Below are 288,358 nucleotides of genomic sequence, written 5' to 3' on the forward strand. Positions count from 1 at the left end.
ATTGGGCACGTGACGTTATTGTGAACAAAAACCATTTTTGACACATTAAAGTTCTTTCTATGGTAAACGGGGCTTTTAATAATGTGAGACAAGCTTTTAGTTTTTATACAAACTACTTTTATTTCTGCCGTGAATCACACGGACACGAGCACTGACGCACTTCTTCGACGAGCAGATATCAGGATCATGAGCTCAGCTGTCACTGTGAGACCCGCATGAAGCCCGCATGTAAGGACCACAGTCACCACACAGAGGGGCCTCATGCAGTCAGCTCGTGTTACACACCGAGTGTGTGTCAGTCTGCGTGTGTGCTTTCTTACCGAGGACCTGCAGTACGAGCCACAGCAGCATCTTCCTCTCCGCTGAAAGTCCCGTTAACTCTGAGAAACAGGCGGACACAGCTCGATCACAGCACCGCTGACGCACTGAACAAAGTTTCCTCCTCTTAAGTTACACAGAGACACCTCACAACTTCCGGTCAGAGCCTTCAAAATAAAAAATTTTATTTACATAAAATCTTTCTGCAGAACTCGACTTTCAACATGAAAGTGAGAGAGAAGCAGCAGGGAGCACAGACACTGCAGACAGCGGGCTGCTTTCAGGAACACGTGGTTGATCCACGGGACTAATATTAATGTAACCTGAAGCTGAAGCTTATTACAGATTTAGTTTCGCAAAATTGACAGTAAGTTTAGAAGCTGTATAGATGGTGGTGGTGGTGGTGGTGTGTGTGTGTGTGCGTAAAATAATAAAAATGAATAAATAATTAAATTTTTAAAAAGTATTAGTATAATAATATGATTAATTGTCCTAAGTGTTATTTCAAAGTTTGAGTTTGGACACAAAAAATTTCATGCCAAAAATTCAGACTTTAACTTAATTACATGTAAATTTTCCATGTATTTTGTTACATAAGTACACTGTAAAATGTTAAATGTGGTCGAATTAAATGTAGTTGGTTGGTATACATGCAGGTTATACTGAACACAGTTTACTTAATGGTTAATTATCTAAATAAACAAACCTTTGATTGTTGTATTTCTGCACAGTGTTAATTGTTCGTGTTATTGTGAGTTTGGTATTTGATTTATCTCTCAGGGTTTCTTAGTTTTACTTTTATTTTGATTCCCTGTGTTGCCAGTTTGCCTGCCCTCCTGTGCGCCCTAATTTCATCTCAATGTCAAGTATTCTCTGCTTTTGCTACATTTTATTTTGGTAGCTACCGTCTACTGTGTGCTGTTTCTAGTGTTGCTGTTTCTAGTGGTACCAGGACCCAAATCTGTCCAATTTACAACTTAAAACATTCATAAATATTGTGTTTTACATCCGATTGCCTCAAGGCCTTATGAGATCCTCCACACTATGCACTTGAACATATAAAAGAGATGAGCACCTCTTTCATTAATTTTTGAGTGTTTTAATCAACCTTGTTACATCTGTGGTGTTCCCGGTCAAAAGTGATCGCCATAGGAAGTGAATGGGGATCAAACAAAGGCTTTCCTCAAAGCTGATAATTAAAGCAAAGAAAGGGATAATAAATAAAAAAAATCCAACGATGGTGAGACAGAGACGAAGAATATGGGAACAGAAAGCACGACAGCTGAGCAGACAAAGTCCAGGACAGGTGTTCTGACAGGATCCAGACTGATGAGGAAACAGGACGAGTGGTGGGAGCTGCACCAGTAGAATCTGTGTTTCTGTGTTACAACGCTGACACAGCAAAACCACAAAATGCAGAAAAAGTTCAAAGGGCAGAGTGACGGAGGTTAAACTCATAGAACAATAATTATTATAATATTTGAGATGAAATACAAATTTACAATAAAAAAATTAAGTGAGAACTAAACATAATTACTATGGTTATGTGATCATGCTGTTTGACTGACATCACTGATCAATAATCAAAGAACACACAGATCAAACTGATTGATCAGCCATCAGAGGAGTCGGATCAATGGAGCTGCTTCTGTTCCTGATGTCCCCTGTTTGATCCTGGACCTGTAGGGGAGACACGAGACAATAGACACAGAGACAAGAACACAAACCAACCTTTGACTTTGAGCTTCACGGTTTTCTTTCTGATGAAGGTTCCCTTCCTCCAGACTAAACACTTGTACTCTCCACTGTCTCTCTCTGTGGGCTGTTTCAGGGTCAGACTGAAGTCTCCAGTTTCCAGCAGGTCTTTGTTCATCACAGTTCGGTCTCTGTAAAACTTGTCCTGCTGTTCAGGCTTGTCAGAGCCGTTCTTAAACACGTGAGCCTTCTTAAACGGGTTATAACGTTCCCATATCACATGAACATCATCAGGCAAGTTTTTTTGTGGTTTTGAAGGGCAGCTGGACAGACTCCGCCCCCTCCTCCACTTCCACCTTCACCGGAATAACTGAAAGAACAACAAACATAGACAGCAGCAGGTTTTCAGAGGTGCAGAGAAAGCTTTGGGACAGAAGCAGATTAGAACAGAAGGTAACAGGACAGAGATCATTTATTCCCAGAGAAGATTCAGGATCAAACACCATCCCATGAATCAACGTTTGATCCAGTTTAAAGCTACGAGACTCCATCTGAGTTTTGTGTCCCACTGAATGGTTGGATGGATCGTGTTTACTGGCAGTGTTTTGTTGCTGTTTCAGACTCTGAAGATCAGCAGTTTGTTTCTGTTGTTCTACATTTAAATTGTTCCTTAAAGGTTCCTCCATGTTTTCTCACTGTTCCTCTGATCCATGCAGATCACCATTACAGACATTCAGCTTTCTTCCTCTACTCCTTTATGTCTGTGTGCCATGTCCTGTTTGAATCATCCAGCTATGGTTTCACTGAATGCTGGAGGTTCAAAGAGTCTAAAGCACAAAGTCTGGTCTGTTCACAGAGCAGCTCAGAGCAGATCTCACTGTTTACCTGCTGATGATGGAGATCTCAGAGGGGGAATGTTATCAGGTGTTTTCCAGGAGGTCAAAGTTCAGCAGGTGTTTGTTCACTGACAAAGAACTTCGCATTTTACACTCTGATCCTCGAGGACACAGGAGGAGCTTTCAGACCAAACTGTCCTATAGACTCTCTGAGAGGAACTGCCCACTGAGGAGCTCCTCCAACATCTACAGACTAACAAAGACTTATTTTCTGGTTTCTACAGAGCTCATGTGCACAGCTTTCAAAGCCCCTGCTGACTCTCACTCTCAGTGGAGGTTAAACACAGGGCATAATTTACTTTACTTTTATCTATGGGGTGAAGTTTATTTCAGAGTTTGATCCTGGGCAAGTTGGTTTGTCTGAAACTAAAGTTAAATTTCATAACTGGTCAGTTTTAGTGAACTTTAAGATCTCTCTGGAACATGTGTTAAACTGATTCTCTATCTCCTGATGTGCGTATGTGTCATGCTGTCCATTTTGTATTAAAACTAACATTAAAAACATTTTTATAAAAGGAGGAAAGAAAGCACTTTCCCTGGGAGCAGGCAGTAACTGCCATGTCTGCTTGGTTTAGCCTGGGGATCATTTATATAGTGTAAATAAAATTAAACTTGTACCAAAAAGCACACGTCACATCTTGTGTGTGTTGTGCTTCGCTCCTTCAGTGAAATAAGACTTTTTACAGTTGTGCCCAATGACGGTGACGTTTGGAGAAGCTGCACTGCCAGACCGAGCACCACACACAGGTTATGGAGAATCTTGTTGCTTGGTACGGATCCTTGCTGGTACTACTGCCAGGTAGCGTGGTGGAGGATGATAGGATGGAAGTATATGACAACCCCAAGGCATTTCTGAAAATGTTCGAGGCTATGGCAGAGGAGTCCAGCAGGCCCACAGTGGAATGGATGCAGCGGTTGCTGCTGCTGTAAGGGGAACTGTTTTGGGGCGATCTATTAGGCCATCCTAAGCCAGATGTAGGTGAGGGCCAGGCCCTGTTACAACACAGTGTTGGTATTGTGTAGCTTATCTGTGCGATGTAGTGATGTCCCTGAGTGGCAGTGCTGTGGCTCAGAGTGAAGGCTCAGAGGTGAACTGACAGTCCTCTCTTACTGCCTGCAGTGGGACAAACTGAGTGAGAAGACACTGCTGAGATGTGGACTGAATGTGTGTCAAATATCCACGCTAATGCTAATGTCAGGGTGGCACATTGATCAGTGTATTTATGCGGAATAGCTAGTTAGCTATAAATGTAAGCTATTAAGGTTCTCAGTCATCCAGGTCATGGCAATACATTCCTTGCAAGAATTGTTGCAAAAGCCTGGAAGTTTCTCTTCAGCTCTCTGTATCAGCTGTTTGTAACTCTCAACTCTTTCAGCCACAGTCAAGGAGCCACCAGAGGACACCTGCTAACCATCGGCATTATGGGTAGTGTAGTGGGAGACACTCACCTGACACCAAGTAATGACGGAAATGAAATAAAAGACCTCTCTGTGGGGTATTTCAGGGTCAGACTGAGGTCTCCAGTTCTCAGCAGGTCTTTGCTCATCTTTGTTCGCCCAAAGTAAAGTTTGTCCTGTTTCTTAAAGTGGTCACTTCTGTTTGGATACACATGGACCACCATGAGTTCTTGGTCAGAGTGAGTCCACTACACTGGTGTGTCCTCAGGCAGGTCAGGTTTTGTTTTACAGGGCAGGATAACAGAGTCTGATCCTTCCACCACCTTCACCTCCACCTGCTGGTCTGAGAGGACAATAAACCACAATTTCAACATCTGATGGAAGACAAAACACTGCTCAGTAGACCATTTCACACTTTATTACTTCTAGAAGGGAGATGCGTCCTGCATGATACGTTGCCGCGGATCTCAAAATGGTGATGTGCCCCTGACAGTTTTATTACAGAAGCTCTCTCATTCTAGTCTAAACAACAGTGTCTCAGTAACTTTCCACCAGAGACGGTTCCCTCTTATCTACATTTTCCCAGGCAAGCGTGAGTGAGAGTTTACAGCTTTCTACTCCCGAAGGACACATGGTCTCATGTCTTTATTTTCAGGGCTGTGTCCACCTAATACTACACTATATAACTTCATAAAACTTATTATTAATAAAAGCATAACATTATTGAGGCACTGCAAATTATTTAATTCCAACAAACCATTGGTCAGTTTAACCCAATTTTTGGATAGTTATCCTAACCCAGTGTGCTGGGTCAAACCAGTAACCCAACCCTGTTACGCTGAAACAACCCAGCTTTGGCTCAGTCCATATTTGACCCAGCGTTGGGTTACTGATTGGGTCATTTTTTAACCCAGCATTTCTAAGAGTGTATGATAAAGGGGCATTAGTATAAGACAAGCTTTCAGAATAAAGTCAAATGTTTATACAAATTATTCTTATTTATTTCACAGGGACTCGATTCAAACTGAAAACTCTACAGTAAATATCATTTTTTTTAAACAGAAATCAAAAATCATCAGTTCACATGATCCTGAGCTCAGATGTAATACTGGGATACTTATGTTACACACTTTATTTTGTTTGAATTCACAAACCGCTGTGTGTGTGTGTGTGTGTGTGTTTGTGTGCGCCTTGGAAGAGCATTCTTACCGAGTACAAGAAGCATGAACAAAAGCAACAGCTTCATCTCCGCTAAAAGGTCCCATTAAAAAAACTACACACTAGAGTGGTCCACACAGCAGCTGCTGCTGCTCCATAGAGAGTTTCCTCCACTTAGGTTAGACAGAGAACCCTGAGAGGTTTCTGTCAAAACCTGCAAAATAAAATGTTTTCATGGGAACTTGTGTCTGATTTTACTTTGTCTCCTCTCAGCTGTGTCCTGGTATCTCCTGTCCCTGATTATCTCTCCTCCTCCTCCCACCGTGTTTCTGTTACATGACACAATATTCTGCTTGGAAATATGGACTTTGTAATCAACTGCTAAATGGACTATTGCAAAGAAAAAAACTGTGGATGAATAAAGCAGTCCACTCCAAATGTGAATAATAAAACCTGGACTTCACTGTTGGTCCATTGCTCTGTGTTTGGTTTCAGTTCAGAGCTGACTGTTGATCACAGCGTCATGGTTTATTTAAGTATGCTGGTGTAGTGCAACCATGTAAAGTAAAACACATAAACATTATGTTTCTGGTGTTCAAATGTTCCTCTGTATTGGAAACAAGTGCCTACAAAGTAATGTTACAGTAAATTAATAATTCATGTTCATAAGATAATATTTGACTGTCACAGCTCCTTCACTGACCACCATGTGTGCACCACACTGCTCCAAGGACAGTAGTGCATCATTCCCATGATGCGTTGTGTTTCTTCTTTAGTCACTATGTGTGTATACACCTCTCTGCATTGAATCCTTAGTTATTATTAATCTCTGTCTCTCTTCCACAGCGTGTCTTTGCCCTGTCTTCCTCCCCTCACCCTCAGATAGCCGCCCCTCCCTGAGCCTGCTTCTGCTGGAAGTCTCTTCCTGTTCAAAGGGAGTTTTTATCTCCCCATTGTCACCAAGCGTTTTCTCATTTGGGGTCAGCTGATTGTTGTTGTTTTTTCCTCTGTTATTGTTAGTTTGTGACAATATAAAGCAGCTGTATAAAGCTGAATTGAACTGATTCTGTTTTTAGTGTTTCCAGGAGTGTGGCCTTATGGCTGGTGGTTTACACACTTTTTCCTGCTATGCACCTGTGGCTAATTAGCACTTACACACTGGGTTAAATAAAAACTGGCCCTTCTTCACTCTTGCCAGAGTGTTTCAGTGAAGTGATGGGTGGTGCTGGATAGAGGGGAGGCTAAGGCCTCCAAGTGATCTTAAGTGTTTTGTGGTTCTCAGTTGTTTTGCTACAAGTGCTCTCTCCAATGGACTTTCCTGTTTTGTCTCTCTCTGTGCTGACAGCTCCTGCTTGTGTGCCTACTTCTATTATCAGGACTGTCCTTTAGGACAAAGCAGACTTGCCTGCCTGCTCTCCCCTGTGAAAACTCTGACTTCTGGACCCTTTTGTTCCTGAATATTTTGACCATATTATAAATAAACTGCTAAACTTTAATTCCGAAGCATTGCATCCATTATTTCTGAGAGTTGGTTCTTAACACTGACCATCAAAATGCTTACTGCTGGTATTACCAATCCACACAGAAACTCACATATGATTTGGGTTATTTTACTGGTTGTGTTACAAGCACAGCTTATTAATTAAGCATTTAAAATGTATTATGGTATTTTACAAAACATTTCAATATGAACTGGATTCACAAAATTGTAGTTCAAATGACAAAACTGTAAATCCAACATCCTTGGCGTGTGTTATTTAGATCCCTCGCTATTTCCTTATATGTGGAGGCACAGTCATGAGATCAGTGAGTTTTTAATCACCCAGTTAAAGAAGCCCTGAACTTATTTGACAAGATCAATTTAACGCACTTACATTAACTTTAGTGTCCTGATGGTGCTTTAAGTTCTTATGATGCATGTGCAATCTAGAAGTCCTGTTTCCTGTTGATCCTGCTGTGGCTGATCCATATCAGCAGGAAGTGGGAATATTCTGGGACCGGATCTTTGGATGTGATCATCTCCCTTCTGAGGAAGCCCAACAGCGAATCTTCCCTCTTACATTCCAACAAAATGTGGTTCACTATAAAATAGGTGGAGTATAAGACCCTTTAAAATATAATATTATATTTAGAAGATGTGCATGTGCTGGTACAGAGGTCTGCAGGGGTCAGTGAAGAAGCAAATATACTGCCATAAAAAACATTTCCTTCAAAGTAACTGAAAAAATAGTTTTTATTCAGGAACTAAAGAGCTAAGATTAAGTGTACTTGCAGTCTTGTAGCCTTTTTTGCAACAATATCACAGAATTTTATATTTAGTAGTGTTTTTTGTTTTTTTCTGAAAGTCAAGTCTTTGTTTGTTGGAGATGTGAACAGATTCAGCTTTTGTCTCTGTTTTTGCAGTTCATTAATGGGCGTTTATTTTAAATTTAATTAATTTTTCATTAAACACTAAACAGGTTTTAAAATTTTACAACAACCAAAGTAAAAAAAAATGACAATATTAAAATATAGGACAAAGCTTAGACTTGTAGTTCAGTTTATCCAGTCTTTGTTATAAACACTGTGCTCATTCTTAACCAGCCTGCAAGTCCTGCATTTGGGTCCTCTTTCTCCATTTTCCACACACTACACTGACAGAAGAACAACACCTGCCGCAAAGACACGAAGTGGACCCAGTTGACGTCGACTTGTATGAGCGGCAGCAGACAGCGCTCTCCTTTTTGAAAAAAGAGCTGAGGTGTAAACCGTGGCTCACCCTGTGCTCTAATGGGGTGATATGGTCATTAAGATAAGATGGGGCCTGATTATTTAAGACCTTGTATGTGAGGAGCAAGATTTTGAATTCAATTCTGGATTTAACAGGAAGCCAATGAGAGCCTGTCAGTAGTCTTGCTGCAGCATTTTGGATTAACTGAAGACTTTCCTTCATGTAAATATGTAAAAAAAATAGTGTATGTTTCTGTTCTGTGTCTTGTGTACTGTTTGTTTGTATATGTATTTTTCTTGCTGCTGTTACACCCAAATTTCCCCTTGTGGGACAATTAAAGGATTATTCTATTCGATTCTATTCTATTCTATTCTATTCTATGCTTTTCAGGGAGTTTTTAGGACATCCTGATAATAATGACTTACAGTAGTCCAGCCTGGAAGTAATAAATGCATGAACTAGTTTTTCAGCGTCACTCTGAGACAGGATATTTCTAATTTTAGAGATGTTACGCAAATGGAAGAAAGCAGTCTTACATATTTGTTTAATATGTGCGTTGAAGGATATGTCTTGGTCAAAAATGACTCCAAGGTTCCTCACAGTGTTACTGGAGGCCAAGGTAATGCCATCCAGAGTAAGAATCTGGTTAGATACCATATTTCTAAGATTTTCAGGGCCGAGTACAATAACCTCAGTTTTATCTGAATTAAGAAGCAGAAAGTTAGCGGCCATCCAGGTCTTTATGTCTTTAAGACATTCCTGCAGTTTAACTAATTGGTGTGTGTTATCTGGCTTCATGGATAGATAGAGCTGCGTGTCATCTGCATAGCAGTGAAAATTAATGCAATGTCTTCTAATGATACTGCCTAGGGGAAGCATGTATAATGTAAACAGAATTGGTCCTAGCACTGAGCCCTGTGGAACACCATAATTGACCTTAGTGGGTGAAGAGGACTCTCCATTTACATGAACAAATTGGAGTCTATTAGATAGATATGATACAAAGCACTGCAGCACAGTACCTGTAATACCTACAGCATGTTCTAATCGCTCTAATAGGATATTATGGTCAACAGTATGGTACATAGCCGATTATTAGAGATATGTTGATCATATTTAAGATTGAAGCATTAATTAATGGCAGGACTTCTTTGAGCAGTTTTGTAGGAATGGGGTCTAAAAGACACGTTGATGGTTTGTAGGAAGTAATTATTGAAGTTAACTCAGAAAGATCAACTGGAGAAAAAGAGTCTAACTGAACATCAATGGTACTAAAAGTAGCTGTAGATAATTTTACATCTGTGAGATGATTATTGGTAATTTTTTCTCTAATGATAAGAATTTTATTTGTGAAGAAGTTCCTGAAGTCATTACTAGTTAACCTTAACCCTCTCGAGGCAGGCGTTGCCGATTTGCAACAGTTAAAAACTAACAACCTGATTACCCCACATACATATTTTATGAGTTTTTGTTTTTTTTGATAATTTTCCCCAAATATCAGATTTTTCCTGTAACTAAAACTTATTTTGAGCCTGAGAGGGTTAAAGGGATCGTTGGCTCAATAGAGCTCTGACTTTTTGTCAGCCTGGCTACAGTGCTGAAGAGAAACCTGGGGTTGTTCTTATTTTCTTCAATCAGTGACGAATAGTAAGATGTTCTGGCTTTGCAGAGGGCTTTCTTATAAAGCAGCAAACTATTTCTCCAGGCTAAATGATGATCTTCTAAATTTGTGACACGCCATTTCCTCTCCAGCTTATGAGTTATCTGCTTTAGGCTACATGTTTGAGAATTATACCACGGAGTCAGGTACTTCTGATTTGAGGCCTTAGTTTTCACAGGAGCTACAGTATCCAGAGTCGTACGTAGTGAGGAGGTAAAATTATTAACAAGATAATCGACCTCTGTTGGAGTAGCGTTCAGATAGCTGCTCTGCTCTATGTTGGTACAGGGCATTGAAGATGATAACAGTGGGTGGATTATATTCTTAAACTTAGTTACAGCGCTTCCATAAAGACATCTACTGTGATAAAGTCTACTCTCCACTGCTGTGTAATCAATTATTGTAAATGTAAATGTTATCAGGAAATGATCAGACAGCAGAGGGTTTTCAGGAAACACTGTTAAATGTTCAGTTTCTATGCCATATGTTAAAACAAGATCTAGAGTGTGATTAAAGTGGTGGGTGGGTTCTTTTACATTTTGAGAGAAGCCAATTGAGTCTAATAACAGATTAAATGCCATGTTGAGGCTGTCATTTTTAGCATCTACATGGATGTTAAAATCACCCACAATAATAATTATTTTATCTGAGCTGAGCACTAAATCAGATAAAAAGTCTGAGAAATCAGAGAGAAACTCTGTGTAAGGCCCAGGTGGACGATAGATGATAACAAGTAAGACTGGTTTCTGAGTTTTACAGCTGGGGTGGACAAGGCTAAGCATCAGGCTTTCAAATGAATTAAAAGTCTGTCTTGGTCTTTCGTTGATTAATAGGCTGGTGCAATAGCTTGCTAGAATGTGTTAGTAGGTTGACCGCTGCATTTTGTATCGCTTGGAGGTGAGAAAGAGATGATTTGTCCAAGCTGGTAAACAGAGCATTACAATAATCTAAACGCGATGACACAAATGCATGAACGATTTTTTCCAGTTCAGCTAAGGAGACCAATTTTTCACAGTTTGGAAATGTTCCTTAATTAAAAGAAACAGGAATGAGACAGAGATTTTACATCTTAGAGTCCAGGCCCAGAGAATAATCAAATATTACTCCCAGATTTCGAATATTTGACTTGGGAGAAGAACAGAAAGGGCAAAAACCTGACTGATTTTTAGAATGTAGTTCAGGAGGAGCTATGATGATGGTCTCCGTCTTGTTCATGTTTAAAACAAGGTAGTTGCTAGAAAGCCAATCAGAAACCCGAGTTAAGCACTGGACTAGGGTGGACAACCTATCCAGCTGATGAGACTTAACCTCCTAGGACCTGCCGTCCACATATGTGGACATCACATTTTGGGTTATTTAGACCAAAATACTCAATTTTGCTCTACATGGGCCTGATATCCACTTACGAGGACATTATACTGCTACTGTTCTATCAAAATTTTAAACGAATATCCTCATATGTGGCTCTTATTTTTCTTAAAAACAAAAATAAGGTAAAAAAAAAAAATCTGGTAATTTTTTGTTTTTACATTCATTGGGCCCCAATATGCCCAAATATCAAAGTGAAATTAAAAATGCATGTCGTGGAAGAGTTCGGGTCTTAGGAGGTTAAAGTACATATGCAGCTGAATGTCATTGGCATAGAAATGATAAGAAATGTCACTAAATGATTAAATGATGCCAGCTAAAGGAAGCATGTAAAAAGAGAATAATAATGGACCCAAAACTGAACCCTGTGGAACTCCGCAGGTTAGGGGAGCAATGTTAGAGGTAAACCTATCAGTCCTAACAGAAATGGTCCTGTCTGATAAGTAAGAGGAAAACCAGTCTAAGGCAGATCCAGATATACCAGCCAAAACCTTCAGCCTGTTGAGTAGGATTGTGTGGTCAATGGTATCGAAGGCTGCACTAAGATCAAGTAAAATCATCACTGTCACGGGTGATGGGAAAATACGGACTCAGTCGCGGAGCTCTGGATGCAAAGCAAACAGTGCGTTTATTTACAGTGCTCAAAAACAGTCTCTAAACACAAAGGAAAGTGCAAAAATCCAACGGTGATCTTCTCCAAACTCCCAGTGGTGCGCAGGTGAGTTTCCAAAGTGATTATCCGAGTGTGTTTTCTCCTCCGAGAGCTTAATCCCGCGGGCTCCTTCTCTCCAACCTCCTGCTCCGTATCTTTTCCTCCTACAAACGAGCGACAACAACAGGTGAGAAGGCTAGCCGGCTAAAGCTATGTTGCAAGTAACAAACACTCTTTACTACCGAGCTTCAAGTACAATCTAGCGTCGACTGCCGCCTGGACACACAGTTAAATACCTCAGCCCACGACGAAGGATGATTAGTGACAGCTGGGTGGCAAATTAGGTGCAGGTGTGTCAGCCGCTGGGTGGAGACAGCAAGGGTAGGGAGGAGGAGAGAGAGAAACACACACACACACAGGCAGGTCGCCCCGGGAAGGACCGTCCGACCATGACAATCACAGAACAATTTCCTGCATCAGAAGCCCTTAACAGATCATTATAGACCCTTAAGAGAGCGGTCTGAGTGGCGTGCTGCTTTTGAAAGCCAGACTGAAAAGGGTCAAAAATCTGTAATCTTCATAGTAAGGACCGGAACACAATCTTGCCTCAGTGAACTGTTGATGATGGATAACAATGTGGGACCAATGATGGTGAGAGTCCCAGACAGGACAGAGGGAGGCAATATATCTGAAGAGCATGATGAGAATTTCATTTTACCTATTACTGTAATGAAGTCATTGAGTGTGATTGGAGAAAAAGAAGTTGTGGTGGCAGATTTCTTTTCTCATGTATTAATCACATATTTAATTATATCACATTAGTTATAGTAATATCACTTTCTCACTTTACCATAGTAAGAGCACTCCTGTCACTAGTTTACATGCATGTGGAATGTTAACACAGTGAGGCCATTGTAATGGGAGACGTTAAACAGATAGTGAGACTCCTTGTGCTTATCAGGGATGTAAATCCTTAGGTGACGGCCAAGCAGAAAACAAGGTCATAATTCTTTCTGTGAGGGAGGAGGTATAGCCCCCCCCCCCGTGAGAGGGGCCAACATGTGAGAGTTGTGGAAAGTTCTTTGTCTGTGTCGCTGTATAGAGATTGACAGACCACGTGACTTTCGCGCATTGCATTGTGGGTACGAGTGGCAACAAGATCAAAACACTGCATCAAGCGCTAGTATTTCCAGCACCGGTAATCATTAATTCTGCGGTTTTAATCTCTACTTGCATTTTATTTGCCCCAAAAACAGTTATGTACAAAACGACAGAGAACACAGCAGGTCCGTACAAAGACAGACTTGACGAAAAGGCAAAAAAAGTACGAGGAAAAAATCAAAGGAGTGAAAGGGTCAGACCCATACGAGCATACAGAGTGGAGTAAGGATGTTAGCGTGCTGCCCAACTTTCATCACGCACATATTTATTATTATATGGTCCTAAGTGTGAGTGCATACACTCACAAAATGTTTAGTAACTTCAGATCCCTGCAACAAGCCCAGGTCCAGTTTACTTTGGTGATTTGGACTATTCCATTTCACAGCTGTTGTTAGATTTTTTTTTCTTTATCCCCTGTACAGGCCAACGCAATCTAATTCGCTCGCTCTGCGGTAGAGTATCACTTCCTGTTCCTGCTCAAACACAGTGGTGTTTCTGAGTAGCTTTTCTGCTTAGCAATTTAATTTAAATCTTTTGATACATCCCTTTTTCATAGTATAATCTTAACGTGCTTCATCTGAATCACCCTTTCTGTGTGCTCACTGCCTAATTTATAGCCAAAGTATTCACTCACTGTCTCTTTACTGTTTCGCTAGCTTAGCTTAGCTCGTAGCCGACTCGTTAGCACCATGGCTACTTCACCTGTCCCTCCTGCACTTTCCTGCTCATTGTGTCAGATGTTTAGTTACTCCTCGGCCTCCTTTAGCAGTAATGATACCTGTAACAAATGTAGCATATTTGCAGCTCTGGAGGCCAGGATTACTGAATTGGAGACTCGGCTTCGCACCCTTCATTCACCCGTAGCTAGCCAGGCCCCTGTAGCTGGTGCAGCCGAAGATAGCGTAGGCCCCGCTAGCTGTTCCCCGGCAGACCCCAAGCAGCTGGGGAAAGAGGGCGGTTGGGTGACGGTGAGGAGGAAGCATAGTCTTAAACAGAAGCCCCAGGTACACCACCAACCTGTTCATGTGTCTAACCGTTTTTCCCCACTCGGCGACACACCCGCCGGGGGTCAAACTCTGGTAATTGGTGATTCTGTTCTCAGACATGTGAAGCTAGAGACACCGGCAACCATAGTCAATTGTCTTCCGGGGGCCAGAGCAGGCGACATTGAAGGAAATTTAAAACTGCTGGCTAAGGGTAAACGTAAATACAGTAAGATCATAATTCACGTCGGCAGTAATGACACCCGGTTACGCCAATCGGAGGTCACTAAAATCAATATTGAATCGGTGTGTAACTTTGCCAAAACAATGTCGGACTCTGTAGTTTTCTCTGGTCCCCTCCCCAATCAGACCAGGAGTGACATGTTTAGCCGCATGTTCTCCTTAAATTGCTGGCTGTCTGAGTGGTGTCCCAGAAACGATGTGGGCTTCATAGATAATTGGCAAACCTTCTGGAGGAAACCTGGTCTTGTTAGGAGAGACGGCATCCATCCCACTTTGGATGGAGCAGCTCTCATTTCTAGAAATATGGACCAATTTATTAAACCCCCCAAAATATGACTATCCAGAGTTGGGACCAGGAAGCAGAGTTGCAGTCTTACACGCCTCTCTGCAGCTTCTCTCCTCCTGCTACCCCCCCAAAAACCCATCTCCATTGAGACTGTGTCAGCTCCCAAAATGACAAAAAACAAACCAAAAACCAGCAAAAAACAACTTAAACATAAAAAATCAAAAAGAAAGAACAATACAGAATCCACATCTGAACCAAAGAGTAAAACAGTGAAATGTGGATTATTAAATATTAGGTCTCTCTCCTCCAAGTCTCTGCTAGTACATGACTTAATAATTGATCAACAAATTGATTTACTCTGCCTTACAGAAACCTGGTTGCAGCCGGATGATTATGTTAGTTTAAATGAATCAACACCCCCGAGTCATTCTAACTACCAGAAACCTCGAAGCACAGGCCGAGGGGGCGGTGTGGCAGCAATTTCTCACACCAGTCTATTAATTAACGAAAGACCCAGACAGACGTTTAATTCATTTGAAAGCCTGATGTTTAGCCTTGTCCAACCCAGCTGTAAAACTCAGAAACCAGTCTTACTTGTTATCATCTATCGTCCACCTGGGCCTTACACAGAGTTTCTCTCTGATTTCTCAGACTTTTTATCTGATTTAGTGCTCAGCTCAGATAAAATAATGATTGTGGGTGATTTTAACATCCATGTAGATGCTAAAAATGACAGCCTCAACATTGCATTTAGTCTGTTATTAGACTCAATTGGCTTCTCTCAAAATGTAAAAGAACCCACCCACCACTTTAATCACACTCTAGATCTTATTTTAACATATGGCATAGAAACTGAACATTTAACAGTGTTTCCTGAAAACCCTCTGCTGTCTGATCATTTCCTGATAACATTTACATTTACAATAATTGATTACACAGCAGTGGAGAGTAGACTTTATCAAAGTAGATGTCTTTCTGAAAGTGCTGTAACTAAGTTTAAGAATATAATCCACCCACTGTTATCATCTTCAATGGCCTGTACCAACATAGAGCAGAGCAGCTATCTGAACGCTACTCCAACAGAGGTCGATTATCTTGTTAATAATTTTACCTCCTCACTACGTACGACTCTGGATACTGTAGCTCCAGTGAAAACTAAGGCCTCAAATCCAAAGTCCCTGACTCCGTGGTATAATTCTCAAACACGTAGCCTAAAGCAGATAACCCGTAAGCTGGAGAGGAAATGGCGTGTCACAAATTTAGAGGATCATCATTTAGCCTGGAGAAATAGTTTGCTGCTTTATAAGAAAGCCCTCCGCAAAGCCAGAACATCTTACTATTCGTCACTGATTGAAGAAAATAAGAACAACCCCAGGTTTCTCTTCAGCACTGTAGCCAGGCTGACAAAAAGTCAGAGCTCTACTGAGCCAACAATCCCTTTAACGTTAACTAGTAATGACTTCATGAACTTCTTCACAAATAAAATTTTTATCATTAGAGAAAAAATTACCAATAATCATCCCACAGATGTAATATCATCTACAGCTACTTTTAGTACCATTGATGTTAAGTTAGACTCTTTTTCTCCAATTGATCTTTCTGAGTTAACTTCAATAATTAATTCCTCCAAACCATCAACGTGTCTTTTAGACCCCATTCCTACAAAACTGCTCAAAGAAGTCCTGCCATTAATTAATTCTTCAATCTTAAATATGATCAACCTATCTCTAATAATCGGCTATGTACCACAGGCCTTCAAGGTGGCTGTAGTTAAACCTTTACTTAAAAAGCCATCTCTAGACCCAGCTGTCTTAGCTAATTACAGGCCAATCTCCAACCTTCCTTTCATATCAAAAATCCTTGAAAGAGTAGTTGTCAAACAGCTAACAGATCATCTGCAGAGGAATGGCTTATTTGAAGAGTTTCAGTCAGGTTTCAGAGCTCATCACAGCACAGAAACAGCCTTAGTGAAGGTTACAAATGATCTTCTTATGGCCTCTGACAGTGGACTCATCTCTGTGCTTGTCCTGCTAGACCTTAGTGCTGCGTTTGATACTGTTGATCATAATATCCTATTAGAGCGATTAGAACATGCTGTAGGTATTACAGGTACTGCACTGCAGTGGTTTAAATCATATCTATCTAATAGACTCCAATTTGTTCAAGTAAATGGAGAGTCCTCTTCACCCACTAAGGTCAATTATGGTGTTCCACAGGGTTCAGTGCTAGGACCAATTCTATTTACATTATACATGCTTCCCCTAGGCAGCATCATTAGAAGACATAGCATAAATTTTCACTGCTATGCAGATGACACGCAGCTCTATCTATCCATGAAGCCAGGTAACACACACCAATTAGTTAAACTGCAGGAATGTCTTAAAGACATAAAGACCTGGATGGCCGCTAACTTTCTGCTTCTCAATTCAGATAAAACTGAGCTTATTGTACTTGGTCCTGAAAATCTTAGAAATATGGTATCTAACCAGATTCTTACTCTGGATGGCATTACCTTGGCCTCCAGTAATGCTGTGAGGAACCTTGGAGTCATTTTTGACCAGGACATGTCCTTTAACGCACATATTAAACAAATATGTAAGACTGCTTTCTTCCATTTGCGCAACATCTCTAAAATTAGAAATATCCTGTCTCAGAGTGATGCTGAAAAACTAGTTCATGCATTCATTACTTCCAGGCTGGACTACTGTAATTCATTATTATCAGGATGTCCTAAAAACTCCCTGAAAAGTCTTCAGCTAATCCAAAATGCTGCAGCAAGAGTACTGACAGGGACTAGGAAGAGAGAACACATTTCTCCTGTTTTGGCTTCCCTTCATTGGTTTCCTGTTAAATCCAGAATTGAATTCAAAATCCTGCTCCTCACATACAAGGTCTTAAATAATCAGGCCCCATCTTATCTTAATGACCTTGTGGTACCATATCACCCTATTAGAGCACTTCGCTCTCGCTCTGCAGGCTTACTTGTTGTTCCTAGAGTATTTAAAAGTAGAATGGGAGGGAGAGCCTTCAGTTTTCAGGCCCCTCTTCTGTGGAACCAGCTTCCAGTTTGGATTCGGGAGACAGACACTATCTCTACTTTCAAGATTAGGCTTAAAACTTTCCTTTTTGCTAAAGCATATAGTTAGGGCTGGACCAGGTGACCCTGAATCCTCCCTTAGTTATGCTGCAATAGACGTAGGCTGCCGGGGATTCCCATGATGCATTGAGTTTTTCCTTTCCAGCCACTCACTATGTGTTAATAGACCTCTCTGCATCAAATCATATCTGTTATTAATTTCTGTCTCTCTTCCACAGCATGTCTTTCATCCTGTTTTCCTTCTTCACCCCAACCGGTCGCAGCAGATGGCCGCCCCTCCCTGAGCCTGGTTCTGCCGGAGGTTTCTTCCTGTTAAAAGGGAGTTTTTCCTTCCCACTGTCGCCAAAGTGCTTGCTCATAGGGGGTCATATGATATGATTGTTGGGGTTTTCTCTGTATTTATTATTGTGCTATCTACTGTACAATATAAAGCGCCTTGAGGCGACTTTTGTTGTGATTCGGCGCTATATAAATAAAATTGAATTGAAATTGAATTGAATTAATTGTCATTTCATTTTGTAGTATTACACAACATTTTAGGATCTAATAGAAAAAAATGAGTTTCGTAATTCATTCAATTACTGTCTTTATTTATAACTGGCATTATTGTTTCATTCTATTATAGAATCTTACAGGAAAGATGCAAAATTGTATTCCATTATGCTTTATTAGCTGCTTCGGTGAAAAACAAATCAACAATGCAACAAAAAAACAAAACAACAACACTGCAAAACAACATACTGGAAAACAGTTATTCATCACTTGATTGCTTCAATACAACCCTTGGGCACATATATGCGGGACGTTTCGTGGCTGTTTTGATATCGCTCTCCCTCTTAACTGATCAAATCTCGCTGTGGTAGCAGCACTCAGTATGACCCAGGTTGATAGAGGGTGCCCAGTCTGGATCGCATTCCAGCATTTTGTAGGCTGGTTTTCCTACAAAACACAACAAACATTAGCCCGCAAAGCCACAGTGAACAAAGCAGCATAGCGCAACGAATTCAGTTCAAATTAAGACTTATTTGTAACCTACATCAACAATTATGTTATGATAAAATACGTAAAAACTACAACAGAAGACTTACCATTGTGGAAATGGAGCAGACTAACATGTGAGCTGGAGTGTTCTGAAACGTTATATTTGGTCTTCGAATGGCTGCAATCCAGGCCATCCATCGGCTCTTTGTTACTTCGGAAACATGGCTTGAACAATTTCTCTTCCACGACGGAATCCGATAAAAACTGATCTCTTTACCCGTCGGCTTCCCGTGGCTGTCATGCGACCGGCTATTGCAGTTAATAATGCAACAGCTTCTTGCCATTCTTTGTGTTTCTTTTTATCGCTGTGTGACTGTTTTCATGTGAAAGCCTGCATGTGCTAGTACCACTTGCCACTCGTACCGACAATTCTTTGCGTTTTTACCCCGGAAATGATGTCACATTTTCAATCTCTATATAGGGTTTTGGAGCGTGATGTCACAGGGGTGGGTGTGGAAAGGATTTTGGCCTGATGCGCCATTTTCCGGGTCCAAACAAAGCGCAAGCGAAAAAGGAGCGAAGGCACACACAACAGCCATGGTTCGTACTTGCTGTGTGGTCGGCTGCAATGTTCGATCGCACAACCGACACTGGAATAAGCTTAAAAAGGGTTTGTCTTTTTATTCTTTCCCCAACCTGGAAGCAACATGAGGGAGCTTATATGGCGGACCTTACAAAACGAAGGCATCTAGCTTGGATAGGAGCCGTGAGACGAGCTGATATCCAGTTCGCTTCCATCTCCAGATATCTGTTGGTGTGCTCCAGACATTTTCACTCCGGTAAGTTCTATATATGTTCATATCACTCTTTATAGACTATTAGTTTTATTTTTGATGCACTCTGAGGTCATAGCAAATTAGAACAAACATCCTACTGAGTGATTTTGCAGAACTACCTTCTATTTATAGAGGTGCTAATTATTTGGCGTTATTGCAGGCAAACCAGCCTATGAAATGGATGAAACACATCGTGACTGGGTTCCAGCGCTACACAAGGGACCTGCTTCAAACATACCACCATGCCAATCAGATTACTTCTTCCATGTGAGGGTGAAGAGGTGACCCTTCTGGATAAGATGGTGAAGGTTTGCTGGGTTTTGGTGAACAGTGTGGTAGTAAAACCAGGGAAAAATGAAACTTGCTCCGTTAAATATTCTTAAGTCTTTTGCTGTATAAATAGCGGTAATTTTTCAAAAGATACAGTAATTAAAGTAATGTTAGTAGTGGGTGATATCATGTAAACGCTGTCATGATTTTTTGTAAACATTTTGTCTTTTATAAACTATAAATGACATGGATTCTACATTGTAACTGATGTGATGTTCTACAAAGTGGTTTTAATTTTAAAAAAAGGCAAAAATTAGTTTGTTTCTTTATTCAACTTTTGAACAGTGGTAGTCAGTCAGTACATATTCAGTAAATGCAAATTATTTACATGGCAGTGCACAGGAATAAATCTAGACCCCTAGATAAAACTTTATGGGTCATTCCCACGACCCACAGCTTTACTGTGTTCCAGCAAAGTATCCAATAGCAGTGACAACTCCTTCACAGTAGCAGGTGGGATTTTTCTTTTTTGAGGACGGCTCCTTTTACCTTTCAATGCGGATGGTCTGTTTATGTTTTGATCAAGAGCCTTTTTTTGGGGCAGCTGAAGAGGAGAAGTCTATCTTATGGCCAACCACTGACTGTATCTTGGTCACATTACCAGGCAAAACCCAGTATGCAGATTCATCTGTAACAGTCCTTGTGCCACAGATCCCCACTGTTGCTTCTACTTTAAACAGAAGAGCAGCGACATGGGTGCAATGCTGGTTCATTCAGTCTTTGAGAGTGCAGTACCTGAAACACACACAGACAAAGTTAATTTAACCTCCTAAGACCCGAACTCTTTCATGTCATGCATTTTTAATTTCTCTTTGCTATTTGGGTTGATTGGGACCTGACGAATGTAAAAACAAAGAATTACCAGATTTTTTTTTTTACCTGATTTTTGTTTCTGAGAGAAATGAGATCCACATACAAGGACATTCGTTTTAAATTTTGATAGAGCAGCGGCAGTATAATGTCCTTGTAACTGGATATCAGGCCCTTGTAAAGCAAAATTTAGTATTTTGGTCTAGACAACCCAAAATGTGATGTCCACATATGTGGACGCCAGGTCCTAGGAGGTTAAAGACAAGAACTAATGAGCCAAGGCCGACATAAATGTGTTTTATCTACTTTATCATAAATGTAACAAAGTGTTTAGAAAGTTATTACATACATCTAATTTTTCATTTTTTATGTATCCATCTATAGAACGCTGCATGTTATAGTCTAAATCTGCCTGTTCTCTCTCAGAAACCTGCCTGCAGAAAATGAACCTAAAGTATGTAATGCAAGGATGTAATCACTTTCAAGATGGAGAAAGCATAAAGTGACAATTATGAATCACTTAATATGATAAGGAGATTCTGCAGGTCATTAATGTATAAAACTAAAATAAAATGTATTTTTAGTGACACAGGATACAAACATGGAAGCAAGATGTATAATTAGAATTATTTATAATAAATATGAATAAATCATTGCAATTTCTTTAACCATAAAGAATAACTAAATCCTTCAGGACAATGTCACATCAATGCACTGAACTCACTATGTTATCCCTCTAACAGAGCCTCCACATGTTCTCACTGTAATTTCCCCCTCATGAATGAATTTATGCTTGCACTAATCTGAATGTTCGGAGGGAAATCAAACGCATTTCACACACAGTACTCAAGCTGACTTACCTTTGTTTGAATGACGACTTGTACGCGCTGACTCCACAGACAAGGTACAAAAATATGTCAGGCTATAGCGGTTGGTCTTCAGGGTTTCTACTCCACGGCCGTGTTTCATACGGGTCCACATTTCCAGTGCACGCTATTTTCTGCAAGTACCGCCGCTTCGCCTCTGGACGCAATCAGTCTCTATACCGTCCATTCTCTTTTGAGCTGCTTTTAAGAATCTTTCTTGTAGTTGTCGTTCCAACACAGTGTGTTTGTTTTGATTTGTGGACCCGGAAAATGGCGCCGCGCTCCCACAATACATTGCGGCGTGACGTCAACTCCAAAGCCCTATAAGATGTAAGGGCGGCGGCCACAATTCAGAGATGGTCCTAGTGTTTCACTGGGATGCTCTCTCCACATTGCAATGTGTTTATTAAACCCACTTCAGATCAAGCTCACTGGTATGGAGGACCACAAGAGCCACTGTGCTTAATTAATGAATTGTAGAATAAAATCTGCATTTGTAAATTCATTTTTGAATTCCAGTTTAATAAACTGATTTTTAAAATGCTTTTTAAGTCTTCATTTCAAAAAACATTTTCGAAATCCACTTTAATAAACTTCATTTCAAAAATCTTTTTCCAATTGCACTTTAATAAACTTCATTTCAAAATCCATTTCCCTTTCCTGTTCGCTCAGGGATTAACATGTGGATTAGCAGTTGGATTAGCAGTTGGATTAACAACTTCATTTTAAAAATCCTGCTGCTATTCAAATTAGCCACACCGTGGGATGTAAGGAGCTCTCTGACTGGTTGGTCAGACACAGGCTGTCTGCCTGGATTTTTCTAGCTCATAGCTTCTCCCTGCTAAGAAGCGTGTGTGCTTGTACAAAGGCCGTTCAGCCTCGGGATTTACACTCGGCTCGACACGGATATGTGAAGAATGAAGGGACCCTGCAGCGAAACGAAGAGCCCAACCTCTGACTGAGTGCCTGTTTACTTAGTCTGACCACCTGTTGAAGGTAACGTGCTAACATGGCTAACGCTAGCATCACCGCACGTAGCCCCGTTATTTTAAAGGTCATTTTAGCTTATGAAAATTTTACGTCGCAGCTGTACGAGCTAGCTACGTGTTTTGTAAGCTGCTGTGCTCTTCACAAATAAAGCTGGAAGCAGCTCAGACTATTAGAACCAGCACTGAGGCCTGTTACATTTATACAGTGTTAGAGCAATGGCTGCAACCCACAGCCTTTAAACTAGCGATTAAAATGCTGACAGTAAACTCGTCAGTCCAGATGTTACCACATTACTCTATGGTACTTAGAGTTAAAACAACTGAGACAGGCTGATTAAAATAACTGCTGTCAGTTCTCTCATGATTATAAAGGCCTTAAATTCTGTGATATATACTGTAAATGATTTTCACAGAGGTCTTAAAGTACTCAAATCACTGCTGATAGTCGGCACACACTAATAATGGATTGCATTTATATAGCGCTTTTCAAGGAACCCAAAGCGCTTTTACAATTCCACTATTCATTCACTCTCACATTCACACACTGGTGGAGGCAAGCTATAGTTGTGTAGCCACAGCTGCCCTGGGGCAGACTGACAGAAGCGAGGCTGCCATATCGCGCCATCGGCCCCTCTGGCCAACACCAGTAGGGGGTAGGTGAAGTGCCTTACCCAAGGACACCACGACCAGGACAGAGAGCCCAGGGATCGAACCGGCAACCTTCCGGTTACAGATGCGCTTCCCAACCCCCTGAGTCACGGTCATGTTAAATTCCAAGACTTGGTGGAGTTTAAAACAGTGCAAATAATATATAAAGCAAGAAATAAAATGCTTCCAAAAGAAATCTGTAAATTTCTAGAAAGAGAAGGTGGGTATAACTTAAGAGGGAAATGGAATTTAAAAATACAAAGTGTTAGAACAACTTTAAAAAGTATGTCTATCTCTATAGCAGGAGTTAAATTATGGAACAGTCTAACAGAAGAAATTAAAGAAAATAACAACATAAACCAGTTAAAAATGAAATATAAAAAACACACTTTTAACAAATATAAGAATGAAGAAAACAGGGTTAACCCAGGGAGGTAATGTTGTTCGTAATAGTGTTTTCGTTTGTTTATCTTATAATTTGTGAATCTGCAAACATTCCCACTCAGTCCTTATTTATATGAAAGTAGCTATATTGTGGTGGGGCTTGTTATTTGTTTTGTTTATTTGTTTGTTTGTTTTGTCTTTGCTTTACTTTTACTTTATATGTTGTTTGTTTAATTTAAGGCTAAAAGAAAATTAAATCAATGAGAGGTAAAATTTGAGGGGGTAGGGACTAATAAGTGTATACTTCTGCCTACTCCTTTTCAAACAAAAGAATGAAATGATATTTTGTAATGATTGTGAATGCACATGTTTGAAATAAAAATGAACTGAACTGAACATCACTTTAGTAATAGTAGTAACACTTTCTGTACTTAGTATAGAAAGCTCACTCTTGACATCAGTTGTATGTATGTGGAATGTGATCACAAGTGGGGCCCAAGTTTTATTGCACCTTCACAGCAGACTCATTTTCCTCCTGAGGGCTCTGGACATCCTGTTGCAGATGAGATGACGGCTGGTCGGAACTGTTCCTAGATTGAAGAGATAAGGATCTGCTAATAATTGATCTGCTGTGGAATGTTCCTTGTTTGGGAGGTATAAAAGGGTTCAGGTGATGTCTTTCTCTCAGAAAAACGGGTTAGGTGTGTGATCTGAACGTTTTGACTGGGGGAAAGAAAGGGGACAAAGAAAGAGGGAAAGAAAAACAGCTGAGAAGAGGGACGGGGAAAAAGGGCAAAAAACAAAAACCAACAGAATAAGCAGACAAAAAATACATATATCGATCACCTGGATCACCTGTTGAGAAAGAAAAAAGAAAGCAAGCAGAAGAAAACGAGAGTAATAAACAACATCACAATGATCTATGGGAATATGACAGTAAATACTAAATATTAAACATTATTGTGCAATACGTAAGATCGACAGCACACAGTGTGCTTTGAGGTAGGAGCCAAAAAGGGTGTAGTTTGTGTGTGTGATCACCTGTGTGTACACCTGTGAGCATGGACACGCTTGTTTTTTTAAAAGGTTCCTTCATGTAATGATCTGCTAGAGGGTGTGGGGGGCCTCACTTCAAAGACACGCTCGCCTGTTGGTTGCAATTTTTATTCAAGATTTTTCATAACATCATGAGAAGAGGTTTTAAAATTAGAAAGAGAAGAAAACTTATAAATGAAAGAGTCATCAATAAAGCGCCTGCGCCTAATAAAACCTTGGGAAGGGGACTCTGAGTTGACAGATACATTAAAAGAGACTGACTTATGGTCACCAGAAACAACATAATTTAATTTCAAGTGGTCAAGGGAAACACCATAGGTGAAGACCAAGTCCAGAGTATGCCCAGCAGTGTGAGTAGGGCCTGATACATACTGAACAAAATTAAAAGAGTCCATGATGCTCAGGAACTCCTTAGTGGTACTATTTGATGAGTCCTCTGCATGAATGTTGAAGTCTCCAACAATGATGACCTTGCCCAATTTAATAGAGGAAGTTAAAAGGTCTTGCAAGTCTGACAGGAAAAACCGCAGCAGACCCAGGTGGACGATAAATTAAGATGCCGTACATGAACTGATCTCTTCCAATTTTTATCATTATCATCTCAATAGAGTTGTAGCAGCTCGAAGAGATCATCTGGCATAAAAATGTCTTTTTAAAAATTACAACGGTTCCCCGTCCACGTCCAGATATCTGAGGCACACACAGAAAAGAACAGTCTGCGGGACACAGCTCTAAAAGATGTGAGATTTCATTCTCACGCTGCCACGTCTCAGAAATAAACATAAAATCAAGCTTATCTGTGCAGAACAAGTCATTTAAGATATAAGATTTTTTGGCAATTGAGCGGGCATTAATTAACATCATTTTAACATTTTGACCCACCAAGAGAGGTGTAGAGTAGCCTGGAAAAGAGACCGCACAATGCGGTAAAGTGCACAACAAATCAGGGTTCCTGCTGCGGTCTGTCGTGGCTTTCCATGCTGTCAGACGACAGCTCGGGTGGTAAACATCAGGGGTTTTAATCCAGCTCCGACAAGTCTCAGGGATATCTTACCTGGAGCAGCCACGGAATAAAGCCCCCGAAGACCCACTTCTCTCCAAAGCCAACGAAACCGCACAAGGAAGCCAGCTCTCTTTCCCCGCTTCCTCCGATGCCGCCTCTGAAGCAAAAGTGAGCTGACCAGCAAAAATGGAGGTAAACCGGGTGCTGCACCACGCTCAAGGGGCGGTGGGAAAACAACCCACCATACAACACCTGATTGGTGCTGTATTTCATATGATCACAGAGTAACATTTGAATAGCTTAGATTAGTGTAAAGTGTTTCCTGTTAGTTCCTTCTGTTAAGTGCTCATTTATTTCAATTATATATTCAGTTTTATAACAGTATATATAACAATATATACTTTAGTGCAGGGGTTGGTGTCGTGGTCTGGGTGAGTGCTGGGGTTTTTCCACTGAGTCACAGTTCCACCCCTGGGCGGAGTCGCTGCTTTCCTGCATGTCTCCACACCTGCTGGCAATTGAGCTGCCAGTACTTAAGACCAGTGCTCACCACTCCTCTTCACCAAGTCTTCAGCTAACCACAGTTAGTGCTGGTCACCATAGTGTTTCACTGAAAGAGATTTTTTTTCGCAAGAGGATTATATTCAGCCTGTGCTTTTTCTTCCATCAGCTATCCTGTTGTCTGCCACCTCCATCTCCTGGCAATACACGCTTTCATCCTGAAGCTGGTTTGTGCTTGGCAGCTCTTTGCGTCACAGCACCTCTCGGATTCACTCACCTGCCTGCCCTCCTGTCACAGTACTCAATCGGACCACCATCTCCTGGAGACCAAAAACTGCTCACTCGGATCACTCACCCCTTCCTTGCCATTCCTCCACCTGCCAAAGTAAGAATGTTTCTTTATGGTTCATACTCACCAGGATTTACAGACTCGATCACTAAAACTTGTCTCCTCTCATTCTAGTGTTCAGAGCCTCCAGGTCATGTTTCCTGCCCCGTGCCCCTGTACATATCCCCTCGTCACAATTCTCTGGTGCTTTCGTAAATCTAGTATTTCTCATAGTTTAGCGTCACTCCTGTTTACCACCGTAATTGAAGTCCCATGTTATTCCTCATAGCTCACAGTATTTGTCAGGCCCTAGGAAATAAAGTTCTGTTTATCACACTTGTCCATGCCTCTGTGTATGATCTGCATTTGAGTCTGGTTGTCAGGTTCGGCCTCGGCCGTGACAGTTGGCAACGCTAGGCACACGTGCCAGGTTAACTGACGGCACGAGTCGACATAGCTGGGCTGGCAATTGGGCATACTGGGCAGTTGCTCGATGGGCCGATGATTTTTTTTTTTGTTGTTTTTTGTTGTTGTTGTTTTTTTTTTGTTTTGTTTTTTTTTTAACGGTATATACAGGGTGGGCCATTTATATGGATACACTGTAATAAAATGGGAATGGTTGGTGATATTAAAGTCCTGTTTGTGGCACATTAGTATATGTGAGGGGGCAAACTCCTCAAGATGGGTGGTGACCATGGTGGCCATTTAGAAGTCGGCCATCTTGGATACAACTTTTGTTTTTTCAATAGGAAGAGGGCCATGTGACACATCAAACTTATTGGTAATGCCACAAGAAAAACAATGGTGTGCTTGGTTTCAATGTAACTTTATTCTTTCATGAGTTATTTACAAGTTTCTCTTTGTTCACAGCCACTGACATGTCGAAGAGGTTAACACATGAGGAGCAGATCGAAATTGTGTTGATATCTGGTGAACGCAGTAACCGGGTCATTGCAGCAGATTTCAATGCAAGACACCTTACGAGACCACCCATCTCCCATGCTACAGTTAGCAAACTGCTTGCTAAGTTTCGTGAAACTAGTTCAGTGTTGGATTTGCCAAAATGTGGACACAAGAAAACTGTCACTAATGAAGAAACATCAGTGGCTGTCCTAGCTTCATTCAGCAAGAGCCCACAGCGTAGCACTCGCCGCATGTCACTGGAGAGTGGCATTAGTCGAACATCCCTTCGGCGGATGTTAGCTACTCACAAATGGCACCCTTACAAACTCCAGCTACTGCAGCATCTCAACGAGGATGACCCAGATCGGCAGAATGGGCAAAACAAAAATTGGAACAGGACCCTCAGTTCACGCAGAAGATTTTGTTCAGTGATGAGGCAAACTTTTATGTGAACGGTAAAGTTAACAAACAAAACCCCCGCTATTGGTCTGACACTAACCCACATTGGATGGATCCCTCCAAGACTGTTGGAACAACAAAAGTGATGGTTTGGTCTGGTATATGGGGTACAACGATAGTGGATCCATTCTTCATCAATGGAAACCTCAAGGCCACTGGATATTTGAAATTGCTACATGATGATGTGTTTCCCTCTTTATGCACTGAAGCTGGCACGTTCCCTGAGTTTTTCCAGCAAGATGGTGCACCACCACATTATGGGTGCCAGGTCGGAGCATTCCTAGATGAACAGTTTCCTGGAAAGTGGATTGGTCGTCGTGGGCCAGTTGAATGGCCCCCAAGGTCTCCCGATCTGACCCCCTTAGACTTTTATCTTTGGGGTCATCTGAAGGCAATTGTCTATGGTGTGAAGATACGAGATGTGCAGCACCTGAAACTACGGATACTGGATGCCTGTGCTGGCATTTCTCCTGCGGTGTTGCTATCAGTGTGTGAAGAGTGGGAGAAGAGTGTTGCATTGACAATCCAACACAATGGGCAGCACACTGAATACATTTTATAAGTGGTCAGAAACTTGTAAATAACTCATGAAAAAATAAAGTTACATTGAAACCAAGCACACCATTGTTTTTCTTGTGACATTACCAATAAGTTTGATGTGTCACATGGCCCTCTTCCTATTGAAAAAACAAAAGTTGTATCCAAGATGGCCGACTTCTAAATGGCCACCATGGTCATTACCCATTTTGAGGAGTTTGCCCCCTCACATATACTAATGTGCCACAAACAGGACTTTAATATCACCAACCATTCCCATTTTATTACGTGTACCCATATAAATGTCCCACCCTGTACAATGAAAGGTGGTGGATTGGCCAGATGCTGGCCGGTGTGTAAAAATAACTCAGTTGTTTGGTGGTGGCTATGGCGGAGCTCCCATAGATTGAGTAACATTAGCAAGTGGTGGAGGCCAGCAGGTGGATGAGGGAAAGGGGACGCAGGAGGAAGAGAGAGCCGAGGCGGGGCCAGTCCGAGTGTCAGGTGAACTGAACTTCAGGTAAGAATTTATGACCTGCAGTCTATCTGGGTCAGATATAAACCAAGTTTAGGTGGAGTTTATTTTCGTTGTGCTGAATTTTTACAGTCAGTTACAATAACTTGTACTGCGTACTAGCTAGCATGACGGAGTTTCTATACAGCTGGGTGGGTGCTGTGATGTTACTGATAGTGAACTTTATTTTATTCATAAGGTTAGTTAGTAGAGTTGCCAACCGTCCCCTAAAAAACGGAATCGTCTTGTATTCAGAGAAAATATGACGCGTTTCGTATGGAGCTGAAAAGGAACACAGTTTGTCCCGTACTTCAGCTAGAATGAAAAAAGACACAAAGCTGGAGTTATTGTGTCGTTACGCTGTCAGCTGCCTCTTCTTCTCTCATTCTCTCCCCCTCCCTCTCCTGTTGCTACTTCAATCATGAAACTGATCAGTGATCAGCTGATCGTCTCTCTTGTTTGTTTATCTTCCACTTTGCGCCAGAAAGAGGAAACCAGCGGATGTCGCGCTAAACAACAGCAGGACATTTAAGCTTGATCAGCTGTTGTTAGAATTAATTTAATATTAATTTCTAGTATCAGCTGATGTTTGCTGGAGCTACAGCTGTAAAGCTGCTGGTCATGATATCAGTTTGGATATGTGGTGAGAGGGAAACATGAAGATGAAACCAGGAGATGTCCTTACTGAATCATCAGAGCTGAACAGGTGATGCAGAAACAGGTTCACCTTTTAGGTGACATTAATGAGTTGAAGGGAAGTTATGAACTGTTTCTGAGAGACAAATAACACCAGGATCCTTTTCTACATAGCGGACAGCTGGTAACAGTGCAGGGGCGGGTCTAGCAAAGTTTTGCCAGTGGGGCCAGGTAGGGCATTAACAGGGAAAGGGGGCACAAAGAAATACTTTCTAATTCTCATTTAAAATGTCTGGCTGTTATTAAACAATTATCTGAATCTTACAACCAAAGTTTTTATCTGACGTAAAATATATAGAAATCATACATATACCAACAAGACAGTGTACATCACTGTCACAACAGCGTTTGTTTTCATTCAAAGGCTTTATGGCTTTAATACCTGGTGGGCCGGTCTCTCGTCAAAATGCCCAATTTTTTGTCCCAGTCCAGCCCTGGGCACAACACGCAGTGAATTCATCTGAGAAGGTGCATTAAAAAATAAATTGCCGTGCCAGCGGTGCACATCGCAAATTAGCTCGCATAGACACATTAGTTGTGCCACTTCTTAATGACGGTATCTTAGCTAACAACCCCAATTACCAGATTCAACTTGTAATTGGCTAAAAATAACTTAGCCTACTGGTGAGAGGGACGTTGTTAGCTTTCCACATTCCGACACCTCAAAAGCTTCAGGAGCTGTTCGCTCAGCGCAGCATCAGCACCACGGAAATACACAGATACATCCGTAGACTCGAGACAGAATTCACAATGCATTTTTGGGACTTTCAGGTGTATGGACCAATGTTTTCTTTTCTGATCAAACCAGAAAGGTTTAATGAGCAACTGGGTTTGTCTCGCATTAACTGGCTGAGTTAATGCCAGTTAATGCAACATCAAAGCAGCTGGAATCCATAGCTGTGAGCAGTGTTGGGCAAGTTACTTTGAAAAAATTAAGTAATTATAGTTACTAGTTACTTCTTCAAAAAAGTAACTGAGTTAGTAACTGAGTTACAATATACTAAAAGTAATTAATTACTTGAAAAGTAACTCTTGCGTTACTTTAAAAAAACTTTTAACCCTCTGGGGTCCAGGGTATAATTGGCCATTTTTAACTACTTTTGATGTTTCCTCTACATGTCACCTTTAAAAACTATTTACTTTGCCTTGTTTGGTATCATCCTTTTCAGCACAACCTCACGTGTCTGAATTTAGTTATGTTTTCATTTTGACATACTGTACTAACACAACTGATCTAAAATCAGACAAAAAACATAAAATCAGAGTAGAAAAAGTTATGTTTTTTACTGTAACAACCACAAACATGTTTAATGAATCATATTTCATAACTTTAAATGCAAATATAAATTGTCAATTTTAAAATCATATGCACAAGTTTTGCAAACAACAAAGTTATTTGCATCCATTTACCTTTTACCCTTTTTTAAATAACCATTTCAAACTATTTACAGAACAATCAGCTGTTCTTCAATAAGATGCCACACAAATTATTTGTGCCACTCCAAAAAAATCATTTCTGTCCACTATAAAGGAGAACATCACAGCCTGATACCTGCAGGTCTGACAGCAGCAGGTGTATCACTCCTGTTTCACACAACACAAAACTATCCACAACACTACACATTAACTACACATTCCAAACATGTTAAATTTCACAAATCTCTCACATCTCAAAACTCGCTCTCTCTCTTTTTCTGCTGTCTTTCTCTCTCTCTCTCTCTCTCCGTCACTCCTAAAACTTCCCCTGTTGTGTTTTGGTTTATTGCTCATAAGCAGAGAGTGCTTGCTGCGCTGTCCTTAGACAGTAAACGTGATGAAACTATTGAGGAAAAAAACGCCGCGTATATATTGTTTATCATGACTCTGGTTTTACGTGGCCTATCAACACAATTTAAAAACTGGTATATATCACCTTGTTGCTTTGTCTTTAAGTGGTCATGTGATTGGCTTACCACGACTACTTTATTCTTCCTCAGTCAAACAGCTGTAAGTAATCTGGACAGCAGTCCAGATTACTTACAGCTACTTCTGTGCAACTGATATCAGATGCGGTAAGCTGAACACAGCTTCAACCGTCTGTTTGTTGAAAAATAGTAACAGACCGCATTTTCTTGTTAGTAACTGCAACGGCGTTGTAACGATAGGAATAGTAATTAGTTAGATTACTCGTTACTGAAAAAAGTAACGCCGTTATTCCCATCACTGGCTGTGAGTGTTCATGGAGCTTGCATTTTCACCTGCTGGACATCACTACCTGTCTTCAGAACATTGCAGAGGCCTTATTGACAGTATTTGGCTCTACATATCTGTGTGAGCAGATTTTCTCTCACATGAAGAGTGTCCTCAGGTAGCCGTCTGAATGCTGGACACTCGGAGACCTGTGTCTCTGAGTGGGAGACCAGAGATCACACTAACATGTGAATTAACGAACATGCCATATTGGCTCAGTTTATTATTTTTCTTATCATTGTTGTGAGGAGACCATAAATAGCATTTGTATTTTCTGTTGTACAGTTCATTTGCTGTTATGGAGTTCTTGTTATGGAAAAAAAGAGTCTTTTTTTGTTTCAAAATAGCTGATAACTATTCGCTGATAGCTGCCAACATCTGCGAACAAATATAATTCTATAAGGTGGTTCTATATAGTGTGTAACTGTTAATATAGAGCGTTATTAAATTTATTGCTAATGCAATCATATGGCACATTGACTTCTGAGGAAATTTTAGATGGCACTCATCATCAGAAAGGTTGCCGACCCCTGCTTTAGTGTGTTCAAGTCTGTTTAGTCATTTATATTTTAGTATTGTAGTAAGTTCCATTCAGAGAGGATCCAAGTTGTTGTGGAATTTTCTGTAAAAAATAAAAAGGTCTGCAACACAGTCAGCTGTGGTCAAGCTATTTTATTACTGCATGCATGCAGGAGAGCCAACACACATCAAACATCACAGTTGACAGTCATGCCAGCTCTGCCCTTTGGACATCTCAGCCACTCTTTTATACCTCCCACACACAACTCTCTGTATCTTTTAGTTACAACAGGTTTCTGTCCCACAGGGTGTGGCTTGGCAGAGAGCAACTCCCACTATCTTTTCCCAGGAACCTCCTGGCGCTGGCCCCAAGTTTCATCCTTCTGAGCACAACAGTTAACAGATAACATAGTGAAACATCGTTACGCCTAGATAAACAGTTTTTTTTTCTTTTTTTTAGAATTCATACTTGACACATACTTCATCTAAATATGAAAAGGTTATACAAAATCATACAGTGAAGTTCTAACCACCTAAATCTAAATGTGAGGGTTAACTAGAATTTTTTTTTAAACAAATATTTAAACATTTTTAAAGTAACACAATAGTTGCTTTAAAATAGTTTCCTGGTAATTACTTTTATAATATTGTAACCAAACTGCAAGGACCCACCAACAGCTCAGATTTCTAGGTCTATCCATTTTCTTCTGCATATTCAGTTCAGGGTCATGGGGGAGGGTGGGGGGCTAGAGCCTGTAGTCATAGGTAAAGCACACCTGGACAGGTGACCAGTCTGTTACAGGATTTACAGAGAGACAGACATTAGAATAACACGTCAATTTAAAATTACTGCAAGCTTGCTATAGTTGTATGTATGACCGTGTGTTTCTGTGCTCACAGTCCACGTGTCAGGAACCTGCAGTTCATGTTTTTGTTTTTACTTTAAACTCACTAAAGGACACTTCACGGTGTTGACCCAAATATGGAACAAAGCTGAGTGGCACTTCAGTACAATAGACAGGCTGAGGAGTCAGTAGGCAGAAGTGGAGGCGGCACCACCCACTGGACTCCACTGAACTGGAAAGTGTTGCTTTTAGTTGAAAAGCTGGGAAATGGAGTCCCGGTCAGAATAAACTGGAGTGTGAGAACTGACTAAGTCCCTGAGCAATCTGGAGCAGTCTAATAGAAGTCTACTGGGGTATAGAGGGAGGAGCTTCTGTCAGACTCTTTCTGATGAGGAACTGAAGCCGCTCTCATGGTCTCATCAAATCCATCAGACTCTGCTGAGAAAAACAGTCATGTGACCTCTCAGAACAAACAGCCTGTTAGTTTCCTGCTGCCTCCATCACTCACTTTCATTCACTCTACACTAACATGTTAAAGCAGCGCTATAGCTCACCTGGCTGAGCAGGTGGACTGAAGGCGGGGCTTACTACAGGTGCCTGTGTGTCCCTCACTCTCTCCCCACTTTCCTGTCTACTCTCTGCACCTATATAATAAAGGCAAAAATGCCTCCAATAGAAATCTTTGCAAACACAAAGTCCCACAGCAGCCCCGTGTTCTCCGGCTAAAATGAAAGTTTTTGTCAGTGGAGTCTGGTGGCTTTAACCACACAAACATTACAGCTGCGCTCAAATATCACAAAGAGCTGTGACAGCAGAGAAACACATGGAAATCCTCCAAATATCATCTAGAAATAGAAATCTGTCCACTGTGGGACATGTGAGGCTGACATTAATATGTCTTAAAGTGGGAGATGAAGAAATGATTCCAGGGCCCAAATCATTGAGACAAACATCAATCCACACTTCACTTTGTTTCATGTCTCTAAAGTGGGAATATTTCAGTGTGATGAACAAACGGCCTCCAACAAATAAAGCTGATTTTCTTTTCCTGTCTTTTCTCCAGCGGCCTCAGCTTCTTCCTCTTTCCCCTGTCTTCTTCTGCAGACGCTCCTCTGTAGCTTCAAGCTGTTTCTCTTTACAAGGAGAGCTACAAACCTTTGCATCCAGCCACAAACACCCCATGGTCTCCTCTGGATCATCACACTCATCATTTTCACAATAAAAGCCTCATATTTATGGCTGCTCCACCCTGACATTTGACAACATCCAAATAACTGGATCAAAGTGTTTGAATGATCTCAGCAGCTTTAAAACTATTGATATTTATACATTTACATTGATTTGGACTAAACTAACAAAACTATTGTTAACAACTATTTATTTTGAAGTTAGGATCATTTTTAATGGTCTTCTTAGTCTGTTCATTTAAACACACAGTTGCTCCGCCTGACATTTTTGGCTTTTAGATCAAAACATCAAAGAATTTATTTTATTTGAATGAACTGAAAATAGATTCAAACTAAAAGCTTTTAGAGAATAAACTCCTACATGACCTCTGACCTTTGACCTATATCTACAGCACTGACCTACTGACATACAGCACCACCCTTCTCATCAGCAGGGTGTTTCCCTCCCTGCTGTAGACGGTGCAGGTGTAGGTCCTAGGGTCTCTGTCTGTGGGGTGTTTCAGGGTCAGACTGAGGTCTCCAGTTTTCAGCAGGTCTTCATTCATCTTCGTTCGTCTTCTGTAAACCTGGTGCTGTTCTTCAGGCTGGTCAGAGCCGTTCTCATACACGTGGACCTTCCTGTCGTAATTGTCCTTCCACTCCACTTTAGCGTCTTCAGGCAGGTGAAGTGTGGTGATGAAGGGCAGCTGGACAGACTCCACCCCTGAATCCACCTCTATATAGGGGACTGAGAGGACAACAAAGTACAACATGAGCTTGGATGGAGACATTTGTGTTGACTCTAACAGGCTGAATGCTGCTGCTTCACTGGGAGCTCACTGTTAGATAGAAAGTGGTCAGTGTGAAGAGGAGACGCAGCAGAAAGATGAAGACTGACAGGAAGAAAGCAGTGAACAGACTGTTGGAGCTGCTGTTAGTGGGACAGGACTTTATTCAGTCTCTGAGGACCAGATTTGACTTGATGAAGCAGAGAAACACAGTCTGAGTGTTTCTGTCACACTCACTTCATCACACAGCTCAGTTTGACAACATTTGGAAGAATTTGATAGAAACCTTCCTTTAGTAAAAGCACCAATAAAACACCATGAAAACACCTCACTACACACCAAACTGCAGTACTGGCAAATTGGACATAAAGTATGAAAAGTCAAAGTACTTATTGTGCAGAAAAATGTTCCCATCAGTGTTCTATGTGTAACCCACATAAAATGACGGTATCACTTTAAGAAGTGATAGATATGAGGAGAGATAGATAGCCTGCCCAACCAATCAGAATACAAAGGTTCTAGAATGTGTTGACCAATGGGAAAGCAGCCTGTCACTGTGTGTCCCACCCACCTGCTCTGTCTTCACTGGTACCTGTGTGTGTTGTAGTGGCATGCGTTACTGCATATTGTGGTATCGACCTGATTCGGGTCAGTATCGCTGATATCGATATCAATACCGATACTTTTCAATAGATAAGGTCAAAGCGTCATTGAAGTGCTGAATCTCAATTATTTTATGATCTTAAGTGTTTTTTGTGATTTTTCCTTTTTTATATTAAATAGTTAAAACCCAGGACATGATTAGGACAAAGTTTACAATTAAATAGAAAATACTTTATTATTCTGGCTGGTCTGCCATGCTGCTGCAGGTGAGATGGACTCACCTGCACGGCATCTACAATCATGCCTTGCCAGCTTAAAACCTGTGCTCTGCTTGTGTTGTTTTTGTTGGTGATGTGTACACCTGGCAGCAGGAGAGCTGCAGCTGTAAGAATAAATGATGCTGCGAAGCATGAAAACGCCATCGGGTCTGCTGTGATGGTTCAAGTTTTTTTTTTTTTTTTTTTTTTTTTAGAAAAATCTTATAGTGCACGCAAACCAGTAAACAAATTAAATCAAGTACTGTTGAGAAACTATAATATAAAAATGACAATTAAAATTCTCATCAACAAAAACAACTCGTGAAAATATAAACAATATGTAAACAACTTAACAACCCCCAAAGCTTCTAAGTCACGTCACGTGACAGAAAAATATAAACACAAGAGAGGGGAGGGAGCAAAGTGTGCCTGCTCTGCGCTGACACAGGAGCGGCGAGTCTGGTGACCAGCATGTTTTGTCTTTGCCGAAAGCACAGCATTGCAAGCAGGAGCGGAACTCACAGTCAAGAATCAATCTCACCAGGCTTGTATCGATTGGGTACCGATGCCGACTTGGTATCGATACAATCGATATTTGGATCGATCCGCCCACCACTAGTGTGTAGCCACTGTTGCCAACGTAGCGACTTTGTAGCTATATTTAGTGAGTTTTCAGACCCCCTTAACGACTTTTTTTCTAAAAAGCGACTAGCGACAAATCTGGCGACTTTTTCTGGTATTATTGGAGACTTATTTATGAGGACCTTTTGACATGAAAGCGCGTATCGCTCTTACTCTCAGCAAGCAGCAGGTGCTGCGGTGGGCACCTCGCCTGTGCCAAAGCGCTCACAGGCGGAGGATAGTCCTCCCCTAGCTGCTATCAGGGTAGGAGATGTGCACACCTATGCGTCCAAACTGCAAATGAATTACGCATGAGCAAAGCCGCTGCTCCCGCACTGAATGTAACGCAGTCACTTCTTTTTTTTTACTGTTATGTTGTTTTGTGGATCACCAGGTTTAAAACTACTTATAAACACACACACACAAGTAACTCTACGAGAGTGCCTGTTTCGGGTCACTTTTGCCGGTCCAAGCCCGGATAAAGGAGCAGGGTTGGAATTGTGACATTAAAAAAACAATAATTGCTAAAAGAAATTTAATTTGTGGTTCAAAAAAATTCTAAATGCATTTAAGGTGTTTTTTACTCACTTTATGTCTCTTCCACGATGTTATTTCTCTCTCCTACAACATAGGTTACAATTACATTAGCGTGACCAATTATGCAAATTAGGCGATGACATTTAGCGACTTCTAGGGACTTTTAGGACAGCCAATAGCAATTTTCCTTACTGAGGCGTTGGCAACACTGTATGTAGCGACGTTCGGGCAGGAGAAAAAGAGTCCTGCGCTGCAACCTTTTGCTTACTGAGAGACAGAAGTTTTCGAATTGAAAAGTATTAGGTATAAGTTTTCAACGAACTCTGCTGCACATAGGTTTGCTGGTTATTAGCTGTCTTCCATGCTGAAAGTAGCCGCAGTGAGTAAACAGGCGGATGCTGCAGTTTTCTGGCAACTTTAAAAGGTACAGCGTGGAGCTAAAATGTTAGCTTTCGTTAGCTCTAGTTGTTATCAACTGCCTGAAAGTTCATCTCAATCTGCTTCCAGAAGTAAGGTAAGACTTGAAGCGCAATTTGTTTATTTGTTCTCACGTTGAGACGTTATATTAATGTCATTAAAGAGTTAAAGAAAAACATGCCCTGTTACATTGTTTAGAGCTCCGCATGTTCCGACCTAGAGACACCATACCATTGTCTTCGGCCGTGATGCACTGAGATCGGTGAGCACATATTGTATGTCTCCTTTAGTTTAAGTCTGTTTTGCACTTTATTGTTGAGTAACTGAATTTATCTGAATTGTTTGATTAATAATTGTCGCATATGCAATAACTTTACTTAGCTTGGTTGTAAGTTGTAATGTTTTCATATTATATTTGAAGAAGCGTTTTGCAGTGTTAAAAAAGTGAGTATTGACAATACATTGCAGTAATGCATAGTTGTATAAGAGAGATGTTTTATTTTGCAAATTTGAGTAATTTAATTGTAAATTGATGTCGAATATGATGTAAACAAAATCATAAGCACGGACAAAGATTTGTGGATCAGCTGCTGTTTGCTGCTATAGATATAATCCAGCTGATGTGGGAGAACTACATGTGACACTTTGATGCAGCCATGAATCTGACTGATTTCTTTCCATTTTCAAAGGTTGATGCATCAGTTAAAGTCCTTAAAAAGCTCAGAAATAAAGAGAAAGGTTGGTTAAAGCAAAGAGAGGCACTGGCAGCATTTAAGACACTAAACAAGAGAAACAGATCAGAGAACATCAGACTGAATAAGTGGAATAAAGTGAAACAGAGAACTAACGCTCCCTAAGAATGGAGCTGTCAGAGGAAGAGAGCAGCAAACTGAAAGTCTCTGTTAGCTGCAGAGCTCTGAAACTTCACACAGCTTTGGATGATAACATGGAGAAAGGATGTGGAGATTTTCACAGTTCTGCTAGAAATCATCTTCTAGTTATTGGGACTCAGATATGACTGATTATAGATGAGGACCAAAGAAGGTTTTTACTGAGATTTGAACTGACTTAGCTTAGCCTGTGTTTTAGCCACATGCTAAACAAACACATGTTCAGAAACTAGAAGATGTTACCTTTCAGATGAAGTCTCACACATGAACTTTGCTCCTACAGTTCATCTGCTGAAGCTTTTACATTTGGCTGGAAATCAAATAAAAACCAAAACAACCACAAACATCAGACATGCTAACACTGTAACATTATTGGATGGAGCCCACTGAGACTGAACCACCATCATGAGTCTGACCTCTGACCTTTGACCTGTATCTACAGCACTGACCTCTGACAGTGAGCTTCACGTGTTTCTTCATCAGGATGTTTCCCTCCCTGCTGCTGACGGTGCAGTTGTAGGTGGAGCTGTCTCCATCTGTGGGGTATTTCAGGGTCAGACTGAGGTCTCCAGTTTTCAGCAGGTCTTTATTCCTCTTCGTTCGGTCTCTGTAATCCTGGTGCTGTTCTTCAGGCTGGTCAGAGCCGTTCTCATACACATGGACTGTTGTGTATGAACCCATCTTCCACTCCACTTTAGCATCTTCAGGCAGGTGAAGTGTGGTTTTGAAGGGCAGCTCGACAAACTCCACCCCTGAATCCACCTCCACCTCCACCTGGGGGACTGAGAGGACAACAAAGCACAACATGAGCTTGGATGGAGACATTTGTGTTGACTCTAACAGGCTGAATGCTGCTGCTTCACTGGGAGCTCACTGTTAGATAGAAAGTGGTCAGTGTGAAGAGGAGACGCAGCAGAAAGATGAAGACTGACAGGAAGAAAGCAGTGAACAGACTGTTGGAGCTGCTGTTAGTGGGACAGGACTTTATTCAGTCTCTGAGGACCAGATTTGACTTGATGAAGCAGAGAAACACAGTCTGAGTGTTTCTGTCACACTCACTTCATCACACAGCTCAGTTTGTTTCATGTCTCTAAAGTGGGAATATTTCAGTGTGATGAACAAACGGCCTCCAACAAATAAAGCTGATTTTCTTTTCCTGTCTTTTCTCCAGCGGCCTCAGCTTCTTCCTCTTTCCCCTGTCTTCTTCTGCAGACGCTCCTCTGTAGCTTCAAACTATTTCTCTTTACAAGGAGAGCTACAAACCTTTGCATCCAGCCACAAAGACCCCATGGGCTCCTCTGGATCATCACACTCATCATTTTCACTTCACAATAAAAGCCTCATATTTATGGCTGCTCCACCCTGACATTTGACAACATCCAAATGACTGGATCAAAGTGTTTGAATGATCTCAGCAGCTTTAAAACTATTGATATTTATACATTTACATTGATTTGGACTAAACTAACAAAACTATTGATTTGATCCAAACTCAAATCATGTCAGAGGCTTTTATTTTGAAGTTAGGATCATTTTTAATGGTCTTCTTATTCTGTTCAATTAAACACACAGTTGCTCCGCCTGACATTTTTGGCTTTTAAATCAAAACATCAAAGAATTTATTTTATTTGAATGAACTGAAAATAGATTCAAACTAAAAGCTTTTAGAGAATAAACTCCTACATGACCTCTGACCTTTGACCTGTATCTACAGCACTGACCTCTGAGTTTCAGCTCCTCTTGTTTCTTCAGCAGGATGTTTCCCTCCCTGCTGTAGACAGTGCAGGTGTAGGTGTGGTTGTCTCCATCTGTGGGGTATTTCAGGGTCAGACTGAGGTCTCCAGTTTTCAGCAGGTCTTCATTCATCTTCGTTCGGTCTTTGTAAACCTGGTGCTGTTCTTCAGGCTGGTCAGAGCCGTTCTTAGACACGTGGAGCTTTCTGTCGTAATTGTCCATCCACTCCACTTTGCCGTCTTCAGGCAGGTGAAGTGTGGTTTTGCAGGGCAGCTGGACAGACTCCACCTCTGAATCCACCTCCACCTGGGGGACTGAGAGGACAACAAAGCACAACATGAGCTTGGATGGAGACATTTGTGTTGACTCTAACAGGCTGAATGCTGCTGCTTCACTGGGAGCTCACTGTTAGATAGAAAGTGGTCAGTGTGAAGAGGAGACGCAGCAGAAAGATGAAGACTGACAGGAAGAAAGCAGTGAACAGACTGTTGGAGCTGCTGTTAGTGGGACAGGACTTTATTCAGTCTCCTTGACTTGATGAAAAATGAAATAAATGGATAAAGTCGACATGAGTTTAATTAACAGGTGTGTCTTTTTAAATTTGCTTATGAATGAACTTCAGTATTGATGGGCAGACTAACTCTAAACTCACAGCTCTAAGACAATAAAAGATTGGAAGTGACGCCCACAGGGTGGTGCTACGCTAAAAGTTAGTGAGTCGACCTGCCAAAACTAGAGATGACACGACTTTATGTCCAATACCAATATAATCCAATATAGCGTATTATATAATCGCTAAAAATATTTTTTTAGTATCTTGCTGCACTTTGTATAAGTTCATACTCAAGTTTTAAAAAAAACAAAACACTAAAGCTATTCTGTTATACCAGTATGCAAAAAAAACACTGCACCCAAAATATTTCACAGTTCAGCAATACTGATCAATCTAATAAACTTAAACCTGCACCATCCCCCCTATTCAGGTATTTTAAATAGTACTTAGTGCAAATATTAAACAACCTAACTAATAGGGTTGCAAACTCCCAGCAAAAAAAAAATAGGGAATAACCCCCCACCCTCCACCTCATGATGCTTAATCGACGTAATTGACTTTAATTTAATGCACATGTAAAACAAATGCACAGGAATCAATTATTTTTCTACAATAGTTAAATAGATTCAACATTTTTCTTCAATAGAATTGCAGACTGCACAGATGGTACCTTCCCAAAGCAAAATGTACTATAGGTACTACTATTACTAGGGTATATATTAGACTTAATAGTCACTATATACAATAATGGATTTCTATACATTTAATCAGATGACCACTTTGGTTGTAAGATTCAGATAATTATTTATTAAAAGCTAGACATTTTAAATGAAATAACAAATAAAAGTATTTCTTTGTGCCCCCCTCTCCCTGTTAATACCCTACCTGGCCCCCTGGCAAAACTTTGCTAGACCCGCCCCTGCACAGTTACCAGCTGTCAGCTACTTGGAAAAGGATCCTGGTGTTATTTGTCTCTCAGAAACAGTTCATAACTTCCCTTCCCACTTTTAACCGATGCATGAAACTATACATTTTTAGACATAAGTTGTAACAGCCGCCGTTTTCTTTTTGAGCATTTATTACACAGCGTGTTGCGGGGAAAATCTTGTTCTAACGTTTGAGTCTAAGGTTTATTTTTTAGCACCTAACGCCGCTTTTTTGCTTCTCATCTGTAAACACTGCATACTCTTTCACGGGATTTTGTTTATTTTGAAAAGTCTCAACAGGATCTTGAGCTTTATTGTGAAAGGTTAATATGCCAAACAAACAAGCGGACGGCGGAGCCACGCCATTGTTTTACCGTCCTAGTTGCTAACGACAACGCGTAAAAACAGTCGCTTTTCCGTCCGTAGTGTGGACATATTAAATATAAAGAAAGAGAGAACTTTAACAAATGAATATAGCCACCACAATGACCACCAAATCCATGAAAAAATATTGCCATAAACAGTTTATTTTGCGACAACAACAAACGATAGTGTAATATGAAACGATAGACGTTTTTATATCATCATCCGATATATCTCCAAAAGTTTATTCTTTTCATCTTGACGTAGCGTTTTGTGGGAGAAACGTTTAGTCACTCATCCAAAACACTACGTCCAGATGAACAGAATCAACTTTTGGAGATTTACTTACCTGGATGACTAAGCATGCATCAAGACATCATCTGATATATATCGTTATATCGAACAGCCCTAATGACCAGCAGCTTTTACAGCTGTGGTTCCAGCAAACATCAGCTGATACTAGAAGGTAATATTAAATAAATTCTAACAACAGCTGATCAAGCTTAAACATGCTGCTGTTGTTTAGCGCGACGTCCACTGGTTTCCTCTTTCTGGCGCAAAGTGGGGGATAAACAAACAATAGAGAAAAAGCTTATCAGCTGATCATTGATCAGATTGAACTCTTTGGCTGTAATTGGTCCAGCCCAGAGTCGATCATGACCAGTTGGCCAATTCACCACCTTCGATTGTTTATACTGTTACAAAATAATAATAACAATAATAATAATAAACATTGCTCCATAAAAACTAAAAATCACCATTGGTGGCCGATGGCCAGTCCAGCTGTGGCTCCATATCGGTTGTCAAGCTTAACGTGGAAATACTTTACAAACATTCAGAGATGAACTTACACACTTGCTTTACTTCTCTGGGGGAGCTTTCTCAGAGATGAAATGCTGGTTTGGAAGCAATTAGCGAGGCTCTGAATGCTCCACCAGATCGCCGACAGGGCTCGCACTCCACAGCCGCTCTATCACATGATGCATACTGCTCTGATGTGTTAAGGTCATGAGCTGAGTTTGCCATGTGGCAAGTTTTGGGAGGTGCTTTTGTGATACTTAATGGATCGGATTACATTTTTTATTTCTCTCCCATATCCGATCCGGTAATTTAGGTCAATATCGGACTGTAATATTGGATCGGTCCATCTCTAATAAAAACATCCCCCAATCTCTCTTTAAATCCATGAACACTCCTAAAAGCAACCAGTTGGTGATTGGACATCTCAAAGCTGTGAGCGCAGTGCTGAAACTTTGTACAGGTACAGGCTCTGTCCTGTACCTCTTCACTCAGTCCTCACCCTGAGTGTTTAGAACAGGGGTCCCCAACTCCAGACCTCGAGGGCCGGTGTCCTGCAGGTTTTACATCTGTCCTTGATCCAAAACAGCTGATTCAAATGGCTAAATGACCTCCTCAACATGTCTTGCAGTTTTCCAGAGACCTGGTAATGAACTAATCATTTGATTCAGGTGTGTAGACTTAGGATGAGATCTAAAACCTGCAGGACACCGGCCCTCGAGGCCGGGAGTTGGAGACCCCTGGTTTAAAGCCAAGCCGCACATATTCCTGCTCCTAGGGAATTTGGGGTTTTGCATGCAACACTAAACTGACCTGAAGCTAACAAGGAGCCTCTGGATGAAGAAGGAGGAGCCACAATACAAGCTGCATCCAGCTAATGGGTGGACTGTTGACCTTTGACCTGTATCTACAGCACTGACCTCTGACTTTCAGCTCCACCCTTCTCATCAGCAGGATTTTTCCCTTCCCACTGTAGACGGTGCAGGTGTAGGTCCTGTTGTCATCATCTGTGGGGTATGTCAGGGTCAGACTGAGGTCTCCAGTTCTCAGCAGGTCTTCATTCATCTTCGTTCGGTCTCTGTAAACCTGGTGCTGTTCTTCAAGCTGGTCACAGCCGTTCTTATACACGTGGACCTTCCTGTTGTCTCTGTGACCGTCTTTCCACTCCACTTTAGTGTCTTCAGGCAGGTGAAGTGTGGTTTTGAAGGGCAGCAGGACAGACTCCACCCCTGAATCCACCTCCACCTTGGGGACTGAGAAGCAGAGGAGGAGGAAGACTTTTGTAAGAGTAGCAGGATGAGGAGAAATAACTGTGATAGAGTTTTTACTTATGTAACCACAATGCTATAGAAAAGAAATGAAAAAAACAAAACAAAACAAAAAAAACTTGGGCATTCATTTATGCACAGTCCTCTGAAGCTCCACCACAGCGTTTCATCAGGCAGAGGTCTGGACCGTTGGACACCTCGACTCTTTTGTTTTGTTAACCATTGTGTTGGCTATACAGATACAGCCACTCAAAATTTTAGCCTTTTAGCCAACCATTTCAGCCGAGTGTCAGAGATGGCGCTTTCCTCAAAAAACAAAAACAAAACTTGAATAGCTAGGCAGAGATGGTGTTCTCAGTATTATTTTAGGGCCTTTGTCTCATAATATTAAAAACGCTCTGAGGCCACTGTTTTGATTGGGTGCCATATAAATAAAACTGAACTGAGTTTTATATTCTTTTGATAGCTTTCATTGTAGAACTCTTCACCCAATAAAATATTAAAAAATGAAGTTCTTCATTCATCCATTTCAATCTACTGTAATAAACAGAAAAAAATTAAAAGAAAACTAAAAAGAAAAAAAAAAACTTTCCACACAAACTTCCTCATAGATTCCAAAGCAGATGTGGAGGTGATTTCTGAGGTTGGTAAAACTTTATTTTTCCATTTACTCTGTTTTTTGCTGGGTTGTTACTTCTTTAGAATTCTGTTTGAATTATGAGCATGTCATTCATTTTTTCTGTTTCTTTCAGCTAGTTTTTCTTTTTTTTAAGTGCTCCATGGGCTTTATATGAAGGTGCATCCAAATGAAGCAACCTCACAGAAAGTGACGCCCATAGATTGGCGCTAAGCTAGCAGTTAGCAAGTCGACCTGCCTATCCGGTCTTTAATTGATGTCGTGATTAATCTTGCTTCTGGGCCCAAACTAACCTGCGTTTAATAAGATTTTGTGTTTTTAACATGTTTTAATGCATTGTATCTTGTTCTGTTTAATCTAAAAAAGGCCCTAAAAACAGTCAGGGATCACTGTCGGCCTCTCTCGCTTTTTATTACCGCTATTTATTTTAAAGCTCAGTTTGTAAAACCTTACAATGTCACTAAATCCCAGCCCATGCAGCAGTATATTAATGACTAACCTCATATTGTGGATGGATTATCTCAGTTGTTCTCCTGACTGAAGTTTGGTCCATTTACAGCATCCTGCCATGTGATTACATTTGTCCCTAACCATTGTGAACCCTCACGTTAACTTTTATTGAGTGGAAAAAAAGTTACCGTTCATCCTCGAGCTTCACTGTCATTGTCACTGTTATGTTATGCTAACATAGCTGTGTCACTAGCGATCACGTAGCACATCATTATATACCAGCTAGTCCAACTTCAGTAATCCTACAAATGTCACTACTTTTTACTTTCCTGTCTTCATTTATGTTGGAAGTGATAGCAGTACGTTGCACGTTTTAATTTTTTCAGAAATCTCTTAGTCAGAACATCGTATATCATGTTTAGGTGAAAACTAGCGATTTAACTTCCTGCTAACTTCTAACTCCGTTAAATTTGATAAATTCTGTTTTCATGGATGCCTGGATGGTAAACTTAATTGTTACACCTGTTAGAGGAGCCACACAGATCATTTTATTACAGATGAAAGAATTTAGACAGTTTTTCAACTCTCAGTGATGGATAGATGGATGATTCCATTATTATATATCACTAACTGTTCAGGAAAAGACTGAAACTGAGAAAATAAAGATTATCATAAAAGTAGCTGCAAAGTTTTTCAATGTCAAAGATCTATCTTGAGAAAAAATCCATTCTGATCTCAAACACGGGGAGACTCATCTGAAGGGGCTTCTCAAAACATTACACAACATAAATATCACGAATATCAGATGTAGTATTCATTCAAGAGACTGTGTGTGTGTGTGTTTGTGTGTCATATATATATATATATATATATCTATATATATATCTATATCTATATATATATCTATATCTATATATATATATATATATCTATATATATATATATATATCTATATATATATATATATATATATATATATATATATCTATATATATATATCTATATATATATATATATATATATATATATATATATATATATATGTATGTGATTAGTTCATTACCACGCCTCTGGAGAACTTCAAGACATGTTGTACTTCTGGCAAGCACACCCAACAAAATTGTCAAATTGATTAACTGTTAACAGCCACTTTCGGACGCACTTTGACCATAAAATTGACAAAGGGACACAATTTAAAATGATGGATATAAGACTGGTGCTCTGGGCAGTGCCAGAAAGTTATGTAACATAAGTGTAAGAAGGGAATCTGAATGACAGTAAGGGGGATTTTTAGAAGGATTAATTAAGAATAAGGGGTTGTTAGTATGAAATACTGGATCAGGTCATGGGTAGATTATATGAGGGGGTAAGGAATCAGCAGTTGATCTTACATTGGTTTCATAAACTTTCCTGGTATTTGCAGCTGGAGAGTATTCAAAGATAGCACAGCAGGCGGTGATCACTATCCAGTTTTTATTTTCATAAGAGTAGACACAGAAGGAAATTTGAAACGGAAAACTGGGATAAGTTTGAGGTGTTCAGCGAGTTTGACAAATCTGGATTTTAAACAAACCAATAAATGAAATGAATGTAGACCTCAGTAAACGTATAGTCAGTGCAGCCAAAGAATCTATTCCTAAAAGTAGTGGGAACAAAAAGACAACGTTAGTACCATGGTGGACACAACAATGTACATTAGCCATTAAACAAAAGAATGAGGCTTTAAAACCATTTAAAAAATGTTTCCAAAACCTAATGAACTAAAAAAGGAAACATGCAGGAGTTAGAAGGATCATTAAGAAAGCTTAAATGGATTATTGGCTTAAATGGATTACTGTGAATTACTGGATAAAATTAGGGGTGGGTTTTATTATCAGTCTTTTGATTAAAATTGATTATAGCTTACATAATGTGATATCAATTCATTAAAATTTAGATTTTTTTTAATTTATTTATTTAACTGTCTTCTGACAAGAAAGTCTAATTTCTACTCTTCAATACTGAAGAAATTAAAACTTTTTAAAATCGTGAAATTGCAAAATGCTTAGCTGTGTCTCTAAATCAAACCTCTGTAACTTTGCTCTGCTTCACTTCACAGCATCAAGTAATGTTCATATGTTGGGTCATGGGTTTTTTTTTCCAGTTTTTTTCTACTGCAGAATATTTTTAAGGTTATCTGCTATAGAAATTCAGGTCAAGAAAATCTCCTTCATATTATTCTGTTTTATCCTCAGTTACTTTGGCACAAAGGCTTCTGCTGTGATGCTCACACCTCTGATTAAGTCTCACTAGTGTCAGCGTTTTATAGATATAAAAAATGGTAATGTACTGATAAATGATCATTATTGATTATTGATTATTGATTAAAATAAAACAGATGGGCATCAGCGGTAACAAGTTTAAGTGGATAAGAAGTTTCTTAACTCAAAGAAGTTAGGTTAGTGATTGACTAGGGAGAGTTCAAATTACCAAGCAGAAAATGGCACTCCCCAAGCCAGTATAGTCAATGTAGTGTTGTTTACAGTGTTGGGTAAGTTACTTTAAATTAGTAACTTAGTTACAGAGAGTTGGGGAATGGCTGCAATCACAGCATTGTAAGATGGCGAAAGATGTACCCTTGGGCCCCCTCCTCGATTCAGAGATGGTCTTTCCCTTTACACGTAAATGGCCTCCTTGACTCTGCTCTCAAACCAGCGTTCTTCGCTGTCCAGGATGTGTACATCCTCATCATTGAAAGAGTGTCCACTGGCCTGTAGGTGTAAATAGACTGCAGAGTCCTGGCCTGACGAGGTTGCTCTTCTGTGTTGTGCCATCGGCCATTCCCCGACTCTCTGTGAATGGTACTCATGGCCATTGATCAGTGTTCTTTGATCAGTGGGTTTTGGTCAGTGGTTGTTGATGAATGGTCATGAGAATTTGCATAATTAAGATTAAGGAACTGACCTCACAGCCCATTGTTCCTTCAGTGGGCTGGTTTCAGTCATTACGCAAATGTACTGTTTATAAGGTTTGGGGAAACCTGCAGTCAGCTGAGACTGAAGAAGTCACTTGGATGAGTGACGAAACGTTTCTCCCACAAAACGCTACGTCCAGATGAACAGATTCAACTTTTGGAGACGATATTAAAAACATTTTCAAGGATTCCAAGCACCCTGACGACCCTGATAATAAAGGCAAAATGCCTCCAATAGAAATCTTTGCAAACACAAAGTCCCACAGCAGCCCCGTGTTCTCCTGCTAAAATGAGAGTTTTTGTCAGTGGAGTCTGGTGGCTTTAACCACACAAACATTACAGCTGCGCTCAAATATCACAAAGAGCTGTGACAGCAGAGAAACACATGAAAATCCTCCAAATATCATCTAGAAATAGAAATCTGTCCACTGTGGGACATGTGAGGCTGACATTAATATGTCTTAAAGTGGGAGATGAAGAAATGATTCCAGGGCCCAAATCATTGAGACAAACATCAATCCACACTTCACTTTGTTTCATGTCTCTAAAGTGGGAATATTTCAGTGTGATGAACAAACGGCCTCCAACAAATAAAGCTGATTTTCTTTTCCTGTCTTTTCTCCAGCGGCCTCAGCTTCTTCCTCTTTCCCCTGTCTTCTTCTGCAGACGCTCCTCTGTAGCTTCAAGCTGTTTCTCTTTACAAGGAGAGCTACAAACCTTTGCATCCAGCCACAAACACCCCATGGGCTCCTCTGGATCATCACACTCATCATTTTCACAATAAAAGCCAAACTCAGATCATGCCAGAGGCTTTTATTTTGAAGTTAGGATCATTTTTAATGGTCTTCTTAGTCTGTTCATTTAAACACACAGTTGCTCCGCCTGACATTTTTGGCTTTTAGATCAAAACATCAAAGAATTTATTTTATTGGAATGAACTGAAAATAGATTCAAACTAAAAGCTTTCAGAGAACAAACTCCTACATGACCTCTGACCTTTGACCTGTATCTACAGCACTGACCTCTGACTTTCAGCTCCACTTGTTTCTTCAGCAGGATGTTTCCCTCCCTGCTGTAGACGGTGCAGGTGTAGGTGGAGTTGTCTCCATCTGTGGGGTGTTTCAGGGTCAGACTGAGGTCTCCAGTTCTCAGCAGGTCTTCATTCATCGTCGTTCGGTTTCTGTAAAACAGGTGCCGTTCTTCAAGGCCGTTCTCATACATGTGGTATTTCCCATATTTATCCTTCCACTCCACTTTAGCGTCGTCAGGCAGGTGAAGTGTGGTTTTGCAGATCAGCTGGACAGACTCCACCCCTGAATCCACCTCCACCTTGGGGACTGAGAGGACAACAAACACAACATTTGCTTGCATTCAATTCAATTCAATTCAATTTTATTTACATAGCGCCAAATCACAACAACAGTCGCCTCAAGGCGCTTTATATTGTAAGGTAGACAGAAGGAGAGAAGGAAAACAGGATAAAGACATGCTGTGGAAGAGAGACAGAGATTAATAACAGATATGATTCAATGCAGAGAGGTCTATTAACACATAGTGAGTGAGAAAGGTGATTGAAGAAGAAATACTCAATGCATCATGGGAATCCCCCAGCAGCCTACATCTATTGCAGCATAACTAAGGGAGGATTCAGGGTCCAAGGTTCCTCACAGCATTACTGGAGGCCAAGGTAATGCCATCCAGAGTAAGAATCTGGTTAGATACCATATTTCTAAGATTTTCAGGGCCGAGTACAATAACCTCAGTTTTATCTGAATTAAGAAGCAGAAAGTTAGCGGCCATCCAGGTCTTTATGTCTTTAAGACATTCCTGCAGTTTAACTAATTGGTGTGTGTTCCCTGGCTTCATAGACAGATAGAGCTGCGTGTCATCTGCATAGCAGTGAAAATTTATGCTATGTCTTCTAATGATGCTGCCTAAGGGAAGCATGTATAATGTAAACAGAATTGGTCCTAGCACTGAACCCTGTGGAACACCATAATTGACCTTAGTGGGTGAAGAGGACTCTCCATTTACATGTACAAATTGGAGTCTATTAGATAGATATGATACAAACCACTGCAGCGCAGTACCTGTAATACCTACAGCATGTTCTAATCGCTCTAATAAGATATTATGGTCAACAGTATCGAACGCTGCACTAAGGTCTAGCAGGACAAGCACAGAGATGAGTCCACTGTCAGAGGCCATAAGAAGATCATTTGTAACCTTCACTAAAGCTGTTTCTGTGCTGTGATGAGCTCTGAAACCTGACTGAAACTCTTCAAATAAGCCATTCCTCTGCAGATGATCTGTTAGCTGTTTGACAACTACTCTTTCAAGGATTTTTGATATGAAAGGAAAGTTGGAGATTGGCCTATAATTAGCTAAGACTGCTGGGTCTAGAGATGGCTTTTTAAGTAAAGGTTTAACTACAGCCAGCTTGAAGGCCTGTGGTACATAGCCGATTATTAGAGATAGGTTGATCACATTTAAGATTGAAGAATTAATTAATGGCAGGACTTCTTTGAGCAGTTTTGTAGGAATGGGGTCTAAAAGACATGTTGATGGTTTGGAGGAATTAATTATTGAAGTTAACTCAGAAAGATCAATTGGAGAAAAAGAGTCTAAATGAACATCAGTGGTACTTAAAGTAGCTGTAGATAATATTACATCTGTGGGATGATTATTGGTAATTCTTTCTCTGATGATTAAAATTTTATTTGTGAAGAAGTTCATGAAGTCATTACTAGTTAGCGTTAAAGGGATTGTTGGCTCAGTAGAGCTCTGACTGTTTGTCAGCCTGGCTACAGTGCTGAAGAGAAACCTGGGGTTGTTCTTATTTTCTTCCATCAGTGACGAATAGTAAGATGTTCTGGCTTTGCGGAGGGCTTTCTTATAAAGCAGCAAACTATTTCTCCAGGCTAAATGATGATCCTCTAAATTTGTGACACGCTATTTTATGCCATCTTATACTTCTAATCTTATACTTCTAATCAAATAATTGCTGAATCATTATACAGCTATAGGCCACATTATGCCTTGGATTAAAGATTGTGAAATCATTACACTGTTTTATGATGCATTGTACTGCTGAGTTATAAATGCTATTTGTGTGGAATCATGGCCTTCCTTTTCTGATTAGAAAGAACAAAACATAGTGAACAGGGAGCCAAGGTCGTGTTTAAGGCTGAGCTCATTTCAAATCCTTTCTATTGTGTTGAATCTGCAGTAATGCATCATATTCTATAAAATCATATGTTTGTAGTGGCTGTCCTGTGAGGACCACGTATCTCTAAATAAACAGCTGTTAATGAGCTCACAAACACAGGCCTACAGCTGGATTTGAAAAAGTCCATTCAATAGAAAATCAACAATCACAGCTGGATTCAAAGGCTTGAGCTCTGTGTGACATGGTTACCTGTCAGTATCTACAGGGGGATTCAAATATGAAGGAAACATGAAGGTGGTGCATTAGAAAAACTGCTGCTTTCAAGTGCAGAGCAACAAACTATTTGAACTGATCCAACTTTATTAACACAGACAAAGATTTGTGGATCAGCTGCTGTTTGCTGCTATAGATATAATCCAGCTGATGTGGGAGAACTACATGTGACACTTTGATGCAGCCATGAATCTGACTGATTTCTTTCCATTTTCAAAGGTTGATGCATCAGTTAAAGTCCTTAAAAAGCTGAGAAATAAAGAGAAAGGTTGGTTAAAGCAAAGAGAGGCACTGGCAGCATTTAAGACACTAAACAAGAGAAACAGATCAGAGAACATCAGACTGAATAAGTGGAATAAAGTGAAACAGAGAACTAACGCTCCCTAAGAATGGAGCTGTCAGAGGAAGAGAGCAGCAAACTGAAAGTCTCTGTTAGCTGCAGAGCTCTGAAACTTCACACAGCTTTGGATGATAACATGGAGAAAGAATGTGGAGATTTTCACAGTTCTGCTAGAAATCATCTTCTAGTTATTGTGACTCAGATATGACTGATTATAGATGAGGACCAAAGAAGGTTTTTACTGAGATTTGAACTGACTTAGCTTAGCCTGTGTTTTAGCCACATGCTAAACAAACACATGTTCAGAAACTAGAAGATGTTACCTTTCAGATGAAGTCTCACACATGAACTTTGCTCCTACAGTTCATCTGCTGAAGCTTTTACATTTGGCTGGAAATCAAATAAAAACCAAAACAGCCACAAACATCAGACATGCTAACACTGTAACATTATTGGATGGAGCCCACTGAGACTGAACCACCATCATGAGTCTGACCTCTGACCTTTGACCTGCATCTACAGCACTGACCTCTGACTTTCAGCTCCACTTGTTTTATCATCAGGATGTTTCCCTCCCTGCTGTAGACGGTGCAGGTGTAGGTGGAGTTGTCTCCATCTGTGGGGTGTTTCAGGGTCAGACTGAGGTCTCCAGTTTTCAGCAGGTCTTCATTCATCTTCGTTCGGTCTTTGAAAACCTGGTGCTGTTCTTCAGGCTGGTCAGAGCCGTTCTCATACACGTGGACCCTGCTGTTGTTGTCCATCCACTCCACTTTAGCGTCTTCAGGCAGGTGAAGTGTGGTTTTGAGGGGCAGCTGGACAGACTCCACCCCTGAATCCACCTCCACCTGGGGGACTGAGAGGACAACAAAGCACAACATGAGCTTGGATGGAGACATTTGTGTTGACTCTAACAGGCTGAATGCTGCTGCTTCACTGGGAGCTCACTGTTAGATAGAAAGTGGTCAGTGTGAAGAGGAGACGCAGCAGAAAGATGAAGACTGACAGGAAGAAAGCAGTGAACAGACTGTTGGAGCTGCTGTTAGTGGGACAGGACTTTATTCAGTCTCTGAGGACCAGATTTGACTTGATGAAGCAGAGAAACACAGTCTGAGTGTTTCTGTCACACTCACTTCATCACACAGCTCAGTTTGACAACATTTGGAAGAATTTGATAGAAGCCTTCCTTTAGTAAAAGCACCAATAAAACACCATGAAAACACCTCACTACACACAAAACTGCAGTACTGGCAAATTGGACATAAAGTCTGAAAAGTCAAAGTACTTATTGTGCAGAAAAATGTTCCCATCAGTGTCTATGGATCAATATTACTGCTGCACATGTTTAAGGCTGAGCTCATTTCAAATCCTTTCTATTGTGTTGAATCTGCAGTAATGCATCATATTCTATAAAATCATATGTTTGTAGTGGCTGTCCTGTGAGGACCACGTATCTCTAAATAAACAGCTGTTAATGAGCTCACAAACACAGGCCTACAGCTGGATTTGAAAAAGTCCATTCAATAGAAAATCAACAATCACAGCTGGATTCAAAGGCTTGAGCTCTGTGTGACATGGTTACCTGTCAGTATCTACAGGGGGATTCAAATATGAAGGAAACATGAAGGTGGTGCATTAGAAAAACTGCTGCTTTCAAGTGCAGAGCAACAAACTATTTGAACTGATCCAACTTTATTAACACAGACAAAGATTTGTGGATCAGCTGCTGTTTGCTGCTATAGATATAATCCAGCTGATGTGGGAGAACTACATGTGACACTTTGATGCAGCCATGAATCTGACTGATTTCTTTCCATTTTCAAAGGTTGATGCATCAGTTAAAGTCCTTAAAAAGCTCAGAAATAAAGAGAAAGGTTGGTTAAAGCAAAGAGAGGCACTGGCAGCATTTAAGACACTAAACAAGAGAAACAGATCAGAGAACATCAGACTGAATAAGTGGAATAAAGTGAAACAGAGAACTAACGCTCCCTAAGAATGGAGCTGTCAGAGGAAGAGAGCAGCAAACTGAAAGTCTCTGTTAGCTGCAGAGCTCTGAAACTTCACACAGCTTTGGATGATAACATGGAGAAAGGATGTGGAGATTTTCACAGCTCTGCTAGAAATCATCTTCTAGTTATTGTGACTCAGATATGACTGATTATAGATGAGGACCAAAGAAGGTTTTTACTGAGATTTGAACTGACTTAGCTTAGCCTGTGTTTTAGCCACATGCTAAACAAACACATGTTCAGAAACTAGAAGATGTTACCTTTCAGATGAAGTCTCACACATGAACTTTGCTCCTGCAGTTCATCTGCTGAAGCTTTTACATTTGGGTGGAAATCAAATAAAAACCAAAACAGCAACAAACATCAGACATGCTAACACTGTAACATTATTGGATGGAGCCACTGAGACTGAACCACCATCATGAGTCTGACCTCTGACCTTTGACCTGTATCTACAGCACTGACCTCTGACAATGAGCAGAACGTTTTCCTCCATCATAATGTTTCTCTTGCTGCTGTAGACGGTGCAGGTGTAGGTGGAGTTGTCTCTCTCTGTGGGGTATTTCAGGGTCAGACTGAGGTCTCCAGGTTCCTGAAAAAAGCTAAATAATAAAATTTTTAAGTTATGGAAGTGGCTTATATATCATGTTTCACCTGAGTAGCGAAAGACCGCGGTGGGTTTGAAAATGATGTGCCGGGTTTTTGCTATTCTCGCCGGCTTAGATATTTGAAGTTTACACAGCTCCATTCTCCCCTGAAAGTATGTTAAAAGTTTATTTTGTGACCCAGAAAGAGTAATAAGAGTAATATTAAAACTAAGTAGCTGCTGCCATTGTTGGAAACTGGAATTGGCTGGTCTGTGGTATGAATTCTGGGATGTGGTGGGCTAGAAGTGGTACACTTGACCCATTCTTCAAACCTGGGGACATAATCAGCCTACAAATGCGGCATCAGGAGGATGCAGCCTCTGAATTTGGACATCCCGGTCTTACACAGCATCCCAACTCTTTATCTAACTTTTTAACTTTAGCTAAAGTGAATAGTTTAATTCATTAGTGTAGCATTACTGGATCATCTCTGTTTGAAGTGATATGATATGATATACAACTATCACTGAAACAGCAAACTTTATAAAAAACAAAAAAACAAAAAACCCAACTTCTCATTCTCTAAACGTTTGGCCACAGCTGTAGATTACACTATCAGTGCTTGTTCACTCTTGACAATAATTGCATTTCTAAATTCTCTTTGTGCATTTACAGGTAAACAATATCTAATATTTTATCTAAACGACTGCTTTGTCTTTGAAAAGGTGAAGAGCCTGAGGCCGGTGACAGTCCAGTTCTACTCTAAGTACATCCTTACGGTGGCTCACAGGACAAGGCTACATTGCTGTCCTGCCAGAAGAGAAGACAAACTTCAGAGTCTTCATGCAGTTCAACTACATCTGTCATATTCTGTATGACAGGGGTCTCAAACTCCAGTCCTCGAGGGTCGGTGTCATGCAACTTTTCCATGTGTCCCTGATGCAACACACCTGAATAAAATTAGCGGGTCATTAGCAAGAGTATAGAACTTGACTGCATGCTGAGGTGGCAACCCCTAACCCTACTCAAGTAAATTTAAGTAAAGGTAAGTGTTTGGAAATATATACTTCTAAAAATATTTTTATTGCACTATGTTCATTCAGTCATGAGCTGCTGCAACATGAATCAAATGGCTGAATTGCCATTGCCTGAATGTGATGACAAAGACCTTCCATTATGGTGTTTGTCATCACATGTCACAGACATCTGGACGATCATCCGGAATAAACAAAAAACTAAAGAAAACTTGTGTTACTTCATCTTTTATCTTTATAGTTGTTCTTATTTTACATTTTTCATTGTTAGGCATTAGGTTTATTTTTCATAGTCCTTGCCAACTTCTTTCCCTCTTCCATGTTACTGTATCAGCATCTATTTGGGGTTGGGAGTGGAACAGAAAGTAAGGAAATCCAAAGTGCCATTAAAACTACGAGAGGTTCTTATATTTCAGAAGAAGAGATTATTAAAAAAAATCAAAAGAAATGACCTCAATGCCATATTTTATTTAGGAACCCTAGAGAGCACTTTGCAAAATAACACATTCTTATCATTTCAACCTCTGATGGGCCAAGCTACGACTGTCAGGGATGGTGATGTAGAGCATGTTAGAGTCTGGTCAACTAAATGTTTCTTGTCTAGATGAAGGCACAAGAGGGATCAATGGGAAGGCATAGAGATTCACTCCATTTCTGGTGCAAAACACCTGTAAAAGATGGCCGATTTAGGAGGTGCCTGTTGACCCGATAACGTCAGCCTGTCAAACAACCACAAAGCAGTATGTTCAAAAACAATAATTAAGCAGACCCTGAATTGGGATACAGCCCTTGCCTCCTGAGGTATTGATGCAGAGAGTTTTCTACGTGACACTGGATGGATATCTGGTCCTGCATTTCTTACACAGCCAGAGAATGATTGGCCTGTAAACCCAGAGAACTTGAACATCACAAAGTCAAGCGCTATCGACATCTCACAAGCACATGATGATGATCCTCCTTTGACCCTTTTAATCCATTGTACCTCATCCTGGGGTCCGTTCTTCGTACCTCGCTAAGTAAGTTAGCTGGATTTGATTGTTGACGATTTCGCGTGATCTTGGATCGTTCGGTTCTCCGAAGCTCATCCGGGACTTGCTGTCATAGCAACAGATCCGTAAGCGTAAACCTGCTTGGGAGCAGGCTTACTTTATGTAAACAGGATTAGATCGCGGCCACTCAGGTATGTCCGCTTCATTTATACGAAAGCAACAGCGACATTTCTCCACTGTTTTTCCATAAATAAATATTATCAATGTAACTAAAGATAATGCAGTATTTGATTCTTTTATTGATTTCATACAGATACATACAGGTCATTTCCTAAAAAAAGGGAAATGTACTATTAATCATTCTATTTCATGTATTTGATTATTTCAGATGTAATTCATATTTTAAAGTAGTAATAGTAAATTACTTCGTGTAATCAAGATGAGAGACCACGGCTATAAAAGCGAAGGTGGATTTGGGAAGTCTGTCGCAGCCATGTCCTGTCCGTTTGTACGCGAGCAAGGAAGGTGCAAGATTGATAAGGAGAGTCTTCAGAATTCAGCGTATATTGCGGGATAGACAGGATCCTTTAGCTCAGCGCGACAGTGTGCTCATAGAGAGATATCGATCTTCCCGTGAGGGTATTATTTACAAACAAACAGATTATTTCAGGGTCTCTTTTCAAGAGACTAAAAGCAATATAAGTGATAAATATTACCATTCTGTAGCATATTCTTATATTTCACTTTTACTTGTTCCCATGTTCTAGTGGGTCCTGTTGTGGCTCTAATGTGAAAGAGGATATAATGTAATATAATATAATATGATATAATGTGATATAATATAATAAATTACTTACGAGTTTAATTTGTCAGCAACTTTCTGCCAGCCCTCTCTCCTTGCTTTTGCAGCCTTTGCAGTGTTCCCTTGCGTTTTAATTAGACTCTGAAACTCCTGATATCCCTCAATCAAGAGTTCTTGCTCTGCTGCCGTAAAATACTGAGCGCGCTCCTTCGACATCTTCGCCGACCAATCACAGGGTTGCCGATCAATGTTTCTACTATCGATGCGTAGCCCCTTTTAAGCCACCCAGTGATCTCACATTACTTCATCCAGCTATACTAATCGTCAACAACAGGTGTGTTCGGAGAACCGGATTAGCGAGCTCAAAGTTGGCGCGATGATTTGATCTTGGATGTAGTAAGCGAGGTACGAAGAACGGACCCCTGGACTCGTCTCATCATGGTGATGGGTTGGATTTTGAGGTTCAAGATACTGCTTTTGCATTGCTTCCTGCGAGTCTGCATCTGATTCAACTCGATCTGAAGGTGCTCATCATAGGTTTGAGTTCTACAATGGCTTTCTTTCACTGGGAGAGATTGAGGATGCTGAGATGCAAAAATCAAGTTCTGTCAGAGGAAAAGATAAGTGGAGAGACTGAAAGGAAGCAGCAACATATAAAATCTGAATCTTGTTCTGGAGGATGATGTGCTGTGGGTTGGCAGACGTCTCAGTAGGGCTGTTATGTCTGAAGATTCCAAGCATCCTGTCATAATCGCTAAAGCGTTTCACATTTCTAATCTCATTCTACAGCATATTCATAAAGAGGTGGATCATGGTGGAAGGAACCACATACTGAACTTCTCTCTTCCAAACTGTCCCAGCTCAGCGTGCCACCAGCTACCTGTCAGTGGATCACCAGCTTCCTGACAGACAGAAAGCAACAAGTGAGGCTGGGGGAGATCACCTCTGAAACTCGGTCCCTCAGTATTGGTGCCCCTCAAGGATGTGTCCTCTCACCACTACTGTTCTCCCTCTACACTAATGACTGCACCTCCAAGAACTCAGCTGTAAAACTCCTAAAGTTTGCAGATGACACCACCGTCATTGGCCTCATTCAGGATGGTGATGAGTCTGCATACCAGCAGGAAGTTGAGCGGCTGGTACTCTGGTGCAGTCAGCACAATCTGGAGCTAAACACTCTTAAAACTGTAGAGATGACAGTGGACTTCAGGAGACATCCCCCAACTCTGCCCCCCCTCATCATATCAGACAGCCCTGTGTCGACTGTGGAGATCTTCAAGTTCCTGGGTACCACCATCTCCCAGGACCTGAAGTGGGAGACCAACATCAACTCCATCCTCAAAAAGACCCAGCAGAGAATGTACTTCCTAAGACAACTAGGGAAGTACAGTCGACACAGGAACTGCTGATCCAGTTCTACACTGCAGTCATTGAGTCTGTCCTGTGCTCCTCCATCACAGTCTGGTATGGTGCAGCCACTAAACAGGACAGGAGCAGACTGCAGCGGACTGTACGGGCAGCAGAAAGGATCATCGGCGCCCCCCCTGCCCTCCATCCAGGATCTGTACCTCTCAAGAACCAGGAAACGGGCAGGGAAAATCATCACAGACCCCTCACACCCTGGACACAGACTTTTTGATCTGCTGCCCTCTGGCAGACGGTACAGAAGCCTGCAGACCAGGACCACCCGACTCAGGAACAGTTTCTTTCCCCTCGCCATCTCCTTTCTAAACAGTTGACCTGTCACACTGCTCCCACTGTCAGACTGCAGCTGCACCTTATGTACATTCTATGGTATTCATTCCACCTCATTTCATTTCTGTATTTTATGTATATACGTTTAGATTAGTTATTTATAGTTGGTTTACACAGCTTTGTGTATGTATGTGTATGCATGTGTAATGTATATATAGATACGTGTGTGTGTGTGTGTGTGTGTGTGATTTACATTGCTGTGCTTGAGAGCCACCATCTACCGGAACCAAATTCCTTGTATTTGTCTGCACATATACTTGGCCAATAAACACGATTCTGATTCTGATTCTGATTCTGATACTCTCGTTGCTGGATAAGAAATCCTAGATTCCTGGTGCTGGTACTTTGATTAGAAACATTATGTCGAGGTGTGTGACCTGCAGAAGGTTTCATGGAGCTGCAGGCCAGCAGCAGATGGCTGACTTGCCTGAAACCAGAGTGAACCCTGAGAAACCCCCATTTGACTTTGTTGGAGTGGACTATTTTGGTCCGTTTGAAGTGAAGCGTGGGAGAAGTGTTGTGAAATAGTATGGTGATAATTTGGTGATCAGAATGGTACATATCGAGGTCGGTCATCTCTTGATACCAACTCTTTCATTAGCGCCTTCATTGCAAGATGAGGTCATGTATAAGAGCTGTGACAATAGAACCAACTTTGTGGGCGAAGAGTGTAAGCTGATACGAGCTATGGAAGAGTGGATTTAGGAAAAGATCTCTAATGAACTGGGTTTAAAGGGAGTGAAATGGATCTTTAATTCTTCAAGCTGGATCGCATGAAGGATCCAGCTTGAAGGACTCCAAACTGCTCTTTGCCAGGTGGAGTCAATCTCAGCAGTAGTAGTAGTAGTAGTCATTCCTCAAAGACATGCCTTCTTCAGATCCTCTGACCCATGATGATGACATTTCTGACACCGCATGACAAAACTTACTTTGATTTGGTGGGAGAAACATTTCGTCACTCATCCAAGTGACAAAACGTTTCTCCTGCTGAAAACACTACGTCCAGATGCACAGAATCAACTTTTGGGGACTATGAGATATACATCGCAGACTAATTATGTTTAGGTAAAGTGTTGGTAACCTCGAGTCTATGACTGACTGACCATGTGCAGACAGAAGAAGAGAATAATGAATTAAAATACATGTCAATATGAACGGTGTTCACTGAACCTGGAATTACAAACCTATATATCCAGAGATGACAGTGATAACAGAGGAGCTCTCTCTATCTGTAACACATGCTGTTAGTTTGGCTTCTGTTATTTAGAGTCTTTGCTGTTTCCTTTTATTTACATCAGATCAGTGAGTTTGTAATCTCCCAACTAAAGAAGCCGTAAACTCAGTGGACAAGATCATTTTAACTCAATTTCATTAACTTCGGTGTGCTGATAATAAGTCAGGGATAGCAAAAAAAAGTTTGGGAACCACTGCTTTGACATGTGTACACCCTTTAAAAAAACTGGAGGAAACGGCCGCCCTGCAAAAAAGGAAGTGGGAGCAGATGTGATGCCTTCCCTTCAACAGTGGATCTTAGTTTTTATACTGTAACAAAATCTATTTCACCATAACTACAGGCCGTTTAAATATATTACACTATTAAAATTAGAGGCATGTGTATGTATGCTTCCTCACTGCACTCGTCAGTGAGGAAGTGAATATACTTGCATAAAAATATCACAGAACTATGTATTTGAAGTTTTTGTTTTTTTTCAGCGGCTGGATCGACGCAGGTCAGACAACAATTTTACATATATGATCTTAAAACAGGACACAGCCACTGTACGTGCTGGCCTCATATTAAATGTGTACTTAGACAATGTTTGATGTTTTTTTTTCTATCTAATCTTCGCTCTCAAACATTTAAACAGCAGCGAGTCTGCAGCTGAAGGAATACAAACTCAAATTGTCGGAACAGGTTTGATCGTTTCTTGCGTGGATTCATTTGTTGATTTATTAAATATATAAATGTTATTCTAATCTGCTGCTGAGTCTCTTACACTGATGAAAACGCAGATAACACACGAACACCTGTTCAACCAATCACTTTCATTCCACTTTGATCTGCGACAAACTGGCGCATTCATTTCTGTTACAACAGTGTTGCGTTAGACTGCTATATTTTTGTGTTCTTTATATTGTAGATTTTCCCGTGAATTATTCGTAGATGACCGTTAGATTAGCAATGTTGAATATTTTTACACAGGAAAAAAAAACCAGCTACACGTAAAATAATTACACCATAAAGATGGTTTTTTTTTTTCCGTTTCTGATTTTATTGCAGCCTGTAAATGATTGCAGTTAACTTTTATTTCTTAATTTTTTTTACTAAAGGTTTGAGTTGTGAAATAAACTGCAATGGAGTTGGAAAACAAAATATGGGTGTGTGTGGATGGAGGGTGTGTGTGTGTGTGTGTGTGTGTGTGTTTGGGAACCACTGCTTTGACGTGTGTATGCCCTTTAAAACAACAAAAATTCCACAAGACTGTTTTCCTGTTTATTCTGCTGTAGATGATTCATATCAGCAGGAAGTGGGACCAGATGTGATGCCCTCCCTTCAACAGTGGATTTTAGTTTTTATACTGTAACAAAATCTATTTCACCATAACTACAGGCCTTTTAAATTTATTATACTATGTATGATAGAGATGTGTATGTATAATACACTCGCATCAAAAATTTCTGGCACAACTTCACCTATTTCCAAGGTGCATGGAGGATGAAAGAATCCACAATGCAGGAACTCCAGCAACACTTGAGGGAAGATGAACAACTTTAATAATTAACCAACGCTGTTTCAGCTTGTGGCCTTCATCAGGGTCATGTATATTACACTTGCATAAAAATATCACAGAACTTTATATTAGAAGTTTTTTTCCGGAAAGTCAAGCGTGAGGTTTCAAACATGATCAGAGATCTTGCTGAAACATATTTGAGATCATAAATTCGAATAAAACACATGTGAAGCGGTTTCTTCCAAACAGAAAATAATCTGAAGTGTTTTAGTATCTTTGCTGTTCACTGACACAAATACAGTGAGTGGCTTCATCCAGTAAACTCATGTTACAAACTTTATGTTGTCTAAAAGCACAAACAGCTGTGTCGTTGTGTTTGCATTCAAAGAACGCTCTTACCGAGTACGAGGAGCAGGAGTGGCAGCAACAACTTCATCTCCAGTTAAAGTCCCGATAACAACTGCACGCAGCTGCTGCTGCACTAAAGGTTTGGTCCTCTTAAGTTAGACACAGGAACCCTGATAATTTCCTGTTGATCCTTCAAAATAAAATACTTTTATAGCAATCCACTTTCACAATTAAACTCAGAAGAGAAACGACATGTACCGTCTACAAGGCTGACGCTGCACTGCTTTTAGTAACATGTGTTTGCTGCTCTGTGGGATTATTCTGCTCTCATTTTAAACTAACATTTAGAAATTACATTTTAAACTTTACAAAACTGACTGTAGGTTTTTAAGCTTTCTCAAAAAAAAAAAAAATTCAAAACAGTGTATTTGAGGTTTTCTTCTTCACACCTGCAGTGAGGATGTGCAGCACTGTTTGATTCATTTGTCATATTTCGAAGAGATAACTGTTTGTTTATTCAAATTTTTTTAAAAATAAAATTGAGTAACAAGAAACTTTCAGTTCCAGTACATTTATGTTTTTTGGATTGTTGTTACATTTGTTCATAAACATTAAAAAAGTCTCATATCTAAAGACTTAAGCAAAACACTGAAATAGCCAAAAAAGAAAAAAAAGTGCTGCAGCATAACAAAGTGGAAAAAATCAAAGTATCTGGACGACAAACTGTAAAATATTCGTTAAACTAAATGGATCATCAAAGAAAGCTAAAGTGCTGGTCATCAAAAATATTATGGGTCTCAAAAAAATATCAGTGAGCAACATGATCTGGACTCCAACCAAGGCAACCAACAACCAGTGTTTGGAACAACGGCGTTACAAGTAACAGCATTACGGCATTACAAGTAACTGTGTTACTTTTTTCAGTAATGAGTAATTACTATTTCTAGCGTTAAAACGCCGTTACCGTTACTAACAAGAAAATGCGGTGTGGTCACATTACTATTTGTCAACAAACAGACGGTTGAAGCTGTGTTCAGTTTAGCTCACCTTATCCCTGGAGAAACCATGGGGTCAAATTTGACCCCATGGTTTCCCTAGAAAACCAATGGGGTCGGATTTGACCCCATGGGTTCTCCAGGGTTATATCAGTTGCAGGGAAGTAGCTGTCTACTTAAGTAATCTGGACGCTACAGCTTTAAGCAGCTGCGCGCTCCCGCGGAAGGCAATCAGTTTTTGGCAGACGATCACTTTTTGGCACAAAACCTGGAGCTAAGGGGGCAAAACAATCGCATGAGTGCTGCTGTTTGACTGAGGAAGAATAAAATATATGACCACTTCAAGATGACAAAGCAACAAGGTGATATATACCAGTTTTTAAATTGTGTTGATAGGCCACGTAAAACCAGAGTCATGACAAATACCCATATGGAAAAGAAATAGAAGAAACTTATAAAAGACTTGCATAAGATGTGGCCTACTTCATATAGTGAATCATATAAGGCTTATATGATTTACTCATGAAAGTGGCCACTTTCTCATTACTTTCATATATTGTTTAAGTAAGTATCCAAAACATACAAGTTTCATTTATATGATTTTTCAAGGGATCTTATATCTGTTTTCACTCTTGTATACTTTTCATACAAGTTTCACACAAGACAGATACAAACTTTATAAAATTTATATATATTAGAGATGGACCGATCCGATATTACGTATCGGTATCGGTCCGATACTGACGTAAATTACTGGATCGGATATCGGAGAGAAATAAAAAATGTAATCTGATCCATTAAATATCAGAAAAGCACCTCACAAAACTTGCAACACGGTGTAACTCAGCTCATAACCGTAGCACCTCGGAGCAGTATGCGTCACGTGATAGAGCGGCTGTGTGTATTGTAGCCTCGCTACCAAACCAGCATTTCATCTCAGAGGAAGTTATCCCAGAGAGAAGTAAAGCAAGTGTGTAAGTTCATCTCTGAATGTTTGCAAAGCTTAACAACCGATATATGGAGCGACTGCCTCTTCTCTCTCTCTCCCTCTCCTGCTGCTACTTCAATCATGAAACTGTTTAATGATCAGCTGATCGGCTTTTCTGTCGCGAGTCCGTCTCTCTTCTTTGTTTTTGGCCCACTTTGCACCAGAAAGAGGAAACCAGCGGCTGAACAACAGCAGCACGTTTAACCTTGATAAGCTGTTGTTAGAATTTATTTAATATTACTTTCTAGACCAGGATCCTTTTCTACGTAGCTGACGGCTGGTAACTGTGCAGGGGCGGATCTAGCAAAGTTTAGCCAGAGGGGCCGATAGGGCATTAACAGGGAAAAGGGGGCACAAAGACATACTTTTCTTTCTTATTCTCATTTAAAATAGCTTTTAATAAATAATTCTCTGAATCTTACACCCAAAGTTTTAATCTGATGTAAAATGTATAGAAGTCCATTACTGTATATAGTAACTATTAAGTCTAATATACCCTAGTAAGCTATAGTACTTTTTCCTTTGGGAAGATACCATCTGTGCAGTCTGCAATTCTGTAGAAGAAAGATGTTGAATCTATTTAATTATTCTTGAAAAATGATTTATTTCTGTGCATATTTTTTTTCACACTGCATCAAATTAAAGTTGATTATGTCGATTAAGCATCATGAGGTGGAGGGTGGGGGGTGGTTCCCTTTTTTTTTTGCTGGGCGTTTGTAACCCTATTAGTTAGGTTGCTTAATATTTCTGCTAAGTACTCTTTAAAATACCAGAATAGGGAGGATGGAGTAGGTTTAAGTTTATTAGATTGATCAGTTTTGCTGAACTATGAAATATTTTGGGTGCAGTGTATTTTTTACATACAGGTATAACAGAATAGCTTTAGTGTTGTTGTTTATTTAAACTTGAGTATGAACTTATACAAAGTGCAGCAAGATATTAACAAAACAGTTTTATTAATTAAAAAACACACTATATCGGATTAATATCGGTATCGGCAGATATCCAAATTTATGATATCGGTATCGGTATCGGACATAAAAAAGTGGTATTGTGCCATCTCTAATATATATCTTTTCCATATGGGCAATATATACACGGCGTTTTTTCCTGAATAGTTTCATCACGTTTACTGTCTAACGACAGCACTAGCAAGCACTCTCAAAAACAAAACAAAACACAGCCAGTTGGCCGGCTGAGGCTCTGTCAGTCTCTGCACCCGTACCAGCTCCTCGGGTGAGAACAGCAGCTGCCCGGCCGTTGCTGGTGCCTGTCCCGGCTCCCAGGGTGAGGGGGGCGGTGAACCAGTCTACTACTGAGCCCGTACCTACTCCTCGGGTGGGAGTGAGTAGTGTCCAGAAGGTGCCTGCACCCATTCCTGTGTCCGCTGGAGGCTCAGGTGAGCCCGTCCACCAGTTTTCCTCATGTTCTGGTGGCTTAGGAGAAGTAGTTCAGCTTAATGCTTATCCACCACCACTACAAACTTCATTACAACAACCCCCACAACCTCTGCTCCAGTCTCTAGCTCTGTTACCAGCTCAGTTTTCTACTCAATCTTCAGCTCAGGCATGCCATGATGTTTTTGACCCTCTGTTCCCTGAGCTCTGGTATTAAAAGCAAGAAATCAGATGTTATTGTGTAAATCAGATGTGTAACAGCACACAGGCTGTTTGGGCCACAGCCAACACCAAAACAACAAACTGCTTTGAGCAGTTTCCTCTGACCTCACACTGCAGCACACTCTGGCTGCTCCTCAGTATTTCTGTCTAACCCTTACATCCTGTTTGGGTTCAGTTTGACCCGTTTTACATTTGCAGCAGTGAAAATACCTTCAATGTTCATTTCTTTAAGTCTTTTTGCCTGAAATTTGTGGAAAAGTGGAAAACTCTGCAAGAGTTTTCATCATTCAACATATTCTGAAATGAATATGTAAAATATAATATTAAAACATGTAACATGAAATTGCAGCTCTGCAGAACAACAACCATTGTTGTTTGTTCCCAAGAGGGAGTGGATGGGGAGCTGTTAGGAAGTCTGATATTAGGAAGCTGCACATACAGATCTGGAAATCTCATCCTACTGTAAAAAACACTTAAGACTCATCTGACAGTTCAGTCAGATAATTATTTTCCGCTCTGGACTTGAGGAAACCTGAGCACAGTCTTTTCTTTGAAATGTACATATTTGTAATTAATTAAAAATCCAACACTATGCCAGCTTCTAGCTCTGCTTGAGAGTGTACAGAGCAAACCTGATGATACAGACTCTTAAAAATCAACCAAACACATCCAAACTCTGAGGCTGTGAGTAATACACGAAGCACTGAGGCCAAGAAGAGCTGTAATCCTGTGTGATTATTACAGGAAGCACAGCAGTCCTCTCTTTGACTTTATAAACTGATTTATTGGGATCAACACAAATGTTAACAGAGGGAGGATTTTACTGAAGTACACTGAGTGTCTTAAAAGTAATGCACCAATTTAATAACTTGGTGGGGAAACTAATTAGTTACACTACTTGTTACATTACATTCACGTTACTGTGTAATACAACCTGGTTGTCTTATAGTTATCACATAACAATATAAACCTGAGGCTGCAGTCTGACACACCCACACAAATCTGGTAGCATTTTATAAAAATGCGACACTATTCAGCATTAGTAAACTATTAGTAAGTGCTTAATTCATCATTTATATATCATTACTCCTCCTGACTATGTCATTTATGAATGCAGTTATGTTTATCCATCTGTTACTTTCACACCATGTACAGCTACCAATGCTATGCTGTAATATCATAATCATGGACAAAGATAATCAAGGACACAAATATCATTCTTTTAATATTTAGTTATGGAGACAAAGACGACTACAAACACACAATGATCCACATCCACACACACACACAACCTCCTAAGCAGGCTCCACACAGGAGGTTATTCACAGTGATGTGGCAACCAGAGAGCACAGAGAGGAGCTGTGGGTGAAAAACAATTATAGTGATGTGAAGTGGGCAGGTCCCATGATGACGCACATGTAGCAGGTCAGCCTGCTCCTTGTGTGGCTACAGGTATAAACCTCACAGCATCTGACTCTCAGCAGACTGAATCTTTGTTCTTTTAATCTGTTGCTATGTTTTGTTCATGTTAAGCTCGTGCAGTTAACATGAAAAGCAAAAATAAGTAAAAATCTGAATGAAATACAATTGATCACCAAGAAAACTGCGATAAAGAAGTTCAACTTAATCTTGGAGCCTCTGGTCTTCTTGTCCTGACTGACATCAAACAGCCTCAAAACACAGAGTCACTAAAATGGAGTTTATCCAGATGTGGGAGTAACAGGAGGCCCACTGATGAAGTGTGACATGTTCAGATGTAACAGTCACAGTCTGAAGTTTTTCCCCTCTCTTCCCTCTCAGCTGGAGTTGTGAACTAGTGTTTATTTCCTGACCTGTGCAGCCTTTACTGATGCTCATCACAGAAACACAAAGACATTAGAAGTATTGAAAAATGTTAGAACCTCTTACTATCCACACACAAGAGTGAAATAAAGGACTTAATGTGATGAATAGAAGAATTACTGATGATTTGACAGTTTTTACTGAGCCAGTTTTAATGGCTTTAAACTGGAGGAGGCACCAGTAGGGACGTTTTTGGTTTGCTCAGACTCTACTAGCACACTAGTGAGTACATGTTATATGTTTTCAGATTCTGGACAAGATATTGTTTTTGATATAATTCATTGAATCTATAGAATCAAAGATCGAGGGATAGAAATACATTTTTATGGATTCCTGCACATATCAGTGTAGATGGAAATGAACAGGCTGATAAGTTTGTTAAAGGCGCAATAAGAAGAAATCTTATAGATATGAATATAAAACACAGTAAAGATGAGGTTAAAAGTATAATTAAGGTAAAGTTAAAGGAAGATTGGCAGGCAGATAGTGGGACAGTGTAGAAGAAGTCAGAGAAGTAAAAGAAACGAGGATATAATTTCAAGAGTAAGATTTGGTAACACAGGGTTAAATAGCACACTTAAAAAGATGAATAAGCATGAGACAGGAGGCATTTGATCATGTAATGTTAGAATGTGGTAAATATTACAGAAATATTACAATATTACAGAAAAATAGAATTCAATTAAGGGTAAAATAAATATTTCAAATGAGTGCAGGTCATGTTTATAGGGCGATATTTGGGTTTTTAAGAGCAACAGGTGTTTTTATGAGAACAAAGGTGTAAACGATGTTCAGAGGGTGGCAGTAATGCATCTGAAGCTGTTTGCCAGCCGCCACAAAAAGATAGAAGCAGCAGCTGCAGGCTGGTGTGTTATCGCACTAACGGAATTTTCTCCCGGAGGATGAAGACGCTGCTGACGTCACTGCTCCTCGTGCTCGGTAGAAAAATCGCTTTGATCCTGTTTGAAGGCGCACGCGCTCACTCAGGTGCGTTTGCCTTCAAACAATAAGAAGTGTAACGTGAGTTTACTGTGAATCCGTAACGTGGTACTTTAGGATTACTTTGTACAGGACCCCCAATCATCGTTACAGTGAGTAACCACACTGACAAACACCTGCTCTGTGGGGACCACACTGAGTACAGCCTGGTTGATGTGAGGGTTAAATATGTGTTCCAGTGTGTTATGATGAGCGGATACAGAGGAACGGTGCCCCCACCAGGCCGCAGACGTACACGGATTATCACATGGTAAAGTTCAGGACAGCGCACGGATTTAGTCTACACTGCAGACTTCTCCATCAACTCCCCACGCTGCCACCTACAGAAGTTCTCTGACGACTCTGCCATAGTCGGCCTCATCACAGGTGAGGACGACTGCACAAATGTAGCACTAACTTGCTTTCATAGGTTGCTACCTACATGTAGAAAACTGAAAATTCCACAGCACCTAGGCCAGAGATCTTCAACCTGTGGCTCTAAAGCAACATGCGGCTCTCTGGCCCCTCCACTGTGGCTCTTATATGACCAAGTAAGTTATGTTTTATTATAAAGAAAACAAGAAAGGGTTCTGTTAGCAGTTTGTTTTTTATGAAATATCTGCATTGGCTATTCACAGAATGTACAAGGCTTTTAAACGTTATTTAATGTTTCTTAGCTTCAAAACTATTTGCTGTAATTTTCAAGTTGGTTGCCCATTGATAGGTTTGTAGCTTAAACCTATTCGCTGGAACGTTCAAGACAATTCAGTTACACAGCAAAAACAGCATCAGACACCAAGCAGAGCTCTTTATGATTCTCGTATACGAGGAAGACCAACTGGACAAATGCCGTTCCTTTGCTTGACCCCAGTTGCTCTTGTCCGCTCCCTCGTAACACTGATCTTTTATTGAGGTTACATAAATATACACAGGTTCATTAACATATGACGTATACATACACACAAAGAGTACCTTGCCTGTGCATTGTGTAAGTGTGTCTGTGTGTGTGTGTGTGAGTGTGTGTGTGTGTGTGTGTGTGGGGGGGGGGGGGGGGGGGTTCAGAGTGTGACCCCATAAACGATATAACGATATAGACAGAGATACGTTTATCCTACCACAAAACAATAAGAGAAGGTACGACCTCTCCCATGCTCCCAGGATGTGGGTGTGAATGCCAGAACACTCTGGAATGCACACAAAGTCTTTGCAGACTCCTAAGGATCAAACTTCTACCAACATGACATTGATTATACAACTCTAAGCATATATGAGTAGATATTTCTAAGCATAAATGACAATCCAATGATATAAATCCAACACCCATCTTTCCTAATTTTCAATTTTAATGGAAAGGACTCACTTAGCTGGCTTCATTTTAACAAATACTTTTTCCCCTTGTAAAGGTTAGATGATTAATTTTCTTCTAAAATCTAAAGAAAAACATTTTTATTTACATTTCCATAGCTTTCACGATACAACAACTCATTTTCTAGATATTTATAAGCTCTTTCTTTTTTTAGGCTCTAGACACGTTTTGTCGCAGCAGGGGAAAAGGGGCACTTTGAAATCAAAAGGATGCTGACCCCTGACTTATGCCATGAGGTGAACACAAAACAAGTGTTCTAATCAGAGTGTTTTAATCCACCTTATTACATCTGTGGTGTTCCCGGTCAAAAGTGACTGCCATAGGAAATGAATGGGGGTAAAGCAAAAGTGTTGTTTGAAGCTGATAATCAAAGCACAGAAAGGAATAAAAAACAATCCAAAGATGGTGAGACAGAGACGAGGAATATGGAAAATCACTCCAGGGAACAGAAAGCACAACAGCTGATCAGACAAAGTCCAGGACAGGTGTACTGACACGATGCAGACTGATGAGGAAACAGGACGGGTGGTGGGGGCTGCACCACATCTGAACACCAACACCAGGAAACTGGACTCGAAGTAGAATCTGTGTTTCTATATTACAACGCTGACACAGCAAAACCCCAAAATGCAGAAAAAATTCAAAGGTCAAAGGTCAAAGAATTTCAGTTTCTAGATGTGCAAAGCTGGTAGAGACATACCCTAAAAGACTGGCAGCTGTAATTGCAGCAAAAGGTGGTTCTACAAAGTATTGACTCAGGGGGCTGAATAATTACGCACGCCCCACTTTGCAGTTATTTATTTGTAAAAAATGTTTGGAATCATGTATGATTTTCGTTCCACTTCTCACGTGTACACCACTTTGTGTTGGTCTTTCATGTGGAATTCCAATAAAACTGATTCATGTTTGTGGCTGTAATGCGACAAAATGTGGAAAAGTTCAAGGGGGCCGAATACTTTTGCAAGCCACTGTATTTGGTAAAATAGCCTGTATTTGTATAGCGCTTTACTTGGTCCCTAAGGACCAAGGTATGATTTCTGTTCCACTTCTCACATGTGTAAGTTTACACAGCTACATTCTCGCTTGAAAATAACTTAAAACTTTATTTTGTGACCCAGAAAGAGTAATATTTAAAAGTTTTTAAAAGTTTTTAGCCGCGCTCGTCCGCCATTGCTGCGTTTGAGTTTTGGACGAAGTGCATTCTGGGATATTTAGCTGTACCAAGTCCACACAAGTCACCACCGATGCATGCTCGATAAAACAGGCAGAGCGAGAACACATCCGGGACTTTTTCGCGTTCTCGGCTTGATGCGTACTTTGAATTGGAACAGTACTTGGTCTCCGACTGATGACGTGAGAATAGAGCTAATGAGTTGAATCTGTTTTTCAATAGATTCGACACCACAGTGTCTGCTCACACCCCCACAACCTCACCTGTAGTCAGCCTGGAACCCAGAGCCACACCACTGTGCCAGCCTCTCTCTTCACATAGCACTGTTGCCTCCTGTGAGATTCCTGACACCCCTCCCCCACCCATCACCTTCACTCAATACCAGGTTGAGATGCAAATGAGGAGACTTCACTCAGGCAAGTCTGCTGGACAAGACGGAGTGAGTCCCCGCGTCCTCAAGGCCTGTGCCCCCCAGCTGTGTGGAGTCTTTCATAAACTGTTTATGCTGAGTCTGAGTCTGCAGAGGGTCCCAGTGATGTGGAAGACATCATGCCTCATCCCTATTCCAAAGACGCCACGTCCCAGTGGCGCCCAGGATTACAGGCCCGTGGCACTGACCTCCCACATCATGAAGACCCTGGAAAGGCTCATCCTGGACCAGCTGCGACCCATTGTCAGACCACATCTGGATCCCCTTCAATTTGCTTATGAGCCTCGTCTCGGAACAGAGGACGCCATCATCTACCTGCTCAATCGTGTCTACACCCATCTGGACCAGCCGGCGAGCACTGTGAGGGGCATGTTTTTTGACTTTTCCAGTGCTTTCAACACCATCAGGCCGACTCTCCTGGGTGATAAGTTAACAGCGATGCAGGTGGATGCTTCTCTGGTGTCCTGGATTGTTGATTACCTGACAGGAAGACCACAATATGTACGTCTCCCACAGTGTGTGTCTGACAAGGTGATCAGCAACACAGGGGCACCACAGGGGACTGTCCTCTCCCCCTTCCTCTACACCCTCTACACCACGGACTTCAGCCACTGCACAGAGACCTGCCATCTTCAGAAGTTTTCTGATAACTCTGCGGTGGTTGGATGCATCAACAGGGATGATGAGACAGAGTACCGGGCTGTGGTCGACTCCTTTGTCACGTGGTGTGAGCAGAATCATCTGCAGCTCAACGTGGCAAAGACCAAGGAATTGATCGTGGACTTCAGGAAGACCAGGAAACACTTGACCCCTCTTTTAATCCAGGGGGTCAATGTGGACATTGTGGAGGACTATAAATACCTTGGAGTATACATTGACAAGGAGAGTTGTCCAAGATAAAGACAATGTTGGATAACACTTCCCACCCACTCCATGACATGCTGGTCAGTCACAGGAGCACGTTCAGTGAGAGACTGAGAGTACCGAAAAGCACCACTGAACGACACAGGAAATCATTCCTGCCTGTGGCCATCTCCCTGTACAACGCATCCACTTAACACACTGTTTACTGCAACAGCTACACCCTTTTTGGACATGTTCTTCCCTTTTCAGCTATTTATTAATAAGTGACTTTATGTATATATATATATATATATATATGCATGTATATATGGTGCTATTCTTAGTTGTGTATTGTCTGTCTTTTTACTGTTTGTTTATAATGGAGCACTGTAACAAAAATAATTTCCCCTAGGGATCAATAAAGTATTCTGATTCTGATTCATTTCAGCTTTAAAGAATAATCCGCACACATGAACAAACTTAGTAACTCACACTGCTGCAGTATACTAACACTGCTAGCAGGCTAATATGCTAACCCTGATTAGCATCTTCATTTTAACTCACTCAGTCTAATTGAAACTCTTTCCACTAATCATACACCTGAAAATATTTACATGTGTTTCATCTATCGCCGACCCTGCATCAGACTCAGTAACAGAAATAGATGGAAATCATCTCAAATGAGTGTGTTAACCTTGTGTTTACTGATACAATGTATGTTTTTTGTAATACGTAATTTTAAATCCTACTTTGATCTGATGTTAGTAATTAATTATTTAAAGTTATGCATCAAATTAACAAGAAGGGGATGACTTGTTTATTTCAACAAAGAAACATTAAGCCTGTTATATAACCTTGGTGGCTTTGAACTAACAAGTTTGCAAGGTGCAGCTAAATTCATCATCAACCGCATACCTGGATCCACACATTGAACCATACGCACTGATGTAGTTGTGCAAATCATTTTTAAGAGAAGAAGTCATGACTGCAGTTTCTTTTCCCATCTTCTGAAGCTTCATAGTGTGACTGTTCACACACAAAGAGTGAGAGCACTTTTTTAGCAACGTCACTCTTTCATTCTGGTTCAATCAAGCTATCTCAGTTTGTTCCTGACTCGTTCTTTCGTAACTGCTTAAAGAGTCCAGTTAAAGTGCTGCAGGGTGAAGAAAAGAAGAACAGAAACTATTTACTGACAACTAAATTAGACTATTTATTCTCAGCGCATGTTTCCATGTCAGCCTGTTGTTTATCAACACAGAAGAAGAACGTCTTGTACTCATGCAGCCTCTGTGTCAGATCAAGGAACCACCAGAGGACACCTGCTAACCATCTGCATTATGGGTAGTGTAGTAGGAGACACTCACCTGACACAAAGTAATGACGGAAACGAAATAAAAGAATCGCAGAAACAACTAGAAGAAGAAGCAGGAAAACCAGGAGAGCTGTGGCCCAGGATGGAAATGGTTCTGTGGAGAAACATAACTGTTGAACATTGACCTCAATCTCCTGCACTGACCCCTGGTGTTTTTCTACATGTCTGACCTTTGACCTGCAGCACTACTTTCAGTGTCAGAATGTCTTTGTCCCTGTAGATGGTGCAGATGTATCTTCCACTGTCTTTATCTGTGGAGTATTTCAGGGTCAGACTGAGGTCTCCAGTTCTCAGCCATCTTTGCATGGCTGCAGTAAAGGTTGTCTAAAGATTTAGGATGGTCCTTTCTGTTTACATACAAATGGACCACTGCACTGTACTGAATCATACTTGTTAAATAATCTCTGGCTCTCTTCCACAGCATGTCTTTTATCCTGTTTTCTGCCCCTCACCCCAGCCTTTTGCAACAGATGGCCGCCCCTCCCTGAGCCTGGTTCTGCTGGAGGTTTCTTCCTGTTAAAAAGCAGTTTTCCCTTCCCACTGTCGCCAAATGTGGCCAAACTTTGGCAGATGGATATTCCCTCATACCAAAATGAAAGGGATGCTAAATGTTTAAAACAGGATGGCTGTCATGATACTAGAGGAGAAGACTAACAGACTGCATCAATCAACATGCCACCCCTCTGCTTTGGAAGGAGGAACCAGTCCCATTTCATTTCACTAAGGACTCTGTGCTGGGTCACCTGCAGTCCACAGAGCAACATCTCTTGAAGGACCCTGTGAGAGGAGACATGTATAACCTCAAGATTCAGAAGCTGGTGGATGCAGGCAATGTAAGCAAATGACCTCAGTAGACATGGAGACAGATGGCAGCACCTGGTATATACCATACCACACTACAGTTGGAAAATAGTTGGCCAGACAGCAGATTCATCTCAATTTCAACCCTCCATACACACCACACAGTGGTTCATGGGAACAAGAGATTTGTTCCAAGTCAGCTCTGCATACAGCTGTTGCTCTTGTTGATGAGGAGGCCTGATCCAGGTATGTTGCAGGTCATCTACCCAGGAACAGAGCTTCTTGTAAAACCTTCTGAATCAAATCATCCAGATTTAGTAAATACACCAAAAATTGTAACAGTAAGATTCTATTTTCTTCTGCTTCGTTTTGATGTTTGCAGACTGGTTACATCTAGAAAATGTTAATGCCTTTTTATCATGTTTTCAGCACAAAAATTCCTTTTCTATTAACCTTTAGTTTGAGCTCTGATCATTGTCTGCAGTGCTGATCTTTGACTTGCAATTACAGAACGTGTTGGTTTTTTTTGTTGTTGTTTGGGTTTCTTACATTTGACACGCAGCTGTATGTCTGTCAATTTTAGTACCTTCCTTTCATTTCGGATGGAGATGGTGTAGGTGGTTTCTCAGAGTGAGGCTGAAGTCTAAAGTCTCCAGATCATCAGACGTCATTGATGTGCGCCTGCTGTAACGCTGGTTTTGTCCTGTTACAGGGCTCTAGACTAACTTTTTGCCACGGTTGCACAAAATTTAGGCGCACCCAAATTTTTCAACCGCAACGCTTAGCACCGCAGTTTTACATGTGCACTTTTTTTGGGGGGGGGGGAGGGGGGATTGCTGTCTATACAGACAATATTCATTTGTAAATGATTAACTAATAATCTTGTCAACACAAAGTTCTTTGTTTGGAGCGCATTTCTACAAGAAAGATAATTTACTGAAAAAATGCTTGAGTGTTGGCACTCTTTGGCAATATTGTAGGTAATGTTAAACTTAATCATCACATCGGCCTCCTCTGACGACTTGTTTGCTGCAAACAGACGGTTAACACAGTCATGCGAGCTCTGAGTTCTCAAGGCGTGGCAGCACCTACTTATCCTTTCATAACATCAGCTACTTCCTCTTTTCAGGCTCTGCGGTCTCCACCCCAGCATGTTCAAAACAGATATCACAGTTTCTTCAACTGTTGAGGTCAAAATAAGTTCAGCTAGCTCTAAACTGTTCAGTGGACTTTTCCGTTATGGTGTCACAACTGAGCCTGCGCATGAACACATGAGCACTTTAAATGAGAATAACAGAAATCTTCCATTACAAAACCAACTTATAACTTTTATGTAATTTTCTGTCTCTCTTATTAAAATGATCATAAATATTAGAGACTAATAATCGAGCTATTTCACTTTATTTCTTTCTAAGTAAGCAAGTTTAAATTCAGCAGTAAACTGTGAAGCTTTATAAAATGTTTGTATGTAAAAAAAGAAATGAACTCTTTGCATCATCAGTTTTGAAGCTTGTGTTTTTTGAGCTGTTGTTAAATTATTAAATTAAATTATGAAACTTTGCTGAAGCAGCAGGAACCCTGGTGTCATTAAACACATCAGGAGCAGCTGCTCCATCACAAACACCACAGAAGAAGAAAAACACTGCATCAGATTAAAGGTCAGCCAGCTGATTTTATTTTGTGTGTTAACAGATAATAATCAGTCTAAAAATAGCAGATGGAAACCTGACAGATTTGAGCTACGCTGCTCTTTTCCATGTGTAGTCCCTGTGCAGCTCACATGACTCTGTCTAACAGTCCAGTGAAGAAAGACGAGTAAAGCAGAAGCTTTGTTTAAAGCTGATAATTAAAGTCCAAACAGGGATAAAGATGGTGAGACAGAGACGAGGAATATGGGAACAGAAAGCACAACAGCTGATCAGACAAAGTCCAGGATAGGTTTGCTGACAGGATGCAGACAGATCAGCAAACAGGATGGGTGGAGGGGGCTGCACCACATCTAAACACCAACACCAGGAAACTGGACTTAAAGTAGAAACTGTGTTTCTGTATTACAACGCTGACACAACAAAACCCCAAAATGCAGATTAACTTCAAAGGTCAGAGTGACGGAGGTTGAACTCATAGAACAATAATTATTATAATATTTTGGATTAAAACCAAATTTACATTTTAAAATCAGAATCAGAATACTTTATTGATCCCTAGGGGAAATTATTTTTGTTACATTGCTCCATTATAAACAAACATTAACAAAGACAGACAATACACTAAGAATAGCACAATATATACAGGCATATATATACATAAAAGTCACTTATTAACAAATAGCTGAAAAAGGAAGAACATGTCCAAGAAGGGTGTAGCTGTTGCAGTAAACAGTGTGTTAAGTGGATGAGTTGTACATGGAGATGGCCACAGGCGTTCAGTGGTGCTTTTCGATAATCTCACTCTCTCACTGAACGTGCTCCTGTGACTGACCAGCATGTCATGGAGTGGGTGGGAGGTGTTATCCAACATTGTCTTTATCTTGGACAACATCCGCCTCTCCGACACCACCTTGAGGGAGTCCAGCTCCATACCCACAACATTACTGGCCTTACGGATCAGTTTATCGAGTCTGTTGGCATCTGCGACCCTCAGCCTGCTCCCCCAGCATGCAACAGCATAAAGGATCGCACTGACAACAGACTCATAGAAAATAAAAAAGGCGAGTGAGAAAAAAAACATTACTATTTTCATGTGGAACATGGAAACTAACCGTTGACTTTAAGATGAACTGTTTTGTATCTAATTCCTCACAGCATTACACACATATCTCCCACTGTCTCTCTTTTTGTGCTGTTTCAGGGTCAGACTGAGGTCTCCAGTTTCCAGCGAGTTTTCATTCATGTTTATTCGGTCTCTGTAATCCTGGTGCTGTCTTTGAGAGCCTTACTCATACATGTGGATCTTCCTTTGACTGTGCCTCCATTCCACTTTAGCATCTCCAGGTGGGTTTTGTGTGGTTTTGAATGGCAGCAGGACAGACTCCACCCCCTTTTCCTCCACCACCTGATAGACTGAGAGCATAACAAACACAATATGAGCTGTACAAAGTGTGAATTCATAATTTTATAGATTTATTTTAGCACTAAAATCAGAGTTGCTTCTATTTCTAATATGACAGCTGTAAAAAATAAGCAAGCAAACCAAGTTTGAGCAGCACGGTTTTCTTTCTGATGAAGTTTCCCTTCCTCCAGACCAAACACTTGTACTCTCCACTGTCATCATCTGTGGGCTGTTTTAGGGTCAGACTGAGGTCTCCAGTTTCCAGCGGTTTTTCATTCATCACAGTTCGGCCTTTGTAAACCTCGTGCTGTTCTTCATATTGGTTTGGGCCGTTTGTAAACACGTGGGCCTTCTGGAACTGCTCATAACGTTCCCATATCACTTGAATTTCCCCCAACAGATTTTTTGTTGTTTTAAAGGGCAGCTGGACAGACTCCGCCCCCTCCTCCACCTCCACCTTCACCTTAATAACTGAAAGAACAAGAAACAGACAGCAGCAGGTTTTCAGAGATGTAGAGAAAAACTGAAGAACAGAAGCAGATCAGAGAAGAACGATCAGTAACATCACTGTTTTACAGGATGGGGTTTTGAAGATACCATGGAAATGCACATTGATTTGTGATTCTCCTTCATGACGAAGAACCACCTCTTCACCTCGATGAGCTGTTCAGAGTTTTCATCGAGTTTGAGGAGGACACCATTTGCTACTTCCTTCATTTCAGCTGAGTTTACATGTGTAGAAGCACTAATTCATTAACTCAGCAGCACTTTGGAACTGAAGCAGGCTGGACGTTGACATGTCTGACTAAAGCTAACAGAGCACAAACTAGATGACAGCTGAACATCAGGACTGAACTAAAGAAATCCCAAACTCTGAAACTCTGAGATATTGTCCTGCATTATCAGTTTAACATGATGGATACATGGTATCTGTTTGTGGTGTGGTGTAAAGTTACGTCAAATAATAGCTGTGGATTTGTGAAAATTGTGTTTGTCTTAAATGTAGAAGCTTCAGTATATTTAAGTTAAGATATCCTGAGGCTCCAACTGATCAGCTGATCTTCTTAGTTTAATACACTTGCACAAGCTGAGTATTCAGTGATTCAGGTGGGTGGTGTTTGCACCTGGCGGTTAATATTTGTATGTTCTGTATCTCTTTGTGCTTTGTCTGCATCATTTTTCTGTTTTAAAGACTTGTTGAAGTTTTCAACCACTTTGATTTTCATTAATCAAAAAATTGCCTAACTTTAGATAGAAAAAAAGACTTATTAGCTATTAACTGCCTGAATTAACCATGATATGAACTATCAAATAAGTATTAACAAAATATCTATTAAAACAAACAAATGTGCTTCTAAATACTTTGTTCATCAGACGTATAAAACTGACTTATTAATCAAGATTATATATTTATATCTATATTTATATCAATTTATATTTTTATAAACAGAGGTATTAATCAAGTTTATATATTTATATTTATTTATAAATTACACACTAAGGATGAGAATTGCTTTATAAATGATTAATTAAGCACTTACTAATACCTTACTAATGCTGCAGACATGATGAAGAGCATCCAACATGAAGTTTGAAATGAAGTTTATTAAAGTGCAATTGGAAAAAGGTTTTTGAAATGCAGTTTATTAAAGTGGACCTGGAAGAAGGATTTCGAAATGCAGTTTATTAAAGTGCAATTGGAGAAAGGATTTCGAAATGCAGTTTATTAAAGTGCAATTGGAGAAAGGATTTCGAAATGCAGTTTATTAAAGTGCAATTGGAAAAAGGTTTTTGAAATGCAGTTTATTAAATTGGAATTCAAAAATGAATTTCCAAATGCAGAATTTATTCTACAATTCATTACTTAAGCACAGAATTCTTTATTTCGATGCGCGTGGCTCTTGTTGTCCTCCATAGTCCAGAAGGTGGCGGTAATGCACCTGAAGCTGTTTTCCAACAACCACAAGAAGAAGAAGCAGCAGCTGCAGGCTGTGGTGGCTGTGTTATCGAGTGTCACTACCCGATCCGTACCGGAAACCCGATCGGTACCACGCATGTGCGAAAGGTGTCTACTTCCGGTCGAAGCATTTTACGATAGTTACAGGTCAGCGTATCTGTTAAGATGTTAAGAATAATAAGTATCTCTTAAAATGTTTGCAATAATGAGACATTTCAATATAATGTAGACAAAAACGAAAAATAAAAAGATAGTTACGGATCAGGACTCCCCGATCCTTACTGCGCATGTGCAAAGTTGGACCGTACAAATCGGGTCTACCCGATCCGTACTGCGCATGTGCAGATTTTTCTTCTTCTTCTGTTTCATTTAATGGCAGTTTACTCCCCAGTGTATGAGGATACCGCCACCTGCTGACCAAGCGAATGAACCGTATTGTAAACTGAAGTAGCGTCATTTCAAATGCATGTTTAATTTGATTTAGTGATAGTCGAGTGTGTTTATGCTTGTCTGTGTGGAGAGGATTGATTGGAATAGTGATGATGATGTCCGCTATCACTGTCAATTGTCAGTAAACACTTAATCTGGCTGATGAATCTTCACGTGACATATTAGAAAGTCTGAATTATTAACTCAGTAATTAGGCGCCATTCTTCTTATTTTACGGCGCTGTTGTTCAATTGGGGAACGCTCTGTGTTGAGGAGAAAAGCATGAATTTGTTTGTATAAGGTATATCCATTGTTTAAATGTCCCGGTAGTCGAAAAGGAGGCAGAGCTGTTGAGAAATGGTAGGAGCTAACTGGGCGCTAACCGTATCATTCAAATATATTGAATGTCGCAATGTTGGCAAAGAGAGGAAGTGACGTAAGGTTTGCGCATGCGGGGTACCGATCGGGTTTCCGGTACGGATCGGGTAGCGACATCGAGCACTAACGGAATTTTCTCCCGGAGGATGAAGACGTTGCTGACGTCACTGCTCCTCGTGCTCGGTAGGAAAATCGCTTTGATCCTGTTTGAAGGCGCACGCGCTCACTCAGGTGTGTTTGCCTTCAAACAATAAGAAGTGTAACGTGAGTTTGCTGTGAATCTGCGCGCTGTCCTCAACTTTACCATGTGATAAACCGTGTGTGTCTGCGGCCTGGTGGGGGCGCTGTTCCTCTGTATCTGCTCTTCATGACGCACTGGAACAAATATTTAACCCTCACATAAACCCGGCTGTACTCAGTGTGAGCAGGGGTTTGTCAGTGTGGTTACTCACTGTAACGATGATTGGGGGTCCTGTACAAAGTAATCCTAAAGTACTACGGTACTTTAGAGCCGAGGGGACCGACCTATTTGTCGGACAGTAATGATGCCGTAACTACAACCACGTGGACTCTCAGCTGGACTGTTGCTGCTGCAGAGTTTGTGTTATGTTGTGTTTTTAACTGGCAGCGAGTGAAGCTGTAGATCATTTAAACATAACATATTATTAAACTTCTCTGTAAATCCTCGTTTTCCAGCAACACTGAAAACAACCAGCTGTTAAAACAAACAAGTCACACAAAACAACATGACACAATAAAGCATTATAATGGAAGCCATTATTGACAGACACCTCATACACTGTTTTTATATCAATGTCCACACATGCTTCAATAGATGTCTGCACATATTTTGCACAGTTAGCTGCTGTTGTGTAAAAGCAGCGTGCAGCAGATGTCCACAGAGATCTGACTTAAGTGAAAAGTAGGCAGGTTTTTCATCAGTTTTCTGCTTCATGTGTGCTGAGTCAACAATGTTGTGTTGATTAGAAGTCTAAGCAGCGTCTAAATGTCAGGGAGTAAATCTGAGGCTGTCAAGACGTCGAGCAGGAATTTGCTGATTCACTTTTAACAAAGAAAGCTCAAAGAAATCTCTTCCTTCTCTTTTCAACAACCTCAGAAGATGTTTTTCACCTCAGTGTCATTCAGACCTGTAGGGAAGTCGTCACTAACCTCTGATGCGTTTGAAACATCTGTTCATTTTGTTTTTGTCCACGTGTAATTATTCATCGTGTGGCTGGGATGGATGCTGTACGTTTGTAACGTTTGTAACTGAAACACTCAGTTTGTGTTCTTGTTTGTATCTCCTGCCAGTTTCCCAGCATGCCCTGGCTGCGGTGGTGGAGGTATATGCGGGGGTAATGTCTGTCCTGTTGCCCTGCAAGTACTCAGGTTTTATCCCTGAGGATAACCCCACAGTGCTGTGGACTCGTAGTGATCTACGTGCCTTCCTCTGTGGCCCCTCTGCTTTGGGGTGTGCCCCAGGGATATATGTGAAACGTCAGTGTACCGCGTCTGGCGCGTTTGGCTCGCGAATAAAACCACGCGCGTCAGCTTTTGTGTTGCATTTTGTGCATACACGCGTATCGCGTCAACCGCTCGAGTTGGAAAAATCTGAACTCCAACTTCAATTCGCGCCGCGACAACCAATCAGGAGCCTGGTGACGTGGCTCTGACCTAGGTCAAAGGGGCAGATCCAGCCAAAGCCCTTCATTCTTCATTCAATATGGAGGAAAGGCTAATCAATGCCGTAGCAAACCACCCGGAGCTGTACGACACCAGCTGCTTTCTGTACCGAGACAGGAATAAAAAGGACCGAGCTTGGAGGAAGATATGTGAAGAGATCGGGCAACCTGGTTGTGTCGATAGGAGTTATGTGGGTTAGTTCAGCTTCACCACTAGGGGGCTGTCTAAACCAAATTGTGATTTATACTGTGTCATAGAAGCAGCGGCAGGTTATGTTTACATGCATGGATGTGAGCCACGTTAAAAATAAAGAAGCTTGCTCACTACTACTGATGTTTTATTAAAACACGACATGGTACCAGGAGTGAACCAGTAAAGCAGGTCATCATGGACAGTGTTAAGCCGCCAGATGCCGTCAACTGGAATGGAAATGTGGACTGTGAGTGGCGAACTTTTAAACAGCGGTTTATGCTATACCTGCAAGCTGTCGGCCTAGATAGTAAGCCTGATACACGGAAGATTTCACTGCTTCTTACCGTAGCAGGTCCACAAGCGGTGGAAGTATATAACACGTTTGTGTTCGCAACTGCAGAAGACAAAGAAAAGTTTGACGAAGTAGTGAGAAAGTTTGATGAACACTGTTCGCCCAGAAAGAATGAAACATTTGAGAGGTACGTCTTTCGGTCACGTATACAACAACCTTCAGAGAGTTTTGATACGTTTCTGACTGACCTCAAGTTAAAGGTAAGAACATGCAATTTTGGACAGCTGCAAGAATCTATGATAAGAGATCAGGGTCCGTATCCCTAAAGAATCTTTGTGCAAAAAGTGGCTCCTAGCGGCCAAATTCTAAGAAAATTCTCAGAGTCATGACGTTTTCTTAGAATTTCCCCTAAAAGTGACACGACAATCCCAGTTAATATAAAAGCTATTCCTCAAGATTCCTAGCGCTTAAAAGGGCTCCTAAGGCGAAATCTGCTAAGAGCAGGGAAGAGGACTTTTAGTGGCTTAGGAGTTCCCCTAAGCAGCTGCACAAAATGGCCAACAGAAGAGGCAGGAGAGATGTCCTGCAAACACTGGATGACAGGGAATTATTGAGACGCTACAGATTGGATCGTGCAGGAATCATGTTTGTGGTGGATCTCCTTAGAGATGCAATTACTTCACCAACTCGACGCCACAACGCTATTACACCGGAGACGAAAGTAATCACAACCCTGAGGTATTTGGCAACCGGGACTTGGGTCTGTCCCAATCCTCCGTCAGCAGAGTCATCACCCAAACACTGACAGCTTTGTCACAACCTAATATTGTGACACAATTTGTTTCATTCCCGCTGGATGCCCGCACATAAAAGGGCATTTATGGACATTGCAGGATTCCCTGGCGTTGTGGGTGTAATTGATGGAACACATGTGAGAATAATTGCGCCATCAGAGGACGAGGCTGTCTTTGTTAACAGGAGGAATTTCCACAGCATCAATGTGCAAATAGTGTTCAATGCGGCCTGTAAGATTGTGGACATTGTGGCGAAATGGCCAGGCTCCACACATGATGCGAGAATGCTCTCCGAGAGTGGCATCAGACAGCTTTTTGAGAGACGCTATGTGCCAGCTAATTGCCACTTGTTAGGGGACAGTGGCTACCCATGCAAACCATGGCTCCTTACACCTTACCTCCAGCCACGCCAAGGGCCCCAACTAAACTATAACAGGTAAGCCAAACAATACAAAAATCATGGAAATGAAATGCAAGCAATATGTTAGAGGATCCAAGTAGTGCAATATTTCCATCAAATAATTAAAGGTCTCTGTATTCTATTGTAGGGCCCACAAGACAACAAGAGCGGTGGTGGAGCGTGGCATAGGCCAGCTTAAGAGGCGCTTTCATGTTCTCCACGGAGAGGTGCGGCTGAGGCCTGAAAAAGTCAGCAAAGTCATTATAGCCTGTGCAATATTACACAATATTTGCAAGGTTAGACAGATTGCAGAACCTCTGGAGGATGGCGATGAGGATATGGATGAAGACAACGATAAGGGTGGTGGTGAAGAAGATATTTACATTCCACAGGGGAACCTAGCTCAGAGTGGACTGCCTTACAGGGCAAACTTCACAAATTTACATTTCAGGCAAGCTGTAGCCCCATGTCTTTTGAGAACTTGTGATGGTATTAAGAACTACCACAGTTTTACTGCACATCACCTGCAATTGTTAAATGCAAGACACAGAACACAATCTGTAAATGGTTTATTTTTTAGGTGTTCAATTTTAAGGCGGTAGTACTCCTCCTGAAGGGAAAGGACTTTTTTTGTTGTTCAAACACATCAATTTTGAGTTGCAATCTGCTCTCCTGCAGGGATGCTGACGGAGCAGGTGCTGCGGATGGGAATGGTGTTTGATCCGCCGGGCTATCCTGAGTAGCAGCTGCAGATGGTTCAGGCGGCAATCTCATCGGCAAACTTGATGGGCCCGGTTCTTGTGATGGCTCCATGCTACAGAAATACATAGGCCTAGTTTAATTATTGTTTTGAATAAATTAATTTGATACAATGAGCATGAATAACACATGAAATGGCTTCTGCAATGAATAAACACTGTAGATATGAATAACCCTGTGTCCTACCTTTGCTGCACTTCAAGGGCCTGCATCATTGATGTGTCAATGCTTGTTGGCAGCCCGGTGACACTGACCTCAGAGTGTCCCAGGACTTGAAAGACAGTGTCGGCCACCTGGGACAGCCACTTTGCAGGTGGTCCACCCCCTAGAAAGAAACAGTCAATGAACACAGTACTTAGGCATGTAAATTAACTTTGCCAGCAGGAGCAAGTTGCCAGATTATGTGGTAGGCTATAATATTTTGCTCACCTGTGAGTGAGGATTCCCGCTTGTGTGCTGCAATCTCATCTTTTGCCTTGGACTGCAGCACAACCACCTTTTCTCACAATCGTCGCTTGTCCGCACCACCAGTGGAAAAGAGGCATTGATTGTTTGGGATATTGTGTCCCAGGCGCACCTCTTGCCTTGGCTAGTGACAGTTGGGCCAAATTTTCCTCTTAACATACTTTTATGTTCGTTCACCAACTGGGCCAGCAACAAACCTTGCTCCTCAGTCCAGTTTGGCTTGCGAGTCCTTTTTTTCTCCATTTTCTGTGTTTGTAGGATATTTGTTAACAAGCCTTTATAAATAGACCAGCCAGCAATCACAGACATTGATAAAAGCTGAGCCGTGTTACCCTCGTTAAGACCACACTGGACTTGTAACGTTGTGATTTCTACTTCATTAGGGACAGCCCCTTGAGATAGGCCATCTTGTTTTCAATGGGGTCCATATGGGAGTGAAAGTACAAAATATGCCAGCTAGGATATTAATATGAGCAAATAAGACACGAATCATTATTTGAACAGGGTGTAATGAGTTTAAGTTTTCACATATTTTAGATTCTAATGTTAGGCTATAACCCCTACAGCTTACTATTCATTTTCCAGATATTTTCTTGAATGTGAAATATTATTTACAATTACAGTCAGCATAAGATTAGAGTGTATAATTATGTTTATTGATTTGAGGGTACATCCTTTGCTCATTCTCACCAAAAGCTCATTTCCATCAAACTTGTAGGATCAACTAATCACGGCTTTTGAAATGATGACTCATACCTAGCAACGGGGTCAACCACACCTCCTCACTAAGATAGGATTTTCCATCCATTCCTTGCTCAGAGTTCACTGAAAATGTTCTGGAATCACTTCTAAGCTAAAACTCCTGGCAAGGAATTTTTAGGTTAAGTTAGGAGCTCTCTGAGTTGATTCTCAGAATCTTTAGGGATACGGGCCCAGATCGTATTTGGAATAAAAGATACAAAGATAAGAGAGAGGCTTCTGAGGGAGGCGGATCTGACTCTAGCAAGTGCTGTGAAAGTATGTCATGCCAGTGAGCTTGCAATACAACATGCAAAAACCTTCAGTGGGTCGCCGAGGGAAACAGACACGGAAAGCACAGCTGTAGCTGCAGTTAATACACGGCAGGCAAGGCGCACGTATAAAAAAGAACAGAAAGAATCAAAAGACACGTTCTTGTGCAAAAGATGTGGCACAAAACATGGAAGGAAACAATGCCCAGCTTATGGTAAAATATGCAAAAAATGCAATGGACAAAACCATTTTGCCAAGCAATGTTTTTCAAAGAATAAGCAAAAAGAAAGAGTACACAGAGTAGAAGAAACTGCTCTCAGTGACACGTTTTTTGTGGGAATGGTAATGCAGCATGATACACCCATGGACCAACCTGCAGTCAGTACAGTGAAGCAGGACAAATAGACAGAGACGTCACCAGTGAATGGAGCCCTGGTAACTTTCAAACTGGACACAGGAGCCAAGGCTAATCTGGTGAATGAGCTGGATGTGAAAGCAATGAAAACGAAACCACACATATTCCAAAATAACAGTTTACTCCAAGCATATAATGGAGAACCAATCAAAACCAAAGGTAAATGCAGGCTCAGGGTACAAGTAAAAGGAAAATATCACAGTCTGATGTTTATCATTGTGCCGGAGGGACATGAATCTCTGTTGGGAGATAAAGCATGTGAGAGACTCGGCCTAGTCAGACGGGTATACAGCATAAACAGCTCTGATCCCAAAAGTGTGAAAGAAATAGTGGATCTGTACCCCGACATATTCAAGGGGTTTGGAGTCTTACCCTTCAAGGTTCAAGGTTCAAGGTTCTTTATTTGTCACATGCATAGTTATACAAGTATAACACACAGTGAAATGTATCCTGACACGCTCCTCGACATGTGCAAATGGGGGGGGTAGAGGAATAACATTATATATATATATATAGTATATACATTGGGTGAATGTGCAGTAGTAGCAGCAAGCAGGTGAATTCTGTACATTAATAAGAATAGACAATCTGACTATTTTACAGAATAGACAATATAAACATATTTAAAGTTAAAGGAATTTGAAATGTACATTGTGCCTGAGTTTAGAGTGTCTGGAAGAGAGTCCTGTCTCAGTCAGTTATAGATGATGTGAGAGGGCGGGTGTGTGTGTGTGTGTGTGTGTGGGGGGGGGGGGGGGGGGGGCTGCAGCAGCGTTCTGCTGTACGGATCACTCTCTGGAGAGCTTTTTGGTCCTTCACACAGCTGTTCCCAAACCACGATGTCATGTTCTGTGTGAGGATGCTCTCCACAGCGCCTGTATAGAAGCCTCTTTGGAGAGACCCTGAACTTCCTCAGTTGTCGTAGGTGATACAGGCGCTGCCTAACCTTTTTGGACTGGATCTGAATGTGGGCAGCCCATGTCAGGTCTGAGGATATGTGGACACCAAGATACTTAAAGGACTGCACCCTCTCCACTGGAGCTCCATTGATGATAATGGGCTTGTAGTCTCTGTGCTGACTCCTTCTGAAGTCCACCACCAGCTCCTTGGTCTTGCCGACGTTCAGCTGGAGGTGGTTGTCCTGGCACCACGATGCCAGATTCTTCACTTCATCCATGTAGGCCGCCTCATCATTGTTGGAGATGGCACCCAACACCACTGTGTCGTCAGCAAACTTCACAATGGTGTTGGAGCTGTGGGTGGCCACACAGTCTGAAGTGTAGAGGGAGTAGAGCAGTGGCGAGAGGACACACCCCTGTGGTGCTCCTGTGTTGATGGTGATGCTGTCGGAGACACACCTACCCACCCTCACCACCTGAGTTCTGCCAGTGAGGAAGTCCAACACCCACGCACACAGACGGCTGTTGAGTCCCAGATCCCTGAGCTTTGTGAACAGTCTGCAGGGCACTATTGTGTTAAACGCTGAACTGTAATCAACAAACAGCATTCTCACATAGTTACCCTGTTTCTTGTCCACGTGGCTGAGGGTGGTGTGCAGGACGTGGGCGATGGCGTCCTCAGTGGATCTGTTGGGTCGGTAGGCGAACTGGAGCGGATCTGTGGTGTCTGGGATGGAGGAGGAGATGATGTTCTTCAGCAGCCTCTCAAACACCTTCATTACTACCGAGGTCATTGCAACTGGCCGGTAATCGTTCAGGGATGAGGGTTTGCTGTTCTTGGGCACCGGGATGATGGTGGATCTTTTGAAGCATGTGGGGACCACAGACTTCGCCAGGGACTCGTTGAAGATGTAAGTGAACACACCTGCTAGCTGGTCAGCACAGCAGCGCCGGTGATGCCGTCTGGCCCCGCCGCTTTCCTTGTGTTCACTCTCCTCAATGCCGCTCGGACGTCGTGCTCCGCGATGCTGGTCACCGGTCTCTCACTGATGACGTCACTGTCCTCGGTAGTCAGGCGGTAGATGGCATTAGCCGCCTGGCTAACCTCGAAACGGGCGTAGAACTGGTTCAGCTCGACAGCAGATCACTTATAAACATCAGTTTGGACCTTCACCTACAAGATAAAGCTGAAAGAAGGAGCTCAGCCTGTGGTTCATGCACCTCGACGTGTTCCAGCTGCTCTTAAAGACAAGCTTAAAGAGCAACTAGAGCGGATGGAGGCACTGGAAGTTATAAGAAAAGTTGAAGAACCTACTGAATGGGTTAATTCCATGGTGTGCATTAAAAAACCAACCGGCGCTCTTAGAGTTTGCATGGATCCGAAAGACTTAAATGCCAACATACAAAGAGAGCATTACCAGATACCTACAAGAGAAGAAATAACAAGTGAAATGGCTGGTGCAAAATTTTTTAGCAAACTAGATGCGTCTCAAGGATTTTGGCAACTCAAGCTTCATGAGGACAGTACAAAATACTGCACGTTCAACACGCCATTTGGGCGTTACTGCTTCCTGAGAATGCCTTTTGGAATTTCTTCAGCTCCTGAGATATTCCACAGGACCATGGAGCATATGATCGAAGGAATCGAGGGGGTCACAGTTTATATGGACGACATCATTTTGTCGACATCCACACTACAGCAGCACAATGAGAGACTAGCAAAGGTTTTGGAAAGAGTGAAACATTATGGACTTAAACTGAACAGAGCAAAATGTCAGTTTGGCGTGGGGGACATTACCTTTCTCGGTGACAAGCTGACAGCTGAAGGCATCGAGCCGGACAAGGAAAAACTACGAGCTATACTGGAAATGCCACGTCCTGAAGATAAAAAAGGTGTGTTGAGAATCCTAGGAATGGTTAACTTTATTGGAAAATTCATCCCAAGCCTGGCAGCCAAAACAGTGCACCTGAGACAGCTTCTACACAATAGCTGCGAGTTCAGATGGAATAAAGAACTGGAAAACGAGTGGCAACAACTGAAAAAGACACTTACAACAGAGCCAGTTTTGGCGTATTTTGATCCAAACAGAAGAACAAAAGTGTCAACAGATGCATCGAAGGCCGGGATCGGCGCGGTGTTGTTGCAGGCTTATGGAGACCACTGGAGGCCAGTGGCATATGCCTCAAGAGCAATGACAGAGACAGAATCTCGCTACGCCCAAATAGAAAAAGAGACATTGGGGCTTGTTTTTGGATTTGAAAAGTTCCACACCTGTGTCTATGGTTTGCCAACATTTGTGGCAGAGACTGACCACAAGCCGTTGATAGCCATAATCAAGAAAATCTAGGGCCACAACCCCAAACAAAGAGCAAAGCTCCACAGAGATGGATGTAAATATACATGTAAACCTGGTAGCAGAGTCACTTCCTATGTCAGACAGAAAATCACATCAGATCAAGGCTGAAACACAAAAAGACTCTAGTCTGCAAAGAGTTATAACACTGTTGAATGGGAAATGGCCAAGAGGTGAATGCAAAACATACTACAACATAAGAGCAGAACTAAGTGTTGTGAATGGACTTCTGCTTAGACAAAACAGAGTAGTAATTCCACACTCACTTAGAGGAGACATCCTGAAAAGACTGCATGAGGGACATCTAGGCATAGAGAAATGCAAACGGAGAGCCAGAACAGCAGTCTATTGGCCAGGTATAAATGCAGACATTGAGAAAATGGTTTCAACTTGTGATACGTGTATCAAACACCAGGCCAAACAACCAAAAGAGCCTCTGACCATAACAGACATACCGGAGGAACCATGGCAGAAAGTCGGAACAGACATTTTCCACCTTGGAGGAAAAAACTACCTGCTGGTTATTGATTACTTGTCAAGAGATGGCATTATTGTCCAGCATGTCAGCTACTTGTGTCATAATGCACATGAAATCAATATTTGCTAGACATGGGATACCACAGATTGTTCATAGTGACAATGGACCTTGCTATAGTTGTAGAGAATTCCAACTATTTGCTCAGGAATATGACTTTAAACATGTGACCTCAAGCCCCCTGCATCCACAGTCCAATGGGAAAGCAGAGAAAGGTGTGCACATTGTGAAACAATTACTAAAGAAAGCACAAGATAGTAATGCAGATCCTTATTTGGCACTGCTGAGCTACAGAGCATCACCATTGGAGCATGGCAAGTCACCAGCAGAAATATTAATGGGAAGAAAACTACGGACCACTCTTCCTTACACAACAACCAGGAAACACAAACAAGTGAGAGACAAAATGAAACAGTTGCAGAAGAGACAAAAGGTCAACTTTGACAAGTCCTCAAAAAGTCTAAAACTACTTGCACCCAATGAAGCAGTCAGAGTGGAAGATGCAAACACCTGGACAAAGAGAGCAACTGTACTGGAGGAGGTAAACCCAAGATCATACAATGTGAAAACTGAAGATGGACTGATATTAAGGAGAAATCGGAGGAGTTTACTGTACACTCAAAAGACAATGGGACCATCGGAAGGACAGTGTGATGACAACAACACACCACCTGAACCAACAACACCTGTGAAGGACAGTGTGGAGCAAAGAGACCAGTCACCCATTGTCAGAAGATCAGCACGCTCTATCAAGCCACCTGATAGACTAAACCTTTAGGTATATATATATACATATATAAAAAAGGAACTTTCTGCATTATTGTGTGTTCAGTAGTTTACACTGTCACAAATGTTTGTGATGTAATTCAAGCTATGCAATGTTAGGTATGTTTCCACAGTGTTGTTCAGCAGTTAACATCTAAAGAAAAGGGGATGTGTTGATAGGAGTTATGTGGGTTAGTTCAGCTTCACCACTAGGGGGCTGTCTAAACCAAATTGTGATTTATACTGTGTCGTAGAAGCAGCGGCAGGTTATGTTTACATGCATGGATGTGAGCCACGTTAAAAATAAAGAAGCTTGCTCACTACTACTGATGTTTTATTAAAACTCGACACTGGTAAGTTCATTCATTTCTCTTTTGAAATTTTTGATTGACCTGGGGAAGCCGCACAAAAGCTAGCAAGCCACCGCTATTTTCCCACTGATGTACAAATACCGTTCTGCTTTTATGCATGTTGTCATATAGGAATATATTTTGTTTATTAATAAACAGCACACAGTGGTCCCGCTCATCCATCACTGCCTCGCTTTTTTGCTGATTTTTTATTGCACAGTACAGCATTGCATTCTGCAGCCTGATTGACAAATCTCCTCCGTGTCGTGTCTCCTGCGCTTGCCAAATTTATCATGTTTGGTTTTGATAACCATCACGTCCAATAGAAAAAACAGCACAAAAACACCCATAACTATGACCTTCTTTTGGAAATAGACACCTGCACCGCGAGGGAAAAAGGCGCACGAAAGTGGCACGCAGACGAAGACAAAACGCGGCATAATAATACTTTTAGGTTTTGCAATCTACAAAGGTTTGCACTTTGAGAATCAACTTGTGAGAACTGTGACTAATGTTCATGTGTGTGGGGAAAAAAGTGTATAAAGTGCGTGGCGAGGGGCTAGTTATTCTGACAACCCCTGCTGCAATAAATGAGGGACCACTGTATATACTTTCTCTATGATTATTGTATTCAACCTGTTAACATTTAATATTGTCTTGATAGAACCAACTGATTCTGCAGCAGAGCCATCACCTGTTGCTTCTTCTGGCTCCCCAGTCCCTGGTCCCTGAGCTCCTGCTGCTGCACCCACAGGTATGTACAGCAAGCACTGATAGCTTTTTACTCGGTGGGATTCCCTTGTGATCACCTTTACTAAATATCTACAACCAATCTGATTATATCCTGGTTTTTTTTTTTTCAATGTTGAAATTAAAATCTAGTAGCAGCCTTCTCATTTCTTTGTGTTTTGTGCTGTGTTTTACAGGCCCACAGAGGAGGACAGCTCCGAGGTAGATGAGGGACGGGTCCCAGGACTGCGGTGTACATTTTAGGACATCGTCAGGTCTCAGGAAAAAAGTTGTCAGTTCTCACGTCTCAGACAAAAAAATGTCAGGTCTCAGGAAAAAAAGTCGTCAGGTATAAGGAAAAAAGTTGTCAGGTCTCAAGTCTCTGACAACAAAAAAGGTCAGGTGTCAGGAAAAAAGTCATCAGGTATCAGGCAAAAAAATGTCATGTCTCAGGTCTCAGACAAAACAATGTCAGGTCTCAGTTCTCAGGAAAAAAGTCGTCATGTCTCAGACAAAAAATTGTCAGGTCTCAGTTCTCAGGAAAAAAGTCGTCAGGTATCAGACAAAAAATTGTCAGGTCTCGGTTCTCAGGAAAAAAGTTGTCAGTTATCAGACAAAAAAATGTCAGGTCTCAGTCTCAGACAAAAAAATGTCAGGTCTCAGTTCTCAGGAAAAAAGTCTTCAAGTATCAGGCAAAAAAAATGTCAGGTCTCAGTCTCAGACAAAAAAATGTCAGGTCTCAGTTCTCAGGAAAAAAGTCGTCAGGTCTCAGAACACAAGGTATCAGACAGAGAGAAAATCTTCCTGCAGGTGGCACTGTTGTCATGTCCCACCCGAATTGATTTCCAAATACGTCATCAACGTGTGACAGTGGGAGAGCGTAAGGTCATTGACCTCACCGGAGTTTTACCGCGGTTCAGGCTCCTAACGACACAAGGTAAGTTTAACTTTTTCTCCCTTTTGTTCATATTTTTGCCACAGTTGTGCTATATTAAGTTGCGGTTATGTTGTGAAAGTTACATATCAGAGAAGGAAAGCTAGTTTTGTACAAAACCAAATCAGCACTATTTTTGTCTGGCTAATTCGTTCTAGCTAGCGACAGTGGTGGTGAAACGTGATTTAAATTTAAACTGTTTAGTAATTGTTTTGTATACGTTTCAGCAAATGGACAAGCTGAAAGCTTACGAGCAGCTGAAAAAAGATCTTGAAAATGGTAATCAAACGCTTTATTAAATGTTTTTGTAATGCTTGCAAGTTCCTTTTTTTAACTGCCAAGAACCCTGACAATATCGTGCTTTAATGATTTAACATTGTTTGGTATTCCTATTTACTTCTCTTAATTAATATGCATGTTAAAAGTCGTATATAGTAGGGCTGCCACGATTAGTCGACTAGTCACGATTACGTCGACTATTAAAATCGTCGACGACTAATTTAATAGTCGACGCGTCATTTGAAGCTTTGTAAGATCCCAAAAGACGCAGGAGTAAGTAGTAGGATTTAAGCGTGTAATGAAACAACTGAAACAGAAGATGGCAGCACTGCATATACAAGGATGCCAGCTGCTGTTAAACCCCGAAGAAGAAGAAGCTGTGTCCCAGAATTCATAGCGCGGCCCTGCTCAGTTTTCAACAATGGCGGCAGCTAGTTAGTTTTAATATCACTCTTATTATTCTTTCTGGGTCACAAAATAAACGTTTAACATATTTTCAGGCGAGAATATAGCTGTGTAAACCTCAAATATCTGCTCAGTTTATCAAGACATCACATATTTTCAAAAGCGCTCCGACGTTTTCGGAGACGTCTGTTACCCACCAGCTCGATAGCTAGCTGGGGTTGACGGCTCACTAGAGCCGGTGAGAACACCGGACTCCGGGCAAATCGTTTTCAAACCCACCGCCGTCTTTCGCTACTCAGGTTAAACATAATATATAAGTCACTTAGATAACTTAAAAATGATATTGTTTGGCTTTTTTTTAGTATTTCATTTGTTCCTGAGTAAATCGGGTTGGCTGAGATTAAAGTTATAGTTTTTACACAGCTGAATAAATGTCAAGCAGACAACTGATTATCAGAAGTGTGAGATGCTCGAGAATATACTCCGGTGTCCCGTTATATTTTAGATAGCAAGGAGCAGACGGCTGAGTTTATTAAACTCCACCAAACAAACTACAAATGTCATTAAAATTTAATAAACTATCATCTTGTCTTTAATTTTAGTTAGCACATACCTTAAACACTTAAAGCTGTAAGCTAATGATAGTTATTTAAGAGCAGATGCATGCTGGTGCAATAAGCTGTACGTTTTACATCCAATGGATGCATGATCTGATTAGTCGACTAATCGCAAAAATAATCGGTGACTAGTCGACTATCAAAATAATCGTTTGTGGCAGCCCTAGTATATAGTTATTACTTTATGATATTGTCGGAGTGCCCTATTTAAAAAAAATGACAAAAGATGGATTTCTCACAAAATTAAAAGACTTTATTGCAATTTAAAAGTTAGATAGTCATGTAGGATCTGGCTCCTACAGTCTATCTATAACTCCTTACCCTTTTAAAATTTTATTTGAAGGTGAGATTACCCAAAAAGGCTTTGATAACAACGTAAAAAAGCTCCTGACAGCAGAAAAATCAGGTAGGTTTTGATACTTTTGAACACCATGTAAAATAATCTCCTTTATTTAACATGATATGCTTAGCAGGTTATGATTGACTAACCACTTTATTTATAGATGCAATACGTTTTGAAAGCAGATTAGTGTGCAGTAGTCTGTGATTGTAGTAGAATTCTATAAACCACATGTTTCACATCACTGCCCTATTTATATTGCAGATGACACTACTTCAACACGTGGCAATGAATTTCTCAGTAAGAAAACCCCAATTATTTTGCTTTAAGATCAATTGTAATATAGAACTTGCTGCAGATCTGTTTGATTAACTTTCAGCTTCATCCATTACAGGTGCAGCAGAGGCCTTTGGTAAAGCCAAGAAACTACTACAGCCTCAAGTAAAGAAAAGGCAATTTCCATTGAATGATAAACGTTTGGACCATGGCAAATCATTATTGAAGGTTAGTTAAAAAGTGAAGCTACGTGTATAACTATCAGCAATATATTAAAAATTAACTTTCTAAAAAGGCATATTTTTTCATAAATTTTGCTTTTTTTCCTTGATGCTAGGTCAGACTGGCTCCCATGGAGTGGAAACCAAGAACTCTTAGAAAGTGTGGACGGTACCAGAAGTTAATAATGGACGAAGCTCCACCTCGAATCATTCTGCAAGGCCATGAAATGTGGATATTTTCACAGTGCACCCTGCAAAAAGTATATCTTGGCTGAATGCGTTCATAGGATTTCCATCCAGAAACATCCAGCTCAGCTGAATTTGAAACAGGGAGAGTCAGAAAGAAAAGCCAGTCCAAGCAAAGGAAGGAGGAAAATGTAGGGTCATCTCTAGGTCCAGGTGGAGCAGTGAGCCAAGACATGTTACCACATGCAGTTATTGAGGCAAAAGAAGCTATGGAGGGAGCTGAAGAGCTATCTGAAGGTGCTGGAAATAGTGGGCATTTGATAGTTTTTGCAGAGTCTTTCAACACAACTCCAAAATCGCCATCATGTAAGCATTCTTTCCCATTTAGGGCTAACATCATATCATCAGACAAAATTGTAAATAAAGGTTTTCATTCTTCACTATTTGGTACTCAAGTTCCTGGAGTAAACCTAGATATTACTGATCCAGCAGTTAGTAGAAGAATGATTAGCAGTAGCTGTATGTTAATGTATGTTACTTTGTGTTTTTTATCCCCAAGTGTATCTTCCACGTGTTCCATATGTGGAAGAGGCTTTAATTACATACAGCGAGGACAATCTACTGGGAGAAGGGACATTTGGCAAGGTATATAGAGGTTCTTTTCATGGTACTCCAGCAGCTGTTAAAAGGATCACGTGTGGCCAACAAGGGATGGAGGACAGCGACATTCATCATGAGATAAATGTTTCACTGTAAGAACTTTGACACACTTTTTTTTGTTTCATTGTCAAAATTGATTCTTCCTCAAGCTGTAACATAATATGCCTCTATTTTGTTTTTTATTCGGAGATGTTTCTGTTTTATTAGGAGACTGTCTCACCCCAACATCGTCAGACTCATGGCAGTTGCCCGCACTGAGTCCTGCTTTTTGTTGGCAGCTGAATACATTCATGGCGCAACCCTGCAGCAAGTGCTTCACACAGACAGCTGCTTGGTGAAGGTACCAATACTCATAATTTTATGTTTAATACATTTAGGTAGATGTGAATAATGTTAATACCCTCATATTAAAAATATACTTTTTATTGCTGGCATTTGTTTAAATATGTACTTGAAACCATCTTTGTGTACAACATATAAAAAGACTGATTACTTTTTTTTCTCTCATGTTTTCAACCATTTAGAATTACCAAAATGATCTTTAATTGCCAAATGCCAGAAAAGTATGAACTTAGTAAAAGAATAATCTTCGTTCTTTTTAATAATAAGCTTCCTTACTGTTTTGGTAGAATTGCTTTTTTTTTAACCTAGATGAGTTCAGACATTTTAGGTTTTCTTCTACAATATTCTTACAATATTTTTCAGGAATTTTGGTCCAGTCCTCCAGACAGGACTGGTGTAACTGAGTCAGATTTGTTGGCCACCTTCCTCACACACACCATTCACCTCTGCTTACAGTTTCGCAAGAGGACTGCAATCAGGGCTTTTTGATGGTCACTTCCAAACATTGACTTTGTTGGTCTTAGGTCCCATTGTAATTTATTGAAATTGATTAATAAAGTTTTATTTTATCTAATCTAATCTAATAACTTTAAGCTCAGCCAAACCGATTTACTCACGAACAAATAAAACACTGAAAAAAGCCAAACAATAACATTTTTAGGTTATCTAAGTGACTTATATATTATGTTTAACCCGAGTAGCGAAAGTGCGCGGTGATCTGAACATGATCCGGCTCCAGTGAACCTCAAGCTCTCAGCTAGCTATCGAGCTGGTGGGTAACAGATGTCTCCGAAAACGTCGGAGCACTTTTGCAAATATGCGATATCTTGATAAACCGAGCAGATATTTGAAGTTTACACACCCACATTCTGGCCTGAAAATATGTTAAAAGTTTATTTTGTGACCCAGAAAGAAAAAAATAAGAGTAATTTTAAAACTTAGTAGCGGCTGCCATTGTCGGAAACTGGAGTTTGGCTTGGCCGCGCTATGAATTCTGGGATATGGTGGGCCACAAAGGACACACCCGACCCATCCTTTAAATTCGGGGAAAAGGAGGACGCATTTGTCGGCTGCATTCGGAGGAGTCTACGAATCTGGACAGCCTTCGGCGCGTCGCTGTGACGTAATCGGTCTACAAATGCGTCCTCAGGAGGATGCAGCCCATGAATTTGAACACGAATAGCGTACTCCAAATGCGCCGTCGATTTCCCCAAATTTGAAGTGTGGTCCGGTGTACATTTCGTCGTCCCATATATCCCACAATTCATAGCTCAGCGGTGGGTGTAGATACTTTTGCCGTAAAAACCGTCAGACGGCTGAAGCGGAGCAGTTGAAGAGTAAACTTTTAAAAGTAAGTACTGAATAATATGTCATGTATTTATGTGCAAATGTTTAATAATGAAGAACATTAAAACGTTGTTGGCCACATGTTGGCAAAGTTATGTGACATTAGCTATGTTTGTACTAACTTGGTTTTAGAGCCTTTACTTTAAAATATACGCCGTTCAATAGTCGACCTTAATCCTACAGAGAATGTGATGATTTTGTGGATAATTAAAGTCAGTCATATATCCACAAACACAACAAGCTGAAAGTCAGTGATGCTGCTCGGTTTGCAGTCCTGAATATCACGGCACAAGCAGGATTCACTGCACTGTTAATGTTAGCTATGTTATATTGCTGCCTCTGTTCGGTGGTGTCGAGCCAAACGGACTTTAACGTGTGTTTGAACGAGCTGACGGTTCACTCGTTAAGCTGAAAGAAAGATGCTTTAATCACAGGAGTCACACATGTGTCCACTGTACCATCTGGGAACTCTTCTTGTTTAGCACTCGTAATAACACAAACACTAAATCCTCCTTCTCTTGTGCTGTTTTGTAGCAGTGTGTACACCTGAGACTGTCACCTGTCTGTCTGTCCTGCACTCTCTCTCTGTTTCTTTCTCTCTGATTGTGGAATAAAAGTATGAACATGTATTTATAAGTTACACTTGTGTTTGAATCCTGCAGCTTATCACACATTTGATTTCCATGTGTGACAACTGCAAGTGTCCAGAGTGAGGACAGACTGAGGGACCCACTGCTGCACATCATCTGTGAGGCTTTGCACCCCTGATGATCCACCAGGACAAACTCAGCAGTGTGTGAGGAAGAGGAGGAGGAAGAGCCAGCAGCAGCTGACAGATGGAGAGAATAGACAGACTGTTCCCTGTTTGTGAAGGACTGCTAGAAAAGTTTAGAATAACTAATTATCTGTCCTGAATCAGTCTTATTAGGTAATGTTCAAATAATTTTATCATTCCAGTGTTTTCAGTGTGGGAGAAAGTACTCAGGGCCTTCAAGTTACACACTATGAAAGGCAGCAACAAGTTTAATATTCAGAAACCTAAAGTATGTATCAGCAGCAGAATGGAGCTAAAAATAAATGTTTGTTTCAGTTCTATGAAGCTTTGAGTATTTTGGATTAGTAGTACTGCTGTGTTTGTTGCATCATATTGTTGTAATTGTTTATATGCTTTATATATTCTGAGGTAAGTTGATCTATAGTGTTACATCATATTCTATAAGGATGTTATGTGTTTGTATAGTTTCTGCCCAGTTTGACCCATTTAGCAGAAGTCAGCCTGTTTAAGGCTCTGATATCTATTCTGTATGACTTAAAGCAGTTATGACATGGTCTGATTTTCTCACCCAATAAAGGAATATTTCATATGTCAGTCTACTCTTCATTCTATCAGAAACAGTTATCACAGCTCGTACATTTTCTTTTTACACATACATGTAAGCATTGAGCCAAATTTAGTAATGCCAACATATTAAAAGAACAATATTTGTCTCTTATATATAATACATCTATATATACACTGTCGAAGGTACTTTTCTTTGAATGAAGATTTAAGGTGATAGAAAATATAAATAACTGCAACTTGAATCTTTGACACAGAGTTCAAACTCACTGCTGTAATATATCCTGTAATATATATATATCATAATAATCTGACAATACATATAATATTGGCCATATTATATTTACATTACCACAGTGAGATGATTTTAGTCTCATGAACAACATTAGCTAATTGTTATTTACTAACTAATCTTGAAATGACTGTTTAGTACACAATTGAAGCCCAACAATCATGTTGTTACAGTCCCGTGGTCTCAGCCTCAGATACTCAACTAATCAAAGTGATGTCATAAAAAAAACATTTTTTCTCCTTCATTTCTGTCAAACAATGCTGTATAAAACGTTTCTCTCGGTTAGTATCATGGTTGCTAGGCAACCTGAACAGCGCGACGAAGGCCAGACCGTCCCATTTCACAAGCCTCTCACTTCCGCACTTCTTTTACTTCCCAGTACGCACCGTACGTAGTACGTGAACTGCGTGTATTCCGAAGCTAGCGGTTGCTGGATTGGGACACAGACAGTAAACGCAGCATGCAGAGTCCAGTTTGTCCTCAGTGGGTCAGCACAGCTTCAGTTCTCTGGACATTTTCATTTCCGTCCATTTTCTCCTTCAGTTACATTCATTTCAATGTTTAAATAATTAGAAATAATTCTGTATACTGTTCAACTAAATGTAAAGACATGAAAATAAGAATTTCCAGGTTGGCTTTAGTTTCATCCTGATACAGACATCAGTTAAATTCTATTTGTAGTTTCTGCTCTGTAGATTTTAGGTGAAGACTGAGTGTTTGTCTCTAAAGCTCATCAGATCCTGAGAGCAATCCAAGACATTTATTTAAGCCTTGGAGATAAAGTTTGTTACCATGAGAACCATGGGATTTTAAATCTTAATGTTTAGAATAAGGATCAGTTAACAATCTCTGGGGGAAATAAATGTTTTTTTTTCTGTAAATCTGTAAATCTACTACTGAGGAGAGTCCAGAGATGTTTCCACAGATGTGTACAAATGTAATAATTAAAGGAGACAAAAATGAAACATCAGTTGATGAATTCATTATACGACTGAATAACTAACTGTTGCTGGTTTAGGGTGCACTGTGCAAAGCTCTTTGGATCTGGAGGATAAAATAACAGCATTTGCAAATGTGAGCAGCAATATGGGCGGGCGTGGTCACGATGCTTGGCATGTGAGTGTCTGCAGAGATCCTCTCACTCACTCTGTAAATGAAGCCTATGTCACCTGGAGCTAGACTTGTAGTCAAGACCGCCTAATCCGAGACCAAGACAAGACCAAGACCAGAGGGTATCGAGACCAAGACCAAGACCAAGACCGAGACAAAAAAGTCTTTAAGCTGCAGCCAGATGCTGCTTCGTTTACAGATGTCAGGCATATTTATGTGATTTTGCTTTTGCACAGCCCTCCTCACCGCTGTCTACTGTCTCACTCACTTACTGAGAGGACAGACGCATGCTCCACCTGACTGTCGCGTCCATCACCCTCTCTGTTTTTCACATAATGATATTATCCTATATCCTCGCATGTAATTGGCCACAATATCGAGGGATTGGAGCATAGCTGAGCCACTGTGTGAGAGCTGAGCAGCGAAAGGAAATTAAGTGAGGGTAGAAATGACTGAAAGATAAATAGGCTCTGTTTTGAATCAAAACATGAGGACTTAACTGAGCACAGTTAAGGACGACCTCCTTAACTGTGCCGTGTTGGCTCATCCTGACTTTTCACGACCGTTTATTTTGTCTGTGGATGCTTCTCTGGATGGACTGGGAGCGGTTTTATCACAATTGCCTATCGACGGGGATAAGGCACGCCCTATTGCTTTCGCGAGCAAAGCGCTAAGCAGGTCACAGCAGAGATACCCAGCCCATCGCCTTGAGTTCATGGCCCTGAAGTGGAGCATCTCTGGAAAGTTCAGCCACTGGTTGAAGGGGCACAAGTTCACAGTGTGGACTGACAACAACCCGCTCGTTCATATACTGACCAAGCCCAAGCTGGACGCTTATGAACAAAGGTGGGTGGCCAAGCTTTCATCCTACAACTTTGATTTGAGGTACATCCCAGGTCGAAAGAATGTTGTAGCAGATGCACTCAGTCGTGACCCCTTCACCTATTCTATTGGTGGGCGCTTGCTTCGGGAGCCCTACGAGCACTTGGTGCGGAATGCAGAAGGTGCGGCGGCTCATGAGGTGCAGGATGCTTTCAGGTTTGGTGTCCAAAATCTTCAGGTTGCCCAACAACCTGCTCCAGCTCTGACCTCAGCAGATTCCTACAGTTTGTCGGAAGTCAAGGCTACCTTGGTTCACCATGATTACTGGGAAACCGCTGCGGAGAATAGAGCTGCCTCCCTTCTCCACCTTGTTCAGCAGTTGCAACCAGTTGGCAATGATGTACTGTCATCACTTACCTTGCATGAGCTGGAGGACCACCAACTTCAAGATCCTATCATCTCCGCTGTCCTGCTACTCGTAGCCCGCAGGAGGCGCCCTTCCAGGCGTGAGAGACATGATATGGATTCCAGGGCACTGGCCTTATTGAAGCACTGGGAGAGGCTCAAGGTTCGGGATGGCATTCTCTACAGGGAGACGAGAGACCCTGTGAGCAAAACAAAGAGACTCGAGTTGGTGTTGCCAGCGAATTTACGGGCGCAGGCCTTGAAAGGTGTCCACGATTTGGCAGGGCACCAGGGTCAAGTTACCCTCCACCTAGCAAGGCAACGTTTTTTCTGGCCCAATATGGAGAGGGATGTGAAGGAGCATGTTCGGTGCTGTGGAAGGTGCATACTCGCCAAGACGCCAGAGCCTGCAGCATGAGCCCCATTAGAGAGCATTAAGACCTCTGCTCCCATGGAGCTCATCTGCATTGACTTTTGGTCAGCAGAGGACAAAAAGAAGTGCTCTGTTGATGTGCTTGTGGCGACTGACCACTTCACGAAAATGGCCTTTGCTTTTCTGTGCAAGAATCAGACTGCCAAGCAGGTTGCCAGGAAGTTGTGGGACTTTGTTTTTTGTGTATATGGTTTCCCTGAGCGTATTCACTCAGACCAAGGTCCCAGCTTTGAGAGTGAATTGTTTTCTGAGCTTCTGCAGATTTCAGGCGTTGCCAAGTCTCACACTACTGCTTATCACCCTATGAGCAATGGTGGCACAGAGCGGTTCAATCGCACACTTGGCAATATGCTGCGGGCTCTCCCTCTCAGAGCTAAACAGGAATGGCCACAGCAGATTCAGACATTGACCTTTGCTTATAATGCAACTGTTCACGAGACTACTGGATATGCCCCATTCTACTTGATGTTCGGCCGTGTCCCACGACTACCGGTCGACGTTATGTTCAAGTCTGTTTTGCATGATCCCATTGTGGTGGACTTTAACAGCTACTCCAAGCTTCTGTCATACTTGTCTGAGGCTGCCAAGATCGCCCAGGAGCACACCAGCAATGAGCAGGAGCATCAGGCTCGTCAATACAATAAGAAAATCAAAGGTGTGTCTCTGAATGTTGGGGATCGCGTCCTGCTTGCCAATAAAGGCGAGCAGGGCAAGAAGAAACTTGCAGACAAGTGGGAGCCTCAGGTTTATACTGTTGTGGAGAGGCATCCCAGGACCCACATTTACAGGATCAGTGACTCTTCAGGCCAGAGTAAGGTTGTACACAGAAACCTTCTGTTGGACGTGAGTTTCCTTCCTGTTCAGGATTCATTGGGAAGTCAGTCCCTGGACGTTTTCTCCAGTGAGGGGGATCTCAGTGCTTGTGGGGATCTGGAGGACCCTGGCAGTCTAGAGACAGAGTCTACCGCAGCAAGGACTTCCTTGTGGGTCCTTTCGGATTTGAGCCATGGGGTGGATGTGGATTCTGTGGCAGGAGAGCATGCCCCACAGTCTACGGATCGTCAGCACGGTTCATGTGATGGTGCGGAGGTGGACAATGCCTTACCTGACTCTCAGACTTGCACGACTCACACTTCAGCAAGCCCTTCTGGTCAGGCCCAGCACTTTGCTCTTCCTACTCCGGTTAACTGTTCCACTACCTCTGATGTCACACAGTCTGGCACAGTTTCTGCTCCAGGTGCCTGTCATGGGGACGCTGTTGTTCCGCAGACTGTTCCTGTTTCTGGCTCAGACATGAATCAGACCTCTGGTCAGCCGTATCCTGGGCAGCCATCCAACTTGCCAAGACATGACCCTGACCGTGCCAATGTTCGAGGCAGAGTGGTTACCAGAGCAGGTCGGGTGGTAAAGTCAGTCAACAGGCTGATAGAAAACATGGTCCAGAAGCCTATTACATGGGGCCTGCTACCGCCACGGGAGGCTCGGCCTCTGACATAGACTGTTTTTTGGTCATCCCATTGCGTATTATGAATGTGTATTTGCTTGAGGCATCATGACGCCCGCCCTATGTGTCTTTAATGGGACCACGTTTGATGAGGTGTAGGCTGCACCTTTGTGTTCTGAAAGGGTTGGAGGCCTGATCAACCTATCCAACTTCTTTTAATCCATTTACGGATAGTTTTTTAACTGAACTAGGGGATAAGATCCTTGGGTTGCCTGGTCCGGAGGTGATGGTAGTTCAGCATCGTTGTGCCTCTTGGTATTGCAGTACCATTCAGATGTGTAGTGATTTTGGTGAAATTCGGGGGGGTGAATGTAACATATGTGTTACATATTTGTGAATTTTACCCAAAACACCCCCTTTATTTAATTAAATATTTCGTTTTGCATCTCAATCTCCTACCTGTGTGATCTGAGTCTGTGTGTGCTCGTGTGTGTGCGCTGCGTGGTGACGTAGGCGCGTGCATGTGTGCCCCGGTCACAGCTCCTTTCAGCATGGCCGGAGGAGAGGTGTACTGGCAGGCGCGTGACACACACAGATCAGACACTTTTTTCTGTGTTGCAGATGTGCAGTAAAGAGCCAAAGACCCAGTACTGTCTCCTGCCTCTTACTTTCAACAACAACAACAGGCGTAACACATGAACGGGTTACATGAGTTCCACTGAATACTCAGCTTGTGAGAGTGGATTAAACTAAGAAGATCAGCTGAGCAGTTGGAGTCACAGGATAGCTTAACTTAAATATACTGAAGCCTCTTCATTTAAAATAAACACAGTTTTCACAAATCCATAGTGAATATTTGACATAACTTCACAAACCCCACAAACAGATACCATGTATCCATCATGTTAAACTCATAATGCAGGGAAATGTCTCTGGGAGGTTTCAGAGTTTGGGATTTCTTTAGTTCTGTCCTGAGGTTCAGCTGTCCTCTAGTTTGTGCTCTGTTAGTCAGACATGTCAACATCCAGCCTGCTTCAGTTCCTAAGTGATGCTGAATTAAATGAAATCGTGCTTTCACACAGGAAACTCAGCTGAAATGAAGGAAGTAGTACATGGTGTCCTCTTCATACACAATGAAAACTCTGAGCAGCTTCTTGGGGTCGAGGTGATCGGGTGAAGAGGTGGTTCTCCATCATCAAGGAGAATCCCAAATTAATGTGCATTTCCATGGTATCTTAAAACCCCATCCTGTAAAACAGGGATGTTACTGTTCCTCCTGCTCTGATCTGCTTCCGTCCTTCAGTTTTCTCTTAACCTCTGAAAACCTGCTGCTGTCTGTGTTTGTTGTTCTTTCAGTGATTCCGGTGAAGGTGGAGGTGGAGGAGGGGGTGGAGTCTGTCCAGCTGCCCTTCAAAACCTCAAAAAACCTGTCTGGGGAAATTCAAGTGATATGGGAACGTTATGAACCGTTCCAGAAGGCCTACATGTTTACAAACGGCCCTAACCAAGTTGAAGAACAGCACGAGGTTTACAAAGGCCGAACTGTGATGAATGAAAACTTTCTGAACTCTGGAGACCTCAGTCTGACCTTGAGACAGCCCACAAAGAGAGACAGTGGAGAGTACAAGTGTTTGGTCTGGAGGAAGGGAAACTTCATCAGAAAGAAAACTGTGCTGCTCAAAGTCAAAGGTTGGTTTGTCTGTACAGCTGTCATAGTAGAAATAGAAGAAGCTCTGATTTTAGTGCCAAAATAAATCTATGACGTTATGACTTCACAGCTCATGTTGTGTTTGATGTCTTCTTAGTCTGTCAGGTGCAGTTTGAGCTGGGGGCGGAGTCTGTCCAGCTGCCCTTCAAAACCACACAAAACTTGCCTGAAGATGCTAAAGTTGTGTGGAGACGCATTGACCTTGAACCATCAGTGTTGGTCCACGTGTATGAGAACGGCTCTGACCAGCTTCAAGAACAGCACCAGGTTTACAGAGACCGAACGAAGATGAATGACGACCTGCTGGAAACTGGAGACCTCAGTCTGACCCTGAAACACCCCACAGAGAGAGACAGTGGAGGATACAGCTGTGACGTCGTGAGGAATAGTATGATCATGAGAAAGAAAACAGTTCAGCTTAAATTCAAAGGTTCGTTTCTCTCTCTCTCTCTCTCTCTCTCTCTCTCTCTCTCCCTCTCTCTCTCTCTCTCTGTGTGTGTCTGTGTGTGTGTCTGACTGTCTTGTGTCTCCTCTGCAGGGAGAGTTCAGGTCCAGGATCAAACAGGGGACATCAGGAACAGAAGCAGCTCCATTGATCCGACTCCTCTGATGGCTGATCAATCAGTTTGATCTGTGTGTGATCAGTGCTGTGAGTCAAACAGCATGATCACAGGACAATAGTAATGCTTTTTGTTCTTACTTAATTTGCCTTTTTTAAATTGTAAATTTGGTTTTAATCTAAAATATTATAATAATTGTTCTGTGAGTTTAACCTCCGTCACTCAGACCTTTGAACTTTTTTGGCATTTTGTGGTTTTGTTGTGTCAGCGTTGTAATGCAGAAACACAGATTCTACTTTAAGTCCAGTTTCATGGTGTTGGTGTTCAGATGTGGTGCAGCCCCCACCACCCACAAAGCTTTGGCTTTACCCCTCCTGTCGCGTTCCCTCCCCTCCCCTTTCACTTTAGGTCAAAACTGACCGGTCAGTTTTAACAGCTATTAAATTAGCATAACAAACATTTTTCACCACCAAATACAGTTCAGTGGGTCGTCAGTAGGTCGTTCAGTCAGTGGGAGGGGGGGCATTTCCTATGGCTGTCACTTTTGACCGGGAACACCACAGATGTAACACGGTTGATTAAAACACTCAAAATTCAGTGAAAGAGGTGCTCATCACTTTTATATGTTCAAGTGCATAGTGGGGAGGATGTCATAAGGCCTCTAGGCAATCGGATGTAAAACACAATATTTATGAGTGTTTTAAGTTGTAAATTGGTCAGATTCGACCTGAACATGACAGGAAGGTTACTCATCTTTCTTCTCTGGACTGTTGGACAGAGTCATGTGACCTGCACAGGGACTACACATGGAAATGAGCAGCGGAGTTGAAATCTGTCAGCTTTCCATCTGCTATTTTTAGATTGGTTATTATCTATTAACACATAAAATAAAATCAGCTGGCTGACCTTTAATCTGATCCTTCTTCTTCTTCTTCTGTGGTGTTTGTGATGGAGCAGCTGGTCCTGATGTGTTTGATGAAGCCAGGGTTCCTGCAGCTTCAACAAAGTTTCAGTTTTTTAACAATTTAACAACAGCTCAAAATACACAAGATTCAAAACTGATGATGCAAAGAGCTGATTTTTAACATATAAAATTTTAGAAAGCTGAATTTAAGCTTGCTTACTTAGAAAGAAATAAACTGAAATAGTCCACAAATTAGTCTCTGATGTTTCTGACAATTATATTTTAATGAGAGATACAGAAAATCACATAAAATTATCAGTTGGTTTTTGTAATGAAAGATTTCTGTTATTGTTATTTAAAGTGTTTATGTGCTCAGTTGCGACACCGTAATGGAAAACTTCACTGAACAGTCAACAACTAGCTGAACTTTGACCTCGACATGTTGAAGAAAACAACTGCTTTTCTGTACGTTATGAGTTTCTTAAAGTCACTTGAAACTGCGACATCTGTTTTGAACATGCTGGGGTGAAGACCGCAGAGCCTGAGAAGAGGAAGTAAGTAGCTGATGTTATGGGAGCATAAATAGGTGCCGCCACGCCTCGAGAGCTCAGAGCTCGCATGAGTGTGTTAACCGTCTGTTTCCTCTCCCATGCACATGGTCATATAGGCGTTGGTTACAGCTAACCGTGTCTGCAGACTTTGTTCATCTAAATTTCACCACAGTTTGTGTGTCAGTTCTTCTCAGAGAGTCTGCAGGACAGTTTGGTCTGGAAGCTCCTCCTGTGTCCTCGAGGATCAGAGTGTAAAAAGAGAAGTTTTGTGCCAGTGAACAAACACCTGCTGAACTTTGATAAAAACCTGATAACGTTCCCCCTCTGAGATCTCCATCATCAGCAGGTCAACAGTGAGATCTGCTCTGAGCTGCTCTGTGAACACAGACCAGACTTTGTGCTTTAGACTGTTTGAACCTCCAGCATTCAAACAGTGGCGGATCTAGAAAATGTTACATGCGAGGGCCAAAAGAGGGGGATCAGGATGGCAGGATGGCACATCCCTCTTCAGGGAAGTATGTGAAAACCCCCTATACACAAATGGAGTACATTTGTGTATAGTAACTGAAAACTCCTCAATATGAGAAGAAAGGAAAGCAACACTAGAAACAGCACAGTAGACATAACTACCAAAATAAAATGTAACAGAAGCAGAGAACACCGGACATGAAATTAGGGCGCACAGGAGGGCAGGAAAACCGGAAACCCAGGGAATCAAAATAAAAGTAAAACTAAGAAACTCTGACAATAAAACTAAAACAGGAAATAAATCAAAAACCAAACTCACAATGACACGAACTATGAACACTGTGCAGAAATACTGCAATCACAGGCTTGTTTATTCACTTAATTAACCATTAAGTAAACCGTGTTCGCTATAACCTGCATGTATACCAATCAACTACATTTAATTTGACCAGATTATTATCATTATTTTTTATTATTATTTTTTTTTTGCCAGTCCCGTTTGGTTCTTTTGCCATCAGAATTATTGTCTGTTTACTTTACCAAATGGACCATCCCAGCCTTGCTGTAATGGTCTATTTGATTCACCTTTTATTGTTTATTTTATTTTATTTTTGCTTGCGACACACGGGACAGACATGACTGGGGGAAAGAAAAACAGCGGGGAAGAGGAACGGTGATAAAGGGAAAAAAACAAAAACAAACAAAACAAACAGACACAAAATACATATATCAATCACCTGGATCACCTGTTGAGAAAGAAAAAAGAGAAAACAAGCAAAAAAAACAGAAGACAAAAAAACATGCTGTGAAGTTGAAGATTTTTTTTTTTTTAAATAACTTAATATGAGAAAAAAAATATCACATATGCAGCTTAAAATAGTTTTTTACTTAAACAGCAAGCCAGAACGAAATCAGGGCTGTTTCAAGATACGGGGACTAAACCCAAATTCAACCACACTCAGAACTGATTCGGAATTAAAACAGGACTACAACAGTTCAAAATCAGGACTACTTAGGACTTAACCAAAAATCCAGAACTAGAATCAAAACTAGATGATAGTAGCACTAAAAATCATCATAGACCTGCACTACACTTATTTTTTAATTCTACCAAAGTCCACTATTTAGATTCAGAAAAGTTTATATAATTATTTAGCCTTGTTGTGCAAACAAGCCTGCATAACTTAATAAATATAGAATTTGAAAAGTAACAAATGGTATCTAAAAAGAAACACTAGGTACTAGATACATGTTCTGATGAGTTTTGGCAAACAACCATTTGACTAACATGTGTGTCTCACCTGCTCTTGTTCCACCTCTGTTCTGTCCTCATTCTCCATCTCCCTCTCTGTTCCTCTCTCCCCCTCTCTGCTCCTCTCTCTCCCTCTCTGTTCCTCTCTCTCCCTCTTTGTGCTGACAATCATCAAATATACAGTTGAAACCAGATATTTACATACTCTTCAGATAAAAACAAAAACACTTTTTAATTGTAACATCAAATCAGACTAAATGTTTATTTTTTTAGATTGATAAATATAAAAAACATATTTGTTAACTTTAAGAGTAAAGAGAGAAACTATCTGTATTTCTTAATTGTAAATGGACCCAAATTGTATTCAAAATTGAGCCACACTTATGGAGCTCCACAGTTCTTTTCCTGGTGTTTTGGTTGACATCTCTTGAGTTTCCCATGTCAAAGAAACAGGCTCTGTGTTTTGCCTTATATGCATCCACAGGTGTGCCACCAATTTACTCACATGGACTCTACTAACCAATCAGAAGCTTCTTAAGCTCAGAATGGAAACGTCTGGAGTTTTCTTATTAATTAACAATAAACTTAGTGTATATGTACTCCTAAATTTGATGAAAGTGATTAAAATAGACAGCTCCCTCTTTTTATTCTGACATTTAACTAATTCAAAAGATATTTCAACATTTATTTATCTAAAACAAAACAAGTTTACTCTAAATTGATGTTGTACAGTAAAAAAAAAGTTTTTATGTTTTCTCCCTAAAGTGTATGTAAATATCTGGTTTCAACTGTGAATATACTGCTGTGTATTGAAATTCCTCTTGTTTTGTGTTGGAGCTATTTGTTCTTTATTTTTTATTATTTTGAAATTAGTTAAAGTTTGTTGTTAGTTTACTTATATTTTGGGGTTTATTTACAAGTTTATTTGTCGGTTAATATTTTGTTTCAATGTTTTGTTTGTTTGTTGTTACTTTTTTTTACCAGAGCAGGAGAAGCGGCAGGAAGGATCTTGTTATTGCTTGCCAAACTGGATAAATAAACCATAAAAACGCATCTTTCAAGTTTGGACAGTGGACTTCTTTTGCCTGCGTACGAAACATTATCTCAGTGCAGCAGTGGCTTGTGGACTTTAAATTGTGGGACATTTGGTTTGTCAAAAGTAAAGGAATTGCCACTACATAAAGTAAAAAACCTGCCCGTGGACAAAGGAATAATCCTTCATTAATGGATATGTTGGATATAAGGATTTCAAGGATCACCGTCGAGCTCGAATAAAAGTTATTGGATTGTCTGGTGAGTAATCCAGACGGATTTGGTGTTGAGGCCTGGATCAACATGTCACTCGTTCATCAAAGCTGGTGAGTGATAATATTGTTTAAGCCGTAAAGGAAAACGGTGAAGCTATTGGAGTTTAAAGACATAATTTCACTACAAAGACTGATGAACTGAGTTTTGATGTACTAAATTGGTGCATAATTGGATCGCTAATTGAAACATGCCAACGCCCTCTGTGGAAATGTTTGTTCACTGCCATCAGCAGGTAAATGGATGTCATGTTTGTGCTTTAGGCTATGGATTCTCAGTGTGCTGTGCATCTTTATAATGTTTGAAATAATCCAAGAGGACAATAAAAATGTCGGATATTAAGAGTAAACAAGAGAGTAAACAAGAGGATGACACTCAGATGCAAGCAGAGAAAAGAAGCATCAAATTTACACCAAAAGGTTTGGATTTGTATATAAAGACATGCCAAGAAAAGCGGCGTTCAATGTGTAAGCAAGCATCTAAGTACATGGACAAAATTTCTGCTTTAATGACCTCACATGAGAATGTTAAGGAAGTGTCTTCTGAATTTGGGAAGTTTATTAAATGCTATCAAGATGCAAACGCTTTGCAAGAATCCTTTTTAAGTTTGCCACTGCCAGAAGATGAAGTGACAAGGCAAACCGCACATTTTCAGTCTAAGGTGACAGCATTCTCTGTTTTTATGGACAAAGTAAAGGTTTGGTTGCAGGAAGCAGGCGAGCCGTATACTGAACAAAGCAATACTGCTCTTAATGATCAAGCTGTTGAAAGTTTGGATGAAATAAATCCTGAAGACAGTGTCTCTAATATCTTAAGTGTAAAGCCACCTTCAAAAACATTGTCACAGCAAAGTCGAATTTCATCAACTTCTTCTTCTTCTTTCTTCATCTTCCGCACGCATTAAAGCTGCGGCTGACAAGGCAGCGCTCATGGAGCGACTCGCTGCATTAAAGAAAAAACATTCTATTGAAGCGCAAGAGGAAAAACTGAGAAAAGAAAAGGAGAAACTGAGAAAAGAAAAGGAGAAATTATCCCTGGAAACAGAGCTGGCAGCAACCAATGCAAAGCTTCGTGTCTTAAAAATAAACTCAGTTTGTAGCTCTGAGCGTTCTGATGGAATGAACTCTTATTTTGAAAGAGGGCACGTACAAGAAGCGCCTAGTTTAAATCCTTGTGCCGATACATTTGTTCCAACATCAAGAGATTACTCTGGTATAAATTCTGCATCTGAATCACAAGTAATTATACCTAGACAAAGTCAAAACCAACATCAGGTGGATGATCCAGCTCAAGTGACGCGGCAAACACAGCCTCAGTCTCCTACTTTGACTGAGAATTGCACAAAGGAGATTGTAAATATTATGCAAAAACAAAATGACATCACTACTTTGCTTGTAAAACAAAATGTATCTTCTGTCCTCCCCGCCAGAAACATCCCTATGTTTGATGGAGACCCTTTACAGTACAGATCATTTATGAATGCTTTTGAAAATGGAGTGGAAGCTAAAACTGATAACTGGAGCGACTGTCTGCATTTTTTAGAGCAGTTCACTAGGGGGCAGCCTAGAGACTTGGTGCATAGTTGTCAGCATTTACCTCCTGAGCAGGGCTATTCCACAGCCAAAGATCTTCTTGAAGAACATTTTGGGAACGAAAATAAAATTGCCTCTGCATATATGGAGAGGATTGTGAGGTGGGCACCTATTAAAAGTGAGGATGTGAAAGGTCTACAGTCATTCTCTCTTTTTCTTCAAGGATGTTCGAATCTAACACAGCAAATTGTTTATATGAAGGAGTTGGATTTGCCCTCAAACATGAGAGTGATTGTTATGAAACTTCCATACAAATTGAGGGAAAAATGGAGAGTTGTTGCCTATGAACTGCAGGAACAAAATGGTCAGAGAGCAGTGTTCACTGATCTGGTTGCCTTTATAATAAAACAGGTGAAAGTAGCATCAGATCCAGTGTTTGGCAACATCCAAGACTCACAATCTGGAAGCAGCTTTAAAGTTTCAAGTTCCACCAAGCAAAGAAAAAAGGGAAGTAGTTTTGCCACTAATGTCAGTACAGTTCCAGGAGTCAAGACTCAATCAACTGGAAGCAGAACAAATTCCACTGTTCTGCATAGTTGTTTGTTTTGTTCACACAGCAATCATTTACTAGAGAATTGTAAGCAGTTTAAAGCTAAAACGCATCAGGATAAGTTGACTTTTATCAAGGAAAGGGGGATTTGTTTTGGTTGTTTAAAAGTTGGTCACACAAGCAAAGACTGTAGGAGTCGTTTGGATTGCAACGTGTGTCACCAAAAGCACCCAGGGGTTCTTCACATAGAGCGAAAAGATCCAGGTGTGTCCTCAGAACAAGCTCAACAGATGACAAGCTCTAATGTCAACTTTTCAACTGCGACCACTCAGACATGTGGGCATATTGGGGCCGGTCATGAAGTTGATGCAGTTTTTTCTATAGTTCCAGTTCAAGTTAAGAGCCAAAAGAGCAATAAAATTGTGCAAACCTATGCGTTTTTGGATCCTGGAAGTTCAGGTACATTCTGTACAGAAACTCTGGCAAAAAGACTGAATCTAAAAGGTAAAAAGACCAATATCCTTTTGAGAACAATGAGTCAAGATAGGATTGTTAGTGCACAAGTTCTGTCTGGTTTGGAAGTGTCTGGTTTGGAAGCAAATGATTTCATGCCATTGCCAGATGTTTTGACTCAAAAGACTATGCCAGTTTCTACAGTCAATATTCCCCAGCAAGGCGACGTCGATCAGTGGCCTCATCTTAAACCTGTTAAACTTCACAACATTAATGCAGATGTGGAGCTACTGATAGGCACTGATGCTTCCAATGTTTTAGAGCCATGGAAGGTGATAAACAGCGTGGATGGTGGACCTTATGCTGTAAAAACAAAAGTTGGCTGGGTCATAAATGGTCCCCTGCGCACTGGAAGTAACAGTGGAAATAAAACCAACTGCACTGCTGTAACAGCCAATAGGATTTCTGTTGAGCGTCTTGAAGAAATGTTGATTAAACAGTACAATCATGACTTTAATGAAAGATCACCAGCGGTGGCATGATTGGCTGGAGGATCTCCAGCTGATTTCAACGTTCAAAGTGGAACGTTGCATTAAACCAAGTTGCTTTGGAAGACCAGATAAGGCACAACTTCATCATTTTTCTGATGCAAGTCAAGATGGTTATGGAACAGTGTCATATTTAAAGTTGGAAAAGAATAACATCACGCATATTGCTTTTATCCTGGGAAAGGCTAGAGTTGCTCCTCTCAAGCAAACTACAATTCCCAGGTTGGAATTGACGGCTGCAGTTCTTGCAGTTCGAGTGAATATGCTTCTGCAAAAAGAGCTGCAGGTAAGGTTGGAAAAATCAGTTTTTTGGACTGATAGTACAACAGTACTGAAATACATCTCCAATGAAACCAGAAGATTTAATACTTTTGTTGCAAACAGAATCGCTGTCATCCGAGAAGCAACAGATGTGAATCAGTGGAGATATGTTTCTTCCAAGGAGAATCCTGCAGATGATGCATCCAGAGCCATGAGAGCTGGGGATTTCCTCAAATGTAGAAGATGGATAAAAGGGCCAGAATTTCTCTATAAGTCAGAAAAGGAATGGCCTAAACTGGATGTGGAGTACAGTGTAATTTCTGCAGATGACCCAGAGGTCAAAAAGGACCTGACAATGAATGTCATTCTGAAGGAATTACAAAATCCTACCAGCTATCTTATCCACTACTTCTCGTCTTGGGCAAAACTTAAAATCTCTGTAGCCTGGCTTTTAAAGATGAAAGAGGTTTTGGATGATGAAGGACTCCAAACAGTCTTCTGTGAGGTTGAAGCTATTTTGAACGACAGACCCATTACTAGAGTTTCAGATGACTCAAATGATCTTGAAGCACTGACACCCAATCACTTGTTGTTGCTAAAAAATAAACCAGTTTTACCACCAGGACTGTTTCATCCAAGTGATCTGCATGTCAGGAAAAGGTGGAAACAGGTACAGTACATGGCAGAGTTGTTCTGGAAGAGATGGCTTTCTGAGTACCTACCTCTGATGCAAGAAAGACAAAAATGGATGAAGACTAAAAGATGCCTTATACCTGGAGATGTTGTTTTAATTGCAGACGCTACAGCTCCAAGAGGATCGTGGATGATGGCGAAAGTCTTAAATGTAAACCAGGATGCAAAAGGCTTGGTGCGTTCTGTGAGACTACAAACAAAGACCAGTGTTTTGGAAAGGCCAGTGACAAAACTTATTTTGCTACTGGAAGCCTCATCGTGAAGAAGATCATTAACAAAGATTAAGGACCTGCTTAAGGGAATAGCTCCTCCTTTTGGGACTTTAAAGTAATTGTGATTGTATGCACAATTAGGGGCCGGAGTGTTGGAGCTATTTGTTCTTTATTTTTATTATTTTGAAATTAGTTAAAGTTTGTTGTTAGTTTACTTATATTTTGGGGTTTATTTACAAGTTTATTTGTCGGTTAATATTTTGTTTCAATGTTTTGTTTGTTTGTTGTTACTTTGTTAAATTAGTCAGTAAGAGCTGTAGGGCCATTTTGTTTCTATAAATAGAGAGACTGGTATAGAACCAGCATGCACTGGGGTGGGCTATGGTTTTTTTACCAGAGCAGGAGAAGCAGCAGGAAGGATCTTGTTATTGCTTGCCAAACTGGATAAATAAACCATAAAAACGCAACTTTCAAGTTTGGACAGTGGACTTCTTTTGCCTGCATACGAAACATTATCTCAGTGCAGCAGTGGCTTGTGGACTTTAAATTGTGGGACGTTTGGTTTGTCAAAAGTAAAGGAATTGCCACTACATTTTGCATAGAAATATACTAAACAACATACAAAGCATAATATATAAAATAACATCTACCTGAGCTTTTTCTTTGAAAGAAGCTCCTTATGTCCATTGTTGTGTACATCAGTACATAACTGAAACCGATTTAGAGTGCTTTGTTTAGCCGTGGAGGGTAACAACTGAAAATATGAAATAAACACACATGTAAGCTAAGACTCTCTAAAACAGGGGTAGGCAACTCCAGGCCTCGAGTGCCGGTGTCCTGGAGGTTTTAGATGTGTCCGTGATACATCACAGCTGATTTAAAGGGCTAAATGACTCCTCAGCATTTCTTGAAGTTCTCCAGAGGCCTGGTAATGAACTAATCATTTGATTCAGGTGTGTTAACCCAGGGTGCGATCTAAAACCTTCAGGACACCGGCACTCGAGGCCTGGAGTTGCCTACCCCTGCTCTAAAAAAACAGCATTGTTGTTCGGCTTTTCATTTCGCCATTTTTTTGATTCACTCGAAGAGCAAGTAACGTAATATGGGTCAACTGATCAGTTTGATATCAATCTTTTGTGATACACCGTCATATTTACATTATTAGTTCAGTACGAATGATTTGCTTTGGTACCTGGTCAAACTTAAGCTCTCCTCTGTCTGCAGCAAACTCGCAGGCAGCAGCTTCTCCCCCCGCGCTCACAGGCGTAAGTGCTCAGTCGCCTAGTACCTGAGCTCGGACCATACCAAAATTAGGGGGAATTTACGACGGTGCGCTCTGTGCTTCGTGTGTTATTTTTGTTTTATACAGTTGTCAGTCAGGCATCTAACTAACAAATTACACTCCAAAAGACCCCATGCTTCTGAAAAAATGACCCGGGCTTAAGCCCAGTAAGCCACCCCCCCGCTCTGCTGATGGTTGACTCCAAATCTCCCGAACACTACGTCGATTTGAGAACGCAAGACCGAGACCAAGACCACGTAAAAGTGGTCTCGAGACCAAGACAAGACCAAGACAAAAGTCCGTCGAGACCAAGACGAGACCAAGACCACGTAAAAGTGGTCTCGAGACCAAGACCGGTCTCGAGACATCCAACTCTACCTGGAGCCCAGCAGACTGGAAACTATAATCAGGTCTTTGTCTGTCTGGAGGCGTGAAGCAAGGACACAAACATGGACACATATCTACCTTATTGTGACCGCTTGGATACTCAGTCAAGGACACTTCTGGAAAATAATCAGCATAAAATAATTTCCCTGTCATGTGCTGTCACAAGTTTTATAAATATTTCACACTAATTATTAATCACTTTAACTTATACTGGGCTGCTGCCCCCATGACCCAGCCCCGGATAAGTAGAAGAGGATGGATGGATATTTATTATCATCAGATTTTTAGATTTGTCGGGTTTGATGATGTCACACGACAGAGAAAAAGGAACCTGAAGCTGACTGGATCATAAATGCCAGATGTTCTCGCTCAACTGAGATTTTCAACATTTTAGCAGAACTGCACCTTGATCCACAGTCACTGCAGCAGGTCAGCTACTAATCAGAATGTTGGTGTTTCGATCCCTGGATAATAACCTGGGATAAGATAATAACCAGTGATGGGAATAACGGCGTTACAAGTAACGGCGTTACTAACGGCGTTACGTTTTTCAGTAACGAGTAATCTAACTAATTACTATTCCTATCGTTACAACGGCGTTACAGTTACTAACAAGGAAACGCGGTCCGTTACTATTTTTCAACAAACAGACGGTTGACGCTGTGTTCAACTTACCGCATCTTCTGGACGCTACAGCTTTAAGCAGCTGCGCGCTCCCGCAGATGCTAATCACGAGCACTGTCCAGCACAACACCTGGAGCTCAGGGGGCAAAACAATCGCATGAGTGCTGCTGTTTGACTGAGGAAGAATAAAGTAGTTGTGGTAAGCCAATCACATGACCACTTCAAGACAAAGCAACAAGGTGATATATACCAGTTTATAAATTGTGTCGATAGGCCACGTAAAACCAGAGTCATGATAAACAATATATACGCGGCGTTTTTTCCTCAATAGTTTCGCCACGTTAGCGCTAGCAAGCACTCTCTGCTTATGAGCAAAACAAAAAAAAAGTTTTAGGAGTGACAGCGAGAGAGAGAGAGAGAGAGCAGGAAAAGAGAGAGAGCGAGTTTTGAGATTTGTGACGTTTGGAGTGTGTAGTTAATGTGTTGTCTTGTGTAGTTAGTGTGTAGTGTTGTGTATAGTTTTGTGTTGTGTGTCAGAACAATGAGGCGACTGCTGTCTCCAGGTAGAAACAGGAGTGATACACCTGCTGCTGTCAGACCTGCAGGTATCAGGCTGTGATGTTCTCCTTTATAGTGGACAGTAATTATGTTTTGGAGTGGCACAAATAATTTGTGTGGCATCTTATTGAATGCAGAACAGCTGATTGTTCTGTAAATAGTTTGAAATGGTTATTTTAAAAAAGGGTAAAAGGTAAATGGATGCAAATAACTTTGTTGTTTGCAAAACTTGTGCATAGGATTTTAAAATTGACAATTAATATTTGCATTTGAAGTTATGAAATATGATTCATTAAACATGTTTATGGTTGTTACAGTTAAAAATATAACTTTTTCTACTCTGATTTTATGTTTTTTGTTTGATTTTAGATCAATTCTGGTTATACAGTATGACAAAATGAGAACATAACTGTAAATTCAGGCACGTGAGGTTGCGCTAAAAAGAATGATACCAAACAAGGCAAAGTAAATAGTTTTTAAAGGTAAAATGTGGAGGGAAAATCAAGAGTAGTAAAAAAATGGCCAATTATACTCTGGACGCCAGAGGGTTAAACGTTCTTTGTTTTTTTTTAAAGTAATGCAATAGTTACTTTTCCAAGTAATTAATTACTTTTAGAATATTGTAACTGAGTTACTAACTCAGTTACTTTTTGAAGAAGTAACTAGTAACTATAATTGAATTACTATTTCAAAGTAACTTGCCCAACACTGATAATAACCCCCAGCTGTTCTCCAGTGCATCCATCCGAGTGGGAATGTTGGATATTTCCACAGCTCTACCATCATGTTAGAAAGTTGGAGATCCCCCTGTTTCTTTTTTCTTTCTTTCTTCCTTCATTTCTTCATATTTTCCTTCCAATGAGTCAGACCTTCAAGAGCTAAAACAATGTTGTGTCAGCTTATCAAACAGTTCGACAGGTATATTATAGTACACCAGACAAGCAGTGGGAGAGGTGGCTGAAGTACTGATGTCTGTATTCTGTTTATTGATGGGCATGTAGGACAGATTGAGGCCAGGAGGAGGTGCAGGAGAGACGCACAGCTGCTCTGAGTCAACTGAGGTTAAAGTTACCACGCTTCCAGCTCCTGTGATCGCTCACAGCCTATACTCACACTTGTCAAATAAACCATTTCACATCTTTTTACATGTTACCCAATAACTTTCAGCCTGTGAAGGCCTAGAAGTGGTTAAAAGTGAAGGGAGTGATCCTGACACTCACATGTGTGGCTCTAATCAGCTGTTATGGTATCAGGACAGACTGCCAGCTGGAAACACACACAAATACACACACACACACACATACTCTACGTATGTTTGTTCTAAACACAACAACATCTGCACACTATCACATGTTTGATGTGTCAAACTCAGCTCCTCGTGTGTAACTGTCACAGTGGGAAGGGAGGACTTATCACTGCTCGACAAACTACAGATGAAACCACATCCAGCTGCTCACAAATGTGTTTTTACAAAAGCTTCTCTGTTGCTGTGCACACACAAACACTTGTTCAGCTGGCAGCACTTTACGCAAAATCACACTGGTGTCTGTCCGAGGAAGACGCTGCAGCTACAACAGGAAGTCCCTAAGACTCTGTGGGCTCAGAGTAAACACGATGTTGGCCTGATTAAAGCTGCAGAACCTGAATCTGATTATAGGCCTCAGGAGCAGCAATACTCACTGATCCTGAAGCCAGAGCTGGTGTTATTACCATGCTCTAAAAAAGTTACATTCCAAATAAAGAACAATGTGACCTGACACTGAGGGAAGCTGAAGGGAAGCCAGCCGGTCACATTTAGGTCATGTGATCACAGCCGAGGGCTGAAGAACATACCAGCACCTGTAACAAAGGAGCTAGTGTTGTGTTTTTGAGGAGCCTGCTCCTACTGTGGCACATTTATCCTTCACTACGCTGCTGTGGAAACACGACTTACAGTCATGTGACACAGTGAAACAAACACTGTGGGCTGAGCAGGTTTGTTGGTTTAAAGCTGTCTGACCCAGCAGACCTCTCACACACACAGCTGAGAGGAAAATGGCTGCAGGACTTCTGTGTTGTTACAGGATCAAACACCTGGTCTGTTGTTCAGCAGAGCTCGAGCCTCTGCAGCAGGACGGGCCTGCTGTGTAGGAGCTGATGGATGCACCACAGTCCTGCCAAACACACTACTAAATGTTACCATGTTTGAAATCGTGCCACACTGCTGCCTGCTGCTGGAGACGGGGAGGAGCAGACACCACTGCTGCCACGCTGCCTTCTGATTATTCAACACAAGCTGCTGAGCAGGATGCTCTCAACAGAAACAGTCTGCACCACCTCCAGGTAGACTTTAGGTGTTGAGCTTCTGCTGCATTATGGAAACCTGATGGTGAAGCTGCTCGATGTCGTCCTCCTGCTGCTGCTGTTTATAAGAGTCCAGCTCACAACCCTGACCCAGTTGCTAGGTTTCCATGACAGAGTAAACACGGCTGCTAAGCAACAGCTGAGCAGGAGGTATCTCTCTCTCTGTCTCACACACACACACACACACACACACACACACACACACACACACACACACACACACACACACACACACACAGAGAATCATGGCTGCACTCTCAGGATGGTGTTTTGTTTTCTGCTTTGATAAACATTTCTTTCCCCTTCATGCTCTTTGGCCTCGTGGGTGGATCATGTTTGGAGGCCTTCCCAACATCTAAACAAGATAATGCAGCAGTGCTGCTCGAGGTCGTTCCCAGGTGAAACAGTCTTCTTATCACCCAGGAGGAAGGAGGAACCACAGAAGGAGAGAATCTCACATTGAAGTTGAACCTGTGACCAGACTGGACTCTCACAGACAAATTCATGTTGTTGTTTACAGCTGTCTGCCAGCAGTAACACACACTGTGGTAAAACTATGAAACTCTTTCTGGTGTTGATCTGTGTGGGTCCACCTGTTCTCCACTGTGTACAGTGTGTAAATGTTGTGAGTGTAACCCTCCACCTGCAGTAAAGACTGCAGCTGTTGTAGCAGAGTTTAGAGTTTAGCTCTGAGCTACATGTTACTGGTGAGTCACAACTATTTAGGAAATCTTCCCTTCAGTTTGACCTCTGACCTTTGCCTACAGTACTGACATCAGTATCTACAGCAGGTGCTGGGGTTTGTTGCTGACCTTTGACCTGTAAATGAACGCTTGTCAGTCTTTGCTCTCCCATCACTGATGGAGCAGGTGTAGTTGCTGCTTTCAGTCTCTGTTGGTTTTCTCAGAGTGAGACTGAATCTGTGTGATATGTGACCATTGTAGCGCTGTGTTTCTCCTTTAAGATCATCTCCTCCTCCTCGTGGACAGATTTGGCATCAGGATCACAGCTTAAGAGTCCACATTACTGTGGCCTTCTAAAGTATGAAGCTGAGTACTTGCAGTAGTGTTTGTTCGAGCTCTGTATCCTCTGACATTTCTTTAGAAATAACTCTGAAGTCACTCTGACCTCTTTGTTAAATGTTTCAGCCGTTGTGTCAAACAGAATAAAACAGCTGTCTTTATATTATAAATGCTGCTGGAGCTTCTACCCTCTTACAACCTAATCTCCTCTCTGGTAAATCAAAGTAAGGAAACACAAGGTAAGAAAAGAAATGAATAAAACAGCTTTTAGGAAAAGTAAACACAAGCCCAGTCTGTGTCATCTATGAGACCTTTGAAAAACAATGAAAATCTCTAAACATTCAGTCAAATGTGACCCAGAGTTTACTGGGTCAGACCTCAGCACTCTTTGTGTTCTGCATATTACAGATCAGCAGGTATGAACTCACCACCTACTGACTAATCAGTTCTGTGGAATAGCACCACTATCCCTGGCAGATCTCTGTGCAGACAGTGGGAGGGTCTGAAGTCTTTGTTTCCCTGATGAGCTTCAGTAAGAAATAAAATTTTTAGACTTTAACAGTTTTACAACAAATCTGTTCCTATATAAGCATTCATATATATTCAGACAGTCCATTTCAAGGAGTATTTCAAGCCTACACTTGAATTCTGTGTTTGTGTTTATTTTTTAAGAAGCTTTAATAAATCTGACATTTATTCTTTATGAGCGGGGTGTTCCTGTGGCTGCTGGAAACTTGGGAAAATTAATGTGTTGTCGTGTCCCAGCCCTCCCTCAATGATCTCTCCAAACATGGTCGTTCTCCAAGACATTCTCTCTTTTATCCGAGGGCTGTGCAGCTCATGGTGCAGGAGACGTGTAATTTCCCTGCTGCTGCTGGTTTTAGGTGTCACAACGGGACTGAACGGACTCACGCGCAGGCTCTAAGTTTTGAAAACACAAGAGTCTTTATTACAGCAACACCAGGTGATCTATTTACAAAGGTGAGGGGAAAGCCGGGCTCCGGGGGCCCACACACAAATGGGAAAGACGCTGAAAGTCCACACACACTCCGTCCACTCCTCACGCTCCTCTTCACACTCCACAGAAAACACCATGGCTTACTCCACTCCTCGCACACTCGATCACTCAGGTAACACAGGGATTGGTCCAGGGAATCTGTACACAGAGACACGAAGGGATTACAAACTGAGCCGACCGGGTAGGCACAGGGACCCTGACATTAGGTTTTTTGTTGTTTCTGTTTCTTTAAATAGAAGCCGACACACTGCACCAACACAGCGAAGATGCTTTGTGTTTTCTGTTCTGTGAGCCGACACAGACATGTTTGTTACAGGATGGATTATGATGACTGTGGGTCAGATATACATGCTCCCCTCAGGACATGTATAATGTTTATTAGCATTGGGACCAAGTGAAGAAACTGGATATGAGCATATTGGTAGTTTCACTTTCATCTAATGAAAGCATACTATACTGTAAGAACAGACGTTTATGGCTTCATAGTGTAGAGGTTAACATAACCTCATAGTATAGTGGTGACAATAACCACCTTTGTGGTGCATTTGGTGTAAACCATGTAGAGCTGTCTGCTGTGACAACGTCTTGTGATGAGGGAGCAGAATCAACTTTTTGGGACAATCATAATGTGACTTTACAGAAATAAAATAAACCACAGTGAGTGAGTTCATTTATTGTTTATTTATTTATTAAACTCAGGTTACAGAGTTTGTTGTTTGAATGCTTAAACCACTGTGACCACTGCAGAGAACGACAGCAATCTCTCCTCCACCAGGACAGGTTTACTGTCCTCCTCTAAATGGTTAAACTGAACCAGTGATAAAATGGACTCAAGAGCAAAACCCAAACTGGACCACAGGGAATCCCAGTGAAAAACAGACTGTTTTCATTATTACAGTCAGGCTGTACAAACCAACTCACCTAACATGTGATGAGCAGGATAAGCAGTCACACAAGGCGGGTTATCAACTCACTAAGTTAACCCAGAGTTTGCTCATACGTTCACATGAAAGAGGCGGTGCTGGCAGCATGTAACCAATCTAAGGGGGTGTTTGATGGATCATATTACTCCACAAAAAATGATCCCTACAGTGCCACCTATTAAAAACACATTATCAGATAGGGATTAAAAATCTATAAACGGTAAACACTATTGTGAGAAAGAAAGCTGCAGTAAATCATTAATCTGCTGATTTAAAGCACAGAGCAGTAAAATAAAGGTTTTGATTCCAGTCAAAGGTTTTCTTGCTGAGCGCGGTCTCAGTGCTGCTGATTATTTCTCAGGTGATGGCTGCACATTAAACTGGACCAACTGAAACTATAAAGCTTTCTGTCCCACAGCCTGTGGAGCTTCATTTTAATGCACATCACAGTGAAATGAATGTGACTGGTTGAACAGGTGTTCACTGCTATACAAATGACACCCAGCTTTATCCATGAAGCCAGATAACACTTGCAAATTAGTTAAACTGCAGGAATGTCTTAAAGACATAAAGACCTGGATGGCTGCTAACTTTCTGCTTCTTAATTCAGATAAAACTGAGGTTATTGTACTCGGCCCTGAAAATCTTAGAAAATCTAAGCAGATTCTTACTCTGGATGGCATTATCTTGGCCTCCAGTAATGCTGTGAGGAACCTTGGAGTGATTTTTGACCAGGACATGTCCTTCAGCGCACATATTAAACAAATATGTAAGACTGCTTTCTTCCATTTGCGCAACATCTCTAAAATTAGAAATATCCTGTCTCAGAGTGACGCTGAAAAACTAGTTCATGCATTTATTACTTCCAGACTGGACTACTGTAATTCACTATTATCAGGATGTCCTAAAAAGCTTCCTGAAGCTGTGGGAAATCCTGATTTCATCAAACACCACAGAAGAAGAACAACACTGGATCAGATTAACGGTTAGCCAGCTGTTTTCATTGAACAGGGACAGTGTGTGTTAATGTAAATGAATCAGAAACATAATAATGGGAGCCAGTCAGATTGTGGTTAAGCTGCTCATTTCCAGCTGTACACCCTGGGCAGGTCACATGACTCTATATGTTACGGGTCCCAACACTGGTTGTACCACAGTAGCAAATGATGCATTCAGTGCACTGTGAACCCAAACAGTTCAACTCAGTTTGATTTATAAATCATGATAACAGTTGCCTCAAGACAAGCAGGTGAAAAACAGCAGAAGCTGTCAGAGGAACGAACACACAGGCCTCTCATTTCTCTTCCTCTGAGGAGAGGACGGGTCCCTCATCTTAGGAGTCTGTAGAATTACAGGGATTATTTTACATAACCATCATCTTTATCATTGCATTAATTATCATTTCATCAAAGCATTTGTTGAAGTTATTGGCATTATGTTATAATTTGTATTACAGGGGTTATCATAATCACATATTAACATGTTTATTACAGGTGCAGTTACAACCACTTTAAATCGTTGAGTTAAATCTATAATCTTAAAAGCTTATATGCTGAGTATATTGTTACAGTAAAATAGTGGCTGAGCAAAGGCCTGAGTGTATTCAGCAACACATATTGCACTAGAGTTTGCTTGACAACAGGTGACGGAAGGAGGACAAGTCCGTGGGGACCTCATCACCATATTTGGAAAAGGATGCCAGAAAGGGGAACTTCTGTGTCTGCATTTATCTCTTAGAATTGATCATTATCTGTAAAAGAGGCAAACAATGTTCTTAAGATGCAAATTATGTGCTTGTAAACGCAAGAGGGGGCGTTATAATACCCTGATGTTATAAAAGCAATCTGAAGTCTATTTTTGGTTGGAGATTTACAACTGATGTTTTGCAGTTTGAACCTCTCCACGCTGCGTGTATTCATTAAAATCAATTGTTTGACCGACCTCTTCTGGACCATCGTTGTTTTACTCTCGTCCTCAATTTCGGACCCTTAACATTTGGTGCATTGGCCTGTGGTTGAGGGGGGAGAGAGTTGGAGATTGAGACCGAGAGGGTCCGAGGCGCTCGAACGGGCAGACACGAGTCAGTGGTCGAAGTGAGTGGACATAAGCCGGCTTATTCAAAGGTAAGGCACTACCTGTTGAATTTTCCAAATTGTGCCAAATTGGACATTGAAAATTAAAGTCTACTCACTGAAATTACTGGTAAATGTCTGTTTTGATTTTGGTGAAAATCTCATGAGAGTTGAAGTAATGGTAATGAAACGTTGAAAGTGACAGTACTAAGTGAAGTTAAAGCAGTTGGACTGCTAACAGAATTTAAAACAGTTGGACTGTTAAGTGAGTTTAGTATAATAGGTAATTGGTCATTTTTTAATTGGTGAGACGGTTGGACCGGCTTCGGTCATATACTTCATGTGAAATTGTGATGGTTGTTTTAAAATGAAGGCAAATTTTTGTAGAACGGCAGTTGGACTGCTTAGAAGCGCATTGTCCAGAGGTAACGCTTGCCGAGGGTGCGGACGCGTGCCTTCGTCCTCTACGAGGGATAGTCAGTTGGTCACTGTGGAACTTGGGGCACTCCAGAATAACTAGTGATTGGATCACTTGACCGTTTGGAACGGTATCTGCGCTTTTTTGGGCAGCAAAGGTTGGACCTTGGGTGTTGGACACTTTTAAATTGAGTTAGGGATCTTAGAAATCGGGGCAGAAACTGTTGGACAGATACTGCTTAATTGATTACAAAAAAGTTGGACTTTATCGGTTGGACCATTAACTTAAATTTGTCGAAATCATTTAGGTGTTAAAATGTCAGGCCTAAAATCTCTGCAGTTGTAATTATAAGACGTATTTGTAATATAAAGTAAGAGGTTTGGTGTGAGAGGAGTCTGTGAGTCAGGCTGGTATTATTTTTAGACTGTGTGTGTCTGTGTGAAAATGCAAATAAGGCAGCTGAGAGGTCCCTAGAGTTTTAGGAAGTTTATAGAGACTGTTACACATTGCTGAATGCCTGTATTTAAGACGCTGGTTTTGTTTATTACAATACTGCAAGTAAAGTTTTTATTTCTTGCCATGACTGTATGACTTTTTGCTGGGTTTTGAGATAGAATACATAAACTGTTGATACTTAGGACCGTTATTTGGGGTCCGAAAACTGAAATTGACTTTGATATAATTTCATTAATAAATATGTCTGTAAGTGATGTCTCTTTTGGTGTGTCCAAGTAAGATGTTTTAGGATTTTGAGATGGGTTTTGTTTTAGTTTGAGATAATATACACAGTTACATTTGGTGTTTCTAATGTATTGTTGTTGACTTTGAGTGATAAATATAGGTGTAAGTCATTTGACTTTTGTTGGGCAGAGGAGGACTTTAGAAGATTGTAAGTGGTTTTTCTTTTAGTCCGATAATATATAAGTAGTTAGATTTGACAGACTTGTTTACATTTTGGCTTTATGTTAATATAGGTTGCAGCGGGCACAGAGGAAACACAGCACAACATCTTAAGGGTTTAAAATAATAATAAATAAATGAATGAAGTTTCTTAAGGGTTTTTGTGTGTGTTTTTAGGGATAGTTTTTGTGGGTTTTTAGGGGGAGTGTGTGTTTGTGGGTGTCAAACGGGAGGTCTGAATACAGCTAGTGAGCTGGTGACAGACGCTGTAACATGAAAAGACTAGAATGTCCTAGAAAGCAATAAAATGCAAATTAGCAAGCTGTGAACGGGTTAAACCACGGTTGGTTTCACAAATAATGCTGCATAGAAAGTTGAATGCGTGTGTTTAAGACGCCATTTGTGTTTATTAGAGGACATAAATAAATAAAGTTCTGAGTTGCTGTAGTGGATGTATAGTAATTGACTGAGTTTTGATATATATACATATATATATATATATATATTGAGTGCACTGTATATACCGAAGACTAAAATATTACTTTCAATAGCAACTTGTTTTCAGAAATAAAGGCTGTGGTGTTTTATTTTTCCAGTTATGTGTGTGCTGTGAGAATGATTAGAGGTTTCAATTGTTCTTATTTCATTTGCTCCTTCTGAGTTTGAAAAGCATGCCTGTAAAATACTCTTAGGAAAGCGTATTTTGAGTGATTTTAACTGTGTGAATGCTGTCAGTATTTGATTTGAGTGACTCTGTGTGATTTGTACCAAATAGTAAATAAATAATAATAACGCTAGGGAGGTTTATAGTAGAATGAGTGAAAAAGTGGAAGTTTGAGAGAAAAGGCAGTGTGTGTGAGACGATTATGAAAGTCTGGTGTGAATGATGTCACAAAAACTGACAAATGCAAAAATTTAGTATATTTAAAAGTGTGTGTGTGAGAAGAGCGTGTATTGTTTTTAGACCAAGACTTAGTAAAACTAAAGAGGGTTTGTAGACTGTAAATATGAAAAAACAAGTGTTTGATTAATCTGTAGAAACAGGAAAGAGAAACAGAAAATACTGTGCTGCTGTGTGTGTGACTGATGATGTCAGGGGAGCACCCAGAGAAATAGACAGACGAGTTAAATTCTAAGAAGATGAAGCGAATGCATGTTTTAAGAAAAAGTAATAAAATTATATTAATTACAGGTTTTAGAAAAGAGACAGACCGAAAGAAATAAATACATGAACTAACAATTACATTAATGAATTGAAAACGCACGTACACAAACTGTTACATGTGAAATTATTGTTGGAAAGTTTAATAGACACATGAAATAAAGAAAGCAGTTTACACTCCTTTAATTTCCAGAACCAGTGTGTCCCCTAGACCTGATAACACCCTTGCCCAGTTGGCCCCCGTATCAGGTGAGCATGGAAGGCTGGATAGCCCATGACGGGTAAGATCCCACCTCAAAACCCTGGGACAACCTAAGGCAGGCACAGTCACGACTGTTCCCTAAGTCCCTAAGTGAGCTTGGACTCACTGGAGGAGACAGGACTTCAAGGGTAAAGCCGCTGGGCACAGGCGGAGGGGAAATGTCATTAACAATGACCAGTGATGAGCCAAAGAGAGAAAACACACCCTGTCAAAAGGAGTCTGAAACACTGCAAAAGAAACATTTACAAGATCACAAAGATCACAAAGAAACATTTATAAAAATCACACATACAAACAGAAAATGCACTAACCTTACAGAGATAAGCTCATGAAGATGAATGCATAGATAGTGATTAAAACCTGGCTAAGAACACAAACATATGTAATTAAATCAGCTTGCTAATTTCATGAGTGTTAAAATGGTGTGAATGTTGAAGAAAATACACTTAAAACACACTTGGATAAAATAGAGTTGAGGAATAACTCAAAAGAAGCTGTATGACAAGGGAGTGAGTTATGGAAAAAAACAAAACCAAAAGAGAAGTGATTAAAGTAGTTTAAAAGGGTGACTTAGGAGTGCTCTTGCACTGATTGATCAAAGCAAGTGATTAGTATAGAAAGAAAATGAAAATAATTGAATAATGTGATAAGGTTTAAACATGTATTTCTCTTGCCAAGTTTACTTGTGGAGATATGACTCAGTATGCAAATTAGCTCGAGTGAGTGGTGACGAAGACACTTCCTGTGTGCGTGTGTGACTGAGACTTTCAGTTGAGGAAACAGAGCAGTGACTGAGGAGGATTATTGGGCGACAAATATAATGGTAAAGTAACAGGATAAGTGATTATGGTGGGCAGGACTGTTCAGAGGTGCAGAGTTGGACAGGAAATTTATAATTTAGTGATGATACGTTGTTGTAATGGGTTTATATCTTAGGCTGAGTCTGAGCCTGAGACATGGTTGTGTGTAAAACGGTGCAGCTTTGACGAGGTTTTCAGTGCATTGAATGGGTGAAATTTAAGATTGTTTAAGATTTTTTGAGGTTGTTGTTTTCATTTTAATAGAGGGAGTTTTAATAAACATGGACATGTCTAAGGGGGCCCATTGGTTTTGTAACAGTGCACTTAGAAAGAAAAAAAAAAACCTGACAGGTGATTCTGTTTTGTGTTTTGATGAGCTAATAATCAGCTCTCTTTTTCTCATTTTTGTTCTGAAGCAGGCCTGGAAGAGAGTGAACTAACAGCGCTGACAAAATTCTTGGGAAAACAAACGTAAGGTGGGCTTTCCAGATTATAACTGGCTGAGGAAGGCTACCTGTGGGGACCTGATTGGCTGTGAGTCTCTGTCTAAAAGGATTGTAGCGAGCCAATCCAGACAAAAGCATAAAGAACTATTTTCTAAAAAAGAGAAAACAAAATAAAACAAATGAATGATCTCATTTTGCTGATGTGGAGAATCTGATTATTCGTGTGGGAGTCTCGAATATTGGAAATATGATGTGTGAATGCATGTGAGTGAGTGTGTGACTGGACCAAGGTGGGGATGAATAAAATGTTGACAAACAGGAGGAGTGGAAGACTTAATTCTGGGGAGGCTGATGTTTGCTTGGAGGGAATTTTTGTTTTATTTACTGGGGTTGGATTATGTTATTACATTATAAAATGCTAAATGTTAAAAGGGAAACATTTTTGATATAACTCATGTTACCATTAACTGAAGAAACACATGATTGATGACCGTTCTGTTTTAAGTTTAGTTTTTGTTATGACACAAATTGGATCATAAAGGGGGAGAGTTGAGTATGAAATGTAAAGTACAGGTTTTGTTTCCAGGAAATTCCAAGGATCCAGACTTTTGCATGGAGCAAGGAGTTTGAGAAGATTTGACATGATGATTAAATTGATTTTATTCCTTAAGCACAGGTTTTCAGGGCTGGAGCAAAATACCGGAGAGGAGGATTGCTGAGGTGCTTGGACAGATGAGATGACTAACCTTTTGTTGTTTTTCCCTTTAATTTCTCAAGCCCGGGTGACGCATTTTGAGTTTTTTGAGTTTTATTTGGACACACAGGTGAAGTCCAAATAAAAAAGGGGGGATTGAAATAGGATTGAAATAAATTGAAATAAGTTTTAGGATCATTTAATGACATTTATTTTGGGTTTTTTGATAATTTAGATATGGCAGTATTGAGGCAGAAATTGTTATTTTTAAATAAAGTTATTTTTAAAGTAAAATGAACTGAATTCGGTGTAGAAGGTAAAATGCTGTGTTCATAAGAAGCTGTACACCAAATTTAAAGGGAAATTGTGGGACATTTTTGAATAAAAGATATGCTTTGGGGAAAACTAGCGAAGATTTTAGGAGTAGAAAATGTTTGATTTCTTTTTGATTTCTAGAATAAGTGGTTATAATTAGTGATGGGTCGTTCGCGAACGAAATGGCTCTTAGAGCCGAATCTTTGAAGTGAACGAAGCGCGCCGGCTCCTTATCGCGAGCCGTGTTTTTTTTTTTTTTCTTTCTCTCACCCTCTCTCTCTCTCGCACTTTTTTTCCCGCTTCACTCAGCACGCGAGCCTTGTGCTTTGCGCTGGGCAGAGGGGGGAGGGGCGGTAGTTACAGCCGCAGTAGCAGAGGAACAGAGCGGGAGGGAGAGAGAGAGAAAGAGAGCCAGGGACAACAACTAGTGATGGTAAATTTGATTCTTTTTACTGAATCGAGTTTTAATGAGTCACTCACCAAAGTGAATCGGGTTTCTTGAGTCATTTGAGTCATTTGAGTCAGTTGACCAGAGAGTGCAAAAATGTATATTTTCACTCAAAATTAATTTGTTTATCTTTTAATGTAAATCCTACTGCTAAGATGAATGATTGTAAAAGAAAACAACTATTTTTTTAGAGCAAAAAAGAGCAAAAAAAAATCTAAAGGGAACATTTATTTATTTTTATTTTATTTTATTTGTATTTTCCTTAAATGTGTCAAATATATATTTTCTCATCTAAATGTCCACTGAGCTGTGAGCCAGGGGGCGATGAAGTGCCTTAACATTGGTTGCCAACCAAGAAGAAGAAGAAGAAGAAGAAGCTGTGAGCCAGGAGGGAGGGGGTGAATCAGTGAGTGATTCTTAACAGGAAGGGAGGGGGTGAGTCAGTGAGTCGTTCAACTCGTTTGAGCTGTGAGCCAGGAGGGAGGGGGTGAGTGATTCGCCTTACGCTATGATTCAGCACAGCGAGGGAGGGGGTGAGTACCTCAAATGCGCTGTTAGCATGCTAGCTGAGCGATGCTACTGTGAACCGAGGAGCTATTGTCTTGATGTGAGCTTCTACTCAGGGTTTTTTCTTCCAGTTCAGAGCAGGAATGTTTTTGTTAATAAACTGGCTGTTGTTTATTTCCCCACAATTTTAATTATAAGCTAGATATATTTCTACTAATGGAATTAGTTTGCTAACAGCAACAGGGATGAGTCAGTGACTCAGTTGCGCTTGTGAATCATGATTCACGAGTCAGTAAAGTGATTCTCGAGTATTGAACGATTCGTTCACGAATCGAACATCACTAACAACAACGTCACATTAGAAAGGTATAGTAATCATCCACAACTATTTTCAGTTGCAGATGATAAAGGATTCAGAAAGTTTATTCATGCAGGCCCATATGACAGAGAATATGCGTCTTCTTTTTCATATCTTAATTTATATTTAATTGTGTTGTGGTTTGCAGTGTTTTGTGTTGTTTCATTTTAAATTTGTTTAAAAGGAAAAGCTGAAAATTTAAATAGTTAAAAGTTGAACAGTGACTAGTTGGTTTTTGTATTATATGATTTATTTATTACATTTTATGTGGAGTGACTAAATAAAAGTATATTTACGGTGGCCCCTAGAGACAAAGCAGCATGTACAAACTTCAAAACACGTACAAACCCTGAAGCACTTACATACTCCAAAACACGTAAAAACTCAGAAGCACGTAAAAACTCCAAAACACATAAAAACTCAGGCTACATCCACACGTACCCGGGTATTTTTGAAAACGGAGATTTCTAAAAATGCCTGTCAGGGTGGATATTTTTGAAAACTCAGTTTTTGCATTTACGTGTGGACGAGGAAAACGGAGAAAACGCAGCGTCAAAGATGTGCGCCTTTTTTGACGTCACACTGTGCGCCACGTTTTGTTTTCGGTGAAATGAATTTCTACAATACTGTTACTGTTAATTGTACTCTGTGCAGTGTTTAAATGCTTACATATACACACACAGTTACTGTCCCTCCACATATACGACTCGGTTCTGCTTCTATGCCCCATCTTTGTTTACTATTTCCCACGGAGGCTTCTAGACTTCTGATTGGCCAACATTTCTACACGTTTAGGAATATATCGGCACCTGTTGCTTTGGCATGCTCCTAGCAGCGTTTTCCTTCATTTCTGCATTTACATGTGGACGGGATTATTTTTTAAAACGAAAACGGAAAAGCTCTGTTTTCAAAAATATCCGTGTACGTGTGGACGTAGCCTCAGAAGCACGTAAAAACCCAAAACATGTACAAAAGACAACAGAACTGCTCCAGAATGCTAGGCGCAGTGTTGAGCTTCTGTTACCTAGAGGCTACACAAGCCAGCAAGTACCAACGACCGGTGTGTGGTAGTAAGAGGTAAATGAACTTTTTTTTTTTAATTATTTAAATATATATGAGTGCTTGTGTATAAATACACAAACAATACACATATGCTTTCAATTGTGTAATTTAAGTGATCTAGGTAGCTCTGTTTTGGAAGTTCAGTTAACGCTAGAAATGTGTTTTAGAATTTGTACGTGCTTTTTGGAGTTTGTACGTGTCTCTAGGGGCCACTGTATATATTTATATATAAACATATATAAATAAAACCACTTTTTTTACATTAGTAATTCCTTTTGTGCATAATTTTATATTATTGTAATAATAAATTAATTAAAGCAACAAAACAACCTGAAGAGCCGGTTCGGAGCCGAAAGAGCCGGCTCTTTTTAGTGAGCCGAGCCGAAAGAGCCGGTTCTCTAAAAAGAGCCGGAAATCCCATCACTAGTTATAATGCAGGCTTACACATACACATATTACATAGATTTATTTCTAGGGTAGAGGAGAGCTTTGTATGAGGATGTTAAAAGTGTCACTGACCCAAAGGAATAGCATTGAAGATTATATACATAGAAATGATTTCATACACATTGCATTCTGTGCCTTTAAAGGAGTTGTGGCTCAGAAAGTCGTCTCTTGAGGGTCAAGAGCCTTTGGTTAGCGCTATGATTAGCCAATCTACTGTGAGAATGACCTGAGTTATTCTCACAGTAGATTGGCACGCTTACAGACATATAGAGTCCATAAACACACATGACAGTATTGATTTGAGGCCAAGGGCCTGAAATTCCTTTAGCTTTTATCTGAATTTGAGCTGGCCTAATAACAAGTGACAGAAAAGAGGAACTGAACAGGAGTTTCGTTTGTAACTAAACTGTGTGACATGTAAAAGATTGAGATAACACATGCAGCCCCAGATTAGTCTTATTATATAAAATGCAGTTACAGAATAACAAATGCTTGTTGAAGTGACCAAGTTTTTTGTTTAAAACAGAAGCAAAGGGAGAAAGCTTATATATTTTGGTCAAGTCTGATAAAGTATAAATTAGAATGTATCATTACATTAAGAGCAGCAAAATGAGATAAAATGTTATACCAAGAATCGAAATAACACAGGAAATGAGGGTTTTTAAAAAAAAAATGAAATGAAGTTAGGGTTAACACCTATCTTCCCTCTAAGCTGCGCACGTGCGCAATTGCGCACTGCTGGCACGGTCTCTGCTCACAGAAAATCTGCGTTGCGCACAAAAAAAAAATCTAACCTGAATTGAAATTAAAATTAATACTTTAACAATTCTGTTTTGCAGTGTTAGTCAGTAAGTGACTGGCTGCTCCCGTGTGGGATTAGAACGATGCCACCTTATCCCATAGTCCAGCCAATAATGGGATTCACATTCGTATATACGCAGCCAATCAACGTTGTTGACAGGCTATGACAGCGTCCTTATGTGCCGACACCGTTGTTTTAGCTAGCAAAACGGTGTGGCTGATGTGGAGTGAAGCCACGTTAATGACAACGTGTACAACCATTGGAGATGTGAGCAGGACAGACGAGCAATTGATGGAAAAAGTGTGGACTTTATACCAGTTTTTAAATTGTGTTGATAGGCCACGTAAAACCAGAGTTATGATAAAAAATATTTGCAATGTTTGGTTTTCTTCCTGAATACTATCGTTGTTTATATTTACTGCGGGAAGAAACGGTAAAAACTGCGTTTTATAAGAAAAAAGGCACGAAAGCACTCTCCACCTGTGAGCAAAAACAAACCCCCACCCCCCTCTCTCTTTCCTATTCGTCCAAAAAAGTACCATGTCGACCAATCAAAAAATGATATGGCAACGTGGCATCTAGTTGTTAAGAAACGGGGGGAAGTTTTAGGAGTGACGGCGGTGCTTTGAGATGTGAGAGATTTGAGACGTTTATCGCAAATCTTGTGTAGTTAGTGTGTAGTGTAGTCAATAGTTTTGTTGTGTGTGTCAGAACAATGAGGCGACTGCTGAATGTTACAGGTGTTACAGGAGTGATACATCTCCTGTTGTCAGGCCTGCAGGTATCAGGCTGTTGTTCTCCTTTATCTCATAGTGGACAGAAATTATTATTTTGTGTGGCACAAATAATTTGTGTGGCATCAAATTTGATGCAGAACAGCTGATTGTTCTGTAAATAGTTTGAGATGTTTATTTAAAAATGCCTTGGCTGCATTTAAAAAAAATAGCTGCAAAAAACTTTGTTGTTTGCCAAACTGAGTTACTTTTTTGAGGAGTAACTATATAATTAATTGCCCAGCATTGGTCATTATATACTGTATTTTGCAGACAGAGAGTTACAGGACTCTCTCCCAGACCACAGACTCATAATACAAGTCAGAGCTTTATTTAAAAAAAAAAAGAAAAGAAAGAAAGTTGTGTTTTCGAAATTGGAGTTCAAGTTATTTTTACTTCCAATAGTGTTAACATACTACACAGGCCAATGGCTAGATTTTTGTTTACATTTTCATTGTAAATTGGCTAAAGAAGTTTAAAAGTAGTCTAACATAAATGTAAACGCTGTAATTTGATTATTTTAATAAACCATGTAACTTGGATGGATTCGATGCTGGCGTGACCACAGTGCACACGTCTGATGTCGCTCACAGTGGTCCAAGGGATCGCTCAGGGAGTTTGTGTGTTCGCTCAGACACATGAAAAATTAGAGGGAACATTGGTTAACACATAGAAGTTGTTTTTAAGGAGCTTTTAACGAGGATGAAATTTATTCAGGAGTAATTGATTGTATGCTTGAACTTAGTTGATTAAAGTGATTGTTTCTTTTTGATCCTTTAGTAGAATAGGCGCTTATGATGATTTTTCTTGTGATAGGTGACTTTAGATGAGAGTTAAGGCACTTGCAGCAGCGACAGTTTTGTGCACAGGATGTTGATGATCAGATAAGGGAGCAACCGGAAACATATGCAGAGATGTGAAAGCAGCGCTTTAAGAGTTTTACAAATGATGAGTAATGTTGAATAATATATAAAAATAAAAGTCAAAAACCGGATCATGTTTTGAGTAATATTAGGTTGAATCAGGTTTGAATAAAGAGAACAATTGATGGACATAAGGTAGGGAAGCCGTGGTAGGGAGAAAGTGTTTTCTATCCTTTACAGGAGAAGATTTCCACTAGAGAGGGACCCAGAAGAGGAGCAGAGACCACTTAAGCATGAAGTGTTTTCAAGTGGGAGCTGGCGTTTTATTACTGGACCACCTAGATGACATGAGGTTATTGTCTGATTTGCTGAGTCAGGGGATGGCTAGAGAGGGTCAGAGTGAAGGCAGTGGACGTGGGAATGGTGGTTTCGGTGCCCATGATGCCATTAATGGATCTAGAGGTGACAGAGTGGGTCGAAGAGTGACACAAGAAGACGGTGTGGTGACGTCTCTGAAAGAGACGTCAAGAGAGGGAATTGTAGAATTACAGGGATTATTTTACATAACCATCATCTTTATCATTGCATGAATTATCATTTCATCAAAGCATTTGTTGAAGTTGTTGGCATTATGTTATAATTTGTATTACAGGGGTTATCATAATCACATATTAACATGTTTATTACAGGTGCAGTTACAACCACTTTAAATCGTTGAGTTAAATCTATAATCTTAAAAGCTTATATGCTGAGTATATTGTTACAGTAAAATAGTAGCTGAGCAAAGGCCTGAGTGTATTCAGCAACACATATTGCACTAGAGTTTGCTTGACAACAGGTGACGGAAGGAGGACAAGTCCATGGGGACCTCATCACCATATTTGGAAAAGGATGCCAGAAAGGGGAACTTCTGTGTCTGCATTTATCTCTTAGAATTGATCATTATCTGTAAAAGAGGCAAACAATGTTCTTAAGATGCAAATTATGTGCTTGTAAACGCAAGAGGGGGCGTTATAATACCCTGATGTTATAAAAGCAATCTGAAGTGTATTTTTGGTTGGAGATTTACAACTGATGTTTTGCAGTTTGAACCTCCCCACGCTGCGTGTATTCATTAAAATCAATTGTTTGACCGACCTCTTCTGGACCATCGTTGTTTTACTCTCGTCCTCAATTTCGGACCCTTAACAAGTCCCAGGTGCAACACCTCACAGCCCACTGGTTCCACTTAGTTGGTTCCACTCTCCATTTCCATCACAATGTAAAAATAACAACCTTCTGTTGCAATCGCAACAATTACTTTGGGACTTTTTCTTAATACCAAAATATTTTCTTCATTTTAACTTGCAAAAGTCAAATACACACAAGGCTTAAAATCACAACAAACAAAACCCCAAAATAAACACAAAGGTAACACTAATCTATGCGTGCAACATAATGCAAATGACAAGAAAAATGTTCAGAAAACCAAAAGATAAGTGAAGTGAAGTAAAGTGAAGTAAAACCTTTATTTAAAAGTGTTTAATTAAAGTGCAGAAAAAGCCCAAAAATGGCTTAAAAAAGTTGGACAGCACAGACTGTAAAGATGGTGAGACACAGATGAGGAATATGGAACATGGAACAATAGCTGATCACACACAGTGAAGGACTGTGCACACAGCAGAGACAGACTGAGGACAGGACTGGACTTAAAAGTGAAATGTGTTCCTGTATTATCACACTGTGACATTAAACCCACTAAATGAACAAAAAGGCAGAGTGGTGAGGGTAAAACTCAGAGTCTGATCACTGAAGCAGCTTCTGGTCCTGATGTCCCCTGTTTGATCCTGGACCTGCAGAGGAGACACGAGACAGTCAGACACAATCGCACAAGCCAACAAACAAACAGACAAACCAACCTTTGACTTTGAGCTTCACAGTTTTCTTTCTGATGAAGGTTCCCTTCCTCCAGACCAAACACTTGTACTCTCCACTGTCTCTCTCTGTGGGCTGTTTCAGGGTCAGACTGAAGTCTCCAGTTTCCAGCAGGTCTTTGTTCATCACAGTTCGGTCTCTGTAAACCTCGTGCTGTTCTTCATATTGGTTTGGGCCGTTTGTAAACACGTGAGCCTTCTGGAACGGCTCATAACGTTCCCATATCACTTGAATTTCCCCCGACCGGTTTTTTGTGGTTTTGAAGGGCAGCTGGACAGACTCCACCCCCTCCTCCACCTCCACCTTCACCGGAATAACTGAAAGAACAACAAACATAGACAGCAGCAGGTTTTCAGAGGTGCAGATAAAACTGAAGGATGGAAGTAGACCACAGCAGAAGGAACAGGATAGAGAGCCTGACATTGACAGAAATTTAAAACTGCTTGGCTTCTCATGTCTTTTGTATAGTCTCGCTTATTCTCTAACCCTAAGAGAGTCTCCCAGACTTGTTCTCTAAAAACCTAAAGAAGAATTATGGATTTGATCAACTGGTCCCTTAACGAAACTGACACCCTCCTGGAATTGGGAGAGCCCGATTGTCCTGAGGAGACGTTTGCTGCCGGATACTCGATGGTCGGTTGCTTCGTGTGTCTGGCGACACTCTTGATGGAGGACATTGAACGACATCTACCAATTCAGAACTACGGTAACAGAGTTCTGGCTCAGACCAGGCTTATTGAAGAACAAGAAGCGGCTACAGCTGTTCAAAATCCCACAAGGCTGGCCGACATGATAGACGATGGGCTGTGAGCACTCAGACTGTGTTTTTGGAACACATTATGGATAAGATCTTGAAGAAGAACAACAGGAATTGAGAGACCTGGTGACCAGTGACGGACATTACACCAACTGTAAAATTGGATGCAGTTTGTTTGCATTAATCAAAACAACTACCATCTTCATCTCATGCGGCCCCCTTGGCACCAGCTGGATGCTCAAGGCAAAAGCTGACGGAAATAACGAAACTCTTCTTTAGATAATAAGACTTTTTGTTGTGACTCTCTTCCCCCTCATTCAAGGCCGCCCGCAGAAGATTGTTGACTTTTGCTTAACCGGGTGAAGGGACACTTTCTCTCGGTTGAGCACGAAACACATGCACACATACACATGTACACTGACGCAGACCTACACTCACCCCCCTGATCTCCCTGTTGGAGCTCAGTCTGGGGGGAGTTATTTTTTTCTCCTCGTCTTTCCTCATGTTGTGCATTTTCTGTTGTATACCTCTCTGACCTGTCAACCCCATGTGATGTTTGTGTAATGTATGTGTGGTCGGAAGGGTAAGATGGCGCTGGCACGGCTGGCAGCCTTAACCCAATTTCCCTCGGGATGAATAAAGTATTATTATCAGTCAATTAACGGTCTCATATTTTCTACCCACTGAGCAGCTAACAGTACTGTGACCTGTGTATACTGAACATTCATCTTTAACCCTTTTCCTGCTTTAACATGAAACTCTGGAACAATGAATGCTGACCTGGTTTGATCACATGTATTCTTTTATTTATAGATTTGGACAAAACTTTAAAAAATTAACCAATGTATGCCTGCATCATATGTGAGTTTAAAGTTAAAACTATCTTTGCTCTTCTTTTCCATTAATGTGAAGCTACTGTCTGCTGCTGAATTATATAGTACACATCTATGGTCCAACACTCATCTGATCAACACAGTCTACAGAGCTCTGAGAGAATTCCTGTCTGCTGCTCATATTAACCATCTCATATTTAACACCTTACTAAAATGTATTATCCACGTCATTGTTTCAAACCACAAACTTGAATTGTTTAAATTGTGTAACATTTAACTTGATCTTGTAACTTGTGCCTGACCTCATTTTCTACCTTTTCCTTATAAAAAACATCATCTTTGTCTTATTGAGTAAAAATTTCAATCCCCATTCATATGAGTACTTTTCATTGAAGTGCAACTCACTAAGGCACATTTAACCAAATATTGCAAACAATCTGCACGTCACTGATGTTCTTGAAAATTGTTATAATTACACTTCTTCTGGATTCCTTCATCTTGATAAACACCCGCAGACGAGAGTCAAAGCAACAACGTTTTGGAGCATGATGGAGACACAAGTGTTACAGTGTGTCTCCATCATGGTCCTGATGTGTTCCTGGAGATGGTTCTGTGGAGAAACATGAAACAACATCAACATGACTGTTGAACCTTGACCTCAATCTCCTGCACTGACCCCTAGTGTTTTTCCACATCTCTGACCTTTGACCTGCAGCACTACTTTCTGTCTCAGGATGTCTTTGTCCCTGTAGATGGTGCAGATGTATCCTCCACTGTCTATCTCTGTGGGGTGTTTCAGGGTCAGACTGAGGTCTCCAGTTCTCAGCAGGTCTTTGTTCATCTTTGCGCGACCACAGTAAAGGTTGTCTAAATTTTTAGGATGGTCACTTCTGTTTACATACAAATGGACCATAGTGAGTTCTCGGTCGGGGCGAGTCCACTCCACTGTGGCCTTTTCAGGCAGGTCAGGTTTTGTTTTGCAGGGCAGGATGACAGAGTCTGATCCTTCCTCCACCTTCACCTCCTCCTGCTGGTCTAAGAGGAAAATGAACCATAATATCAGAAGCAGCAGCCATGCTCATGGTAAAGACAGAACTGATGTGCTCTGATCTCTGCTACCATTAAAAATACATATTAATAATATATAAATATCATAATTCTCTCTTTTTGTTTTAAATGGTAACTAAACTGGGCAATTCAAACTAATCCAAAGGTGATTATTTACAAATTACCAGCTGTATGAGGGAATGGCCACACTGATCTGTGGACTTTACATATCCAGATTTCACTCTATCAGAGGTAAAGTTTTTGGATATATGTTATGTTTTTAGTATCAACTTAAAATCTCTGGTCAGCATAAAACTATCAGAATAGGTTGTTATCTCAAAAGTGTCCCAGGTCTTCACAGTGCTACCTTTAGTAATCACTAACAAGCAACAGAACATGTTGTGTCTAATTAAAGTTAGAGACATTTCATCCTGGATGATTGGTCAGATGGGTTGTTCGTCAAGCTCAACCGTTGTTGCTGATTGGCTCTGATTACCCACATTTCCTGACTCCCGTGGAGCCTGTACATCTGGATCCATGAAGAGGACCAGCTGTCACAACTTGGTTGGACTCTGGCAGGTCCAGCCCTGCTCTGAAAACAGTTGGTCAGCCAGCAGCTTCATCTCCATTTCAACCCTCTGTATGCTCCACACGGTGGTTCATGGGCACAGGAGATTTGTTCCATCAAATCAGCTCTACACCATTCTCAGCTCGTAGCATGTCACTGAAGAAGTCTTTAGGACGTTACTCAGCATGGTAGAGGGCATCACCACCTCCAAGCCCCTGGTTATCTCCCCTGAAACGTAGCTGATGCTGATTCAATCACTCCCCACATGTTGTTGATGTGGCAGCCTGATGCAGGTATGTTCAGGTCATCTACCCAGAAACGGAGCTCCTGGACCATCATAGATGGAGGCTGTGCCAAGTCTTGGATCCACAACATTCAAAATTAGCTGCCTTTCCTCCAGATGTGCCACAAAAGGTCATTAAGGGAGCGTCGCTAATTTCTCATGTTGGCCCATGTATAACACCCTCTTACCACACACCACACTCACATTATGATTATGCTACATGATTGGTAGTGGATTCTTTTGGATAAGCCATCTGTTCCTATTAGACAACCTGATAAGAACAGCTGGCAGCACTTTATCATCCTGTCATTCATAGTTCTGGAGGTCAGGTTCATTTTTCTTAAAAAGACATCCTCTGTTACATGTTGTATATCGGTCTCTATTAGGCCTGTGAGCTGCAGGTTTTCCTGCGTATACAGGATGTAAAACCTTCTGAATCAAATCATCCAGATTTAGTAGAAATAACAAAAATTGTACCAGTAAGATTTTATTTTCTTCTGCTTCATTTTGATGTTTGCAAACTGGTTACATCTAGAAAATGTTACTTGTGTCCACACTACTGATCTTTGACTTGTCATCACAGAAGGTGATGGGTTTTTGTGTTTGTTTGTTTCTTACCTTTGACATGCAGCTGTATGTCTGTCAGTTTTAGTTCCTCCCTTTCATTTAGGATGGAGCAGGTGTAGATGCCGCTGTCTGTTGGTTGGGGGTTTTTCAAAGTGAGGCTGAAGTCTAAAGTGTCCAGAGCATCAGGCCTCATTGATGTGCGTCCGATGTAACGCTGATTTTTTCCTGTTACATCATCTGTTTCCTCTCGTCTCAGGTGGACAGATTTGGGGTCGAGATCATTGCGAGTCCACAGCACTGTACGGTTCTTAAGTGTAACACCTGTGTCCTGGCACGGCAACAGGACAGATGTTTCCCCCTCATACACCTCCACCACCACAGCCAGGGCATGCTGGGAAACTAGAAGGAGACACAAGCACACACAACAAAAAACACTAATCACCTGTATGTGGTGGATTTTTCCAGTGGTTCTCATAATGGGCAAAGTGGTTTCAGAAGCCACGTTTTATGTTAAGTACTCAAACATCTTCCCATCCAACAAAGACTAACTGAAAGGATGTTTAAAAAACATCAAAGATGTCAAAGAAAACTTTGATGTATGTCTGAAAAACATGAAGGTGAAACGTTCAGAGACTAGTCTGTGTTAGGAAGTGTTTTTAATCTGGAGTCACTTTCATATTTACATTTTCTAAGATCTAATATGTCCTTGACTTTACTCTGCAATTGAAGAACGTGTTAATAAACAAGTGTTAATAAACAAAGGCGTCATCTATTTTGAAGAAGGGTGTATTTTTTTAATTTGTATGTATTTTTGATTAAAAATAAATGTGATCTATTTTTTTAAATATTATTTTTTGTAAATTTACTCCCTTCAGTAAACCATAGAGATATATAAGGGATATTTATAAAATTTTATTTTGAACAAAAACAACAACACACACCTAAACACACAGGTAACAGAGTGGACAGGATATAACAGTGAAAACTTGCATACTAAACCAAAGGGAACCTGCATTGTGATTTGTTTTCATGGGTCGGGCTTAGAAAAGAAAAAAGGTTCTCATTTACATAAACTCAATAAAATCTCATGTCCCAAATTATTCTTTAAATTCAGCAAATTAAAAACCTTTAAAAGGTTGACAGTTTCTCACACCTATTAAATAAAAATACCAACCATAACAAGAGCCGTTATAAACAGTTTGACAATTGTAATAATCCTAAAGCCTTTAATAACAATATTGATTTCATGAAGTTCTTAAATTTAAAATATATATATACTATAATACATTAATATTTCCTAGTTCTTACATTTGTTCTCCTCCTGACATGGAACAAACACCAAATGTACAAAGATAACAGTTTATACAGTAACAGTCACAGGGTGGAGACATATGAAAGTAAGTCATGTGACCAGAGGAACAGTGGGGGGACCTGTTCAGGGGGATTTCCATGGGCTGGGTGGTGGGGGGAGCATTCAGGACACAAGTTATTCCAAGGCTGAGCATTAAAAATATATAAACAGACACAGTAACATCTGGTGGTGAATAAAAAAAAACAGAAAAATGTCTATTTGTTGTTTTTGGATTGTTCTAACTTTATATTAATAAGTGAACTTGAACAAGGATGATCGTGCACGTGGCGTTATTGTCAAATTAAATTTTTGACACATTAAAGTGCTTTCTATGGTAAACGGGGGTTTTAATAATGTGAGACTAGCTTTCAGTTTTTATACAAACTACCTTTATTTCTGCCGTGAATCACACGGACACGAGCACTGACGCACTTTTTAAACACACACGCGCAGATATCAGGATCATGAGCTCAGCTGTCACTGTGAGACCCGCCCCGCATGAAGCCCGCATGTAAGGACCACAGTCACTACACAGAGGGGCCTCATGCAGTCAGCTCGTGTCACACACTGTGCTGTGTCAGTCTGCGTGTGTGCTTTCTTACCGAGGACCTGCAGTACGAGCCACAGCAGCATCTTCCTCTCCGCTGAAAGTCCCGTTAACTCTGACAAACAGGCGCACACAGCTCGATCACAGCACCGCTGACGCACTGAACAAAGTTTCCTCCTCTTAAGTTACACAGAGACACCTCACAACTTCCTGTCAGAGCCTTCAAAATATTTTTTTTTTATTTAAATACAATCTTCCTGCAGAACTTTCAACATGAAAGTGAGAGAGAAGCAGCAGGGAGCACAGAAACTGCAGACAGCGGGCTGCTTTCAGGAACACGTGGTTGATCCACGGGACTAATATTAATGTAACCTGAAGCTGAAGCTTATTACAGTTTTAGTTTCGCAAAATTGACAGTAAGTTTAGAAGCTGTATAGATGGTGGTGGTGGTGGTGGTGGTGGTGGTGGTGGTGGTGGTGTGTGTGTGTGTGTGTGTGTGTGTGTGTGTGTGTGTGTGTGTGTGTGTGTGTGTGTGTGTGTGTGTGTGCGTGCGTGCGTGCGTGTGTGTGTAAAATAATAAAAATGAATAAATAATTAAATAAAAAGAAAAAAGTATTAGTATAATAATATGAGTAATTGTTCCTTCTTTTTCCTTCAAGCTTAGAGGGAACATGTTCTGCTCGGTGGTGTAGGGTCCTAATTACTCCAAGTTTGTGTTCCAGAGGGTGATGAGAGTCAAAGAGGAGGTACTGGTCCGTGTGTGTGGGCTTCCGGTAAACACACACACCACCGGGCAGAAAATGTTCCCTCTAAGCCTGAAGGGAAAAAGAAGGAACACACACACATGTAAAGGAAGCACTCAAAACATGTGGTTATCCTAATTGGGCGTTTATAAAGTCAGCAAAGATGCACAGAAAAGAAGATCAGACACCAGCGAGGGAGGATAAGAAAGACAGACGCAACAACATTGTCATCCCCTATGTAGCCGGTGTATCAGAGAAACTCAGGAGAGTTTTCTCCAAACACGACATCCCAGTGTACTTCAGACCCAGCAACACACTCAGACAGAAACTGGTTCACCCTAAAGACAAAACTCCAAAACACAAACTGAACAATGTGGTGTATGCTGTACTGTGCAGCGAGGAATGCCCAGACCTCTACATCGGAGAGACCAAACAGCCACTTCACAAGCGCATGGCACAACATAGAAGAGCCACCTCCACAGGACAAGACTCGGCAGTCCATCTGCATCTAAAGGTCAAAGGTCACTCTTTGAGGAAGCCAATGTTCACATTTTGGACAGAGAGGACAGATGGTTTGAAAGAGGAGTGAAAGAGGCCATTTACGTCCACTGTGAGCGACCATCTTTGAACAGACGCGGTGGTTTACGACACCAACTGTCTGCCATCTATAAACCAGTTTTGAGATCCTTCCCAGACGCCTTAACGCCCACTCACATCCTGGGCCCTCTGACCTCAGGAAATCACATGATAGGGTGGGGCCAGGTTTCACAATGAGCTCACCCGAAACCCTGGCTGTTTGACCCAATGTGTTGTGTTTGGTATTATTATTATCTCATGTTCTAGTTTATTCTGGTTTTGATTTCCTGTGTCCTCCCCTTGTGCTCTGTTTGTGTCCCTGAGTTTGTGTTCGTGAAGTTCCTGTTTTCCTTTGAAGGTCCCGTCTCATGTTAGCGTATTCTGTTTTACTTCCTTGTCTTGACTAATTAGGTTCAGCTGTGGTCCTCCTTCACTAAAACCACACAACTGCTGCCACAGTCATGACAAAATGATGATCTTCTACACGCCATTTCCTCTCCAGCTTACGAGTTATCTGCTTTAGGCTACGTGTTTGAGAATTATACCACGGAGTCAGGTACTTCTGATTTGAGGCCTTAGTTTTCACAGGAGCTACAGTATCCAGAGTCGTACGTAGTGAGGAGGTAAAATTATTAACAAGATAATCGACCTCTGTTGGAGTAGCGTTCAGGTAGCTGCTCTGCTCTATGTTGGTACAGGGCATTGAAGATGATAACAGTGGGTGGATTATATTCTTAAACTTAGTTACAGCGCTTTCAGAAAGACATCTACTGTGATAAAGTCTACTCTCCACCGCTGTGTAAGCAATTATTGTAAATGTGAATGTTATCAGGAAATGATCAGACAGCAGAGGGTTTTCAGGAAACACTGTTAAATGTTCAGTTTCTATGCCATATGTTAAAACAAGATCTAGAGTGTGATTAAAGTGGTGGGTGGGTTCTTTTACATTTTGGGAGAAGCCAATTGAGTCTAATAACAGATTAAATGCCGTGTTGAGGCTGTCATTTTTAGCATCTACATGGATGTTAAAATCACCCACAATAATTATTTTATCTGAGCTGAGCACTAAATCAGATGAAAAGTCTGAGAAATCAGAGAGAAACTCTGTGTAAGGCCCAGGTGGACGATAGATGATAACAAGTAAGACTGGTTTCTGAGTTTTACAGCTGGGGTGGACAAGGCTAAGCATCAGGCTTTCAAATGAATTAAAAGTCTACGAGTATCTCCAGATGGTTAAAACATATCTTCTATGATGAGCCCTGGCTGGATATAGAACAGGCACTGTGCAATAATAAATCTCTGACAGCATGGTGGGAGTTTCTAAAAATGACTGTCTTCAGTAATTGCATGCAAACATACACACAGCTGGAAAAACTTCTCAGATTGGAGTTGTAAAGGAATACCTGGAACATATATTTGAAGGAACAGACTTTACTCCATTCAACAGGTTAGTTATACAATACGGGATTATCAAGAATAGATTTTTTGAAAAGCAACAAATTAAATCTTTAGTTAAAAAAAACTGGACCTTAGGGTGGGCACTGAACAGCATCCAGGAACTGCTTGATCAGCCTCATGTCTAGTGCTAGTTCCCACTTTTCATGCAAACATAAGTTTTTAAGCTTTGTCAAAACCTTTTTTTTACATTTACATCATTTTGTATGTGAGGTTTCCTTCTTCACACCTGCAGTGAGGATGTGCTGACTCAGACTCCTGATTATGTCCAGCAGAGATGTTGAAAGGATGAGAAAGATCCATCAAGGACACAGAAACTGTTAGTGTCCACTCAGCTCTGTGAAACATCACCTCAGTCAGAGTCAGCACCAGGAAGTCCAAACTAACTTCATCTGTTCTCATTGTTTGTCTCAGTCCTGTGATCATTTTTCAAATCTGATCCTCACTGTGCTCAGCTTTGTTCTAAAGAAAATACAACACGGCTCCATTTACAGCAGAAAACCTCCAGAAAAAATCCAGAGAAACAAAGACAAATCCAAACCATCATCATACTGAGTTAAAGTGATCACAGGTCTGCTTTGTTGGAGATGAGCCTTCAAAGTAGAACATGTGGACTGTTCCTTTATTACTACCACTGAAGGCCACGCCCCTCTGGTCATGTGATCATGTGGTTTGTAGGAACGCTCCTCTTCCTCAGAGGATCCACCTGTGCTTCCTCTCCTCTCTCCTCCACCTGTTACAGTGAGGGAACGTCCTCCATGATGGAGGAGCTGCTGGAAAGTGCTGAGAGTTTCCTCCAGAGTGAGACCTCTGTCACAGTTCAGAGGATCTACGGCAGCAGAGACCTTCATGGACACTAAAAGTCTCAAACACACAACAACAACATCACACTGACTCCACTCTGACATCACTGATCAATAATCAAAGAACACACAGATCAAACTGATTGATCAGCCATCAGAGGAGTCGGATCAATGGAGCTGCTTCTGTTCCTGATGTCCCCTGTTTGATCCTGAACTCTCACTGCAGAGGAGACACAAGACAGTGAGACACACACACACACACACACACACACACACACACACACACACACACACACACACACACACACACACATAAATAATCAAACAAACAAACCTTTGACTTTCAGCAGCACAGTTTTATATCTAATCCGTCCGTTCCTCCTCGCTTCACACACATATATCCCACTGTCTTTCTCCGTGGGGTGTTTCAGGGTCAGACTGAGGTCTCCAGTTTTCAGCAGGTCTTCATTCATCTTCGTTCGGTCTCTGTAAACCTGGTGCTGTTCTTCAGGCTGGTCAGAGCCGTTCTTATACACGTGGACCTTCCTGTATTCAGGTTCATAGCGTACCCACTCCACTTTAGCATCTTCAGGCAGGTTTTGTGTGGTTTTGAAGGGCAGCTGGACAGACTCCGCCCCCTCCTCCACCTCCACCTGACAGACTGAGAGGACAACAAACACAACATGAGCTGTAAGGACAGCAGCAGGTTATAAAAATTGTAGAGAAAGTTGAACTACAGGAGCAGATCAGAGCAAGGACATAAATCTAGAAGCAAGCAATTTAACTATATATCACTTTCAGTCAACTCCCAGCTGAAAACAAAGTGCTGCTTCACATGGCATGACAAAAAATGATACATTGAATTAAGTTAAAAAATAAAATATAAAATAAAATAGTAATTAAAATCCTGGACCTGAACTCTCCCTGCAGAGGAGACACAAGACAGTCAGAAAAAAAACACACACACATAAATAATCAAACAAACAAACCTTTGACTTTAAGCTGCACAGTTTTATATCTAATCCGTCCGTTCCTCCTCGCTTCACACACATATATCCCACTGTCTCTCTCTGTGGGGTATTTCAGGGTCAGACTGAGGTCTCCGGTTTTCAGCAGGTCTTCATTCATCTTCGTTCGGTCTCTGTAAACCTGGTGCTGTTCTTCAGGCTGGTCAGAGCCGTTCTCATACATGTGGACCTTCCTGTATTCAGGTTCTTTACATATCCACTCCACTTCAGCATCTTCAGGCAGGTTTTGTGTGGTTTTGAAGGGCAGCTGGACAGACTCCACCCCCTCCTCCACCTCCACCTGACAGACTGAGAGGACAACAAACACAACATGAGCTGTACAAAGTGTGATTGGTGTTGACAGAGCAGCATCATGTGACTCTTGTTCTGCACTAAATGAAGCGATGGAGTGGCGCCTCCTTCAGGCAGAGAAACAGCTCATGGAGAGAAATAATTATTAGAGCAAAAACAAGAGTGGAGCTGCAAATAAGGCCGAGAGGAACGCTGCAGAAAACTGTTCATGTGTGAATTCATAACTTCATAGATTTATTTGAGCACTAAAATCAGAGCTGCTTCTATTTCTAATATGACAGCTGTACATTAGAGCTGGAACACTTTAAATGTGAGCCATAAAAACATGATACTCTACAAGTGCATTCAGCTCTGACACTGTCACATCATGAAGGAGACGTGGAAATCACTTTGTTACACAAATCAAAGTCAAATCAATTCTATTGATGGAATATTGTGTGATCAATAGACTGATCAGTTTCTAATCTGTCATCTATCAGCTGGAAATCCAGCAGTGTCAAACAGACTTGGCAGCAGATTAGGACCAAACACAAACACATTGAGACTTTTTCTTCATCAGCAGTTGCAGGTAAAGTGCAGCAACAATGCGACTCAGACAGTTTCTCTATAACTGCAGGGCTTCCTGCGCTGCTGTTAGTCAGATACGGATCAACAGGTTGTGGATAGAAAGCAGATTCCTTCAGCAGAGGATCCATATCACACTTGAAGCATGTCGTCGGGAAAACAATCAGTGAAAATGGGACACTTTGAGCCAATTTGAGCCTCAAACTCTGAACATAACCTGCTGCAGACCAGCTGATGTGTTCAGTTACCATGGTGAGGAATTTCACAATAAAGGAGGCGTACGCTCTGTCTTTTCCCGGCCCGACGCTCTGGGACATTTTAGACAAGTTTCCTGGCAGAATACGATCCCGTCCGGAGGCCGACACCATCCTTATCCACATGGGCACAAACCGGATTCCAACCAGCGCTCCCACTTCCTCAAACTGGACTTTGTGTGTCTTTGTGAGGCTGTGAAACAAGCCCACCGTAGTGTTTGTATCTGCGGCCCCACTCCCACCTGTGGCCGTGGGGCGTTTGGGCGGCTGCTCGGCCTCCACACCTGGCTCTCCTCTGTGTGTGACTCCCACAGCCTGGGCTTTAGAGACAACTTCAATGTTTTCTGGGACAGGAGGCATCTTTCTGCAGCAGATGGGCTCCACTTCAACCAATCAGGAGCCAGATACTCTCTGCTAACATATCATATGGAGTCCAGCGTGCAGGAAACACTCCATCAAGTACCTGTCAACACCTGCAAGTTTTCATCAGATTACAGCATCGAGTGAGGAACGTCTTCACTTTCTAAACTTTCTGAAGGATCAAATGAATGAGAGGAAATCCAAACCAGCAGCTCCTGATTCTTTTCTTGATGTCCCCGACCCCAGCCACAATATCTGATCTTCTTTTCTGCCAGTCTCTGTGGAGGAGCTTTGAAGGACTGTGGCACAACTGAAACGCTCATCAAGCTGTGTAGATATGATTCCTCCAAAGTTCCTGAGTGAAGTTTGGGATGTCCCTGCCCCTCGGCTGCTTCCAATAATGAACACTTGTCTGTCCTCTGGCTGTGTCCCAGAATACTTAAAGACAGCCTGTGTGCAAGCACTCATCAAAGATCCAGCCTCCATCCTTCTGACTACAACAATTACAGAGCCAGCTCAAAGTTTCCTTTTAGAGCAGAACTTTTGGAGAACACTGTCTGTCTGAAGCTTCTTGAAGCGTTACGTCCATGCTAGAACTCCACTTTGACTCTGACTGTGGATCCTGCTGAAGCTTCTCCAAATAGTGGAGAAATGAAGACCTCCACAAGATCAGCAGACCCAGCTCAACAATGTCTGCAGGTGCTAACAGGTCAATCTTTGAGACGCTGAATGTTCCCAGTTTCCTGCTGTGAAACTAGAAGTGATGACTATTATTGTAACAGCACTACAGCTGGAACTGCTGACAGGGCTGGAGAGGAACTGGATTCTGATTTCAGTCACAGTTTTGGCTTTCAGTCGTCATCAAAACACTTTGTTTCATTCATGTTGCTCTGAAGCTTTCCTTTCTTCTCATTGACGTGTTATGAACCAATCACAGCCCTTTTCTTTACAGCGCTCTGCTTTCAACATGTTGCCCCTTGAGGCAGACGTGTTTGCTTGCTCTGGTCTCAGATGCCGACTTGTTGTTTGTTATTGTTAACATTTTGGTCTGTTTGCACTCGATAAGTGCAGTGCACTGTTAACATACCAGAGACAGGCACTACTTGACATCGGTAACACATACAATCCTCTGGACTTTACCCTCCCACCGGAGCTTCAAGTCATTGTTCACCTCAGTAGCCACCGCCACCACCACTCCCAGGAAGGCCCTGAAACACCAAGCCATAGTGAGTCAGCCGACCCCAGGAGAGCGCTTCGAAGACGACGACGTGAGTGAGGCAAGGGTGGGGGGGGGCTCCATGCTAGGCTAAAAGCTCGGGCAGGCCGACCACCGCTACCCAGCCTCTTGTTAGCCAATGCGAGGTCTCTGGAAAACAAACTCCACGAGATACGAGCCAGGATCACAACACAACGGGAAGTTAGAGAATGCTGCACTCTTATTTTCACCGAGATCTGGCTCTCAGACAAAGTCCCGGAATGCGCCATCCAGCTGCAGACCCACTCCGTATACCGAGGAGACTGGACTGCAGCCTCTGGTAAGGCTATTGAGGGACGTGTCTGTGCGTTGATTAATAACTCGTGGTGTGAAGACGTACAGACTGTCCACAAGTACTGTTCGCCAGATGTGGAGTTTTTAATGTTGAAATGCCGCCCATACTATCTGCTGCGGGAGTTCTCAGCTGTGTTTCTGGCCATTGTTTACATCCTGCCGCGAGCTGACTCCACGGCAGCGCGTGGCAAACTCTATGACATCATCAGCGCATTAGAGACTACTTATTTAGATGCTGTTTTTATCGTTGCTGGTGACTTTAATAAATGCAACTTACAGACTGCACTCCCAAAATACCACCAACACGTGGCCATTGCTTCCCGTGACAAGAACACCCTGGATAAAAAATATAAGATAGTCCAGCTTCTTGCACAGTTTAAAGAAATGAAGGGTGAATCATGGCTGTCGCAGAGTACTATATAAGTGGATGATATATAATATATCATAAATTGCTTTAATAAAAAAGGACTCTAAACAACATGATATTGCATTTCTTTTTTTATGTCTGAAGTTAATATTTTTATTCTTTTGTTTCAATTTAAGATCAAACCCATGGAGCATGAAGTCATTCTGGGAACTGTAAATGAACATCATCACTGGACATTAGTGGTAAAAAAATAATTGCATTTACAATATTCATCAAATCAGTTTTATAAGAAAAATGCATGGCATGTAGATAATCTTAAATATTGAATTAGTACATGTAATTCTCCACATAATTTTATTGTAGGTCATTTACCCACAAGAAAAGAAGTCGCTGTATCTTGATCCACTCGGAGAAACTAAACAAGGTATCCAAAATTGTTTGGAATCAACAAGGTAAGGATAACTGTTCAAATTTATTTTGACCCTTTATTAAACTCTTTGTTGCTGTTGTTATTTTTGTGTCTATTATGACAATTATAAGTATGATGTTGTGGAGGTAAACACAGACGATACGAGAGCTCTCGATTAACACTCCTCGTTTATTACTCATCACCACACAACTGAACACTTCTCCCTCCAAAACATAGCAACAACACTTCCTGAGAACTGGGTGTGAGTGGAGCCCTCCAGTGGTCCACCACAATGTCAATCAAAAATAATTTTAAAAAATTGGTACTCAGAATTTAAAAAGTAGCAGCAACAGGTTTAAATGTTTGTGTTGGCCTTCTGATATTGTGGTGTTATGGGTTAATTTTACCTTTAAAGAGAAGTCTCCCCATGTTTCAATGTTTATTTGTTGACCTGATGTCTGTATGAGATGATGTTTTTACATTAGAAAATATAGCACGGGGAGAATAATGTTTAATAGTTGCATAAAGTGTTGTGGAGGTTTAGCAATAAAACATCAGACAAATGTCTAAAATAATTTCACATAGGATATACATGTGTGTATTTCATCTTTGCTCCTCCTCCACATCTCTTCAAAGTGTACTGTGTAAGTGATTGATTTCTATATCATGGGAGGAAACAGGAAAACAAAAGCACAAGTAATTGTCCACGGAAAAGAGTGTCTGTTGAACATCAAGTTAAGAACACTGACCACACTGTTTTGATAAAATCATTACCAAAATTTTAAAACATGTTATTTGTTTTAATTGTACTTGTCTTTCAGGTCATTTATGCAAAAAAAATGATGCAACGTCTCAAGATGGACTTGTGACACAGTCAAACACACAAAACAAGTGGACGCTGCCTCATGTGGAGTCTTTGCATTGAAAGTACGAGTCCTAACCGTAATACATACATATATGCGAGAATATTGGAAATGTTCTGTTGTAATAAATGTTAATGACAGGGAAATGAATATAAGATAATTACACAATAGAATAAAGAAATTGATTCACAGAAAACAAATTTCTATAAAATAACATTTACGATATTAGCCTATTTAGTCATCTTAGAATCTCTTTTTCAGTTTGCTGAAAAGATCTTGCGAAAAGAGTCAAAAGACTTTCCGTCTACAAAAAAGGCCATAAACACACACAGGCTGTAAATTGCCACCACTCTCCTCCTAGAGACAGGTAACTCATTTTCCACCATTCAGTGTTCTGACTTCGTGAATATTTTCATCATGATGGCTGTAGAAACAAACCATATAGTTGTTTGAATAAGTAATAAGTGCAGTAGGTAGTATACTGTATGTGCTATTTTTTCACTTTTTAAAACAGATGACTTGACAAACATCTGTCATTTCTGCGGGGAAGAAGAGCATGAAACTGACAATAAATGGGTAATGTCATCATGAAAGACTGCTAAATGTTATGATCAATTCCCATAAATGATATTTATTATTGGAATTTGTATTTATTTATTTATTTACAGATTCAGTGTGAGATGTGTTTGCGGTGGTTCCACCAGCTCTGCGTGAAAAGCCCACCACCAGAAGACGTGTTTATTTGTTTCACTTGTACATAGTTGACACTAAAGGTCCACAGCTAGTGTTCTTATGGCACACATTGTTGAGAACACACATATCTACACATATAGATGTAGATGTTAAATTAAGAAGTCTAAAAAAAGAAAATGGTCTCCAAAGTTACTGTAGTTATTGGTTATACTGTGATTTATTTTGCAAATAAACTCCTTCGTGATAGCTTCGCTACAAAGTGTAAACCCAGTGTAAATTCACCGGAGAGCGACGTGTTGCCATGATCGCGTCTGGTTTTACAGTATTATAGTATCAAAGTCTTTTTCTAGACAAAGTATTTCCAGCAGGTTATTTCAGTGTACAGTTTAAGGTAAATTGTCTTCCACATGGCACATTACAATGTCGCGAAGCTAGTATTAAAATACATCGAGTCTGTTATTTTCCAGCTTTTACGCTTTATTGCGTCGACTGCAGATGAGTGACAAGTAGCGTACAGAACGAAGCTGGGCAAGTGGCTCCTCCTTTGCGTGCTCTTGTAGATGGGGAAACAGTTTTTGCTGGGGGTAACTACTTTGGCACAACACCGGCGGCCGCCTCGGGTCTCTCTTTCTCCTGCGTCCCCTTTCCCTCATCCACCTGCTGGCCTCAACCACTTGCTAATGTTACTGAATCCGTGTGGTGACATCCGCGATGCCACCACACGAAGTAACGAATGACGACCCTATCTAAATCCCAGTAACAATTAATGCGTTCCTGATTTTGGCATAATAACTAGTTACCGTGCTCATTACCACAATAATAACGTAGTTACTGTAACGCGTTACTTAATAACGTGTTAGTCCCAACACTGAAGATGACACAGAGAGCCTTTGGTCCATGAGATCTATCTAGGAGACATCAGTAATATCAGGTTTGTGTAAGCCGTCCTGTAGAACGCTTACATACAGCTGCTTCTGTCTCTGATCTCTGAGTATCTCTCAGCTTCAGCTGGGACTCCACCCAGGTGTTGGTTGGTTGACATTTGACAACATCCAAATGACTGGATCAAAGTGTTTGAATGATCTCAGCAGCTTTAAAACTATTGATATTTATACGTTTACATTGATTTGGACTAAACTAACAAAACTTTTGATTTGATCCAAACTCAAATCATGCCAGAGGCTTTTATTTTGAAGTGATGATAATTTCAACTCCATTTTTAATCGTCTTCTTAGTCTGTTCATTTAAACATCAAAGAATTTTTTTATTTGAATGAACTGAAAATAGATTCAAACTAAAAACATTTAGAGAATAAACTCCTACATGACCTCTGACCTTTGACCTGTATCTACAGCACTGACCTCTGACTTTCAGCTCCACTTGTTTCTTCAGCAGGATGTCTCCCTTCCTGCTGCAGGTGCAGGTGTAGATCCAGTTGTCCCAGTCTGTGGGGTATTTCAGGGTCAGACTGAGGTCTCCAGTTTTCAGCAGGTCTTCATTCATCTTCGTTCGGTATCTGAAAACCTGGTGCTGTTGTTTAGGCTGGTCAGAGCCGTTCTCATACACGTGGAAATTTGAATTGTTATCCATCCACTCCACTTTAGCGTCTTCAGGCAGGTGAAGTGTGGTGTTGAAGGGCAGCTGGACAGACTCCACCCCTGAATCCACCTCCACCCGGGGGACTGAGAGGACAACAAAGCACAACATGAGCTTGGATGGAGACATTTGTGTTGACTCTAACAGGCTGAATGCTGCTGCTTCACTGGGAGCTCACTGTTAGATAGAAAGTGGTCAGTGTGAAGAGGAGACGCAGCAGAAAGATGAAGACTGACAGGAAGAAAGCAGTGAACAGACTGTTGGAGCTGCTGTTAGTGGGACAGGACTTTATTCAGTCTCTGAGGACCAGATTTGACTTGATGAAGCAGAGAAACACAGTCTGAGTGTTTCTGTCACACTCACTTCATCACACAGCTCAGTTTGACAACATTTGGAAGAATTTGATAGAAGCCTTCCTTTAGTCAAAGCACCAATAAAACACCATGAAAACACCTCACTACACACAAAACTGCAGTACTGGCAAATTGGACATAAAGTCTGAAAAGTCAAAGTACTTATTGTGCAGAAAAATGTTCCCATCAGTGTCTATGGATCAATATTACTGCTGCACATGTTTAACCCTCATAATGTCCTCCCGATTTCCATACAGCTGTGGTCCTCAGGGGTCAAAAATGTCCCCACTTCATTTGAGTGTTTTTTAAAGTATAAAGTATAAATTGTCAATCAATTCAGTGTTACATCTTAGTTTTACTTAAGACCAACATATTAACACAAAATTTACCCAACATTACACATTTTAGGGCCACCAGACCTTGTTTACAAAAAATACACCCTGTTTTTTAAGCGGAAATAAAACAAGAAAATGAAATATTTAATTGTTTAGATAATTTTGACTATCTGACTAACTACAGAGTGCTCTATGTTGAACTTTAGTGAGAAATTTGTTTTTGAACCATTTAACATTTTTTAATGGCAGCACATAATCACACCTGTGGTCCTCAGGGGTCAAAAATGTCCAAACTTCATTTGACTGTTTTTTAAAATATAAATTATAAATTGTCAATCAATTCAGTGTTACACCTTAGTTTTACTTAAGACCAACATATTAACACAAAATTTACCCAACATTTTACATTTTAGGGCCACCAGACATTGTTTACATAAAATACACTGTATTTTCGAGTGGAAACAAAACAAGAAAATAAAATATTTAATTGTTTAGATAATTTTGACTATCTGACTAACTACAGAGTGCTCTATGTTGAACTTTAGTGAGAAATTTGTTTTTGAACCATTTAACATTTTTTAATGGCAGCACATAATCACACCTGTGGTCCTCAGGGGTCAAAAATGTCCAAACTTCATTTGACTGTTTTTTAAAATATAAATTATAAATTGTCAATCAATTCAGTGTTACACCTTAGTTTTACTTAAGACCAACATATTAACACAAAATTTACCCAACATTTTACATTTTAGGGCCACCAGACATTGTTTACATAAAATACACTGTATTTTCGAGTGGAAACAAAACAAGAAAATAAAATATTTAATTGTTTAGATAATTTTGACTATCTGACTAACTACAGAGTGCTCTATGTTGAACTTTAGTGAGAAAGTTTTTTTTGAACCATTTATAATTTTTAAATGGCAGCACATAATCACACCTGTGGTCCTCAGGGGTCAAAAATGTCCCCATTTCATTTGAGTGTTTTTTAAAGTATAAATTATAAATTGTCAATCAATTCAGTGTTACACCTTAGTTTTACTTAAGACAAACACATTAACACAAAATTTACCCAACATTACACATTTTAGGGCCACCAGACCTTGTTTACATAAAGTACACTGTGTTTTTGAGCGAAAATAAAATGAGACAATGAAATATTTAATTGTTTAGATAATTTTGACTATCTGACTAACTAAAGAGTGCTGTATGTTGAACTTTAGTGAAAAAAATTTTTTTGAACCATTTACATTTTTTTAATGGCAGCACATAATCACACCTGTGGTCCTCAGGGGTCAAAAATGTCCCCACTTCATTTGACTGTTTTTAAAATATAAAGTATAAATTGTCAATCAATTCAATGTTACGTCTTAGTTTTATTTAAGACCAACACATTAACACAAAATTTACCCAAGATTTTACATTTTAGGGCCACCAGACATTGTTTACATAAAATACACTGTATTTTCGAGTGGAAACAAAACAAGAAAATAAAATATTTAATTGTTTAGATAATTTTGACTATCTGACTAACTACAGAGTGCTCTATGTTGAACTTTAGTGAGAAAGTTTTTTTTGAACCATTTATAATTTTTAAATGGCAGCACATAATCACACCTGTGGTCCTCAGGGGTCAAAAACGTCCCCATCTGGTTTGATTGATACTTAATTACTTTGAAGTGGATTTTTCCCCCACTTTTAATTAAAACTTAATTCAAACATTCTGACACATTTTTTTATTCCATTTCAAATTTAAGTCTGTTAAAAACGTCATAAAAATGAATTTTTTCTTTGTTTTCGGTTAAAAAATAAATCAAATCATCAGTTATTGTGATTATCGTTTCACAACCAGAGTCAGTTGCTTTAGCAGATGATCACAGACAGGTATATGTCAAAGTTAATTTAGAAAGCTGTTTTTAAACTACTTCAAGTTTTTTACTGGCAGCAAATAATCACATCTGCTGTCCTCTGGGCTCAAAAATGACCCCGTTTGCTTTGACTGTTTATAAAGCCATAAGTATAAAATATCATCCATCTCTGTGTTTCAAGGTTTTATTCAACTTTATTCCAGCTCATTACCTGACATTTTTCTATATTTTGGCATGGTAGGAACACCAGGGCATGGGTCTGAGTGAAGGCAAACTTTCATGTCCATATTTGACACAAGTGCAGGAGGAAGCTCAGGTTTATTCCTCTGCACTGGTCCCATCATGGACAGCTTTCTTTCTGCAGTTGCAGGTCAAGGGTCATATGAAGTAAACAAGTTGTTACAGGTGATTGTTTTCTTTTGGAAACCTGCAATGTTAGGGACAACTCGCGTGTCCTGACTGCAGGCCAGACGGTTTGCCATCGTACACTAGCATGTTCCATGTACAGCTGGAACTGGCATGACATACTGCCCATGTTTTTATCTCATAGGTTTACTTGGGATGTTCTGTTGGAATGGACAGAGTCCTCTGAACGGGACTTGGTGCTCATACAGTCACATCAGTATCAGGATCTTGCATCACAGCAGGAGAAACACCCACTTGTTCCATACACCTCAAATGGGAGCGCGTTTGTGTCATGAACGACAGGGCTCGCAAAATCGCTAGCCCAACGTCGCGGAGCTAGTGATATCTCCAGTCGGGCGATCATATAGCCCAACGGGCGGGGCCCTGCACGATGATCATCTATTGTGTCTTTATCAAGAAATTATATCCTTTTTGCGCTTCTATGATTAATCTTGTGTCACCTGTAAAACTGCTCTACCAGACTCAGGATGTCATAAACTGGCCGTAGCAACTCCACTGGATGTAGAATCAACATACCCACATATGCCTACAGCTGCATTCGATCCATCTTTTTCCCCTCTCGTTGTCCCTCCTTGATCGTCATTGAGTTGGCTGTAGAGCAGGTCATCTGCTAATTGGATGGTTGTTGGTTCAATCTCTGTGTGCTCTAGTCTGGAGTTCTTACCAAGGTGTCCTTGGGCAAGTTACTGAACCCCAACTTGGTCTCTGATGCATCCATTGGCATGTGAACGTTAAAAAGCAGAATACAAGCAGAACACACTGTGTATAATGCTTTCAGTACTCGAGTAGAAAAGCCAATGAAGGAGTATGGGACCTGGCATATGTGCTTGGACTGTGGTAGATTTTCTTTCTCTGTGGCACATGAGAGAGTCATGCATCGTCTGTCATTGGGATGTTAGAAGACCAGATCAATGTTTCCTCACATTACTGCAAATATTCCTCTGTCTCAGCTGACTCCTCTTTCCTGCTTGATTCTTTGTCTTCATCATAATTGAAATGGATGATGTGCAGTCCTCTGACACATCTTCTATTCCAGTTTCACATTCTGAAAACTCAAGAAACTTCAAGAAGCCCAGTCACTTTCTTTCCAAGTTCCTCAGACTACAATGCCCTGGATGCCCAAGAACCTACTTGAATATAGTTCAGATTCTTCATCACTTTTCTTCACTTCATAGCCTAATTCCACTTCTGCAGGTGGGTGATGTGCTTTTTCAGAGAAAGGGTAGCATGTGATCTAAATATTGACAATATTTTCTATATCTTCTAACCCTGGATCTTCCTGAACATTGATTCTTCCTCCTCATTATACTAGAGGACAATATGTGCTTTGTCCTACTGGTCATTGCTTTGCACAACATGGTAAAAAAAAGTATGCTCATCAAAGTATGCAAATCTCTAGTGCAATGGAGGCTTGTGAGCATACTTTCTGTGTATGTATTATTGTAGGGTCGACCTTACAATACGAAGCACTTTGATGCAACTGTTGTTTTGATTTGGCGCAGTATAAATAACATTTTATTGAATATAGAGCACCTGCCTCCTCATTGTCCTGCCTGTGGTTGTTGTTATTGTGGTTTTTATGACCAGTGCTTGACCCCACACATCAGTGATCCAAGATCAAAGATGTTTGAAAGCAGTATGTTGTGAAAATACGGCCTTTTGCAACACTTTGTACTTTGGGGTCATTTTTGTCCACGAGGACCACAGGTGTTATAAAATCCAATAAAAACCCCATAAATAAATCAAATTACTTAAAACTTATTCCAATCATGCATAGTATAGTAATGAATAACTTCTGTTATTTTCAGACCATTTGATGAATAAAAAACATATATTTGATAGCAAAAGATTTCTGTAGAGGACAAAAATGACCCGTGGACAACACAAGGGTTAAGGCTGAGCTCATTTCAAATCCTTTCTATTGTGTTGAATCTGCAGTAATGCATCATATTCTATAAAATCATATGTTTGTAGTGGCTGTCCTGTGAGGACCACGTATCTCTAAATAAACAGCTGTTAATGAGCTCACAAACACAGGCCTACAGCTGGATTTGAAAAAGTCCATTCAATAGAAAATCAATCTGTCTCCTTGTCTCTCTCTATTCTATCCAATGAAGACCAAACATCTTTAAATGACAACAGTTGCCTCTTTAAGCTGCGTCAAAGAGCTTTCACATTTTGGACACAAACATGAGCCTTTAAACTTTTCTCAGAATGTGGGCTACACATGCTTAGATCTGTTAGTTTCTCCACATCAAACTTAGTAACTTACACAGCTCAAACGTTGCACATGTGCTAACACTTTTAGCAAGCTTACATGCTAACCCTACTTTTTAACTCACTGAATCCTATTAAAACACATCAAATGAATCAAAAATGAGTATTTCCCGCCTTGAAATCTTTAAATGTCCTTTATCTCTCATTAAACTTGCTAACGTTAGCGAACAGAGCATGAGACAGTCTGAAGCTCTGTGAAGCTCTTGCTCGTGAACTGCACATGCTGCTTTCAAGTGCAGAGCAACAAACTATTTGAACTGATCCAACTTTATTAACACAGACAAAGATTTGTGGATCAGCTGCTGTTTGCTGCTATAGATATAATCCAGCTGATGTGGGAGAACTACATGTGACACTTTGATGCAGCCATGAATCTGACTGATTTCTTTCCATTTTCAAAGGTTGATGCATCAGTTAAAGTCCTTAAAAAGCTCAGAAATAAAGAGAAAGGTTGGTTAAAGCAAAGAGAGGCACTGGCAGCATTTAAGACACTAAACAAGAGAAACAGATCAGAGAACATCAGACTGAATAAGTGGAATAAAGTGAAACACAGAACTAACGCTCCCTAAGAATGGAGCTGTCAGAGGAAGAGAGCAGCAAACTGAAAGTCTCTGTTAGCTGCAGAGCTCTGAAACTTCACACAGCTTTGGATGATAACATGGAGAAAGGATGTGGAGATTTTCACAGCTCTGCTAGAAATCATCTTCTAGTTATTGGGACTCAGATATGACTGATTATAGACGAGGACCAAAGAAGGTTTTTACTGAGATTTGAACTGACTTAGCTTAGCCTGTGTTTTAGCCACATGCTAAACAAACACATGTTCAGAAACTAGAAGATGTTACCTTTCAGATCAAGTCTCACTCATGAACATTGCTCCTACAGTTCATCTGCTGAAGCCTTTACATTTGGCTGGAAATCAAATAAAAACCAAAACAGCCACAAACACCAGACATGCTAACACTGTAACATTATTGGATGGAGCCCACTGAGACTGAAGTCTGACCTCTGACCTTTGACCTGTATCTACAGCACTGACCTCTGACTTTCAGCTCCACCTTTCTCTTCAGCAGGATGTTTCCCTCCCTGCTGTAGACAGTGCAGGTGTAGGTGGAGTTGTCTCCATCTGTGGGGTGTTTCAGGGTCAGACTGAGGTCTCCAGGTTCCAGTAAGTTTCTCTTCATCTTTGTTCGGTTCTTGTATTTATCGTCCTGTTCTTCAGGCTGGTCAGAGCTGTTCTCATACACGTGGACCTTCCTGTTGTTTGTGTCCTTCCACTCCACTTTAGCATCTTTAGGCAGGCAAACTGAGGTTTTGCAGATCAGCTGGACAGACTCCACCCCTGAATCCACCTCCACCTGGGTGACTGAGAGGACAACAAAGCACAACATGAGCTGTAGTGAAGGTTACTAATGTTCTCCTTATGACCTGTTACAGAGGACTTATTCCTGTGCTTGTCCTGTTAGACCTCAGTGTAGACCACAACATTTTACTACAAACACTAGAACACACCAGAGTTATTAAAGGAAATTCACTGCAGTGGTTTGAATCATATCTGATAGATTTGTATGATTGCCATGCAGATGATACACATTCGATTTTTATGATTAACACCTGTTGAATCAGTTACAGGCGTGTTTTAAAGAGACAATCTCCTGGATGACCTCTAGTTTACTGGTTCTAAATTCATCACATTGATCCTGGACCTGTATATAACTAGAACTAACACATGCATATTGGTGTTTTTCAAATGATGTCAGTGACCACTGTGTGATCGCTGCAGTCAGACAATTAACTGGACAACTGGAACAGAATCCACCTCATTACTGATGTAGAGCTGGCATGGAAATATTTTAATGATGTTTTGATAAGAATGATAAATAAACATGCCTCCATCATTAAATTTAGAGTAAACTACAGAAATAATGCTTAATTTTGTCCTTAGAGTTCTGCAGAAATCATTGAACCTTCTAAAATTTAAAAAAAGCCAAATCAGAGTACTAGCTCTGAAAAAACATTAAACATCTTAATGATCCTAAACAATTCTGGAAAATAATAACATCTTATTACAGGGATATAACCACCAAGATACCAAATTTTGTTTTAAAAGACTGATGTACTTTACTGAAAAATGTAATATTTTAAGTGCTTTATACATTTTGTTTCTTCGGGGTCTTTATTTGAATGTTTATATCAGATTTTAAACAGCTTAATGAACAGGAGGCTTTCTGTAACAACTCAAACTCAGTCTGTGCTTCAAGCCTTCGGCTTTTCTCCTCTGAATGTCCTCAACGTCCACAGCACCTTAAACCTGTTGGATCCCCACGAATCTGCAGGACCAAATCAACCTGATCCTTATTTTCTTAAAATGGCTGCAGATTGTTTTTGTATTTTTAGTTTTAGTCTTTTGAACACTGAAATCCCTGAAATATGGAAATCTACCAATGTTCTCTCTTTGATGAAAAGAGGTGTCTGTGAAGGTTCTCAGTCATCCAGGTCATCGTAGACTAAGGAGCTTGGAAAGAAAAGCGTCTGGACTTCTTTAAGTTGCTTGAAGACGTTTCACCTCTCATCCGAGAAGCTTCTTCAGTTCTAAGGGTCCAATTGGTGGGGAGTCCCAGATTTAAACCCAGTGGGAGTTTCCCCCCAAAGAGGGACAAAGGACCCCCTGATGATCCTCTACCTAATCACCTGAGCCAAGGTGTGAAAGCGGGTGTGGGTCCTAATCAGCCAGGGTTTCGGGTGAGCTCATTGTGAAACCTGGCCCCACCTTGTCATGTGATTTCCTGAGGTCAGATGGCCCAGGATGTAAATGGGCATTAAGGCGTCTGGGAAGGGATCTCAAACATGTGGTGTATATGCTGTACAGTGTAGCGAGGAATGCCCAGACCTCTACATCGGAGAGACCAAACAGCCACTTCACAAGCGCATGGCACAACATAGAAGAGCCACCTCCACGGGACAAGACCCAGCAGTTCATCTGCATCTAAAGGTCAAAGGTCACTCTTTCGAGGATGCCAACGTTCACATTTTGGACAGAGAGGACAGATGGTTTGAAAGAGGAGTGAAAGAAGCCATTTACGTCCACTGTGAGCGACCATCTTTGAACAGACGCGGTGGTTTACGACACCAACTGTCTGCCATCTATAATCCAGTTTTGAGATCCCTTCCCAGACGCCTTAACGCCCACTCACATCCTGGGCCATCTGACCTCAGGAAATCACATGATAGGGTGGGGCTAGGTTTCACAATGAGCTCACCCGAAACCCTGGCTGATTGTGACCCACACCCGCTTTCACACCTTGGCTCGTGTGATTAGGTAGAGGATCATCAGGGGGTCCTTTGTCCCTCTTTGGGGGGAAACTCCCACTGGGTTTAAATCTGGGACTCCCCACCAATTGGACCCTTAGAACTGAAGAAGCTTCTTGGATGAGAGGTGAAACGTCTTCAAGCAACTCAAAGAAGTCCAGACGCTTTTCTTTGCAAGCTCCTTAGTCCATGAAAAGAGGTGATGTTAATAACTACAGGCCCATATCTAAATACTGTGTTTAAGTTTACAAAAGCTTATTAATGAACAACCTTAAGAATTTTACAAATTAATTATTTCCCAACATCAGGATTCAGTAAACAACACAGCACAATAACTGCTGCTGTTAAAGTGGTGAACGACATCACTAATGCAATGGACTGAAAAAAATACTGAGCTGCTCTTTGTCTTGGCTTGTCAGAGGCTTTTGACACAGTTGTCCTGCCATTTTAGTAAACAGACTGAACTATATTGGTGTAGCTGTGAATGCTGTGAGTTGGTTATAAAATTATTTGTCAGCTAGAACACAGTGTGTCCAAAGGAGTTCCCCAGGGCTCCATATTAGGACCACTGCTCTTCTATGTATATAGATAAAAATGCTGCATTACATTTTTATTCAGATGAAGTGCAAACACTTGAATTTCTACAGTCTGCCTCTGATGTTGTTCAGTCCCATTTGACTCAAATTAAGTTGGTGTTAAATTCAGATAAATTCAAGCTCAAGTTATTCTCAAGTGGCAAAGACTTGTTATCTAGACTTCCTAAGAACAAAACCAGTCAAGGGATTAAAAATATAAAAATAGTCACATCTAATAAATTATAAATATCTAGGCATATTATAGATCTGTCATGGTCCTGGGTCGAGGACCCAGATGCAGACCATGACAAGATCATAATTTGTCATTTAAAGCTCACATTGAAAGGCTGCTGAGCTGAAATTTATACTAAGTTTTCTTTGAGGCATAAATGTTGTTTCTTCTCTAAATGAGTAAACACTTCATCTCTGTAACTTTTTACCTTTAGTGGATTACAGTGATCTGCTTTTATGAATGCACCTGGTCAATAGTTAAAGAGTTAAAGGATTGGATAAGTAAAGAGGTTAGATAATAAAGAGGTTGGACACTGTCCATTATTGTGTTTTATATTTTATTACTGGCTGTGGAAGTCATGTATATCACTGTTTTCTCTGTATGCTGCTGCTAAATGTCCAACTGTATATCTGAAGATTTTCTCATTGGTTGATTTCTATCTATAAATCTCTGCTTGGGTTTGTTCTTTCTTATTTGTGTGTATATGTGTCCTTAGAGTCAGAACAGAATTGGGGGAAAAAAGCTTTTGAATAAGTTGCCTCTGTCCTCTGTTGCCTCTGGAAAAATCTACAGAAGGAGTTTAAAGTCCATTTTAAAGAAGTGAGAGAATTTCTCCATTTGATCAGTGTGAATTTTGTTATTGCTGGTTTTATAATGACCTGTTATTTTATAAGATTCATGATTCATGTTTGTGTTGTGTTGTGGTTTTTTTCTGTATTATTGTGGAATCTATGACTTGAACCTTGAGGTGACCGTTGTTATGATTTGCACTATATAAAGAAAACTGAGTTCACTGATCAATGACTGAGTCTGAAGGAGGTTTTCTGACTTCTGGAACAAACCTGGAAGTTTCTCTTCAGCTCTCTGTATCAGCTGTTTGTAACTCTCAACTCTTTCAGCTTCTGGAACAAGTTTGTGTGAGCCACAGTCAAGGAGCCACCAGAGGACACCTGCTAACCATCGGCATTATGGGTAGTGTAGTAGGAGACACTCACCTGACATCAAATAGTGCCGGAAATAAAATAAAAGACCTCCAGAAACCACAAGAAGAACCAAGAGAACCAGGAGAGCTGTGGCCCAAGGAATCAAATCAGGGGCGATTTTAGCCCAGTTTTGGGGGTGCTTCAGCACCCCCAAAATGAATCAAAGCACCCCCAAAGATTTCTTACTTTTTTTGACAATATTTTCTGTTTTTGGGACACACTACTAAAAATATAAAAAGCATACAGTACTTAATTGAGATGGAACATTTTAACAACAAAAGTATAGATAACCCGTCCCCCCTCCCAAAATGGTTTGTTCCAGCTCGGCTCTCCCCTACAACTCTGGCTCTAGCGCCGTTGCTGCCAGATCGATGGTGGCTGAGACGCAGCGGAGCGGAGGCGGAAGTACCTAGCTTAAAACAGGACACATTAGCTGCATTTAACCTTCAGTTACTCTTTATATAGTTAGGTAGCAGTCAGGCCATGTTTCTTTTTAGTTGAAAAACATTACACCAGGTAACCTGCAGTGTTGAAAACGTGTTTCCCGACTATGTTTGCCGCCCTACAATCCGTCCTGCTCTGTAGTAAAATCATTGACATTTGACCGTCCTGTTGCTCCCATTGAAATTTATACAGCCTATTTAAAATCTAAAACTTAACATTGTCCGTAGCCTACTGATGTTACCGCTTTCCTGTTTGAAATGTAATGAGAGAAACTGGTTATTTTATCATATGTGCATATTGAACCCAAGGTACTAACTAGCTAACTGACTGGATGCCCATTAACCTTATAACTCCTGTTGTGTGTGTGTGTGTGTGTGTGTGTACAGAGAGACAGCCAGGTTCATAATGGATATGAGGAAGTTTTTTCAAAAACAGGAGCCACATTCAGGTAAAAGTGTAAGATCAAATGATCCATCAATAAAGGATAATGTTGGATCAGTGTTTCAATATTCATATCTTTTATTAGATGTACATGTGGTTTGGTTATTTGCCTTTTGGTTGAAAATACACTGAGAGAGGACTTTTTTATTAGTCATCTTAATAGTATTTTTTAATCTAATTGAATACAAACTATTTGTTTATGATTGTCAGTCCAAAGAGGGAGAGAGGAAAGAGGAGAACATGAGGAGAAAGTACAAGATCAGGAAGAACCAGGTAAGACAACAGACAGGGAATACAAACAGGCAAAACAAAAAAAAGTTAAACTGGCAAAGAAAAAAAAAACAACTAATTTTACTTATACAGTCTGGAAGTTGTGTTCTCCCTATATTAAAGCTGCTATACAGAATCTGCAAAACAAACTGGGTTGTCAGCCCTGGCACTGCATTACCATATTGAGCTTCAGTCAGAGGAAGTCACGGTTGCCAAAAACTTTTTGAAGCTCAAGAGTGAGGCTGGTGCCATCCCAGATATGTTAACATTGTACAATCTTCTGGATAATCAGATCTTCCCCACACTGAAAACTGTTATTCAGGTTGCCTTAACAAACCCAGTTAGCAGCTGTAGCTGTGAGAGGTCTTTTAATGTCTTGCGTCAGCTCCATACCTGGCTGAGAAGGACCATGGGTCAAAGCAGACTCCAGCACCTGGCTGTGATGTCAGTTGAGAAAGAGATGCTTGAGAGACTTGACCACCAAAATGTGATAGACAGATTTGCCAACCTCAAGGTGAGGCGACATAGGTTAAAAGAAAAGAAAAAAATCTGCAGAGCCATAGTAGTATCTGCAGTAAACATCTTTTCATACATTGTATACATTGTACCATAGGCCAAGGTGTCTCCATTTTTCTAATTCTTTAATAGTATTTTGTACATTTCAAGGACTCTTCTATTTTTGGAGTGTATTTTTTATGTATCTGTATTATATTATACATACACTTTAAAAGTGAATCTCTGTCCAAAAATGCACTGAGTTTACTTTTTACTCACTGTGTGCATCATTCATTATTGTCCCGCAGTAATTAAGGTTAGGATATGTATTTTTTAATTCCAATCCATTCTTCTTTGGCAGCATTTAAATAACCTTTATCAGATTTGATGGTTTTGTTACAGACTTTTCAAAAAAATATTTTGCTTTTCTTTCACAACTGTGGGGATTAAATTGTGTTAAAATGTACAAAACAGTGATGTCATGTTTTGTGATGAGGACCCAGGCACAGAGAGACTTGATGAATTCAAGAATCTTATGATTTAATAAAGAAATTTGCAGACTTGCACAGAGAGGGTAAAATTATGATGACTGATAATGGAGATGAAGACAACAGACGATGAGGACAGGGAGGAGGGGTTTAAATGCACCAAGGAAACAGTCAGAGGGAACTCGGGACAACTGGAGACATTTAAGGATGCAGGGACTGACAGAGACAGGGAAGAAGTCTCATTGTGACGAGTAAAGTTTACCTTGCCTGGATGGGCAGCTCTCTGGGTGCTCAGCACCCCCAATGCTCTGATCCTAGAATCGCCCCTGAATCAAATCAAATCAAATCACTTTTATTGTCACGTCACATGTGCAGGTACACTGGTACAGTACATGCGAGTGAAATTCTTGTGTGCGAGCTTCACAAGCAACAGAGTTGTGCAAAAATACAATAACGTAAAACAAGCAAAATATAAGAATGGCTAAATCTGAGTGTAATAAATATATGTACAACATAAGAGTGTATGCATTACTGGATGTGTATACTAAATATGTTTTTGTTTTTTTTCCTGTGGAAAATTACAAAAACAACATGACCTTTGAACTCTGACCTCAGTCCTGCACTGTACTGACCTCTGTCCTGCACTGTATCCTGGTTTTTATCTACATGTCTGACCTTTGACCTGCAGCACTACTTTCTGTCTCAGGATGTCTTTGTCCCTGTCGATGGTGCAGATGTATCCTCCACTGTCTCTCTCTGTGGGGTATTTCAGGGTCAGACTGAGGTCTCCGGTTCTCAGCAGGTCTTCATTCATCTTTGTGCGACCACAGTAAAGGTCGTCCTGGTGCTTAAGTTGGTCAGTTCCATTTGAATACTCATGGACCATCATGATTTCTTGGTCAAATCTCGTCCACTCCACTCTGGTGTCCTCAGGCAGGTCAGGTGTTGTGTTGCAGGGCAGGATGACAGACTCTGATCCTTCAACGACCTCCATCTCCACCTGTTGGTCTGAGAGGACAGTATACCAAAATATAAAAATTGCATCTGGAAAGTATTCCCAGTGCTTTACTTGTTCCACATTTTGTTATTCCAACATGGATTAGATTCATTTTCACCTCACACTTCTACACACACAATACCTGGGGATTCCCACGATGCATTGAGTTTCCTTTCCAGTCACCTTTCTCACTCACTATGTGTTAATAGACCTCTCTGCATTGAATCATACTTGTTATTAATCTCTGTCTCTCTTCCACAGCATGTCTTTATCAGTGGCGGAGCGGGGGGGTGGCTTACTGCTCTTAAGCCCGGGTTGTTTTTTCAGAAGCCCGGGGTCTTTTGGAGTGTAATTTTTTCATAGTTAGATGCGCCTGACTGACAACTGTATAAAACAAAAACTACACACAATATCCGAAGCACATAGTGCACACTGTGGGAATTTACGACTGTGCGTAAATCCCCCCTAATATTGGTATGATCTGAGCTCAGGCACTAAGCGACTGAGCGAGGGGGCGGGGCAGCTGCTGCCTGTGAGTGCGCTGAGAGAAACGGAGCCAGGCAGACAGAGGAGAGCTGAAGTTCGACCAGGTACCAAAGCAAATCATTCGTACTGTACAAATTAGTGCTGGGCGATATGGAAAAAATATTTATCACGATATGAATTCTTTTATATCACGATAACGATATATATCACGATATACCACCTGACCTGTGGTCATCTGGAAAGTATGCAGTCTTTAAACAGCGAGTGGAGAGGGTGCAGTCTTTGTTTTGAGTTACTGTAAAGCATGTCGCAAATCCGGGTGCACGTAACGCAGCACCATGTTGCGAAACCACAAGACAGAGTTTCTTTGCAAAAAATATCATTTTTTTATACTTTATTTTCTCTTGCATAAAGTTAAGAGTATGTATAGTGAGAAGACAACACTAATATATTTGCACAGGCTATTTAACCCTTTAAGACCTATCATAGAACCAAGTCCGCCAGAGCTTATCTTTACATTTATTTATTTTGAGTGTCTTCATAGTTTTATTTTTGAGATACACAAATTTTTATATACTACAGGAAAAATAAATAAATGCAAATTTGCAAAAACACAGCATGTGCATCAAAATAAACTATTTACAACAGTGCAATTTGACTTCTAAGCATCCCAGAAACGATACAGAAAAGCATAAAGTCAAACATGACTTTTAAAAATACCAACATAGACTTTGAAGCTTAAAAAACTACATTTTCCGCGAAAAATGACGTCACTTCCGGTTTCGGACAGGTAATGGCGGACATAAGACAGTTCGCGCTGACTTATATTCCAACGTAGGAAGTGTTATGAACAGCTGATTGGATCGGCAAAGCCTGTTTCTGGAATATTGTGTTTTTGTTGCTGCAAGTCTGGAATATTATGTTTTTGTTGCTGGAAGTGCTTTTTATGCAATTTTTTGCAAAGCTATATGTAGAAGAAAACCGTGACCTAGGGCAAGCTAATGGAATAAGATGTAAGTACAACTCCTACGGTTTCATATGCAAAAAAAACATTATTGCGCTACCTTACGTGGTTCCAGTTCTACAGGGATTTAAAAATAGTTAGGCAAAACGGAGTTTGCCTGCTCCAACCGGTTGTAAAGGGTTAATGATATATTTTATGTAATAATTTGTAAAATTCGGGTTAGAAACGATATAAACGATAGAAGACAAATGGCACGATAGACACTTTTCTATCGTCCACACGATATATATCATCATATCGCCCAGCACTAGTACAAATAATGTAAATATGACGGTGTATCACAAAAGATTGATATCAAACTGATCACTTGACCCATATTACGTTACTTGCTCTTCAAGTGAATCAACAAATGGCGAAATGAAAAGCTGAACAACAACAATGCTGTTTCTTTAGAGAGTCTTAGCTCACATGTGTTTATTTCATATTTTCAGTTGTTACCCTCCACGGCTAAATAAATCGGTTTCAGTAATGTACTGATATACAAGAATGGACATAAGGGGCTTCTTTAAAGAAAAAACTCTGGTAGATGTTATTTTATATATTATGCTTTGTATGTTGTTCAGTATATTTCTATTCAAAACAAGAGGAATTTCAATACACAGCAGTTTATTCACAGTTTAAACCAGATATTTACATACACTTTATGGAAAACACAAGAACATTTTTTTACTGTTAAACATCAATTTAGAGTAAACTTGTTTTGTTTTGGATAAATAAATATTGAAATATCTTTTGAATTAGTTAAATGTCAGAATAAAGAGAGACAGAGCTGTCTATTTTTTATCACTTTCATCAAATTTAGGAGTACATATACACTGAGTTTATTGTTAATTAATAAGAAAACTCCAGACGATTCCATTCTGAGCAGAAGCTTCTGATAGGTTAGTAGAGTCCATGTGAGTAAATTGGTGGCACACCTGTGGATGCATATAAGGCAAAACACAGAGCCTGTGTTTTGCCTTATATGCCTGTCAACCAAAACACCAGGAAAAGAATTGTGGAGCTCCATAAGTGTGGCTCAATTTTGAATACAATTTGGTGCCATTTACAATTAAGAAATAGACAATTTCTCTATTTACTCTTAAAGTTAACAAACATGTTTTTTATATTTATCAACCTAAAAAAATTTAAACATTTAGTCTGATTTGATGTTACAATTAAAAAAGTGTTTGTGTTTTGATCTGAAGAGTGTGTAAATATCTGGTTTCAACTGTATATTTGATGATTGTCAGCACAAAGAGGGAGAGAGAGGAACAGAGAGGGAGAGAGAGGAACAGAGAGGGAGAGAGAGGAACAGAGAGGGAGAGAGAGGAACAGAGAGGGAGATGGAGAATGAGGACAGAACAGAGATGGAACAAGAGCAGGTGAGACAGACATGTTAGTCAAATGGTTGTTTACCAAAAGTATCACCGTATCATAGGTACTCATGTATCTCGTACCTAGTGTTTCTTTTTAGGTTTGTTACTTTTCAAAAAAAATAAATCCCACATGCATACTACCCTTTAGGGCTAAGCCCCGGGTGTTTCAAATGTCTGCCTCCGCCTCTGGGGCCTGTTCTTCGTACCTCGCTAAGTAAGTTAGCCGGATTTGAATGTTGACGATTTCGCGTGATCTTGGATCGTTCGGTTCTCCGAAGCTCATCTGGGACTTGCTGTCATAGCAACAGAGCCGTAAGCGTAAACCTGCTCGGGAGCAGGTTTACTTTATGTAAAAAAGGATTAGATCGCGGCCACTCAGGTATGTCCGCTGCATTTATACGAAAGGAACAGCGATATTTCGCCACTGTTTTACCATAAATAAATATTATCAATGTAACTAAATATAATGCAGTATTTGATGCTTTATCGATTTCATACAGATACATACAGGTCATTTCAGAAAAAAAGGGAAATGTATTATTAATCATTCTATTACATGTATTTGATCATTCCAGATGTAATTCATATTTTAGAGTAGTAATAGTAAATTACTACGTGCAATCAAGATCAGAGACCACGCTACAAAAGCGAAGGTGGAGTTGGGAAGTCTGTTGCAGCCATGTCCTGTCCGTTTGTACGCGAGCAACCCATTGCGGAAGGTGCAAGATTGATAAGGAGGGTTTACAGAATTCAGCGTAGATTGCGGGATAGACAGGATCCTTTAGCTCAGCGCGACAGTGTGCTCATAGAGAGATATCGATTCTCCCGTGAGGGTATTATTTACTTTTCTCTCTCTCTCTCTCTCTCTCGAGATATATATGTATCTCCCAACTTACTGTGCATGCTTCAGTCACCCCTTGCATGGGAACAGGTAAAAGTGATGGAGTGTTATGTCAAACTACACACAAAAAAACCCACAATGTCAATAAATGGCACAGTACGTAAAGGGGTGTGACGAGGGGGTGCAGGACCACCACCTGTCTTTATGTGCTCTGCCCTTTTCTTGGTTGCTGTTATGAACAAACGAACAGATTATTCCAGGGTCTCTTGTCATAGACTGAAAGCAATATAAGTGATAAATATTACCATACTGTAGAATATTCCTATATTTCACTTTTACTTGTTCCCATGTTCTAGTGGGTCCTGTTGTGGCTCTAATGTGGAAGAGGATATAATGTAATATAATATAATGTGGTATAATATAATATCACATGATATAATGTAATATCATGGATCACTTACGAGTGTAATTTGTCAGCAACTTTCTGCCAGCCCTCTCTCCTTGCTTTTGCAGCCTTTGCAGTGTTCTCCTGCGTTTTAATTAAACTCTGAAACTCCTGAAATCCCTCAATCAAGAGTTCTTGCTCTGCTGCCGTAATACACTGAGTGCGCTCCTTCCACATCTTCGCCGACCAATCACAGGGTTGCCGATCAATGTTTCTACTATCGATGCGTAGCCCCTTTTAAGCCACCCAGTGATCTCAGATTACTTCATCCAGCTGTACTAATCGTCAACAACAGGTGCGTTCGGAGAACCGGATTAGCGAGCTCACGGTTAGCGCGATGATTTGATCTTGGATGTGTCATTTGATCTTGGATGTAGTAAGCGAGGTACGAAGAACAGGCCCCTGGTCTTTATACTGTTTTCCTTCTCTCTCCCCAACCGGTCGCAGCAGATGGCCCCGCCCCTCCCTGAGCCTAGTTAGCCTGTTAAAAGGGAGTTTTTCCTTCCCACTGTCGCCAAAGTGCTTGCTCATAGTTGGTCATATGATTGTTGGGTTTTCTCTGTATATATTATTGTAGGATCTACCTTACAATATAAAGCGCCTTGAGGCAACTGTTGTTGTGATTTGGCGCTGTATAAATAAAATTGAATTGAATTGAACAATACCTCACAATGACAGGGTACTGCTTTAAATGATTGCAAATGTATTAAAAATAAAAAATGAGAATAACATGTAATCACAAACTTTGCTCAGTGCTTTATTGAAGCAACTTTGGCAGCAATTAAAGCCTTGAGTCTTTCTCAGCATGATGCTGCACGTTTGGCAGCTATTTTTAGGCATTTTCTTTATTCTTCTTTGCAGACCCTCTCAAACACCATCAGGATGGATGAGGAGCGTCAGTGCAAAGGCATTGTCTGATCTCTCCAGAGATGTTTGATTGGGTTCTTGTCTGGGCTCTGGCTGGACCACTGAAGAACAAACACCACAAAGTGGTCCTAAAGCGCTTCTTTTGTTATCTTGTCTCTATGTTCATTTTCCTGTTGGAAGATAAACCTTCACCCAGTCTAAGGTCCAGAGCACTGGAGGAGGTTGTAATCAAGGAGGTCTCTACACATTGGTGCATTCGGGAAAACTTTTAGTTCTTCCACTGTAAAATGTCCCACAGCCTGATGCTGCCACCACCAGTGTTGCCTGGTCTTCTTCAGACATGACACTTGGCATTCAGGCCAAAGAGTTCAATATTGGTTTCATAAGAGCAGAGAATTTTCTTTCTCATGATCTGAGAGTCCTTCAGGGGCTTTTTGGCAAACTCGATTCAACACATACTGTCTCAGAGGTCTGCAGACAATTCCTTTGACTTCAAGGCTCGATTTGTGTTCTGACATGTACTGTCCACCATGGGACCTTATACAGACAGGTGTGTGCCTGTCCAAATCATGTCCAATCAACTGCATCTACCACAGGTGGACTCCAGTCAAGAAACATCTGACATATTATCAGAGGGAACAAGATTCAACTGAGCTCAACTTTTAGTGTCCCAGAAAAGGCTGTAAGTACTTCTGTACATCTGTTAATTTTAGCTTTCTTAAATACACCTGGACAAATTTTAAGCCAGTGTTTTTCCGTATTCAATATGTGGGTATTTTGCAGGTAGAATTTGGAGGTGAAAAACTGATTTCATCCATTTTGGAATAAGACTGTTACATAACAAAATGTGGAACAAATGAAGAGCTGAGAGTATTTTCCAGATGTTCTGTAACTAAAGAAGCAGCAGTCACACTGACTTTAATCATAGAACTGACCTGATCTGAGATCTGAGCATCTGTGTTACTGACCTCTGACTCTGCTGCCAGTAAAAATAAATATCAATAATCAAGTCATTAAAATCTCTATTCTGCATGAAAAATATCAGGATAGATTGTGAGCCAAAACTGTGCCAGGTCTTCACAGTACTACTGTTAGTAATCACACTTAAGTAACAGTCATGTTGTGTTATTGTCTGTCCCTATTAGGCCTGTGAGCTGCTGGTTTTCCTGCACATGTAAGAATTTCTGGATCAAATCATCCAGATTTAGAAGATACACCAAAAATTGTACCAATAAGATTCTATTTTCTTCTTCTTTGGTGTTCATTTTTTGATGTTTCCAGAGTGGTTGCTTCTAGAGAACATTATTACTATTTTATCAGCTTTCAGTACTAGAAGGATCTTTTCTGTTACTCTTTAGTTTGACCTCTGACATTTATGATCACAGGTGTTGGGTTTCTTACCTTTGACATGCAGCTGTATGTCTGTCAGTTTCCATTCCTCTCTCTCATTTCCAATGGAGCAGGTGTAGTTACCGCTATCAGTCAGTCGGGGGTTTCTCAGAGTGAGGCTGAAGTCTAAAGTGTCCAGAGCATCCGGCCTCATTGATGTGCGCCCTCTGTAATGCTGGTTTTGCCCTTTCAGATCATCTGTTTCCTCTCATCGTAGGTGGACAGATTTGGGGTTGAGATCATTGCGAGTCCACAGCACTGTGGGATTTTCCTCAGGTATAAAACCTGAGTACTCGCAAGCCAACAGGACAGATATTTCCCCCTCATACACCTCCACCAATGGAGCCAGGGCATGCTGGGAAACTGGAAGGAGACACAAGCACACACAACAAAAACATGTTTATGTATATGCAGTGGTTGTTTTCCTTGGGGTCATACAAAGTCGTTTCAGAAAGTGTATGTAACGTCACTCTCAGCCATGTTTTATGAAAAGTATTCAAACATGGATTCTTTCTATCCAACAAACACTGAAAGGACGTCAAAGATGTTAAAGAAAACTGATGGATGTCTGAACAACACTGAGGTGAAAGGAGGAAACCATCTCTTATTTATATCTACATTTGGTTGAAAATGAACACAGATACAAGCAGATCTGAGCCCAGACAGCTTCTTTTTATGAGAGCAGCGCTAATAATGTCACTGCAGTCCATCAATTTTTAACACATAACCTCACCATGCAACAACATCAAATGAGGCAGAAACACACACACAGAAAACAGTTTATTAGTAAATAAACATCTTAGTGTTACAACATAGAAAAGTGTCACCACTGACAATGTTACACACAACTGGCAACACAACCAATTTTCATCTGTATCATTGGACAGTTTTTTTCTTCTTCTCTTTTTGCCATAGTCATTAATCCTGTCAAACGTCACTACACTCTGGCAGGTTTGTGGTTCTATCAGTAAGAAACAGACGTCTGGAACACACAGATAGTTCATCTTAAACAGATATGAACTCAGCTGTAACCCTGTGAGCGCCCTGCATGAAGTCGCAGAGGGGCTTATAAGGAATAAAGTCAAGTACAGTCAGTTTACATCCAGTAAAGTCATGTTACAGACTTTATGTTGTCTAAAAGCACAAACAGCTGTGTCGTTGTGTTTGCATTCAAAGAGCGCTCTTACCGAGTACGAGGAGCAGGAGTGGCAGCAACATCTTCATCTCCAGTTAAAGTCCTGATAACAACAACACGCAGCTGCTGCTGGACTAAAGGTTTGGTGTTCTTAAGTTAGACAGAGGAACCCTGATAATTTCCTGTTGATCCTTCAAAATAAAATATTTTTTTTATAGCAAATGACTTTCACAATTAAACTCAGAGGAGAAACAACATGCAGTGAGGATGTGTGGTGCTGCTTGAGTCATGTGTCATATTTTGAAGACACAACTTTGTTTGTTTCTTCAGTTTTTATGTATTAAAGTAAAAAAAAACAGTGCTGAACACAGAGTCATAAAAATAATATATATGCATTGTCATTGAGCTAAAAGTAAATCATACAATATTGACAATGAATCAGAATTTTAAAACAGAAAAATAAGTAATTATTTTGTAATAATTGTTCTATATTTTCAATCTCAGTGTTTAAGTGACTCATCAGGAAGTTAGACCGTGACCGTTTGGATGTGGTGAAAAGAGGAAAACAACATAAGAGGAAAAGCGTTAGAAGTAAGAAGAGTGGGGTAAGAGTGAGAGGCGGAGGAAGGAGGGACACGCCTGGACAACCGTATAAAAACACAGTGTCAGTATAGAACCTACGCATGTGTTAACCACACCTTACACCACTGCTGGCTCCTTTAAATACAGAGGACTTACAGTGGTTTATAGTGGTGGTTACTCACCTCTGTATGGTCAGTCTGCTGTTTCTGTGTTTGTATTCTTTGTCCTCTTTTCCTCCCAGGAGCCAGTTTTAGCCTGACTTACCAGCTGGGATTGTTGGACATAGAGACCATGGATTTTCCCTTCTGAAAGACTTTTGAGTCCAGCCTGTAACTTCAGGTAAGACATTTTTTTTCTCAGCTTAGACTCTGGTCATTTATAGATTTGATTATTCTTTAAACCTCAAACAGATTTTATTTTCATCTCATATTATTTTTTATGTTCTGTTTCACTTTGAATTTGTTTCCTTCTTCTATTGTGAACATGACTGAGACGTGTTTGAGTCTTCAGGTCAAGCTGTCCTTTGTTTCCTTTGTAAGACACAGGTCAGCAGTAAGTGCCTGACTTAATCCAGAAGACGACGAAACCACTTATATCTGTTTTTATGAATTACATGATGATGTGTGTTAATGCAGGAGTAATGTTCCATAATTAAATGAAGAATTCATTTCACCCTGATACCTTACTAATGCCTCATGGTGTGTATTTATAGTTGACATGCATGCATTTTCTTTTGATAGCCTCCAAAGCATTGTGGGAGCTGAAGTTTCACAACTCTGAGCATGTTCATTTAATAAATGTAATTTTCTCAAAAGCAAACAAACTGAGAAGAAACATGTAAATATGAAACCATGAATATAAATCTTTAGAAGTAGTTCAACTTATTCTGTTTCCCTGCAGTCAGTCAAACTACTCAATGGCTGATGCACCCTAGTTTATTACTGATATCAAGTTTCACATAGATCAGAGGTCCGTTCTTCGTACCTCGCTAAGTAAGTTAGCCGGATTTGATTGTTGACGATTTCGCGTGATCTTGGATCGTTCGGTTCTCCGAAGCTCATCCGGGACTTGCTGTCATAGCAACAGATCCGTAAGCGTAAACCTGCTTGGGAGCAGGCTTACTTTATGTAAACAGGATTAGATCGCGGCCACTCAGGTATGTCCGCTTCATTTATACGAAAGCAACAGCGATATTTCTCCACTGTTTTTCCATAAATAAATATTATCAATGTAACTAAAGATAATGCAGTATTTGATTCTGTTATTGATTTCATACAGATACATACAGGTCATTTCCTAAAAAAAGGGAAATGTACTATTAATCATTCTATTACATGTATTTGATTATTTCAGATGTAATTCATATTTTAGAGTAGTAATAGTAAATTACTTCGTGTAATCAAGATGAGAGACCACGGCTATAAAAGCGAAGGTGGATTTGGGAAGTCTGTCGCAGCCATGTCCTGTCCGATTGTACGCGAGCAAGGAAGGTGCAAGATTGATAAGGAGAGTTTTCAGAATTCAGCGTATATTGCGGGATAGACGGGATATATATATATCTCAACTTACTGTGCATGCTTCAGTCACCCCTTGCATGGGAACAGGTAGAAGTGATGGAGTGTTATGTAAAACTACACACAAAAAACCGACAATGTCAATAAATGTCACAGTACAAAAAGCATTTTAATTAAGGCAACAACCAAATATTTTACATTGTACAAATAGAATTATGAGCTCATTTACCAGTTATGAAGGTGCTGCTGCTACTGCACCCCGGCTGCTGGTCTAAGGAAGAGCTGCCCCCAGGGATGCCCTCAACAATGGGTCTGGTGGCATTCAACCCTAGGGCCAGCTCCTCTACCGGGGTGTGACGAGGGGGTGCAGGACCACCACCTGTCTTTATTTGCTCTGCCCTTTTCTTGGTTGCTGTTATAAACAAACAAACAGATTATTTCAGGGTCTCTTTTCAGGAGACTAAAAGCAATATAAGTGATAAATATTACCATTCTGTGGAATATTCTTATATTTCACTTTTACTTGTTCCCATGTTCTAGTGGGTCCTGTTGTGGCTCTAATGTGAAAGAGGATATGATGTAATATAATATAATAAATTACTTACGAGTTTAATTTGTCAGCAACTTTCTGCCAGCCCTCTCTCCTTGCTTTTGCAGCCTTTGCAGTGTTCCCCTGCATTTTAATTAAACTCTGAAACTCCTGAAATCCCTCAATCAAGAGTTCTTGCTCTGCTGCCGAAAAATACTGAGTGCGCTCCTTCGACATCTTCGCCGACCAATCACAGGGTTGCCGATCAATGTTTCTACTATCGATGCGTAGCCCCTTTTAAGCCACCCAGTGATCTCACATTACTTCATCCAGCTATACTAATCGTCAACAACAGGTGTGTTCGGAGAACCGGATTAGCGAGCTCAAAGTTGGCGCGATGATTTGATCTTGGATGTGTCATTTGATCTTGGATGTAGTAAGCGAGGTACGAAGAACGGACCCCAGTGCTTCTCAAACCTTTCACAGTGAGTAGCACCACCTCATAAGATATGTGGCCCTTGAAGTATCACCCTTATGATCGACATTAAAGTACAGTAGTATAGGCCTGGGCAGCACAGTGGTTAGCACTGTTGCCTCACAGCAAGAAGGTCCTGAGTTCAATTCCATCATCAGGCCAGGGTCTTTCTGTGAGGATAGGTTAATTGAAAAATCTAAATCACCCCATAGGTGTGAATGTGAGTGCAAATGGTTGTCTGTCCCTGTACTGGCGACCTGTCCAGGGTGTGCCCCATGCCAGCTGGAATAGGCTCCAACGACCCTGGAAAGGATAAGTGGATGGATAGTATGAGCCTATTTAACACCACATACAGTTTACACAAGACAATTTTATTTTTTATATGAATGTTATTTATTTTAACTGTCATAAACAGGATGTGACATAATGATTATGATAACAACTGTGCTGCATTAAAACATTCACAGCATGTGGGATAGCCAATTTTTAAACAATGACCTGATGACTCCTGCTTCCGGGTCTACTCTGAGTTTTAATAAGGCTGCTGTGTTTTTAACATGTTTTAATGCTTTGGATCTTGGTGTGGATCTCGGCATGGAGGCAGCGTGGAAAAGGGCTGCGTTTTTACCATAAGCACTTTGGCCACCTTGCAGTTTTAACGCCAAGGGAAACGAGCCCACCAGCACTCTGTAGCGGCTCAGCTTTCTTCTAAAGAAAATATAACAGGGTTTCATTTACAGCAGAAAAACTCCTGCTGAGTTTACAGGCTGACTTTAATGTGTTTCTACACATCTGATCATGTGGTTTGTAGGAACGCTCCTCTTCCCGATTCCACTTCAGTGGTTTGAGCTGAATTTTGAGGCCATAAAAATAAAAAGAGCCACTTCACCATGGAGAGGTCTCTTCTTGTCTGCTTTGTGGATTACAGAGTTACCAGTTTCTCTGAAAGGTTTAACTGCTGTCCCATTCTGATAGTTTATCACTGCTGCACACACAGCATCACACTTAAACCCTTAATGACCACATGAAGAAAAACTGCTGATCATTTCTGACTGTCTACTGGCTGCATTCCTATTGATTAATGATAGGTTTGTAGCTTAAACCTATTCGCTGGAACGTTCAAGACAATTCAACTACACAGCAAAAAGCATTGAACACCAAGCAGGGCTCTTTATGATTCTCGTGTACGAGGGAGACCAACTGGACAAACGCCGTTCCTTCGCTTGACCCCAGTTGCTCTCGTCCGCTCCCCCGTAACACTGCTCTTTTATTGAGGTTACATGAATATGCATAGGTTCATTAACATATGACGTATACATACAAACAAAGAGTACCTTGCCTGTGCGTTGTGTGAGCATATGTGTGTGTGTGTGTGTGTGTGTGGGGGGGGGGGGGGTCAGTGTGTGACCCCATAAAGACTTCCCTAAACCTGCTGTTCTGGAAGTCCAGCAGTTCATCTAAACAAAAGGCACTTAGACTAAAACAGATATACGTGTGTTTGCTATACCATATATCAGCAAGAAAAGATACGACCTCTTCCCATAACCCTAAGATTTTGAGTGTGCATGCCAGAACACTCTGGAATGCACACAAAGTCTTTGCAGACAACTAAGGATCACACATCCTATCACTACACAATCGATTATACACCTCTAAGCATATATGGTTAAATATCTCTAAGCATGAATGACAATCAACAATACAAATCTAACAAACAGCTTCAAACATTAAAGCTCAACTGAAACAACAAACTCACTCTGAAAACCCAAACTGAAGTAAAACAAAATCATCAACTTAAATCAAGAATAAAAACTAATTTTAAAAAAACAAACAATAACTCTGATCTCAATTTAAATTAATACATTTCTTTTCTGAGTATCCTGATAATCTGATAGCAGTGTTGAGGACATTTCATTGTTAAATGATCACAAACATTTCTCTTAGCAGCTCCACCTCCTGTTAATCCCCACAGTTCAAACTGGCTGCAGTTCACCTTGAGTGCACGCCGGAGAGAATGAAGCTAAAATAATGAGATCAAAGTGGCTGTAATGTGACATAATGTCATGTTCCTGATACTCAGAGACAGCTATTGCAATACAATTTTAAAATGAAAATGACCCCGTGAACATTACAGGGTTGAATAATGTAAAACATTGCCTCCTCTGTCTTTACTTGACTACAGTCCTGCTGTGATGTTTGCTGTTTGTGGAGGGCTGCTGTGCCATGTCACAGCTTCAAACTGATGTGAATATGATGATGATGGTGATGAAGATGGTGTTTCTCCTCTTCTGTTCCTCAGCTCAAAGACCGATGGCGGCTGATTCACTAAATCTCAAAGCGTTTGTCTTTAAAGTGTCGTCTGTCTATGATGTTGTTCCCAAAAACTCTAAAAACAGGACAACAGCAGAGTCAGTGAACGTCACTCAGCGAAAAACTGGAAACTGTTCACAGTGATCAGAATCACAGCCATCAAACCCCTGATTACTCTGGAGGGACCAAACACACAACCAACGCCATGATGCTGCTGTTTTTAAACTTTAAATGAAACTTTCAATTTTAATCTTCAGGATTTTGGTTAAAACAAACATGAGATCATACAGCAACACAGCTGCTGTTAGCTAACATAAAATATTTCACAGTCACATGATCTAATGAAAGCAGCATTTTTGTGCTGACACACTTTTCTGTTAGAAAATAAAGTTTTTTCACAAAATTTTAATTAAAAAAGGGCTATGACAATAACTGTTCCAATACACCAGTTCACAAATTAGCATATATATTTGTATAATTTAATGTGTTTATGAATATTATCTCCTCGTTTCTTTACCCGTATAACTGACTTAAAGCAGTCTGATTGTATCAGCGGCAGTAAAACTACAACAAAGCTCAGTTAAATTAGAGCATAAGTCTGATAAGAGGCCTGAAGTCTATATAAAATCCTCATAAATCACATGATCAGATATTACATCAGGAATCTGATGACTTTAACCCTCTCAGGCTCAAATTAAGTTTTAGTTACAGGAAAAATCTGATATTTGGGGAAAATTATCAAAAAAAATAAAAACTCATAAAATATGTATGTGGGGTAATCAGGTTGTTAGTTTTTAACTGTTGCAAATCGGCAACGCCTGCCTCGAGAGGGTTAAGGTGGTTTTATTTAAGATACACAGGACAAATGAGACTTTTTTGTAAAGCTATATCATAGTTTCATCCTTATTAGAGAATATAAATGAATTCAAATTATCTTTTTTTCACCCCAAGTGGGACCAGGAAAACTCATTTCTATTTATTTGATGAGCAGGTGGAATAAACTCTTATGTATGATTTTGAAAATTATTTCTGCACAAATGCTTTTTCACAAATTCACTTAGTGACCGAGTAATTTTCTAACACTATTTTTGGTGAGAGAACAATTTCAAAGTTTCCATCTTGTTTTCAAAGTCATAAAAAAAGCCACACTCTCTCTTCTTCTTACGTCACACTGCAGTAATAAAGAAATGTTAATCAGATGTTAATGTGCTTCATGTGATAAATCAAGCTCCTCTCAGATGAACGTGATCACTGTGAGCTCTGTTAACTCAGGTTTGGAGCTCACCTCACAGCTTGAATGGAGGATCTGATGGAGGTCAGGTGGAGAAACTTGTTGGTGGAGGCATCGGTCAGTTTATTGTGACTCAGACTGTAAAACAAAGAAAATGATCCATTAGAAAATCACTAGAGTTCCTCTGAGTGAATAAGAAATCAGACTCTATGATCAGAAACTCACTCCAGGACTTGGACTTTGTGCAGCTGTGGGATCAGTGTGTGCAGCAGCTGGTCAGTGAGCTCACAGTGACTCAGGTCCAGCTCTGTCAGACCTTCAGACGAGTCCAGCAGCTGAGCCAAAGAGGTGCAGGTCCATTGATCCAGTGTGGTGTGACTGAGGTCCAGTTTTCCATCCAGAGCTCTCCACAGAGACTCTGCACATCTGACCGAGTCCCTCTGAATGTGCAGAGGGATCAGGGACACCAGTTGTAGGAGGAGAGCTTTAGTGGCTCTGAACAGGAGGAAACAGACTGTTAGACTGCATGTGATGAAAACAGACAAAGTCCTTGAAGCTAATTCAAAAAACGTTGTGTTCATGTTAGAGCTGCAACAAGGAAACAAACAACCCAAAGAAAATGAATCTGCAACTATCTGGCTTATAACTTAAGTAAAAATAAATTTTCTTCTTGGTCTCTGTGGAAAATGTAAATAAAAAGAGAATGCAATGGTTTATAAACCCTTTAAACCCAACATATCACATGTTACAAACTAACAAATCAATCTTTAATGTCAATCTAAATCAATTTTTCTGCTACAAATTTTTGAGCATCACCATCATATCTGCGATGTAGATGAACAGAAATAGGCATCAGTACATGCGATGATTGATCTGTTTTCTGATTGTTTGGAGAAAACTTCAAAAAGTGTTAAATTACCAAAATTTATTGTAATTAAATAAATAAATAACATTTTATTTCATGGTACACAGAGTTGCTGCAGACCTCCTAGGATGAGACATTCTTTCAATCTACAAACGATTATATACTTCTAAGCATAAATGATTATATGTTTCTAAGTACAAATGAGTATATATTTCAAAGCATAAATGACAATCCAACAATATAAACCTAACAGTCATCAGCATAACAGTGATAAGGAATGTCCTCAAAGGAATGTCCTCAAAGGAGCCCATTATATGCTGGATTAAAGACATTTTCATTGCTCTGGTTTAAATGTGTCTTCAGATCTGAATATTTCATGTTAGTATCTTGTGTATTATGAAGAGGAAAAAAACCCTCAAAAATATTAATTAAAAAGCATAAAAATTACACCTATGTCATATTTACAGTGTGAAGATATATTTCTTTGGCTTCATTAAATTTACAAAAGTTAATGGAGCTAGTGGTCAGAAGTGCAGATCAGGTGCAAAACACTGATGGATATTAATGAACTGAGTACAGACTGAGCTCTCTCTCACCTGAGCTGGACTCTGTCCAGAACAGGAAGCAGGTGGTCCAGCCCGATGTCATCGACCTCACAGTCTCGGAAATCAAGCTGTGTCTCCCGGCTGCTGTATGTCAGAAAGGTGGAGACGGCCCAGCAGTCATCAGCCGTCAATCTCAAAGCTTCTTTCTGCTCTTCCTGTGCCTGGTCCATAAAGGAGGAGCAGGACAGATCCATCCTGTGCTGCAGAGCCCTCAGCAGGCTGGATGATGCCCACTGCTGGGCTGCAGCACAGCAGTGGACCAACCTCAACAGCAAAGTCCTGTTAACACTGTAGAAAAGATACAACCCAGCTCAGATCCTATTCACACCTGGTGCTAACATTTAATCTGTACTGAATCCTGACATTTTATACAGGAGTTCATCATCTGAACTGTAACCACATTTACTTACATTGAGTTAACTCTACTTGACTTGCCTCTTCCTGCTAACTTTAGTTAACCTGTCCAGCCTGACTTTACACCTACAGTAATGAGGTCTGATTACAAAACAGGTCTGACCACCTAAAAATGTGTTCTTTCCATTTAGATCCTGATTAGCACAACAGGACTTATGTTTTATTTCAAAGAAACATCTGTGAAGCAGACCTTGAAAACTGTAAGAGTATTTAAAAAATACATGGCAGGCGATCAGCTCCAATCAATCATTTTCCACTACCAGTTAAGCCAGCTATCCAAATACAGATCAATATCATGTGTACATGGTATTATAATTCTAGTCCACCCATCCATCCTACATTATCTGGGTTTATAAGCGGAAATGTCCAGACCTCAGCTATTGTTCTACAATCCATCCAGTGTAAGTTTATTATGTTATTATATATATGTAAATCAACTTTTCCTTAGCACTGAGCAGGAATTATTAAATCATTTCCTCAGTGATGAAAAATGATTATGTGGTTAGTATTTAAGGTAAAATCATCAGCAATGTCTGACCTGAGCTGAGACACTTTATTAAGAACAAACAGGAGAGACTCTGAGCGCTCTGCCGGTATGGAGGCCCACAGCAGGTTAAGTTTGACTCCATCACTGTGATCCAGGATGAAGAGCAGAGCTGAAAAGTCATCTGCATCCAGCTCTGTGCAGGTCAGATTGATCACATGACCCAGTGACCTCAGTAAACCTGGTACACTGTGACTGCTGTAAGCTTCGTGGATGTGTCTGATGGCAGATAACACAAAGCTGGGACTGGACCTGAAAGCATTCAGAGTGTTAACCCTGGCATGGTGGACAATTACAGTCAGAGGATATTATTAAGATAAAACTAAAACACCAACCTTTGAAACACAATCCTGTCCAGGAAGGGCAGCAGATGTGACACGTTTTCTTTTAAACAGCTGATCTTTGTCAGGTTCACTGTGATGGTCTGACCTGATGAGTGCTGCAACAGAAAGTAAAGAACCTCCCAGGTCAGACAGCATGAAGTCAGGTCTCCACCAACTTTACTGAAGAAACTCTGAGTCAGATCCTGGTCCTTAATTTCATGAAGGAGAGCAGGGAACTGCTGCAGGTTCTCATTGTTCAGTCTGGAGAAGAAACACAGTAACATTCATAAACACATTTGTTAACATAGCAGTATCTAGCCTTTTAAACATGATGTGACTTCAGAAAGATTACCTGATGCTCAGGGGGCCACGATGAAGCAGCAGTGCAGTGAGATGCTGAGTTGGGATGCAGAGCTCTGACAGGTCTAACTGTCTGACTGTCCAGACCCTCAGCAGAGATGCAACACTACTGACAACTCTCAGCAAAACTTTGTCTGACAGGTAGCTTTCAATGATGGAAAGCTTTTCAATGACCAATGACTGAGAAACTCTGTCTGTTCTAACCCATCGAAGCAGCAACAACACCATGTCTGTGCTCAACCTGAAAAGGAAACAGAATATCTGGTCTTTAAGTCTGACGTAATTAGCCGTTTCCAGGTCCAAACTCCGCTTCAGGTTCCAAAGTCAAACAAACACTGCAGCATCACCGAGAGTTACAAACTGCCTAAATTCTTTCATCTTTAATAAAATGATCAGTTTGGCTGCTCTACCAGGTGTAACAATTAAGTTTAAAATCCAGGCATCCATGAAAACCGAATTTATGAAATTTAACGGAATTAGAAGTTAGCAGGGAGTTAGCTCACTAGTTTCCACCTAAACATGGTATTCCATGTTCTGACTGAGGGATTTCTGAAAAAAATTAAAATGTACAGCTCTGCTTTCACTTCCGACATAAATGAAGACAGAAAACTAAACAGCAGTGACGGTTGTAGGGTTACTGAAGTTGGGCTAGTTGGTATATAATGATGTGCTATGTGGTGGCTAGCTACACAGCTATGTCAGCATAATATAAACACAGTGAAGCTGGAGGATGAACGGTAACTTTTTTCCACTTGATAAAAGTTAACGCGAGTGTTAGAAAGTCTCCTTATATTTCAGTCCCATCGCTATATGTGTAATGGTAATTTCTGCCGGTAAGTTCCACTTTGTTCTCACTGTTTGCTGTGGTGATGTCGTCACATGCTTTTACGATGGTCCTGCCGTATCACAAGTCCGAGGAGTACTGGATCTGACAAGACGTATACCCTGCCAGATTTCTCGGCCTGGCTCCAAGTGAAATCGCAGGCCAAGCGCATATCCAGTAGGGCAGCTGACATGTTCCAGGACCAGACCAAACCAGGGTGAGAAAGGCAAGAAAAGCCAAAGACATCCTTCCACTGTGCATTACAACACCGACAACAGGAAGGGGGATGGAGCTCATCTGGAACCGGGTCATCGGACGCCTCCCATTAAAGGGAAGACTAAACCAAAACCTTACTGTCCATACTGTGACACCCGTGAGCACTATCTTAATCTTTGCCCCAAATTTAAGACACTGTCTACCACCCAAATTGCAGAGTAGATCAAAGACAAAGGCTGGTGGCATTGTGGCCGGAATCATGCACCTGATGTGTGCACCCTTAAGACACCCTGTAAAGTGTGCAAACAGCAACATATTACAGTGCTGGACGAGGTTTGCCAACAGGAGCCCAGGAAAGTCCTGATGGTCGACACTGCCCCAGATACGTCCACCATCTACATTGATCGCCCAAACCGTCCTCATACGGTTTGGGCGGCTAAAGGTTGTGAAGGTGTATCTGTACAATGCTGAGTATTCATTAGAGACCTTTGCTGTATTAGATGATGGTTCTGAACGATCCATCATCCTACCACCGGCTGTGCAGCACCTCAATCTAGGGAAGGAAGCCGTGACACTTCCACTAAGAACTATTCGGCAGGACGTGATTCACCTGCAAGGGGCCTCGGTCTCCTTTGAGATTTCCCCTGCCCATGATCCTAAAGCGAGATAGCACATCCATCATGCTTTCACTGCTGAGAAACTGGGCCTCTCTGAGCACAGTTATCCAGTTAAGGCACTCATGCAAAAATATGTGCACCTGCGTGGACTCCCGTTTTCCCTGTCGACAGGGTGCAGCATTTAGTCCTTATTGGCTCAGACTTCCCTCATCTGCTCGTCCCAACGAAACCTGTACAGTCTGGTCCTCCTCGTGGTCCATTGGTAGTCTGTACCTGCCTTGGATGGACTCTGCAGGGTCCAGCTAACTTACTCCAGTTCGCTGTGGAAGAGCAACAGTGTCTCTTTACTGGGTCCCCAAGCAATGATCTCTTTCAACATGTAGAACGAATGTGGAAGGCAGATGTACTCCCATACACAAATGAGAAGACTGCAACACGTACAAGGAAGATCAGAAAGCACTTGAAGCTCTTGAACAGTGCACTACCAGAGTGCAGGTTGAGGGAGTGACAAGATATGCAACGCCCCTCCTCCGTCGCAAAGACAGTCCTCACCTCTGGGCACCCAGGCTGGCCTTGCTACCACAGCTACAGAGTACTGAACGTGGGATAGCGATAGCTGCTCATACCAATACAACGGGCTTAGCCTCAACAGCCAGTTGCTTCCAGGTCCAATTCTGGGACCTTCACTGCTTGGGGTCCTCCTCCGCTTCAGGGAACATACTGTGGCCATAAGTGGCGACATCAAGGCAATGTTCCACCAAATTCGTTTGCTGCCTGAGGACAAACCTCTGCTCCGCTTCCTATGGAGATCTATGAGGAAGGATGAGGAGTGTTAAAGAATAAATATATATTCTTAGAGCTTATTTTCTGTTTATATTGTTTTATATAGGCCAGTGTATTAAAACGCCACTTTGAGTTATAAAGTATGCTAAAGGTCCCAAAGTACTGTGTAAGACAGGAAACTGCAGAAGGAGACGCTTTGTGCAGAGAACAGGAAGCGGCGCAGACAGAAAAGCAGAACTAAGCAACACACACACACGCATCAAGTCAGCCCAGAATGAGTTGTTTTTATCTAAACTATGTGTGACGTGTAAAGGACCAAAATAACACCTATATGATACACATTTCGGCTTCTAATGCTTCAGATCTGCAGAGGGTTTAGCCTGTGCACATCCCTTTCCGGAAAGTAATGATTGAATAAAAAAAATTATAAAGTTTTGACCACACTGAGTCGTGTTTTCTCTGTCCAGTAAAGGAATAAAAGAATCAGGTTTAATAGGAGCCAAGCGTATATGAGTGGCAGGTTCTGCCTTTTGGTACAACATGCAGCCCTTGTTGTGCCACCCATGCCCTCCAAAGACATGTCAGGGACAACAGCCAGAGCAATGAAGATATCTTGGACACGGTGGAGAGGGCCTTCTATGTTGACAACTGTTTGCATAGTCTCCAATCTGCAGAGGAGGCTAAGACACTCATAGATCGGATGCGGGAGTTAATTGCCAAAGGGGGGTTCGAGATTAGGCAATGGGCCAGTAATGTTCCATCGGTGGTGGAGCATCTGCCGGTGGAAGCCAAAGCAGCCAGCGCAGAGCTATGCCTCTCCCAGCACAGCCAAAACCCAGAAGAACCAGCTCTGGGCCTCCATTGGAATTGCCTCACTGACCACCTTGGATACAGACATCGACTTGTGGAGTACTCTCTTCCTACACTGAGAAATGTTTACCGGGTGATGGCATCACAGTATGATCCTCTGGGCTACCTCATACCCTTCTCAACCCGAGCAAAGGTTATAATTCAAGATCTCTGGAAGGCAGGAGTTGGATGGGATGAACAAATCCATCCTGAGGCCCTACTAGACAGATGTACACAGTGGGAGAAGGAACTAGTGTACTTGCCACAGGTGGAGTTAACAAGATGCTATGTCCCACCAAGAGCAGACACCGGAAGACAAAGTAGAGGGGCTCACATATTTTGTGATGCCTCCAAAAGAGCCTATGGAGCTGTAGCCTATCTGCGAACACAGGACTCCGAAGGCGACGTCCATGTGGCATTCATGAAGGCGAGGTCGAGAGTAAGCCCCTGTAAGCAGATTTCTATGCCACGTTTGGAGTTATGTGCATCTCTTGCCGGAACACAACTGGCTAGAGGGCGATCATGGCTCAAGAGTTGGCAGTTCGTCTTGTAATCGGAAGGTTGCCGGTTCTCAGCTCTCGAAGCCCCCCTCTCGAAGCCCCCATTAAAGAGCAGCTGGCGGAGCAGAAGATTGAGTTCCGGTTTAATCTACCAGGTTCCCCCCATTTCGGAGGTACTTGGGAATGGGAGATAAGATCTGTGACGACAGTTCTTCAAGTGGTGCTGGGAGGCCACACGGTCACAGAGGCAGTTTTGCAAACTGTGCTGATCGAGGTGGAAGGGATCATTAATGCGAAGCCCCTTGGGTATGTCTCTTCGGATGTAGCAGATCCGGATCCAGTCACACCCAATTTATTGCTAATGGGCCGACGAGATGCATCACTCCCCCATGAGATTTATGCTTCGAGTGAGATGCTGGGAAGACGGCGATGGCGCCATAGATTCTGGCGGACCATTTTTGGTCCAACTTCCTTCGTCACCATCTGCCTGATCTTCAGAGGAGACAAAGATGGCAGGGGGATACTGACAACTTAACCACAGGTCAAGTGATTATGGTGGTTGACTCACAACTACTGCGAACGCAGTGGCCTATCGGAAAGGTAGTCAAGGCCTGTCCAGGGCCAGACGGTTGTGTGAGAGCGGCTGAGGTGAATATCAAGGGACAGACATATCTTCGACCTGTAGCCAGATTATGTTATGTGAAGGCTGTGTGCAGGCAGGAAAAGGACCCAAAGTGCAGACACTCGGAGACAAAAGGTGAACTTAAATACAGCTTTAATGCTGAACTCGAAAAAGGTAACAAAACTAAGACTCCAAGGTAAACTTACGCAAACCGAACACACAGCAAGATAAGGGTAGATCGCGACACGGACACAGAGAAACACAGGGCTTAAATACACAGAGGGAGCAATCAGGGAATGGGTAACAGGAGGGAAACACAGCTGGGGCAAATCAGGCCTAACGAGACAAAGGAAGCAAAACCAGACGCATTTACATGAGACACGGACTTTCAAAGTAAAACAGGAAACATAACACAGAGATGCAAACTTGACAAGGGGATACAGCTGACAGGGGAGACAGAGCAACTAGAGAACACAGAGACATAAACCATAAGACAGAACTCTAACAAAGAAACCAAAGACTAGAAATGATAAATAATATAATAAACTCAAAACCCTGGGTCAACGACCCAGGCATCCTAACAGATTAGTCAGACTCTAAGCCTGGGAGGATGATGAGGACTGTAAACCCAATGATACTTAGACTTTCGGTTGAAGAGCAAATTTACTACTTAAATTTGGAGGCGGCTGTGTCCAAAATCTCCTTATATTTCAGTCCCATCGCTATACTTGTAATGGTAATTTCTGCCGATAAGTTCCACTTTGTTCTCACCGCTTGCTGCGGTGATGACATCACATGCTTTTACGACGGTCCTGCCGTATCACGAGTCAAAATCCCTCTAGTTCTACGAGTCCATTTCCAAACAATACAGTACAACCCCAAGCACGGGTTGTACTTTGACGTTAATTGCACCCTTAAGGGGGTTTACGCTAGGAGATTTGTAGCGATTGGTAGAGGCATGTGACTTACCACCGTAGCTTTTGTCGCGGGTTGGATCTGTGCACCGCAGTTGGGTTATTTAGCCACTAGAGGGCTCTGAAGACCATGTAATTGCTGACCTTCCTAATTTGGGGTCATTAGGTCTGTTGTGTTGCCTGAGATATGCAGATATTCTCGTTTCCTGCCTGTTCAAAATTGTATTCTGGGACTTCCTTACGTCAGGGCATTCAGTTGATTATTGGGAGGTGATTTTGGGAAGTGATGTTTGTTATATTTGACATGTGATAACTGTTTCTCCTTGTTTCTTGTTATTCAGAACCACACGCAGGTCCGCCCCTCCCACACTTGTTAAGTATACCTACTGCTGTACTGTTGAGCTGCTGTTAACTTCCATTATATGGCGTTATTTTTGTGCCACTATCCTGAGCGCACGCAAAAAAAATTTGAGCGCACGTAAAAAAGTGTTGCATTTTGAGGAGAAATTTATTTTGAGTGAAGAAAAGCTAAATTTGAGTGAACAAAATTCATTGCTGCGTGCAAAAAATGTATTTCAGTGTTTGCTATTATCCATACACACACACAATAGCAGCCCCTCTCGCTCAGTTTTTGCATTTGCACTTGCTCGCAATGTGTTGCTTGTGCTCTCAACATTTCTGCCCGTGCGCGCTCAACTCTTTCTGTACACCGTTATATTTGTGCCACAAAACCAGCCAATCACAGAGTTGGATGCAAAAAAATCTGATTGGCCGTTTTCGTCTCCAATCAGCTCGAAATGACGAAATGCAATATCCCAGAGTGGCGGAGTTTGAAATATTACTCTTTCTGGGTCACAAAATAAACTTTTAAGATATTTTCATGGGAGAATGGTGCTGTGTGAACTTCAAATATCTGCTCGATTTATCAAGACATCACATATTTCTATAAGTGCTCTAATGTTTTCGGGATGCCTGTTACCCAACAGCTGACCGGGTGGTCACTCGGGTTAAACATAATATATAATGCTGAACTGACAAAAAAAATCAGCCGACTACACCACCAGGTATTATAGGAAAAACCATAAAGCCTTTGAACTAAAACAAACGCTGTTGTGACAGTGATGTACACTGTCTTGTTGGTATATATGTATGATTTGTATCACCTTCATGTTTCCAAACCGATATCATGACCAGCAGCTTTTACAGCTGTGGCTCCAGCAAACATCAGCTGATACTAGAAAGTAATATTAAATTAATTCTAACAACAGCTTATCAAGCTTGAACGTGCTGTCGATCAGCTGATCATTGATCAGTTTCATGATTGAAGTAGCAACAGGAAAGGGAGGGGAGAGAATGAGAGAAGAAGAGGCAGCTGACAGCGTAAAGACAGAATAACTCCAGCTTTGTGTCTTTTTCATTCTAGCTGAAGTACGGGACGAATCGCGTTCCTTCTCCCCTCAATACGGATGTATTGTAATTGGTCCAGCCCAGAGTTGATCATGACCAATTGGCTAATCCACTACCTTTCATTGTTTATACCATTACAAAAACAAACATTACAATGAAAAATCACCATTGGCCCACCGGGCAAATGGCCAATGCCCAATGGCCAGTACAGCTATGCGGTCAGCTGGTGGGTAACAGGCATCTCCGAAAACATTAGAGCACTTATGGAAATATGTGATGTCTTGATAAATCGAGCAGATATTTGAAGTTCACACAGCACCATTCTCGCATGGATATAACTTAAAAGTTTATTTTGTGACCCAGAAAGAGTAATATTTCAAACTCCGCCACTCTGTGTTCCTCCGCCACTGCCTCTTTTGAGTTTTGGACGAAATGCATTCTGGGATATTGTATTTCGTCATTTCGAGCTGACTGGAGACCAAAACAGCCAATCAGATTTTTTTGCATCCAAGTCTGTGATTGGCTGGTTTTGTGGCACAAATATAACGGTGTAGAGAAAGAGTTGAGCGCGCAGGGGCAGAAATGTTGAGAGCGCAGGCAACACATTGCAAGCAAGCGCAAATGCAAAAACTGAGCGAGAGGGGCTGCTGTTGTGTGTGTGTATGGATAATAGCAAACACTGAAATACATTTTTTTTGCACGCAGCAATGAGTTTTGTTCACTCAAATTTAGCTTTTCTTCGCTCGAAATAAATTTCTCCTCAAAATGCAACACTTGCACCTGCAATTTTTTTTTACGTGCCCTCAGAATAGTGGCACAAAAATAACGCCATACCATTAAAGTATATCCGGACATCACTCTCTGTGCCCCACTCTCTGACCGGAGTTTAAGTCCTGAGGGAGCTATCATCCCAGCATTGCAGAGATAACTCTCTAACAGCGAGGGTTCCCGATGGTTAGGGACAAATGCAATTGCGTGGCAGGATCCTGTAAACGGACCAAACTTCAGTCAGGAGAACGACTGAGATAATCCATCCACAATACGAGGTTAGTCATTAAAATACTGCTGCATATGCTGGGCTGTAGTTACATCGTAAGGTTTTAAAAAATTGAGTTTTAAATTGAATAGTGGTAATAAAAACCGAGAGAGGCCGACAGTGATCACTGCCTTTTTTTTAGGGGGTTGTTCAGACTAAATAGAACAAGATACAAAGCATTAAAACATGTTAAAAACACAACAGCCTTAATAAACAGAGTAGTTTGGACCTGGAAGCAGGGTTCAGGTATGTCATCACTTAAAGACCGGATATTAAGGAATGACACTTCCCTGATTTACAACCATGAACAGAACAACAAACAAATCTTATTAGAAGGAAGAGAGAGAGCCTATAATGTCAAGCTACCTCAGCCTTTTGATTTGTGAAGTATGTTCAAAAAGCAGAGAGACTCCTCTGGCAGAGATCTTTTTAGGTTTGAGGGTAAGATTGACTTTAGGGCCATGGAGGCCAAGAACTCTTCCAACAGAGTTGCAGGTTTTTCTGGGTAACTCTCTGGTCAAGAGCAGGTTGAACTCCAGGAACTGCAGCAGAGAGGACATCTGCTGTACTTCCTTTTTGGACCTGATAGCAAAAGTTGTACAAATCCTTTGGAAGACCTCTGGATCACAGCTGAAACAGGACAAGATGCAAACCAATTTAAAAACAGTACGGCATTCTGAACAAGAAAATAATCCAAACAAGGAAACAGAATAGCCATGCTGTAAGTTTTCTTTTTTGTTCCAACTGTGGAGGTTACCAAGGCAATATTTTCTGCTTTATCTGATTCAGTTACCTGAGCTGTGAGATGTAAGGAAGACATTGTAGCAAACTCCTCACTTCACTCTCTTCATCTGAACATCCAATTAGCTTCACTGCTTTCTTCTTTGACTGTAGTTTCAGCACTTGCAGGAGGATGGAGGTCTTTTTTTCTGAGAGGTTTATGGACCAGACTGCAGGAGCTGACTGGAAAACTGACAGTAATGATGGAAGGACACGCCTGCCTGTCTGAGTCTCATAGTCCTTCACATGGGAGAACAGATCCAACAGGAAATCACTCTGATATTTGTCATCATGTTTATGAAGAGGGAATGTTTGATAAGAGCAGATTGATGATAACATGTTCAGGATCTTCTCTCCTGTCTGCTGTTCTCTGTCTGCTGCTTCAATGAAGAGTTTTAGTAGGAACTTAAATTGATGGAAGCGATGCTTTGTTGGCCAGCTGAAACTGTAAGAATGAAAATAAATGAACAATTAACAGATACAAGCAGCACTCACTGACTCAGTCCTAGAAATGTCTAAAATACAGTGGAACCCCGACTTACGAATACCCCATTTAACGAAAAATTCAAGTTACGAAGGCACTGAACGGCAATATTTCCCGTGTTACGGCAAAATGCCCGTGTAACTTAATCCGCTGGCTCTGATTGGCTGAGCCTACCTACAATGCCCACAATGCCTTCCGAATCATGTGACAACCCCTTGGCTTTCGTAATTGCGCTTCGCTGTTCCACTTGAACGACGTATTGTTGTTCTAGTTAGCAATTAGCCTATAGCCTATCGTTCAGCATCGCCTCACTCAAAAGGCGCGATGTGTGCTTTGACATACAAAAATTTTCGACTTACGAAAGACCCTCGGGAACGAATTCATTTCGTAAGTCGGGGTTCCACTGTATGTGCATTATTTGAAACGTCCAATGTTTCACCACCAATGATCAGCTTACATTTCCATCTTTATTCAGACTTTAGCATTCATGAATTTTTTTTTTATTGAAGTAAGAAATGCATGCCCCCATGTTTTAGAACTCAGACTTTTAAAGATTTAAAGAAAAAAAAGTTGAAATAAGAAAAAAATTGAAAAACCCTACAGACTTTTACACAAATGAAAGATACCATTAAAGGTAACAGAAAGGGTCACTGATGATGGTAATACAGTACAGGTAATACAATTTAAGACCACTTGAAAAATGGCAGAAAACTCATATTTTCCATGATTGGATCTTCACAAGGTTCCAAGTAGAGCTTCAACATGCAACAAGAAGAAATGGGAGTAAGACAAAACATTTGTTTTGCGCATGCAATTTATTGAAAACAACACTTAAACTGAAAAAGGCTGTTTTAAACCTTTGATCGGGACTGTATTTTACTTAAGTGTCATCACAGTGTGACCGCACACAGTTCTTGGATTCCCAACACAACAGAGACAGGCAAGTTGCAAGGCAGGTGAATGTTTATTTATGTTTTCACTTAGTGTTGGCTCTCTCTGCGGTATCACTTCCTGTTACAATGCATAGTGATGTTTTTGTGTAGCTTATCTGTGTAGCCACTTTAATTTAAAAAAAAAAAAAAAAAAAAAAACACAGAGAGGAGGAAGTGTAGTCCTAAACAGAAGCCTCTGGTACACCACCAACCCAGCGATTTCTCCAAATGATTTTCCCCACCCAGCGACACGTCCACTAAAGAACATACTCTGATTGTTCAAGGATGATGATTGGCAATTCTTTTTTGAGACGTGAAGCTAGAGACACCAGCAAGCATAGTCAACTGTCTTCCAGAGTGAGATATGTGGATAATTGTGATAGTGATAAAGTGCTAGTGGTTGTGGGTGTGTGTATGTTCAGTCCATGAGTTAACGTGGGTCAGATGTCAGGAGGCAGAGTTCAGGAGTCTGACAGCTGTGGGGAAGAAGCTGTTCCGGTACCTGGTGGTCTTAGTCCGGAGGCTCCTGTAGCGCCTCCCAGAGGGCAGGAGGGTGAAGAGTCTATGTGATGGGTGACTGGGGTCTTTGATGATTTTCCCAGCCCTTTTCAGACACCGCTTCCTGTAGATGTCCTTTATGGCAGGAAGTGGTGCTCCGGCGATGCGCTGGGCAGTTTTCACGACCCTCTGCAACGCCTTCCGGTCCGAGGCAGAGCAGTTCCCGTACCAGACTGTTATACAGTTGGTCAGGATGCTCTCGATGGTGCAGCGATAGAAGTTCACCAGGATGTCTGAGGACAGGTGGTTCTTCCTCAGAGTCCTCAAGAAGAAGAGGCGCTGGTGAGCCTTCTTGACCAGCTTGGAGCAGTTGGTCGTCCAGATGAGATCCTCGGAGATGTGGACTCCCAGGAACTTGAAGCTGCTCACACGCTCCACAGCCGTCCCCTTAATGTAGATGGGTGGATGTGGGTCAGCATTCCTCCTGTAGTCCACGATGAGCTCCTTAGTCTTCTCAGTGTTAAGCAGCAGGTTGTTTCTGTCGCACCACTCAGCCAGACGATCCACCTCCTCCCTGTAGGCGGTCTCATCGTTGTCGCTGATGAGGCCAATCACCGTGGTGTCATCTGCAAACTTAATGATGGTGTTGGAACCATCAGCAGGTCTGCAGTCGTGGGTGAAGAGGGAGTAGAGGAAAGGGCTCATCACACAGCCTTGTGGTACACCGGTGTTCATTGTAATTGTTGATGAGCAGCGGTTATCCAGTCGGACATGTTGGGGGCGGTTGGTCAGGAAGTCCAGTAACCATTTGCAGATGAGGGAACTGATGCCCAGGTCTGTCAGTTTCCTGATGAGTTGTGAGGGGTGGATTGTATTGAATGCTGAACTGAAGTCTATAAACAGCATTCTGGCATAGGTGTTGTTGTTGTCCAGGTGTGAGAGGACAGAGTGCAGTGCGATGGAGACTGCATCCTCTGTGCTCCTGTTCTGGCGGTATGCAAATTGGTGGGGGTCCAGGGTGGGGGGGGAGACAGGATTTGAAGTGTGCTAAGACCAGCTGCTCTAAGCACTTAGTGATGATGGGGGTGAGTGCTACTGGGCGGTAGTCATTGAGGCTAGATGGGTTGGAGTTTTTGGGTATCGGGGCGATGGAGGTGGATTTGAAGCAGGCCGGTACCACAGCGTGGGCCAAGGACAGATTGAATATGTCTGTCAGGACTCCTGCAAGCTCCCCAGAACACGCTCTGAGAACACGCCCGGGGATGCCATCAGGACCTGCAGCCTTGTGGACGTTGATCCTGCTCAGCACCGCTCCTACATCGGTGGGGGAGAGAGTCAGAGGTTGGTGGTCTGGCGTCATGTCTGTTTTGGTTGTGGTTGTGGGGTTCCCTCGCTCAAAACGAGCATAAAAGTTGTTGAGCTCATTGAGGAAGGAGACATCAGAGGATGCGGGGGAGGGTTTGGTGGTCCTGTAGTCTGTAATGGTCCGGAGTCCTTGCCACATGCGTCGGGGGTTGGAGTTGGAGAAGTGTTCTTCTACCTTCTTTTTGTAATGGTGTTTGGCTTTTTTGATGCCCTTCTTTAGATTAGCCCTGGCTGTACTGTAGGCGTGTGCATCTCCTGACCTAAAAGCAGTGTTGCGGGCCTTCAGGAGGAGACGAACATCCCGGTTCATCCAAGGCTTCTGGTTGGGGTACATGGCGATCCGTTTCTGGGTGGTGACACTGTCTGTGGTTTCGGAGATGTAATCCAGTACAGATGAGGCGTACTGGTCCAGGTCTGTGTTGGTGAACATATTCCAGTCTGTGTTTTTAAATCTGTCCTGGAGCACTGCGTCTGTCCCCTCTGGCCACACTTTAATTGTCCTCACAGCAGGCTTCACACGTTGGATGAGTGGTGAATACCTAGGTGTGAGGAACAGGGAGAGATGGTCCGATTGTCCAATGTGGGGGAGGGGTGTTGCTTTGTAGGCTCCAGCCAAGTTGGAATAAACATGGTCTAAAGTCTTGTCTCCTCTGGTGTGGCAGGAGACATGTTGGTGGAATCTGGGGAGGACTGTCTTTAAGTTGGTGTGGTTGAAGTCACCAGCAACAATAAAAGCAGCCTCGGGATGTTTATTCTGGTGTTTGTTAATGGCTGAAACAGCTTTAGTGAAGGTTACAAATGATCTTCTTATTGCCTCTGACAGTGGACTCATCTCTGTGCTTGTCCTGCTAGACCTCAGTGCAGCGTTCGATACTGTTGACCATAATATTCTATTAGAGCAATTAGAGCACGCTGTAGGTAGGTATTAAAGGTACTGCGCTGCAGTGGTTTGTATCATATCTATATGATAGACTCCAATTTGTGCATGTAAATGGAGAGTCCTCTTCACACGCTGAGGTTATTATGGAGTTCCACAGGGTTCAGTGCTAGGACCAAATCTGTTTACATTATACGTGCTTCCCTTAGGCAGTATCATCAGAAGGCATAGCATACATTTTCACTGCTATGCAGATGACACCCAACTCTATCTATCTATGAAGCCAGATATCACACACCAATTAGTTAAACTGCAGGAATGTCTTAAAGACAAAGACCTGGATGACATTAATTTTCTGCTTCTTAATTCAGATAAAACTGAGGTTATTGTACTCGGCCCTGAAAATCTTAGAAATATGGTATCTAACCAGATTCTTACTCTGGATGGCATTACCTTGGCCTCCAGTAACACTGTGCGGAACCTTGGAGTCATTTTTGACCAGGACATGTCCTTCAATGCACATATTAAACAAATATGTAAGACTGCTTTCTTCCATTTGCGCAATATCTCTAAAATTATAAATATCCTGTCTCAGAGTGACGCTGAAAAACTAGTTCACGCATTTATTACGTCTAGGCTGGACTACTGTTATTCATTATTATCAGGATGTCCTAAAAACTCCCTGAAAAGCCTTCAGTTAATCCAAAATGCTGCAGCAAGAGTACTGACAGGGACTAGAAAGAGAGAGCATATTTCTCCTATATTGGCTTCCCTTCATTGGCTTCCTGTTAAATCCAGAATTGAATTCTACATCACCCTCCTCACATACAAGGTCTTAAATAATCAGGCCCCATCTTATCTTAATGACCTTATAGTACCATATTACCCCATTAGAGCACTTCGCTCTCGCACTGCAGGCCTACTTGTTATATTTAAAAGTAGAATGGGAGGCAGAGCCTTCAGTTTTCATGCCCCTCTTCTATGGAACCAGCTTCCAGTTTGGATTCAGGAGACAGACACTATCTCTACTTTCAAGATTAGGCTTCAAACTTTCCTTTTTGCTAAAGCATATAGTTAGGGCTGGACCAGGTGACCCTGAATCCTCCCTTAGTTATGCTGCAATAGACATAGGCTGCTGGGGGATTCCCATAATGCATTGAGTTTTTCCTTTCCAGTCACCTTTCTCACTCACTGTGTTAATAGACCTCTCTGCATCGAATCATACTTGTTATTAATCTCTGTCTCTCTTCCACAGCATGTCTTTATCCTGTTTTCCTTCTCTCACCCCAACCGGTCGCAGCAGATGATCGCCCCTCCCTGAGCCTGGTTCTGCCGGAGGTTTCTTCCTGTTAAAAGGGAGTTTTTCTTTCCCACTGTCGCCAAAGTGCTTGCTCATAGGGGGTCATATGATTGTTGGGTTTTTCTCTGTATGTATTATTGTTGGGTCTACCTTACAATATAAAGCGCCTTGAGGCGACTGTTGTTGTGATTTGGTGCTATATAAATAAAATTGAATTGAATAGAATCTGCCACAGGTGTTTCATGGCAGTCATTACTATTCTTTAAGTCTGTTTTAAAAGGTTATTACCTGGTTATTAATATGATAATAACTAGAAATGGGTAGTGTTGCATTTTGCACTTCTGTTTCCTGCTGATTACACAACAACTACTAGAGATATTGCCGGGTAATAACCATACTTCTTAAAGTTATAGGTTAATAATGCATTATTAAATGGAAACGGGCAGGTTTGCATTTTGCAGCCCTCTTTTCTGCTCATTACATAGAAACCACAGGTAATTAAGTAGTAATACCTTAAAAATTACCACATAATTACATTCTTGTTTCTTCCTTGTTACCCTACTCTTACCCCTCTATTACCGAGCTGAAATAGAAAGTGCTACCAAAGTTTCATAACTATATAGTTTTACTGAAGTTTAATGTCTCACGGAGCACATGTTGAACTGAACAATTTGCTTTTCTTTATTCTCTGAACTTCGTACTTGTTAGACTTTTTAAGCCGTTATTTCTGAATTAAAATTAACATTAAAAATCTTTTTTTATATAAGGAGAAAATGTATTTGTTTTTTTAATATTTATTCAACTGTATTCTAAGCAATAATTGTCCATTAGAATTTTTGGAAATCTACTAAAATAAGAGTAAAAATCAGATTAACATTTTATTTCTGTGCGTGTGTGTGTTTTGGTTCAATATGCAGATGTTGGTGTTTTGGTCATGTTAAGTTTAACTGTAAAAGTATGAAAAACATCGTACAGACTTCTGGATCTTAGAAGACAACTAATAATGGTCATGAATAACACTAAAGACAGTGAGGTGTCCTTTAAACATATTAATATTGTATCATAGATTTATATCATACTTTATATTTGTATTTTACTGATCTGTTTAGTCTGTTAATTAGATTTCAGTAATAGCCTGTGCATTTCAGTATAGTAGTGTACAGTTCTTACTAGCTTGTCCTGCTTGCTAAGTCCACATGAGTCCAGATTTCCGAGGACACAGCTCAGGTGGGTGTTATCTATAATACTCCTAAACTATAAGTTAATGAAGTTAAGTTAACCAAGTCATACAATTATTTTGTAATGAAAAGCGTAAACACTCATATGGTAAATGGTAAATGTACTGATTTTTATATAGCCCTTTTCTACTCTTGAGCTTCATACAACATGCCACATTCACCCATTCACACAAGCACTTCTCTCCTTTTCAGTGCTTCCAAGCTAACATTCACACACATTCATATGAGCAACTTGGGGTTAGTATCCTGCTCAAGGATACTTGGCATGCAGACTGGGGGAGCCAGGGATCGAATTCACTAGCTGTGTGGTGAGTTCACCAAGAGAAAATGTCTCTCCTGTTTGTCTCTCACTTTGCCTCTGCAATCTAAGAGAGTTTTACACTTTTGTAAATGTGCAAAAATAATTTCTTTGAGTGCAGTGTGTTTATGGTTGTGATCAAGCACAGCGTGTGTGAGGGCAAGCACATTTTTAACGGAATAACAAAGTGACAAGCCGAATGCACCCTTTCAAAGTTGCCCATCCAGTTCATATAGTTTGAGGCCTGCGGGATTTTATTTATCCACGTAACTTCAGGATTAACCCTGGGCTCTGTATCACAAGAGTGGTTCCCTTCTTACCACAGTACATCACCATGGTAACTTGTGCTGCAAAGATAACCTACTCTGGAGTAGGCTATAAGATTCAGATGAGAAATTAACAGGTATGAAATCACTGCCTGCTGACTAATTCTCCAGAAAATGGCTAAAACAGTATGGTGGCCAGGAGTGATTAAATAATTAATTAAATTTTTCATTAATTAAAATTGGAATTAAACAAATATTTTAATAATTAATTAAATGTCCATTCATTTCATTTAAAACATTTGATAAATTATTTATTTCAAATTTTATTTCATTAATTACACATTTAAATATTGACATATTTAAATAATTAATTACACATTAAATTAATTAATTAAATTAATTATTGACATATTTAATTAATTATTTAATTATGTATTTATTTAATTCATTGTGGCACTCTTGCCCCTGCGGCTGTCTTCATGAATTAATTTTATCCGTCAGCCTCACCTCTCAAACCCAGGGAACAGGGTTAACGCTGCCACTGCAGCTTGTCTAATATCTGATTGGTTACAATGCAAAGTAAGTCAAGACAGGTCGATTCTAGATAATCGATTGCTATGAACTCCTGGTAGTGTGGAGTTGGGGCAGCCAGGTATCCCAGAATGCATTTCAAAACACAAGCACCAGTGGTGGTGGTGACCTAAACTGTAAGTACGGTTTTAAAATACACCATTTTTCTGTCACAAACTATACTTTTAATATTGTTTTAGTCGAGAATGTAGTGGCGTAAAGTTCACATGTCTGGTCAGGTTGTCAACATAGAACATGTTTGTAAAAGTGCTCTGATGTTTTCGGTGATGTCACTAGCTCCGCTAACAGTCAGCTGACAGAGTGTACCGAGCTCACAGCCCCGGTGTTCCGTGGGCACTGTTTTTTTTTTTTTTTACATTAAACGGTTAAACTTGTTTACATATTCCACTCTCCGTGTTCCAAATGTTGCATCCGCAGATGCTCATTTTCACCGAACGGTCCTGTCTTTCTGTCAGTGTGTCATCATACAGTTTAACTAGATTAAAGACCTCAGCAAAAACATGTCTCCATCCTCTGCAGCTCCTACAAATGCATACACGCATCAGCATAATCTTCGGACAACAATGAAATAATTTTAATTAAAATTCCGCCTGGTCTCGTGTCTCTGTGTTTCTATAAATAACGAGCCGACATTTTCCTCACGACACCAGCGAACAACTTGACAGACCCTCAGTTTACCTTCATGTATCCTGCTCAACTGTCAGCTGTTTAACACCTGCTGCTGATTCAGGAAACACACCCACGTTACCTGGTGATAGTCATAGTTTAACATGGGCAGCTGCTGCTCGATATAACGTAATGTCGGCACAATATTGTGCACAGAAGAAGTAAATGTAGTTTGTTTCCTGAGCGCAGAGCTGCTGGAGCTTGTGTTTCATTCAGAGTGACTGGCCTGGGTTAAAGATGATAAACGTGATTTAAAAGGAGGAGATGGACACTTAGAAAACTGCAGAGCACTTTATCAGCGGATGATATCCGGTCACTGGCACGCAGCTTTAAAACCTCCGCTGAGTTTTAGCTCTCAGTCGGGGTTAAACACTGGACTTAATTCACACAGGTTCTAACTGTCGGGTGACGTTTACTTCACTGTTTTATTTACAACTGAGCAAATCGGTTTGGCTCAGGTAAAAGTTAAGATTCAAAACTGCATAGTTTTACTCAAGTTTTATGTCTCACTGGCACACGTATTAGACTGAACCAGTCACTTTTCTTTATTATCTGGTGTTCATATGTGTTGGATTTTTTTTTTTTTAACCGTGAATTTTGAATTAAAGCTAACATTAAAAATCTTTTTTATACAAGGAGGAAAGAGAAGGTGCATTTCCACCGAGAGGACCAGAGTCTGAACCAGCATGCTGTTCGTGGAGGCTCCAGCCTGTCCAGAAATATTACATCATCTGTTTTAAAAAAATATTTATTCAACTGTATTCTAAGCACCAGCTGTCTGTTAGAATTTTCTGAGTTTACTCAAATAAAATAAATCAGAGTAACATCTGATTTGGTTGGGGTGTTTGTTTTTTTGAGGGGTGGGGGGGTGGAGGGGGTTGATGTTGGTGTTTCGGTCATGTTAAATTTTTCAATGGTGCGACCAAAAACAAATCTTTGGTTGCACCAGTGCGACCAACTGTTCAGGTAACAAAAAAAAAAAAAAAAAAAAAAAAAAAATCTCTGCAACTCTCCGTGTGGTCAACAACAGAGAAACATTATGCCCCTATCGTGGACTAAACCAATCAGAGATAGTCAGGGGTGGGACCTCTCTGATTCTGAGCTGCAGGTTTTGTCGCTCTCCAACCAAAATGCACTCTCTCTCTCTCTCTCTCTGTGTGTACTTCAAGAACAGTTTCCCATCTCAAATCTGTTTTCTGCATTATTCATTCGCTTATTACCCACCTATCATTGTTTACTGCGCTGTCGGCCGCTGTCTTTTTCTTTTCTTTTTCTTTTTTTCACTTAAATGACCTCGGACAAGAAAGCCTAATTTCTGCTGTTCAATACTGAAGAAATTTAAACTTTTTAAAATTATGCAAAATTAAAAATATTCTGCAATATTCTGTAAGGTTATCTGCTATAAAAAGCCAGGCCAGAAAAATCTCCTTCATGTTTTCTGTGTTTTATTCTCAGTTACTTTGACACAAAGGCATCTGCTGTGATGTTCACAATTCTGATGAAGTCTCACATGTATCAGTACTGATAAATGATCAGAATTATAATATTTCTGACTGTCTGAGGCTAAATTGAATCGAATCAGGACTTTAAGAACTGGAATCGAATTTATTATAGAAATCAGTGATGATACCCAGCCCTAGTGAGTAGCCTACGCCCGACAGAACTGGATGTAGCTGTGGGTAATAAGAAAAGATGAAAAGAACTATTGATAACTTTTTTTGTTAAGTTAAGGCCTGATCCGTCTGAAATTCATAGCCAGTGCTCTGACAAGGTGCCATCAATCTCTGAACGCTGAAAAAGCACAGTGTATCCAGAAAACACATTATATGCTGCAATAAATGCACTGCCCAAGTGTCCCCTCTCCCCACTGCCTTTCAGCAGCAGGCAGCAGCAAACAGGTCGTCAGAGGAGCCGAGATGATGATTAAGTTTAACATTTTCTACAATATTGACAAAGCACTTTAAGTATAAGATTGTTAGTTAATCATTTAGAAATAATAATTGTCTGTATGGACTGCAACTTCCCCTCTAAAAAAGTGCACATCTAAAACTGCGGTGTTAAGCGATGCGGTTGAAAAATTTGAGTGCGCCTAACTTTTATGCAACCATGGCAAAAAGTTTGTCTAGAGCCCTGGATCCCTCATCAGCTATGCAGATAGTTTTCCAGCAGGGCCCTGCTGAAAAACTGCAAAACACATGGAAACGTGTTGAGGATGAAAATAGCAGGTCTGCCTCTGCAGTCTTTGTGTTCCCCTGATGAGCATCAGTAATAATGTCATAGACAACTTTATTTAACTTTCTCATGTTGGTTAAAAACAATTTTACAAATATGATCTTACAACAAGACACAGACACTGTAATTGCTCATATCAAATGTGTACATACAGGGTGGGCCATTTCTATGGATACACCGTAATAACATGGGAATGGTTGGTGATATTAAAGTCCTGTTTGTGGCACATTAGTATATGTGAGGGGGCAAACTCCTCAAGATGGGTGGTGACCATGGTGGCCATTTAGAAGTCGGCCATCTTGGATACAACTTTTGTTTTTTCAATAGGAAGAGGGCCATGTGACACATCAAACTTATTGGTAATGTCACAAGAAAAACAATGGTGTCCTTGGTTTCAACGTAACTTTATTCTTTCACGAGTTATTTACAAGTTTCTCTTTGTTCACAGCCATTGACATGTCGAAGAGGTTAACACGTGAGGAGCGGATCGAAATTGTGTTGATATCTGGTGAACGCAGTAACCGGGTCATTGCAGCAGATTTCAATGCAAGACACCCTACGAGACCACCCATCTCCCATGTTACAGTCAGCAAACTGCTTGCTAAGTTTCGTGAAACTGGTTCAGTGTTGGATTTGCCAAAATGTGTACGCAAGAAAACTGTCACTAATGAAGAAACATCAGTGGCTGTCCCAGTTTCATTCAGCAAGAGCCCACAGCATGTCACTGGAGAGTGGCATTAGTCGAACATCCCTTCGGCGGATATTAGCTACTCACAAATGGCACCCTTACAAACTCCAGCTACTGCAGCATCTCAACGAGGATGACCCAGATCGGCGCACAGAATTTGCAGAATGGGCAAAACAAAAATTGGAACAGGACCCTCAGTTCATGCAGAAAATTTTGTTCAGTGATGAGGCAAACTTTTATGTGAATGGTGAAGTTAACAAACAAAACCACCGCTATTGGTCTGACACTAACCCACTTTGGATGGATCCCTCCAAGACTGTTGGAACAACAAAAGTGATGGTTTGGTGTGGTATATGGGGTACAACGATAGTGGGTCCATTCTTCATCAATGGAAACCTCAAGGCCACTGGATATTTGAAATTGCTACATGATGATGTGTTTCCCTCTTTATGCACTGAAGCTGGCACGTTCCCTGAGTTTTTCCAGGAAGATGGTGCACCACCACATTATGGGTGCCAGGTCCGAGCATTCCTAGATGAACAGTTTCCTGGAAAGTGGATTGGTCGTCGTGGGCCAGTTGAATGGCCCCCAAGGTCTCCCGATCTGACCCCCTTAGACTTTTATCTTTGGGGTCATCTGAAGGCAATTGTCTATGGTGTAAAGATACGAGATGTTCAGCACCTGAAACTACGGATACTGGATGCCTGTGCTGGCATTTCTCCTGCGGTGTTGCTATCAGTGTGTGAAGAGTGGGAGAAGAGGGTTGCATTGACAATCCAACACAATGGGCAGCACATTGAACACATTTTATAAGTGGTCAGAAACTTGTAAATAACTCGTGAAAGAATAAAGTTACGTTGAAATCAAGCACACCATTGTTTTTCTTGTGACATTACCAATAAGTTTGATGTGTCACATGGCCCTCTTCCTATTGAAAAAACAAAAGTTTTATCCAAGAAGGCCGACTTCTAAATGGCCACCATGGTCACCACCAGAGATGGGCAGTAACGCGTTACTGCCGAATACTTTTTTCAGGTAACGAGTAAAGTAAGGGATTACTATTGCAAAAACGGTAATTAGATTACCGTTACTTTCCCGTAGGAACGCTGCGTTACTGCGTTACTAAAAACGTGATTTTTTTGCGAGAATGTCTCATGACAGTGACGTAAGCGAGTGCGACGTTCGTGACAACAGCTGTGTGCAGATCAACAATGGATAATATATCGAGTGCGGAAGAGTGTATGAGCATGCAGCGTTTAAAGCGTGGAAGTACTGACCTTATTTTGAGTTTGATTCCATAAAAAGTGATAAAACCATTAGTGTCCGTTGTGCGTGGGAAGAAAACTTTTTACAGCGAAAAAAACCCTAAACTTCCAAGCAAGCACCGAGTGCGCTACAACGTAATGGGAAATTCACAGAGAAACTCGCGGATTCTTCAACTGACCGCTGCGGCACACCTGCACCAGGGCAAACCTCCGCCTACCCCACTCCTGCTTTACAGGTGAAAATAGGGCAACAGGACCGCTAGTCTTTGATTTGATTTATTTTCTGCTGCGTTTTACTTGCATCTATTTGAAAGAGTGAGTGTAAACACAAAAAATATTTTATTTTATGTGCGGGAATGTGCAGAAAATAGGTTTAAATGTTAAACAAATTTCTTCCAGTCAGAGAATGTTGCATATAATTAAATTTTTGCTTGATGCATAAAGTTAAAAGATTAAAACTAATAAAACAAGTTTTAAAAAGAGACTTTTTCATTTGATTACATTTTGTATGATGGATTATGCAGAAAAAGTAGAATTGGGCTGAAAGATCTATCGCTTTATCAACTATTCAGGTTGTAAATCGTGTTTTTAAAAAGTAACTAAGTAACTAAGTAATTAATTACTTTTGAAAATAAGTAATGAGTAAAGTAACGGGATTACTTTTTTGGGGAAGTAATCAGTAATTAGTTACTGATTACTTTTTTCAAGTAACTTGACCAACACTAGTCACCACCCATCTTGAGGAGTTTGCCCCCTCACATATGCTAATGTGCCACAAACAGGACTTTAATATCACCAACCATTCCCATTGCCAAACATCAGTTAATGCACAATTGCAACCTAATGCTATTCTCTGACTATATATGGTATTACCAATTGTGAAGAAGGGCTGATATATAAACTACTGATTTTGAATATTTATTAGACACTAATAGACTTTATTTGCACAAGAAATGAGAATAGGAAGATTTTGGGAATGCTACTATGCAATTAAAACCAGTGGAAAGGGTTATATGAAAAGGATATAGGACATATGGAACAGCCAACATTTAGATCAACAACGAAGTAACCAGTAGTTCTGCATTCCAACATCTGGAAGAAGTAACTGCTATCACAACTATTGGTAAGATACACCACAAGGATTGTGGAGAGGGGAAACCTGGATGTCACGTAGTAGTGATCAATTAGATTTTTAGCTATAAGATGAACAGCCAAAAGGAGCAGTATCCTCCATGTAGAAGGAGACTAGAGTCCAAGATCCAGGCAGCAAGGAGGGAAGTTAGCCAACTATCTGAGCGGCAGAAGGGCCCGATGAAAAAAGGGATGGCTAAGAAATACAGCAAGCTGCCCATACCTGTGACAAGTAACCATCACTGTGGGAGGCAACCAGGAAAGGCTTATCCAACATGAAGAATTGGAGAGCATCAAGCCTTGCCACAATTCACGCAGACTTGCTAAAGAAGCTGCACTCCCTGAGTGGCTGGCTAACTGAAGGCCAGACAGTCCCCAAGGATCACCAGAAGGGACTGGTCCCATCCAACTACCAGCCAATAACCTGCTCAGTACTACATACTACTAGGGGTGGGTTTTGATAATCGATTTATCGATTAAAATCGATTCTAGCTTGGATAACGTGATATCGATTCATTAAAGTCCTGAATCGATTTTTTTAATATAAATTTATTTTGCCCGAAATGCCAGAATCTCAGGTTAAACCTCACAAAATTTCAACAACCACCAAACAGCTGAAACAGTAAATGAGAGCAGGTACACGGATTCTGCACAAAGACATAAAAACAAAGCGCGGACAAGCCGACGGATTATAATCAGTGAGATGTCGCCTTTCTCACTCGACGGCACAGTTTCCCCGTCTAAAAATCTGTTTTCTGCATTATTCGCTTGCTTATTACGCACAAGTCTACCGTTGTTTGCAGCGCTGTCGGCCGCAGTTTTTTTCCTTTTACTTACTTCCGAAAAAACAAACTTATTTCTGCTGTTCAATAGGCTACTGAACAAATTTAAACTTTTTAAAATTATGCAAAATTGCAAAACTCTCAGCTGTGTCTCTAATAAAACCTCTAACTTTGCTCTGCTTCACTTCAGCAGCATCAGGTAATGTTCATATGTTAATTAATGGTTTTCTTTCGTTTTTGATCTACTGCAGAATATTTGTATAAAATCCCAGGCCAGGAAAATCTCCTTCATGTTTTTCTGAGTTTTATCCTCAGCTACTTTGACACAAAGGCATCTGCTGTGATGCTTACACCTTTGATAAAGTCTTGCAAGTGTCAGCTTTCTATTTATAGATATAAAAATATGGAGATGTACTGATGCATGATCTGAATTATAATATTTCTGTCTGAGGCAAAATTTCCTTGAATCCAATCGAATTGAATCGAATCATGGATCGAATCGATTCGGGACCTTGTGAATCGGAATCGAATCGATTCTAGAAATCAGTGACGATACCCAGCCCTAATTCCCATGTTATTACGGTGTATTCGTATAAATGGCCCACCCTGTAGATTGAGTCTGTTTGACATTTGTTTTTATATTTAATCTGTGCTCTTAAAGCTTTAAACAGCAGCGAGTCTGAGTTTGTATTCTCTCAGCTGCAAACTGTCGGGAGCAGGTTTTATCGTTTGAGTCTAAAATCAGCTGGAAGTGCCACATTTTCACTCAGTCTTTTATTTACAGCATGTTTTAAGTGGTTATATAATGGGGGCCTACAGTTTATATGAGCAGTGTGTGGAGCCTACTGTAATCACTGTAAGCCTGTAAGCCTAAAATTCACTGAATGAAGTGCAAATGGTGTGTTGCATTGTCACAGGAACATGCGTGTAATAATTTGGTGATTTAGAAAATGTCTAAATGTTGTTCTGCTTGATTCTAATCTGCTGCTGAGTCTTTTAAACTGACAGAAATACAGATAACACAGAACACACACACACCAAGATTCTCTGTTCTACCAGCCATTCCACTTTGATTTGCAATAAACTGAAGCATTCATCTTGTCCTTTTTAACAACAGTGTTGCTTTTTTTTACTTATACTGTAGAGTTTCACTTCTCTGGAATAGTTGGTACTAACAGGGGTGATTTTCTGTGTGAAAACAGGCATGTGACCAGTGATGGGAATAACGGCGTTACTTTTTTCAGTAACGAGTAATCTAACTAATTAGTATTCCTATCGTTACAACGCCGTTACAGTTACTAACAAGAAAATGCGGTCCGTTACTATTTTTCAACAAACAGACGGTTGAAGCTGTGTTCAGCTTACCGCATCTTATATCAGTTGCACGGAAATAGCTGTAAGTAATCTGGACGCTACAGCTTTATGCAGCTGCGCGCTCCCGCGGACGGTAATCACGATCACTGTCCAGCACAACACCTGGAGCTGAGGCGGCAAAACAATCGCATGAGTGCTGCTGTTTGACTGAGGAAGAATAAAGTAGTCGTGGTAAGCCAATCACATGACCACTTAAAGACAAAGCAACAAGGTGCCAGTTTTTAAATTGTGTTGATAGGCCACGTAAAACCAGAGTCATGATAAACAATATATAAGCGGCGTTTTTTCCTCAATAGTTTCGTCACGTTTACTGTCTAAGGACAGCGCTAGGAAGCACTCTCTGCTTATGAGCAAAAAAACCAAAAGAACAAAAAAAAAAAACAGGGGAAGTTTTAGGAGTGACGGCGAGAGAGCAGAAAAAGAGAAAAAGACAGCAGAAAAAGAGAGAGAGCGAGTTTTGAGATGTGAGATTTGTGACGTTTAGCGTGTTTGGAGTGTGTAGTTAATGTGTTGTCTTGTGTAGTTAGTGTGTAGTGTTGTGGATAGTTTTGTGTTGTGTGTCAGAACAATGAGGCGACTGCTGTCTCCAGGTAGAAACAGCAGTGATACACCTGCTGCTGTCAGACCTGCAGGTCTCAGGCTGTGATGTTCTCCTTTATAGTGGACAGAAATATTTGGAGTGGCACAAATAATTTGTGTGGCATCTTATTGAATGCAGAACAGCTGATTGTTCTGTAAATACAGGGTGTGCAGAATTATTAGGCAAATGAGTATTTTGTCCACATCATCCTCTTCATGCATGTTGTCTCACTCCAAGCTGTATAGGCTCGAAAGCCTACTACCAATTAAGCATATTAGGTGATGTGCATCTCTGTAATGAGAAGGGGTGTGGTCTAATGACATCAACACCCTATATCAGGTGTGCATAATTATTAGGCAACTTCCTTTCCTTTGGCAAAATGGGTCAAAAGAAGGACTTGACAGGCTCAGAAAAGTCAAAAATAGTGAGATATCTTGCAGAGGGATGCAGCAGTCTTAAAATTGCAAAGCTTCTGAAGCGTGATCATCGAACAATCAAGCGTTTCATTCAAAATAGTCAACAGGGTCGCAAGAAGCGTGTGGAAAAACCAAGGCGCAAAATAACTGCCCATGAACTGAGAAAAGTCAAGCGTGCAGCTGCCAAGATGCCACTTGCCACCAGTTTGGCCATATTTCAGAGCTGCAACATCACTGGAGTGCCCAAAAGCACAAGGTGTGCAATACTCAGAGACATGGCCAAGGTAAGAAAGGCTGAAAGACGACCACCACTGAACAAGACACACAAGCTGAAACGTCAAGACTGGGCCAAGAAATATCTCAAGACTGATTTTTCTAAGGTTTTATGGACTGATGAAATGAGAGTGAGTCTTGATGGGCCAGATGGATGGGCCCGTGGCTGGATTGGTAAAGGGCAGAGAGCTCCAGTCCGACTCAGACGCCAGCAAGGTGGAGGTGGAGTACTGGTTTGGGCTGGTATCATCAAAGATGAGCTTGTGGGGCCTTTTTGGGTCGAGGATGGAGTCAAGCTCAACTCCCAGTCCTACTGCCAGTTTCTGGAAGACACCTTCTTCAAGCAGTGGTACAGGAAGAAGTCTGCATCCTTCAAGAAAAACATGATTTTCATGCAGGACAATGCTCCATCACACGCGTCCAAGTACTCCACAGCGTGGCTGGCAAGAAAGGGTATAAAAGAAGAAAAACTAATGACATGGCCTCCTTGTTCACCTGATCTGAACCCCATTGAGAACCTGTGGTCCATCATCAAATGTGAGATTTACAAGGAGGGAAAACCGTACACCTCTCTGAACAGTGTCTGGGAAGCTGTGGTTGCTGCTGCACGCAATGTTGATGGTGAACAGATCAAAACACTGACAGAATCCATGGATGGCAGGCTTTTGAGTGTCCTTGCAAAGAAAGGTGGCTATATTGGTCACTGATTTGTTTTTGTTTTGTTTTTGAATGTCAGAAATGTATATTTGTGAATGTGGAGATGTTATATTGGTTTCACTGGTAAAAATAAATAATTGAAATGGGTATATATTTGTTTTTTGTTAAGTTGCCTAATAATTATGCACAGTAATAGTCACCTGCACACACAGATATCCCCCTAAAATAGCTAAAACTAAAAACAAACTAAAAACTACTTCCACAAACATTCAGCTTTGATATTAATGAGTTTTTTGGGTTCATTGAGAACATGGTTGTTGTTCAATAATAAAATTATTCCTCAAAAATACAACTTGCCTAATAATTCTGCACTCCCTGTAGTTTGAAATGGTTATTTAAAAAAAGGGTAAAAGGTAAATGGCTGCAAATAACTTTGTTGTTTGCAAAACTTGTGCATAGGATTTTAAAATTGACAATTTATATTTGCATTTAAAGTTATGAAATATGATTCATTAAACATGTTTGTGGTTGTTGCAGTAAAAAATATCACTTTTTCTACTCTGATTTTATGTTTTTTGTCTGATTTTAGATCAATTGTGTTAATACAGTATGTCAAAATGAAAACATAGCTGTAAATTCAGACATGTGAGGTTGTGCTAAAAAGAATGATACCAAACAAGGCAAAGTAAATAGTTTTTAAAGGTGAAATGTGGAGGGAAAATCAAAAGTGGTTAAAAATGGCCAATTATACCCTGGACGCCAGAGGGTTAAAAGTTTTTTTTTTAAAGTAACGCAATAGTTACTTTTCAAGTAATTAATTACTTTTAGAATATTGTAACTCAGTTAGTTTTTTGAAGAAGTAACTAGTAACTATAATTGAATTACTTTTTCAAAGTAACTTGCCCAACACTGCATGTGACCCATGAATTAGACTCATAAATAACCCATAGATTAGTTTGATGCTGCTAACACCATCACTTTCATGTGAATGAATGATGATGAATAAATGAAGTGAAAGGTTAGTTTTAATTTAAAATTAACAATTAAAACAAGTATAACACATATGAACATCAGGAAATAAAAAGTCCGGTCCATCTAGCTAAACCACTTGCTCAAAGTTGGTCATATGATTGTTGAGTGTTTTTCTTTGTATTATTGTAGAGTCTTTACCGTACAATATAAAACGCCTTGAGGCAACTGTTGTTGTGATTTGAGCATTGTCTTTTACGTTTTTTGGTAGCTTTTCAGCTCACATCTTCTCTGGCTCAGCTCTCTTTCCTCCCGTCAGGTCCAGGTATCCTACTAAAACAGAGGAGGTCTGACTTGATGTTAGAGACCTGGTCTGTTAGCCAGCCTCCCCTGATACTACACCCTGAAGCCACTCCTCCACCCCTACTCTGCAGCTAAGACACAAATCAAACCCTACCACACACAGTAATAACAGAATGGATGACAAGGAATTACCTGAGCTCTGAGATATAAGGCACACACTGTAGGAAAGTCCCGACTTCACTCAATCCATCTGAACATCCAATCAGCGCCACTCGTTTCTTCTGTGACTTTCTGTAGAATCTTATTTAAAGAATAAAGAATGTATCTGTGTTTGATAAGTTATAGAAATTAAAATGAAATGTGTTTTGAGCAACAACTGAAATAGTGAAGCTTTGGAAAGAAAACAATATGGCCTGAAAAACAGACCATTTCATAAAACGGTCTTTCAGAAATTTCGGATTTTTGGATTTGATTTACCTGAGCTCTGAGATATCAGGCAGGGAACTCCTCACTTCACTCTCTTCACCTGAGCATCCAATCAGCTCCACTTGTTTCTTCTCTGGTTGGAGTTTCAGCACTTCCAGGAGGATGGAGGTCTTTCTTGAGAGTGTTATGGACCAGACTGCAGGAGCTGACTGGAAAACTGACTGTAATGATGGAAGGACACTCAAGCCTGTTTTAGTCTCATAGTCCTTCACTTGGGAGAACAGATCCCACAGGAAATTACTATGATACAAATCATGATAATAATGGCTCCTGTTCGAATCATGAAGAGGGAAGGTTTGATGAGAGCAGACTGACAATAACACCTGGAGGATCTTCTCTTCTTTCTGTTGTTCTTTCTCTGCTGCTGCAATCAAGAGATTCATCAAGAATGTAGTTTGACCTGGGAGATTTTCTGAGTTGTAAGACGAGAAACTGAAAGAATGAGAAGGAAACATGTTTTGATGATTTGATCGGAGCATAATAAACAAAAACAAGCAGCATTCACTTATATTGTCCTAGAAATGTGTAAAATGATCAACTTACATTCTTCTCTAAATTCAGGCAGTAAGTACATGGGTTCATGTTGTAAAAGTCCGAAATGTAGAAATTTAAGCAAGGAGATTTGACAAGACTTCTAAAAATAATTTATGACAGTAAAACTATTAGAGTTTTTTACTATTAGTGTATGAACTACAACTGTCCATTCTGTTGACTGTTCAATCAAAAACAAACTATGATGTTGAAATCTTAATCTTGAACAGTTGATTCAGTTGTTAAGAGTCTGATTTATTCATTTATTTATTTTAATTAATGCAATGGGTACAGGATAATGACGTTATAGTGGGCAAAATGATTATTGATCCCTGCTGAATCTGCATGTTTTCTCAATTATAAAGACATTAACAGTCTCTAATTTGGTAGACTCATATTAATGGAGAAAGACAGTGATATATAAATTGATTTGCATAACACTGAGTGAAATAAATGTTTGATCCTCCAGCAAAAGATGACTTAGGAAAAACCTAAGGTGGAGGAACACTTGTTGGCAAGCGCAGTGGTAAGACATTTTTTAAATATTTCTTCACCAGGTTTACATTAATCTCTGGTGGGGTTTTGGTCTCTCCTCTTACAGGAACTAACTCTTTTAGGTTTAGGTTTCTGGGTTGCTGCTTGGCAGCTCAAAACATCAGCTCCATACACCGATTTTCTATTTAACATGTCTGGAGACTGGCTAGGTCACTTAATTACTGTTAGGTTTTGTATTGTTGATTGTCATTTATGCTTAGAAATATCTACTCATATATGCTTAGAGTTTTATAATTAGTTGTAGATTAATAGAGGTTTGATCTTTAGTAGTCTGCAGAGACACGTTGTGTGCATTCCAGAGCACTCTGGCTTTCACACCCACATTCCGGGAGCATGGGAGAGGCCGTGCCTTGTCTTATTGTTTTATGGTATAGGAGGACACCTACTCTGTATCTGGTTAAGCATAAGAGCCTTTTGTTTAGATGGACCACTAGACTCCTGGCACCAGCTTTGGGGAGTCTTCCTGGGGTCACATCTTGACCCCACACACACACACACACACACACACACACACGGTATTCTTTGTTCACATGTATACCTATGTAAGATGTTATATGTTAATGAACCTATACATATTCATGTAACCTCAATAAAAGAGCAGTGTTACGGGAGAGCGGACGAGAGCAACTGGGATCAAGCGAAGGAACGGCGCCTGTCCGGTTCTCTCCCGTGCACGTAAAACAAAGAACGTTGCCTGCTTGGGTCTTGTTCTTGCTGTGTAATTACATTGCCTTCAACGTTCCAGCGAATGGGTTCAAGCTGCAAACCTATCAATTACCTTGATGTGATTGTTGTTTAGCCACTTCTTTGTTGCCTTGATGGTATATTGTAGGCTATTGTTATCCTCAAAGACCCATCCTTGACCCATCATCAATGTTTTTACGATACATAACCCCATCCATTGGCTCCTCAATGTGGTGAAGTTGTCCCATACCCTTAGCAGAAAAGCAATCCCAAAGCATAATGTTTCTACCTCCATGCTTGATTGTGGGGAAGGTGTTCTATGGATAATTTCTCTTCCTCTGAACATGGTGGGTGGTGTTGCTGCCAAAGAGCTCAATTTTGGTTTCATCTGACCACAGCACTGTAGCCCAAGCCTTCTCTGAATCGTTTAAAGAACACTGCCAAACTTAAGACAGGCCTGTACATATGCCTTCTTGAGAAGGGGCACCTTGCGGGAGCAGCAAGTTATTTTTATCCACTACAGTTTAGTGTGTTACCAGTGATGTTCTTGGTGACTGGCATTAGTTTTTTAGTTGATCCATTAGGATCTAGTGACAGGACCTCCGCTCAGCTGATGCTAAGCTGGCGGGTGAGCGTATGCTGGTTTGTATTTTCTGCCGCTGCTCTCTGCGTGTGTTTGTTTTGTTTTATTTTGTTCTTGCGCTAAATTATTGCATTTATCACTAAGCCCTTTTGCACAGTCTTCAATTTGATTTTGGAAAACCTGGGATTTCACCGTTTTAACTGACTGAATCCTTTGGAGACCCATCTCACCAGCCTAATAGGACCTCTTGCTGCACTTCTCCACAAATTATTCTTTGACCGGCTACCACACCTCGAGGAAGTATTTGCTTTCTCAAATTGCTGCCGGTTTTTACATGGTGACCGGTAGGTAATCACAACTACTTTCCCTACACTGGGTGAAATCATGGTCCTGTGGCTTTCTGGCTAACGCTGCTTTAACTTGGCTTTGTGAACAAATAGAGAAGTCATGATTCCCTCTTTAACCATACACTCAATCTGTCCAGCCTGTTTCAACAACTATCAGTGCACGTTAAGGGCAGAAAGAGATTTTGGGGATCCCAAAATCCCACTAAACACAACTAAATCTATCCCACATCCCACTACTACAGCAATATCTGTGACACAATTCTTGCAGAGTTTAGAAGGTTATTTACTGAAAAAAAAAAAAAGATATCAGAGTACTTATTCTGGTCTCATGCCAAGACCCTTCTGAACCACCAATATGCTCTTCTTTCCTCACCCATTTTGAACTTGTGTCTTTACCTGATCTTAAGTATATAATCATGCATATAAAACCTACTACTTGCTCTTTATACATGTTCCCCACACCACCTCTCAGAGATCTGCTAAAGATAGCTGAGCTAACATCCGTGCTACTTTAAATAGTAGTATCTCAAGCAGAATTGTTCCTCATTCTTTTAAAAAAGCTGTTGTTCAGCCACTTTGAAAAAAAAGAAGAAAAAAAAGAAACCTGGATTGGATCCATCAGTTCTTAGCAAGTTTAGACTTAAACTGCACTAGCCTGTGGAATAACCCAGGCTTCCTTCCTGGGCCCTGGGTTATTCTCCCTATACATGCTGCTATTAGGTTCCATTTTTCAGAAATGCTACATATCTTATCACTGTTGTGCAGATGACACACAGTTATATGTCTTTCTTAAGCAGGGTAATGATGGTATATTGCAGAAAGTTTCAGATTGTCTTGGTGATATAATGTGCTGGATGATGTTAACTCAAGATTAAAAGACTTAATAGTATGAGAAATATTTGGGCCCACTGTCAGCTCACAAAAAACTTGGTTTTATTTTTTTCCCCCAGTTTTTTCCAGTTCAGGATGATTTCTAAACTCAGAACTTCCTCATTAATAAGAAACCTAGAAATGGTTATCCACGCTTTAATCTCATCACATCTCAATTACTGTAACTCCAATAACACCATGCAGCTGCAAGGCTCCTAACAATGTACCAAAAAGAGAGAGAGTACGACTTTGGGTTGATCCACCACCTTTCTCATAAACATCCTTACACCACGAGGCAAAATCTTGAATTGCATTTCAGAATGATGGCAGTCGATGGTCATTTTATATGTTTTTCCATTTCCAAATAATTGCAACAACAGTGGTCACCTTTTCACCAAGCTTCTTACTGACTGTCTTGTAACCCATTCCAACACTGAGCAAGTCTACGATCTTGTCCCTGATGTCCCCTTAAAGTTCTTAGGTCTTGACTATGGTGGTGAAGAGGCTGATATGGAAGAAATTGGTTATGTGGAAGGGTGCACTTTATATGCATAATGAGTTGAGAAGAGGACTCTCTGTAATTGATTGTTTGATTGTAATCTGTTTGCCACATGGTCGTAGTGCTACTTTGTGGGAGCTATAATTATGGCTGTGCTGAAAGGCACTAAATACTTATTTCACTCAATTACATGTAAATCAATTTACAACTTTTATGTAATGCGTTTTTTCTGGATTTGTATTAGATATTCTGTCTACCACCATTAAAATTAGAGACTGATCATTTCTGTGTAAGTGAGGAAATATACAAATTTAACAGTGAATCAAACAACTAAGCTAAGCCCCACTGTAAGTAAATGTAATGACACCAGTAACAAACTCCAACAGTCTATTAATTGCAAAATAAACTCTGATTGTTGAAGGTTGAAATCTTATTGTGTAATCAAAGTGCAGTCATAAGAATAACAGAGTGGATAATAATGATTTACCTGAGCTGTGAGATATAAGGCAGACACTGCAGGAAACTCTTCACTTCACTCTCTTCATGTGAGCAGTCTGTCAGCTCCACTTGTTTCTTCTCTGGTTGGAGTTTCAGCACTTCCAGGAGGATGGAGGTCTTTCTCTCTGAGAGGTTTATATACCAGACTGCAGGAGCTGGCTGGAAAACTGACTGTAATGATGGAAGGACACTCGTCTCTGTCTGAGTCTCATAGTCCTTGACGCGGGAGTACAGATCCAGCAGGAAATCACTCTGATATTTCTTAGCAGAATCGTTCATGTAGTGTTCACAAAGGGGGAATTCTTGATAAAAGCAGATTGATGATAACTTCTTCAGGATTTTCTCTCTTGTCTGCTGTTCTCTCTTTGCTGCTCCAATGAAGAGATTCATCAAGAACTTAGTTTGATTTGAGAGACTTTGTGATAACCAAGAAAAGAAACTGCAAGAATGAGAAGGAAACATTCAACTTAAAATAATTTATATAGCGCAAAATCACTACAACAGTCACCTCAAAGTGCTTTATACTGTAAGGAACACACCCTTCAATAACACACAGAAAGCCCCAACAATCAGACAACCCCTATGAGCTCATATTTTGGCGACAATGGGAAGGAAAAACTCCCTCTTAACAGAAAGAAACATCTGGCAGAACCAGGCTTTGGTGGGAGGGGAAGCTATCTGCCTTGACTGTTTGGGGGTGAGGAGAGGAAGACAGGAAAAAAGACATGTTGAGGAAGAGACCCAGAGATTAACAATGAGTAAATGCAGAGTGGATTATAAACACATGGTGAGTGAAAATAGGTGAGACAGGGAGAAACACTCACTGCATTATAGGAAGCCCCAGTAGCCAAAGGCTACGTCCACACGTACACGGGTATTTTTGAAAAAGGAGATTTTCCATTTTTGTTTTAAAAAAAAACAAAATCCTGTCCACACGTAAACGCAAAATTGAAGGAAAACGCTGCTAGGAACATGCCAAAGCAACAGGTGGTGATATATTCCTAACCGTGTAGAAATGTTGGCCAATCAGAAGTCTAGAAGCCTGGGTGGAAAAGAGTAAACAAAGATGGCGCATAGAAGCAGAACTGAGTCCTATGTGTGGAGGGACAGTAACTGTGTGTGTATGTAGGGCTGCACGATTTTGCATAAAATGAGAATCACGATTTTTTTGCTTAGAATTGAGATCACGATTCTCTCACGATTTTCTTTTCCAATATAAATATTTATTGCACTTATTAACTGCACATCAACTTCGTAACAGTTGAGACTGAACATAAAAACAATAAATGAACATAAAAACAATAAATGTCTCACATTTTGTCGTTGCCGCAAAATGTTGTACTGCTTTTAATTCCGTCTCCACCGTTGCTCGACAATGCGTGTACAGAGCAGGTAGTGCAACATTTGAAAAATAGTTGCGGGACGGCACTGTGTAGCGTTTGTCTAGGGTGTTGATCATTTTCCTAAATCCCTCGTTTTGCACAGTGTTGATGGGAGCCATATCTTTAGCCAGGTGATAAGTGATAGCCTCCGTAATTTCTTTGTGCCTGCGGGAGTTCGACAGGTATGGGGAAGCGCTGTATAAGGTTCCGGTTATTGATGTTTGGGTGGTTGACCGGGATGGATTTTCTCCTGTCACTTTCTTGGCCTTTACAGCTTCATCATATTACACTTCATGGTGACGTTTAAGGTGGTTATACAAATTCGTAGTGTTAGCTTGCGGTGCTGCTACTATGGCAAAACACAGCTTGCAAATGAAATCTTTTTGACTCTCATCGTCTTCTTTGAAACCAAAAAACTTCCGCACGGGGGAATGAGAACCTTTTCTTGGAATTAATGTTACAGTGGGGTTTGTCACTCTCACCGCCATCAGCGAGCTTTTCCTCTGCGCTCATTGTGTTTTCTCCCCTCAGGCAGTTTCTCTCACGTGCTCTCCATTGTTTTTTCACTGCCAGCTGGCTTCTGTATCACGTGGTATAAGGCTCCGCCCTTGTCATTTTTTGAGCAGGAAGAGTGAGCGCTTGTTTTCATGCAGATTATGTCCCGGATCAAAATGTGGTACAATCGTGATCTTTTTTTTTTTTTTTTAATCGTTGTCATTTGGAAATGACATCGACATAAGTATGAATTGAGATCGCAGTTTTCTAACAATTAATTGTGCAGCCCTATGTATATGTAAGCATACACATAGGGCTGCAGAGAATAAAATTAACAGTAACCGTATTTTGTTTAAGTCTGCCACTGTTGAAATTCGTGAGGACGTAGCCTGACCTCACATCCACACGTTCCTGGGTATTTTTGAAAACTGAGATTTTTCTATGCGTTTGCACCTTTCGTCCACACGTAAATGGCGTTTTCGGTTACTGAAAACAGAGGTTTTTAAAAACACCTGCCAGGGTGGATATTTTCGAAAACTCAGTTTTTGAATTTACGTGTGGACGAGACCTCTCCGTGAATCGCTACCTTATCGTGGTGGAGGGGTTTGTGTGTCCCAGGGATCCCAGGGGCTATGTTGTCTGGGGGCTTTTGCCCCCTGGTAGGGTCTCCCCAAATTGGTCCTGGGTGAGGGACCAGACAAAGAGCGATTCAGAAGACCCTTATGAAGAAAACATCGAGGGAACAGTTTACCCTGCCCGGGATAGGCACGGGGAGGGTGCCCGAGGGCGAGCGTCTGGCACAGCCCGAAAAGGGGACATGGGCCCATCCTCCCGCAGGCCCACCACCCGCAGGAGGCGCCATAGGGGTCAGGTACATTGTGTGCCGGGCGGCGGCCAGGAGCAGAGGCCCTGGCGGACTGATCCCCGGCTGCCAAGACTGGCAATTTCTGACATGGGAAGGAGCCTGAGTTAGTGCGTGAGGTTGAGAGGTACCGGCTAGATATAGTCGGGCTCACCTCTACGCATGGCTTGGGCTCTGGAACCAGTCTCCTGGAGAGGGGCTGGACTCTGTCTCAGTCTGGAGTTGCCCCTGGTGAGAGGCGGCGGGCTGGGGTGGGTATTTTAATATCCCCTCGGCTTGCTGCCGGTACGTTGGGGTTTTTCCTGGTGGATGAGAGGGTTTGTTCCCTGCGCCTTAGGGTCGGGGAACGGGTCCTGACTGTCATCTGCGCTTATGCGGCGAGTGGCAGTCCCTGGCTGGAAGGTGCTCCACCTGGAGACTCTGAAGTCTCCCAGCAGGACAACAATGCTCACGTGGGTAACGACAGCGAGACCTGGAGGGGTGTGATTGGGAGGAATGGCCTCCCTGATCTGAACCCGAGTGGTGTTTTGTTATTGGACTTCTGTGCAAATCACAGTTTGGCCATAACGAACACCTTGTTCGAACATAAGAGTGTCCATAAGTGCACGTGGCACCAGGACACTCTAGGCCGCAGGTCGATGATCGATTTTGTAATCGTATCACCAGACCTGCGACCATATGTTCTGGACACTCGGGTAAAGAGAGGGGCTAAGCTGTCAACTGATCACCACCTGGTGGTGAGTTGGATCAGGTGGCGGGGGAGGACGCTGGACAGACCTGGTGCACCTAAACGGGTAGTGAGGGTGTGCTGGGAGCGTCTAGCAGAGGCCCCAGTCCAGGAGATCTTCAACGCACACCTCCGGCAGAGCTTCAACAGCATTCCGAGGGAGACTGGGGACATTGAGTCCGTATGGACCATGTTCAGCGTGTTTGCCGAAGCTGCTGCATTGAGCTGTGGCCGCAAGGTGGTTGGTGCCTGCCGTGGTGGTAATCCCCGAACCAAATGGTGGACACCAGAGGTGAGGGGAGCCACCAGGCTGAAGAAGGAGTCAGCCTGTGGGACTCCGGAGGCAGCCGACAGGTATCGACAGGCCAAGCGGAATGCAGCTCGGGCAGTGGCTGAAGCAAAAACTCGGGTGTGGGAGGAGTTCGGAGAGGCCATGGAAAAAGACTTTCGGACTGCCTCGAAGAGATTCTGGCAAACCGTCAGGCGTCTCAGGAGGGGAAAGCGGTGCTCTACCTGCACTGTGTATAGTGCTGGCGGAGCGCTGCTGACTTCGACTGGGAAAATTGTCAGGCGGTGGAAGGAATACTTCGAGGACCTCCTTAATCCCACTGACACGTCTTCCGAGGAGGAAGCAGAGTCTGGGGATGAGGGGAATGACCCGCCAATTTCCGGAGGCGAGGTCACTGAGGCAGTTAAACAACTCCTTGGTGGCAGAGCCCCTGGTGTTGATGAGGTCCGCCCCAAGTTCCTGAAGGCTCTGGACGTTGTAGGGCTGTCCTGGTTGACACGCCTCTACAATGTTGCGTGGAGATCAGGGGCAGTACCCCTGGACTGGCAGACCGGGGTGGTGGTCCCCATCTTTAAGAAGGGGGACCGGAGGGTGTGTTCCAACTACAGGGGGAATCACACTCCTCAGCCTCCCTGGGAAAGTCTATGCCAGGGTGCTGGAAAGGAGAGTTCGTCTGCTATTCGAACCTCGGATACAGGAGGAACAATGCGGTTTTCGTCCTGGCCGCGGAACACTGGACCAGCTCTTTATCCTCTCAAGGATACTTGAGGGTGCATGGGAGTTTGCCCAACCAGTCTACACGTGTTTGTGGACTTCGAGAAGGCATTCGACCGTGTCCCTCGGGGTGTCCTGTGGGAGGTGCTGCGGGAGTATGGGGTGTCTGGCCCGTTGCTACGGGCCATTCGATCCCTATACAACCGTTGCAAGAGCTTGGTTCGCATTGCCGGCAATAAGTCGGACTCGTTCCCGGTGGGTGATGGGCTCCGCCAGGGCTGCCCTTTGTCACCGATTCTGTTCATAATTTTTATGGACAGGATTTCTAGGCGCAGCCAAGTGGGGGAGGGCTTTCACTTCGGTGGCCTCAGAATCTCATCTCTGCTTTTCGCGGATGATGTGGTTCTGTTGGCTTCATCGGGTGAATGCCTCCAGCTCGCACTGGAACGGTTTGCAGCCGAGTGTCAAGCAGCGGGAATGAGGATCAGCACCTCCAAATCTGAGGCCATGGTTCTCAGCCGGAAAAGGGTGGAGTGCCCACTCCGGGTCGGGGATGAGTTCCTGCCCCAAATGGAGGAGTTCAAGTATCTTGGGGTCTTGTTCGCGAGTGATGGGAGAAGGGAGCCGGAGATCGACAGACGGATTGGTGCTGCGGCTGCAGTGATGCGGACGCTGCACCGGTCCGTCGTGGTGAAGAGGGAGCTGAGTGTAAAAGCGAAGCTCTCAATTTACCGGTCGATCTACGTCCCTACCCTCACCTATGGCCATGAGCTGTGGGTAGTGACCAAAAGAACGAGATCGCGGATACAAGCGGCGGAAATGAGCTTCCTCCGAAGGGTGGCTGGCCTCTCCCTTAGAGATAGGGTGAGAAGTTCGGCCATCCGGGAGGGGCTCAGAGTAGAGCCGCTGCTCCTCCACATCGAAAGGAGCCAGCTGAGATGGTTCGGGCATCTGACAAGGATGCCTCCTGGGCATCCTTGTCTTTTAGCAATTATTGTTTTTTTTAATGTCACAATTCCAACCCTGCTCCTTTACCCGGGCTTGGACCGGCAAAAGTGACCCGAAATAGGCACTCTGGTGGAGTTACTTTGTGTGTGTGTGTGTCTATAAGTAGTTTTAAACCTTGTGATCCACAAAACAGCATAAGAGTAAAAGAAGAACTGACTGCGTTACACTCAGTGCGGGAGCAGCAGCTTCGCTCATGCGCGATTCATTTGCAGTTTGGACGCATACGTGTGAACATCTTCTGCCCTGATAGCAGGTGGGGGAGGACTATCCTCCGCCCGTGAGCGCTTTGGAACGGGTGAGGTGCCCACGGCAGCACCCGCTGCTTGTTGAGAGTAAAAGCGATACACGCTTTTATGTCAAATAGTCATCATAAATAAGTCTCCAATAACACCAAAAAAAGTCGCCAGATTTGTCGCTAGTCGCTTTTTAGAAAAAAAGTCGCTAAGGGGGTCTGAAAACTCGCTAAATATAGCGACAAAGTCGCTAAGTTGGCAACACTGTTCCCACCCAGGCTTCTAGACTTCTGATCGGCCAACATTTCTACATGGTTAGGAATATATCGCCACCTGTTGCTTTGGAATGTTCCTAGCAGTGTTTTCCTTCATTTTTGCGTTTACGTGTGGACGGGATTATTTTTTAAAACAAAAACGGAAAATCTCAGTTTTCAAAAATACCCGTGTACGTGTGGACGTAGCCTGAGTCTCTTGCAGTATAATTAAGGATGGATTCAGGATCACCTGATCCAGGCCTAACTATATGCCTTAGCAAAAAGGAAAGTTTTAAGTCTAATTTTAAAAGTACAGATAGTGTTTAACTTCCAAACTGGAAGCTGGTTCCATAGAAGAGGGGCCTGAAAACTGAAGGCTCTCCCTCTCATTCTACTTTTAAATACTTTTAAATGGGGTGATACAGTGCTATGAGGTCTTGAACTTAAGATGGGGCCTGATTATTAGGACCTTTTGATTCTGGATTTAACAGGGAGCCAATGAAGAGAAGCCATATAGGAGAAATATGCTCTCTCTTTCTAGTCCCTGTCAGTACTCTTGCTGCAGCATTTTGGATTAACTGAAGGCTTTTCAGGGAGTTTTTAGGACATCCTGATAATAATGAATTACAGTAGTCCAGCCTAGAAGTAATAAATGCATGAATTTCACACTCAGCATCACTCTGAGACAGGATGTTTCTGATTTTTGAGGTAGATGTGATGATTTGACTTCAGCACAATAAACACATACGAGCAGAGTTTACTAATACAGTTCTATGAATGTCTCAAATAAATATGTGCATCAATTTGACAATTCCAGTGCTTTACCAGCACTGATCTGTTCACGTTTTTCACTAAATTCAGACTTTACCCTTTATTAATAAGGTATTAATTCACTCACACATAGCGCTTGGTATTTCTAGATTTGCTAGAAATTGCTAGATTTCTAGATTTGATTTGATTCAATTTTCACTCAGACAGTCAGAAATATTATAATTTTGATCATTTATCAGTACATAGCCATATTTTTATATCTATGTATAAAAACAAAGCTGACAGTTGTGAGACTTCATCAGAGGTGTGAGCATCACAGCAGATGCCTTTGTGTCAAAGTAACTAATGATAAACCACAGAAAAATATGAAGGAGATTGTCCTGGCCTGGCTTTTTAGAGCAGATTAAAAATATTCTGCAGCAGAACAAAAACTGAATAAAACCATGAATCAACATATGAACATTACCTGATGCTGCTGAAGTGAAGCAGAGCAAAGTTACAGAAGTTTTATTAGAGAAACAGCTAAGGGTTTTCCAATTTGGCATAATTTTAAAAGTTTAAATTTCTTCAGTATTAAACAGCAGAAATGAGGCTTTCTGGTCGGAAGTCATTTAAAAAAAAAACAGCGGCTGACAGCTCTGTACACAACGGTAGACTTGTGCTTAATAAGCAAGCGAATAATGCAGAAAACAGAGATTTGAGATGGAAAACTGTTCTTGAAGTATAGTGAGAGAGAGAGAGCTGTGCAGGAAGTGTGATTTTATCATGGTGGAAGCAAAACAGCAAAAGTAAGAGGGAATTAATGACGATATTTATCAAATGTCAAGCGTAGTTTTGATCTTCTTTTGCTGCTGGTTCAGTGAATTTAGGTTGGAGAGAGACAAAACCTGCTGCATCAGAATCTGTGAGCTGTTGGCTTTCAGCCCCCGATGGTGTGTCCGTGTACGTTCCGTCGGGTTCGCGCTTTGTGTTTACCTCTTTGTGCTGAATCCCTGTACCTGCTCTCATTTGCTGTTTTAGCTGTTTGGTGGTTGTTGAAATTAAAGCTTTAACCTGAGATTCTGGCGTTTCTGGCAAAATACATTTATACTTAAAAATCGATTCAAGATTTAATGTATCGATATCGCGTTATTCAAGCTAAAATCGATTTGAACCGGAAAATCAATTATTGAAACCCACCCCTACTCACACATACATACTCAGTACATGACTTCAGGTGTCAGAGAGGTAGAAATTAAAAGTAAATATATTTTGAGGAAGAATATAAGAAATATTGAAGTTAACTAAAGATTCCTGACAACTGTTGCAGATAAACTCCAAATGTATTGGAAACTGAAAAACAAACTGGTTGTTGATAACAGAGATAACAGTTTTAGGGAAAAACTGCCCCTGCTGTACGAAGTACAACTGTCTAGTAAATGGAAAAAGAACCTATCATTGCTGATGGTTGAAATCTTACTGTGGAATCAAAGTGCAGTCACAGCAATAACACTATGGATAACAACGTAACAAAGTAATTGTTGCAAGCATTGTATAGAATAACAACTGTCCATTTTATTGAAAAATAATGAAGTACCTGAGCTGTGAGATATAAGGCAGACACTGTAGGAAACTCCTTGCTTCACTCTCTTCATCTGAACAACCCATCAGCTTCACTGCTTTTTTCTCCGGTTGGAGTTTCAGCACTTCCAGGAGGATGGAGGTCTTTCTCTCTGAGAGGTATATGGACCAGACTGCAGGAGCTGACTGGAAAACTGACTGCAATGATGGAAGGACACTCAAGCCTGTCTGAGTCTCATAGTCCTTCACATGGGAGTACAGATCCAACAGGAAATCTATGGGGTATTTGTCTTTGGAATGGTCATGGACATAGGTTATTGAATAGGAAGAGACTGGTGGCAAGATCTCCAGGATCTTCTCTCCTGTCTGCTGTTCTCTCTCTGCTGCTCCAATTATGAGATTCATGAAGAACTTAGTTTGATCTGACAGATTTCCTGATGACCAACAAGAGAAACTGGAAGAATGAGAAGGAAACATGATGTGATGATTTGATCTGAGCACAATAAACAGAAACAGGCAGCACTCACTGATACTGTCCTAGAAATGTATCAAATAAATATGTACATCAATGTGAAACTTCCAGTGTTTCAGCAGCAATAATCAGCTCATATTTCCCTCTGAATTCAGACTTTAGCATGAATGGAATGTATGATTTACAGATGACCAACTTGGATTTTAGTGCATTTCTTTTTTGTTTGTAGCCAGTGGTGTAAAACTCAAAAAAAGGAGAAGGTTCAAGTCATGATTACAGAGATAATGAAAACAATTCACGATACCACAGTTGGATAAAACTCCAACTGTGGTATTGTGATTATTGACTGTAAATTAGAAGTGCAGTCACAAGAATAACAGAATGGATAACAATGATTTACCTGAGCTGTGAGATATAAGGCAGACACTGCAGGAAACTCCTCACTTCACTCTCTTCATGTGAGCAGTCTCTCAGCTCCACTTGTTTCTTCTCTGATTGGAGTTTCAGCACTTCCAGGAGGATGGAGGTCTTTCTCTCTGAGAGCTTTATGGACCAGACTGCAGGAGCTGACTGGAAAACTGACTGTAATGATGGAAGGACACTCCTGCCTGTCTGAGTCTCATAGTCCTTCACATGGGAGAACAGATCCAGCAGGAAATCAACATGGTATTTATCATTAGAAGTAGAATGAAGAGGAAATGTTTCATAAGAGCACACTGATGATAACATCTTCAGGCTCTTCCCTCCTGTCTGCTTTTCTCTCTCTGCTGCTCCAATGATGAGATTCGTCAAGAACTTAGTTTGATCTGAGAGATTTCGTGATGACCCACAGAAACTGTAAGAATGAGAAGGAAACATGATTTGATGATTCGATTTGAGCACAATAAACAGAAATAAGCAGCACTCACTGATACTGTCCTAGAAATGCCGAAAATAAATATCTGCATCCATATGAAACTTCAATTTTTTCCACCAGCACTGCTGACCTTGAATTATTTCTTCAACATTTATTTAACTCATTATTTGAATAAATACCTGTGTTGATAATTTAAAGTCAGAGTGGTAGAAATTTAAAGAAAAATTTAAAATGAACAACAATGATAGAAATTACTAACAATGATCCTCTCACATTTCTCTGTGATTTCATACTTTGGTATTTACAAAATCTGTTTTTTTCAAGAACAAATACATAGGATCATGTTTTTGGAGTTGAACTTGCAAAAACCCATAGAAAAGAAAAACAAACAAAAAAAAGAAAAACAGAAGAACTCAAACAGTGATAATAGTTTTGAGAACAAATCACCCCAGTCCAACTGTCTAGGAAATGGAAAAATAAACAGCCATTTTTGATAGTTGAATTTTACTGTGGAATCCAATTGCAGTCACAGGATTAACACTATGGTAAATGGTATGATTCTTAAAATATATAGCACTTTTCTACTCTCCTGGAGAACACAAAGTGTACTCATACTCAGATGCTTCTCAGAGCAACTTGGGGATAGTATCTTCCTCAAGGAGATTTGGTATGCAGACTGGAGAAGCCACGGATCAAACCACATACCTTCCGATCAGTAGATGACATTCTCAACCACCTGAGCTGCGCCCACCCCACTGATAATGATTTACCTGAGCTGTGAGATATAAGGCAGACACTGCAGGAAACTCCTCACTTCAGTCTCTTCATGTGAGCAGCCTGTCAGCTCCACTTGTTTCTTCTCTGGTTGGAGTTTCAGCACTTCCAGGAGGATGGAGGTCTTTCTCTCTGAGAGGTTTATATACCAGACTGCAGGAGCTGACTGGAAAACTGACTGCAATGATGGAAGGACACTCCTCTCTGTCTGAGTCTCATAGTCCTTCACGTGGGAGTACAGATCCAGAAGGAAATCAAGATGATAAAAGCCAAAAGAAAATGTTTGATGAGAGCAGACTGATGAAAACATCTTCAGGATCTTTGCTCCTGTCTGCTGTTCTCTCTCTGCTGCTCCAATGACATTCATGAAGAAATTTGTTTGATCTGAGAGATTTCCTGATGACCGACAGAATCTAGAAGAATGAGAAGGAAACATGATGTGATGATTTGATCTGAGCACAAAAATCAGAAACAAGCAGCTCTCGCTGATATGACCCTAGAAATGTAAAAAATAAATATCTCCATCAAATCAGTTTGAAACTTCCAATGTTTCACCAGAAATGATCAGTTCAATCTTCTAAAATCATAGAGGGAGGTAGAGTCTGTCTCTATGGTAAGCCATATGACTGACAGAGATGAGTTGAAACTGGAGGTTCCAAAATCCACCAATCTTTTCTATCTTCTGTTCTGATAAACTTCTCTTACAAGCCCAGAGCACAGATGTTGCCAAGCTGTAGTGCCACTTTGTGGATACGTTCTTTTCTCTACCAAGCTGCACTAACCTCATACAGCACCATCCTGGGACTCCACAGAGGGGATGACAGTTCAGTCACATGCCTATAGGTTACTTAAAGACAAATGAAAGGTCCCAAAAAGTTGATTCTGTTCATCTGGACGTAGCCTTTTCAGTGGGAGAAGCGTTTCGTCACCATTTACAAGTACCATTCACACAGAGTTGGGAAATGGCTGTAACCATCTTTTCGATTCAGAGAGGGTAGGCACCCCTGAACACCACATCCAGAACACCTTGGATTTTGTTGAGAAGGTGAAAGATGTCTTATGGAGGCAGATGAAACAATGGTCTCGTACAATGACTGAGAACCTTCACAGACGTCTCGTACAATGTTAAATCTCTCTTCTCTTGTGTTCCAGTCACTGAAGCAGTGGAGGTAGTTTGTAAGTGTCACGGTTGGGCAGTTCTCTCCAGCCAACCTGCCCGTTGTGTCTGTGTGTGGTGCTTTTTGTGTCTCTCTCTTTTTCCTTTCTCCCTGTGTTTATTTACACTCGTGCTCCCGGATGTTTTGCATGTGGACCGACCTCTCTACTCTAGTTTTCCAGCGCGGGAGGCAGCCGCAATATCAGCTCATCAAGCCATCAGCAGCTGTGCTGATTTCCTTCTCCATGAGCGTCCTATTTAGCAGTGCGGCTGAGCTCCAGTTAACGCTGGATTATTGAGTTTACCCTCGTTAGTACAGCCATGTTTCTCAGCGTTTTTGAACCTCGCTTGTTGTGGATACCTTTGCCAATGTGTGTGTTTGTTGTGTCGCCAGGGATCAGGAGCAGAGAGGTTTTCTTCACTTGGATGGGGTCACAGATTGGGAACATGACAGGGAAGTGTGGGTTGGAGCCACAGGTCAGAGCATGGATTGTTTGGAACTGTTTTTGCACCATTTTCAGAGGCACTCGCACTGTGTGGGATTCAGGGGAGAATCGCTACAGGAGCAACAGTGCTAGAGGACTGTATATATTTTGGATTGTATCGATTGTATTTTCACTGTAAATAAAGTCACTGTCTTTTGCCTGAAAGAGTCCTGCGTTTGGGTCCGCTTTCTACCCACCGGCCTGACAGTAAGAGATTACAGGATGACACCAACCTCAGCAACAGGACCACTCTCAGCACTGACGAAGTGTGTTTGCTTTTGGAACTGTGTCTTCATTCCACCTACTTCACATACAAGGGTCAGTTCTACAGGCAGAAACACGGGTGTGCCATGGGCTACCCAGTTTCACCCACTGTGGCCAATTTGTACATGGAAGAAGTGGAAAAGAGGGCTTTGTTATCCTACCCTGGAACACCACCAAGTCATTGGTTCAGATATCTGGATGACACCTGGGTGAAAATCAAATCTCAGGACGTACCACAATTCACGGATCACATTAACTCGGTGGACCGACACATCAAATTCACCAGGGAGGATTGGGAGTGGCAGGTTAGCCTTCTTAGACTGTGAGATTTCCATCAGTAATGGGGGACATCTAAAAGCTGACGTGTACCGTAAACCTACACATACGGATCAGTATTTAAGGTTTGACTCTCATCATCCACTGGAGCACAAACTGGGTGTCAAGGAAGCAGAAGAACATCATATCAAGAAGACCTTGTGCAAATGTGGTTATCCCAGCTGGACATTTGTTAAAACTGGGAAGGCACCTAAAGAAAGCTCCAGCCATTCCAGGAGAGAAGGACAACCACTGCCTAAGCAAAAACCCGTTGTGATCCTGTATGTGTCAGGAGTATCAGAACAGCTGAGACGCATTTTTTCTAAACACCGTCTCTGTGGCTTTTAAACCACAAAACACACTGCACCAAAAATTGTTCCTCCCCAAGGATCGGGTCCCCCGACACAAACAGAGTAACATAGTGTACGCTGTTAAGTGCCAGGAGGATTGCCAGGATTTATACATCGAGTCTGCAGTCTATTCACACCTACAGGCCAGTGGACACTCTTTCAAGGATAAGGATGTACACATCCTGGACAGGGAGGAACGCTGGTTTGAGCGCGGAGTCAAGGAGGCCATTTAAGTGAAAAGGGAAAGACCATCTCTGAATCTAGGAGGGGGACTAAGGGTACATCTTTCACCATCTTACAATGCTGTGATTGCAGCCTTTCCCCAACTCTCTGTGAATGGGACTCATGGCCATTGATCAGTGAGCTTTGATCAGTGGTTGTTGATCAATGGTTATGACAATCTGTATATTAATGATCAAGGAACTGCCCTTACAGCCCATTGTTTCTTCAGTGGGCTGGTTTCAGTCATTGTGCAAATGTACTGTTTATAAGATGGGGGAAACATGCAGTCAGCTGAGACTGAAGAAGTCACTTGGATGAGTGACGAAACGTTTCTCCCACTGAAAACGCTACGTCAAGATGAACAGAATCAACTTTTGGGATTTCCTTAGCTGGATGATTGAGCATGCATCAAGACAAATGAAAGGTTTTCTTAAACAACTGAAAGCCGGAGATGGGCACAGTAAGGGTGTCACAGAGTTCCACATAGTTTTGCCCTATCTTTCTTGTTGTAAAGCAGGATGAGTCTACATTGTTCCATGTTGACTATCGCAAGGTGAGTGTTGTTTCACAGTTTGATGCATACCAAATGCCCAGGTGGATGAATTCCTGGACCAGCTATGCATCGCTTAATTATCACAACACTGGATTCAACCACGGGCTACTGGCAGATCCCTTATCTACAGAGTCCAGGGGAAAGAAAAAACAACAACAAAAACAAATTAAAAAAACAAAACAAAAAAAACTAGCCTTCTCTACTCCGTACGGGTTGTATCAATTTCTCACAATGCCCTCTAGCTTGCTCAGTGACTCAGCCACCTTCCAACCCCCTTGATGAATAGGGTGCTGGGCCCTCATGCTGTACATGCCGCTGCCTATCTGGGTGATGTGAACATCCACAGCAACACCTGGGCAGAGCATATGAAGTAGCTGGCCAGAGTGCTGGAGTTCTTGAGGCAGGCTGGGCTTACCACCAACCATGTGTTGAGTGTGCAGATGGCCAGAGGGAGGTACAGTGTCTGTGGTACCACATCAGCAGTGGGCAGATGCCCCCTAAAGTGGATAGGTCTGCAGCTATTGCAGCCTGCTTTTCATAATACGGAAACTGTCAGCACAAAACCAGCTATAACACAGTTGACATGCAGTGGTTAGCAATCCAGTGGGCAGTTGATGGTCTATGTGATTACTTGCTGAGGCACCCATTCACCCTCTTTTTGAACTGCAGGGTGGGCCATTTATATGGATACACCGTAATAAAATGGGAACGGCTGGTGATATTAAAGTCCTGTTTGTGGCACATTAGTATATGTGAGGGGGCAAACTCCTCAAGATGGGTGGTGACCATGGTGGCCATTTAGAAGTCGGTCATCTTGGATACAACTTTTGTTTTTTCAATAGGAAGAGGGCCATGTGACACATCAAACTTATTGGTAATGTCACAAGAAAAACAATGGTGTGCTTGGTTTCAACGTAACTTTATTCTTTCATGAGTTATTTACAAGTTTCTCTTTGTTCACAGCCATTGACATGTCGAAGAGGTTAACACAGGGGTGGGCAATCTCAGTCCACGAGGGCCGGTGTCCCTGCAGGTTTTAGATCTCACCTTGGTCAACACACCTGAATCACATGATTAGTTCGTTACCAGGCCTCTGGAGAACTTCAGGACATGTTGAGGAGCTAATTTAGCCATTTAAATCAGCTGTGTTGGTTCGAGGACACATCTAAAACCTGCAGGGACACCGGCCCTCGTGGACTGAGATTGCCCACCCCTGGGTTAACACGTGAGGAGCGGATCGAAATTGTGTTGATATCTGGTGAACGCAGTAGCCGGGTCATTGCAGCAGATTTCAGTGCAAGACACCCTACGAGACCACCCATCTCCCATGCTACAGTTAGCAAACTGCTTGCTAAGTTTCGTGAAACTGGTTCAGTGTTGGATTTGCCAAAATGTGGACGCAAGAAAACTGTCACTAATGAAGAAACATCAGTGGCTGTCCTAGCTTCATTCAGCAAGAGCCCACAGCGTAGCACTCGCCGCATGTCACTGGAGAGTGGCATTAGTCGAACATCCCTTCGGCGGATATTAGCTACTCACAAATGGCACCCTTACAAACTCCAGCTACTGCAGCATCTCAATGAGGATGACCCAGATCGGCGCACAGAATTTGCAGAATGGGCAAAACAAAAATTGGAACAGGACCCTCAGTTCACATAGAAGATTTTGTTCAGTGATGAGGCAAACTTTTATGTGAATGGTGAAGTTAACAAACAAAACCACCGCTATTGGTCTGACACTAACCCACATTGGATGGATCCCTCCAAGACTGTTGGAACAACAAAAGTGATGGTTTGGTGTGGTATATGGGGTACAACGATAGTGGGTCCATTCTTCATCAATGGAAACCTCAAGGCCACTGGATATTTGAAATTGCTACATGATGATGTGTTTCCCTCTTTATGCACTGAAGCTGGCACGTTTTCCAGCAAGATGGTGCACCACCACATTATGGGTGCCAGGTCCGAGCATTCCTAGATGAACAGTTTCCTGGAAAGTGGATTGGTCGTCGTGGGCCAGTTGAATGGCCCCCAAGGTCTCCTGATCTGACCCCCTTAGACTTTTATCTTTGGGGTCATCTGAAGGCAATTGTCTATGGTGTAAAGATACGAGATGTGCAGCACCTGAAACTACGGATACTGGATGCCTGTGCTGGCATTTCTCCTGCGGCGTTGCTATCAGTGTGTGAAGAGTGGGAGAAGAGGGTTGCATTGACAATCCAACACAATGGGCAGCACATTGAACACATTTTATAAGTAGTCAGAAACTTGTAAATAACTCATGAAAGAATAAAGTTACGTTGAAACCAAGCACACCATTGTTTTTCTTGTGACATTACCAATAAGTTTGATGTGTCACATGGCCCTCTTCCTATTGAAAAAACAAAAGTTGTATCCAAGAAGGCCGACTTCTAAATGACCACCATGGTCACCACCCATCTTGAGGAGTTTGCCCCCTCACATATACTAATGTGCCACAAACAGGACTTTAATATCACCAACCATTCCCATTTTATTATGGTGTATCCATATAAATGGCCCACCCTGTACATCCCACAGCAGTGGCTCCATGAAAGATGCCTACCTGCTGGCTCACCTGGGGGTGTAAGACATTGTAGCCTTTAAAGTTCAAGGTAGTCCAAACTGTTAGAGCTCTGATCAGTTGTATCAGTGTGAACTTTGCCAAAACAATCTTGGACTCTGTAGTTTTCTCTGGTCTACTCCCCAATCGGACCAGGAGTGACAATTTAAGCTGAATGTTCTCCTTAAATTGCTGGCTATCTGAGTTGTGTTCAAAAAACAATGTGGGAAAACTGCATAGCGCTCCAACTGTCTGTGAAATGTAAAATGAACTGTGATGATTGAAATATTATTGCAGAATAAAAGTGCACTCACAATAATAACAGAATGGATAACAATGATTTACCTGAGCTGTGAGATATAAGGCAGACACTGCAGGAAACTTCTCACTTCACTCTCTTCATGTGAGCAGCCTGTCAGTTCCACTTGTTTCTTCTCTGATTGGAGTTTCAGCACTTCCAGGAGGATGGAGGTCTTTCTCTCTGAGAGATCTATGGACCAGGCTGCAGGAGCTGACTGGAAAACTGACTGTAATGATGGAAGGACACTCCTCCCTGTTTCAGTCTCATAGTCCTTCACACGGTAGTACAAATCCAACAAGAAATCAAGACGATAGTTGTTAGCAGAATTGAACACATCAGTCTGATAAGAACAGACCGATGATAACATCTTCAGGATCTTCTCTCCTGTCTGCTGTTCTCTCTCTGCTGCTCCAATGAAGAGATTCATCAAGAACTTAGTTTGATTTGACAGATTTCCTGTTGACTGACAGAAACTGGAAGAATGACAAGGAAACATGATGTGATGATTTGATCTGAGGACAATAAACAGAAACAAGCAGCACTCGCTGATACCGATAATGTCTCAAATAAATATCTGCATCAATATGAAACTTCCAGTATTTCACCAGCAATTAGCAGCTCACATCCACACTTAAAAACTCCATCTGCCAAGCAAGTTCAAATTTGGGATTTTTCTAATTGTGAGATGACAGTGCTAATCACTATAACACATGCTGTTAATAACCAAATACATAAGGCCAAGTTTTATAAAACCACAACTGTCTAATGTGGCGCTGTCACTTGGTGTTCGCTCGCTTTGTGGTAGAGTATCACTTCCTGTTCCTGCTCAAACACAATGGTGTTTCTGAGTAGCTTATCTGCTTAGCAATTTATTAAAATCTTTTAGATACATTCCTTTTTCATAGTATAATCTTCACGTGCTTCATCTGAAGCACCCTTTCTGTGTACTCACTACCTAATTTATAGCCAAAGTATTCACTCACTGTCTCTGTACTGTTTCGCTAGCTTAGCTTAGCTCGTAGCCGACTCGTTAGCACCATGGCTACTTCACCTGTCCCTCCTGCACTTTCCTGCTCATTGTGTCAGATGTTTAGTTACTCCTCGGCCTCCTTTGGCAGTAATGATACTTGTAACAAATGTAGCATATTTGCAGCTCTGGAGGCCAGGATTACTGAATTGGAGACTCGGCTTCGCACCCTTCATTCACCCGTAGCTAGCCAGGCCCCTGTAGCTGGTGCAGCCGAAGATAGCATAGGCCCTGCTAGCTGTTCCCCGGCAGACCCCAAGCAGCTGGGGAAAGAGGGCGGCTGGGTGACGGTGAGGAGGAAGCATAGTCTTAAACAGAAGCCCCAGGTACACCACCAACCTGTTCATGTGTCTAACCGTTTTTCCCCACTCTGCGACACACCCGCCGGGGGTCAAACTCTGGTAATTGGTGATTCTGTTCTCAGACATGTGAAGCTAGAGACACCGGCAACCATAGTCAATTGTCTTCCAGGGGCCAGAGCAGGAGACATTGAAGGACATTTAAAACTGCTGGCTAAGGGTAAACGTAAATACAGTAAGATCATAATTCACGTCGGCAGTAATGACACCCGGTTACGCCAATCGGAGGTCACTAAAATCAATATTGAATCGGTGTGCAACTTTGCCAAAACAATGTTGGACTCTGTAGTTTTCTCTGGTCCCCTCCCCAATCAGACCAGGAGTGACATGTTTAGCCGCATGTTCTCCTTAAATTGCTGGCTGTCTGAGTGGTGTCCCAGAAACGATGTGGGCTTCATAGATAATTGGCAAACCTTCTGGAGGAAACCTGGTCTTGTTAGGAGAGACGGCATCGATCCCACTTTGGATGGAGCAGCTCTCATTTCTAGAAATATGGACCAATTTATTAAACCCCCCAAAATATGACTATCCAGAGTTGGGACCAGGAAGCAGAGTTGCAGTCTTACAGGCCTCTCTGCAGCTTCTCTCCTCCTGCTACCCCCCCAAAAACCCATCTCCATTGAGACTGTGTCAGCTCCCAAACAGACAAAAAACAAACTAAAAACCAGCAATAAACAATTTAAAACACAAAAAAATCACAAAGAAAGAACAATACAGTATCCACAGCTGAACCAAAGAGTAAAACAGCGAAATGTGGATTATTAAATATTAGGTCTCTCTCCTCCAAGCCTCTGTTAGTACATGACTTAATAATTGATCAACAAATCGATTTACTCTGCCTTACAGAAACCTGGTTGCAGCCGGATGATTATGTTAGTTTAAATGAATCAACACCCCCGAGTCGTTCTAACTACCAGAAACCTCGAAGCACAGGCCGAGGGGGCGGTGTGGCAGCAATTTTTCACACCAGCCTATTAATTAACGAAAGACCAAGACAGACTTTTAATTCATTTGAAAGCCTGATGCTTAGCCTTGTCCACCCCAGCTGTAAAACTCAGAAACCAGTCTTACTTGTTATCATATATCGTCCACCTGGGCCTTACACAGAGTTTCTCTCTGATTTCTCAGACTTTTTATCTGATTTAGTGCTCAGCTCAGATAAAATAATTATTGTGGGTGATTTTAACATCCAAGTAGATGCTAAAAATGACAGCCTCAACATGGCATTTAATCTGTTATTAGACTCAATTGGCTTCTCTCAAAATGTAAAAGAACCCACCCACCACTTTAATCACACTCTAGATCTTGTTTTAACATATGGCATAGAAACTGAACATTTAACAGTGTTTCCTGAAAACCCTCTCCTGTCTGATCATTTCCTGATAACATTTACAATAATTGATTACACAGCAGTGGAGAGTAGACTTTATCAAAGTAGATGTCTTTCTGAAAGTGCTGTAACTAAGTTTAAGAATATAATCCACCCACTGTTATCATCTTCAATGCCCTGTACCAACATAGAGCAGAGCAGCTATCTGAACACTACTCCAACAGAGGTCGATTATCTTGTTAATAATTTTACCTCCTCACTACGTACGACTCTGGATACTGTAGCTCCTGTGAAAACTAAGGCCTCAAATCAGAAGTACCTGACTCCGTGGTATAATTCTCAAACACGTAGCCTAAAGCAGATGACTCGTAAGCTGGAGAGGAAATGGCGTGTCACAAATTTAGAGGATCATCATTTAGCCTGGAGAAATAGTTTGCTGCTTTATAAGAAAGCCCTCCGCAAAGCCAGAACATCTTACTATTCGTCGCTGATTGAAGAAAATAAGAACAACCCCAGGTTTCTCTTCAGCACTGTAGCCAGGCTGACAAAAAGTCAGAGCTCTACTGAGCCAACAATCCCTTTAACGTTAACTAGTAATGACTTCATGAACTTCTTCACAAATAAAATTTTTATCATTAGAGAAAAAAATTACCAATAATCATCCCACAGATGTAATATTATCTACAGCTACTTTTAGTACCATCGATGTTAAGTTAGACTCTTTTTCTCCAATTGATCTTTCTGAGTTAACTTCAATAATTACTTCCTCCAAACCATCAACGTGTCTTTTAGACCCCATTCCTACAAAACTGCTCAAAGAAGTCCTGCCATTAATTAATTCTTCAATCTTAAATATGATCAACCTATTTCTAATAATCGGCTATGTACCACAGGCCTTCAAGGTGGCTGTAGTTAAACCTTTACTTAAAAAGCCATCTCTAGACCCAGCTGTCTTAGCTAATTATAGGCCAATCTCCAACCTTCCTTTCATATCAAAAATCCTTGAAAGAGTAGTTGTCAAACAGCTAACAGATCATCTGCAGAGGAATGGCTTATTTGAAGAGTTTCAGTCAGGTTTCAGAGCTCATCACAGCACAGAAACAGCTTTAGTGAAGGTTACAAATGATCTTCTTATGGCCTCTGACAGTGGACTCATCTCTGTGCTTGTCCTGCTAGACCTCAGTGCAGCGTTCGATACTGTTGACCATAATATCCTATTAGAGCGATTAGAGCATGCTGTAGGTATTAAAGGTACTGCACTGCAGTGGTTTGTATCATATCTATCTAATAGACTCCAATTTGTACATGTAAATGGAGAGTCCTCTTCACCCACTAACGTCAATTATGGAGTTCCACAGGGTTCAGTGCTAGGACCAATTCTATTTACATTATACATGCTTCCCTTAGGCAGCATCATTAGAAGACATAGCATAAATTTTCACTGCTATGCAGATGACACGCAGCTCTATCTATCCATGAAGCCAGGTAACACACACCAATTAGTTAAACTGCAGGAATGTCTTAAAGACATAAAGACCTGGATGGCCGCTAACTTTCTGCTTCTTAATTCAGATAAAACTGAGGTTATTGTACTCGGCCCTGAAACTCTTAGAAATGTGGTATCTAACCAGATTCTTACTCTGGATAGCATTACCTTGGCCTCCAGTAATGCTGTGAGGAACCTTGGAGTCATTTTTGACCAGGACATGTCCTTCAACGCACATATTAAACAAATATGTAAGACTGCTTTCTTCCATTTGCGCAACATCTCTAAAATTAGAAATATCCTGTCTCAGAGTGATGCTGAAAAACTAGTTCATGCATTCATTACTTCCAGGCTAGACTACTGTAATTCTTTATTATCAGGATGTCCTAAAAACTCGCTGAAAAGCCTTCAGCTGATCCAAAATGCTGCAGCAAGAGTACTGACAGGGACTAGAAAGAGAGAGCATATTTCTCCTGTTTTGGCTTCCCTTCATTGGCTTCCTGTTAAATCCAGAATTGAATTCAAAATCCTGCTCCTCACATACAAGGTCTTAAATAATCAGGCCCCATCTTATCTTAATGACCTTGTAGTACCATATCACCCTATTAGAGCACTTCGCTCTCGCTCTGCAGGCTTACTTGTTGTTCCTAGAGTATTTAAAAGTAGAATGGGAGGCAGAGCCTGCAGTTTTCAGGCCCCTCTTCTGTGGAACCAGCTTCCAGTTTGGATTCGGGAGACAGACACTATCTCTACTTTCAAGATTCAGCTTAAAACTTTCCTTTTTGCTAAAGCATATAGTTAGGGCTGGACCAGCTGACCCTGAATCCTCCCTTAGTTATGCTGCAATAGACGTAGGCTGCCGGGGATTCCCATGATGCATTGAGTTTTTCCTTTCCAGTCACTCACTATGTGTTAATAGACCTCTCTGCATCGAATCATATCTGTTATTAATCTCTGTCTCTCTTCCACAGCATGTCTTTATCCTGTTTTCCTTCTCTCACCCCAACCGGTCGCAGCAGATGGCCGCCCCTCCCTGAGCCTGGTTCTGCCGGAGGTTTCTTCCTGTTAAAAGGGAGTTTTTCCTTCACACTGTCGCCAAAGTGCTTGCTCATAGGGGGTCATATGATTGTTGGGTTTTTCTCTGTATGTATTATTGTGCGATCTACTGTACAATATAAAGCGCCTTGAGGCGACTTCTGTTGTGACTTGGTGCTATATAAATAAAATTGAATTGAATTGAATTAATGAGTGGAATTCATAGGAACCTGTCATTGTTGATGGTGTCAGATATTGTAAATTAGAAGTGCAGTCACAGGAATAACAGAATGGATAACAATGATTTACCTGAGCTGTGAGATATAAGGCAGACACTGCAGGAAACGCCTCACTTCACTCTCTTCATGTGAGCAGCCTGTCAGCTTCACTTGTTTCTTCTCTGGTTGGAGTTTCAGCACTTCCAGGAGGATGGAGGTCTTTCTCTCTGAGAGGTCTATGGACCAGTCTTCAGGAGCTGACTGGAAAACTGACTGTAATGATGGAAGGACACTCCTCTCTGTTTGAGTCTCATAGTCCTTCACATGGGAATACAGATCCAGCAGGAAATCAAGATGATAAAAGCCAAAGGGGAATGTTTGATGAGAGCAGACTGACGCTAGCATCTTCAGTATCTCCTCTCTTGTCTGTTGTTCTGTCTCTCCTGCTTTAATGATGAGATTCATAAAGAGATGACTTTGATTTTGTGATGAAAGTTTTGACTGAGGACATAACCTGGAAGAATGAAAAGGAACCATGTTGTGAGGATTTGATCTGAGGGCAAAAAACATAAATAACCAGTACTCACTGATACTGTCCCAGAAATGTCTAAACTAATTATCTGAATGAATTTGCAACTTTAAGTGTTTCACTAGCACTAATAATCTCACAGTTCTCTCTAAAGTTATAGTTCAGTTTTTTAAGGAATTTCTGATTCAAAGAAGAAATACAGGGCTTTATATGTTGATAGATATTTTCAATCAATTAAACATTAATTTGAAAGAATACTAAACATGAGTAAATTTGATAATAACTATAGTCTAAGGAACTTGGAAAGAAAAGTGTCTGGACTTCTTTAAGTTGCTTGAAGACGTTTCACCTCTCATCCGAGAAGCTTCTTCAGTTAGAGCTTCAGTTAGAACTGAAGAAGCTTCTCGGATGAGAGGTGAAACGTCTTTAAGCAACTTAAAGAAGTCCAGACGCTTTTCTTTCCAAGCTCCTTAGAAAACGATGACCTGGATGACTGAGAACCTTCACAGAGATAATAACTGTATTAAAATTCAACTGTCAAATTTAAATAAAACTGTGATTGTTGAAGGTTGCAATCTTATTGTGGGATCAAAATACAGTCACAATGATTTACCTGAGCTGTGAGATATAAGGCAGACACTGCAGGAAACTCTTCACTTCACTCTCTTCATGTGAGCAGCCTGTCAGCTCCACTTGTTTCTTCTCTGGTTGGAGTTTCAGCACTTCCAGGAGGATGGAGGTCTTTCTCTCTGAGAGGTTTATATACCAGACTGCAGGAGCTGACTGGAAAACTGACAGTAATGATGGAAGGACACTCCTGCCTGTCTGAGTCTCATAGTTTTTCACATGGGAGTACAGATCCAGCAGGAAATCCCTCTGATATTTCTTAGCAGAATCGTTCATGTAGTGTTCACAAAGGGGGAATTCTTGATAAAAGCAGATTGATGATAACATCTTCAGGATCTTCTCTTCTGTCTGCTGTTCTCTCTCTGCTGCTCCAATGAAGAGATTCATCAAGAACTTAGTTTGAGCTGAGAGATTTCCTGATGACCAACAGAAACTGGAAGAATAAGAAGAAAACATGATGTGATAGTGTGAACAGAAACAAGCAACACATTGATAGGGTCTTAGAAAAATCTCATATACACATCTGTATCAGTTGGAAAGTTTTTTCCACCAGCAATGATCCCCTTGAATTAATATTTCAACACTTATGGAATTTATTATTTGAAGACTAAATACCGTGGTTGATGTTTTAGAAGTCAGTTTTGTAGAAATTCAAAGAAAAAGATATACTGATCAACAATGACAGAATTAAAACAGAAAACATGAGTCAAAAGTTTGTTAAAGCTACTGCCAATTGGGATTATAGATCCAACAGGAAATCAAGATAATATTTCCCGCCAATTTAATGGAAAAGCACACTATCATGGCTGATAGCTGAAGTCTTCTGGAAAAACAGTGTCAAAGTAATAATAGGGCATCCACACATGAAGTGATTTTTCCCACCATGAATTGCTTTCTCAGTGACAGCAAATCAGACATTCCAGGCTACTGTTTTCTAGGTAATGTTGTAACAGATTGACCAATCTGTTATTCTTCACTCCTTTTCATAGTAGCTTCAATTGTTAGTCCCTGAGCTGAGAAAAGTTTAACTAAAATTTAACTAAACTTGACAAAAGAGTTGAAACCCCCATGATTTTCTTCACTTCTAGAGTACTGGAGGATGAACCACTGCTGCAGTTTGAAAATTGGATGCATAATACTTTCTCTGTTCTTTCTGCTGTGATACACGTTGGGCATTCAGATTGATTTTGAAATCTAGGAGAGTTGCTGTTTTCTCATACATTAACAGTACTGGGATCTTGGCAGGGAAAGAAAGGTAGCAATGGCCATGTGACTTTTTCCTCTCTCCACAGTCAGTAATATGTGATCAGATTAGCTCTTGTACTTGGTGAAAATGATTTAAAATGTAGTGCATACTAACTGACCTTTATAAATTGAATTTAGATTCACTTTCAGTTGCAAGCTAAAATGCTACTTGCTAAAATGCTAAGTAAATTCAGTGCTTCTGGAAAGAACTCACATTGCTTCATGTGTTCCACAATTTGTCATGTTGCAGCGTTATTCCAAAATGGATTAAATTCATTTTTTCACTATAAAATTCCACACACAATGCACCATAATTACAAACAGAAAACTTTTTGCTTGGAATTCTTACAAATGTATTTTTAAAAAAAACAAAAAAACAACCCACACACCACTGGTCAAAAGTTTGGACACACCTCATTGTCATGAACTGTGTGTGACAGGCAGGAATGGACCCAAACTGCAGACTCAAGGAGGCGAAAATAAACTCAGAAGGCAGCTTTATTGCTGAAAACTATGAAAACAAAACTAACTAAACTGGGAATACACATGAAGCTAAACCAGTAGGTAAGCAGGCAGGCAGAACACACAGCGAGGAATGACGGAGATCGTGACACAGGACAGAGGGAGATGCCGACATAAATACACATGAGGGCAAACAAGTGAAGTGGAAACACATGGGGGACACAGCTGGCACAAATGAACATGATGCCACAGGGGAAGCAAAACTAAACACACCGAATTGTTTAGTTTTGCTGTCTGCTGAAATGCTTTTCTGTTCTGAAAACCATTTCAGCTGACTACATCATGAAGCTCATTGAGAGAAGGCCAAGGGTTTGCAGTGCTGTCAACAAAGCAAAGGGTGGCTACTTTCGGGAAAATAATGAAAAACCATTAAATGAGAAGGTATGTTCAAACTTTCGCCTCGTACTTTGGCTCCTTGTTTGGTAGTCTACTCGAACAAGGAGGCATAAGTGGGCAAAAGACAAGAACAAGGCGTTGTTGGAATGCTACTATGCAAGAAATCCCAGCAGACGGGGTTACATGAAGAGGATGTGGGACATATGGAATCTTCAATATCCAGCATCTAGACTGACAGCGAAACAGCTAGTAGCTCAGTGTTCCAACATTTGGAAGAAGGAACTGCTATCACACCTGGAAATCGATGAGATACAACACAAATGCTACTGCAAAGGGGAACAGGGACGTCAGGTCAGGGAGGTGATACATCACCCCCATCTGAGATTAAATACCAACTCCTGACTACAACAGAAGGTGCGTTGAGTGCGAGAGGAAGCTGGAAAGCTGAAGCTGACTGCACTCCATGATTGTCTGGCAGCACACATGAACCAGCTGCTAATTGACCAGATTACTAATAGAAGCTCAGACAGTTCTGATCTCCAAGGATCCCAAGAAGAGACCAGTCCCATCCAACTACTGGCCAATAACCTGCCTCAGTACCACATGGAAGCTTCCGTCAGGCATCATAGCAGCTAAGATGAACAGACATATGGCTCAATACATGAGCGGGGCACAAAAAGGAATTGGCAGGAATACCAGATGGGTGAAACACTAGCTACTGGTAGACAGAGCAGTCATTCAAGATTGCAAAACTAGACTGACCAACCTGGTACCGCCTGGATTGACTACAAGAAAGATGACTAAATGCCCCACACATGCATCCTGGAATACCTATACAAGATCAACAGCACATGCAGCAAACAACAGTAGAGGCCAAATTCAAGGCAACTGCACAAGTCAAATGTGGGATCTACGAAGGAGATGCTTTGTCCCCACCACCGTTCTGCATAGGCCTGAACCCCCTCAGTTCCAGCATTAGCAAGACTGGCTACGTATACCAACTACGGAACGTAGCAATTTTCAGCCACCTCCTCTACATGGATGACACCAAGCTGGTCTGGATGGGCCCGGGCCCCCTGCCCTTGGTGGGCCCTCCCGCTCCATCACACCACCATATATACAGAGCCTTGAGGTACAGGGGAGGCAGGGTGCAGGGGCTGGGTGTTCGGGTGTGTACTGGCCCCTGTGGCTCAGTCGGGCCGCTTCCAGGATGCGGAGGGTCCTTGGATCTCGGGTCTCTGGGCCTGGGGGCTCGGTCTGCTCTGGCGTAACCGGCTGCCGGCAGAGCCTGCTGGCACATCGCCACAGCCCCCTGTGGCTTCTGCTCCGTGGCTGCTGGGTGACCCCCCCCATCTGGGGTTCTGCTCAGTTCTTTTTTAGGTGGGTGGCACGACTGCCCCTCCGGTGGTCCTCCTTGGACTCCCATGCTCTGGGGGGCCTCTAGATATCTGGGGCCTGGATTTCTACCATGCCTGGTTTATGTCCTGGGGGGCAGAGCTATGGCTCCCCACAACTACTATTAGACAGTTACATAGAGAAACCTTGTGAATACAAGCGCGCTCACACACACAGGTGTGCACACGGGTGTTCACAGACACACTATCTTCTTTGGCTGCTAACTCTAAACATGTCATACATTTTCAGACTTGTGTGCTGCTCAATAGCATTCAATATTCATTATTTACTGTTACTTATGCTTATGTTGGTTGTTGGTGTGGTTTCCCTAATGTGTTTTTTTCCCCCAGCAGGTGATCAAGCGGATTTTTAGTGTCTTTTCTCTCTGTTTCTCTTCCCCTCTGTTTTTCTTTCGCTCTCTTTTTCTTGAGCTTCTTCCCAACTTCTCTTTCCTATCCCCTGGTCCTGTCTGTTCAGATTGTAAAAACTTAAAAATAAAAAAAAGACATTAAGACAAGGAAGATCCTGACCATGCATGGAGAGTTTCACACCAAATCCAGCACCCTGAGGCTGTACACTAAGCAAAAGGAAGGAGGCCAAGGACTAGTGAGTGTCAGAATCACAATCCAGGATGAGATCATCCATGAGTACATCAGGAAGTTGGCCACAACCAACCATGTGCTTGGTGAATAGCTCAGGCAGCAGAAACTCGATCAAGAAGAACCATCATGGAAGGATAGGCCCCTGCACGGTATGTAACACTGGCAGATAGAGGAAGTGGCTGACATCTAGAAGTCCTACCAGTGGCTGGACAATCATAACAGCACAGGAAAAAGCTCTGAGCACAAGTCCATAGAGACAAGACCCCAAGTGCAGACTGTGTAAAGATGCCCCTAAGACACTCCAGCACATAAAAGCAGGGTGCAAGATGCTAGCAGGCAGGGCATACATGTAACACAATAATCAAGTACAGGGCTCTAGAGTGTGACCAATTTGGTCGCAAATGTTCGGGTAACAAAAAAAAAAAAAAAAATCTCTGCAACTCTGTGTGGTCAACAACAAACACATTATGCCCCTATCGTGGACTAAACCAATCAGAGATAGTCAGGGGCGGGACCTCTCTGATTGGTCGTGGTCCAGTTGAAATGCAGGTGGAAGAGAGAGGTGAGTAGTTTGAATAAAGCGATATCGATTCATTAAATCCTGAATCGACTTTTAAATATAACTGTGTTTTGCCAGAAACGCCAGATTCTCAGATTAAAACTCACAAAACTATTTCAACAACCGCCAAACAGGAAATGAGAGCAGGTAGCCTAGCGGACCCGACGCATCTGAATCAACTTTGTCTTTCTCAGCTTTCTCACCCGATGGCACGTAGACGGACACGCTGTCGGAGCTCACCGATTCTGATGCGTCGGGTCCGCTCTGTGTTTACGTCTTTTTGCGCTGATTCTGAGCTGCAGGTTTTGTCTCTCTCCAACCAAAATTCACCGAGCCAGCAGCAAAAGAAGCAGCAAACCACGCTTCACATTTGATAAATGTCGTCATGAATTCACTCTGACTTTTGCTGTTTTGCTTCCACCACAATAAAAATCACACTTCATGCACAGCTCTCTCTCTCTCTGTGTGTACTTCAAGAATAGTTTCCCGTCTCTAATCTCTGTTTTCTGCATTATTCATTCGCTTATTACCCATCAGTCTACCGTTGTTTACAGCGCTGTCGGCCGCTGTCTTTTTCTTTTCTTTTCTTTTCTTTTCTGTTTTTTCACTTAAATGACCTCGGACAAGAAAGCCTAATTTCTGCTGTTCAATACTCAAGAAATTTAAAGTTTAATGCAAAATTACAGAATATTGCAGAATATTCTGTAAGGTTATCTGCTATAAAAAGCCAGGGCAAAAAAATCTCCTTCATGTTTTTCTGTTTTATTCTCAGTTACTTTGACACAAAGGCATCTGCTGTGATGCTCACAATTCTGATGAAGTCTCACATGTATCAGTACTGATAAATGATCAGAATTATAATATTTCTGACTGTCTGAGGCTAAATTGAATCGAATCAGGACTTTGAGAACCGGAATCGAATGGATTATAGAAATCAGTGATGATACCCAGCCCTAGTGAGCAGCCTTGGCCCGACAGAAGTGGATGTAGCTGTGGGTAATAAGAAAAGATGAAAAGAACTATTGATAACGTTTTTGTTAAGTTCAGGCCTGATCCGTCTGAAATTCATAGCCAGTGCTCTGACACTGTGCCATCAATCTTTGAACACTGAAAAAAGCACAGTGCATCCAGAAAACACATATGCTGCAATAAACGCACTGCCCCCCCCTAGGTACTCACCCCCTAGGGGTGGTCAAGAATGAATGACCAAAGATCCTGTGGTACTTACAGATACAAACAGTCAAGCCGGTGATGGCTAACCAACCGGACACAGTAGTGGTGGACAAGCAGAGGGAGACGGCTGTAGTGATAGATGTAGCTATACCCAATGACAGCAACATCAGGAAGAAAGAACACGAGAAGCCGGAGAAATACCAAGGGCTCAGAGAAGAGTTCAAAAAGATGTGGAGGGTGAAGGTGAGAGTGGTCCCAGTGGTAAATGGAGCACCCGGTGCAGTGACCCCCAAGTTAGGCAAGTGGCTCCAGCAGATCCCAGGAACAACATCCGAGATCAATGTACAGAAGAGTGCAGTTGTAGAAACAGCAAATAGGACCCTCCAAGGCCTCTGGTAGAGTTCCACCCGCATGGGCAAGAGGGGAACATCCTGTTTCTACTGATCATCTGTCAAATGTTTCTACAACTTTATTAACATTATTTGGAAAGGCACACCACAATAAAGCATGATGGTGGCAGCATCATGCTGGGGAGATGTTTTTCGGGAGCAGGAACTGATAGAATAGTCAGGGTCAATGGAAAGATAAATGCAGCAATCTAAAGAGTTGTCCTTGATGATAACCTGTTCCAGAGCGCTCTGGATATAGGACTGGGCTGAAGGTTCATCTTTCAACAGGACAACGAGGACAGCGTATAAAGCCATGATAACAAAGAAGTGCCATCAGGACCATTTTGAATGTCACTGAGTGAACATCTCTGGAGAGATCTGAAAATGGCTGTGCATTGACAGTCCACATACAACCAGATGGAGATTGAGAGGTCCTGCAAAGAGGAATGGGGGAAATTTCCCAAATCATAGATGTGTCACTCTTGTAATATCATGCTCAAAAAGACTTGAGGCTGTAATTGCTGCTAAAGGCGCTTCAACAAAGTATTGAGCAAAGACTGTGAACACCTATGTACATATATTTAGTTTTTTATATTTAATAAATTTTAAAGAATTTCAAACAAATGTTTTTCCCTTTGTCACTACGCTGTATTGTGTGTAGAAATTTGAAGTCAAAAATAATTTTAATCGATTCTGAAATAAGGCTATAACATAACAAAATTTGGAACAAGTAAATCACCGTAAATACTTTCTGGATACATCAGGGGCAATGTTCCCTCTAAGCTGCGCACGTGCGCAATTGCGCACTGCTGGCACGGTCTCTGCGCACAGAAAATCTGTGTTGCGCACAAAAAAAATTCTAACCTGAATTGAAATTAAAGTAAATATGTTAACAATTCTGTTTTGCAGTGTTAGTCAGTAAGTGACTGGCTGCTCCCATATGGGATTAGAACGATGCCACCTTATCCCATAGTTCAGCCAATAATGCGTATATACGCAGCCAATCAACGTCATTGACAGGCTATGACAGTGTCCTTATGTGCCGACACCGGTGTTTTAGCTAGCAAAGCGGCGTGGCTGATGTGGAGTGAAGCCACGTTAATGACAACGTGTACAACCATTGGAGATGTGAGCAGGACAGATGGAGCAATTTACGGAAAAAGTGTGGACTTTATACCAGTTTTTAAATTGTGTTGATAGGCCACGTAAAACCAGAGTTGTGATAAAAATATCTGCAATGTTTGGTTTTCTTCCGCAATACTGTCGTTGTTTATATTTACTGCGGGAAGAAACAGTAAAAACTGCGTTTTATAAGAAAAAAGGCTCGAAATCGCTCTCCACCTGTGAGCAAAAACAAACCCCACCCCACTCTCCCTTTCCTATTCGTCCAAAAAAGTACCATGTCGACCAATCAAAAAAATGATATGGCAATGTGGCATCTAGTTGTTAAGAAACGGGGGGCGTTTTAGGACTGACGGCGGTGTTTTGAGATGTGAGAGATTTGAGACGTTTAGCGCAAATCTTGTGTAGTTAGTGTGTAGTGTAGTCAATAGTTTTGTTGTGTGTGTCAGAACAATGAAGCGACTGCTGAATGTTACAGATGTTACAGGAGTGATACATCTCCTGTTGTCAGGCCTGCAGGTATCAGGCTGTTGTTCTCCTTTATCTCATATTGGACAGAAATTATTTTTGGAGTGACACAAATAATTTGTGTGGCATCAGATTTGATGCAGAACAGCTGATTGTTCTGTAAATAGTTTGAAATGTTTATTTTAAACCACCTTGGCTGCATTTAAAAAAAAAATAGCTGCAAAAAACTTTGTTGTTTGCCAAACTGAGTTACTTTTTTGAAGTAGTAACTATATAATTAATTGCCCAGCATTGGTCATTATATACTGTATTTTGCAGACAGAGAGTTACAGGACTCTCTCCCAGACCACAGACTCATACTCATACTACAAGTCAGAGCCTTATTAAAAAAAATTAAAAAAAAAAAAAGAAAGTTGTGTTTTCGAAATTGGTGTTCAAGTTATTTTTACTTCCAATAGTGTTAACACACTACACAGGTCAATGACTAGATTTTTTTTAAATTTTCATTGTAAGTGGGCTAAAGCAGTTAATTAAAAGTAGTCTAACATAAATGTAAATGCTGTAATCTGATTATTTTAATAAACCATGTAACTTGGATGGATTCGACGCTGGCGTGACCACAGTGCACACGTCTGCTGTCGCTCACAGTGGTCCAAGGGATCGCTCAGGGAGTTTGTGTGTTCGCTCAGACACATGAAAAATTAGAGGGAACATTGATCAGGGGGCCCCAACTAAAATAGCTGGAGGTCCGCTACCTCCATCATCCAATCAATCTGGGGTCCGAACATTTTAAATGAACCAACAAAAATATTTTCTTTCACTTTTATTTAACATTTAATTAACAATATAGATTTTAGTCTGGTAACTACTGATCAGTTATTTATATGCCCATTAAATCATCTGCTGAACAGAAAACTGCAATCCAGTTCAAGTACCAATATTAAACAAAAAACAATTTAACAATGACATTATGCAATAATCTTTACCACATATATTGCACATGAATCAACATTAAGGTGTCTTGATGCATGCTCAGCCATCCAGGAAGGTAAATCCCAAAAAGTTGATTCTGTTCATCTGGAAGCAGCGTTTTCAGTGGGAGAAACGCTTCGTCACTCATCCAAGTGACTTCTGAAGAATTATGTGAGAACGGAAAGACCATCTCTGAAGTGAGGAGGGGGCCTAAGGGTACATCTTTCACCATCTTATAATGCTGTGATTGCAGGCATTCCCCAACTCTCCGTGAATTGTACTCACAGCCACTGATCAATGATCTTTAATCAATGGGCTTTGATCAGTGGTCATGACAATTTGCATATTAATGATCAAGAAACTGACCTCCCAGCTCATTGTTCATTCAGTGGGCTAGTTTCAGTCATTGTGCAGATGTACTGTTTACAAGGTTGGGGAAACCTGCAGTCAGCTGAGACTGAAGTAGTCACTTGGATGACTGAAAATGCTACGTCCAGATGAACAGAATCAACTTTTTGGAACAACATTAAGGTGCAAACAATTCAACTTAAAAAAAAAAAAAAACCCAACATTCAGGAAAATTAAGAAGTGCTTTAAACTGTGCAGTAAATATGTTTGACAAACTCAACACAATGTAACTTAAAACATACTGCAAAACAGTGCTGGCTCTCACTTCAGTGGGACAAAGTTACATGGACATTTGCAGCTAGCATTTAAAACTTTGGGTGAAATTGGGTCAATGCAATTCTTTAGCATGCATGCAACTGTTCATTAGTCAGCTGTGAACGAATTTTATCCATTCATCTTTAAATGTCCAATTTTCATAGTCCACTTTACATATTTTTGGCAAAGCCATCATCTTTTAGTCACTCATCTGTGCACCACCAAGTCATCATTGTACTTTTCAGCAAGTGTAAGCTTCCGAGCTAGTAACTTAGCAACCCGCGCTGAAGGGACCGCATAGGTTGTTCTTCTTCGTCATATTTTTGAAAGTTGGTGGTGCAATACCGCCACCAGCTGGCTTGGAGTATGGACCAGAAAGTCACTGTTCAAAAGTCAGCCACAACAGCCGGCAGAAATAAAATATCTAACTGTGTAGTAAATGAGAAAATGCTTTGCGGTCCGGACAAAACCCTCTTGGGGTCTGGATTTGGACCGGAGTCCGGGATTTGGGTACCCCTGGGACACACTGTATTTAAGTTGATTGCACTGAATTTTCTAATTCTTCCTTCAACACTAAACACTAAAGTCTTATTTATGATTATTCCACCCTCTTTAGATGACGCATAACATTGTTTTAAATGATAAAAACATACCTTTGGGCTAGGGCTGTGTGATATGAACAAAATCTCATATCCCGATATAAAACATCTATCATCCCGATAACGATATAAATCACAAAAATTTAACATTTTCTGTAAATTCTGTGAATCTCGGGCAGCTCGACTTGCGAGAAGTGTTTCCAGCTGAGCGTCGTGTACCTGGAGTCGAGTGTTTTAACCGATGAATGAAACTATACATTTTTAGACATAAGTTATAATGGCTGCCGTTTTCTTTGTGTGTATGTATTACATGGCGTGCTGCGGGGAAAAGCCTGTTCTAACGTTTGAGTCTAAGGTTTATTTTTTAGCACCTGACGGCTCTTTTTTGCTTCTCATCCGTAAACACTCTGCATACTCTTTCACGTGATTCAGTTTATTTTGAAAAGTCTCAACAGGATCTTGAGCTTTATTGTGAAAGGTTTATGTGGAAAATAAACAAGTGGACACGCGATGGTTTTACCGTCCTTGTTGCTAACGACAACGCATAAAAACAGTCGCTTGTCTGTCCGTAGTGTGGTTATATGAAATATAAGAGAAAGAGAGAACTTTAAGAAATTAATATAGCCACTAGAGTGACCATCAAAACAATGAAAAATATTGCCGTAAACAGTTTATTTTGCGACACCACGAAACAAACGATAGCGTAAAATTAAACGATAGATGTTTTTATATCGTCATCCGATATATATCGTTATATCGAACAGCCCTAACACTTATTAGGAGTATTCTAATAATGTACGATGCTTTTCGCAACCACAGCTATAAATTTAAAAAAACTGAAGAAAAGGGATGGATGGATGGTTGGATTGAAGAAATACTGGAGGATGCACCCACTTGGGAAATTTCACTTAGTAGCTATATAAGTTGTCCCACCCCTGGCCTGAGCCAGTTCATGGAAATTAATATGAGGGTAATACCCAAGGACACTTTGAGATGGAGAGCCAGTCCAGAACAACTGTACAGGTTATCTAAATGCTATCAAAGTGCACTCACAGGAATAACAGAATGGATAACAATAACTTACCTGAGCTGTGAGATATAAGGCACACACTTTAAGAAACTCCTCACTTCACTCTCTTCATCTGAACATCTAGTAAGCTTTACTGCTTTCTTCTTTAACTGTAGTTTCAGCACTTCCAGGAGGATGGAGGTCTTTGTCTCTGAGAGATCTATGGACCAGTCTTCAGGAGCTGACTGGAAAACTGACTGAAATGATGTAAGGACGCTCAAGCCTGTCTGAGTCTCATAGTTCTTCACATGGGAGCACAGATCCAAGAGGAAATCAAGACGATATTTCTTCCTTTCATAGTAGGCATTCATGTCACGAGGATTACCATCACTATCTTTATAAAGAGGAAATGTTTCATAAGAGCAGACTGATCCTAACATCTTCAGGATCTTCTCTCCTGTCTCCTGTTCTCTCTCTGCTGCTCCAATGAAGAGATTCATCAGGAACTTAGTTTGATCTGAGAGATTTCCTGATGACCGACAGAAACTGGAAGAATGAGAAGGAAACATAATATGATGATTTTATCTGAGAACAATAAACAGAAATAAGCAGCAATCACTGATACTGTACACTAATTGGAGATAATTTGTCTGATCTTCGGGAGCCAAACCTCACACATTCTCTTCTGGTTGTGTGTATAAATATATTCCTGCTCAACATTCAACTTTATCCTTTCCCTACCAGATTCTGGTTCCTTCCACACTTTCATTAAATTATTTTTTCAAAAATGTCTCCCATTTCTTTCTTTCTTTCTTTCTTTCTTTCTTTCTTTCTTTCTTTCTTTCTTGGTTACTCCTTCCATATTAAAAATCATGACATCTGCTTCATGTACAGTATATGGATCCCAGAATATCTGATAAGGGTTATGAATCACTGGTTATTGCAAGTCTACCATTTATAACGTTGCAGGAACAACCAAAATCTTCATACTGCTGAGTCACAATTACTGCTTTCTGGTAGGGCCTACTTTGGGGAATGAGCCTGGCCAGAGAGCCAGTGACAATCCTCAAGTAGGCTTTCCCAAACTAGAGTCTCTAGCCCAGATCTTTGCTCACTCTGGGAGCCATTCACTTTCAATATATTTAGACAACAATTCAGGCTAGTCTATGATCTACTCATATTTCTTTCCGAATTCATACTTTAGGTTTTATGGATATTGGTAATTACAAAAAGCAAACACTGGTTGATGTTTTGAGAAGTCAGAGTTCCAGAAATTCAGAGAAATCTGTTTTGAGTAAAAATGAATAAACTTAAAATCAAGTAAAAACCTAGAATCAGAATTTTATAAAACTATAACTGTCCATAGATCTATCCATCAATCTAAAATAAACTGTGATAGCTGAAACTTATTGTGGAATCAAAGTGCAGTCAAAGGAATAACACAGTGACAGAACAGAATGAATAACAATGATTTACCTGAGCAGTGAGATGTAAGGCACACAATAAACGAAACGCCTCACTTCACTCTTTTCATATGAGCATCCAATCAATTTCACTGCTTTCTTCTCTGATTGTAGTTTCAGCACTTCCAGGAGGATGGAGGCCTTTCTCTCTGAGAGGTTTATGGACCAGTCTGTAGGAGCTAACTGGAAAACTGACTGTAATAATAGAAGGATACTCCTCCCTGTCTGATTCTCATAGCCCTTCACATGGGAGTACAGATCCAGCAGGAAATCAAGATGATATTTGTCACTATAAAAGCGAAAGGGAAATGTTTTATAAGAGCAGACTGATCCTAACATCTTCAGGATCTTCTCTCCTGTCTCCTGTTCTCTCTCTGCTGCTCCGATGAAGAGATTCATCAGGAACTTAGTTTGATCTGAGAGATTTCCTGATGACTCACAGAATCTGGAAGAATGAGAAGGAAACATGATGTGATGATTTAATCTGAGCACAATAAACAGAAAGAAGCCACACTCACTGATATGATCCAAGAAATGTCTCAAATTAGTTTTTCATACATTTCTGGTCTTTCAACAGCGACGATCAGATTACTTATCTCCCTAAATTAATATATAATTATTAGTGCTGTAAAAATTAACACGTTAACGCAGATTAATCCATCATCATGATTAATCTGATTAAAATTTTTAACACAATTAATGCATCTGGAGTGCAGAATGACTCAAAATCCCTGAAATGTTTCTGTCAACACATTTCCGGCAGTTTGTCCAAGTAGTTACCTTTGCACATGCACAAACGGCCCTCTCGATGGGAAATTTGAGTATTAAAAAAATAACAAGACGGAACAGTCGACCGACAAGTATTATGCACATTGTGTAACAAGGAATTTTCTTTTCATTGAAGCACTTCCAGCTTAAAATATGACATTGAAGCGAAGCATACGTTAGACGGGGATGCTGCTAGGACTTTGGCTCAAGCGTCACCCAGCTTGCGACAAACCACTCACGGAGCATCGGGGACTCAATTAGTCTACCTCGGACAAAATGACTGACACAATCCCAAGTGGATTGCAACAAACTGCAGACCTATTAATATCGTTGAGAACACGCGCTTTACACAGCTTTGGTTCCTCGTTTCAAGGACTTGAAGTGCCTCACCAAGAGTGACAGAGAGGGTGTGGAAGACTGCGGCATGATCAGTCCCCACCTCGACAGACTTGGGAAGATGGGCCGTCCAAGAAAATGATTCTTTTACAGACGGGCTCAGATTCAGAATCAGATGAGGAGTTTCTGCCTGACAGAATCATGCACTTGTACAGAGCAGAGCCGATCATTAGTATGCAGGACTGTCCCCGGAGTGGTGGTCAGCTCATTCAGGAGGTTAATGTGGATAAATGTTTGCAGAGTTTTTTATGAAAATGAATGTTCAAGATGTTCAATACACATGTTAAGTGCGTATATTTTCCCTTATTTCTTGAGTCTGTTTGCTCATGCAAAATAAAATGTGATTAATATAGAGTAAAAATGAAAGATATTTAATCGTGATTGATCAAAATTAATCCATAGTAACCCTGTGATGACTCTGATTAAAAATTTGAATTGTTTGACAGCACTAATATATATTCTATATTACTATATACTTACCTAATAATATATAGTTTTTATTTAAGTTGTATTTCACAGGAGAGAACCTGTGTTAAAAGATTGAAGAAAACTATGATGATGGGGTAACAGAAAACTCCTGACTCTTGGTGGCGCTGTCACTTGGTGTTCGCTCGCTCTGCGGTAGAGTATCACTTCCTGTTCCTGCTCAAACACAGTGGTGTTTCTGAGTAGCTAATCTGCTTAGCAATTTAATTAAAAACTGTCAGATACATTCTTTTTTCATAGTATAATCTTCACCTGCTTCATCCGAAGCACACTTTCTGTGTAGTCACTACCTAATTTATAGCCAAAGTATTCACTCACTGTCTCTGTACTGTTTCGCTAGCTTAGCATAGCTCATAGCCAACTCGCTAGCAGCATGGCCTTTTCACCTGTCCCTTCTACACGTTCCTGCTCATTGTGTCAGATGTTTAGTTACTCCTCGGCCTCCTTTGGCAGTAATGATACTTGTAACAAATGTAGCATATTTGCAGCTGTGGAGGCCAGGATTACTGAATTGGAGACTCGGCTTCGCACCCTTCATTCACCCGTAGCTAGCCAGGTCCCTGTAGCTGGTGCAGCCGAAGATAGCGTAGGCCCCGCTAGCTGCTCCCCGGCAGACCCCAAGCAGCAGGGGAAAGAGGGCGGCTGGATGACGGTGAGGAGAAAGCATAGTCTTAAACAGAAGCCCCAGGTACACCACCAACCTGTTCATGTGTCTAACCGTTTTTCCCCACTCTGCGACACACCCGCCGGGGGTCAAACTCTGGTAATTGGTGATTCTGTTCTCAGACATGTGAAGCTAGAGACACCGGCAACCATAGTCAATTGTCTTCCAGGGGCCAGAGCAGGCGACATTGAAGGAAATTTAAAACTGCTGGGTAAGGGTAAACGTAAATACAGTAAAATCATAATTCACGTTGGCAGTAATGACACCCGGTTACGCCAATCGGAGGTCACTAAAATCAATATTATATTGGCGTGTAACTTTGCCAAAACAATGTCGGACTCTGTAGTTTTCTCTGGTCCCCTCCCCAATCAGGCCAGGAGTGACATGTCTAGCCGCATGTTCTCCTTAAATTGCTGGCTGTCTGAGTGGTGTCCAAGAAACGATGTGGGCTTCATAGATAATTGGCAAACCTTCTGGAGGAAACCTGGTCTTGTTAGGAGAGACGGCATCCATCCCACTTTGGATGGAGCAGCTCTCATTTCTAGAAATATGGACAAATTTCTTAAACCCCCCAAAATATGACTATCCAGAGTTGGGACCAGGAAGCAGAGTTACAGTCTTACATGCCTCTCTGCAGCTTCTCTCCTCCTGCTACCCCCCCAAAAACCCATCTCCATTGGGACTGTGTCAGCTCCCAAACAGACAAAAAACAAACTAAAAACCAGCAATAAACAATTTAAACATAAAAAAAAAAAAAAAAAAAAAAAAAAAAATCACAAAGAAAGAACAATACAGTATCCACATCTGAACCAAAGAGTAAAACAGTGAAATGTGGATTATTAAATATTAGGTCTCTCTCCTCCAAGTCTCTGTTAGTACATGACTTAATAATTGATCATCAAATCGATTTACTCTGCCTTACAGAAACCTGGTTGCAGCAGGATGATTATGTTAGGTTAAATGAAGCAACACCCCCGAGTCACTGTAACTACCAGAAATCTCGAAGCACAGGCCGAGGGGGCGGTGTGGCAGCAATTTTTCACACCTAATCAATGAAAGACCAAGACAGACTTTTAATTCATTTGAAAGCCTGATGATTAGCCTTGTCCACCCCAGCTGTAAAACTCAGAAACCAGTCTTACTTGTTATCATCTATCTATCTTCTCTCTGATTTCTCAGACTTTTTATCTGATTTAGTGCTCAGCTCAGATAAAATAATTATTGTGGGTGATTTTAACATCCATGTAGATGCTAAAAATGACAGCCTTAACACTGCATTTAATCTGTTATTAGACTCAATTGACTTCTCTCAAAATGTAAAAGAACCCACCCACCACTTTAATCACACTCTAGATCTTGTTTAACATATGGCATAGAAACTGAACATTTAACAGTGTTTCCTGAAAACCCTCTCCTGTCTGATCATTTCCTGATAACATTTACATTTACAATAACTGATTACACAGCAGTGGAGAGTAGACTTTATCACAGTAGATGTCTTTCTGAAAGTGCTGTAACTAAGTTTAAGAATATAATCCACCCACTGTTATCATCTTCAATGCTCTGTACCAACATAGAGCAGAGCAGCTATCTGAACGCTACTCCAACAGAGGTCGATTATCTTGTTAATAATTTTACCTCCTCACTACGTACGACTCTGGATACTGTAGCTCCTGTGAAAACTAAGGCCTCAAATCAGAAGTACCTGACTCCGTGGTATAATTCTCAAACACGTAGCCTAAAGCAGATTACTCGTAAGCTGGAGAGGAAATGGCGTGTCACAAATTTAGAGGATCATCATTTAGCTTGGAGAAATAGTTTGCTGATTTATAAGAAAGCCCTCCGCAAAGCCAGAACATCTTACTATTCGTCGCTGATTGAAGAAAATAAGAACAACCCCAGGTTTCTCTTCAGCACTGTAGCCAGGCTGACAAAAAGTCAGAGCTCTACTGAGCCAACAATCCCTTTAACGTTAACTAGTAATGACTTCATGAACTTCTTCACAAATAAAATTTTTATCATTAGAGAAAAAAAATTACCAATAATCATCCCACAGATGTAATATTATCTACAGCTACTTTTAGTACCATCGATGTTAAGTTAGACTCTTTTTCTCCAATTGATCTTTCTGAGTTAACTTCAATAATTACTTCCTCCAAACCATCAACGTGTCTTTTAGACCCCATTCCTACAAAACTGCTCAAAGAAGTCCTGCCATTAATTAATTCTTCAATCTTAAATATGATCAACCTATCTCTAATAATCGGCTATGTACCACAGACCTTCAAGTTAGCAGTAGTTAAACCTTTACTGAAAAAGCCATCTCTAGATCCAGCTGTCTTAGCTAATTATAGGCCAATCTCCAACCTTCCTTTCATATCAAAAATCCTTGAAAGAGTAGTCGTCAAATGTAATCGGATCCATTAAATATCACAAGAGCACCTCACAAAACTTGCGACACGGCGTAACTCAGCTCATAACCTTAGCACATCAGAGCAGTATGTGTCACGTGATAGAGCGGCTGTGGCATGCGAGACCTGTCAGCCGGCGGTCTGGTTGAGCATTTGGAGCCTCGCTACCAAACCGGCATTTCATCTCCGAGAAAGTTATCCCAGAGAGAAGTAAAGCAAGTGTGTAAGTTCATATCTGAATGTTTGTATAGCATTCCCACGTGAAGCTTGACAACCAATATATGGAGCGACTGCCTCTTCTTCTCTCCCCCTCCCTCTCCTGTTGCTACTTCAATTGTGAAACTGATCAATGATCAGCTGATCGGCTTTTCTGTCGCAAGTCCCGTCTCTCTAGTTTGTTTATCACTCACTTTGCGCCAGAGAGTACACCTTGGCTGGTTCTGTGGAGAACAGTTGGTTTATCCTCCTGCCTCCAATCTCTCTGGTGTACCTCTTCAAGCGGCTGGCCAAGGCTGTGAGTCTTTGCTTAGCAGTTTCCAGGGCCTCAGGTATGGAACCTTCTTTTAGGCACCTTCTTCATCGCACCTTTCTGCAGCTCCGATAGTTGGCTAACCTCCCTCCGTGCTACCTTGATCTTAGTCACTGGTCTCCTTCTCCTTCTACCTTGATCTTAGCCTCTAGTCTCCTTCTCCATGGAGGGTACTGCTCCATGTGGCTGTTCAACTTATAGCCAAGCATCTCACTGATCACTGCCGCCGTAGTGTAGATCAGCTTGTTAGTCTCAGTAGGTATCATCCATGGTGCTGCATCTTCTGAGGGTACTTCATGTAGTGTGGGTAATCGGCTACGGAGGATCCAGGTTTAAAGCCATCTTTCAGGTCAGTTCTTCTTGCACTCAGCGGTACTTCTTCGTTCGCACTTGGGCCACACTACAGGCTGATCCAACTTTGATGTAATGTCCTTAAAACACATCAAAATGAGGCTCAGTAGTGTGTGTGACCTCCACGTGCCTGTATGACCTCCCTACAATGCCTGGGCATGCTCCTGATGAGGTGGTGGATGGTCTCCTGAGGGAACTCCTCCCAGACCTGGACTAAAGCATCCGCCAACTCCTAGACAGTCTGTGGTGCAACGTGGCGTTGGTGGATCGAGTGAGACATGATGTCCCAGATGTGCTCAATTGGATTCAGGTCTGGGGAACAGGCGGGCCAGTCCATAGCATCAATGCCTTCGTCTTGCAGGAACTGCTGACACACTCCAGCCACATGAGGTCTAGCATTGTCTTGCATTAGGAAAAACCCAGGGCCAACCGCACCAGCATATGGTCTCACAAGGGGTCTGAGGATCTCATCTCAATACCTAATGGCAGCCAGGCTACCTTTGGCGAGCACATGGAGAGCTGTGCGGCCCCCCCAAAGAAATGCCACCCCACACCATTACTGACCCACTGCCAAATTGGTCATCCTGGAGGATGTTGCAGGCAGCAGAACATTCTCCACAGCGTCTCCAGACTCTGTAACGTCTGTCACATGTGCTCAGTGTGAACCTGCTTTCATCTGTGAAGAACATAGGGCGCCAGTGGCGAAGTTGCCAATCTTGGTGTTCTCTGGAAAATGCCAAAGGTCCTGCATGGTGTTGGGGTTTTGAGACAACCGCCACCTGTGGACGTCAGGCCCTCATGCCACCCTCATGGAGTCTGTTTCTGACTGTTTGAGCAGACACATGCACATTTGTGGCCTGCTGGAGGTCATTTTGCAGGGCTCTGGCAGTGCTCCTCCTGTTCCTCCCTGCACAAAGGCAGAGGTAGCTGTCCTGCTGCTGGGTTGTTGCCCTCCTACGGCCTCCTCCACGTCTCCTGATGTACTGGCCTGTCTCCTGGTAGTGCCTCCATGCTCTGGACACTACGCTGACAGACACAGCAAACCTTCTTGCCACAGCTCGCATTGATGTGCCATCCTGGATGAGCTGAACTGCCTGAGCCACTTCTGTGGGTTGTAGACTCCATCTCATGCTACCACTAGAGTGAAATCACCGCCAGCATTCAAAAGTGACCCTACTTGATACAGACACCCCGGTCAGGAGTCAAACACACAACTCCCTTTCCAAAGGCGTGTAGCAATTCATCTAGCAATTCATCAAGTACACATATCATTAACGGGCAAGATACTGTTAATGGATGTGGCTAATGAATGTAACTGATGGCAGGAGATAGGTACATTACTGGAGGAGGAAGCAGTATTTGTACACAAGCAGTTTGAGCCAGGTGAGCTGCCCCCCACTCCCACGTTAAAAAAGCGTAAACAGGTTTGCCGTGATGCCTGCTGAATAAAACCCTTTAGGAGAGAGAGACTTTTTAAACTGGGAGCTGGTCTAGAACCTTGTGTGCTATGGCAATCTAGCATTTAACAAAGTAATTGTTGCAAGCGTTACATAAAATAACTATCCATTTAATTGAAAAAATAATTAGGTACCTGAGCTGTGAGATATAAGGCAGACACTGTAGGAAACTCCCCACTTCACTCTCTTCATCTGAGCATCCAATCAGCTCCACTGCTTTCTTCTCTGACTGTAGTTTCAGCACTTCCAGGAGGATGGAGGTCTTTCTCTCTGAGAGATCTATGGACCAGTCTTCAGGAGCTGACTGGAAAACTGACTGCAATGATGGAAGGACACTCCTCCCTGTTTTAGTCTCATAGTTATTCACATGGGAGCACAGATCCAACAGGAAATCAAGACAATATTTCATCTGTTTATCATAGTCATTGAAGTCACGATAAAGAGGGAATTCTTGATAAGAGCACACTGATGATAACATGTTCAGGATCTTCTCTCCTGTCTGCTGTTCTCTCTCTGCTGCTCCGATGAAGAGATTCATCAAGAACTTAGTTTGATCTGACAGATTTTCTAATGACCACCAGAAACTGGAAGAATGAGAAGAAAACATGATTTGGTGATCTCACACATACAGTAATTATATGCATTTACACATAAAGCAACATCTAATTCAACTCCAAATCCCAATTCTTTTGATTTTACTATACATTACAATACATTCATCATCCCCCTGCAAAAGTGCAGTTATGTTCCCTGTTTGAGTTTGTTTTATGTGTCAGATTCAATGTACGTTGGCAATATGTACCTTAAAGGTGAGCATAATTTGTATTTCTAAGAGATTTTTTTTGAGTGACCACTGAGCATATAATAAAGAATTTCAAAAACACCACAGGACTGAAAAAACTTCCTGTTTGGCAGGTTCTTGCTACTGTTTCAAACTTTTCAACTTTAAAAATAAAAGAAATATGAAAACAATGAGAAAATAACAGGCATATTTAAGAACAACCAGAACTGTATGAAGCTATGACTGTGCATTAAATATAAAAACAAACTGTGATGGTTGAAATTTTATTGTGGAATCAAAGTGCAGTCACAGGAATAACAGAGTGGATAACAATGATTTACCTGAGCTGTGAGATATAAGGCAGACACTGCAGGAAACTCCTCACTTCACTCTCTTCATGTGAGCAGCCTGTCAGCTTCACTTGTTTCTTCTCTGGTTGGAGTTTCAGCACTTCCAGGAAGACAGAGGTCTTTCTCTCTGAGAGATCTATGGACCAGTCTTCAGGAGCTGACTGGAAAACTGACTGTAATGATGGAAGGACAGTTCTCCCTGTCTGAGTCTCATAGTTCTTCACCTGGGAGTACAGATCCAGCAGGAAATCAAGATGATATGCCACTCGTTCATCATAACTGCCTGTGTTATAATCACAAAGAGGGAATTCTTGATAAGAGCACACTGATGATAACATGTTCAGGATCTTCTCTCCTGTCTGCTGTTCTCTCTCTGCTGCCCCAATGAAGAGATTCATCAAGAACTCAGTTTGATCTTGGAGATCTTCTGCTGACTTATAGAAACTGTAAGAATGAGAAGGAAACATGATGTGATGATTTAAACTGACCACCATGAACAGAAACAAGTAGGACTCACTGATACTGGCCTAGAAATATCTCAGCTCCAGTTCACATTTTTCTCTGAGTGAATACATTGCTGTTCAAAAGTCTTGATAAGGAGAGATCATAGTTTACAATTATTTTCCCTTCGTTGGTACCCCAGGTTGGTCCCAGCCTCTCAGCACTCAGCTTCATCCAATCCAGGGGAGCAGCACCTACAAAGGGAAGTCTCCTACTCTGCTACACGTGTACTATATGCTTTTCCCTGTTCTCTTACCTTTCACCTCATAGCTTGTTGTCTTAGTGACTGTGAAAGCAACCCTGACTGAGACACCACTCACTCAGTAGCGCAGAGCTATCAAAACTGGAAATACATTTACTTTGACAGTTCTTTATTACATTCCCCTAAAAGGGAAAGTAACAAAAAGTGTCTAGGTTGAAATAAAGAGACAGGCAGCCAAAATTGTTAACTTAAAGGATTTTCTTAATATTTTCATTACTAAATAAACCAAAAGAGACCGACAAGCCGCTTTCACCTTTTAAAAAAAAAAAAAAAAAAAAAAAAAAAAAAATACAGAACCCAGGAGTTTGTTACTAAACTGAAAAAAAATCCAAAAGGTAACTTCACCAAAGCACACACTCCTTTCCACAGAGCAGGAGCAACCACACACAGCACACTAGTGGCAAACCAACAAGGCGCTCTGGCACTAGTACTTAATTACTCTGTTAATTGCTGAGGAGAGTCAGCCATGCAAAAATGGTGGCACCTCAAACAAGATACAACCACACAAGGCCGAAATCAAAGCAGGCCATGCTAGGGCCATAATAATCTTGCACTACCCATTTTCAGCAGCTACTCTTGTAGAAGACAATAAGATAAGTGTTTAATGGGCACAGAAGTAGGTTTTTAAACTTATAACTGTCATGCCCCGTGGGAGTGTCTTGGGTTTTTCCACTCTGGGTTGGGAATGTGTCCTGAGTCCACCTTCTGGGGCAGAGAGTCGTGCATCCCACCTGCATCTCATCTGCAAGCAATCAGCAGGATGGCTTCTTAAACAAGCGCTGCCTTCTATTCCTCACCAGTTCATCCTGCTACCTTGAGTGTCTCATCAGATTCACATCCTGCCGTGATTACTCTCCAGTGCTGGTTCTATCATGCCCATGACCACAGTCTGTCTCCAACAAAGCTTTCATCATTCATCTCGCTTGCCTGCCTGCTCTCCTGCCCATCGCTACTCTCCTGGACCCCGTCTGGAAAATCTGGACACACTCCTTCACCTCTCACTGTGTTCACTCCCCGCACAGGACCCTCCCATGACTATTCGGCCCTGGCCTGCAAAGTTCACGCTCCATCACTCATATTGTTCCCTGTGATCAGTCATTCTCTGGCAACACCTCCCTCTGTTTCTTGCTCCCCGCTGGCATTCCTTACACCTATTCAATTCAATTTTATTCAATTTTATTTATATAGCGCCAAATCACAACAACAGTCGCCTCAAGGTGCTTTATATTGAGATAGACCCTACAATAATACATACGGAGAAAAACCCAACAATCATGACTCCCTATGAGCAAGCACTTTGGCGACAGTGGGAAGGAAAAACTCCCTTTTAACAGGAAGAAACCTCCGGCAGAACCAGGCTCAGGGAGGGGCGGGGCCATCTGCCGTGACCGGTTGGGGTGACAGAAGGAAGACAGGATAAACACATGCTGTGGAAGACAGCCAGAGATTAATAACAAATATCATTCAACGGAGAGAGGTCTATTAACACATGGTGAGTGAGAAAGGTGACTGAAAAGGAAAAACTCAATGCATCATGGGAATCCCCCAGCAGCCTACATCTATTGCAGCATAACCAAGGGAGGATTCAGGGTCAGCTGGTCCAGCCCTAACTATATGCTTTACCAAAAAGGAAAGTTTTAAGCCTAATCTTGAAAGTAGAGATAGTGTCTGTCTCCCGAATCCAAACTGGAAGCTGGTTCCACAGAAGAGGGGCCTGAAAACTGAAGGCTTTGCCTCCCATTCTACTTTTAAATACGACATAAGATTCGTGTTCTGAATCTAAATTCAGCACTGTATAAATAGTCTTGTAAATAGTTGATTATGTGTAGTGGGTCTGCATTTGGGTCTGCATCTTGTGTGGACCGTGGGTTCATGACAATAACATAAATCCTGCCATCTGTTAGAGGAACACACACACTTTCTGATTCTGAACAGTATAAGACTTCAAACTTTGTTTTGGTTTGTTTATTTTCAAGGTATGTATGTAATGCAATCACTTGTGTTAAAATTATATTATTTAACTTAAAAGGTGGCAATAGTGTATCTTGAAGCATGCTCAATCATCCAGGTAAGTAAAACACAAAAGGTTGATTCTGTTCATCTAGACCAGGGGTCGGCAACCTGCAGCTCCGGAGCCGCATGCGGCTCTTTAGTCCTTATAGTGCGGCTCCGTGTGGTTTGGGAAAATAAGTTAGAGGTATTTAGCTGAAGTGTATTTTATTTATGTTAGTTCTTTTTTTTTAACTTGTACTTCTAAATTGGAAGATTATTGTGATATTGAAAAATAAAAATATATTTTATTAAAATATCAAAATATATCATTATATATTATATATCAATATTATCAAAATAACAGTCACACTTGCGGAAGCCGGTATACCCGCCGAAACGCCATGAATTTATCGAGACTTTCTACACCAGGTAGGCCAGTTATGGATCTTCGGATCCACATTATGTCAGCAGCTATTCTCCACTGTGAACTACGTTAAAAACAAACACCGCTCACGCCTCACAGATGACAGCTTACAGTCCTGCGTAAAGATGAAAGTGACTTCGTACAGCCCCGATTTGCAGACGCTGTGCGCAGAGGTTCAGGAGCAGAAGTCCCATTGTAAACATATCACGGCAGACCCGATGATGTTTGCATGAACATGCTTTTCAGCATCTCTTTATTGACCACTTTTCACACACGATTGCTGTACGCATACAGCCGGCTGTAGCTTTTCAGCTCACAGCCCGACACACACCAACAACAGCAGAGAGAGCACAGACGTTAAGGTGGCGAGGCGTGATTGCGGGTGCCACTCAGGTGCGTCCGCCTCCCCTAAGCGGCACTGCAGACGACGCCCCGCCACACACATTAACCTGGTAAAATACATATTTAGGCAGAATTTTGCAAATATCAATTTTTCATCTTTTAGCAGCATAGTGCTTTTTTCCAATTATTTTTTAAAAGTCAGGTCAACGCTCCAAAAGCCCAAAGGCGATATAAGGGTGGTGACTCACAACAGTTTTTGTTTGCTACATGGATCATTTTAGTTCAGCTGGGTGTCTTTCCTTTTGTTATATTTCTTTAAGAGTTCAAAATGTGTTAATTACATAAATAAAATGCAATTTTCTCTGTAGCACTTCATGGATTTCATAAGCAACACACCTTAGTTGTTCACACAAAGCATAAAAGTAAAAAACAATGTATACAGTGTTATCTTCATTTTAGATGTCAAAAAGTATTTGCGGCTCCCAGTGTTTTCTTTTGTGTGGAAACCGGGTCCAAATGGCTCTTTGGGTCTTAAAGGTTGCAGACCCCTGATCTAGACGTAGCGTTTAACGCTACGTCTAGATGAACAGAATCAATATTTTGGGATAACAATAGTGTAACATTCATGAATTAAAACTACATTTCTTTTTAATTAAATAAGTACAAAGAATTTATAGGCTGGGTTCACAGATTTTTTAATTCTGTCAACAGTTCAAATCAGAAATATAATCAAATCCTCAGAAAATAATTGCTGAGATTAGGGACAAAACAGGTTTTCATTTTCTAAAATATATTTTTTGATTTTTCAAAAACATATTTACAAATAATTGTTACACAAAGTTTTGGCTCCCAGGTGTAACATTTTTTAATAATTTATGTTTTTGCTGGAGAAGTGCAAGGTTTTTGTCAACACCATCAGACACAAAGAAATGCAAAAATATATATTTTAAATTAAGTTGTTTCAGCTATTTTGACCATTAGCAGCTTCTCTATTCTACTGTTTATGCACATATGTTTTCAAATGAATTATACCATGTTTAAAAGTAAGATTGTTTTGGCTTTTTATTATTAGAGTTATAGTCACATATTTTCAGAAGCTTGCATTTCATTTCTATAAGAAACAATTATATTTAGCAGCATGCAAATTACACATTTATTGAGAAAATTACGTATTTTTATTGGAAGATCATGAGGTAGGAAAATATATGGTTCTTCAAAAGAAAAAAATAAACAAAAACTCCGTATTATGGAGTTGACAAGGTGCTGACAGTGGTGACACAAATCTGATGGTGGTGACACACTAGTAGAAAACAAGATATTATTTCTTTCAAAATGACCATTAAACCTTAACTACTTGCGTAATATCACAAGACACATCATAACAATTCTGTTTTTGCACATGTCAAGTTCTACATCTTAATAGTTCACCAGCAAGTACCTACCTACTACTCCTTGATTCCTAAAGTACTCTGTGGTTGTGTGTTTAGACCCTGCTGTACTTTCTCTCCTTTTGTCTCTCGCTTGTTTCCAAAACCTTTTCTTCTGCCTTTTTTCTCTTTCTTTCTTTCTTTCTTTTTCCCTCTTACACTCTATTTCTCCATCTTTCCCTTCCCTTTATGAGAAACTCTTTCTTCAACTCAGGCTGGCTGTTATTTTCTTCTCCTTTTTTGATACTCCCTGTACCTTCTCTTTCGTTCCTCTACTGACAGGTTCCCCTTTGCCATTCTAGCCTGAAATGTACCATCTTGTAATTACTATAATTTTTCGGAACCTTATGCATTTATACAGATTAAGGGTGGATATTCACAACACAATTATGTATTAAGCAACAGAAATGCTATCCGGTCTTTAAGTCTGATGTCATTAGCCGTTTCCAGGTCCAAACTCCGCTGCAGATCCCAAAGTCAAAGGAACTCTGCGGCATTACTGAGAGTTACAAACTGTCTAAATTCTTTCATCTTTAATAAAATGATCAGTGTGGCTGAGTTAGAAGTTAGCTCGCTGGTTTCCACCTACATTCCAACATAAATGAAGACAGAAAACTAAACAGCAGTGACTTTTGTAGGGTTACTGAAGTTGGGCTAGTTGGTATATAACGTGTGCTATGTGGTGGCTAGCTACACAGCTATGTTAGCATAACATAAACACAGTGAAGCTGGAGGATGAACACTAGCTTTTTTCTACTTGATAAAAGTTAATGCAAGGGTTTCTGATGGTTAGGCCAACAATGATCACTGACTGTTTTTAGGGGCTTTTTCAGATTAAATAGAACAAGATAAAAAACATTAAAACATTTTAACAGCACAACAGGCTTAATAAACACACAGTAGTTTGGGCCCGGAAGCAGGATTCATACATCATCACTTAAAGACCACCTCTCGGGGCAGAGATAGCTTAGTAGATACCACATGATCGGAGGGTTGGGCGTTCAAATCCAACGAACAGCGGCTGTCCTGGATTTGTAGCTGCCCACTGCATCACTGAGTGAATGGGTTAAATGCAGAGGACAAAGCTTTTTCCTATAGGATTAAAACAATGAGATTCAAGATAAGGTAAATTAGATAATACTCAACACATCTGTAAAGCGGAAATATCAGTAAAATAAACAGGAAGTAATATGACTGAAATATTAATAAAAATAACTTAATATAATTGATGAATAGCACACTTTTGTGGCATTTGTCAACACCATTAGAAAAAGAGTCAACACCGTCAGACAAAAATCCTGATTGTGTTGACATGTGATGGTGCTGACAAAATACCCTACTTTCTCTCATAACACATGTTTTTCTGACAGAAGCCATTTTGTTTTTCATCATTTGCTTATGGCTTCTACAATCTACCTAAATTAAGATCTTTTTACAAAAAAAATAAAAAAATAAATCTTGCATTACATCGACTTTGGTGTTGACGCACTATGGTTGTGACAGAGTTTTATCAGAAAGGTGTGCAATAAATGAAATTAAAATAAAAAAAATTATCACAGCAGTGACCTCGTGGCATGTGTATCAAACAGGAAGTGGTAAAGGGGTCTTCAGAGTGTTACCCACAATAATTCCAGATTTGTACTTTTAAAAAAATCTGATGGTGTTGACAAAAACTGGACACGATTTTAATCACTTAAAAAAATATGCAAAAATAAATTTTCAATGTCATATTTTGATATTATATAAGGTATTGACTTAAATACTTAGTGACGAGAGCCATGATGTTTAATTTTACATTACTTTTAATTTTTTTTTCTGAATTTTAATATTATCACACCTGCTTCTGGACAATAGATTTATAAGGTACTGGTAATGTATTGTACCATTTAAAATAAATATATATGTATAAAAAATGCAAAATCACACTTTTGTTGTATAAACATTGCCTTGGTTTGTCTTTTAGTCAGTTGGGTTAACACTTGTATTCATATTTTTAACCCCAAAATTGGGTTTCATCTGGCGGACATGTTTTGTCCCTTATCTCAAGAATCACTTAATTGTAATAACACAGTGAATGCTACTAAATGTAAAAATAAATGTTCTGACTGTACACATCTTGGGGAAAAAAAGGAAATTTGTTCCAAAGAAAAACTTTTTGGGACTGGTTTTTAAGGTATTTATTGGCAGTGGGTCACATAAAATTCATTACTTATTATGTTGTTCATATTTTACACACATTTTTTTTTATTGGTTTTCTTATTTATACAACATGTACAACAATACAACTTAAACACAGTGGGGGGAAAAGAAAAGGAGAAAACAAAACCAAAAACAACAACAACAACAACAAACAAACAAACAAACCAGAAGATACAACGAGATTATACAAAATTGGGCCTCCCATTTTGTACATAGTTCAACCATTTGGACCAGTATTCGTCAAATGAGTCCACCTGCAACTTTAGCCTAAAAGTTATTCTTTCCATAACAAAAATAGTATATATCATGTCAATCCGCTCATTTATAGTAGGAGTATCCTCATTAAGCCAACGGCGGGTTATGGCCTTTTTGGAAGCTACCAACAGCACACTGAACAAATATTTATCCGGTTTGCATAGATTAAGACTCTCTAAGTTGCCTAGGTACAATACTGCAAAATGAAATATTATTTTCTTTTGGAAGATTGTTTCCAGGACCTTATGTATTTCCTTTAAAAATGGAGCCACACGAGGACATTCCCAAAAGATGTGGAAATGATTTGCTGCTGCATGTCCACACTGCCTCCAGCATGTTGTCTTATGAGAATATTTGGATTTTTGAGCCGGGGTATTAAAATAACGAATTACATTCTTCCAACTGAATTCCCTCCACGAGGGGGAGCTTGTTACCGACCACTGCTGCCTACAGATCCCATCCCATTCCTCTCCTCTTAGGGATAGATTACCCCCTGTTTCCCATCTTGCTTTAACATATCTTGTATCATGACCCCTTAGGTTGGTCAGTGAACGATATGATTTGGAAATAATTTTTTGATAGGGTGCATCTCTATATGCATTCTCGAATATGTAAATAATTTCTTCATTCCCAGTCGATAACTGGGGATGTTTTAACTTTTTATTCAAGTAGTCCCTCAGTTGCAAATATCTAAAAAAGTCTTGATTTTGCAACCCAAACTTATTCTTAAGGTCCTGGAAACTCATCACTTTTCCGTCTTTCAACAAGGTACTGTATGTGGTGAGACCTTTATTAGCCCACGTTTTAAATGTCAAGTCGGCCTTACTAGGCAAAAATTCTGGGTCATATGCAAACCACCTAAGGAACCCGGCCCTCTGATTTAATTGATACTTTTTAAGTATTCTTTTCCATGTCTTTATTGAGCTTACTATCCAAGGGTTGCCCAGGTCTCCCAGGAGATGTAACTCTGAGGGATCTCCTATCAGTGCCCCGACAGGGAAGTTACCTCCCAAGGAAAATTCCACCTCCCTCCATCTTGAACAATATCCAGGTTTACACCAACCCACCAGGGTTGCCCTATAATAGTCATGTAGGCAAGGGAGGCCTAGTCCTCCTTTATCCTTGGGAAGTGAAGTGTTTTAAACTTAACTCTTGGCTTTTTACCCGCCCATATAAATCTGGAGAGGATCCTATCCCATTCTGCAAAGTATCTATCAGGGCTTTCTATAGAAACAGACTGGAACAAGTATAATATCCTTGGGAGCATATTCATTTTTATAGTGTCCACTCTAGAAGAGATGCTTAGATAGGAAGTTAATGACCATCTGCTAATATCTACCATAATATCCTTTTTAAGTGGGGAGTAGTTGATTTCTTCCAAACTGGTTATATCCATTGATAAGTGAATGCCCAAATATTTGATAGCTTTTTTGTCCCAGCCTAGTTTGTATTTGCTGTGCAAATTTTTTTTAGGGGGGGGCTATAGAAGCTACTGAGAACTTGTGTTTTTTGTACATTCAGTTTATATCCCGAGTACGACCCATACTCCTTTAACACTGACATAAGCTCCATAAATGATTCAGTAGGTTTTGATAAGTAAACCAAAACATCATCTGTGCACAAGGCCAATTTCTGCTCATTTCCAGCTATATTAAGCCCTTTTATTGTATCATTTTGCCTAATCCATTGAGCCAACGGCTCTATAAAAATGGCAAATAAGAGTGGACTCAGTGGGCATCCTTGTCTTGTGGACCTTTCAAGCTTAAAAGCATCTGAAAGTTCACCATTGATCTTTATTTTTGCAGTTGGACTATTATACAAAGCCCTCAATATTGTAATGATTGACCAATTAAACCCAAATTTAAGCATTACTCGGAATAAAAATTCCCATCTCACAGAGTCAAAAGCTTTTTCAGCGTCTAGACTCAATAGTATAGCTGGTATTTTATTTAAATTAATATGTCTAATAACTTGCAGAGTTCTCTTAACACTATCATGGGTTTGGCGCGACCTAACAAATCTGGTTTGATCTAGATTTATTATCCTTGGGATGATCCCTTCAAGTCTCCGTGCTATGATTGACGTAAACAATTTGTAATCTACATTTAATACACTTATTGCCCTATAATTGGAGCATTCTAATTTGTCTTTACCATCTTTAGGTACAATAGAAATTGTGGCTTGTTTCCATGAAAAGGGTGCTTCCTCCTTCATAAGGACCCAATTAAAATTTTAAGTAAGACTGGTGTCAGAGGTTCCCTTAATTTCTTGTACCACTCCGCAGTAAAGCCATCTGTACCTGGAGATTTGCTTGCCTTGAGTTTACCAATCGCCAAGTGAAGTTCTTCCCTTGTAATTTGCTTCACTAACGATTTGTTTTCTTCTGCTGTGAGTTTAGGGAGGTGTAACGTGTCAAGCAAACTCTCCATTTGATCATCATTATTCGTGGGTGGTTGTAAATATAATTTTTCATAGTATCTCTTAACCTCCTAGGACCTGGCGTCCACATATGTGGACATCACATTTTGGGACGTCTAGACCAAAATACTTCATTTTTCTCTACAAGGGCCTGATATCCACTTACGGGGACATTATACTGCCATTGTTCTATCGAAATTTGAAACAAATGTCCTCATATGTGGATCTCATTTTTCTCAAAAACAAAAATTAGGTAAAAAAAAAATAAATAAATCTGGTAATTCTTTGTTTTTACATTCTTTAGGTCCCAATCAACCCAAATAGCAAAGAAAAATTAAAAATGCATGCCATGAAAGAGTTCGGGTCTTAGGAGGTTAAAGCAATCCTTAATTTCCTCTATACCCTGAATTTCCATTTTGGTTTCTGGATCCCTTATCCTGTATACTGTTCTGTCTGCTTGTTGTTTCCTTAATCTATATGCCAGTTGTTTCATATATTTAGCTCCCCCCTTGTAATATCTTTGCTTGGTCAACATTAGTTTCGTTTGGATGTCTTGGGTGTATATCTCATCAATTAGATTTCTCTTCTTTGCCATTTCTAATTTTGTCTTAGTATCAATAGTATTTTTATGTGTGGCCTCTAATTGTAATAGTTCTGACGGCAGCTTCTGGAATCTTGCAACTTTGGATTTTTTAATATTAGAGGTTATAGCAATAACTTTTCCTCTCATCACTGCTTTGCACGCATCCCACAAAATCGGTGGGGGTAGCTCCTCTTTATCACATATTTTCAACATATATCCAGATGTTTGGATGATGAAAACAAATCTTTATTTCCTGTTAAACTAAATTATATTCACTCACTTGGGGCCTCAGATTAAAGTTTAAAGGCTATAGTGACAAAACAGATTTCAGGACTGTTAGGTTTAATGTATGTGTTGTAGGTTGCCATTTAAAAAGCTAGAATGCTTCTGTTTACTATCTAGGTAACCCACGCATATGACTACGTGCACGACCTTGATAAGGGGAACAAGCAGTCTTGAGAAGAACAGATTCTACCGACAACAATCTGGGAGAGCTGCACTCCCATCATATAACCACACACATTGTATAACCATGCTTGCACAGCACAATCACACTTTGTAACCAGTTATAGTAATTTCTCATAGGTAATACAGCAACAAGCATTATGAATATTCATGTGTGTAACCAATAAAAACAACCTGCAGGGGGAAAGCAAGTTGAAGTGGGTTGGAGACAACTGCTTCCCTCTCGCGAGTGAAAACTTGAACTCTGTGTGACCTCGTTCCTGAGTGAGTTTCTGTTTATCCAGCAGTATCAGGGGTAAAACTCTGACATTAATTGGTCCTTCGAGCCGGATTCGGGATCTTGCTTTGTCGGGGAGGAGAACGATGGGTCGAAGCCTGACGTCAGCTAGGACTCCCGGGGGACCTGTCGAGAGACGCAAGATTCGTTGCTGGGTCGGCTGCATGGTGTCTGCCTTCCCCTCGACGGCCACAGATCCACAAATCCGAGGCAGGACTCACATGGGAACGACTTCATGTAAGTACAGAGGGGACGGCCCTGTAAACCGTGTTCCGTATACGAAGAGTAGATGGGTACTACTAAGTCTTTCTGGGGAAGCCGCGGTCCAGGACCGTGTAGCCCGGTGTTAGAGACGCAGTGTGGCTGTCGTCAAGGACGACTAGAAGTCTTCAAGGAAAGCCACGATCGAGGATCATGTGGCCCGGTGCTTGGGGCGCCGTGTGGCCGTCGTAGCCCGGTGATAGAGACGCCGTGTGGCTGACAATGAAAAAAGTGAAATAGAAGTGCACTGCTGTGTGTGTGTGCGTGAGTGAGTGCAGAGCAGACAAAAATTGTTGGTGAAAAATTGAGTCAAACCGAATAATACATACCAAAGTAGAGATCACAGAAACCGGATTGTTTTATCAGCCGACTAGAGTTTAAAAAGGGTTGGAAACAGACCCGATTGAATTGAATAAACATAAGTGCAAGACGAATAAAGTAAAATAAACAAAAGGCTAAATTAAACTAGAGCTTGACTGTAATGTATTCAAACTGATAATAGCAAGGATAACAATCTGTAAACTGGTACTAACAATGAAACATAGTTGGGATGAAGACCATGCCCAGAATGAATAGAATGAAAGAAAGTACATAATTCACACGAACACATATTAAATGAAATAGAGAGATGCATAAGGTATATTAATGTTGTGTCATCGTTCGGCCAAGGAAAGTGTGTGAAAAGGAAAATGTCTCCAGCTTGGGAAAGGGTGAAACTGCAGATCACCCGCAGCCCTTGGTGGATAAAAAATAAAATACAAATAAAATATTGTAATATACTATTGCTGTTATATAAAAAGATAATAGCATTAATAATGAAATAATATTAATATTAGGGGCACCTTAGTTATGATGTGAGGTGGATAATTGTTAAAAGTAGTCTGCATCAAGCTTAAGGTTGCTCAAATTCAGTACAATGACATATGAGATGAAAAAAACAAAGAAAATATCTAAACTAATTAAGTGCATAGAGGCACTTGACCTGCTTGAAAACCTGCCATCCTAGATGAGACATTGCTGAGATATAGAGCAAACCTATACTAACAACTAATAAGCTAAACCCTGTATACAACAGCTAAAGCTACAAAATTGAGAAGCTGAATTAAATATGGGGTCACTTCTAAGCTGATGAGCAAGTTACACATTTTCAGAGCAGGAGCTGCATGAGAAGATGTCAGAGGGAGGGAAACAGAGCTATTAAAGCTCAAACATGCAGCTGTCTGTGGGCTCAGTTTTTTTCCCCTCACACTTCTGATTTGTCTTTGGCAGCAGCCTTTTTTGCATCCTGACTCATGTGTGTAAAGCGTTCATGCCATCAGCAACTTGTTTTTTGTTTTGTTGGGTTGAAAAATAAATAAATTTGTGATCACACTTGTGGATCACAGTGGCACATAATGATTAGGCATATGATTTACTAATGCAGATGAAGTTTATTCTAAAGTTCAAGGAGAACAAAGAAGAACAGCATCTTCAGTTGTGGCTTCCTTTCTGTCTTAATTTGGTGGCTGTTGTTCTCTGTGTAGTTTGCTGAGGTTTTTTTTGACATGTTGAATGAGTGAGGAGTACTGTTACTTCTGAAGTGGCTCTCACCATGCGACCTTGACGATAAGTTCAGAGCCAGCTGAGAGCTGGGTTGTCTGCATTGTTTTAGGTGATAAGGCAGAAAAGTTGAAATTGAGTTTCTTGTCTTGAAAAAAAAAAGGGGGGGGGGGGGGTTGTGTTCCTCAGCCAAGAACAACTACAATCTCATTTTCTGTTTTTGAGAAAGGAGAATTTAAAAAATAAATAAAACAAACAAAGAGAGGAGATGTGTTGTTTAAGTGGTGATGAAAATAATATTAAATAAGTGTCTTAGTTTGTCCGCTGCAGGTGGCTACGGACCTGGATCAACCCCCTCCACGAGCACAGCGGCCGGAGCAAAATGTTGTTAACATAATTGGAACCACACCCAGCCCATGTTGTGGCTGAATATTTCACAGCTTCACCTCCATGTACATCTTAACATCTCATCTTGAAGGACAAGCTTCGACGACAATCAATCTCTCCCTGAAGACAAAATCCAGCTCCAGCACAACGGCGTCAACTTAAAAGAGTCAACACCAGGTGAACAGACAGCACCACTGCCCTAAAACCTTAAAGGGTTCAGCAGCATGCCATTGTGAATGGAAGCATGCGCTCCCAATCACAAGCTGGGAGGTTCACCAGCTACATCACTGTGTGTGAATGGACTTAAGAAGACTATCTGAGTTTCACATTTGCCATACTGGGAGTTGAAATGGCAAAGGAAGAGATTGAAAAGAGAGAAAGAGAAAAAAAAAGGCAAAGCTGAAGAAGAACGGCCCACTGTGCCCTTGACACGCCACAACTGAGCTGCTGCAGATGTGGGAGAGAGACAAAAACTGTGAGAAGTGGGGAGAAGAGAGCATGGAGGAAAAATTAAGTCTGTTGTTGTTAATGTGAGAGCACATGAAAATTGAATTCAAAATTTGGGCCGACTGACTCGTGGACGTTGCGAAAGGGTCCAGAACATCACAGCAAAAGGTAAAGGCATATATACTCACAAACAAGCAGAGAGACGTGAGAGAAAGGCAGCTTTTAAGAAAATGCCTTTTCGGGTGAGACAGGCCCATAGGCCCTGTATGCAAGCGTACTAACACACATACATGCAATGAAGAACAGCTTACACTATAGCTCACACTATACATGCGCCTATATCTCTCATTGGTGTTAAAGCAGGGAAAACTTACCAGAGTTTTTGTTATCAAATGCTGAATTTATCCACTGCTGACATTTAACTCTCCAGCTTGCAGGACAATAGGTGAAACGTTTGTGAAAACAGAAAAAAAAGAGAGAGTCTGGTATGACCAAGCAGTGATCAGACAATAAATTTAGTTGGCAATACAATAAATTGTGAGATGTTTTCTGCTTGATTGATGCAGCACAAGTAATTTACTGTATGAAGGAAATTCTCTTTTGTGATAATATTTTGAACATGCATTTCTGTTGACCTGTCAATTTAGCGCGTTATGAGCTGATACGCAAATTAGTTCATTGTTACTAGATTTGGAAAGATGACTGGATTATAAAATAAGTGAATAACATGTAGCAGAGGGTTGAAATTAGTTTATTATTTCTAGTGTGTAGAGGAAGGTTTTATTATGGCACACATCTGTTTACATGGGAGGAAACTCCTTATGTGATACGACATTAGGGTTATGTTGCGTGGCGTGAGGTGTGTGGCTGATGGATGAATGTTTTGGGATTAATCTTGCTGATGATTTTTCTTTTGTTGCAAAGTTGAACCTGCCAATTAGGTTTGGTATTATTTACCCTCCTGAGATTAGGAGCATGTGTCATGACTTAACTAGGCCTTTTTATTCCTTATTTTGTTACTTTCACAGTGCACTAAAAGTTTTGTTTGATAATCTCTGTCGTTTGAGCAGATATGCACGATTAGAACGGAAAGCGCTATACGACACATTGTCGGGAAAATGGTTGCAAGTGAGCTTTTCCAAATTACAATGGGTTCTGGAGAAGGCCACTTATTTGGGACACCATCAGAGAAGGAGTCCCGGTCTAAAAGGATTCAGCGAGGTAATCCGATCTAGTTTACAAAGAAAAGCGTCTGGACTTCTTTAAGCAACTTAAAGAAGTCCAGACGCTTTTCTTTGCAAACTCCTTTGACTATAATGACCTGGATGACTGAGAACCTTCACAGACATAATCTGATCTAAATTCGTCTTTTTCTTTTTGAAATGGCGCCATATTGCTGACAGTGAGAAACTAATCCGACGACAGATTCTACTGCCAGCAATGAATAAACAAACAATAAAAAAAATGGGGACCTGACTGGACTGACAGGAGTTGACTGAGTTGCCTGACTTAACACCAACATGCAAGATTCCACTTCCACCCAGATATGACAAAGGGGTGCAATTTTTGTGTGAAGGAAACCATGTTTACAGGCTATGTGTTGGTGATGCAATTAAACTATGCTGTTGGGAAAATGTTGAATATTACTGTGAGCACGTGTATTCAATGTGAAACACATACTGTGTTAAAATCGGTATCACTCCTTTCACAGAAAAGGAGGGTTGACCACATGATTTACAGCAGCACCTCTGGAATCTGTTAATCCAGGCCTGACCTCCACGACGCTCCAAGGCTAATGCGTTGTTTTTCTCTCTAAGAGTGCTTGTGAAGGATTCAGCACTGACAGACAAGTGACGTTAGAGCACATGTGCTGTGATTAAAGGACATTTTTAATGTTGGCTCATTATCTGACTACTATTGACCTCATAGTGATGAAATAAGTAAGTGACATTATTTAAGGAAAGTCACTGATTACAGAAATTTGGAATAAACGCATGGGATGATCCATGATTTGGGGCACATTATAGCAATAGTAGTGGGTTGAATGACTTGAACAGAAAAAAAAGAAACTGCATATAACACTTGTCTTTGTAGTGCTGAATACTTTATTACTCTTATGATCTACAGTTGTTTGCAATTGTGAAGTTTGATTTACCTTACAGATTTGTCTTCTAGGATATAGGCTCCAAGCGGAGCTGGGAGTTGAACAACTTTAACGTGAAAATCACTGTCTAATGTTTTTCTTATGACAGGGTTACAGGCTTGGAATAAAGCTGCTCTGAGGGACAAGCCCTGGGAATCTTTAAGAGAGAATGTGCAACTTTCTTGTGTATATCTAATTGTGTGAAGCTGACACATGGCAAGGGCCATGTGGCAAAAGAGGGTTTTCTGGGGAGGTGTCATTTTTTAAATTACAGGTGGAATGAGGAGAAGTGATGGAAGAAGAGACTGAGATGCAGATGCAGACTGAGGCTATGACAGAGGCGACAAGAGGATCAGTGAGGAGTGGAGAACGCCTCCAGCTGACGAACCGCAGAGAGCTGTGCCACTGGGCTTCCTAGAGAGCATCGACAGGAGATGGTGGACAACAGAATGGGCATCTGAAGGATAAAGGGAGCGTGCCAAGCTCCAATCGAAAGCGCAGAGGAAGTTCAGGGATGGCACCATTGTGGTGGATTTTTGTGTGATATGTATAACTATGTAACTATATACACTATATATCTATGTGCACTGAACATATATATTTTAACTTTCATGTAGAGTCTTAAGCACAAGGCATTTTGCTTCACCGAGGTTTATTAAGTTGGTACAGTAACAGGGCAGTTAATGTAGGGGGAGAGTTCTCTTGAATAATTTACTTAATAATTAATTAATTTAACGTCTTTAACGCAGCACAACCAAAACAGTAACATTGTAATAGAGATCCTGAACACATCACGATAAAATATCATACAAAATACACACACACAGACACACGCACACTTTGAACCCAAACTGAAGTGTTTATTATATGTTATAGGATTGTGCCACTTGCTGTATAAGATTTAATAATTAGGATTAATGTCTGACCTTTGACCGTGTCATGACCTATTGTGATAAGCCAGAGCAAGGGGTACTCAGAGTCCTGACTGGCCTTTGGCCAAGACCTTGGCCGCTACCTGACCCCAGCAGCTGTGCTGGGCGTGTGGGAAAGTTACCCAGCAGCAGGGGGCGGGGATACTGGTCCCTATATTAGGGGACCAGAAGACACCCCCAGAGCTTTTTTCATCCTGCTGCTGCTACCTGTTCGTCTCTGTGTTGCTCTGCTGTCTGTGCTTAAGGCTGTACACCCCGGGGTTTTGCTTTGCTTGCTTTATGCTTTGTAATTTTCTTGCTAAATGTCTGTATGTATTTTTCCTGCTGTTCATATGATTCAGTGTATTAAACTCTGTTCCAAGAATTCTACTCTTTTACAGAGCATCTTTTTGAGTGTCTTGATTTTAATTGGATTTGGATCACCACATCGTTGGTGGGAGAAGGTTATCAGGATGGCTTCAAAATTTGCGACCACACCATGATTCCGTAAACAACACAGACACCAGAAGCTATGGCGGTGACAGGAAATGACTGACGGCAATTTCCCAAGGATTATCACCTAATGCTTTTTCACTGGGCCATGCTGAGGTTGACACTCTACAGAGAGTCTACCTTTGTGTCATTGCTGTTGTCATTCGCATCATGAACACTTCTACAAGACTGCTGCTGAAGTTTTGAGCCATGGGCGTGGTCATGACTCAACAGGAGGGAGCAGTGTAGCAGCAGTAAAACAGAAACAGCTGGATACAATTTCCTTTTAATTATTCTGTGTCAAATCTGTGCCAGGTATGGAAGGAACGAGAGTACTGGTGGATTGGTATTTCCTGTGTGGACAACAAAGCATACCTGTCACTCCCAGAAGGTTGGGGAGGATTGTGTGCCTTGGTAAAACTGAGTGATCACATGAAAATCAACAGATATGCACTCCTGAGGCATACAAGTCTTACCAAGGTCCTGGGAACGGCCTTGGCAGAGGAACAGAAGATGATATGTACGATGGTGTTGCAAAACAGACTGACGCTGGACCTGATAACAGCATCCCAAGGTGGGGTGTATAAGCTAATTGGTAAGACGTATTGCACATTTATCCCAGATGGATACTCCACTGGCGGAGACATCTATGAGGCCCTAAAGAACTTAACCATGCTGAAAAGGTATGTGGCAGATCACACGCCAGGAGCCTCAACACAGGATGGGCTCACATGGCTGACTTCTGGACCCTGGTGGCATATGCTACTGAAGATCTTGACCCCAGTTTTTGTTGTTTTACTCTCTATGTTTGTTGCGGTGACCTGTATTCTCCCTTGCATTAAGAGCATGGTACAAAGGATGGTGACTAATACCTTTATCTACTACGCATTAGCCCAGGAAGACCCAGAGAAGGGCATGAAAGATTGTGTTCAAATGAAGTAAGCATTGAAAATGCACCTGCAAGTGATGCTGTACTGATAGGTGACAACAAAAGCTTTTAAAATGTCAAACAGGAGGGAAGAATGTTAGGTTTAATGTATGTAGGTAATACAGCAACATAGGTAATACAGCAACAAGCTTTATGAATATTCATGTGTGTAACCAATAAAAACAACCTGCAGGGGGAAAACAAGTTGAAGTGGGTTGGAGACAACTGCTTCCCTCTCGCGAGTGAAAACTTGAGCTCTGTGTGACCTCGTTCCTGAGTGAGTTTCTGTTTATCCAGCAGTATCAGGGGTAAAACTCTGACAAGGACACACTTAAATATTATACTCATTCAATGTCTCCTAGGCAACCAAGTCTTACAGCAAGTGCTACCAGTACTGGAGAGCATACATGATCCCCTCTTATGTGCAGCAGGCCCTGAACAGCACCCAATATTGTCTGGTTGTCACAGATTGCCTGGATGGGTGATGTTTTGTTTCTTCAGGCTTTTGAATTGTTTGGACCACCATAACAAGGTGATTCTTGAAATCCTACTTGCTGAAAACTTGGCATATTTCAGGATAGTCTGCAGTGTGAAAAAAATCTGACAGGACTGGATAAATGGAGGAGAAAAGAAGAAGTGGCAGGGCTAAAAACTATCTAAAGGAGATGACAAGTATCTGACAGTCATGTCCTTCTGAAATCAACCGATGCAATTAATGCATGTGGACCTTCCTTTCCATTGGAAATAAATTATCTGAATTTCAGGAGCGGGACCACACCTCCAAACGTGCCCCTTCCGGTTCTCTATCTATATACGACATCTCTGGCTCTACAAGCTGTTTGTTCTCGTTTCAGTGCAAACACCTTTCGAGAAGGACTTTAACTCAGCTTATCTTACAAGAGTAACATAATGTTATTCTCCCTTTCATATGCTCTCAATGGCCCTATACAACTCTGCTTCATCGGATTCCCTTTATGCAATCCAAGAGACCCAAACACTCAAACAACATGGAAGGCACTTCAGAAAGACTGAACGCCACTGGCCATCCCCGGGAACTTTCTAGCAGTTTTGTTTGCCACCCGACAAACTGGTCTGCTACATCGATCCATCCAGCCATTCTCTCTCCATTCCATCCATTTGTGAAGTGATTCCGGCCACTCACCACCACCGCGAAATTCAGTAAGATCACCCATCAGCAAACACCAACAGCTCTGCTCACATTGCTCTGAAACTGGTCCTCAGGCCAGCTGAGTTATACAAAAAGGTGACAGACATCTGTGCCAGCCTCAGAACCCACGCCATTCACACACTCCTTTAAGGTCTCCTGAAAATATCCATCCATTAAGGATTTGGACTGGAATGTAGCCCAGTTCCAACAGGTCCTAAAAAATAAAGGCATTCCTTTTCACTGCTATTCTAACTTTCGTAGCTTCTAAACCTCACACATCGAAATGTCAATTAAAAACAAAGTCTTCTTCTGGGCAGAAGCAAATATTGCACCTCCAACAGCCAAGCTACTGAACTTTGCAGCTGATAATATAAAATTATCAGCACTGACCTGCCAGTTCCCCTTCTCTCTATCCCTCCTTTGCTAAATGCAGCAGTATGCTTTTCTGTGCTCTGGAGGCCAGTTTCTCTGCCATTTATCAATTGCCCAAAAAAAATAAAATAATACTGCCTCTGGATTGCCAGCTTCTATGCTATCGTTACCTCATTTGCAAAATACAGCAGTAAATTTTTCTGCCAGGGCAGCTTCCAGTAGAACGTGGCCAAGTTTTACAGCTCAAGCCCCTTCTTTACGACCATATGCTCTTCATTCCTCCCTGGCTACAGCAATTCATCCTTCCAATTCATACCTCAACTCTTAAAAATCCTGGCATCTGCCTTTATCTATTAAAAATGTTCTCAAACCTAAAATGAGGACGTGGGCCCAGCTATTGAATAGGAGATAAATTATCTGAATTTCAGGAGCAGAACCACACCTCGAAACATGCCCCTTGCGGTTCTCTATCTATATATGACACTCCTGGCTCTACAAGCTGTTTGTTCTCGTTTCCATACCCCATCCTCCCTCCCCTTTCTCAATTCTTTGACTTCTCATTAGTACATGGAGATCTGCCTGGTCTGGAAGCCGCTGCCAGTCCCCTCTGAGCCCTTCCCCAAAACTGCAGCTCAATTCATGTCCAAGCCACCTGCCTTTATCTACTAAAAATGCTGTCAAACCTAAAATGAGGATGTGGGTCCAGCAAGAAAATCGACTGTTTACTGAAGCCTCATCATAATATGGTTGTTACGGCCCTGGGCCTTGGAGGGAGGGAGACTGCCTTTTTGTGTTCATGCAAATCCAAGTGTGCCATGACTTGTGGGTGATTGGCTGCCTGGAGATCCCATGACCACTCCAAGACCAATTGACTGGCTTATTGTCTGCACCTGGGAGTATAAAAGGCTGAAGAGCCTTCACACTATGGGGAGCTGCTGCTCTGATGTGAACATGCAGTGGCATCCTCATCTGCCTAATACATGAACTCTGTTTGTAAATTCTGATATACAGCTGACCTTAGTTTTACTAGAGTCTTGTGTTTGATTTGAACTGTGTTTGTAACCTCTGATATTCAGCTGACCTTAGTTTTATAAGAGTCTTGTGTTTGCTGGCTCACCTTAGTTAACCCTTAGCTTTTATTTTGTGTGCCGCCAGCTTACCTTAGTTAGTTAACCCTTAGTTTTATTCTTGCCTGTTCTTTTCATTGTGTGTTAATTGTTTCCCCGGTGGTCTGTTGAACAGCCCCGTCGGTTTTCGGTTTAATGTTTGTAATAAAACCCTTTATTAACTCAGATTTCGTGAGAGGGCTTGTGTATGTTTCTCCCCTCCTGTCGCCTAGCAGAGGGGGTCGTAACAATGGTCTCAGTGGAAGGGTGGGTGTGAAGGAGCCATTCATAATGAAGGGAAATGGGGAGAAAACACAGAGGTATGCCAAATTACACAATTGGCCTGAAAATCAAGGCAGCAGCTGATGAATCCAAACCTGAATTTTTATATTCAAATTGTCATCAGTATGTACAGAGAAGTTCAGGAGAGAGCTACAACAGTGAGTGTCTACAGCCATCTGTAAAACGTGATGGAGGCTCTGCATTGGTTTAAGTGCTGCATTTCAGCCAGTGGTGTTGGAGATCTTGTCAAAACTATATAAATGTATGAGTGCAGAAAAGTACAGTCAGATTTTAATGCACCATGTTGTATCATCAGTAATGTATCTGATTCGCAACAGCTTCATTTTTCAGCATGACAATGATCCTCAACACACTGACAATACAATAAAAGCATAAACGCAGTGGAAAACTATCAGTCAATGGATTGGCCTCCCCTGAACATAGATCTCAAGTGAGATAATCTTGAAAGAGAACAAAACAAAAGACAAAAACATCCAAAGAAGAGCTTTGAATATACTTCAATAAGCCTGGATTGTTTTGGCACTTTGGGTATTTGTGCAAATTATTAAATAAAGAATAAACAGATGGGTCACTTTTTAGAAGTTAAAATTGTGGAAATGAAATAAAAACGTTCTTAACAATCATGACCAAAAAAGTAGGTAAGTAACAATTACTGGAGCTGTATGTCTGTGAAGGTTCTTAGTCATCCAGGTCATCGTAGTCTAAGGAGCTTGGAAAGAAAAGCGTCTGGACTTCTTTGAGTTGCTTGAAGACGTTTCACCTCTCATCCAAGAAGCTTCTTCAGTTCTAAGGTCAAATGGTGGAGAGTCCCAGATTTAAACCCAGTGGAAGTTTCCCCCCAAAGAGGGACAAAGGACCCCCTGATGATCCTCTACCTAATCACATGAGCCAAGGTGTGAAAGTGGGTGTGGGTCACAATCAGCCAGGGTTTCGGGTGAGCTCATTGTGAAACCTGGCCCCACCCTATCATGTGATTTCCTGAGGTCAGATGGCCCAGGATGTGAGTGGGCGTTAAGGCGTCTGGGAAGGATCTCAAAACTGGATTATAGATGGCAGACAGTTGGTGTCGTAAACCACCGCCTCTGTTCAAAGATGGTCGCTCACAGTGGACGTAAATGGACATAAAGAAGCCATTTCAAAAAGCCATTTCAAAAAGAAAGAGGAGTGAAAGAAGCCATTTCTGAGTCTCATAGTCCTTCACATGGGAGTACAGATCCAACAGGAAATCACATGGAATGACTACATTCATGTAACATTTTCTGTTAGAGTCAAACATCTTCAAGCAACTCAAAGAAGTCCAGACGCTTTTCTTTCCAAGCTCCTTAGACTACTGGAGCTGTACAAAGCTATCCACTAATTCTTAAAAGAAACTGATTGTTGAAGGTTGAAATCTTATTGTGGAATCAAAGTGCAGTCACAAGAATAACAGAGTGGATAATAATGATTTACCTGAGCTGTGAGATATAAGGCAGACACTGCAGGAAACTCCTCACTTCACTCTCTTCATGTGAGCAGCCTGTCAGCTCCACTTGTTTCTTCTCTGGTTGGAGTTTCAGCACCTCCAGGAGGATGGAGGTCTTTCTCTCTGAGAGGTTTATGGACCAGACTGCAGGAGCTGACTGGAAAACTGACTGTAATGATGGAAGGACACTCCTCTCTGTCTGAGTCTCATAGTCCTTCACGCGGGAGCACAGATCCAGGAGGAAATCACATGGAAAGATTTCATTAATGCAAAATCTTTGGTTATAAAGACTGAAGATTTCTTTAATGCACACTGATGATAACATCTTCAGGCTCTTCTCCCCTGTCTGCTGTTCTCTCTCTGCTGCTCCGATGATGAGATTCATCAAGAACTTAGTTTGATCTGAGAGATTTCCTGATGACCGACAGAAACTGGAAGAATGAGAAAAAAAAACATGATGTGATGATTTGATTTGAGCACAATAAACAGAAATAAGCAGCACTCACTGATACTGTCCTAGAAATGCCGAAAATAAATATCTACATCACTGTGAAACTTCCAGTGTTTCAGCAGCAATGATCAGCTCACACTCCTCTCTTGATTCACACTTTAGCATTTGTGATCTGCTTGTTTTTGTTTGTTTGTTTGTTTTGTTTGTTTGTTTGTTTTTTTTTGGGGGGGGGGGGGGGGGGTTGTTGTTGTTGTCTTTTAGCCAGTTGTTTAAAAAGCCAAAGAAAAGGAGATGGTTGAAGTCACAAGCATGGAGATAATGAAAACAATTCAAAATACCATAGTTGGATAAAACTTCAACTGTGGTATTGTGATTACTGATGGAATCAAAGTGCAGTCACAAGAATAACAGAGTGGATAACAATGATTTACCTGAGCTGTGAGATATAAGGCAGACACTGTAGGAAACTCCTCACTTCACTCTCTTCATGTGAGCAGCCTGTCAGCTCCATTTGTTTCTTCTCTTGTTGGAGTTTCAGCACTTCCAGGAGGATGGAGGCCTTTCTCTCTGAGAGGTTTATGGACCAGACTGCAGGAGCTGACTGGAAAACTGACAGTAATGATGGAAGGACACTCCTGCCTGTCTGAGTCTCATAGTCCTTCACATGGGAGTACAGATCCAGCAGGAAATCACATGGAATGACTACATTCATGTAACATTTTCTGTTAGAGTTACAATCACTGAAGATGTCTTCACTACAGACTGATGATAGCATCTTTAGGATCTTCTCTCCTGTCTGCTGTTCTCTCTCTGCTGCTCCAATGAAGAGATTCATCAAGAACTCAGTTTGATCTGAGAGATTTCCTGATGACTCACAGAAACTGTTGGATCAAACACATTAAACATTTTCAAGTGACAATAATAAATTTCATGTTATAGTAAATATAAATAAAAAAATTATTGTGCGTATGTTTAAGTAACCATTCAAACAAAGAGTATACCTGAGTGAGCGGATGTAGGCTAAACACTGTAAGAGGAACTTGTTCACACTCTCCCAGACTTTCTGATCCCAGTGAAGGCAGACTTTAACCTTCCCAGCCCTCTTCTGCAGGACTTTCATAGCTTGGTCATAGAGTTGTGTTTTACCATTGACTGGAAGCTGCAGCTGGTTCTCATCAAAGTGAAGTAAACTCATGTAATCCACATCCCCCTCACTGAGAAGAGAAATCGTCCACAACTGCCGAGAGATGGTGTCAGTCCTACAATTGGAAATTCATTCGATTTATTTACAAGTAATCAGCCATTAACAACCATAAAGCATCTTGTACTGCATATGATTTAATTTTCAGTTCAGTGTGCATTATACTGTTGCATTATTATCATTAAGAGTTATTATAATTAAGGTTGTTATTATGAACTTCATAGAACCCAACAAAATGAAAATTAGCTCCTTATCTAATAAACACTTTTTTTTCTCAGAGCAGATTATTATGTTTACATGTGAAGTAGAGAGTGCAAGATTGATGACATGACTTGTTTCAGTTAACAAAAGCTTATTGGTTGTTTTGATTTTGCTACATCTAGTGTGATTCATTTTCATAACTTGAAATGCAAATAGAAATTGTACATTTCTAAAAATTATGCACAAGTTTTGCAAACAACAAAGTTATATGGTACTATTCACCTAAAAATGCAGCTAAGGTCTCAGGCGTTTTTTATATAACCATTTAAAACTATTTCCAGAACAATCAGGTGTGCTGCATCAAATAAGAAGGCACACAAATTATTTGGGCCAGTCCAAAAAAATAGTTAGTGTTCAGTATAAGACAGAGGAGAACAGCACAGGCCTAAACCCTGCAGGTCTGACAGCAGGAGGTGCATCAGTCCAATTTTCCATGTTTACACTGGAATCTGCCTTTGATGGCTTTTTTGGACCAAATGTGACATTCAGCAGTATAACTGTCACACAATACAAACAATAACTACACAACACACTAACTACAGCCTCCAAACACACTAAACGTCACTAATGTCTCAGATATGAAAACTCTCTCTCTCTTTCTTTGCTCGCCCGCTTTCCGTAGCGGGTGTCACTCCTAAAAACTTCCCCTTCTCCCTAAACAACCAAGTGCCATATGTTGCCATATCATTTTTTTGATTGGCTGACATGGTAAACTCCAACACCAATAGGGAAGGGGTGTTTTCTTTTTCTTTTTTCACTCGCAAGCGGAGAGTGTTTGCTAGCGCTGTCTGTAGAAAACGCCGTTTTTACCGTTCTTCCCGATGTAAACACCACTGTTTTGTTCAGAAAAAAAACATCTTTTTATCATAATTCTGGTTTTACGTGGCCCATCGACACAATTCAAAAACTGGTATTTAGTTTGAAGTCCGCACTTTCGACCCAAGTTGAAATGGAGACTGTGGCTGTGTCCCAATTCAGGGTCTGCACGCTTGAAGTACGCGCACTACCCGTACTGCGTACGGTGCGTACTAGTGATGGGTCCACCAACACTGACGCACCGGCGCATGTATCAAGCTCACCTAGCGAAGCCTGTATCGGCGCGTGCGTCGCTTTAAGAAAAAGTCACGTGATTGATACAGCTGCTGTATCGCTCATCGCCAACGCGCCAAACTGTGTTTAAAAAGTACCGCATCCGCATCTGTCAACGGAATGAGTCGCCACCAAAAAAACACGAAATTACTCTCGCAAAGATTAAAACAAAACAAAACACATCTCTCCATTACAAAATGGAGCCCGAAAGAAAAAGAAATGTTTCTGCTGTGTGGGATCATTTTGATCTTTTAACTGCAAATAAGGTAATAGTTTGTCTGTCTTTGTTTCAGTGTAATCTATTAGAATAGGAAAAACAGCAATGTGAGTTGAAGTGTAAATTATTTATTTCATTTTATGCAGGTTAAATGTCGCATCTGTTCTGCAGAGCTTTCTTACACAAACAAAAGCACGTCCTCAGTGTTTAGGCATTACAGAGCCAAACATGAAAATGAGGAGACAAACACACCGAGAATGAACACAGGTCGGCCTATATTGACACTGAACAGCTTTATCATCATTTTTTTTAATTAATATATGTTTTATTATTTTGAAATCAAGCATCTAGGAAGACTGTTCTGGACCAGGCAGTCCTGAATTTTATTATAAAGGACTGCCAACCCCTTAGTATTGTGGAGAGTGTCGGAGAGAAACATTCCAAGATCAGAGAATCCTTTAAGGTACTGGGGGAATAGGAAGACATCTTATCCGAACCTTTTCCACCTGGCTTTACAGTTTTTGTGTACCCCAGCTTCATCTGTGCCTGTGAGTTTTCCAAAGCTGGGGAAATGGTGTCAAAAAAACGCAATAGACTGAATGCAAAAACATTGGATAAACTTATTTTTCTGAATAGAATTTTATAATAAACTCTGAGTCAAATGGGTAATTACCTATGTTATTCT

At 41.1% G+C, this 288,358-nt stretch overlaps 4 protein-coding genes across 6 annotated transcripts in view; all 4 read right to left on the bottom strand.

Annotated features, from left to right (window-relative positions):
• The window catches only part of LOC134624288 (butyrophilin-like protein 2), a 6,191-nt gene extending 5,738 nt beyond the window's left edge, over window positions 1-453 (bottom strand). The window contains exon 1 of the mRNA XM_063469257.1: window positions 321-453. Within this exon, the coding sequence (XP_063325327.1) occupies window positions 321-351 (31 nt within the window). The 5' untranslated portion in view covers window positions 352-453. The remainder of the gene's footprint in view (window positions 1-320) is intronic.
• Window positions 454-32,361: 31,908 nt separating this feature from the next.
• LOC134624282 (uncharacterized) lies at window positions 32,362-175,455 on the bottom strand. 3 transcript variants are annotated; one of them, XM_063469247.1, is made up of 12 exons: window positions 175,362-175,455; window positions 174,187-174,537; window positions 167,030-167,775; window positions 166,178-166,221; window positions 160,570-160,896; window positions 154,037-154,357; window positions 52,332-52,655; window positions 49,043-49,357; window positions 43,633-43,965; window positions 40,060-40,386; window positions 38,788-39,120; window positions 32,362-34,973 (listed from the first exon to the last, which is right to left on the bottom strand). In XM_063469247.1, the coding sequence occupies exons 5-12, from the start codon at window positions 160,712-160,714 to the stop codon at window positions 34,633-34,635; spliced, it is 2,439 nt and encodes an 812-aa protein (XP_063325317.1). In that variant the 5' UTR covers window positions 160,715-160,896; window positions 166,178-166,221; window positions 167,030-167,775; window positions 174,187-174,537; window positions 175,362-175,455; the 3' UTR covers window positions 32,362-34,632. The 3 variants fall into 3 exon arrangements, with proteins under 3 accessions (XP_063325317.1, XP_063325316.1, XP_063325315.1); XM_063469246.1 differs by lacking the exon at window positions 166,178-166,221; XM_063469245.1 differs by lacking the exons at window positions 166,178-166,221; window positions 167,030-167,775; window positions 174,187-174,537; window positions 175,362-175,455 and having other exon boundaries at window positions 160,570-161,174.
• Window positions 136,348-148,187, bottom strand: LOC134624287 (butyrophilin-like protein 2). Its single transcript, XM_063469256.2, has 5 exons — window positions 147,287-148,187; window positions 146,632-146,958; window positions 140,874-141,221; window positions 136,752-137,084; window positions 136,348-136,685 (listed from the first exon to the last, which is right to left on the bottom strand). The coding sequence occupies exons 1-5, from the start codon at window positions 147,486-147,488 to the stop codon at window positions 136,639-136,641; spliced, it is 1,257 nt and encodes a 418-aa protein (XP_063325326.1). The 5' UTR covers window positions 147,489-148,187; the 3' UTR covers window positions 136,348-136,638.
• A 4,827-nt stretch (window positions 175,456-180,282) lies between the features above and the next one.
• Window positions 180,283-184,477, bottom strand: LOC134616308 (uncharacterized). The gene is made up of 5 exons (XM_063461079.1): window positions 184,373-184,477; window positions 183,412-183,708; window positions 182,176-182,445; window positions 182,005-182,088; window positions 180,283-180,795 (listed from the first exon to the last, which is right to left on the bottom strand). Exons 2-5 carry the CDS (start codon window positions 183,612-183,614, stop codon window positions 180,735-180,737), a joined length of 618 nt encoding a protein of 205 aa, XP_063317149.1. The 5' UTR covers window positions 183,615-183,708; window positions 184,373-184,477; the 3' UTR covers window positions 180,283-180,734.
• Window positions 184,478-288,358: the final 103,881 nt, after the last annotated feature.

The sequence above is a fragment of the Pelmatolapia mariae genome, linkage group LG3_W (assembly GCF_036321145.2).
Source record: "Pelmatolapia mariae isolate MD_Pm_ZW linkage group LG3_W, Pm_UMD_F_2, whole genome shotgun sequence".
NCBI lineage: Eukaryota > Metazoa > Chordata > Actinopteri > Cichliformes > Cichlidae > Pelmatolapia > Pelmatolapia mariae.

Excerpts from the sequence above, each read along its gene's own strand:
- LOC134624287 (XM_063469256.2), bottom strand. The coding sequence starts at position 147,488 with ATGTATGAGAACGGCTCTGACCAGCCTGAAGAACAGCACCAGGTTTAC. Across the intron at positions 146,959-147,286 it reads TGTGCAGCTTAAAGTCAAAG|TCTGTCAGGTGGAGGTGGAG; the intron begins GTTTGTTTGTTT and ends TTGTCCTCTCAG. Across the intron at positions 141,222-146,631 it reads TGTGCTGCTGAAAGTCAAAG|TTTCCCAGCATGCCCTGGCT; the intron begins GTTTGTTTGTTT and ends GTCTCCTTCTAG.
- LOC134624282 (XM_063469245.1), bottom strand. The coding sequence starts at position 160,921 with ATGTTGTGCTTTGTTGTCCTCTCAGTCACCCAGGTGGAGGTGGATTCA. Across the intron at positions 154,358-160,569 it reads GGTGGAGCTGAAAGTCAGAG|TCCCCCGGGTGGAGGTGGAT; the intron begins GTCAGTGCTGTA and ends TTGTCCTCTCAG. Across the intron at positions 52,656-154,036 it reads AGTGGAGCTGAAAGTCAGAG|TCCCCCAGGTGGAGGTGGAT; the intron begins GTCAGTGCTGTA and ends TTGTCCTCTCAG.
- LOC134616308 (XM_063461079.1), bottom strand. The coding sequence starts at position 183,614 with ATGGATCTGTCCTGCTCCTCCTTTATGGACCAGGCACAGGAAGAGCAG. Across the intron at positions 182,089-182,175 it reads CACAAAGTCCAAGTCCTGGA|TCTGAGTCACAATAAACTGA; the intron begins GTGAGTTTCTGA and ends TTTGTTTTACAG. Across the intron at positions 180,796-182,004 it reads TCCTCCATTCAAGCTGTGAG|AGTTTTTGGGAACAACATCA; the intron begins GTGAGCTCCAAA and ends TCCTGTTTTTAG.